Source organism: Triturus cristatus, chromosome 4_1 (genome assembly GCF_964204655.1).
Source record: "Triturus cristatus chromosome 4_1, aTriCri1.1, whole genome shotgun sequence".
Lineage (NCBI taxonomy): Eukaryota > Metazoa > Chordata > Amphibia > Caudata > Salamandridae > Triturus > Triturus cristatus.
Window position 1 is genome coordinate 927439908 of NC_140585.1, and position 288358 is coordinate 927728265.

Below are 288358 nucleotides of genomic sequence, written 5' to 3' on the forward strand. Positions count from 1 at the left end.
TGCTTATTTAATAAGCCAGAAATAGATGCACCGCCCCCACACACAACGCCAAGACTAATCACTTCCTGGTTGACTAGCCCTTGAAAATGAGAGCTTAAAATGATGCCCTGGACATTTTAGTGAGCTCACAGCAATATCTGGTTTCTTCATTTCCAGGGACAGCTACAATACTTTTCAGAAAGATTGCTTATCTGCTCTTGAATCGTGCAGTCCCTGTAGAACTGGCCTGACTCTAGAGAAGTAAGAAAAGAGGGGTAAGCAAGGAAGAAAGAAGTACTGAAGGGAAAGGGGGAGAAAGAGGCGAATTAAAGAAGAGAAAGATGACAGCAACGAAGACCAGAGTGTTGGTAAACTCACAGATCAGAATGCAGAACGGTGGGGGAGGGGGGGGGGGGAGGGGTGGTAGTTTATAAGGAGAAATGAGGGGATTGCCAGAAGGTGGTTTTTCTCCACGTAACGAATTAGAGATTGGAATGGGGTGGTGATGGACTGGATATTAAGTGAGTTCAGTGCTCAGAAAAGATGAAGATGGTGTTTGATGAGCAGGCATGGGACATTGCAGTGGGGTGGTGAGAAAAGATTGGACATGAGTGCTTAGAAGTGAGAGGAAGGAGAGCGGGTTGGGGAGGAGGGAAGGAGCTATAGTGTAGATTGTGAACAGAGATGGAGGCCAACAGTGGGTGGTTTCTAGTAATGGGGATGGTATGGGTGATATAATGGCCCCACCACTACACAGAAAGGGAACAATGAGGACATGGGTGGGGAGAAGATGCGGTGGTGGACCAGTCGGTGGGTATGTCAGAAGAGATGAGGGTGTCATAGCGAGAAGAGGTGGAGGACAGTGGAATTAAGAAGAGACAGAGGTGGAGTGCGGGTAGTGAGAAGAGACAGTTGTGAAACTTGGGCTATGAGTAGAGATGGGTGTGTGGGGTGATCTGAAGAGGTGGGAGTAGGTGTGGGTAGAGAGAAGAGACATGGTGGGCCTTAATCGTGAGCAGACATGGAATATGGCAATGAGATGAAGGAGGACATTGGGGCGAATAAGAGAGATGGGGTGAGACTAGGCCTGGGCTAAATTTACGTTCCGCTCGCGGAAATTGCGATAATTTGACATTTTCGCTTTCCGCGGAGAGCGCGAACATGTCAAAATGTCCGCATTCCGCAGCTTAGCGATAATTTGTTTCTTGCTCGCGCTGTAAAATAATACATTCTTGCGCATGCGCGATCGCCTTACCTGAATCCCCGCGTTCGCCGACAAGTTTTCCCGATCCGGTCGTGTTCTCCACTAGATGTTGGATTGTTGGTAGCCATTTGCGCTGTCTCGCGACAGTTCGCGCCCACAGTAATGTCATTGGTCGCGCGATCGCGTCTTTCTTCTCGCGATCATGCACCGCGAGAAGAGTGAAAACAAGATGGCCACGCCCGCGAGCAACCGCATGGGTAAGTTGGCGAGCCGCGACCACGCAGAAAATACCGCGAACGGGCGGGAAAAAAACTTCCGCATCTTCGCGATATTTCCGCGTGTTTGCGGAGATTTTTAACATTTTCGCGATAATTTGCGAAAGTCACTTTCGCAAATTCCGCCCACCCCTAGGTGAGACACGAATGGCAGGAAGAAGTGGGAGATGGGCGTGGGTGGTGAGAAAAGAGGGTCGAAGGAGAGTGGTGATGAGAATAGATGAGGTGCATCGGGGTGGTAGAAGAGATGGGAGATGGCACCAGAGTGATAGAAGAGGTGGAGAAGGCACATATGTAGTGAGGTGAGGTGGGGCATGGGTGGTGAAAACAAAGGGGTTTGACTATATTAGTGAGAAGGGGTCAGATAATGGCCAGGGTGGCAAAAAGTGACAGAGGTGAGCAGTGGGTGAAGAGATGCGGGTGAAGTGGGGCCATGAGAAGAGACGAAGGGGGCAAGGTGATGCTGAGAAGTTGTGATGGGCAGTGGAATGCTGGGACCTGGCTGGGTGGTCAAGGAGACATGAACAGTGTTGGTGGAAAGAGGGAAGAGCCGGAGGAGGGGGTGGAATGTGCCCTTCCCTTATCACAGACAGCCCGTCCTTGTTTGCTCACACACATGCCAGTGGTTCCCGACTCAGGTTATCACCACTGGCCGCTGCTTGTCACCTGATACCTGCCTATTTTTCTCCGTGAGAAGGATTCTTTGTGCGCTCCGGTGCCAGGCCGGGGATGAAGGCCGCAGATCAGGGGCCGCATTGTCTGAACGTTAACACTCCGCTGCTTCGGGCCTGCGACAGGAAATTGATAGCAGGGTCAGGGGGCAGCGCGCTGGGCCGTGGGTTTGAGATTTACACACTGAGTTAGACCTGCGCAGAAACCGCAGCGGCAGGGTGTGTGCTGTGCTGCACTGGGGCGGGCGCAGAGTCTCGAGACCAGTCTGGGAGAGGCTCCGAAGAAACTGAGCTCGGAGTTGGAGGTGTCTGAGAACCCCCTGTATTGCTGGACGAGAATCGAAGGTTAGATTTCAAGCATGTAATGAACTGAGGGGCTGGGGAGGCAGTCGGCACAATATGGAGCCTGTAAGAATCTCTAGAATGTGGGAGAGAACCCGAGAAATTAAAGGCCATGGGGTATGGGAGAGGTTCAAGAGGTAGAGGGTCTTGGATAGAGTCTGGGTGATCAAAGGCACTGCAATTTGGGAGAGAACCTGATTGCCACAACTGCTACATTCTGAGCTTTTTGCATCTCTCATGAAGAGTTATCCTTCTGTTCATCTTTCACTTGTTTTTTATTTTATTTCCTCTGAAATGGTCCCCTTTTGATAATTTTTCAGTTGTTGGTCTTGAGTTCCATGGAATAACGAGGTGGCAGCTTTGTGTCTGCTGGCAGGGTGATCTGACTCGACTTCTTACAGTGGCACCCACTCTGATCTCAATGGAGTAATCAAGCTTGTTCATGGTGACACTGAATATCTGGTGACAGGCTACTGGCAAACGATATTTAAATAATTTACTGCACCATAGGGGATGAAATCTAGGGACCCGTGTAAAATTCAGCTGGTCTCCTGTAGTATGACCCTTCCCCTACAAGTTTGGTACCATGGAGGACAGCATGGCTGAACTCCCTGCTTGGAGGATATCAGGAAGTGGCATGTTCGTTCTATATTAAAGGACTTCCTCTGTGGACATGATGCTTCTATCACTACCTAAATCATGTGTAGCATATAAACAGCTGTTACTGAGGTGTCTTGCTTGTGGTTGAAGTACACATATTGTCAGCCTAAGTGAGTTTTTCCCCAGGTCGCAAATTACTACTACTTCTTTCTACACGCTTAATTAGGACTTCACGGATATCATGACTTGGATTTGGGGCAATCTATGAATATGTGCTGGGTATTACATTGATAAGAATGTTAAATCCTCACCCACACAATGTGGCTTACTTTATCTTCAGGCCCACTCTTTTTCACAAAGAGTGACGACCTATGGTGGGATGCTCCAGGCTGTGTATTTTGTCTGTGCATTGAAACCTATTTATAGACACCTGCTATCCCCTCCAGCAATTACCTATTCTCACTTTCCTGAGTGAGTGTAACTAATATCGACGCCTACACTAACACTTTGTCACCTAAAAACTCCAAAACTAAAATAGAGCAAGGATGTGTCCATTACCTTCATTGCTACACCATCACAACTTTAAAAACAAAAGGAGAGACATCACTGGTAAGCCATCAATGTCTATGTCTACATGTTTCTGCGTCTAAGTATTTTGTCACCATGGGCCAATTTATCAGGACAAGAACATAAGAAGGTATATGTTGAACTCCATTGCTATCAGTGTACAGGACACTGTGTGGTATATAGTATACAATTCAAGGACATCTTATATTTCAGTCCGTGGTAAGGGAGACTTGGTAAGGTTAAAAGAGGGAGCGACCCAATCATCAGAATGCCTTAAGCTGTATGTTCAAACTAATGTCAGCACCCATTTGATATGTATTCGTGTCACAGGTATTGCTTCTCATTTGCATACCATGTGATACAATGATATAGCTCCCTATTTCATTGTCCAAATACAGTGCAGCCTAATTTATTTATCAATCGCTCCCAAAGTTTGGAACTTTGTCTAAGTCCTACTACAGGTACTCTTGTGTGTTATACAGTATGCATGACTAGAATTTAAAATTGATATGAGAAGGCCTTACACTGAATTCTCGAGAGGAGAGTGCATCATTTATTGATAAAAGTGCAATACACTTATATGCAAAGTTGTCTTTGCCCTGCTTGTATAGGATAGAACAATGTTGTTTTCAAATGGGAAATGTGGACGCACTACTCTAGAGCACAGATTACACCATGGATTGCGGGTTTATTGATTTAGGTATAATTTACTGTTGGAGTTAAAGAGTTGAGTTGAATTTTCATAACCTCGGGTTGCTGAAAGTAGTAAACAAGATAGGGGTAAGCCCATATAAAACCACCATACATGGGCAACAGTCAGCAAGGTAAATCCAAATGGAATATAGTGGAAATCGACTGATACTGTTTCTAACATCAGTGGAAACCTTAATCAATCCTGGACCAGCCCTTTATCCTTTTCACATGTACAATACCCTCCGACTCAATGTTAATGCACTTAAATTCAGCATCCACAACAAATAACATAACATGACATAGGACATACAGAAAATCATATAAATTACTACAACCATAAATAAATGGCACCAAGTGCCTGAACTTCTTACTTCCAAACTGTTTTTTTTCGGGTGGTTGTAAATCTGTTTGTCAAACAACAATACACCTAGGAGGTAGTGTCATGAGAAATCACTCTATGAGGCCACTCATGACCTCCATATGGTCAATGTGAATCCCATGTCCTTGTGTATTTCAATTCTGAATTTGAAGCAACTCCTCAATACAAACTGTTGATGCGTTTCAGTCCATATCCAGTTAGGGCCTCCTCGGGACCATGAACGAATGAAGGACCTGTTTATGCCCCTCAGGGGCGCGAACCAAAGGTTGAGGGCTATACGTAGTGAGGCGCTTGCAATGTACCACGGCACCGCCAGTTTCAGTTAAAATCACAATTAAAAACCAGGCACGGAGTCCTGGGGTGGACCAAGCACAAGCTGTGTTATTAGGACTTTATGTGCACAACCCTGAGTGAAAGCAAATATCTGTGTTACACCATTCCACTGTGCGCCAACCCACTGTGTGTTACTTTACCATAACACTCCATGCCATGCTATTCCATTCTTAACTATTCCACTGTATGCCACTGGACTCAACACCCCTCTGCTGAACGCCACTCCACTGTATGTCATTCTATGCTGTGCCACTCCACTCTACACTATTCCACTGTATGCCACTCTACTATACACCATTGCCCTCTGCTCCACTCCACTTTGTTATTCCACTCTAAGACAATGTATCTACACCACTATACAACACTCTATGCTACTCCAGTCTATGCCACTCAGCACTAAACCACTCTGTTCTTTGCCACTCCACTCTATGGTACTCAACTGGGCGAAAGAGCGTCGCCCCAATGCTTTCTCGCAGTGCGAGAAGCAGAAACATAAAATGGTATTTTAAATACCATTTTATGTTTCTGCTTCTCCCACTGCAAGAAAGCAGAAGGCAGGGTTTGGTTGTGGGCAGGCGGGTGGGCGTTCCTGCTCCAGGCAGGGAAGGAGTGGTTTGCCCACTGTTGTGGGTGCTGACTGTTTGGTCAGCCCCAGGGCCGACCAAACCAGTCATGCACACTCTGCATTTTCTCTATGTAGGCTGCATGCAGCCTACATAGAGAAAATGGTCTCCCCATAGACGCCTGTGGGATCAGCGTCCTAGCCAATCACAATGCTGCCATTGCCGCGTTGTGATTGGCTTAGGGGGGAGAGGGAGGCTGCCTGCTTCCTGTGGAAACAGAGAGAGGAGACGCGACGCGGGACTAGAGGCCAAGGTAAGTTAAAAAAAGTTTTTTTAATCAACCCCCCTCCCAGTACGACCCCGCCACCTTCCCCACCCGCGAGACATGCCGACCGCGACTGCAAGCCACTGGACTCTATGCCACTGTACTCCACTGCACTCTGCACTATCCCACTCTATGCCACTACACTCTATTCCCATCTATGTCATTCCACTGTACACCACTCCTCTCTAAGATAATCCAGTGTACGTCACTCCATCATATGGCAACCCACTGTATTCCACTCAAATGTATGCCATTCCACTCTACGCCACTCAACTCAATGCTATTTCACTCTACCCCACTCTACACTATGCCACTGTACTTTGTGCCACTTCACTCAGCACCACTCCACTCTATGCCAATCCACGCTACGCTACTGTACCCTATGCAGCTCCACGCTCTCCTATTCCACTGTACCCTATCCCACTCTACACTACTAGATTAAACACCACTCTATTGTAGGCCACTCCACTCTACGCCACTTCCTGCTATGCCACTCCACTCTACACTATTCCACTGTACACCACTCCACTGTACAACACTCCACTCTATGCCACTCCGCTCTACACTACTACACTCTACACGATTCCACAGTGCGCCACTCACCTCTACGCCACTGCATGAAACTACACTCTATGCTATTCTACTCTACACTACTCCACTGTATGCCACTCCATTCCACTCAACGCGACTCCACTGTATGCCACTCCACTCTATCCCACTCCACTGCACAATGTTTCACTCTACGCCCCTCCACTCCACTCTACGTGACTCCATTCTGCGCCACTCCACTCTATGCTATTCCACTCTATGCAGCTTGACACTACACCACTGTAGGCCACTAAACTCTACACTCTTCCACTCTATGCCACTCCACTCTATGCCACTCTACTCCATGCCACTCCACTGTATTCCACTATATTCTATGCCACTCCGCCGTCAGATTTTACACTCCACACCACTCAACTCTACCCACTCCACTGTACACCACTCCATTCTAAGCCTTTCCCCTCTTAACCACTACACTCTGCACTACTCCCCTCTATGCAACTCCACTCTATCCCACTCTACTGTAAAACCACCCCACTGTATGCCACACACCTCTACACCACTCCACTATACACTATTCCACTGTATGCCACTTTAAACTGCTCCACTGTATGATATTCCACTGTACGCCACTCCACTGTACATTATATCACTCAACGCCACTCCACTCTATGCCACTCAACTCTATGCCACTCCACTCTACCTCACTGCACACTATACTATTCCACTCTTTGCCTCTTGACTCTACACCAATCCATGTCTCTCTAGTGTACACTGTTCCACTTTATGCAACTCCACTCTACTTCACTCTAGGCCACTCCAGTCTATGCCGCTCCACTCTACACCATGCCACTGTACGCTATTCCACTCTGTGCCTCTCCACTCTATGCCACTCCACTCTACGCCACTCCACTCTACACTATTCCAGTGTACACCACTCCACTCTAAGGCACTGCACTCAACGCCACTCCTCTGTATGCCAGTCCACTCTACACCATTCCACTCTATGCCACTCTAATCCACACCACTCCACTCTCCGCTATTCCACACTCCACTCTACGCCACTCCATTCTATGCCACTCCACTCTATGCCAATCCTCTGCACGGTATTCTACCCCACTCTTTTCCACTTGAGGATAGGATGTTTCACTTTACACTATTCCAGCTAACCCACTGGACTATATGCCACTGTACTGTACGCCACTCCATAGTATGCCACTCCGCTCTACGAATTGCACTGTACACCAGTTTACTCTACCGCACTCTATATACACCACTCCACTGTACACCACTGCGATTTATGCCACTCCACTCTATGCTATTCCACTCTATGACACTCAACTTTACATCACTATATGATACTCTATGCCACTCCGCTTTATGCCACCCCTCCACTCTACGCTATTCTACTGTGCTCCACTGTATGCCACTACACTCTCTGCTATTCCAGTGTACTCCAGTCCACTCTACAGCAATCCACTCTATGCCACTCCACTGTAGGCCAATCCACTGTACTCCATTTCACTGTACACCACTTCACTCTACACCACTCCACTCAACGATATTCCATTCTATGCCACTGGACTCCACACCACTCTACTCTATGCCAGTCCACTGTAGGCCACTCCATTCTATGCCACTCCACTCTATGTTATTCCACTGTATGCCACTCGACTGTATGCCACTATAGACAATGCTACTCCACTGTATGATACTTTACGTCACTTCACTCCATGAGATTACACTCCACTCCACGCCACTCCACTCTACACCACTCCAGTCTACACACTCCACTCTAAGCCACTACAGTCTAGGCTATTCCTCTCTGCGCAACTCCACTCTATCCCACTTTACTGTACGCCACTCCACTCTACGTCACAGCACTCTATGCTATTCCACTTTACGTCACTCCACTCTTTGCCATTTTATGGCACTCCACCCTATGCTATTCCACTCTATGCTACTCCACTCTATACCACTCCCCTCTACGCTATTCTACTATATGCCACTCCACTCTATGCCATTCAGCTCTATGCTACTCAACTCTACGCCACTACACTCAATGCTGTTTCACTCTTTGCCACTTGACTCTACTCCACTCCACTTTACGCCACTCCAGTCTACGCTGTTTCACTCTGTGCCACTGCAATCTACACCACTCCACTCTATTTCACTCTATGACACTCCACTCTATGCCATGCCACTGTATGATATTCCACTCTATGCCTCTCCACTGTATGCCACTCCACTCTATGCCACTCCACTCTAAGGCACTCCCCTTGACGCCACTCCACTGTATGCCACTCCACTCTATGTCACTCCACTGTAGTCCACTCTACACCAGTCTACTCAACGCTATTTCAATCTACAGCACTCTGCTCTACGGCACTCCACTCTATGCAACTCCACTCTATGCCACTGCATTCTATGCCACTCCACTCTACACTATTCCACTCTATGCCACTCCACTGTACACCATTCTACTCTTTACTACTTCCCTTTACGCTGTTGTACTCTACGCCACCCCACTCTACTTCACTAAATTCTACACTGTTCCACTATATGCCACTCCACTGTATGTCACTCTACTCTACTCCAATCGACGACATTACAGTGTACGACACTGTTCTCCACTCTACTCTATAACACTCCACTTAACAACACTCCACTTGCCGGAATTACACTCTACATTTTGAAACACTTTTTTTTAATTAAAAAATAAAAAACATAGAAATTTAATGAAAAAAACAAAGGTTAAAATGTAGTTTTAGATATGAAATCTTAATGTATTCCTCTTTTGAAACCAAACCTAAACTACCCAAACAGTAGAAATTATAAAGTTATAGTCATACCATAAAGTTATACTTTACTCTCCATTTTCAAATTGCTATAACTTGCGCACCTCCAAACACGGTGTTGTGAACTTGCTAGCCACATTACATTAACCATAACTTGTGCCTTTATCATGTACAGTGTTCTCACAAATGTTCTCATTTGAGATGTCAGAAGTGTTGTTATGAAAGCTATGATTTCACTTTGTATAAGTGATGTAATATGAAAGGGTATAAACAGTGCAGCGCCAAAGTACGATTTATAGTTTCCAAACTTTCCCTGCTGAAGCCTTACACTGCCCACACGTGATTACCAGAAAGTAGGCTTCAGAGAGTGCTGCTGCGTCCCTGTGCTTTACAGGGTGCTATGGAACGCATTACCCGATGAGCTTCACATCAGGTGTTTCTGTTTTTAAGTAGAAAACTCTTCTGCTTATGAAACTCACATTGTGAGGCAGCCACTGTCAATTAAGTATTGTCAGGAAATCTGCACAGGCCACATTGCGCTTCACAAGTGGCTTCATCACAATGCTCATATTTTACATGGGACAGTGACTGGGTTGTAATTAACTGGTATTTTATATCTTTGTAACACTGTGACCACTTTGGCAGGTCTACGTACAGCCTAGCATGCTATATAAAGTGAATCACAACCTGTGGATAATAGTTTAACCGCTGTCTGTGTTGTCGCTGCACTTACACACTATTTTAATGTAGTTCTTGTGCAGTATTAATAAGTCAAAGTCAATGAAGCTAAACTCTAGCTAAAGTCAGGCAAGCATTCCTCTTCCTCCTCACCACAATTCTTTCAGTACCTCTTTCCTCAAGTTCCCATCCATCCAGCCTCCCTACCTCCTTTCCGCTTCTACCTCCTCCGGCCTCTCCCCCCATCCTCTTCCTGTAACTCCAGTCTCTTGTTAACGACAACTTCCCTTTCAGTGGATTCCACCTCTGGTCCCTCACCAGCCTTCCATCTCCCATCCTCTCACTGCAAGCAGTTCCTCATATTGCTCCTCACGAGCCTCCTCAGTCCTTTGTAGACAGTTCATCCTCTGGGTGGGGGTGATATGGCGTCCCGGATTTGCCGGGGCCATCCCCGATTTTCACCAGCTCTTCCAGCAGATTTCGGTAATCTTGTTTGAGGTTTTTACTGGTGTCGACTGAAATCACTCAAGGCATGTTTCTATATGTTAACAATGACGTACTAGTTAGCAGATCTTAAAAAGCTATTTGAATATCATGTATGATGCTGGGTTTAAAAAATGACTTTTCATTTATTTCGCAAGTGCCTTGCCTGTGGTTCTCTATTGAGGAGCGCTGTCCTTCTGTGCCCCTCTGATTATATTGAATTGAGTCCCTCTTCTATTTTAGCTAAATGTCCTGGTTTTTGGCTTTCAAAATCTGGTCACCCTATCCATTGGCCCCTCTCCAGCCTCCTGTTTCCCATTTCTCACCCTCCACCTTTCAGTAGTTTCCTCTTCGGTACCCATAACATTCACCTTCCAACTATCTCTTCCGGTAAGTCCCTTCTCTGCTCTTGTCTCCCATACCATCGCAATAACTCCATCCTCTCGACCACCCTTGCTTCCTCACTCTCGTATCTGTGACTCCCTTCTCTCCTCTCTTACCCGCCTCTCCTATCCCATCCTGTCACTTTCGGTTTCTCCATCCCTGGATTCCTCTGCAGCCTGCTTCCCTCCTCTCAGCTGCCCCTCGCCTGGTCTCTTGCGTGCCTCTCCCGTCTCCTAATGTCTCACTTAGTAGCTCAAATCCACTGATTGCTCAACTGTCTCCCTCTCTCCTCGAAGTTGCTCAATCCTGTGGCCCCCTCAGCAGCCCCCTCCTCCCCTAATCCTTACACTTCCCCCTTCTGTGGCCCTTTCTAGCTTCTCGCTCGTGGCGGTTCTCCTTTCCCGCCTCTCTCCTCCGTATCCCTCACGCGCCCCTCTCGGCGCCTCTCATTAGCGGCCCGTTGATGGGGGCGGGAGCCTGACGGATGGGCCGGCTGCAGATTGTATCGTGCAATGATGGAGTGCGGCTGCCAGTAAAAGGATTAGGATGAATGAGGCCCATCCCGGGATAGATGGGGTCCGTCTCGCGGCCTGGCAGGCCTGCCTCCAGGTACTCCGAAGGCCGGGGCAGGTGAGTGACCTGTCCCTTCATAGAAGAAACCACGGTCTATTAATCCTGGCGCGGTGCGCCCTCACCTTCTGCCCCTCACTGCCCTTTTCTGCGCGCACAAGGGCTTAATTAGAATAATTGCTGATCGTAGTCAGCAGAAGAAACACCAGGGAGGAACTCACGGGACTTTATTAAATTGGGGTTGGAGGTTTTTCAGTCGATGACCTATTTTTGAATTGTTGCTGCTAATTACAAGTGCACGTTTTAGTTCTGGCCTGGACATAGCTCCAGCTGTTTCACCAGTCTTATGTGTTTTCATTATAATAAAAAAAGACACACATATATATGTACATACAATGGGATACGCTGCTTTGCTCCCAGGTAGTTGGTAGTCCACCCAAAGAAGCCCCCAGAATCCAGCTTGATTCTTCCTTTGAGCCTCTCTTTTGGGGGTGTCCCATTGCCCACTTACATCAGCTTTCAATGAAAGGTGGTTGCAACCAGGCTCAATTCACCCGAGTGGCTTAGATTGTTTCTTCATCTGTATTCAGTGCTACAGTGATAGATTATCACCAGGGACGTGTACCTGCTGTTGGCCTTTGTGGGAGAGTTCTCTTTATTTCTGCCTAGTGGGTCTCCCTTAGGGACCCACTGACGCCTGTGTCCTGTGGGTGTTTTTCTCTCCAAAGCCTTGGGTTACATCCCTTTAGGCATATGTCGTCTCGGGATGCGCTCTTTGGTGCATGCATCACCGGCTCTGATACAGTAGGTTTTCCCTTAACGTGGTTTCCTAAGGGATTCCCTTGCTGCTTTCCTTCCATTGTGTTCTTTGGAGCATCTTCTGGTTCCTGGGTGTTGGGAGACATCCATTACAATGCGGTCTTTACACCGCGATACGTTTACAACGTGGTCATTACAACGCAAGTTGTTACAGTGACTTGTGCTGGATGGCGCTCTACACTAAGGAATAGTATGATTTACTATTCAAACACCTTCCCTACTGTTGCACACACTGGAGTTGGAATAGTAAATCATACTATTCCTAAGTCCAGCGCCTCTAGCGCAAGTCGTTGTAACGACTTGCGTTGTAATGACCGCGTTGTAAACGTATCCCAGTGTAAAGACCGCGTTGTAACATCTTACATTCTGGGTGGCAGCTCCCATAAGAGAGGTTTACTTAGGTATTTTCTCCACAGTTTCCACGGTGCCCTCATTGCTGTACCTTACGTCATGGAGGTTCTCGAGTGGCGGCTTCCTCAGTGTTGTCATTGCAAATTATCATGTATCCAGAAGCAGCAAATCCTCACTTGTCTCAGTGGTTGAGTTTTGTATCTTCAAAACTTTCTCCTCATTGACATGAGGTAGGCTGTATAGTGGTCACAGATCCTTAAGCTGCCTGTTACCGGCTGTGGGTAAGACTCTGCCACGTCCTATGATGTCCTTCAGTCATGCATGGTGGGGGACTGATCTCAGCATGCCAGGGCACTTCACAGGTTATGATTGCAAGTTCCAATTTTTCTGAATCATTCAAAGGAAAAAAGGAAGCTTACAAGTAAGTGGGGCATGCTTTAAAGAGTACATACGAGCCAAAAAGAGGCCCCCAAATGGATGGTTGACCTGATATGTACACTGTGTCGCTCAAAATGGACCTTCTTGTCCTTTAACTTCCAATGATTCTTCTAGCAACTTCCTCTCACAACTGAATACCCTCTCTTAGCTAAACACCAGAAAACGATGTTGACACCAGCTACATTCCTATCAGCGTGCACTTGCGGTGCATAAGTGGATATGATGTGTCTTAATCGCACATCAAGGAAACAGCTGTTTCTAGTTTCTAGAAAGGTAAGTCCATCTATAGCGCCATCAGCAGCAGGACTCTGGATTGCTCCTGAAGGTGGTCAATGTTGCCACACTGTCAGAGACAGCTGCATAAATGTCACTTTGCCGTAGGTCAAATAACTTTAACCAAACCAAGGGGGCAAAGGAGACATATCACCAGGGAAAAAGGTGTACTTAGAAAGCAGGAGAACCTCAAAAGATGAGGGGGGCTATAGATGGATTGATGTCATCCAGGTCTTTTCTGCCCTTGGATGGTCAGATGCATATACTTGCTAGGAGTTCCCCAGGTTCTATGTAGGCTGTCCCGCCCTTGAGTTTCAAGGTTACCTCTTCATATAGGTTGAGCAATGCATTGCACATCAGAACATAGCTGGTCCTGTCCCAACCAATAAGGCTTTTCATAGCGGAGGGGGGAATATGTGATAGAGGCCCCAGGAAATAGGCCGTATGTCTGGATCCTGTTGACCCTAGTGAGAATGTAGCAATATCAAAGGTGAGGTGACATGCTCTCCCTATCACCCAGAATTCTAGACACTATTGCTTTAAAAACGTTAATCAAGACACCGTGGTTACCTTGACTGTCTGGTGGTATCTGTCATTCTGCAGTCAAAGTTACTTTACAGAGCTGATAAGGTGGCATTTAGGCTTCTCATGTGAAAAAGTTTGTGAAGCTCAATGTTCCTCAACTTTGGTACTTCAAAAAAAAATTGATTGCAATGTGCTGTTATATTCCATATAGGTGCCCCTATATAGAATCAGGTAGTGAATGCACTTTTCACCTACATTCCCCTGAAATTACACTGCATAACGGTTCTTAGTACTACCCTTTTACCTAGTTACGGTAATGCCTAGTGGACATGGGGTTTTCTCAGAAAAGCTTAAACCTCATTCATTATGCATGAGGATTCTTGGAATCACAGCCGGACATTAGGCCTACTATCTCCTGCATAATAATTATGTATAAGGGTCATTTCTTCCATAATCCCAGTTCGACATGACACAGCGGGGTATATTCCCTGAGGGTAACACGTTGGGTGTATATATAAACCATCTCTTTTCTGAGGCAGAGAGAGGAGAAAAGAGCTTCCATGCTGACATACTGACGAGAGACGCTGAGGTTCCTGCCCGCAGACACTCCAACACACAGTGGTCTGACATCCCTCGCAGGGTGTCCATTTCGAGACCAAGACGGGGTCCCACAGTCTCTCACTCAAGGTAATGGGGTTGACTTTATCCTAGAGGGATTCTTGGTTTCCACACCTACATACATGCTAGGTACACTTAGGTACATCTAGTTAGGGTTGCATCGTAGGAGTACGCTTTTATTACTGTCATGTATTTTTATACTTGCCTATATTTATCATTTTAGCACTATGGTAGGAATCTACTATCCTTTTACTCTGTTAGTGCTTATAATCATTTATTTCTGTTCCTGTCTAATGGTTGTTTCAGCACACTTATTTTACACTAGAATGACGCCGGTTCAATAAATGCTTAAGGAAAAACATCCTCATCGTTTTATTCTGTGTATCTCTCTCTGAGACAAAGTGAGCACAAGTGACTGAGCGAAAAGCTGTTTCCACGATTCCTGATGAGACAGAGTTGTCATGTTCGATAGTTGCCAAGAACTTTTTTTTTTGCAGAGTTTTATATAGCGCAAACTTGACCCGAATCCAATCAGGTATCAGAGCACTTTACATAGCACCAGTTATGTTACATGAGGACACACATACATTTTTTTGTTAGGCACGCGGAGAATAAGTGATTTGCCCAGAATCACAGGATGTTTAGCGTCATTACCGAGACTCAAACCCAGTTCCCCAGGTCCGAGGTCGAGCGCCGTATTCTCTCCTTGGTAAGAAGGGTTTCTAGTGGCACTGCGAGCTAGCTGGTATACAGACTGACACACTGCGGGCTTGGTGTCCAAACTGATTCCGGACGCCCCCACCGCGTATATGTTGTCTAAATGCGCAGATCCTATATAGGGTTATAGGATCCACACAACAGTGCAAAGCTGGCAAAGGTCAAAGAAAAAAGTAGAATCAAAGGGAGTCAGGTGCGCCAAGGGAATACATTCTCACTGCCTTTTATGGTTTAAATCTTTTTATTGAAGTATACCCCAACAGCTTAGTTCAGTGTAGAAAACAAGAATGCGCCATGACAGGCTGCGCAGTGTCCAGGAGCATGCAATTGGCACATACAGTAGCAGGAAAAAAATCAAACAATAAGTAACTGGAACAATCCCACCCCCACCCAAAGAAAAAGGGGAAAGAGGAGAGAAAAGGAAAAACAGGAAAAGACCCTCCCCCACCCCATCCACTGAACTCAATGTGTCGCAGCACGATGTTGAGTGACTCCACCAAGGCTGGTCCTGCTGGGATCTAGTGAGGTGAGTTGCAGGAGGCGAAGATATCTGGGACATTTCAACTCCTGGAAATCTTGAGCTAGAAGGGTCAGAAATGTCTGCCAAAGCTCGCTAAATGTCGAACCTTTCCCGGCTACTGTAAGTGAGATCTTTTCCATACCTAGTATATGCCACAGCAGCTGAAGCCACCCTGTGTGAGCAGGAATCCGAGGGGACCTCCAGTGTAATAGTATGTTCTGAGTGGCGGTGCCGAGCGCTATTGCTATCTGCCGCCCTCTCCTAGACTTCAAGGGGTAAGTAAGCAGATTCAGAACACCCAGGAGGACATATTCTGGGAGCCTGGGGAGCTCCGTGTCGAGGTGCTTGTCAATTTCGTCCAGGATTTGCGTCCAATAAGGTTGTAAGTGTTCGCATTCCCATAATAGATGGACTAGCGTTCCCGTCTTCCCACTTCCTTTCCAACAGTCCGGCCTTTGTGTAGGATCGGCCTGATGAAGCCTCTCAAGAGTGTAATACCAATAGTACGCTAACTTGGTAAGAGTTTTGGTGAGGCCTATATGGCTCGCAGTATGACGTGCCCTATAGCAGGCTCCCTCCGACTCTTTGCTACTGAGATCATGGCCAAGGTCTTTCACCCAATGTGCACTGCCTGCATGGTATGTGTGCATGTAGCAGGACAAGAGCATTTTGTACAGGTCCGAGGTCATTTTCTTGTCTGAGGACCGTGTGATTAGCCATCTTTCATAGATAGTGAGATGTCTGTACGCCTGGGATTTGTTGTCAGGGTGCATGGCCCAATGCCACAGCTGTAAGTAGTGCAAGAGTACAGATTCAGGAAGGCTGTAGTCAGATCGGAGCTGAGGGAAGGGAGTGATGCCCTCCGCATTGAATAGAAGGCCTAGTGCGCGACAACCGAAGGCTCTCCATAGCGGAAAGGATGTCGCACCCATCCCTGGGCTAAAGTCAGTGTTGTCGAAGAGTGGTGTGAGAGGATAGGGGAAGGTCATCAACCCGTGGCTTCTGCTAGTCTGGTCCCAGACCAAAAGAGTGGTGCATGTCACTTATGAGGCATAAAGATTGAGCGGTCGCTGGGGTTTCTTAAGGAAGGGGATCTTCATAAGAGAGGTGCCCACCACCGCGTGATCCTGTAAGAGCCAGTGCATCTCTGATTCAGCGCGGCTCCACTCAACTAAGTGCCATAGCTGTGCGGCTTTGTAATTGAGCGTGAGGTCTGGAATCCTGAGGCCCCCTTCGTTGGGTGGAAGGAAGCTAACAGTCCTTTTCATTTTCGGCTTGCGACCCTGCCAGATGAAGAGAGAAAGCTCTGACTGTACCCGGTGCAGCCAGCCGGTAGGAGGCTGCAAAGGGAGCGTCTGGAAGAGGTAAAGAATTTTAGGGAGGATCGTCATTTTAATAGCCGCAATACACACTAGCCATGAAATTGGGTAATGTTTCCATCTGTGCGAATTTGAGCATGTAACTTGGAGTAGTTGACTGTTCTCATGGCCTGTAGGGTAGGGGCCAGCTGGATTCCCAAGTATGGGACTGTCTCGTCAGACCATTGCAGGGGGTGCCGGTCCTGGAGATCTGCCAGCATCTGTGGTGACAGCGAGAGATTCAAAGCTGTGGATTTTGTGATGTTAACTTTAAACCCGGAAGCCTTCACGAAGGAGTCCAGCTCCCCCAGAAAGGCTCCTAGAGCAGTCGTTAGATCCGCCAAGGTGACAAGAACATCATCCGCATACAGGCTTATGGTATGCGTATCACCGCCGAAGCGGATGCCTGTCATTTGTGGGTGTTACCTGACTCTGCGCCATTGGTTCATGTAGAGGGCGAAGAGCATGGGCGACAGAGGGCACCCCTGCCGCGTGCCTCTGTTGATAGGGAATGGGCTTGAAGTGTGCCGTTTACCCTCACCGTCGCTGAGGGGGAGCGATAACAATTGAGGATGTGTGTCCTCATCTTTCCCCCAGACCAATGTGGATCATTGCTTTCTCTATGTAGGGCCAGTGGACACGATCAAATGCCTTTTCGGCATCTACAGTAAGAAGCACATAATCCCCAGTGATACGGGACGCCTTCTCTATGAGGTGCATAACTCCCTTTGTGTTGTCGCTATTCTGCCTTTAAGGGATAAAACCGGCTTGATCGGGGTCTATGATCCCCGGCATGTAAGGTGCTAGCCGCGCTGACCGAAATCCCGATGTACAGCTTCAGGTCGATGTTCAAAAGAGAGATAGGCCTATCGGCCCCGCAGCTCATCTTGTCTTTCCCTGGTTTAGGGATAACTGCAATTGCAGTCTCAAACCTGGATGGAGGGATCGCCCCGGGGGACGCGAAAGTGTTAAAAAGCCGAGTGAGAAGGCGAGCAAGTGTGGAGCAGAAATATTTGTAAAAGGCTGCCGTTTAGCTGTCTGGGCTAGGGGATTTAGCTAGTTTCAAATGGGAGATAGCTGCTATGACTTCTTGTGGTCCTCCCTCCCTCTCTATATGTTTTGCCTGTTCTGGGGTCAATGTGGGATGGTGAGCCTGAGTCAGATATGCGTCTATGTCCTCCGTTTCCAGGTGCTGCTCGTCGTAAAGATGAGCGTAAAAGTGCGAAATGTCTCGGCAATAGCTGCATCGTCTGTGAGCACTGTCCCCTTGTGATCCTTAAATTCCTGGACTCCCTCACGCTGTCCAACCTCCCTGAGTTTGTGTGCTAACAGTCGCCCGCATTTATCTCCCCCCAGATAAAAGGAGTAGCGCAAGCGCAACGCAGCGTATTCCACCTTATCGCGGTCCATGGCAGCCAGTTGCGACCCAACCACGGTCAATTGACACCAGGTGTGTGGGGCCCCAGTACGTCGATGCATTTGTTACGATTCGCGCACATTCTGTGTAAGGTTCTCTCTCTTTCGCTTGCGCTCTGCATTGTCTGTGGAGGATATGGTGATTATTTAGCCCCTGCAAACCGTCTTCAGGGCTTCCCACCTAGTGGACATGGGTGTATCAGGGTTGTCATTGTGTAGTAAGTAGTCGTCGAGTGTATGCTGTATCTGGGTTACTATGTCCGCGCGGTGGAGGAGGGTGTCGCGCAGGCGCCACTGCCGGGACGGCTGTTGGGTCGGTGGAAGTTCCACGGTAGCTACTACTGGAGCGTGATCAGACAATGCTGCGACCAGGATATCTGTGGACGTTGTGATGTCCCGGAGTGTCTTAGAGCCTAGGAAATAATCCAAACGGGCATAGGTTTTATGGGCATTAGAATAGAGAAGTCCTGGAGCTGGGGATGGTGGGGCCTCCATAGGTCCACTAAGCCTAGGTCGTCTCGTCTGGAGAGCCCAGTGCGCGAAAGGGCGCCTACCTGGCCTGTGCGCAGCGCTGATCTGTTTAGCTCATTGTCAAAAACTAAATTGAGGTCACCCCCCAGCAAGATCTTGCGCTCTGGAGTCGCCGTGGCTTCGCTGAGTGCACCATATTAAAAGCATTCCAGGCCGTCGTTAGGTGCATAGATAGTCCCTATGATTATTGTGTGACCCCCCCTATCATTAATTGGTAGGTAAACAGTCTGCCCTTTATTTCAGCCTCCTTCTGTATCACTTTCCCCTTAAAAGTCCTGGAGACCAATATAGCCACCCCTGCGGTTTTGGAGGGTTCAGAGGAAAAAAGCTGTGTCGGAAAGGCGCGGGACCTAAGCCTGTGACAGTCTTTCGGGAGCAGGTACGTCTCCTGCAGGAGGCAGATGTCGGCCCCAGTGCTATCCAAGTAGGAGAGAATCACCCGGCACTTGATAGGGTTATTGAGCCCTTTAAGTTTGAGGACTTTAAGAGTGGTAAGTGGCATCTAGGTCAAGGGACCGGGTGTACTATGAGGCGTACTGCACTGGGAGCTGAGTACGATGGTCAAGCGCAGCGGCAGGGAGCGCCCAGTATATCCGTTTTGCAGTTGTAAGAAGCTGGACTCCGTGAACGGAGGACCCCAAAAGGAAGAGAAAAGAGAATGAAGGGAAAGCAAGGAGCTCTCAAATAAAAAAAGGGGGCACAATGGGTGCCTAAGGGAAACTGAAGTTTGGATATCAGTCCATTATCCATGGATGATCAGGATAAGAGTCTACAGGGGGATGGTGTGGCCGAGTGCACCCCCCAGCCCTCCCGACTGCCCGAGGTACAGAGTAAATAAAGAGATACGTGGTCCAGGCCAATTCATGAGGTCCGTGTCTTGGCAAGGGCCTCTGGCAAGGCGTCCAAGGTTGCCTACTGTCCCTTCATGATTTCGGCATGGTCCGGTTGATTAGTGCGGCGTCTCCACCTCTGCTGTCTCCATCGTGGTCGTATGCCGCCCGATCCACGTTCCGGAGACTCACTGCCTTTTAAGGCCACTCATCCCCATTGGCAAGACTCATCCTTTCATTTTCCCTGGTGTGGGAACGGCCATCGGCATTCTACTCCTGCCGTAAGTCCTGAACTTAGCAATGGACTTCACAAGAGTAGGGAAAATGGAGGACAATTCCCTGACGTCTCACTCTTTTTGGCTGCTCTCTGGATGAGGAGAAAAAAGTTGCACTTCACCTCTTTGAAGTCGTAAGTTGGGAACCTTCAACCATCTTTGTAAAGGGTGTAGTATCTAGAATTTGCCTGACTTTGCAGATAATGTTCAAATTGATCATAACCCAAATTCAGATGCAATGACACACGATTTATCACATTTAATACATTCAATGTCCAATCAGAGGTATTTAATTTAATATGAATAAATCTTATATAGATTGTTAGAGAGGTAGAATAGGGAACAAAAGTGAAAACCAGAAGTGCCTGTCATTTATGACTCCCAAGGTGGGGCCCTTCTTGGTTTTACACAGTACACAGTGTAAACATAAAACAAAATGGTGGCCATCGAGTATACTTTGCAGAGAGCCATGTTGATCCATAGGCTGCCTTTAATCACACAAAATCACTTTCATGTCTGCAGAAATCATTGCTTGCTTTCAAGCATACAGACCCAAACTGTCAACTATACTATGGAAATACACAATGTATCCCCATGTGTCTGAGAAGCCCAGCGCAACAGATTATTGAAGTTTGACAGAGATTTCCAAAGGCAGGTCAGTGAGTTTTTTTCTGCTGCTCTAGTGTTTTTGGGCCACAGTGACTCGGCAGCCTAGTAAGAGATAGCCCCTAGGGTCACAAGGGCTTCCGATGGCAGAGCCAGATGAGATTCTCTTTTGAAGAGAAGGACTGCAGGAGCAACTTCAAAATCAGTATTTATTTGATTTTGTTTTAAAAAGCGTATTTCCTGTCTTTGTAATTAGAAGTTTTGCTGGAGAGGCTCTTTCGGCTTACATTATTTTAGTTTGGGTTACCTAGGAAATAAAAATTCCAAAACTGACCTCTCTTTTAAAAGAGACTAGACCTGATTCTCAGAAATTGATTATCAAGGTCTAAAAATGTATGAACTCAGGTGTGGTTTACATTTGGTAGCCTTATGTTAAGTTTAGTGCCAAAGTGGGACCTTCAAATAACTAAGGGAAAAATTTTGGGTTCGGCGGGAGGGGGAGATCTGCCATAAATTGTCTAGAATTCTGCTTTGCCAAACACTTGCATTTCAAAAAGGGAGCTTCACATTGTTCTGCTGCTTTGACGGCCTTGACATGTACCCCCCGGGGCTGCAAGGTCACAGAACCAAGAGTGTGCCACTAATTTTCCTGCCTGGGATAGCCACGGGGCCGTATGCCCCTAAGGGCTAAAGGAAGTTCACATTCTAGGGTGATACACCGGCTGTTGGTTGCTGTACCTCAAGGTCACACCAGAGGAAGTTGAGGGAATCCCCAAGTGTCCAGAGGCACTCTCAAAGCACACCATAGTTGGATTACAGACCACAACTCAACATTAGCAAGGGGGTTTCTGATTTGGTGCCAGCATTCTGGCAGTGGGCAGTAAGTAGCTTGTTGGTGAAGAGTAGACTGCTTGTCAGGGTAGGACACTGTACTGGGATGCTCAGATGCAGTTTATCATCTTAATTCTGGTCTGAATCGGCTGCTTCTCTGGATATTATTGCTTGGACTGTCGAGCATAGTCTGTCGGTCATGGTAGACAGACCGGACCTTCTTCGCATGCTGAGGGAACTTCTGATCTGCAGACAAGCTCTTCAAATACAAAATCATATCAGTACCTAAATACAACTTAGTCCACGTTCTAATGAAACAGGCTTTAGTTGAAACTCATCGGGTACTTAACGAGTCATGAGGGTGTTTCTCTACAAGTACTAGCAGCATGGGCCAAGAACTGACAAAGTGCCCAAAAAAGGGCAGCCACCATCCTCCATATGAGGAGGGGACCTTGTTCCTGAATTTGGATGGTCCACCAGTCTGGGAAAGCGACATTTCTTCAAGCTTCTTTCTCAGTCAAATGTGGTAAAACTAGCTTGGATTTTCAGGATGTGTGTTTGAGCTCACAGGCGAGACCTCTTGTCAACAACTCCTTTGTTGGTCATGTAGGATGGTGGCCATTGCTTCTTTGAGAAGGGGCTTTTCTACAAATGTGTGATCTAGTGGTGGGTGGTTAGGATACTGCACTCCTCCACGCATTTCTCAAGGATCCCAGCTGTGGGCTACAGCATGCCTACCACACACTATGAATGGAGGAGACGTTCAAGTGTGGCACATTCCCAAGGTTTTATACTTGACCCCTCCTCCAGAAGCACGTTAAAAAAGCTGTACCCCAAGTAAGAAAACAGCCAGCCCCCAGGCAGGCTTGGACTGGGGTTACTCACTGGACACAGAGAAGAGGGCATCTTTGGGTGTCTTTTAACCCAGCTGGAGTCATTTGGATCAGAGGTCAGCAGCTTTTTATGCTTTTAAAAACGTGTAATATTCTCGCTGTATTTTTAAAACCACTATCTTTTGTATAAGTGTCACCTACCTATCTGTCGCCGTTCTGGCTGTCACATTTGGGGGCAAAGTGATACTTTGGCAGAGCTCGCGCTTGTCTTGTGTGGTGTTTGGTCTACGGGCGGGCGGACATCTTGGAGGGATCTTGGGGGTGGCGCTCTAGTGCCTGTTTCACTCTCTCTATAAACGAGGATGACGACGCGGCCGCGCCACACTGGATGTTTGTACTCCTGAGGCGGAAGCCGGGAGATCAGCTAACTGCGCGTTTGAATAAGTAATTTAGCTTTTTATGCTTTTAAAAACGTGTAATATTCTCGCTGTGTTTTTAAAACCACTATCTTTTGTATAAGTGTCACCTACCTATCTGTCGCCGTTCTGGCTGTCACATTTGGGGGCAAAGTGATACTTTGGCAGAGCTCGCACTTGTCTTGTGTGGTGTTTGGTCTACGGGCAGGCGGACATCTTGGAGGGATCTTGGGGGTGGCGCTCTAGGGCCTGTTTCCCTCTCTCTATAAACGAGGATGACGACGCGGCCGCGCCACACTGGATGTTTGCACTCCTGAGGCGGAATCCGGGAGATCAGCTAACTGCGCGCTTTGAATAAGTAATTTAGCTTTTTATGCTTTTAAAAACGTGTAATATTCTCGCGGTATTTTTAAAACCACTATCTTTTGTATAAGTGTCACCTACCTATCTGTCGCCGTTCTGGCTGTCACATTTGAGGGCAAAGTGATACTTTGACAGAGCTCGCGCTTGTCTTGTGTGGTGTTTGGTCTACGGGCGGGCGGACATCTTGGAGGGATCTTGGGGGTGGCGCTCTAGTGCCTGTTTCCCTCTCTCTATAAAAGAGGATGACGACGTGGCCGCGCAGCGGGTGAGCGCAGCGGGCGCGCCGACGGCGCGCCGAAGGCACGCCAAAGGCAAGCCCGTCTGCGCCCGTCCGCGCCCTTACGCGACCAGGGGCCAGTAGTGCTGCCTCTCCCATGACCCATGCCCCCGCAGTTAGTTACTCGGCGGAGGTTCTAAACCAAATAAATAAGCTCGTCCAAACACAGAAATGTCCTTCAAATAACTGCATTCGGTCCAATTTTTCCATGCTGGAAGGTCCAGTATCCTGCCACAATTGTAAATACCAAATGAGCATAGTTGAGGAACCTAATGTCGTCGTGGAGAAGTCAGGAATTCGGGGAACCATGTCCCATAGAAATATTTTATGTAATGCTAGATCTTTAGCAAAACACCCTTTTGAAATATGGGACATGATGACATCCCAGGACCCCACTTTGTGTTTCGTTACCGAAACCTGGCTAAACCCCTCAAACCAGGCGATGATTACGCTGGCGATTCCAGAGAACTATAAGTTTATTCATCTGGACCGGGGAAATAAAAAAGGAGGAGGCATTGCCATTGCATTTAAAAAAGACCTGGAGGTAAAATGGGTTTCATCAGTATGCAATGACCAATTAGAATTAGGCATTTTTAAAATCGCGGCTTCTCCATCTGACACCTGGTATGGAGCAATAGTATATCGCCCACCAGCTCCTAAAGGAAGTTTTGTAGATGTGCTAGTAGAATACCTGGCACTTCATATACTAGCAGCAAAAACCTTCCTCTTGTTGGGAGATTTTAACTTTCACGGAGAAAAAGAAGAGGACCCAGAAGTTATCAAATTACTGGCTTCCCTCAAACTTTTAGGCCTCACTCAACGAATAACCGGTCCTACCCATATTGCGGGGCACTTATTGGACCTAGTTTTCTCCAACTCAGACCGGATTCATTGTGACCTTCCGTACCCTCTCCCATGGACCGATCACTATATGATCACGATCCATATAACCAGCCTGGACGAAGTAAGTGTAATACGGCCCACCAAACAACCCCAAAGGCTACGCAGAAGGTGGGACAATCTTTCTCCTGAAACATTTAATGAGATTTTTTCTATGTACCAATCAGACCATACTAAAGATATTTGTGAACAATTGGAAACTTTTAATACTACGTTGGAAGGAGCTTTAGACAAAATTATTCCTAAGAAATTAATGAAATTAATGAAATCAACGACCCAGAGAGTTTCAGCCCCCTGGTTCTCAGGTGAATTGAAGCTAGAAAGGTCGAGCTGTCGTCGTTTGGAAAGGAGATGGCGCACGGACAAGTCAGAGGAAAATAGAACACTGTACAAAAGGGCATTGTCTAAATACCACCTGAACCTAAAAGTAGCCAGACAGCAATACATAATTGGCCAAATTGACAATGCGAGCAATTCCCAGAAAACACTATTTAATGTAGTCCAGGAATTTGTCTCGCCAAAAGCCTGCAGACAGTTGCCCCAAGAATCCCAGGAGTTATGTGATTCTCTGGCCTCCTATTTTCGGGAAAAAATATTAAATATTTATGCAAATTTTCCCACCACTAATAACTCCCCGATGGCTCCCTCTCAATCACCCCGGAATCAAAACAATAGAAATATATGTTCTCTAAATTCCTTCTCGTTAGTTACAGTCGAGGAGGTGGTTAAAGCTCTTTCAGGAGCTAAATCGGGATCACCATGGGATACTTGTCCTCCCAAAATTATGGCAGATCTGGCCCTGAGCTGTGCCCCTGTAATCCGAGACATATTTACTAGCTCCATCACCTTGGCCACAATCCTGACTGCTTGGAAAGAGGCGGTCGTACGTCCCATATTGAAGAAAGTATCGGCAGACCCCATGATTTTGGCAAACTACCGTCCCATCTCCCTGCTACCTCTCCTAGGTAAAATCTTGGAAAGCTGCATTAATAGCCAATTAAGCCTATACTTAGAGGAAAACCATCTTTTAGATCCGTCACAGTCTGGTTTCCATCCCGGTTTTAGCACGGAAACGGCTGTGTTGGCCGTAACAGACTCTCTCAGGCTAACTGTTGATAAAGGAGGTTCAGTAATTTCGATCCTCCTTGATCTCTCCGCAGCTTTCGACACCATCTCCCATTCGAAGCTGTTGGAGAGACTCCAGGACTGTGGCATAAAAGGGTTAGCCTTGAAATGGCTTGAACAGTATTTATTGGGTCGTACTCAAACTGTTATGCTGGGACCATATGTCTCTCAAAAAATGCTACTGGACAGGGGAGTCCCGCAAGGTTCTTGTCTGAGCCCCACTCTCTTTAACCTATATATGGCCCCTCTGGCAAAAGCAGTGGAGTATCTGGGCTTTGAAATTGTATCATATGCTGATGACACCCAGCTTATGTTTACAATTGGACCAGACCCAGAACTAGACAAACTCTGATTTGCGTCTGGAATGCTTGCCATCTTTGACTGGATGTCAAGTAATTGCCTCCAGCTCAATCCTGAAAAAACTGAGGTTATGCTTTTAGGTAAAGCCAAAAACAGCTGGTCTGATGAGTGGTGGCCTAGTCAACTCGGTCACCCCCCCATTCCCAAACAGTCAGTGAAGAATCTCGGGATTCAATTAGATCAGGCTCTAACTATGAAAGATCAGGTAGCAGCAACAACCAGCGCCTGCTATTATGGACTAAGGTTGCTCAGGAAAATCTTCCCTTACCTCCCCACATCTCAGCGCAGAACCTTAGTCCAGGCGATGGTTGTTAGTCGCTTGGACTATGGAAATGCGCTGTTGGCTGAAGTGAGCCAAATCCATCTGGCTAAACTTCAGGTTATTCAAAACACGGCAGCACGGCTTATTTTGAATCGCCAACCAGGCTCGGCCTCAACACCATTGCTGAGGGAACTGCATTGGCTTAATATCAGGAACCGATCAATTTTTAAGATCTGCCGTTTGACCTATAATGCTCTGCGAGGGAGAGGTCCTCTCTACCTTCGAAAGAAACTGGTCAAATACTCTCCTCATAGGAATCTTAGATCTAATACTTTGGACCTCCTTCAAGTTCCCAGAATCCGCCTCACACGCACTGGAGGCAGAGCGTTCTCATACCTAGCACCGAGCTATTGGAACAAGCTTCCCTTAGCTGTCCGTAAAATTCAGTCATTGACTATCTTCAGGAAGCAATTAAAAACTTTCCTGTTTTAATGTTCTATGCGTTGCTGATATGTTCATCTCCCTCATTCCCCCAGTTAAGCGCCTAGATGCCCCAGGGTAAGTTGTGCGCTCTATAAAAAATCCTTACCATACCATACCATACCATACCAGGGGAAAGGCGGCCCAGCTGCAACTAATAGCGCTGGAATATCAGAAAAGCACATCTGAGCAACAACATAGCTAGGTGGAAAGATGGCAGGCGCAGTGGTTGCTGGGCGATGTGCCCCTTGTTCAAACTTCAGCTCATCTCCCCTGTTCCTGCAAGTGCTGAGGGAGGACAGGGCAGATGGTGTGAAGAGGCGCAGTGCCACAGGCCTTTCGCTGCTGCTAACACCAGCTCCTGGCAGTTCACTTACCAGGTACGTCCATTCTGTTCTTTTCAGTTTAATACTTTTTGAACTGTTATGACAGATTAATCGCTCTCATCACTATAAAGCATGACAGAAATATTACCCTCACTTCAGTCTTCCGTTTATGCTGCAGCTCTCAAGACAGAGTTCACTTTAAAGTGTACTCAGGGGATTCCAGGGTTATCCAAGCCCAGATTCATCAAGCCTTTGCTTTGTCCGTGCATTGCGCAAGGCGACGCAAGGACAAACCAAAGGCTTCAGTAATAGGTACTGAGCCACTCATGGGGTGATTTGCCCTGCATTGTGTGGCTTTGTAAAGAAATACAACACAACACAACACAGCAGCTTGGACGGCGTTACATTACATTTCAACTTGGGAGGCGTTCCATGGGTGTTCTTATGCATCCACACATGGCTTTTGGGGCATTCTGAGATTCACTAAAGCTAGTAAACTAGGGAATGCGTCAACATGCTACACCTTCCCCAGTGAGGTGTAATGAGGAGAAATATCTCCTCATTGTTTTGTATTTCCACGTGTGCTGCATTCTGCAGCACACAAAGAAAGAGGAAGATGCCTCTAAGCATTGTTTTTCTGCAGGATGTTATTCCTTCCTGCTCAAAAACAACACTGCCTGTAGCACAGGCACCCTTGCACAATGGTGCTAGGGTGACTGCATTGGTGCTGGGCAGCAGCAAGTGCACCAGTGCAGGGAGAGAGCAGAAATGCTCTAAATCTGTGATTCTTAACCTGTGGTCTACAGATCTTGGTGGTCCATGACTCCTACCTAAGGGGTTCCCAATGGGGAACAGCCATTACAACGCGGTTTTTACCACGCAGTGCAGTTACATCGCATGCGTTACAACGCATGCGATGTTACAACGCTATGCCATTACAACGCAAGTCTTTACATCGACTTGCGCTAGATGGCGTGCTAACATTACAAATAGTGTAGTTTACTATCCCAACACCTTCCCTACTGTTAAGTGGACTGGAGTTGGAATAGTAAATTACACTTTTTTAATGTTAGCACGCCATCTAGCGCAAGTCGATGTAAAGACTTGCGTTGTAATGGCATAGCGTTGTAACATCGCATGCGTTGTAACGCATGCGATGTAACTGCACGCGTTGTAAAACCCCGCGTTGTAATGTCATACATCCGTTCCCAATTGTCCAGAAAACTAATTAATATTAGTGTCAGCTTTATTGTTATGTGACTGATGCTATGGGTTGAAGGCACATGCTGCAGTTCTTTGTGTGACTTGCTATTATCAGGCAATAGTAAAAATGTCAAGTTAACATGATCATTAGTATATTTGCTGGAGAGATCCGAGTGTTTTCTAGTGAAAGGTTTGATTGATCACAAAAAAAGAGGATAATGGTGCCTGCTGCAAAGCACGATGTTTAACATTCAATTCACAGATTTTCATTTCGTGTAGGTAACCCAGTAAGTTAATGAGTTCCTCATAGAGATCCTTTTATTACTTGCATGAAATACAATCCTTCTAATATACCACAGTAACTAGCATCAAATAGCTGAACGCAAATGCCAAGGCACTGGCTTTTTCTGTTTTTGCCCCTCAATCTTTTTTGTTCAGAGGTTGTAAAAAAGGATGCCTTTGTGCATTAAAATGTTTTAATTAGGCCAAGCAACCCCAGTCATTCAATTCCTACCAGTATGGATGATATGCAACTCATATACCCTGTAGTCTTCATTTCCTACACACTTATGTACACACTTGTATGATTTACTGTCTTTGTATAATATATGTGTGTGTGTGTGTGTGATGTGAAGCACTCTGGCACACTATATTAGGAGGAGGAGCGCTATTAAATAACATGCCTATGTATGAGAGAGGGACTATGAAGAGATGAGGGGCCCTGTTGGTGGGTGGTAGTGAGGAAATACATGGAAAAAAGGTCCTTGTGGTGGGGTCGGTTCAGTAAAGATTGCCCTGGATGGATAAAAAAAATATACACACAAGAAAGCTAAATTGAACATTTTAAAGTGCTCTGAAAATGTGAAGCAATTTGAAACTCGAAGCTAAAATTAAGTTGATATTGTTAGCTTGATTCGTGGGAACAGCACAAGTATGACAAACAGTTCTATGCATGATTAGTGGCCTCAATTGAAGTACTAGCATGCTCTGACAAAAAGAGAGAATACATTAAAGGCAAAAAATGCAAAGTGATACGGTGGAACATAGAATGGAGCTTTCTGTTTTAGAAATAAAAAAATCTGAAAAGTTTCAAACTTCCCTTTGAAATTATAATTTCAATTTTTTTGTGTCAATTAAACACAATAGTACATAATTTGTGTATTTGTTTGTCATATATTTGTTTCTGTAGTTTTGTGTATTTTTGTTTAGGTTTACATCCTAGCAATTATTTAGACAGGGGTCCTAGACTTCCACTAGTGATTCCGTGAGGTTCCACTGAAGTTCAAAGGTTAAGAACCACTGCTCTAAATCCTTGTAAATATGGAGCATTTGTGATCTCTCCCTTTCACTCAACAGAGTGCAGCAACTTTTCTCGTTGCCTGTGTTGGTGAAGTATTAGTAAATGTGCCCCCCGGTCAGGGTAGGATCGGCCGTAGCGGGCGTCAGGCTTTTCCCCGGGAGGCTGGAAGGGTGGGGGCCGGTTTGGAATGTTGGGCCGGTTTTGTTACTGGGGGATCGGTTTTGCAGCAGTGCTGCAATTTTGGCCCCCAGTGAAAAAAAGCAGCAGTGCTGGGGGCCGGTTTAGTTAAGCAGCAGTGCGTCACACTTGCACCCTTGCCCAATGACCCTCTGACCTCCCCCCTTCCGGGGCCGGTCTGATAAAATTGCGAGTTGTCCATTGTTGCTGTTTCTACCACACAATACCTTTGCTGATGTTTGTCTGTATTGCTTTCTGTCCATGAATGTCTGGCTATATTTTTTAGGCAAAGAGAATTTTTTTTTTTTTAGAGTCCAGTCCGTTCTTTTATGTGTGACTTTGTACTTTGAATCTGCAGGGCTCTTATATGAGATGTGGTGTATTTGAATGTATGTGGTTCAGGGGCGGGCACTGGAGCTCGAGTCTGGCCTCCTACTAATGGACCAGGAAAAACATTTTCAAAGATTCCCACCCATCTTACTCAACATTTTACAGAGGTTATGGAGGGATCTCTTCTAGAACCTCTGAAGAACAATTTGGAAATATTAAAGCCACATGCTGAATTTTATACCCCCATATAACAAATACATGGGTTAAAAAAAAAGGAATTAGGGTTCATGTTGGTTCTGAAAGGATACAGGGCCTGTGAAACAAATGTAATCACCTCAGTAAAATGTGTCAAATTCATTAGTTTCATGGTTTATGAAACTTGCTAATTTCTCGAAATTTCACATTAAACATTTTCATGTAACGTTTTAAAATCGAACGAGCACTTGGCATATAAAAGTATTGAGAGATACCAAATGCAGACTGGTCCGCACACAAAAAGTCTAGCTGAGAGACAGTTTCTGCCCGAACCACTCTCCTATTGGTTTCTTGTAAGACTATTTTGTGCAGGCGCAAGTTCGCTTCCACAAACGTCATACAAGATATAGTAAATCATATTTCTCTCTGCACGTTGTAATGCATACATTGTAATGAATGTTTACCATTCCAGAGTACAGCCAATCAAATCAGTCTGTGGCTCGGATACTCCAGAGCCCTGCAATCTTTGAGTCAGGCTGCAGGTTCGATGCTGCTTTATGTCTGTGCTCCACTCAATATGGCAGCTAGCAAATGTGATTACTGGTGATCAAATAGGCAAAGTCTGCTTATTTGCCAGAGATGGGAAACATCCTTTACCCATAAAGTCAGAAGAACAACCTGCCTTTATAATACAGTCACTACTCTGACTGCGGCGTTACCACATGTTCCTTTAACCCACAAGTCGTTACAACGACTTGCTTTAGGGGGCGCACTGTTGTAGTGGTGTTGGATTTTAAGTCCAACACCTTCCCTACTGTTGCAAAGACCGGAGTTGGAATAGTAATTTAAACTATTCCAAAAGCCAGCACCCCCTATGGCAAGTCGCTGTAACGACTTGCGTGGTAAAGTAACGCATGGTAACATCACAGTCGGGGTAGTGACTGCTTTGTACAGGCATGAGGGGTCAATGCATGCGGGGTTCCATCATACAACCGCCAGAGACAATCTCACTGTGCCAGTCTGCTGGTTGTGTTGCCAGTGTCGGTGATCAAGGTGCTAGGGTAGTATGTGGATTATACTACTCAGTTGTTACACTTTTACAGACTCCTACCTCCACCAGTAAAGTTATCCAGCATAATATATATTGCCATGCCGCCAGTGCCCAGATTGCCTCAGTATGCAAAGCACATTCTCATACCAGTATCCACATTTCCATGCAGTATGTAAAGCACATTTAGAATATTCATAGGAGCACCAAAAGCAATACAACTGGTGGGATGGAAAAAGGTCCCCTGCATAGCTCTGGAGAGTGTTTGCCCCGTACCATGTTCATTCTTGCAAGTTCTGTGGATTTTAGACCCTCGCCTTAACACACACCAGAATAATGCTTGTGCACTGAAGGCTTTTCTATGATTTTAATTGCAACCCAGAGAAGGATTCAGAGGTCTGGGTGAGCACAGCGTGTGCACCTTCCTTATTGAACTTAACTACCATCCGCTCACCCCGCTGTAGAAGACTGAGGGTGGTGGCGGCGATAAGATTGCAGTGGCAGGATGGGCCTTTTTATCTGTCTCTGCCTCAGACAGTTACACACCAGGGACTGGCAGAACCCTGGTTGCAGTGATAGTCACATTGGATTCCATTTTGTTTATTAGACATTCCAGTGGTGCCTAGGGTGAAGGTTTTCAGGGAGATCCACGACTTCAATGAGAATCACAAGACTCCTCAAAGGCATTTCAGAGCTCCTTTCTATTGGTTCAGACTTCTAGGTGTAGAAGAGTGAAGACAGAGGACACCTATGAAGTTTAGGCAGTTCCCCCGGCCTTTCCCAACCCACTGTTCCCAGGAAGGGCTGCCCCCTTGGGGCTAATTGGTAGTTAGGTGGGATAATATTATTTGTTACAAATAAGGCTTTACCAGCAAATTAGCTTGTAATAAATATTTCAGAAAGTCAAACAATTACATTTGTAGTTGTTTCCAAAGTGGAGATAGCAATATTAAATGTAATATTTATCCCAATGCTTTTCTGCAGAACAGCTTAACCCTGCTACAGTGAAAATAGCTTTGAGAGCTTTCTCACTGTAAGAACATGTTTAACATTAAAGTGCACTGAGTTCTATAGCCAGCAAAACAGTCAAGAGTAAAATCAAAAGATGGGTTTTGCCAGGAAGGGCTGTCTGTACCTTGCTTCGTGAGAGAGCTTATAGACTGCGCAGGAGGGGCATTGGATGTGCACGTGCATGAAGAAGATGCTGCTCAGGAGAGAGGCTGCATGTGAGCCAAGAAAAGGACGAACCAAAGCCAGCCCCTTCACCATGAGGAAAGGACCTGCACCGCTCTGCTACGGTGAAGTCTGGAAGCATTACAGTAGCCCCATTGTGTAAACCGAACCATGTGCACCCAAAATCTGAAAGTGCTTAAGAATTCGAGTTCCTCTGAAGAATCTTCTCCAAGAAGCATCAAGGAATTAAAAAACTCTGACAGCATTTCTCAGTCTTCCTGTGAATGATCCAGAGTGCTGGAGGAGATCCGACAGTGACGGAGAGGCCTGCATCATGTCTGGAGTACTCACCACTATGACCATGGATGGCCCAAGCTTGTTACACTGGTGGGTTCTGTGACTGGGCCAAACGAACATTCCAAGCTGAGATTTTGCTGGAACACGAACACTTGGACCCCAACGCAGCCTTATCTCTGACCAGTGCTAGCAATGATGTCTCTGATCTGGACCAGCATATGCAGACACCATTGTCGTGTAGTGCAATATTATCGACTGGGTCAAGGAAAAGACAGCGACATTGTTGATCCATGGGAAACGCTAGGTTTGCACCACACCATGCAGCTATTAGAACACCGATCAACAGACAACATTGGGGCTGCCTGTCCCGCCGAAGTTGATATGGTCAATAAAGGTAATGTGCAACCAAGGAAGTTATCAAATGAAGAGGTGGGAGAAACCAATTTAATAGGAGGGGGAGTCAAAAAGCATTGGCCTAGGTCAAAACAGCCACCCACACACCCTCAGGGTGCCCTTGACACCCTCAAAAAGAACCTCAGAGGCTTGTGGGGGCTTTTTTTTCACTAAGGGGACCATTAGTGTTTTGTCACAGTGGAGCGGCTGAAGCTGCATCCCCCACTATATTACACAGCATAATGATTGTTGACCTCTGATATATATGTAGAATATTGTTGTTTTTCAAAGACTAAACAATTACTGGACATTGGGGTTTTAACTTATACTGGATGGTTTATTAAGGTGTGAGCCTCTAACCCTACATTTGCTCCATAGGTAGGCCTTGGACTGCTCGACTTTGCGACCCTGAGTGGCAAGTCCTAAAGGGATGTACTCAGGGTCAGTTTTGGGCTTTATATTAAGATGAGGCCCTAGGTTACTAGTAGTAAAAGGCTCTGAATGTCCCCATCATGGTCCAGCAATCCTTGGAGGCATGGCGACTCCTGAAGAAGTTCCCACAAATACCACTTCCATTCCAGTAGCAAGTGAACACTTGCCCACCTACATATAGATCACCTTTGTCATTCAGGTACCCACACGACCCCACAACATGTAAAGTACAACTGCCAGTCCATTCTTTACTGGTTCCTCAGTAGGTTAAGCACTATTGCCATTCCAGTATTCACATTTCAACCACCTATGATGGAAAGCACGACAGCAGTCGCAGTTTCCTCATGCCCACAAGCAGGCGTGCATCGCCCATTAGGCTGAGAGGGCTTTAGCCCCCCATCATCTGCCATACCTGGGCTGTGGAGTGTACAGGCAGTTCTTGAACTGTCCTGGATTGGGGTTGGGCAGGAGCTGCCAACTCCGAATCGGCTCACGTAAAGTACTTTGCAGGTCTTCAAAAGACCATTTAACAGTTCATGGGTCTTTGTGTATTTTAATTGCTACCAGCTCCCCTGCTATCCCCACTCTTATGATGGACTGTTGCTGTCAGAGTGGGAGAAAGGATGAAAGGATTTCATTTACGATACAAACGTGGCCATATAGCATATTAATATAAAGTGCCATGCCATAGGCCTGGTTTGCCTCTTAGCTCCAAAACAGTAACTAAGCCCTCTATGTGGTATATAACTCATCATATAAAAATCTGCTAAATACTCACATTTCAAAACGTATATTTCTTCAGCATGGAAGTACTTTAACTTAAGTACACTAAAATGAATTACTGCACTGACTGACATTTATCTGGATTCACAGTTTCCAAACAATAATTTTGAAACATCCATGCAACTCGATACCAATGCTATTAGCAGGGCCGCTGTAATTATGCGTTTGAAGTGTTTATCGAATAATATTGGCTTGGCGGCATTTGCCACATAATCCTTTGTCTGCTGCATAATCTGTAGATTTTGACCCCAAAAAATAGTTTCTAGCTCAAACGTATCAACATTTACTAAAAATCATGGTGCTACATTCTTCCAGGGCAAGTGTTTACAAAATGAGAAAAAATGATAGTGGAATTGCTTTGGCACACCGGGAGGAAGCGAGTGAGCTTGTTGACATTGAAGCGCAAGTGGCGGATGGGTGGAGTAGAGGTACCTTGTATGGAATATTACTACTTCTCAGCACAGCTCCAGCATGCATGCATTGGATGGATGGAGATGATAGCTGGGAGAGTAGATTGTTGCGTGGCACGTGCAGATGATATTCATTGCCGGAGGTCCTGATGATGGGGTCCCAGATTGGTTGCCGTACATGTTCCTTATGGTGTGAAGGGCTTGGAACAGAACAGTTCAGATGGTGACAAAAAGGGTCCTGTTCACGGTGCAAACAAACAGATGGGCATTACGTCCATTCTCCAACATTGAGAGGTCTATGTCTTTGCAGAAATTGCGGGTGGGGGCTGCGAGACTTTGGGAAATCTTAACCCTGACAATAGATTTATAACATTAATGCAAGCTTCAGAGACAATCCAGCTGGGATCAGGACAGTTTTTGCAATATGCAAAGATTGCGGCCACAGCTCGATTGATCTGGCCTTCGTTCCCTGACACTCTACCTACTTCCCGAACGCTAGAAGTCATCCTAAGAATGGCCGGGAGCAAAAGGTTGATCTCACACATTTGCAGGGCCCTGAGAGAGTATGCCCCCATGAAAACACTCTCGGTGCAGGAGCCATGGGAGGCACAGGTAGAAAGCCCCCTCACTGAGAGAGACTAGGAAAAGATTCATGAGGGGGTCAAGAGCACATCCACCACCGCGCGGTTTAAGCTCCTTCTAGACAATGCGGTGCATCAGGTGTACCTGGCTCCCAGCCGGCTGCAATCCATATATCCAAGTCTTCCTTGGAGTGCCCTAGATGCAGGAGGCAGATAGCGGACTTTCTACACATGCTATGGAACTGCCCAGATATTGAAGAGTACTGACAGACCGTTCTTCTGAAACTTAATACTGCCATGGGGTGGGAGATCCCTAGGAAACGACACAGTGCTTATTGGGACTAATACCGTTCCGCAAGAAAACAAAGCTAAGCAGACGGTTCAGGGTCTGGGGCTGTTGTTACCCAAACAAAGGAGTGTAATTGGATGGATGTCCCCCAAACGCCTGAAGACAGATGATTGGGTAAAAGATATGGGCAAATGGATTAATGCAGAGAGATGTCGTATGAAAACAACCCGGAGAGATGAAAAAGTGAGTGATGATATGGGGGCTTGGGTGGCACTGCTAGCAGAACTACTGACACCTCCGGATGAGTTACCCCCATAGACCTCAGGGCACTGACAACACACAGAGTCGTTGTTTGGCTTCACCAGAGGTCCTGGGAGGCAGGTGGTCCAGAGTGCTTGATGCCTCCACACATTGATATACTGATGAAATGCATGGTCATCTAGGGACTCACCGTGAATAAGGTAGTCTGGAGTCACCTGTACCATGTCTAGGTTAACCGAGCCTGAGGTGAGGTGGGAAAGGGAAGGGGGGTTTTAATAAATGGCATTTATAATCACGAGGATGGTATACTATTCTGGTTTTCTTTGCAGAATGTATATAATGTCTTTATACATAAAAACATATTTGGAAAAAAAAAACCATGGTGCTACATGTTCCAGCAGTCTGAATGGCCCTTCCCAAAGGTTGAATGGTCATATTTTAGTTGCTTAAAGCTGTATTTAGATGTTTAATTGGTATTCATAAAGTAAAATCGTTCAGAGACAGTTTTACCAAGTGTAAAAATGACAAAATAATGAGGTACTGCTATCACAAAATGTGCCACATTACGTCTCATAATTTGCCTTTTCTTGACTCATAATTTAGTCAAAACTGCTGCATAATTTTGCCCTCCTGTGCCTCATAAATCCAGTGGCCCTGGCAAGTAGTGAATCAAGAGGCAAGCAGTTGAGTAGTTGTCATGTGAACCCTGCTTAGATTTTAAGAACATATGGAGCAACATTAAGGTCTATTAAAACATACAACAAGTACAGTTTTTGTAGGGGGCACTTACAAATTATTTGTTTTTAAGTACTCTTAAATGGGACAATAGAAGACATGGGGGCACAGTAAAATAAGGTAATTGTTTAGGGTAAAACAGATTTTCTCTAGAGGGTAAACCGTGTTTGAGAGCAAGAGCTCAGCATCTGGGTCTGGCCTTCAATGACCCTTCCACCTCTAGAAAAGTAACTTTTGGATTGTCCAAAAGGCTAACATTTAGTTGCAGAATCAGCTTTCATAACCATCGTTCAAATTACACCGGACTCCTCACTTGCCGCCTGGCAAGGATAAGGTGAATTACCTAGAGTGTCTAGGGATACATAATCCTGTATTCATACAGCACACACTACTCTCACACAGGTTCATGAGTCACCTCCACTCACATGGGTTCACCTTTTACTCTCTCCATCACTCACAAGAACACGCTGGTCACAGAGTTCTCACATGGGCACATCACTCACCCTGCACTCACACCTCTCACCCTGCACTTACACAGTCATTCCTTTCATCCTGCACTCACACTGCTTACCCTGCACTTACACCACTCAACGTCACACAGCATTTCCAGACCACACCTGTAACACAGCACACATTAAACTACCACACACTTGTGAACAAGCACACGTCTACAAATGCAGTCACAGAATATCTGCCCATAACGCAGTACTAGTTGCTTATTCAGTTCCATCCGTAACTACAGGTGCAATGCAGGAGGGGAGAGGGTAATAAGACTGTGGGATGTTATGGGAAAGGAGATTGAGCTGGGGCTCTGGGGGCTGGTGTGGGAGTCGGGATTAGTCTTAGGCTGTGGGGAACAGCCCACAGGGAGGTGTGAAAGCAGGCGAAGGCAGCAGGATGGGAGCAGCATTGATCTTTATAGACAGGTGAGGTGTCACCTGTGGCCAGACATGCTGTTTTTGCTGCTTCTGAATTTGTGATGTAGACCAACATCCGGCCCCTGTCAGCCTGCATAGCAATAGCGCTCTACAGGGGCTGGTGTTGGAGAGGAGAACATGCTGAGGCTACAGCTGGTGTGTGGGATGAGAGAGTCCATGAAGGAGCCTGTGAAGTTGAGGAGAGTGAAGTGAAGTTGTAGGTTGGTGTAGGGTGAGGGACTGGGATGTGGCTGTTGTGACACAGGACTGCAGGCTAAGGCTGCAATGACCAGCACTTCTGGAGTGCAAGCAGGGTTGGGCAAAACAAACCTTTTTGTTTTGAATGTCACTAATGCAGATGGGTAAGCAAACAGGCTCACATGCTGCTGCATCATCACGCTGGACAAAGCAACCATTTTGGATGGGGGAAATCCCTTTTTGGGAAGCTCAATTCATCAATACTTCTACCAGCTATGCTGCTGTTGGCTCAAAGAGTAATAATCTTAGCCTATACTATCACATCATTGTGGAGAGGTCTTCTTCTTATACACTCCCACAGTATTGCATTTTATTGGTGTAGCTATGTTGACGGAACATGACTCAGTAGTCAATAGAAGTGCAACAACCACTGCATTCTTTCTCCACAGCACCACACAAGTTCTGCCCAATGAAATGCTGTAATCAAGTTAAATGTTGGCAGGAGCCATGGGCCTCATGCATCAAGCCATTTCCAATTAATCAAACCTCAATGCATTCGCAAAATAGGTAATCGCAATTTTTTGCGATTACCTATTTTGCTAATGAATTGAGGGAATCGCAATTGACGATTCCCTAAATGCAACACATGAAGCATTTTAAAAATGCGACTTTTCATTAAGGATTTGCAAATTACCATCAACTTCAAGTTGATGGTAATTTGCAAATCCTTAGAAAAATGCACAAAATTGCATTTTTCAAAGGGCCATTTGGCGCATACACGTGTGCGCCACATGTGCACACTTACCTTTTTTGGGGGTGCATCACGGGGACCTTAGGCCACCTAACACCCTTGCAATTGCATTCGCAATTTGCGACTACCTATTTGGTAATCGCAAATTGCGAATGCTTTCCCATTCATTCCTATCGGCCTGTAGGCCCATATGCGATTCGCTATTAGGGAATGTGTAGGAATCGCAATTTATTTTGTGATTCCTACATGCATAAGGCATTGCGACTCCTAAATAGCGATTCCTTAAAAATCGCTATTACGGAATCGCAATTCCTTATCTTCATGCATGTGCCTCCAAATCTCTCTGACAGTTGTGTTTCTGAAAGCTTTTTTCTGTTGATCACATAAGATATGGCGATAGCCAGACCTAAAAAGAACATCTCAGAAGTATCAAAACACATTCAATATGGTGCTTTTAAAACTCACATCATATCACTATACCTCAACTTAAGTGCATTAACACTTCAAGAATAACACAAGGAGTTATGTCATGTGTTGTGGCATACTGGTGATTATCCAAAAGTTGTGAAGTGGTTTTTAAAACAGTATTAGTTTTATTTAAAAAAATCTTTGTTTTCATTCTTTTCCTTCAATGTCTTTAGTGCCTTTTGCACCATTCCTACCTGAGCCCATTGTGCCCTTGACTGCCATTGAAAACGTAGTCTTAAGTGAAGGACACTGACCATATAGACTTACATGATAAACTGTGTATAGTAGGTCACTCTAAATACATCTCCTTTTCTGGTAGAGGGCATGTGTCAGATCCAGTTCAGGGAGCATGGGGCAAGCAGGGGATACTGGGCCTAAGCCGTGGGGCCAGGGGTGGATTTCTTCGGGTGTCTCAGAGTCTGTACTACTTTGGCTTCACAAACTGGGCCACCTACAACCCCTTCAGCATTTGACTCTCAGTTTTAGCTTTTTGGAGGATTCACACACATCTCAGGGAGGTAGTGTAAGAGTATGGAAACCCATTGCTTTATTTGGATAAGAAATGTACTTTAATAGACACGCTTAAAACAGTATACTGCCACAGGTACAATAATATGCACTGCCACTTAGGCTGCTGCACCTTGGTATACTTTCTGTACTGTCTTCCTCTTCTCTCTTTCACAGAATTCCCTCCTATTGTGAGTCTAGGCAGGTCCCCCTTAGATTCGTTTTGTGAGACATTAATCAAGTTCAGGTGCAGGTACCCCAGTTAAATTATGGTTGTGCGCTGTTCAGTACAGTCTCCTAGGTACAGCCTCACCACAATGTAGGTCTCTATGCATTGCAGCATCTTGTGTCTCCGATTTTGCCCGCTTCTAGGATAAGACGGCATGGTTGCAGGAGTGGCTCTCAGTCTGAGTAAGCTGCTGCAGGATGGGGCAGCCAGAGCTGCAGCCTTGAGTCCTTCGGTGAATGCAGGTAATGGAAGTCAGGGAGGGCTCTTGGCAGGCATCAGACCTGCTTCTGGGCGACTGGGCAACAGATGGACTGCCACTCACAATTGCATTACAACAGCACCCTTGTAGCCACAGAATGCACTTAGTAAATAATGCAGTGTTGACTGTCATGTGTCCAAGTCTTGGCTATAACAGTGACATCCACCATTGACATAGTTTTTGACTTTGAGGTGACATCAGCCACAGGAACAAATCTGGGTTTTGGTGGCCACATTCACCATTGGCACAGCTCTTGATTTAAGCAGTGTGGTCAACTGTGATTGTTCCAATTGCAAGGTCGGCTGCCTGCCGGTGATTACCTGTTGGAACCGCACTTCTGGAGAGATTGCCCCACCCTCTTTGGACTTGCAGATCACGTTCTGCAGTCTTCTTTCTCCTGTTAGACTCTTCAAACTAGAGTCTGGCAGTCTCAGGTAAAACCTGGACAGTAACGCATCCTGCGGCTTGACAGGCTCTTTCACTCTCTCAGCAGGCAGTCTGGCTTCCAGCCAGTTCAGGCTAGGGGTATAGCTCTTCCAGCACGCAAAGACTGCAGTTGATGTACCCTCTCCTCTGGGAAGCTGGCTGTCACATAGACACCAGTCATTTTTATTGTACAGTAGTCCTCAAAGTATGCTTCAGAATACTATCTTCCTTGGTGAAAAGACTTGGAACTGAAGCAACAAAGATGTAAGTAGCTGCCATTTTTATGCAGTCAAATCAGATAATGAATGTGGATTCTCTGTCTGCAATCTCAAAACATGTTTGCGGCGGTTCTTCTGTCAAGTGTCCTCTCTAGGCTATTCTCCATATAGAGCCTTTTTGTAGAGTCATGCTCTTCACAGCAGTGCAGTCTCCAGCCTGTAGTACCCACAACAGAGGCCCAGAGAGACTTGAAGTTTCTGAAACTGGCTTTCCACCAGTCACACTGAACAGTGATCAGGTTGAAGACAAAAGATCTCACTCTAAATAACAAAGATAAGAGTCCCACCCGAACACCTGCCAAATGACAGTACCACAGGAAAACTAACCAGTAGCTCCTCTCAGCAGGAGGGAACCATGTCGCTTCCCTCCTTGTTGAGGCATCACAGCAATACTCTTACACTGTCTGTGAAAATAATCTCTCCTACATCTTGTGCACAGGAGCAGTCTAGGGGCTTCCAAAATGGGACTTGCAGGTCTCCAATACTCTGGCTCAATCATGCACATACTGGATGTACTATACAAGCCACAAATACACACAATCTGCTTGGATATTAGTACTAGGATCTAGGTTACACATTGATGCAAAACTTTACACAAGTGTGGCAGGCTACAGAGATTGAAGGTCTGATCACGACTGTGGATTCACAAAACACAGTATGCGGCCAACACCCTAGTACATGCCAAACCTATTACAGGGACGGTAGTCCACTGTCAGCAAAATGAAAGCATAATTGGAGCACCCCTCCAGGACACAGGGCAGTTGCAGGACTTCATTTGTGTCAGGGACAGGAGTAGGCCTCTGCAGATGTTATATTAGAGTGAGCCTATCCAGTCAGAACAGTCAATAACTCATTGAATATAGGTATTTTCCCAAAGGAACTCTAAATGTCTTACATAAAACCCTCCCTAAACCAAACAGGCTTTAAACCAAGATATTCTTCTAACCACTGGCCAGTAACAGACTGTTTTTAGTCAAAAGGATAGAACAATTGAATGACCTGCCTCAAAACATATAACTACATTCAAAGAAAATAACTTGCTTTAAAAATGAATGCCAAAACATATTCTACTATGGCTGAGGCACAGAACCAGAAGCAGCAATGATTTTCAGATGAGGTGATTTTAAAACAACAGTGGATTAAAACTGGAGTACCGACACACCTTTTACTTGAACTCTCCCTTGCCTTTGATATTGTTCACCATCCACAGCTTCTACAGAGCCTTGACACCATCAGAGTGCAGGGTGCACAACTGAAGCAGATTGCATCTTTTCTATCAGACAGACCATCATCTCACTGCGCCCTTCATGTCAGCTCCATTAATTCTTAGCTAATGTTCCAAGCATCTTTATCCCCTCTTACACATTTATCTTAGTTCTATATTGCACCCAATCTGCTCCTTCAATTTCGAGTGTTACTATTATGCAGGTAATAAACAAACCATACTTAAGCATGAAAACTCATCTGACTTTGACTCATACTCAATCGGACAATATTTCAAAGTCAAATAATGGATCTGTAGCCACAGCAAAATAAACACGTCACAAATCGAAATATCCATATGCAGCAAATGGATCAAACACCACCCATCAACAAAATGGCCTCAGCAAGTAGGACCGCCCCCAACAACTGAGCTTAGGTGAGAAATGTAGGGATAAATACAGACTCCCGTTTGCCACTCACAATAAGATTGTCTTTCTTCTAATACGTTTAAACTGCAGTTTGGCACTTCTTTCCCTCTTTTTGGCTATAAAGGTAACTCCGCCTATATTGCTTGAAATGCTTGACACGCCCCGCTGACTGAAGAGTAACCCCCCCCTCCCTGAAAGTCGAGTCTAGTTGCGCCCCTACTCACAAGTATATAAAACACCACTGCCATGACTAGCCCATGCTGCCCAAAGGACGGGCCCTACTCAACAGCAGTCTAGTGGGGCAGTGGGGCTGTTTTTCCTCCTGCTTCTCTTTGAGTGGCAGTCTCGTGCTCCTGCGTGTGGACCGATAGAGGGGGATCTCATGCCGAAAGCTACTGCATGCTGCCCAGCGTGCACAGGTTTTTTCTGGGCAGGTCATGGAAGTTTGAGCCTCTTGGCAATGCCAGTAGGCAGCTTTTGTAGTGGATCCATACATAACTATGTGCACTGTGGATGAGGCATGATGCTTTCATCGCCATTGTGTTCTGAGAATGAGCACCGGTCTCCATTTGAACATGCTCTGCCTTCTGGCAAGGGGCACTTAGAGATTCCCTCAAGTGGGACCGTGGCAGCCAGGGCTCCAGGTTCATCAGTGTTATGACTCCCTGGCGTCTGGCTTTCCTCTAGGCCTCTGCTGGTGCCCTGCCTGGCAACGCAAGCACCTAAAGAAAGAGCGTTGACTCCAGACATCATAACATATAAACAATTACCGAGAACACAAACCCCTCATTATGAAACCAATGAGCCCACCATAAGATAATGTGTGTATTTGGAAAGTGCATGTTTACACATTGGGGCATCATGCTGGTGGCTAGCAGATATTCGTTGTTACCCAACTCAAGGGTACTCATTTCATATACCTCAGAAGTATGGAAGTCTGAGTGGACCACCCTACTATTCGAATCGGGGGCCATGCAGCCAAAGACAAATTTGTTCAGATGGTATGTTAGTCCACCGAGTCCCCAGAACCTCAATCAGTCCACCAAAGCTGCTTGTCCAGGCGAATAACTTCCCAAAGGAGATATTCATGCCTCCTTTCCAGCAAAGTACTGGCAGGAATTATATTTTCGGAGGTGGTGGTTGTAAGTGTGACGGTGATAGCCTCCCTTACCCCTGAAACAGGAAATCTATGGCTCTCACCATGGGTCAACATAGTCCCCCTAGAACTGTTCGCATGGCACCTGTAGTCAGGGATATCCTGCATTGGCACTTACACACTTTGTCCAAGTTTGGGCAATCCAAAGGCTTATTCAGTTTTGTGCAGTATGTGCTATGCCTTCGCCAGCTATGTATCTCAGGGCCAGTGAGAACGCACAGATACAAATGAGGGTCGTCCACGAGTGCTGACCCCATTGATGCGCCATTCCTGGCGATCGCGCTGCGGGTGGAACAAACTACCCATGTCGACTGGTATTACAATATTTGGTGATACATGCAGGAAGAAGCCTATTCAATTCACTGGCCTTAACCTAGTACTAAGACTGTGGTTGTTTTCCATAAGCGCCTTGGGATGGTGGATATGCGTCTGCACTAAGCTTGCCATTGTTTGTACAGACCAACTCCCCAGATGCACCAGTCTGCCAACTGGTGCAAACCCCATTCCTCAGTTGCCCTAACTTTTCATTTTATTGGAAGTCCGCATCTGTGCCACACATGGTAGGGCTTAATATCTGTCCTGTCATGTGATTGAGCTGGTAATGCCAGGTGTTGGCACAATAATCTTGAGTAAGACATGCTTTCAGCAGGATTTTGAGGTTGGGCATACCTCCTTCTTTTTCGGTGCTCCTGGGGCTGTGGGTTGACTTCCGGTGGCATGACCGACTGACCTCAATGCACCCAGAGTTCCAGAGGTGTTAACAGCCAATGAACAGGCACCTCCTAACAGAATGAACACCGACTCACTGACAGACTGAATAATGCTCAAAAACAGTTTGTCTGACACTCATTGGCAGAATATCGAAGACTGACTGAAAGATAGTCACTTTCACATTGGAAAGATAAACAGACAATATGACTCACACTTATTGACACTCATTCAGACCCTGGTGTCCACTGAGGGGCAAACATACACTTGCTGAAGGGCTGTCTGACACTCAGTGTCAGACTTTGGTCAATCAACTGACTGCCACTAACCAAAATATGATTGCAGTTACTGACGGACTGACTGACATTCCTTGTCAGAGGTACTGCACTAACCAACATATTGATTTCCAGTTACTGACAGACTGACATCCTTTGACAGACGGACTCCCACTAGCAGACTGACTGTCATGCCCCGTAAGGACATATTTACTGGCATTTATTAAAAAGCTGATTGCTACTCATTGACATACTATCACTATCAGACAGACTGACAATAATTGACAAACTTCGACTAATCGAATGGCTTGTACTAACCGATAACTGTAACTTGCAAACAGACTGATCGCCACCTTGTGGGAGACTGCCACGAACTGACTGACTGTCGAGCACTTATTCACAGCCTGGCTGGTTCTCATTACTTAGAGCCACTCACTGACACTCCCAGGTAAGCACCTCTCTCTTTTTTCACTGCGCAGCAGCCTGAGTCATCTGCATAATATTCCTGACTCGAACAGTAAGCTCATTTGCGAAGACTAATCAGCCCCTGCCTGTTGACATGGTTCATGCTAATTTAATTCATCATATGCTAATTGGGCTGCTTTATATTCCGGGTCCTGGCGGCGGATTGGACAGCCTGCATCTCTCTTGCGGATTTCTTTATTTGTTCTCCAGCACCCATCTTGTCTGACTGCGAGTGCTACAGGCGGAAGATAGCCAGCCGGGTTTTTGAGGACACCCGTCCCTAAAAAAGCCTGCTCTACCAGGAAAAGAAGAAGGAGGAACTTGTGGGGGTGGGGGGGGGGGGGGAGTGTTAGGAGTTCCCTCATCTACCAGAGGAGAGAGAGGGTTTGCAGGGTAAGAGGGTGTAGCTGCCCCACATAGGCATTCACATACTTATTTGAAAGAAGGGGATGTTTAATTTGTAGGGGTGGGCACACCTTTGTAGCGGTGTGTGAGGAGATTGGAGCAAAAGAGAGTGAAGGTGGGTGCCACCTAGCTCCATATTGGCTTTCAGGTGACAAAGTGGTGCATTTTGGGAGTTGCAGTAGTGGTTTGCTTCAGTTGAACCAATTGGACTAACATCCTTTATTAGCACTGATTTGCAAGAGCCCAGGACAGGATTCCTTGGGTGATCTTTCTGGGCTGCAAAATGGATTCCCCATCACAAATCGATTCCCACCACCGGACTCACAGTTCACTCACCTCATCCAGAGGTGTGGGAACTGCCAGGGTTCCACTAGACTCCCCCTTCAGACATCCTCGCCCTCTTTGGAAACATTTTTTATTAAGTGTGTTTTCTGGATGTTTTCTATCCCTGCTTTTAGACAGGAGTGCCCCCTTACTCCACATAATTGTTGAATCACCGCTCTTTTAGCGGGTCCGGGCTCCCGGGTGGTTTGGGCACAGCAGCGCTCCGACTTTGGGCGCCATTTTGGGATGGTCAGCGGCGCTCTGGCAGCGCCATCTTTAGCGTCCTTGTGGGGCAGGTAAGACCTCATCTGGAGGACCTATTTAAGGCGATCCTCGTGTGTGCTCGCCCTCTTTGGAAACATTTGCCCGGAGGGGCGGCTTTCTAGTCACGCCCGCGCAGCTTGTCAGCGCGTTTTATTTGTACTTACCGCTTTTTTATTAAGTGTGTTTTCTGGATGTTTTCTATCCCTGCTTTTAGACAGGAGTGCCCCCTTACTCCACATAATTGTTGAATCACCGCTCTTTTAGCGGGTCCGGGCTCCCGGGTGGTTCGGGCACAGCAGTGCTCCGACTTTGGGCGCCATTTTGGGATGGTCAGCGGCGCTCTGGCAGCGCCATCTTTAGCGTCCTTGTGGGGCAGGTAAGACCTCATCTGGAGGACCTATTTAAACCGCTCCTTTTAGCGCAGCGGGATCGCGCAGCGGGGTTGCCTTCGCTTTTGCCGGAGTCTTGCCAGAGTCCTGCCCGTCTGCGCATGTCAGCGTCCCGGAGGCGGCGGAGCGGCGGGAGTGCCTGGCTGTAATTCTTTTTATTGGGTAAGATGGTCTGCTATACTGCTAGGGAACTACGTGCTTTGCAAAGCTTTTCTTGCGCTTGCCGATCCGTGTTCCCGGGCCGTTACAGGGGTAAATGGTTGTGTCCTGGCTGCGGTTGGACGCCCGGTTATGCCCCGGCCGCTTCATCTCGGAGAGACGAGGTTTATGTCAAACACCTCTGCTTAATGCTTAATACGAGATCGGTAGGTAAGTACGCCTTGGAGATCTTTGATCTCCTTGTTAGAGAAAAACCACTTTGTCTCCTGCTGACAGAAACTTGGTTGGGGGAGACGTCCAATCCGGACATTATGGCGGCAATTCCTTCAGATTATAACATCTTTCGTCAAGATAGAGCGAAAGGCAGGGGAGGAGGGGTGGCGGTAGTAGTGAAAAAGTCAGCTACTTGCTCTATTTCTTCTTTGGATACCATTGCAGGATCCGATTCCTTTGCCTTCACTATCAGACTGACCCCGCATCAAGCCTTGAAAGGGCTGTTGGTATATAGATCTCCTGGACCAGCGGGCTCATTTTTTGACGACCTCCAGGGGGCCATTTCTGGCATGGCTTTGAGTGCGCAGCACTGTCTTCTGGCGGGAGATTTTAATTTTCATATGGATGTCGGCGATGATCCGGATGTGAAAAAACTGCTTGACATTACGGCCCCTCTTGGTCTCGTCCCGTTTCTTGTTGGTTCCACACACGACAAGGGACATACTTTAGATCAGGTTTTTTCCTCGGTCCCTCTCGTCGACGTTGAGCTCCTTCCGGTGCTTTGGACTGACCACAGGCTGGCCAGATTCTGTGTACTGGGTAGCGAAAAATTACCCAACAGCGCCCCTAGACAGCATGGCTCTGCTCGAAGGGCTCTGCATAGAGTCACTCCTGAGTTGCTGGCTCAGGCCGCTATGGACCATCCTTGCCCTCTTTCAGGGGATTTAGAGCAGGATGTGGAGTCCTTGCAGGGGTGGTTGCTGGAGAGGTTGAATGATCTGGCCCCCGCAATGGCCCCTCGGGACACGGCTAAGAGGGTTTCAGCTCCGTGGTTCACTGAGGCATTGTGTGCCACCCGTGCCCAGTGTAAGGTGGCGGAGAGGGCATGGCGCCTCCACTATGATCCGGAGGCCAGACTGGCTTACAGGACAATGATCAAATCCTATCATCAGGATATTCTCCATGAGAAAAAGGATTATCTGGCCAGGAGGTTTGAGGCTGCCTCTAACTCTTGTAAAGAGATCTTTACTGTGGTGAGGGAGTTTACGGCTCCCAGATCCAACGTGTCCCATAGTGTTCCATCGGAGCTTTGGGTCTGTGATCTTGCCAAATTTTTCACGGATAAGATAAAGTCTATCCAGGACTCTTTCCCAGTGAGGTCTGCGGAAGTGTGTTCTAGTTTGAAGGCCGGATTATCTTCACCGTCCACGCAGGGTGCGGTTCTTGCTGAGTTTCCATCTGTCTCCGCTGATGTCTCCCTATCTCTTTTGGCCAATCTTAAATCGGGTTCGCCATTAGATTCCTGTCCAGCCAAATTTTTGGCCAAGATGGCGGCCGTGGTTAACCCATTGGTCAACTCTTTGGTGAATCTGTCTTTGAGGGAGGGGAGGGTCCCGCTGCCCTGGAAAAGGGCTATGGTGATCCCCCTCCTCAAAAAGCCTGGGTTGGACTCTGAGGTTTTGGCTAACTACAGGCCGATTTCCCTTCTGCCGGCCTTGGCTAAGATCATGGAGAAGCATGTGCATGGCGTTCTCTCTAGCTTTCTCGAATCCAATGACCTGTTTCACCCATCTCAGTCCGGCTTCCGCCCTAACTTAAGTACGGAGACGGCACTTCTGGAAGTGTCAGAGATCATCAGGGAGACACTGGATTCTGGAGGAAGGGCCATGCTTGTCATGCTGGATCTGTCGGCGGCCTTTGACACCGTCCCCCATGAGGTGCTCCTCTCCAGACTTTACGACATCGGTCTGAGGGGGACGGTGTTCAATTGGTTTACATCTTTTCTCGAGGGCCGCCGACAAACGGTCTGGGCCTCCCCGAGCTCCGCCAAGATGCCGCCACTGGGAGTCGGTGTTCCACAGGGTTCTGTGTTGAGCCCGACTCTGTTCAACATCTTTATGACACCTTTGGCGGCACTGGTGGAGTCCTTTGGGGCCCAGATCGTATCCTACGCGGATGATACTCAATTGCTCTTCACGTGTGGGAAAGATCAGGCTTTTGATGGAGAGAACATCCGGGGTTGCCTGGAGATGGTCTTCAGCTGGTTCCAGCGGAACAGCCTTAAAGCAAACTCCAACAAATCGGAGGTGCTGTTCTTCGGCTGCTCTCTTGACCCTGATTGGCAGGCCTGGTGGCCAATAGATATGTGTCCCCCTGCCCAGGCATCGCTTTTGGCAAAAAATCTGGGAGTGAAGGTTGATAATAATCTGTCGCTGAGATCACATATTCTTGGCCTGGCGGGCACCTGCTTTGGCATACTTAAGATGCTCCGGAAGTTCCTGCCTCTGCTAACAGAAGAGCATAGAAAGATCACTGTGCAAGCCTTAATAGGCTCCAGACTGGACTATGCGAACGTCCTCTATGTAGGTCTTCCGGACTATCTTGTTCAGCGGCTGCAGGTTGTGCAGAACTCCGCGGCCTGTGCTATTTTTGGTCTCCATAGGCGAGCGATAGCCTCGGGTCTGGTGCGATCGCTTCATTGGTTGCCCATCCGGAAGCGGATTATGTTTAAAGCACTGACCTTGGCGCATAAAGCGCTATTTGGCGCCGGAGCAAAGTACCTACAACGGAAATTGGCTTTCTACCGCCCAGTTAGATCACTGCGGTCGGAATCTTTGTTTTTGGCTGTGGTTCCTCGAGTGAGGAAGGCTCGCACTGGGGGACGCTCTTTTAGTTTGAGGGCCCCTCAGTTATGGAACTCCTTGCCTTTGGACCTACGGTCTTCCTCTAATCTCCTTCTGTTTAGGAAGAGCCTTAAGACTTGGCTTTTTAACCTTTAGGATGTTTCTTTTTCTCTTGTTCGCTGTCTGTTTTATGATGTTATTTTTTTTTACTGAGCTGCCCCGATAAAGCGCCGGGACACTCCTCTGGAGTAGCCGTGCGCTATAGAAATTAAATTTTAACATAACATAACAGGTTGCGCATATGCCTCAAGGTCTGTCGTATTTATGTTGGAGCTTCTGGAACTGATTTTGCCTCATTGGCACTGCCTTGTGAATCATGAGCTTTTGATTGACAGGAGTAGCTTGCTAAAAACGCATTAAAATAAAATAGGATATGCATTTATCCCCAAAAAGTAAACATTTGTGAGCCAAGAGACCCTCAAGTATGAGATGATTCCATAGCTGCTCATCAAAGATTGAGAGGGACAGAGGAACCGTGTGCTGCTTTTGAAGAAGGAACTATCTTGCTGAGGGATAGTCTGACCTCACAAACTCTTTCACTCACCTCAAATTAGTGCTATTCCTGCCATGTACAAGCGCTGGTCCCAGCTGGTGCCTTTGAAGCGCAGAACAAGTAGGTTTCTGTAAAGTCCTAAGTTCCAATGAGAGACAATGTAGGAAACATACGAGAATGAAGTCGTCCTACTTAGCGGATGCTTCAGAATATAAGGGTCATAGTGTTCAATACTGCTTTTGAAAAGCTGTAGAGAAAAATTGGCTACATCACCTAGCAGCCTTCAAGAAACCTCACTGGCAACTGGACAACAAGACTGGTCCACATGTCAGAGGCCCTTAGATGCCATGAATCTCAGAAATCTCTGGAATGAGGAGAGATGCCACTCATCATAGGCTCATTCTGGAGCCCATCGAGCACCACCAGGGTCGCCAAAGTTGGCGAAGTATCATTCATGGATGGGGTCTATGCCTAACAGTTGCTCAATGTGGGAGATGAGAACCAATCATTTATTTTAAAGGTGTAATTTCAGCTGCTGACCCCCATCCAGTTTTTAATGGCTTTTAGACAACACCCAACTTCTACAACATTTTGAAGTGAGGAGAATTAAGGGAGCAGACACACTACCACATTTTTACTGGGTCTAGTTGCAGTGCACGGGCTATTGAATATTGGACTAGATGGATGAAACAAGGAATTATCTACTTGTCAAAAGAAAATGTCAACTGAAATCAGTAGACGCAATTATCCACTGACATCATGTGTACAGGTCTGTTTACATCCCTAGACTCTTCTCTGTACAAGGGTAGTCTCACCCATGGACTGGCCTCTGTATAAGAGTGCTGAGATCTATAGACTGCCATCTGTACAGGGGTAATCTCACCCATGGACTGGCCTCTGTATAAGGGTTTTCACATCCATAGACTGTCCTGCACATAAGCGCTTATATCCATATATTGTCCTCTATATAGGTGTTAACATCCACAGGATGTCCCTTATATAAATGTGCACATCCATACCTTGTCCATCTTCTATGGAGACTGCCCTCCATATGGGTCTATAATATATGAGTGTTCACGTCATAGACCATTCTCTATATGAGCATTCAGATCAATAGACTGTCCTCTATATAAGAGTGTTCACATCTATAGACTTTCCTCCCTATGTGGTTGCACCCATCTATTTTATGCTGTGTAAGAGTGTTCATAACAGTAGCCTGTCCTTTATAGTGACTGTCCCCTATATAATACTGTTCTCATCCATAGACTATCGTCTAAATTAGTGTTAACATCCATAGACTGTCCTAGACAATAGTGTTCACCTCCATATGCTACCCTCTGTGTGAGTGTCCACATCAAAATACTGCCCTCTATATGCGTGTGTTTAAATGTACGTGGGGTGGACGGGACTAAATATGGAGATGACGAATTGCGCCCTTTCGACTAACTTTGAACATTAGAGCACACAGGCTCTTGTTGATGTAACATTTGTTGTACATTGTTCTGTTGTGATCTCACTTTCACAAGCACGTGCCGATCTCACTATGTGGAACACCCATATATAATGTTGTTGCAATTCCTAAATATAGTGTGTTTTGGCTAAGTGGTGCGTTGTTGTAAGTCACTTACAGTCTGATAAGGGAGCTTCTTGGGCCCCTTTCCCAATAATTTCTTGTTAACATTCTTTTTTGTCACTTTTCCAGCAAAATCATTCTGGAATTACACATTCTATTTAGGTGTGTTCACATCCATAGCCTGTTCTCTATACAAGAGTGATCACACCCTTAGCATGTCCTGCCCAGCACACTCTGATCACAGTACTACTGCATTATTTATGCAGGCACCTTTTGACTCTCTGAGAAGACCCCCGTAGCACCACGGCTCTCACTCTGACGCCAGAGGTGGCTGTACAATATATTCCCCACGAGTCCAGGATCTGATGGGAAGCACGGCGCCGCCCACCAAGGTCTCAGCGACGTAGTAGGGAAGTCCCCCACTGCGTGACTTGCTTATACTTCTATACTTGGAAAGAAACTCTACAGTATACTGGGAGCTCAGCGTGACGTGCAGCATGCTTCTAATGTGGCTTATGCAATTATTGCATTGTGATTAGGAGTATGCACAATATGTATAATTTACTTTTACTCAATTACCTGAAATTTTTGAAAAATCATACAAAATTATGCAAAATGGAAATCTAACATTCAGACTGCGCGGCCGGCACAGATAAGAGCAGTGGGCGCGGTGGGGTTGGCGTGCAAGTCGACAGGCGATGGGATAGGTAAAATTAAAATAAAAAATAAATAATATCGCTTAACTTGTGCTCACCACATCGCCGACTCGGTGATGCGGGGAGAGCACGGTAAGTGTTTTTTTTTTTTGTAATTTGACCTATTCTGTCATCTGTCGACTTCCACCCACTCCACCCCGCCCCTGCCCCACCGACCTACCGCTTTTCCCTGTGCTGGCCGCACCTGACAGTTAGCGATATATGTTAGTGTGAAATATGTCCTTCTGTCCATTTTGGACACGAGGACGCATCTTGTGCAAAAGAAATAGAGCAAAAGCGAAGTGCTGCGAACACCAGGCGTTCGGCGTTCCCTTCTGCTCATTCGCAGTGTTTCCGCGCTCCTTCAATAGCATTTTTGTGTGAACAGTCTTTAATTATATGATCCGGATTAGTGGCACAATATCTGGAATGTTACAAAACTAGAATAACGCAAATGCTATAAATTGCACCAGCGCAACGAATATTTCGCCCTGGCCTAAAATGTATCGATATTTGGTACCTACAATTCCACAATCGGTCAATAAGGAGGCTTTCCTTATGCGCTTGCTTTAAGGACTTAATAGTTTGAGACATTTAGAGGTTTCTACAGAGTCCTTCACATTAATTTCGGCAGTGCACGCACACTCATCCAGATGTGCTCTGCATCCATGCTGTGCGCCAGATGTTTTCTGCAGCTATAACCATACAGTGTCATGAAGTCTGATGCGCACAACATTGATTTAAAAAAAAAAAAAAAAAAAGCTACCCTTGAGAAGCACAGAACTGAGATGGCAGCGGTTTATCTCTGTGTTGTGTGTCGCCGCACGCCCCCTTCCATAGGGCTGTGGCCGGTAAGCAATCTGAGTAAGAATGTGTCGCTGCCGCTCAGGAGACAGAGGGGAGACAGAGCCCGGCAGCCGCATGTCCTAGATTTGTGGAGGGGGCATCCAGCTGCAATGATTAAAATCGATCTAAACACAACAGCTTTGTAAAACGGGGCATCTCTGTACCTCCTCGTCAAATACGACATTTTCAGAATTGGTCAGACTGTTCCATCGCAATGAAACATGTACCCAGCTCTGTTTTGTACTAGTGTTATTCATGTGGCAGGCTTGTTTTGTGGTCACGTTGTGTGCACATGTGTTCTGCCACCACTTTGTGAGTCAGGTGTGTAATGCAGCCAGCTCAGTTGTGCGCTCGTGCTACATACCAAGGGTGCTTCACAGCCACAGGTTTGTAAGCAGGAGGATGTCACCCCCTGCACTGTCTTTACAATCACCTAATTCTACTGGGGAGGCGGGTGGATTGACAACCCGGGGAGTGGCCAATCTTGCCAGTCACGCATGAAGTGCCTTTCTGGGGAACCCGCACTCCATTTTTAGGTCTCGCCGGACCCAGCGCATGCGCTGGTCTGGCGAGACTTATTGAGAGGGCTCCAAAAAGTGCTACCAGGCCAGCCTAGAGCTACAGTGCATGTGCGCGGGCGCACGCGCCGCGCTTTACCGCTTACCGCGATTACTTTCACTTTCGGGGCCACACGGCCGCTTTGATGTTTGATCTTGATCGATCGCGATCACTTTCACTTTCGCGGCCGCAGGGCCGCTTTGCATAGCCAATAGGTCTCCCTTTTCTGGACCTTATAAGTATTTAGTTATGCAACTGTTGCATGGCTAAACACTTATAAGGTCACAAAGGCGAGACCTATTGGCTATGCCAATGCTTGTTGTCCTTGGTACCTTGTCAAGATTTGTTGGAGTTGATGAGTATTTCAGGAGAAGGGGTGATATTTACTGCACAGTACATACCGAAACCAGGGCGGAGATGTTTACTGGATTTACAAAACTACCCACTAATTCAAGATTGTGTGGGAAAATGAGGATTTTTCATGCTGAATCCTGATTACTGCAACGAATTCCACATCTATCATATATTACCCTGAAATTGTCCATTGAGAAATTTCAGAAGGTTTGAATCTGTTAGGGGTATAGTGCAAAGGTGTAGTGTTTATAGCGTCAAGCGCAGAATCTTGACTCTGAACAAAGTTCCTTTTGAATCTGGATAGGAATTTTCTTCCACACCCATAAGGAGGGCCCTATAGTCTGTAGCATTGGCGGCGAGTCTCTAACTCACATTAGACAACAACCTTCTCCACTCCACTAAAGTAGGGCCCGGGCCGGGAGATCAGATGGAATCAGATCACCATCTAAAACTAAGATCAAAGACTAGCCTAGGCCTGAGATCTACTGGTAGCCTGCAGACTGTAACAAGGCCAGAGCTAGAGCAAAATGCCTTTTAGCACACAACACAGTAGAACATGATTATATATTGTAAATGCCTTGATAAATATGGGCAAAGGGCCTCTTACACAATTGAAAGGAAATAATGCAGCTTCCGAACTGGAAACAGTTATGAATATTTTTAAAATTTTTTATTATTAACTCTTCAAATAATTAAAATCATTATAGTAAGAAAGAATAAAACTGGTGAGTAAAAGATTGATCACATTAAAACTATAAAGACTGCCGGTTAAAAAGTTTTTTTGTTCAAGTATTATATCCTCTCTCAGCTGCACCCGCTCGGGCCGCCAGCACCGGGGCTTTATCATAAGTCCTTGCATCAAGTTTCTTAGACCGCTGCGTAGGCCTTGGCGGTTTTCTGCTACAGCAGTCTGTGAATCGTTCTCCTTGTCCCTTCCATTTCGAGTCATTGATGTGGTGCGGTTTCTGTAGGGCGGGTGAATAGGATCATGGCTCTTCCCTCATTTGAGGGGAGGCTGCATTGTCCCCCTTATTTTACCTCGCTGGTGGCCCTGGTTTGTTTGTGATTGTTTGCTGCCTTTAAAGCCATTCTAATCAGATGAATGAATTTCCCAAGACTCGCCAAGGTCATCGTGGTTATTCTAGAAAAGCACAAGGCTGATGCTTCGCAGCATGTCTTGATTCCCTTGATGATGCAGACTGGGCGGAGAAGTCGACGACGTTTGTTCGTAAGGGAGGGGCAGCACCATAAAAGGTGAAGCCAGGATTCTCTCGTGTAGGGGCAAAGTCTGCAGCTTGTATTTACCCCATTGCAAGCCCATGTGGGGTTAAATTCAGTGATTCCTAGAGTACACAGTCTCATGGAGAGGATTTTGGTTCTGGTTTGGGGTGTTAGGGCCTCATTCAGGTATGGTTGTGCCTTGCCTACCGTGTAGGAACTGTTCAGCGGGTCTAGGTGGGGGCTATAGCAAAGGGATTTAAGGTCCAGTTCGGATGAGATTTTGCGAACTTGTCTGTTTATGGCTTTTTCCATGCATTTAGTGGGATTTCTGGCAGTGGTATGCTCTTTTCCTCGATCTTTAAAGTCTTGAGTGCTTTGCCAAGACTGGTGTGCCATGCTGATCTTGGCCCCTCGAAGATGGCTCTCAATTGGTATCTTAAGGAGTTTGTTGGGGCCCTTATAATCCTTAAGTATAATTTTATGATCTCCCCTTGGCACATCAAGTCTGGCCTTACCAGGCCTAGCTCCAATCTTAGTCTTGACTTCCTTGCCGACCTTGGGATAGAAAAGACTGATTTATATGCTTTGGCTTGGATTGCGGTGAGAAGGGCATCCTGCGACCCCGCAAAATCCTGGTGGCCATAGCTAAAGGCTGGCAGCAATTTTGCTTTTAAGGCAGTTAATATTGGTCCGGCCGTGGGGCTTCTCAGATGTAAGCACAGTTGCTTTAACAGGAATATCACCTTATTGGCCTTGGACGACTGCTGTTTCAGATGGACATTTGCCTTGGCCCATTCCGTAAACCAAACCCCTAAGTAACTATACTCTGCCACTGTACTGATCTGCAGATCTCCCATTAGCCACTGCGCTTTCTTTTTCAGGTGATAGCTCCCAAAAATGATGACCTTAGTTTTCCCTTTTTTTTCTATAAGGTTGTTATCTTTGTTAAATTGATTCAACGCATTTAGGGCTCTCTGTAGGCCCACCCTCGTGTGGTCCATTACGGCTGTATCGTCGGCATATTGTAAGACGGGCAGCCTTCTGCTGCCTAATCTCAGTGCTACTAGGCTGGCGCCTTTCAAGGCGTCCCCCAAATCTGCCGTATACAGGTTAAAGAGGATGGGCGCCAGCACGTATCCTTGTTTCAGCCCGTTGTTTGATATTATTTTGGGGGACACTGTACCGGCACTGGTTTTAACCTGCACCCAGGTGCCATCGTAAAGTGATCTGATTGTCTTCAGTAGGTTTGGCGGAACGCCCCAATTTTCTAGTTTCCGCCATAGCCTGTTTCGTACCACTTTATTGAATGCTGTGCTGTAATCAATGAAGCAACAAAAGAGGGGAGGGTTTTTCTTCTTTATTGCTTCAGTTGCTAGGTGCGCTAACGCCAGGATATTGTCCATTGTCGATGCTTGTGGTCTAAAGCCCTTCTGATGGCAGGGTATGATGCTTTTTCCTTCGGCCCATGTCTCCAGGTCCTTCAGTATGAGGCGGGCGTAGGCCTTGGCTTCTATATCAAGAAGAGCGATGAGCCTATAATTCGATGGCTTTAAACGATCTCCCTTTTTAAAAATTGGGACTAATATGGAGCCCCTCCATGAGTCGGAGGTTATTGCTGTCGTTAAGGAATGATTGTAAAGAGGTGTGAGGACGGATGCCCAAAAGTCGGGGGCCTTTTTAAAAACCGGGGCGGGTATCCCGTTCGGTCCAGGGACCCCATCGTTCTTCACATTCTTAAATATCTTGATGACCATTTGAGGGTTTATCTGGGCTGACGGTGTACAGCACATCTCTGCCTGGTCTCGCAGACCCTCAGAAGTATTTTGGGGGCTAGAGGTTGTTTCTTCGATCTTTGCCCGTGGTAGGTGGAGACAGTCCACCCCACAGTTAAGATCTTCTGTATTGCATGTGTTTACATGGGCAATTGAATATAGCTGCTTTACATGGACCAGCCAGTCTTGCTCTGCCACCCCGTTTTCTCTTTGAGCACCTCTGCTGCTTAGCCAGTTTATGTGTCTCCATAATCCTGCCGAATTCTTCTGTTTGAGCAGGGAGAACACTTTGATCCATTCCCTCTCTATGTGAGCATTTTTGTGTTCCCCCCATTTCTTTCTTAGGGCTGCCCTCAATGGTGCAATCGATGTCCCATCTGTTTGTCTGCCCCCTCTTTTCTTTATTACTAGTTCCTTACGCAAGACGCGTTTGGTCTCACGTATGTCCTTGGTTGGACGGATGCTTCCAGCTGTTAATTTTTTTTGGGCCTTGAGCATTGTGGCTGGGGATGACCCAAGCTTGTTTGTATCTCATCAACTATGGTCTCCCATATTTTTATCGGTTAAGACGGAATTGCTGGGATCTCCTCCTGTTTTAGGTCCGGCCAGTTTTGAAGTTTTGCTCCCATCTCGTCTGTCCATATGATTCTCCTTAGGAGGCTGTAATTTTCGTCCCCTCTGGACTCTCCAATGGCTTGGAACATAAAGGCCGCTGGAACTTCTAGCATGAACACTGCTATTAGTGGCCTGTGATCGCTCTCCGACCTGATCTCGACTGTAAAATCTTCCAGACTGGCCGCCATTACTTCACTGACCATGATATAGTCGATTCTCGAGATGTCCCGGAAGGTCGGCTGTAGTTGCCCGCCATTCGAGTATCTTGCTTTCACAGCGTACGTTGAAGATAGCTTATGATTGTCAAATAAGTCATGAAAGGTGCGGCCCTTCCTGTCCCTCGATAAGGGGGTGCTGTATTGTCGAGGTCCTTCAGGTTAAAGTCCCCGAGTAGGATTACTTGATGAGTTTTATATTTGTTTAGGAGGTTGTCTATTTCCCTTGTCAATGCCTCCAACTGATCTTTCATGGTGGTTTGTGATGGATTGACGTAGCAGTTTATTATTAGGAGGCGCATTGGCTGTAGTGTGTGTTTCAGACCTTCGATTTGTAGGGCTTGCAGCCCAGGTAAATTTAGGTTTATTCCAGTCACTACGAGGGGGCTTGCGTGTTTTATATAAACTGATTAACCACCAGAGGGGCAACCAAAGAGGTTCTTTTTTATTGCTGGCACATGATGTTCATAGAACCCTGCCAATGGTGTGTTAGATAATGCCCAGGTCTCTTTGAGGTAGAGTATGTCTCCTGTTTCCAGGAATCGCCTCAGGTTATTATTCTCTGCGATCTTGCTGCTCCCTGCGATGTTCCATGAAATTAATGTTAAGTTCTTATTAGGAAAAGGTACTCCCTTGGTCTCACACCTGCCGGGCCTGGACTTGCTGTTAGGAATGCTTCTGTGTTCTTCCCCAGTTTCCGGATTGATCCAAGAGGGAGTGAATGGCACTAATAACCCTTTGGTTGTTTTGACATGTGATCTTGATTCCTGTGTAGTCCTTATGCTCTTCCTTGTATTCTCGGGGAGTCCTGATCTATTTGTCCACTGCAGGACTGACCAGGGGCCCATGTCCTCCTTGTCTGGAGCAAGAATGTATGGGTATTTTGGGTTGGGAAGATTCTGAGCATCGATGTCCCACTCGGCGAGTTGTGTGGAGTTTTTCAAAATGGCTTGTCTGGTTTCCCTTTTCTTCAAGCCTAGTACTGTTGAATTGCCGTGTGTGTCACCCTTCATGCTCAAGAATCTCACCCATTCTATGTCCCCTGTTTGTAGCTTGTCCAGCACGGCAAGGTGCTTGAAAAGGCGAAGCATATTGCACCTGTTCAAAATGTCATGCTGGCCCGTGCTATAGAATCTCGGGGTGAGGACTATCTCATGGATGGTAGTTACTGTTCCTGACGAATGACTCGTTTTGTTCCTCCCTAAATTTGGTGCTGCCTGGATTAGTCCGATGGTTGGGCTTCCTTGTTTGCTTGTGGCAGGTCCTACTTTGGATTTCGAGCTCTGGCCGTAGGTGTACCTGGTGCTGGGCTGGTGCCCGGGGCTTTGCTGTAGTGATTTTATATCGTCTGGCTGTGTAATTGTTTCAGCTGGTGCATGACTTATGTCCTCTGGCATGTGATGTAGTGGTTTTATATCATCCGGCAGTGGCAGTGATATTGACCACGATTGCGGTATCGTTTTTTCAGCTGGTGCATGACATGTGTCTTCTGTCATTTGGCTCCCTGGGGAGTGTCCTGTTCTTGACTGTGGCTTTTGACCTGTCGCAGGTGGGTTACTTGTTGCGATTAGCTGTTTTTGCTGTTCTGCTGGGGGCAAAACCGTGTCAAAAGCCTTTGTGCCCCAGTTCTTATTTGTGAAAATTGGATAAAGCTGGCCCACTTTTGGGTTCCCTTGTGACGGTCTGCCGTCAATCATCCTTAGGTGCAATTGCCTTCCTCTCAGCCTGGTTTTTTTCTGTTGTTTCTTAATCTTCTTTTTTTCTCTTCTTGACAGCGGGCGTTCAGGGACAGCGATTTTGCAGGGAGTGAGTTCTTTTAAGTCAGATTCCCTGTCATCAGGAACTTCAGTGCTCTCTGTTGCCCTGCTTTTTCGGCTTTGTATTCCTTGTGCCATTTTGGCGTTGTGCGCAGAGGCCTCACTCCTTTGTGCTCCTTTTTGCTCCAATCCTGCTGGTAACCTTAAGCCGAGATTGCTTGCTTCCATTTGTCTCACTCCTAAAGGGTAGCCGCTTCTTGGGATCCTATCGTCTATGTTGCTCGGCAGCCGTGATTCCTTGTTTCCTTGGACTTTCTTTACTATGTCGGCAAGGATCTCAGGAAGTAGAGCCCATTTATCCATGAGGATTGAGCAGGAACAGAAGCATTCACCTCGGTTAGATAGCAAGTGCTGGTCGATCCTCTTTTCCAGCTCTTCCACTCTAGAGCTTATGTCAACTAGGCAGCCAGCAATCGATTGCAGAAGATCGATTTGGACTTGCATTTTGGTTGACTGCCACAGTAGAGCTTTGTTAGTGTCACTGTTTAATTCCGGCCTCAGTGTTCGCCGGAAGTCTGCTTCTGTGCGGTCATAGAAGGTGCAGTGATCTACTTTTGCATTGTTTGCCCGGGTAGATCCTATTTGTTCAGTTTGCCCCCACCCCAGCAGGTTTGGGGTCAGTTCTAGTGTTCTCTCGATTTTATCTCCTACATTTTGAAGAAACGAAGATGTAAGCTCCTCTACCACTGGTGAATCTAAGTGTTGAGCAATTAGTTGCTGTCGGCTGCTTGTAGGGGATGGAGTTGGTACTATGCTCTCCATGATCTTGCTAGCCGAGCTGTGATCGTGATCTTTTGACCAGTGGATTTGGGCCCTTATCACTGCAATGTCCGCAGCTCTTCTTGGGGCAGTTGCGTGGTCCGAGTCATTAGTGATGTTGATGGCTTTATCTATAGGTGTACGAGAATTGTGTGCGCTGGGTGTTTCGTTTGATAGTATACCTTTAAGTTGTTTGCACTCTGGTTTACCCAGTTCCTGTTTATTGCTAAATTCCAGGTGAGGAGGTGAGACTCCTCTGGGTACGGCAGTGTGGATTGGAGGCTGTTTAGTGCTACTTTCTTGCATGGCGCTCGTGTCGCCCCCTTCCCATGGTATATTCTCGGTTACCTGCTCCTGCCAACCGTGGTCGGTGTTGGCAGTGCCCTTTGTCCTGAAGAAATTTCTAATCAACCCCATTTGTTCTGCATCTTGAGGCAGTTCATTTAGATTTTCCGTGAGTGATTTACTCATGGTGATCCTTTTAATAGGCAAGCGCCTATTGGAGGGTTCCTCAGAGGTCATGTGTTGTCTGGCCTTTTTTTTTAATACACATCCATAAGTTGAGCTAGACTACAGCAGGCATAATGTAAAGGTGCAGAACACATCAGGTGCATAAGGTCGGTGCAGAACACAGTGGAATCAAATCAAGGTGCAGATGACACCAGATTCATAAAGTGGGCACATAGAAAACAGCAGGCTCAAACCATCGGTTCAGAGCATACTAGGTACTTGAGGTGGGTGCATAACACAGCAAGCAAAGGAAGGCGCAGAAAGGAAAGCCATGGTGCAGCACACACCAGATCCCTAGGTGAGTGCACAGCACAGTTGGTTGCAAGCAGAGGGGCAGAACACACCAGACCCTTAAGGTGGGCTTAGTACAAAGTGGGATAAAAGCAGGGGCAGAGAACACAGGCGATCCTTAAGGTGGGAGCAGACCACAAGCAGGCAAAGGTGGATACAGAACACAGCAGGATCAAAGCAAGAACATACAGCCCTCCGGATCCACAGACGGTCACAGAATGCAGCGGACCCAAAGCAAGGGCGCAGAACACCCTGAGGGCTATATTATGTAAAGATCAACGGAGCACATTTGGTGTGTGTATCCGCATTCTGCACACCCAGTGCACTTTAGTATTACAGAAGGGTCAGGCCCCTTCTGTAAGACAGATAGCTCTGGTGCACATGTTGCACATTCGCTATACTGAAGGAGCACTGCCTCATTTGCATGAGGCACAAACAGGGACAGTGCACCCTATTACTGATAATGAGTTGCCTTGGAGGAAGAGCTTTAGTGAAAGGCTGAGTACCTGTTTGAAGCTGCTCCGTTTTTAAGGCAGCACTCAACTTGCAATTAGAAAGAGAACAGACATTCCTCTGCAGACAGGTGAAATGACTGACTTCATCAGATTGCAGGGGATTGTCTGGGGACCCAAAAGTGCCCTTTTCCTCCATTGCATGCGTCACCATTGGGGGGCACACTGACAATGTGCCGCTTCTTTGTGGCACACAGTCAGTGCACCTCCTGATGGCCTCTTTGCTTCTTTGCCTCTGTGCCTGCGTCCATAATATGTAGTGAGCATACAGGTTAAGGTTTTCCCTCAATTAACGCCCCTGTAATATGGCATCGGTACTACAAGTGTGCCAGCACCATCTATATTAAAGAAGGCAAGCATTTGTAGCCCCTTTTGTAATATCAAAACACTTCGGACCCAGAAAGCAGAGCCCTCACCAGACTGAACCCCAGAACTCTTTATGTAATAAGGACCCTGATCCTTAAGGTGGGTGCAGAACACTGTTGGCTCAATGCAGGGGCACAGAACAAACCAGATTCTTTAGGTTTTAAATTTGGGTACAGGAGACAGATGGCTCAAAAAGCATATTTGACTTGTAGTATAGTTGTAGAACGCATTCATGGCGTGATTGTGGGACTCTGAGGGGTCATATGGTGGGTGAAGCTACATCTGGATCACAAAGAGGTCACTGAGCACGTTTCTAGGGTATCTGCACACAACTCTTTCCATTTGTTCCTCCTCAGTATATTTTGAAATCAACATGCCAAGTTCCAAGTAATAGCAGGCATTCGCTTCAGTGCGCAATTTGAACTTTATTCTTCAAGATAACAATATTCACAGCGTTGGATTGGTAACACGGGCACTCGGGCAGTGCCCAAGGGGCCGGTGTCCTAGTTCCAGCTGTGGGCTGCTTTTTTGAGCAGTCTGGGGGGCCGATTTGGGTGGTTTTTTACATTGTTCGGATACCTCCAGCGGCCCAGTGGGTGCCCGAGTGGCCATTCTGGAGGCAAATGGGCGTCCATTATCTCCCATTTAGGAATGGGCAGAGGTGTCACTCCCTTTCTCTTGCTGTGCCGGCCAATTAATGTATGCATATTGAGCGGGGGCAGGGGGCCTGAGCAGAAGTGGCCTCACTTGTTTTCAGGTATGTTTCACCAGTGTAAACTAATCCGTGCATTTTTTTATTACTCCCCCCACCCCGCCCATCGTTTTTTAAAAATAACATTTCGCCTAAACTTTGTTTTGAGGAAAGGCAATATGCAAATGTGGGCCACTTTGTTTAGCGTGCCGGGGCCAATATTTAATCCCAATCCAACCCTGATGTGGTCTGTGCCCAGTGCTTTATTTGTAAGTGCAGCAGCACAATGTTTTGCTCAGAAACCCATGGCTGACGCTATCACTATCGGATGTTGAATACCAAAAGACATAACCCACCTCATGCCTCTTTTATCCTCCACCAGACACTCCCAGCTTCTTTATCTCATTCTAACAAGTTCTTTTTCATTCCTGCTTCATCTCTTTATCACAATTTTTTCTTCATAATATTCTTCCTTCTTTCCCACTTTAGTGTTTTTCTTGCTATTGCTCTGGATCAAAATCTGTTGAGCAAAAAATAAGAGTCAGTCCCCAAAAATCATTATCGGTGGTCGCCACCTGCAACATGTCTCAAATGAAGCACTGTCTGTGCCCCTGCTTTGGGTTAGCTGTGTCTGTGGCCACCTTATGATTCTCAATCAATCAATCAATCAATCAATCAATCAATCAATCAATCAATCAATCAATCAATCAATGAATCATTTGTGTAGCACACTACTCACCCATGAGGGTCTCAAGGGAGGTAACAGCTACTGCTCGAACAGCCAGGTCTTGAGGTGTCTCCTGAAGGTCAGCAGGTCCTGGGTCAGACGCAGATGGGTGGGGAGGGTGTTCCACGTCTTGGCGGCAAGGTAGGAGAAGGATCTGCCGCCGGTGGTGGTTTTGTGTATATGTGGTACGGTGTCGAGGGCGAGGTCGGCGGTGCGAAGCTGGCGATTTGGGGTTTAGAAGGTGAGACGCTTGTTGAGGTATGCTGGTCCGGCGTTGTGGAGTGCTTTATGTGCATGGGTCAGGAGCTTGAAGGTGATCCTCTTGTTGATGGGGAGCCAGTGCAGGTCCTTCAGGTGGGCTGTGATGTGGGAGTGGCGGGGGATGCGGAGGGCGAGGCGTGCGGAAGCTTTCTCTATGCATTGCAGTCTTTTCTGGAGTTTGGCCGTGGTTCCAGCGTAGAGGGTGTTGCCGTAGTCCAGTCTGCTGCTGACGAGTGCGTGGGTGACCGTCCATCTGTAGATCTTATGAAGCATGCGGAGGGTGTTGAAGCAGGAGGAAGAGACGGCGTTGACTTGTTGGGTCATTGAGAGTGATGAGTCCAGGATGAATCCCAGGTTGCGTGCGTGGACAGTGGGCGTCGGTGCGGCTCCCAGCGTGACCGTCCACCAGGAGTCGTCCCAGGCGGAGGGGGAGGAGCCGAGGATGAGGACCTCCATCTTGTCCGAGTTCAGTTTCAGGCGACTGTTCTCCATCCAGTCGGCGACGTCCTTCAGTCCTTCGTGTAGGTTCATTTTGGCAGTGGCGGGGTCCATGGTGAGTGAGAGGATCAGCTGGGTGTCGTCGACGTAAGAGACGATGTTGAGGTTGTGTGAGCGGACGATGTTGGCGAGTGGAGCCATGTAGATGTTGAAAAGGGTAGGGCTGAGGGATGATCCTTGGGCATGCCGCCGATTATCTTGGTGGCTTCCGAGTGGAATGAGGGAGCTGGACCCTCTGGGTTCTGTCGGTGAATAAGGAGGTGATCCAGCCCAGGCCCTTGTCGCTCATTCCTGCGTCGTGGAGGCGTTTGTGGAGGGTGCGGTGGCAGACGGTATCGAAAGCGGCCGAGAGGTCCAGGAGGATGAGGGCCGCGGTTTTCACCATTGTCCAGCATGGTCCTGATGTCATCGGTGGCAGCGATGAGGGCAGTTTCGGTGCTACGCTTGCTGCGGAATCCTGATTAGGACGGGTCCAGGCCGTTGTTCTCCTTGAGGAAGTGGGACAGTTGCTTGTTGACGATCTTTTCGATGACTTTTGCCGTGAACGGGAGCAGGGAGATGGGCTGGAAGTTCTTGAGGTCCTTTGGGTCCGCTGTGGGTTTCTTGAGTAGTGCGTGTTTCCAGCTTTCCGGGAATATGGCGGTCTCGAAGGAGCTGTTGGTGATCTTCCGGAGTTGGGGAGCGATGATGCGGTTGGCTTTGTTGAAGATGTGGTGCGGGCAAGGGTCGGATGGTGAGGTGGAGTGGATGGTGTTCATGGTCTTGATGGTATCGTCGTCATTGACGTGGGTCCAGGAGGCCAGGAGGTTGGCGAGACTGGGGGGTGGTGAATCAGAGGTGTTAGCGGCTGTTGGTAGGGTCTGGGTGTTAAAGCTGTCGTGGATGCCTGTGATCTGCTGTGTTCTATGCCCTTGCTTTAAGCCTGCTGTGTTCTATACCTTTGAGCATTTTCTGTGTTTTGCGCCCCTGCTTTGAGCTTGCTGTATTCTGTGCCCAACCTATTGATGTGTTCTGTGACCCTGCTTGTAGTCCTCTGTGTTCTGCACCCAACTCATGGATCTAGTGTTTTCTGCCTCCTGCTTTAAGCCCACTATGTTCTGCACCCACCTTTGCTCACTGTGTTCTGTGCCCACCTTCAGGATCTGGTGTGCTCTGCATCCTTTCTTTGAGCCCATTTAGTTCTACATCCACCTTATGGATCTGGTGCATTCTACACACCTGCTTCGAGCTCACTCCACCCAGTTTATGGATTCAGTGTGCTTTGATCCTAACTCTGAGCCCACTGTGTTCTGAGCCCACATTATGTATCTGATCTGTTCTGTGCACTAGCTTTGAGGTCATTGTATTCTGCGCCCACATTATGGATGTATTTTGTGCACCTGTTTTGAGCCTGCTATGTTTGGTTTCCACCTTAAGAAACTTGTGTGTTCTGTGCCCTTGCTGTGAGCCCACTGGATTGTGCACCCAGCTAATAGATGCATTTTGCATCACAGTTTTGAGTCTGCAGTGTTCTGCTCCCACCTTATGGATTTGATGTGTTCTGTACCCACCTTATGAATCTGGTGTGTTTTACGTCCCTGTTTGAGCCCACTATGATCTACGCACAAATTAATGTTTTGGTGTGTTCTGCAACCGTGATTTGAGCCCACTGTTTTCTGAATCCACCTTAGGGGTCTAGTGTGTTCCTTGCCCACACTTTGAGCCCACAGTGTTCTGCACCCAACTTGAGGATCTGGTGTGTTCTGCATCACTGTTTAGAGCATGCTGTGTTCTGTACTCACCTTATGGATCAGGCGAGTTCCCCACCGCTGCTTTGAGCCTGCTGTGTTCTGTGCCCACTTTATGGATCTGGCGAGTTCTGCACCGCCTCTTTGAGCCTGCTGTGTTCTGTGACCACTTTATGGATCTGGCGAGTTCTGCATCGCCGCTTTGAGCCTGCTGTGTTCTGTGCCCACTTTATGGCTCTGGTGAGTTCTGCACTGCTGCTTTGAGCCTGCTGTGTTCTGTGACCACTTTATGGATCTGGCGAGTTCTGTACTGCTGCATTGAGCCTGCTGTGTTCTGTGCCCACTTTATGGATGTGGCGAGTTCTGTACTGCTGCTTTGAGCCTGCTGTGTTCTGGGCCCACTTTATGGATCTGGTGAGTTCTGTACTGCTGCTTTGAGCCTGCTGTGTTCTGTGCCACTGCTTTGAGCCCACTCTGTTCTACGGCCACCTTATGAATCTGTGGTATTCTGCACTCCTACTTTGAGCTTGCTGTGTTCTGTGTCCATTTTATGGATCTGTTGTGTAATTCACTCTTGTTCAGGGCCCTCTTGTTTTTTGTTGTACCCACCTTTGGATCTGGTATGTTCTGCACCCTTACTTTGTGCTTGCTATAATTGTCAGCATCCAGCGAATTGGAACACCTCAGAACCAGGAACGATGCTTAAAATGGTCCACCTCCTGACATCTCCAACTCTATGACTATCAACATATACATAGAGTAGTGAAGTGGTCAAGCGAGGGATAGGGATTAGGGAAGGGGACTGCAGGGAATAGGAAGCTGTGAAAGAAAAGAACACATTAATACGCATGCAGGTTCAGTTGGCTACACTCAATAGCCTCGCTAGGTACTGAAACAACATATACCTTTAAAAGTGCAACTGCATTTCCCTGAGGACAACATCCATTTGAACCGCCAACCTTCCTGAATGTTTCTGCTAAGGTAAAAAGAAACCACGAAGGAGTTACAGCCTGCACATACCCCACTCCTCATCAGGCAACTAGGACAGGTATTTCTACGGACAACATACCACATTCAGGAAATGGATGCCAATGTACCACAAGGTCCTATAGAGGGTTATAGGAATGTACAGTGTCCCGAACCCTTGACCTTAACCCCAGGTAAATTGGGCATTCTTCGCGTTCCCTTGAACGCTAATCCACAAGAAGGCATGAATTGGCCGTATGTCTACAAACAAATGATAATTCAGCCTTCCCTTCCGGTTACGTCACCAGGAAGGGTTCTGTGTTCAAAGTTATGAACCACCGCAATACTGCAGTGAAGTCCACCGGGGGAAAACTGAGAGACCCCGCCTCCTGATTACCTCTTTTTAGATCCCTCGAAGATAATCGTGGCGGTAGATAACTTGGAAAGACTTCTGTCTGCATACAGTGCGCGCGAGCTGAGTCTTGCTCACCCGCTGTTTAGCCGAATTGCTACAATGCCTGGGTGGGAACTTGGAAATCATACAACGCTAAACCCAGCGTGTCTGTAGCAGCCAAGTCGAGTGCTGACACGGAAAACCGGAAGTAATTATGCACGCCGATCGCGTGCACTTCCCTACGTAAATACCCATGGGCCCAGCCGAGCATCATGGGCATTGTAGTCTGATGTCATTCTTGACGATGAGGCAGGCGCCTATGCCCGCCGCGCCTGACAATAATATGTGCCCACCTTATGGATGTAGGCTGTGGCATGCTTTGAACCTGCTGTGTTCAGCTCTCATCTTATGGATCTGCTGTCTTCTATGCCCTTGCTTTGAGCCCACTGTGTCCTGAGCCCACCTTAACACTCTTGTGTGTTCTGCAGTCTTGCTTTGAATCCGCTGTATTCTGCACACAGCTATGGTCGTGTACTGTACCCCTGCATTAAGCCCTCTGTGTTATGCCCCCACATTATGGATCTTGTGTGCTCTGCATCCCCTACTTTTATCCTCTCTGTGTTCTTTGCCCACCTTTGCCCGCTATGTTCTGCGCCCACTTTATGGATGTATTCAGTGCGCCTGCTTTGAGCCTGTTGCTTTTGGCTCCCATCTGAAAAGACTGCATGTGTTCTGTGCTCTTGCTTTCAGTCCACTTTATTCTGTGCCCAGATTATGGATGTGTTGTACACCCTTGCTTTGAGACAGCTGTGTTTTGTGCCCAGATTATGAATCTGGTGTGTTTTATGTCCCTGCTTTGAGCTTGCTGTGTTCTGCACCCCTTATGGATCTAGTGTGTTCTGCACACTTTCTTTGAACCTCATTTGTTCTGTGCCCACTGTATGGATTTGCTTTGTTCTGCAGCTTTACTTTGGGCGCTCTGTGTTATGCACCCACCTTATAGATTTGCTGTTGTCTGCCCGGTGCACAGATAGAATATCAAGTTTTAAATGTCGACATACACAAATATTGAGTTGTAAATATTATGATGCAGAAATATCGACAGCAAGAATATCGTGGTCAAGAATATCGACTTGGAGGTAACAAATATTGTTTTTGAAAATATTGAAGTCATTATTATCGTTCGCAAAAATATAGTTTTTTAAAATATCGATGTTTTAATTAGTGTTATGTATTTTAGTATGTGTTTCAAAAGTATGTGAACTATTTTTTGTATGAGTATTGCTTTTGTTTATTAATATACGTGTTACATTTTAAGTTGTTATTAATTTTATTGGGTGCTGCAAGCCTACTAGTAGCATTTAATTTACAGGCCCTGGGTACATGTAGGACCATTTTACTCAGAACTTACAAAAAAATTAAATGTGCCAGTTGGGTGTAAGTCAATGTTGCCAGGCTTTAGGGAGTGAGCATATGCACTTTAGCACTGGTCTGCAGTGCTCAAGTGCACAAAGTCCTAAGGTCAACAAAACCGAGATCAGCAAAAATTTAGTAGGAAGGCAGAAAGTTCGGGGGAAGACTTCTCCCTAAGGCTGACAGGTCTAAGACCTGTGTACACTGTCGTCTGAGTGATGTCTTTGAGCAGGCTTGCCTTGATGACTTTTGCGCCCTGTCGTTTTAGTGAAACTGTGTATACCATCAACAGTGTCATGCACTGTGTTTACATTGTTCGCTTGATTTTCTATGTATACACAACATTTTGTTTGATGGGCTCTGCATATGATATGTGTGTTTTTCCCTTTACACTATCATTTGTTTGCTGCATTTTGTGCCCAATGATCTTTGTGTAATGCTGTTTATGTGATCATCATAGAAGCAGAACACATCTGGGTCAAGATAAGATGGCAGAGAACACAGACAAAAGCATGACTGCAGAACACATCCGGATCAAAGTATGAGTGCAGGATACATTTGACCCAATGCAGGTCACAGAATACATCTGACCCTATGCAGCATGCAGAATACATATGAATAAAAACAAGGGTGCAAAACACACCTTAGTAAAATTATGGGTGCAGAAGAGATATGGCTCATTGCATGATTACAGGAATGTTGGGGTCAGTAGAGTGAGAGCAGTACACCTCTGGCTTCATTGAGTAGATGTAAACTAAACGTGGCTTGCCAGATGGGTGGAGGTACAAAGCATCAAGGTGAGAATATCGACTTGAACCAATATTGTAGACAAAATATCAAGAGCCAAAGTATTGAAAGAAAAATATTTATAGGCAATTATAGATTTATTATAAATAACTCCAATGTACCTTCTCGATTTTTTGGGCCTCAATATTTTGACTCCTATGTTGTGGTAAGTTGATGCTGTCCATTTATTATTCTTGACTACAACTACAGGATGGGTGTAGGAAATGTCTGGCTCCTGAGGTGGGTGCAGAACAAACATGGTAATAGGGTGTATGTAGATTGCAAAAGGGCTAATGAGCTAGATGTGAACACATCTGTCAGAACTTTGGGTGCAGAATACATGTAGTTCAAATAAAAAATACTTAACAAATATGGCCCATTATCTCTTCTCAGAACACATCTGGCTTACAGCATGGGTACAAAATACATTGATTGCTAGGTAGATGCAGAATGCTGAAACATCTGGCTGATCGAGTGGGTGTAAGTCACATATCGCTCATGGAATGGATGAAGAACACATCTGGCCTGCATGGATGAGTGCAGAATATGACTTCAAGGAATGGCCACTGAGTGCTGCTATGTTAAGATCATTGGGTCGTGTCTGATCAGTTCATAACAGGAAGTCAGAATGAATTGTCTGCATATCCATAATGGCTGACAAAAATATCATTATTTGCCTAAGTGGAATCAGAAAGTTCCAGCACTCGTGCAAAAAAAGTGAAGGAAGAGTGATGGTACTATAAACCGACTTGCACCTACCCTGGAAATTGAACGCTGGAAAATATAGTACTACAGATCTCATAACATCACTAGAGACTTTTCTTAATATCAATACAGCCTAATTGTCTCCAGGTGCCCTTAATAAAGCATCTTACTTAGAATGCATTGGTCACCTACTCACCAAAATGAATGGCGGAAAATGTAGTTGTGTGCAATGCCTAAATATGTAATAAGTAAAGTGCAGTAAAAATGCTGCATATGCTTACATGTATTTCAATCAAATCAAACTACCAATAAGGCAGTAAGGCAGAAATTCGCAAATAATAAATATATATATTCACTTAAGAAACCTAAGGTTACAAGGACGTTATATTTAGGATCACATTTCACTCGTACAAAACCATTGAAATTCGATTGTTATGAGTTATGTAGTGTGTGAGGTCATAAGCTGTGCATTGTGAGGGCGCAATAGTTAGCTCAGGTAACTATAACTGTCAAATTTCAGTTGTTTTGTATGAGTGAAATGTGAGCCTAACTATAATGCCTCTCCAACCTTGTATTTTTAATTGAATTTCTAAGGTTTTTAAAATTCTATTTCCTAACCATAACGTCCCTCTAAACTTTATTTTTTTCAGTGAATTTCATTGTTTTTTAATGTTATTTCCTAACTATAACATCCCTGTAACCTTTGGTTTTTTCAGTGAATTTCTATGGGATTTTTATACTATTTCCTAACTATAATATCCCTGTAACCTGGATGTGTGAGGGGGCTGAGTGAGTTGGTGTATGAGGCATTGTGTGAGTATATAAGGGGGTTGTGAGTGTCTGAGTGGGTGTGGGAGTGGCTGTGTGTGTGAGTGGGTGTGGAAGTGGCTGTGGGAGTTGGTGTGTGAGTGACTGTGTGGTTGTGTGAGTGGCTTTGTGGGTTTGTGAGTGGTTGTGTATGTGGTGGTATAGGTGTGTTAGTGGCTGTGTGAGTGGTTGTGTTAGCAGCGGCCAAAGCAGGTAAGAGAATGGTGGGGCGGAGGGTCTGGGTGAGGGGGGATTTCGACAGATGATAAGGAAAAATTAATTGTTTTTTTAATTTCCCCTTGTGGTTGTCTGTCGAATCCCCCCACCCTGGCCCCACTGGCCCACCACTCTTACCTGCATGGGCCGCTGCTGGGTTGTGTAAGTGGGTGTGGGAAAGCTGTGTTGGTCTGTGAGTGGGTGTGTAAGTGGTTTTGAGGGTCTGTGAGTGGGTGTGTGAGTGGCTGTATGGATGCGTGAGGGTGTTTGTGAGTGGTGGTGTGGGTGTGAGTGTGTGAATTAGTGCGTGAGTAGGTGTGTGTGTCTGTGAGTGAGTGTATGCATTTTTTTATTGGGGTCTGGATCCAAGGATCCACCTGAATTGGTGAGGATCCAGGTAAATTTGCGGATCCTCTAGTGAAAAAATGTTTTTGGACAATTTCTTGCTCATTAGTGGTCTCTCACAGACTCCTCCGTTAGTCCCATGGGGTCAGGGAACCTCTACCCTGACCCCTACTTTTACTTTTGATCTATTTTTCCCCCCCTGGGAGCTGTGTCCCCTATGAACAAAATGGCAGTCACAACTTTCCTCTCAGGTTGTGGCCAGCCAATCACAGCATTGTTGTTGGTGCGTGGATTCGCACCCCCAGAAACACAAATTAGGTCTTCAGTTAATATTTCTAAAGCTACTGAACTGATTTACACCAAATCACAAAAAGGATGCTTTCTGTACCAAGAGCTAGATTTCTGCCAAATTCGGTATAATTACATCCAGCAGTTCATGATGTAGTTGTGTTCAAAATACCTATGGGGGTGGCCATTGAATTTGTTTGGAAACTTTCTTGAAGATTCAACAAACGGCATCACAATATAGGCAAATCAAAAAACGCTTTTCCTGGGAAACATAGTCCTAACTATAACCACCTACTGGAGACCGACATTAGGTTATATACATATATATAGTACCTATTGATAACCGACAGTAGGTAGTTATAATTAGGACCATGTTTCCATAGCAAAAGCAGAAATGCATCTCTTTATCCTGAGTGTGGAGTGCAATAAAGAATGGAGTGTTTCTCACCCTTGAGTGAAGGATCTCTTTGTATGCAGGGAGTAGTGGTAATACGAAGGCGCTAAGCGGTAGCGCTCACCAGTGCACCACCTTTGATTTAGTGCAACCTGGCAAATTGCAGTTTTGGTGGAAGATAAGTGGCCGGTATCCCCAGGGACCTGAAAATAGATGTGAGTTGGAGAAATGACGAGGCGGGAGCAGCGGTCCGATGCTGAGAGTTAATTGACTCTTGTGGTGGGGACCTGCGTGTTCCAGAGTGAAGCCCATCTTTTCTGATAAACATTTAAAGATACCAGAGCAGGGCACTGCACTGGCTGAGCGGTGAGAAGGAGAGACTTGCATTACTTTTGCGCATAACCAAATAAGTGGTAGTAAATATCAAGTTATGCCGCTATCCACAAGGAAACATCCTTTTTGAGTGTCCCACAGTAACTGTTAACATTTTAAAATACTCTCCGTGCAACTGTGGACCTTTTACTGCAAGAAACATATAAAGCATAATGAAGTGAACTTTTTCCTACTGGAGGTGCAATTGATTGGAAGCAGTTGCATTAATTGAAATAACATTTACAATGGTGAGCATGGATGCTAAGGAAGAATGGAAATAATTTCTTCTATAATTGTGAAGGAGTATATTTGCATATATGGCTCAATCACAAGGGCAAGTTTTAAAGATCGAGAAAGGCAGCAATGTGCCGAAGCGTGTCTCTTTATCTTGGGTGCAGAATGCAATAAAGAATGGAGTGTTTCTCACCCTTTAAAGCAGGGTCTCTTTGTATGAAAAGCTCTGAAAATGCTCGCACCAGCTGGGAGTAGACTTTGGGTCTGATTCCCAGCCTGTACTGATGAAGGCAGGTAAACAGATCAAGAGATTGCTCCGGTCCAGATGGCCCCCTCCCCTTAAAAAACATACGGCCCTGGGGGATGGGGTCCAAATGTTTAATAAGGCTCATGGAAGGGAGGCCACATGACCCCCTCCTCTTTGAAATGCATAATACCATGGGGGATGGGTCTCCAGTGCCTGATGAGGCTAGGGAAGGTGGCCCGCCAAGCCCCCTATGCATTTTTATTGGTATTGCCCTCTGGGATGACATTCCAGGGGCCTAATAAGAGCGGGGAGGGGATTGTGCGCCACCTTCCTTTTCTTGTACTTGGCCCCAGATAGGGTCCCCGGGCCCAATGGCCACCCTTATCCTGCACACAGCAAAGGCTGTTTGCAGTGTGGTTTGGCTGCCTGTAGGGTCTACCGCCAACTCCCCCCCCCCGCTGTGTACGGCCATAGGTGCACGGCGGGGGTTGGCTTACTTATGGTAATAAAATATTTCTTTACATTAAAAAAAACCTAGAAATTCACTAAGAAACAAAAGTTAAAGTAAGGTTATAGTTAGGTCTGATAAAAGATCTGAATTTATTTTTTAAAAACATCTTTGAAATTCGCTGTAAAAAACAAAGGTTAGCGTAACGTTATAGTTAGATGAACATGTCAGTGACAACATTAACATTTGGAACTAAAAATATATGGTAGCAGAGCTAACTATAACTTGTGCCCCTTCCATGCACTGCTTATGACATCACATATTACACACTCAGGACATGTTCTATGACATCATTTATGACATCACTGATGACATCTCGATTGACATCATTGATGACATCATCCAATGAGTGTGCGAGTATGCTTTATAGTTTACTTAGTGACGGGTAGGTACCGTATTACTTTGCTACCTAATTTTGTACAGCCTGTGTCCAGGTTCTGGGCGTAAGTGTTTACCAAACGGATGGGCTTCTAGTGCATCAATGATGTCTAAACTGACAGTCCGTGTGCGTACGAATTCCAGACTGTCTAAAAGAGCTTCTATTAGTGGGTGTCAAGGAGATCATTTTTTTATTTTCAGCATAAACTGTAGAGGCAGTAAAAGTGTAACAAAGCAGCCTCTTGCATTTCCTCTGAACATTACTAACATTACATTTCGGTGTAATAAAACGTAGCATCCTTTTTATTACCAATCCGCTGGAATGAAACGTGTTTTAAGGTGCTTTGTAGTGCAACTGCAATTGCTAAAGTTTAATAGAGGGGATGAAACATAGCCCTGCGTTTACGAATAGCATTCTATTAGAGATGAAAAGGTCAGGGAAGAGAGAGGAAGGCAGGCCTAATGGAAGGTCTGTTCCTTGACACTCCTTCAAGCCCGGTTCGCATGCACAATGTCGTGAAGAGGATTTGTGCAGAACAGTCTGCTATGATCACCTTAGTCAGTTTGTGCACTAACTGGGTTATGTAACGGCCCATAAACCCCATAAAATTCTAATCCCAAATGGGAAAACGCATCCTTTCATTCTTCTGTGGTCGATACAGTGAGAACCGATAATGCAAGTATTTATAAAATCTATTAGTAAAGGTCTGAAAAGACAATTTGGTTTGTGGTTTCTGCTATGCACAGACAATACTTTATAGCACTTTTGAAAAGTTACTGAAATATGCGTCTTTGCACTCTGTTAAAGGCATAAATGGCTTTTATTTGCACTCTTTGCAGTTATGCTGCCTGCGCATAAGGCTTATGCAGTGTCCTATCTGTCCCCGTTCCCTTTATGCCTGAGCTGGTGTCTGCAATGCTGAATGTGAATGATGTAATGAAATGTTGGGGTGTGGTGTGGAGTGGTTTCTACGAGTTGCACACAGTTGGAAAGAGGACGGAGCCTTGAGAGCACCTACCTACTGTTGTTGTAAACTCGGGGACTAACATGAAATAAACAGTGTCATCTTAAGGATTTTGGGGGCGCCGGGCAAAACATAACTTGGAGGCCCCTGTTTGGAAAAAAGTTCTATTACCAATTATTTACTAACTCAAGGCCACATGATCCAAAAAATACTAAATTACATGTTAAACTTTATTGATAGATGTCTTGCCGAGGATCCCAACAATCCCTAAGATGACACAAGGTAGAGAGAGGCAGAGTGAAGGGTGAAGGTTGGCAGAGCAGTTTAGATAAGTAGATCAAATAGACAGAGGTCAACTAGAGAGAAAGTGCACTTCTCCTGTGGGGCCCTTGGAAGGTGGGGGCTAGGGGCAATTGCCTTTGCCCCTGCTTTAAAACGCCTCTGTAAATAAAGAACTTACCACCTACCCGAGTTGCTCCACACTCTTGTATGAAGGCCCTGCTGTCTAACTTCAACATCTCGGAACAAGTGGGATCAGCTCGCAGGAAAGGGTAGCAAGGCTTTCAACCTCTGTCACCTTCACCCTAAACCCAAGTGAGAGCAAATAATGAGAGTGAAGGGCAATTATCACAATGACAATAGGTTTTAGAACATTTGTTGATGTTGACAGAAACAGACTAGTTGGGGGAAGATGGGGTTTTGAAAACTTATTCTACAGCCTTAGTTTAAAAAAGCCTATGTGAACTCTCTAAGCAGCATTGGTTGACAGAAATTGTTGGGTGACATCTAATGAATAGCAAAGAAGTTCCATTGCCGGAAAAGGTACAGTTCCAGACTGTGCACAGATTTGCAGAGGAAAAGTTTAACACCCAACCCAGCAGTCACATGCTGGGCGGATTTCTAGTGCTGGAGGTCGCACGATTAAAGACAGGTCATCTGGTGACTGTAGTGAGGGACAAGAGTCAGACAAGGAGCCAGGTTTTGCAGATCCATAACTATCGGGATAGTGTGGGACTAGAAGGGGCTCAGCAAAGGAACTCTTTCGAGGGAGCAATAACTGGAGTCTAATGGAGCACAGGATAGTAGGGTGGTTCGTTGTAATGGTGGAAGGGTTCAACAAGGCGTGGCGTCCAATGAAAATATCATGCATCCTCTCACAGCACTGGGAACAGTTTCCCACTCCTGCCAAGGGCTGCCAAAGATGGCTTGTGGTTTTTCATTAGCTTTGCGAACTTTGCACTTTGCAACGATTGAGAAGTTTAAAAAAAATTACTTGAAGTTAAAAGTGGCTCAACTTTGCATCTTCACACACCCCTAATGATATCATATTTGGCACCATGAAAATAACTAAGCAGCATTTGCAGAAAAAAAACAGTGAGTCATTTTCTGACAGAGGGTATGAAAGCATGAAATTTGCAAACTTTAAATAGAAATCTTCAGCTATGATGGCCCTTTTCAAACAGCAGGAATCTGATCCCACTGCTGCAAGTGTCTGCAAATGGTTGGGGCTAGACTGGTGCTGTTTCACACTCATGTGCTGTCTGAAACTACAACTCCAAAACATGCCTAGATCCCATACTTGTTCCATCCCTAGCCTCCTGGATAGGGTGTGCTCTTTGAATGAATTTACAAGTATTCCTTCAAAAATTGCGCAATCTTGAACAGTGAGTTCCATTTAGCCCATTCGCACCTGATCTAAGAGGGGAAGTTCTTTCTGAGTTCTCCCTCACCCAACCTGCTTACCATCCTCAGTGCTCTTGACCAACCTCCTGCCCCATTGGTTTGTTTTTGTCGGCGCGTAGACCAGTTACCCATATTCCTACCAAGAGCATGGCAATGCCTCAGACCAGGAGCGATGTAGTCCCAATATGGATTTTGGTGCTCCCCAAATGGACTCATTTCTATTTCTTGTAGTCAATAATACGAACTGGAACTTCTCAGTAAGAATGACGGACACGGGTCGAAATTTTAAGGCACTTATATTAAGAATTATTAAGCAAAATACATGAAATATCTTATTAGTGTGGTTGGCAGTAAAGAATACAGATCAGAAATACAAAGAACTCAGTAAATTCCATATAGAAATCCAGCATAGATTTGCCTTATAAAGTTGAAAATTGGGATTCTAGTTACAGACGAAAAGTATGTCCTTTTATAAGACTTTAGACAAAGGATTTAATGCCTTACTACACAGATTCATGGTTCTCAGCATAGGCACCAGTGAGGAACTAGCAAGAAGAAACATTTTACTACAGAATATATTCAAAGATACTCTTGGAGCTCCCACAGTGCAAAGCTTACAATTCTTTATTTAGCACTGGGAAACAGCAACAACAATGATCATGTGGCATGCTATGACACCAATTTAAGATGGAGGAAAATATAAGCTTGGTTCATGTTAGCGCAAGTTCTAATAAGTTTAAAGCTAAATAGAAAACAGCTCCCACAACCCCACCTCTAATGATTCTAAGTCATCACCTTACATCTCCGTAATGCAGCATTCATCAACTTTGCGTACTTTTTCATGGATTTTCCCATGTCCTTTATGGTGTCATAGAGATCGCTTTGCAGCTTTTTAATCTTTACAAGAATTCTCTTTCTTTTTCTTTCTTTTGTTGCTGCCAGCTCCTTAAACCCGCAATCCTGCCCGTATTGCCTGATAAAATTCCCTTGCAGAATTATAGGACGAGAAGTGCGCATGCAACACCAATTGGTATAATCAAAAGAGGAGTTGAGAGCAAATCAGAATTCCACCACCTATACTATCTAGCCATTCATCTATCTTTGCAAAACCCCTTCCAATAGGGAAACGGCCACTACAACGCGGCCGTTTCAATGCATAACATTAACCACGCATGCATTACAACGCATGCGTGGTTACCACGAATAGCCTTTACCACGCATACCTTTACTACAAAATACGTAGTAAAGGCATGTATGGTAAAGGCTATTATTAAAAAAAGGGGGCTTGGAGGATCCCCTCCCCCCAAAAAAATGCGAAAAAGAGGGGGGCTTGGGGGGACTCCCCCCCCAAAAAAACTCACCTGTTTCCGTCTAAATGTGGAGGAACTCGGTATCATTAGAGGAAACGGAAAGACACTTCCGCTTCCTCTTTACGACGTGCAATCACACAATGGAAGAGCTTGAAGAGGAGAGGTGGAGGAAAGGTAAGGGGGATTTTCGTTTTTAAAAATAAAAATGTAAGAGATGAGGGAGTTGTGAAGAGATGGGGTAAATTATTAGGGTTAAGGAGAGGGGTATTTGATAAAAGGGTTTGTGGGTGGGAATCGGGAGCAGTTTATAGAATTGGGGCAGGGATCGGAGATAATCTTTACCCAAAAAATGCCATTAACATGCTTAGATTTACAACGAAAATCGTTGTAAAAATATGCGTGGTAAAGCATTTTCGTGGTAAAGGTTATGCGTAGTAATTGCATTTGCGTTGTAACGCATGCGTGGTAAAGGCATGCGTTGCAACAGAATGCATTGTAACGTCATACAACCCTTCCAATAGACCCAAATACAGAGCATATTCAAGTACCTGTGTCTCCCAAATCAGTTAGTTCATCCGTCATATTCGTAATGTTAGCAACATAACTATAAAGCTGGTTATCTATTTTTGGGATATATACGGCACAACATTCCCGTGCATGAATTTCCGTGCAGACTGTGCCTTCCTTCACAAGAAGAAAATCTAACGCAAGGCGGTTCTGCATGATCATAGGTATTATAGCAAGCAATTCTTTATTTATTACAGTTAGTGCTCATGTTGTATTAGTAGCAAGCGTGTCTACTAGGGTTAATAGCTTTCTAATCTTTACATTGTTTAATGCAACTCCTATCGAAGGTATAAATGCTCCAAAATTATCACTAAGGATCAACTTGAAACTCTGCTTTCCTCATTTTATACAGCAATCAAGGGGTGAATTTAGCTCATTTGTATGAGTGATTCTGGGAAAGACTAAAGTTGTGTAATAACCACTTACCCAGTTATGTTGTAACTAGAAATAAGCTGACTTATCGCACACATAATAGATGCTTTTGATACCCGCCTCTAATGCAGCAAAGATCCTGCCTTTGACCAAATAACTGTGCTCACATTCACTCAACCCCAATGCCTCGACTGTTTTGCTTTCCTCCTGCTGCCTAACCATGCATAAAGTTATCCTTTTAGCAAAGTAGGTGTCCGAACTTGGGGGATATTCTCTTAAAATCTCTGTTCCCTTCATGTTCGAGACTGATTTTCTTTTCCCCTTTACCTTCATCTTATCTTATCCTCTCATTCAAGTCATCTACTAAAACATTTTCATCTTTTCCAGTCCTACAGGTTACATCATGCATGCTCTGATTAGCAGTGCTTATGTTAGTTATAGGAATAAATAATGTCATCCTATAATCATGCTGATACCTCGATTGAAAAGCTTTGGAAGAACAATAAAAAAATTTTGTGTCACACAAGTTCATATTTGCATCAGTCGCAATTGGTACAGTTTCGAAAGGCCTGTCATAATAAGAATAGAACAGCTTCATACAATTATGTTGATAATATAGATTTCGAAATACAGCACACAAAAAAGAAAACAACAGAGGCAAATGGTACATGCCTTCCCTCCAGCCACAGTGGCTGGAAGGGAGGAGCAGACAAAACTATTTTCTACCTGTATAAATTTCACATACTTAGCTAACATCTGAAAATGCATGTTATAACTGTAAACATTCTCATCATAGAGGACATGTGAATTTTTGTTTTCATGTACTGCTTTACTGACATTCAATTTAATTGTGACATTTACCGGAGTTCAAGGGATCGCCCCACCTGGAAGATAGATATCCAACATCCACCCAACCACAGAAACAGTAACTTCCAGAGCTACTAGTAAGAATTTGCAGCATTGCTGCCCCATGTTAGCTTAAACCAGATCAAGTAAGTAGACTGAAATCTCAGGATGAAGCAATTAGTCCTCTGATTTCTACCCTATCGTCACTACCCTATCGCAAAGCTATGGTTGTTTTGTTTCTACGTCAGCTTGAGACCTAAGGTTCTATTGTCCTTTGGCCATTACCCTAACTCTGTATTCTTCCCTTTGAATGTTTGCCAGTGAATTGCGTAAGTGGGTTCCCTTTTACAATTGTCCTTACTTCAGGGAGACTTGTCAATGTCGGTCAGAAAGTCATCAGATTCAATCTCAATTCTGACAAGGTAAGTCCAATTTGGACCTGAGTACTTCTGACTGACTTTTCTCTATCTTTTACGTAATTTGAAAGTTGTCAAATCTATGCTCTCGTTCACATCAAGAGGTTCTAGTTCTTCTAACTTCTCTTATTGTCTCTGGTCTTTTTCTAGTCATCAACAGTCTCTTTTTGCATGTCATAGTCTTTGGCCACACTTCCTCGGTTGAGCCACAATCCTAAGAGGTGCTTGTTATCTCTGGCTCTGATAAAGCCGATTCACTCTCAAAGGTGGAACTTTCTCTGTTCGTCTCACGCTCCAATTTTTGCGACTTTGCCTCAGATACGTTTGATTCAGCTCTCGACGAGTTTTCGTTGTCTATTTGACTGGGTATTGTTAACACAGTGGTTGGGGATTCAGTTGTCACTGGAATGAAGACACCATCACCTGCCTCTCATTCCTCTTGATGCTTTGCTGTGGGAGAATGGGAGCCATCAGACTGGTCTTCCTCTTCTCCAGAGGCCTCAGAAATTTCAAACCTAGGGTGACTCAATGAATTGGTAGATGTTGGCTCTGCTTCTTCCTCTTTTTGTCATTCCCTCTTGGTATGGAAGGTGTGTATCCAGTTCTGCAAACCAGCACACTTGACAGCAGTGTTAGTGAGCAGGATCACCTGGTACGGGCCTCTCCAACACTCCTACAAATAAGACATGCGTACATGCTTCTTTATTTGATCCCGATCACCTGGGTTTAATTCATGCCCTGGAGACTCTCGGACAGCTGAGGTAGCAGCATCAACCTTATGAGAAATAGAATGGACCACATCAGCCAAAGCCTTGCAGGAACTCAAGAACCAGATCATCTGTGATATTCCCAAAAGCAGCTCCTTGAACAGAAGGAATTAATATGGCTCTTCCCATCAACACCTCATGAGGAGACAATCCTGTTTGTCTACAGATGGTGCTTCATATGCTCATCAATACTAGAGGAAGGGCATCAGGCCATTAAAGAGATATAGAGGCACAAGCCATGGCCAATTTGTCTTTGATCTTCCCATTCAGGATCTCTATGATGCCTGAAGCTTCGGGTCTGTAACTGCAATGGAACCTATGGTCTATCCCTAGCTCTGAGCATAGTAACTGCATTACTGCATTCTTGAAGTGACTTCCTTGATCTGATTCAAGATGAACTGGCATCCCAAATTGTTGCAGTAACTCCCGCAACAATAGTTTGGCGACTGTTGGACTGTCACATCTCCTGGTGGGATATGCTTTGACCCAGCAGGAAAATAAACAATCAAAAGGATGTACCTCAATTGGTTACATCGGGGCATCTTCACAATCGCGATCTGGAGATGGCTGAGGGGACCATCAGACTTCCCTATGTGACTCATGGTCACTACAACCTTTTCACTCACATTTTGTTTTTGACAGACAGTGCAACATTGACACAAACTCTCTGCCATTGATCGAAAATGGGAGTTGTACCAATGTTGTTTAAAAGTAGACACCATACTGTCTCTGCCCACATATCTTGGGCCATGCATATGTCATACCATGACAGGTAACACTGAGTCTGGAAGCACCGGCTTCCCATCACTGAGCACCCAAATGTCACTGGCATCCCTTACACATCCCATCTTTTCCAATTTGTCTTTCTCTACTTCTGTGGAGGTGTGTTGCAGTGCTCTCAGCTCACTGAAAGTGTGTACAGTGTTTAACAAAATATTTGTCACAGTTTCTCTTTCTGCATTGCATGACTCATCCATATGGAAGGTGCTGGACTCACAAGCACAATATCGGGCGATTTCGTCCGCATAGCGGTTGCCTCTGGTGGCAAAATCATTGACACTCTTGTGTGTGGCACACTTTACCACTGTGATTGATTTCGGCAATTAAAGAGCTTCCAATAGATAGAAGGCATACAACCCATTTCTGATGGAGGACCCAGCAGAGGTCACAAATCTCCACTGTGACCACAACTGCCCGGAGCTGTGTACAACACTAATCCAAACTGGCTGTCAGTATGAATGGTAACTTGTGAGCCCTTCGGTGAACAATAAGCTTGGGCAATCAATTCAGTCACTTGTGCAGATGTTACATAGCACAGGTAGGATGCTTCCACAACCCCACATAGGGTGCACAGCATAGACTTGAGGAATTATTACTGCTGCCTGTGACCCTGCTGCAGCTAGACGTGTGAGAGTATTATGGAACCAAGATGAACTTTATCTGTTTCAAGTTTAGTAGAAAGCTCATACCTCACAAAGATTTATTTGAAAACTTTCTGCTTGCCATTAAACCACACGAGGGTGCAGAATATCAATGGCTTCAAGGCAGCCAAAAGGTCAACTAGGTGGTTTGTCAGCATTAATGTTAGGAGAAAGGACAGTGTTCCAGAAACTATAGGACATTTTTACTCTCACCATTTTAGTCATAATTAAAGGGTCCTCCATACCCTTTGCCTAAAAGAGTACCATCTGTCCTCTGGAGCAGTACTTTGCTACTTTACTTTGTTTGAAGTTTCCATTAGTTACAATTCTAATGACTATAGTAGCCAAAGTGGGAACAATCTCCAAGGGAAAATCATAATCAGAGGACTTTTAATGGGCCTGATGTCGTATTGGTTTTAGCCTTTAGCCCCTGCGGATTTGTGTATGCTTGTGCAGTTTTTATTTGTTTGGTTGGTTCTTGTTATGCATATCTACACAGACCTCAGACCTCAGACTCTGGACTGCGAGGAAAACCTGGGATCATTTGGAAAGTCATCCCTGGACTAATGAATGCAAAAAGATTCCAGACACATAGTCAATTGTGTCCTATACAAGTGCCAAATAGAAACAAAAAGCATATCATCCTATGTTATCATACTTGCATTTTTGTGCGAAAAGCTTTTCCACGTTTGCAAACAATTCTTATGATTTACTACATTTTATTAAATTTGAACTACTACGTAGAACAATTATACTATCATAATGTAAACGTGTATGTTCTCACAAATCTTTCAACCACAACCCCAGTCAGTCGCATTTAGCCCATGTACTTCAGACTTTTATACTGCAAACATGTCACATTTATTTGACTGCACTCAATGATTGTGGCTCTCTAAAATTGTAGACAAAATATTGAGGGCTAAGATATCGCAAGGTAAGTGCTCATAGAGAAATTTAGTTATACTATTCTTCACTCCACATACATATATATATATATATATATATATATATATATATATATATATATATCTCTATATATATCGAGAGAGAGAGATAGATAGATATATAGATAGATAGATAGATAGATAGATAGATAGATAGATAGATAGATAGATAGATAGATAGATAGATAGATAGATAGATAGATAGATAGATAGATAGATAGATAGATAGATAGATAGATAGATAGATAGATAGATAGATATCAAGTTACTTAGATGTGGATACAGGTATGGAAAATCTATATTCAATATTTTGTCCCTCTATATTTTGTCTTTGATATACGTGTCCCTTGATATTTTGGATTTGATATTCAGGATCCACACTGTCAGTCTGCATCACTTGTGAAGTAATGGTCCTTCTGTACCGCCTAGGACGAACTTTCTTTTGCAGATTGTAACTAAGCAATTCCTTCATTTAAATTCCAGCATATCATCTTAACATGTTTGCTTGGATGCAAGAAAGTAATCTGTAACGGCCATAGTTATTCATCAAAATAAAGTCAAAATTACATTCCTTGGTAGAGGTCAAATGTAAACAATGACCCTATATTTTCCATCTCTGATCACTTTTATCTAGGGGCATGAGTAGTCTGGATAAAGAACAAATGATATTAATTGCCTGTTGAGACATGATAGTACATGTCGTTTGTTGGAAAAAATTGGACTCCTTTGGGACTACAGTTTCCATAACACCTCGTCAGGACCAGCAGGCCATGCTATTCCTTGATGACTGAAAACTCGATTCTAGGGAGCTAAAACACCATTCTAGGGTGCTTGCACTTTCTACAAGGCTTTTCATTCATATAACTTCCATTTTCAGTTGTCTTTGTGCTCTTAATGTATTAAGCTAGATCTATAAATGCAATGCCCCTGTCTGGTTCTAAATCGAGACTGGACTTTCCCAGTTGCGCTGGGACATACTTCCCTGTCTTCTCCGTGCAGTATGTCATTGGCAAGAATGAAATCAAAAATAAAGTCCTGTCTTAACTGATTTCATTTTTATTTGTCGCTTTATAAACATTCCATTACATAAGTGCAGTTCACAGTGGTGTTTTACGGACAATGCTTCTTTAAGCTTGTTATAATATTAATTTCCAAATTCAACAACATAACACATAATTTGTGTCAAATATAATAAGTGCGGTGCATATGTAAAATAAAATACTCTAGGGGCTTATTTATGAGCCCCTTGCGACACTTTTGTGTTGCCGTCGTATCACTCTTTGTGAAGCAGCAGCGGCGTAAATAATGCGCAATGTTGTGCCATTTTTACAAAGTGACACATCTAGGCGGATGCTGTGGAAATGTACCTTTTTAGAGGCACACTGGTGCAGGGTCACCCTCTCGTCCACAGGTCCGCAGACCAACAAAATAGAGATCGCCACTCGAGTTGAAGTAAAACAAATCAAGATTATTAGTCACTCATGAGTGGGACCGCATCCAAACAACACTCTTGAGTGCTGCAGGAGGAAGTACACTGAACTCACAAACCATCATCCTTATATACAGTTTTTTTGCAATGTAAGCATATGGACAGAAATGGAAAGAACATGTTTAAACACAGAAATAGCTATTGGCAAACAAGGACAGATGGATGAACACTTGGTCAGCAAATAGGGAGGGGGAGCAGGAATTCTTTTGGCAGCAGAAAACGATCAATAGATAGCCTCTAAGACCAGGTGCACCGGCAGCTACAAACCCCCCAGCACGTACATTGCTGAGCCATGTCGAAAGAGGTCAACTAAAGTTGATGAAACAAGCAGGGTGAAAAGGGGAACAGCAGAGGACGAAATAATTGCTAAGGAAACTAAATGGAAGCCACAGCCAAAATGGCTGTTGCTTATGCTAATGTGAAATATTACACGTTTCCACAATGCATTACCTTGTAAACCCCTGTGCCACATTATACCTGCGTCAGGCATAATGTATACAGGGTGGGCGTTTCTCCGCAAGAAAGCCTTGTAGAAGTGGCCGGTGAAATCTATCTACTCCACTGTGTCAGAACCTTACGCCTGCCTCATAGCAGGCGCAAGGGTGACGCAGTGCAATGTGTATAGACCTCCCCCAAGCATTGCTGGAGATGCGTCCTGCTTAAGACACAACTCCAGCAATGCGTGAGTTTTGCACCGACAGATATGTCAGGCTTCCTGATGCATCTGTCACTCTTTGCGACATGGAGCGCCGTATAATAAATACGACGCATCCATGGTGTCTCAAAGAGGGCGCAGTGAAAAGTTTTGCATCGCTGTTTTATTGCAGCAATGCAACACTTTTCATAAATGGGGCGCTAATTTGGAAATGCAAGTTACTTTCAGGCAATACTACAGTTCAGGTTAGCTCCTGAGAATAATTCATGGTCTGTTTTAAAAGGTCCACTCCATGTTCTGTCTAGTTAATAGGCTTGCTATCTCCTCCCCATGAGCTCCTCCAAGCACTCTGATGTAGCATCCCCACCGACACTATTCATTATGAATAGGGCTCCCGGTTTTTTGGTATTTATTTTTTTAACATTTCCGTCTGTATTTATCCATATTTATTTTTATGTCATTTTATCTGTATATATCTGTATTTATTCTTGTTGCAAGCAAAAAAAGACGTTGCAGCTAGTATTTTCCCACATTTATTTAAATAGACAGTGCAAATGGTTGTTATAGGTTTAGCTATATGTATATATGCGCCAAATATGTTTCATGCAACATCCACCCAAAAACGTTTCTGTTAGATCAAAACAGGAACCCACATATGAGAAATGGGAGTGGTGTCACAGAGATTACTTGCAGTAATATTAGTGATCTGATGCTGTGTTACAATATTGATAACACTGTCACTAGCCATTTTTTTTTAAATGTAAACACATTTAGAATTTAGACAAATGCACCTGTGCACTTTCAGTGACCTGGCCAAAGACAGCAGCAAGCTCTCAATTCAGAAAAAAATAAAGGCCCTGGCATTAGTCCTGCCAGGCTCTATTTCCCTCACAATCCTGAAGCATGAAGCCTAAAATATCCAACAACACCCAAGTGAGCTGGCAGCTTTTGATTCACATTTTTTAAACTAAGTCCTTCACTAATGCAAAACCCTTTTTCCATAAGTTATACAGTCCCCACATTGAAGATATTGGGCGTGTATCACTTCCCTTATTTTACTTTGTACTGCCCCGTAGCATTTGAACAATTTACTGTAATGCTGTAATCCCACACAGTGTAGCTGCAGCCACAGTTCTTCCTCACACTGTGGAGAAAAAATAATAACTTGAAAAGGTGCTTACAGATATGCCCCAGCTGTCTCTGTCCCTCGGGAATGTTGTTTCTTCATGCTGCACTAAGTCACGGTGGAAAGATTCAATTTAAGGCCTGAAAGTGAATGCAACCTACTTTTCTTAATGTGTTTATACTGCCAGTCTATCTGACCTCTTTGGGTCACACATTTCTGGTCATCCATTAGCTCCAAGTATTTGTGCTACTAACAACGCCCCCCCCCCTCAAATTGTAACACCTGTAGTACTGCAAACGGTGAAATACAAGTCCACCCCCACCCTTTCATTAACCTGTGACCTAAAACTCACTGGGGTGCAGGCTCAGTGCCAGAGCTCCAGAGATGTTAAAGGAACAGCTGAAGGAATTTCCCACGCCTACCAGAGATAAATGGCCCAGCAGGTGCTAATGTGGGCAACCATACATGGCAATCAGGAAATGGGTTGTGGCAGGCAAACCTGGCTGGAGCAGGGTTTGCCAAACAATTCTCGGAATCCGAGAATCCAATTTGCTTGTATTTTTCCGCTTCTATTTATAAATACAGGCGGAATATGTAAAAATCAGTTTAAATGGAAAACCGTGAGCCTTAATTATGATCCATCACTAACCAATATACTAGTGTATTTTAGCCTCGTTTCTGCTATCCATTACACATAAAACAGAATTTTTATTTTTATTTTAACCAAAACGTACCCCAGAAATCTAAAGGGCACCCGCATTCCAAATGTGCTAGGGGCCTATCTGCATTGTAATAAAGTGCTATGCAACTGCACGTAAACTAGCAAAACGATGCCTGGTTCATTCTCTCCTTCACTAGTCTTTGAACCTAGACTATATGTTCATTGGTATGGGAAAGCCATGATGCACAAGTGATTTACTAGCAGTTGATTCAGCATCAGGAACTCTGCTAGATATTTTTCACATGGAACAGGCGTCTTTTATAAACAACATAAGTTTTATACAACTTCCTTATGTTGGTAGACAGGAAAGGTGCAATCACCATCCATAGTTAGCCTCTGCACACTTCCCAGCAACAGAAACCTTGGGCCAGATCGATCAACATTTTACATCAGTGCGGAGTCACCAAAACCAGCACAAAGTGTTGATCTAGGAATTACTTTCCAACGCAAATCTTTTTTTGCGTTGAAAAGTCGCCTAAAGCACCGCGAAGTTGCCTTCGTGCAAAGTTAGAAAAATTTGGAGAAAACAAACTTTTCTCCTTCGTTGTACCGCCCATAAGGAGGCATAGTCGCTGGGCTGCATTGGTCAAAAAGTAATACATTTTGCCCCTAACGCACAGTATGAAACACAAGAACAGGGAGAAACTCCCAGCTCATGCCCACTTATAACTTCCCAACCCAATTATGGGCCATATTATCAAGGAACGGCGATAACCTTATTGCAGCTTTAGCGGCAGGAAACTGCCGCTAAAGCGGCGATAATGGGCTTGATAATATGCCCTTCCCTTGTGTCCCATAGAAGCCCAGGTTCACACCAGAACCTGGGCTTCTATGGGAATTCACAAGTGCATATTATCAAGCCCATTATCGCCACTTTAGCGGCAGTTTCCTGCCGCTAAAGCGGCGATAATGTTATCGCCGTTCCTTGATAATATGGCCCCAAAAAAAATCCATTATATTCTAATTAATTTACCCATGTGTTTTTACTGTTTCCCTCGCCTAAATTCTGAGCAGCTACATGTTGAAGTATGCAAGTCCTCTTGCCTGCATTTGAATTCGGCCTAGAATATTGGTATTTCTTTATCTCTGCACTTGTCTTTTGTAAAAATAATCTATTATTGAAAGGGGTGAGATCGGTTTCTGAGAAAACAAACATTTTTCATAAAATATTAAACAGCTCTTGTAATAAAAAAAAAGGAATTTGTACCCCTACTGGAAAAGCAAATTTTTATAGGTAATTTACCAGACTGTTCCTTGAAAGGAAGCAAGAAGTGTGCATGTTGATAGGTTCGGCCGCTAGCCTCATAAACGGATGCACATATAACCAACTTGTAAACAGGAACAGAAGCTGTTCTATTCCCTCTGAACAGCAGAGAGAGGGTTTCTGGGTGAATTGTTCAGCCTGTGTTGATGATTCTCAGCCTCCTGTCTCCTAACCACCCGGGGACCCTCACACCAGCATTGATCTGTTCACGCCTGGACTTCTGCATCTTCTGTTTCCTAGAAATCAAACAATCTGACAAGCCCTCATTACAAGTGGAACAAAGTGCAGCTGCCAGACTGGTCTCAGGAGCACATCTCCACGGCACCACGCAGCCTCCACTGGCTGCCCGTCAGAACAGCGGCCATCTTCGCCTGTTGTCCAACAAACAGGCCGCTCTCTGACAAGCTCACTGTCTGGGGCTACCGTTCCTCCTGCTGCCCTGTAGCACTCCTGCTCCCTCACCCGAGCCGCTCCAGCCGGTCAGGCGTCTTGCTGCTAGGCTCTAGTTGCCCGACGCACTGTCTAAAGAATAGCTCTGGCTACCTCATCTTAAGGAGGCAGACATTTTGCAGAAATGCAGGAAATGGTTGCCAACAGGGCACAAGTCATATGGAAAAAAATGGGGAGACTAATTATCATGTGCAAACAGCAATAACTCGTGACTATTTTACATAAACAGCAAATAAGTAATCATAAAATAATGTGATAAGAACATTTTTAGTTTTACTTTTTATGTAAGTTTTTTCCATAAATCAATTTGTAACTAAACTCAAAAATGTCTCAAAGTGTCTATTTTTAAAAGATGTGTTGCACTTGGAAATTCGGTGTTTAAGCTACGTGCTGCTAAATCGTGTTTGTATTCCGCTCGTGTTCTTTATCCAGCACAAAATTGCTTCAAATTTGCAGTGCATTAAGCAATAGAAGGGTTAACTTTGTCGCGTTCTCTGTTTCCTCAGATAATCGATTAAAAGATAACCCCTCCTGGGCCATTCTTACAAATTCTTAAACGCGATGCTGCCAGTGACATGGAGGTTTACAAACATTCTGAAGCCAGGGTTTGCACATGCAAGCAGCTGCACTTCAGGCGCACAAGGTGACACCTCTAAGCATCAGGCTAAACGGAGAGTCCAGTTTCTAAAAATAATTTGGGACTGTCCACCCGTGTTCACCCTCGACTTGTGCCCTGGTTGCCAATTATATGTTTTTTTACAAACTCAAAGAATGTCTATGGGAAACGTTGCTAAATAGAGAAGTTTGCAAAGTTTTTCAAGAGTAAATTGTGACTTATGTGACAGATTTATTTGCTTAAATTCAATATACTTAGAAAATGACTCTGCATAATGTACACTTTACAGAAAACAGTGTATACATTTCAGGTCCTCTAAATAACAGTTCACTTACACCCTGGTCAGCTATCCATGATGGTAAGAAGAGTGGGATTGGTAGGTCCCTACGCAAGATCATTGACGGAAATTGTGTTATGAACTGTCGAAGTCCGGATCTTGCGGGGTCTATAATCAGGAGTGGGAACAATACTTCCAGAGGGGTCCATCTCATGGGATAAACATAATGCCGCTGTTTTTGTTTGACAGACATCTTATACCTAGCATCTCACCACACTTACAAAAGCTCCGACCAACACATCTCAACCAGATGAGAAAAGTACAACTCCCTATTGAAATTAGCAATAGATACGAGGCGCTATCAGTCATGGACAAACTAGACTGACTGGAGCCCGTAAAGACGTCCCCGTGATACCTCAGGGTCCCATACAGGCTGGCTCGCTTACGGAGGCGCATATACTCTCCCACCCCAATGAACCAGAGATTCATACCCCAGTTAGTCCATCTAACAGTAGGGTAATCAGCACACCCACAACATGGGTCAGCCCTGAAGTAAGTCAGCCATGGAAGGGAGGGTCCCCTACTGACTAGCAGTTATATATTCTCTCATGGAACGTTGTAGGGCTATGTTCCAAACTCAATGACCCTGAGTGGGGTACACTTGTGGATAACTGTCATATGTTTCTCTTTCAAGAAACCTGGGCTATTGAACCGATCTATAGGGTGGGTTTCACCTCTTATAGCATGGAAGCAAAACAGTAATCATCTGGCAGACCTGCAAGAGGTATGCTGATTTGGGCTAAAACGACACTCGCCTGTAAAATAAATTACCTAGATATAGACTCCCAGCAGATTCTGGCCATTGACATGGCGTCGCTCAAAGGGGATAACCATGTTAGGTTTTGTAATATTTATAATAGGTTCAAGAGCCCACACAAACCCTCAGACACCATGACAACGTTAATTAATTTCCTTGAAACTGACAATAATGAATGCCCCCTCATCTTAGCCGGAGATATTAATACTACATATGAGCTGGAGGATTATGTGCAGGATTTAGTTCGGGAGGAGGAAGAAGCTAGAGGTATCAAAAGGCTCCAAATTCCAACACTTAAAAGATCTACCTGTGTAGCGCAGCAAGTCGTATCGTTCACTCTAGCTCAGGGGGTGCGGGCATGTAATGGGAGGACACTCTCAGACCCTAGTACAGACCACACATTTAAGAGGGGGAGCTCTAGAAGTAGAATAGATTACATCTTGGTCTATCTTGATCTTTGACCACAAGTAAGTGATATGGCCATTCTCAACCGAAATGATAGCGACCACTCCTTACTGTTAAGCTTTTCGGGGTTACCGGTTCTAAAGCCTCAGCAAAATCTGATTAGGGATCAGGTAGTAACAACTAACAAAAATAGGAGAATCAAGTGGGCTAATGCAATTGCTGATGGTAGACTTCTTCCGGAAGTTTACAAAGAGGTGGTGCAGTTTTCGGTGAAGACGTCTAATGCTACCATAAATGACAATGGTATTCTAGCCAGCTACTAAGGTCTCTGGAATAATATCTCGCTCTAGTTTAGGAGTCAGGGAGGGTCTCTTCCTCGAAAGGTATAAACGCTGCCTGGTACAATAAGGAATGTAGGAAGTCAAGAGCTGAACTCATGAAGGCAGTAAAGAAGGGGATGAGGTCCAAGATACATAATAAAAGGAAGTCCTATAAGAGCATTGAAAGGGAAGCCAAACGTAATTGGGAAACAGAGAGTTGGCGTACCCTAGTTGAGGCATCCAGGCTAAAGGATTGCCGGCTATTCTGGCATCTTTTCTCTAAGGGGGTTATTTACCAGGTTGATGAAAACGATTTCCACTTACAGCCACATATCTGGGAAGAATAATTCCAGGCGCTAAACACTGAGGAGGACAGTGAGGGCGAAGGTGGTGCAGGGAAGGAACCTAGGGTTTGCAACGATGTGTTTGCTTGCAACGAGGAAGAGAGTTTTTCCCTTGTGGAAGTTAAAAATGCAATTACTTCCCTCCAAATCGGCAGTGCCCCAGGGTTAGATAGACTCCCTGGAGACCTGTATAGGAGTTGTTATGCCAGCTACATGGAAGGGATCTGAAATAATCCCAATATTTAAAAAAGGGGACAAAGAGGACCCTGCAAACTATAGGCTCATCAGCCTGATAAATGCGTCCCAAAAAATCTTTGGCAAACTAATTCTAACACGCATCCAAAACTGGGCAGAGGACAATACCATACTCTTGCACTTGCAGGCGGGGTTCAGAGCTGCTACAGCACTTTGGATCAAGTGTTTCGTTTTTTAATGCTCATCTGGAAAGAGGTTAAACTCAAGAAAGGCCACCTTTATGTAGTATTTGTTGACCTCAACACTGCTTTTGACTCCATCGATCGCACTAGACTCTGGTCTACCCTGAGAGACATGGGCCTTCCCCCTGCCCTACTGCACCTTCTAATCAGGTTACATCACCATAATTATGCCAGAATCAGATGGAGTCAACATGGGAGGCTGTCTAGAAATATATTAATTGGGAAAGGAGTGCGCCAGGGGTGCGTTCTGCCCCTAACTATGTTTACCATATTTATGAACGAGCTGATAAATGAGTTGTACGATTGTGGAGATGACCCACCGAAATTGGGAGGCAAGCAAATTCCTTCACTCTTGTTTGCCGACAATACGTTACTCATATCTAAAACCCCAATGGGCATCCAGAATGTTTTAACTAAATTTTCTAACGCTTGCAAAACCCGGGGTTTGAAAATTAATTGTATGAAAACTAAGTACATGGTTTTCAACCCCTATGAAACTGCTGAGGGGAAAGTGCTGTTGGAAGGCCAACCATTAGAGCAGGTCAATGTCTATGACTATCTAGGCGTTAGAATTAGTGATAACCTGGCATGGTCCCTTCAAATTTTGAAAAGTGCTTTGACACTCCAACATGTAGATTGTGCATTAGTGAGAAGAGCCAAATGTTCAACGTTTCGCCCTATTTCCCCCATGTTAGAAATACATAGGGCAAAAGGCTTGGGAGCAGCACTCTACGGGGCAGAGCTCCGGGGTCTTGAGGATATCAAACAACTAGAAGTTGCTGATTTTTTTTTCTTATATTCCAAAGAACACACCCCTATTTCCACTTCGACTCGACCTTAGGTCAAAATCGATCTCCCACTGTGCTGTTTTGAGGGTGCTTTTTTTCTGGGTGAGACTCTGGACTAGCAACCTCCAAGTACCCGTAAAAGATGCTGTGGAAGAATTACTATCTCTCCAAAAGAAATCAGGTCTTCTGCCCTGGTTTGGGAAAGTTAAGGGGTGGCTCTTTAAACTAGGGTTGGGTATCTTGTGGGGCGATCCACGTTCCATAACAAAAAAATTGATTCCCCAGTTGAAAATTATGTACTGGAATTTTATTAATTCTGATTGCACTGAATCTAGGTCACTAGGCACTTTATCTACACATTTTTTAAATGTCAAAAGTTGTTTTAGATTTGAAACGTATATGGACGATGTAGAACCACCGCAGGCACGTGCACTTTATATACAGTTCAGATTTGGCACTCTGCCGTTGAAAGCTATTAGAAGCAGTTAGACAACCTCAACCATTACTCCTATGTGCCCGTCCTGCAACTCTGCTGTTGAAACCATTGAACATTATTTGTTTTTTTGCCCTGTATATGCTACACTGAGGAAAAAATTGATTGTTCTGGCATGCCCGATGTTGTCATTTTCCCGTCCCTCAGAAGCCTTTCGTGTATTTAGCTCCGACACAACCAAATGGCTTGTTTTTACTTTATCCAGATATCTTTTATATGCTTTGTGGTTGAGGTCCAAGGCGGCCAAACGATCCATTCTCACTGAAGTAGGGGGAAACTCTAGTGAGACCCTGACCCAAGTGTAGTGTTGTAAGCTACATTTCTAGTTCCAATCGGTATATAATTGATTCCATATATTTTAAATTCTCTTTTACTCTATTTTTATTTTTGAAAAAGTGATACTTCTCGCTATACCTTTGATACTGCGCCTGATGTTATGCTGCTAATTCTTTTTGCTTGTATTAGCGATGAATTTATGTAATTAGATTTTTTTTAATATGTGTTGTGTTTTATGATATGTGTGTATGATCATGCTATTGACCGAATTATTAATAATAATAAAAAAGTCACACTCATTCTTTGCAGCTCTCCAGGGTGTATGGCAGGAGGCATCAACAGGGGCATGAGACAGAGAGAGAGAGAGCAAGAGAGAGAGTTAGAGATAAAGCAAGAGGAAGGGAACTAGAGAAAGAGAGTTAGAGAATAAGATAAAGCAAAACCAGGGCTGTTTTTTACATTTGTTCCAGTCTGTGCCTGCACCTAGGCCGTCAGGTCAAACCTGCTGATATATACTGAGGGAAAATGCTTGTAAATGGTTAATTGTCAGAACATCGAGGTCACAAATGTCAACCTAAAAAATATTAGCTGCAGAATATCAACTATCACTGCATTGCCAAGGCAAGTATATATAGGTAAGTATAGATATTCTCACTCCCACATCTTCATGCCTTGAGCATGGATATATCATCAAGGTATTTAGATGTTGAATTTAGAAAAGTAAACCTATAATCTACCTGAACATTCTAGTGGAAGTCAATATTCGCCAAACTATATTTGTGTAGGCCGATGTGAAAATCTCAACATTCTAATAGCATACCTTGAAAAATACCGAGGTATGCAAACCGAGAGTGTTTGCTAAATAGTACACATTTTTGAATGGCAAACCCATAAGAGTCAATTATCATATCCAATAAATACCAAGTTCCGATTATCCTGATTTTCTGGCGCTATAATTATCTTCACCCCTTTGGGGCAGAGGTTTTTAACTTTTTGACTCCTGTGAAACCTCACTGGTTCACTATTGGTAGCTGGGGACTCCAGCCTAAGCAATTTCTGCGATCTGAACTCTAATTTCAAAAACTACAGAAACAAGTGCATATCAAACAAATACACAAATTGTGACATATTTCTTTATATCAGACACAAAATAATACAAACCTCGAAATTTTAATTTTTATGCATGTTTCTAGCCATTCATTTTTTTATTTTTTAGAAAGCAAAGTAATATTCCATACTCTAACATATTATTTTGTATGTTTTGCTCCTAATATATCCTTCTTTAGTTGGTGTATACTAGTCCTTGAATTCAGGCCATTAACTGTCCATACTAATGTTTGCTCTACGTGTGGTGATCCCAGGAGCCAAGCTAAGAATGCCAACTTATTGTTACCTTCCAATTTCAAATTCCCTCATATTTGGAGGATGTTTGAACATTTTACTTGTTTCTGCATTTAAAATGTATTATTCTGCTAATATTATTTAATTGTCTGACGGCCACTTGCTCACTGCACTGCCTGCCTTCCTGGCTGAATGACGGGCTCTGGTTGCTGCTGCTGGGGGAAGGCGGAGTACAACACCCTTCAGTATTCAGAGTACTTTTGGCCCGGCCACAACGGAGCTTGGAGGTGCTGGAGTGCCATAAATTACAGAGAGGAGTCCCACGGCACATGTGCAGGGCGCGCCGGAGCCTGGGCCGGGCCAAGATTGGGCCAAGAGCGGGCCTGTCTGTGCCCGTCAGTGCCAGGAAGAGCTGGGGCAGGGCCACCCCCCCTTAAAGATGCCATAAAAAGGTACTGAGCTTTATGTTGTTACCTTCTGATCATTGATCTACTGGCCCCTTGAGTTATAGCACTTTGATTTGCACTTGGTTTGCACCTCGAATTTGTCCATGAGCATCAATGGGGAAACGGAGGCTGCTCCTGCCCCTGCGAAACCTATTTCAGATTCCACTTTAGACGACATTCTGCGGCGTGCACTGGTGGATATTAGTCGGGAGATTTACTTGACAGAATGGCGTTTGTCGATGACATCTCTGCCACAGCCACTTCCAGAGCAACTAAAAACTTTGCTTGAGCCACATGTGCCCAACAGTCTGGCCCCGCAGCACTGATTCTCTCCTACAAGCTTTGAGTCCTGTTCAATTAGTCAATTCCACCGGCATTAATACTCTGGCTGTCTCTACCACTGGGGAACGTGATGATATTATGGTGCGAGACTGACCATCTGCATGCCCTAATTTGACTAATCTTGAGTGACAAATGACAGAGGGAGAAAGAGGAAGAGATTGGACAGAAACGGCAAATCAAAAAGACTACATTCGGGGAGGAGGAGCCTAGCGCGCATCCAAGATGGCCGCGTAGGTGCGAGGCTCCCGAGGACCTCCGCAACCTCCTACGTCTATCCTGTCTTCATCCTGAATTGGTTGAGGGGACTGTGTCGGTGAACCTGAGCTGAGGTGGTACCCGTTCTCCTTTTTCGCATCGGACCTCGGGTGTCGGAATGAGCACCGAATGAAGTTTGCGGCCTGCTTCTCTCCTGACCCCGGACTCGAGTTTGGGGGTGACCCAGTGGAGAAGTGAATAACAACGGCAGGACGGGCCCGGCGAGTCGCGTACCCCACACTTTCACTTTCGCTTTTGAGTCCCCTTGCCGTCATCGCGAGTGGGATTACGGCGCTTCTTTGTGTGGTGGTGGCCTCGCTGGGGGACCCTGCCTGACTGTTTGCAGGGACCCACTCCGCCTTCCTGAGGTGACCTCCGGCCTTGATTGCTGGCTCTCCACTGCGAGAGCGGTGAGGGTGTGAGATATACGACGATGGCCACGAAGCAGGATGGAGATCGGTCGAAGGCCAAATCGACCCGGCGTGGCACCGCACTTCAAGTCAACGTTATGGATCGCTACACCCTCCCGAAGGAGTCTCCCGGCGGACCGCATAAGTCTTCCGAGTGCCTCCCGGATGCCCGGGAGTCGCCTGCGGATTTGACTTTGCAGGACGTCATGGGCGCCATTGCCGAGATGAAGACCTCAGTGGGCCAACAATTCGACACTTTGGCACACAAACTCGACGCGGTCCTCATCGATGTCAACCTTGTGAGAGCTGATCTCTCCAAGACAAATGACCGTGTTGACTCTTTGGCCCATACTGCGTCGGGTCTCACAATTGAGGTAGCGGCCCTCCAGACGGAGGTGCGCCGGCTCCGGCAGGCAAGTGCACTCACGGATCGGCGCCTGGAGGACTCCGAGAGCAGGGCCCGGAGGAATAACGTCCGCATTATCGGAGTGCCTGAGGGACGGGAGGATTCAGCGGCGGATCTCTTTGTGGAGGGCCTGATTTCTAACCATCTCCAGCCTCGAGGACTGAGTAAATTCTTTGCGGTGGAAAGGGCCCATAGAGTTCCCGGTGGCAGGCCGAAGGTCGGAGCTCCCCCGCGGCCTCTTATTGCCCGTATTTTCAACTTTCGGGACAGGGATGCGATTTTGCAAGCTTCCAGACTGCACGGGCCGCTTAAGTTGGAGAACACGGAGGTGAACTTTTATCCTGACTTCACGCAGGCGGTCCAGAAACAGAGACTGAGTTTAATGGGCGTCAAGCGGCGGCTTCGAGACATGAACTTAAATTACGCAATGCTTTTCCCGACCAGGCTGCGTGTGGAGGTTGATGGTCGCACCCATTTTTTTGACCAGCCTGAGCCGGCCGGGGACTGGTTGGACACTTTGTCTGGGAGGCACGATCGGGATGGGACGGGGGCAGCGGGAGGAGAGTGCCCACCGGACCGGGTATGAGGTATTGACACTGATGCACATTCTTGAGGATGCCACGTCTAGGCCACGCTTGGGGACTTTTGACTGGTGTGTCTTGTTCCCCCACCAGTGGAGGTTGTGCTGTGTCTCGCGGGGGTTCTCTTTCCTCCTCTAGGGGGTCTTTGTAGCGTAGTTTGTAACGGGGCGACAGGCACACTGCAAGTTGGGGGGGCTGTTTGGGCTCATGCAGGGGTGCAGGGAGGGGGGAGTTTTGGTTGGGATGCAGGGTTGGGGTTGGATGTTGTTTATTTGTACCACAAGGCAGGAGTGTTGTTATCCTCAGGGTGCTCTCTGGGGGGGGACTGATTGGCTTTGATTATGAAGGGGGGTAGGGGACTGAGCCTTTTATCCTGGAATGTTAATGGACTGGGGGACAGGATAAAACGGGGGGTGGTCCTGCAGTTCTTAAAACGGATTTCACCCGCAATAGTATTTCTGCAGGAAACACACCTCATTGGAAATTTCTATCGTGCTATGAACAGACAGGGCTATCGCCTTGTAGCTCACTCGGGCTTCACATCTGGTTCGAGGGGTGTGGGCATTTTGGTTAAAGCCTCGCTCCCATTGGAGATTGATGAGGTGCTCCATGATGACAGGGGACGATATACGGCTCTGGTGGGTAGGCTGGAGGGTAAAGTGATTGTTTTAGTTTCTGTTTATGTCCCGCCAGGGTTGCAGACGACCACTTTCGCCGACTTGGGGCGCCTTCTTCTTGGGCTGCCGGAGGGGATTCTAGTGGTTGGGGGGGACTTTAACGCTGTGGTTTCGGGAACTGAGGACCGTCACCCGCCCAGGGATCTCCCCCGCGCCCAAGCTTGGTTGGCTGGCCTCTTGGATACCCTGGGGCTGGTGGATTGTTGGCGGCTGAAACACCCCACGCAGAAACAATACACCTTTCATTCTGGGGCTCATGGCAGTCTTTCAAGGCTTGATTATGTCCTGATGCCAGCAGCACAGGCGGGGAGGGTTGGAGAGGTGCGACACCTAGCTCGGGGTATTTCAGATCACTCCCCGCTCCTGTTGCACTTCGACATTGTCCCGAGGGGGGAGGGGAGGGTGGTCCCGATCCACCCCTGGTACCTGCGTGACCCCACAATTCGCGCAGATTTGGTTAAATCTCTTGAGCGATATTTTGAAGACAATGTGGGATCTGTGTCGTCTGCTGTTTCTTTGTGGGATGCCTTCAAGTCGGTGCTCCGGGGGGAGGCCCTGTCCCTCATCTCCCATTCCCGGAGGCGCGCGCGGGAGGAGGTGACCCGTATCGAATCTGAGATAACTGAGTTGGAGGGTGATCTGGAGTGTGGGGTCGCGGACGACAAATTGCATGCTCTCAGACTTAAGCAGGCGGACTACAGGGCCCTAGTCACGGAGGCGGCCAGGGGCTTGAGTAGAGAGCAACAGGGGCGGCTGTATGATGTGGGTGATAAGGCTGGTAAATTGATTGCGTGGTTGGATAAAAGGGAGAGAGCGAGTCGCGTGGTCCCCTTGATTGAGAGACTGGATGGTGTGTGTGTCACTGAGCCGGAGGAAATTGTTGCTTGTTTTGATGAGTATTTCCGGGGGGTGTATTCCCCGGTATCTTCCCGCTCGGAAGAGGATTCCCATGACCTGCTTAAAGACATTGCGCTGCCTTCTCTCTCGGAGGAGGATAAACTGTTGTTGGATGCGGCTCCGACATCTGATGAGATAGCCCTCGCCATACGTTCAGTCACCTCTGGCAGGGCCATGGGTCCTAATGGCCTGCCCATCGAATTGTACAAATTGTGACCGGACACGCTGGCTCCGCATCTCCGTGATATGTTCCTCGCGGCCCGGTCGGCGGGTTCCCTCCCGCTGGACCAGCGTCTTGCCACTATTGTAGTTATTCACAAGGAGGGGAGGCCGCGGGATCGGGTCACGTCTTATAGGCCTATCTCGTTGTTGAATGCGGAGCCGGAAATTCTCGCCAAGGTGCTGGCTAATCGGCTGGTTGGCGTGGTGTGCGATCTGATCCATCAAGACCAGTCCGGCTTTATCCCTCATCGCAACACCGCGCTCAACCTGAGGCGTCTGCATGGGGTGCTCGCGAGGGTACCGTTTATACGAGAGCCAGCCATTTTGGCGTCCTTGGACGCCACTATGGCGTTTGACACGCTTGAGTGGCCTTATATTTGGGCGGCGCTGGCTAAGTTTGGGTTTGGCCCGGGATTCATTGGCTGGGTGAAATTGTTATATTCCGGACCGCTGGCGCAGGTGGTTGTGAACGGTAGAGTATCGGCTCCCTTTGAATTGGGCAGGGGCACGCGGCAGGGCTGCCCGCTGTCGCCGCTCCTCTTTGCGCTTGCCTTGGAGCCTCTGGCGGAGATGCTGCGGTGGAACCCTTCGATTCGTGGTCTCCGATGGACACCCGAGTATGAGGATCGCGTCTCCCTTTACGCGGATGATATTCTTTTGTACCTTGCTTCCCCGCGTAAATCATTGATCGTGTTGGTGGATGTTTTGCGTTCATTTGGTTGCAACTCCGGATTAGTCATCAACTGGGCTAAATCCTGTGTGTATGTCCTTTCGGGAGAGGCTCCTATCCTTCCGCGGGGTTGCCCTATCCAGGTTGCTCCACAGGGATTTAAATACCTGGGTATCTTTATCACCCTTGACGCTGCGGCCCGCTATACACAGAACTTACTCCCCCCCCTCCGGCGCCTGAAGGAGGATGTGGCGCGTTGGAGGCGCTTGCCGCTCTCGCCGCTCGGCCGTGCGGCACTGTTTAAAATGATGTCGCTGCCACGTTTCTTATACGCCCTACAAAACACGATGGACGTCGTCCCGGCACGCTACTTTCGGGAGGTGGAGGGTCTGCAGCGCCACCTGTTTTGGGATGGGAGGCCGCGTATCGCCCTCGCGAAGCTAACGCTCCCGTGGTATGACGGGGGGGTCGCCCTCCCAGACATCAAACGGTATTACTGAACCTCCCAGCTGGCTGCGATAAACCATGGCCTCTACGGGCCCGCCCTTAACCCGGCTTTTGAAATGGATAAATTGTTACTGCTGGGAGGCGACTATAATCGTGCGCTCTACTCAAGATCGCTCGACGCACGCCTGACGGGTCCCACGCGGGTCGCGGTACGGGTGTGGCACGCAGCGAACTTGGCGATGGGATGGAAGGATCGGTTGACCCGAGCGACGCCATTGTATGCATCGGAGCGATTGGGCTGCTTGTGGACCTCGAAAGGCTTTGAGAAGTGGGACACAATAGGTATCAGTAAGGTGGGTGATCTTTGGACGAGGGGGGGATTTAAACCGTTCGATGTGCTGCAGGCGGAATTCCAGTTGCATGACAGGGAGTACTTCCGGTATATACAGGTTCGTCACGCGCTGTGTTCTGTGTTCCCGGATGTGGCGTCCATCCCGGAGTGCTCCCCCCTGGAAGATAGGGTGCTAGATGGGCATGTCCCGGACGGCACTATCTCATTGATCTATAAAAAGCTCATCAACGATCGCTCGGGACTGCTGACTGGCCTTCGCGAGGCATGGGTCGCCGATGGATTGGAGCTGGATGACGAGGACTGGGTGTCTGCGGTGGCCTCCCCGAAAGAGGTGGCCATACCGGCCCGCCTTCGTTTCGTCCAGCTAAAGATACTCCACAGGGTCTACGTTACGGGACCGGGTCTGATGCGTATGGGATATGCCGTGGATGGGATGTGTAAGCGTGGGTGTGGTTCGCTGGGGACCTTCTTCCATATTTTGTGGGAATGCCCGGAGGTGGCGCGATTCTGGCGTGGTGTACATGCGGTGCTGCAAGCGGTCACGCGTGTGGCGCTGTTTCCCGAGGCTAGGAGATGTTTGTTGAATGTGTGGGAGCCAACTGATTACACGGTGCCGCAGACGTGGTGGGTGACTCTGGGATATATGGTGGCCAAGCGTGACATAGCCCAATTGTGGGGTTCCCAGAGGCCGCCAACGGTCTCGGTGTGGAAGGACAACATGGATTGGTGTATGTTTCGGGAGAAGGTAGTGTATGTTGCGAGAGGTAAGCCTGGGAAATGGGTGAAGGTGTGGGGCCCCTGGAACTCCTATCGTGGCGGGATTTGTGCCCCGCCACTGACGCCTGATTCGGCAGTGGCCCAGTCACCCTAGTCCGCTTGTTCCCTTGGTCCTGGGTATCGGTTTTGCATTGTTTTTGTTTTGGCCCGCCCCCCCCCCCCCTATTTCTGTGGATCGGTAGGGTCCTCCCCAGGGGAGCTCAAAATGCTGCTTTGACTTTCGCTGCCTTGTGGATTTGTTTATTGTTTCTCTTAAAAATGGAACCGCCAATTGGGGGCTTCGGATGGTGTGGCCGCCAACGCTTCCTTCGATTTCTGGGACCTTTATCATTTGTCATTTGTGTATCAATAATTGTATCTATGCTCCCACTGTTTGCTAGCGGCCGGCCGGAAGTTTGTAGGCCCATCCTTGTATATTTTTCGTATACTGTAATAAAGGTTTCAAAAAAAAAAAAAGACTACATTCAGAACCATCCATCATGTCATCTACCCCAGCCCTATCCTTAAAATATGAAATTAGCTCGCAAAAGTGTAATATCCTCACTTACTGCATCTCTGGGCCCAATTATTGATAGACTGGGCAAGGAATCTTTGTTTGAGCTGAGGGACATTTTGCTGGTGCAACATCCTGTAAGATCGCCTCTACCTGGCCTGCCAGGTTGCACTTTTGATATGGTCACTCCTCACTAAACCCCTTGGCCCCTGGTGGCAAATCAGATTATTCCTGGGTTATTAGAGGTATTGCCTGTAATCCCAGGTCAGTTAGGCCTACCCAGGTATCAAGGGCACATTTGCAAAATTCTTCTGAAGGCACTAGTGGGGATCAGGTCCAGCAAGCTAGTCTGCGTGGTTCTACTATTGGTCTTGCCAGGGGCCACACATTCCAGCTGGCCCCCCAGGCTACCCCTTTTGTTTTGATTCTTCGGAAAGTACCCCCCTTTAAGTAAGAGTTCACGTGGATATCACACACAGTTGTCCACTGGACTAACAGTCGACTTGGTGGTTTTATGCTAGATCATAATCAGATAAATCTTGTTAGCAGAGTTCCTTGGGTGGGTAACACTCCGAAACCAGATGATACTTATAGTGTTAGTAAAAACTTTAACGACAGAAGAGTGACTAATGACATCCTGTCCAAAGTTAAGTTTTACTCACGTTCTACCAACTGCTATTGATGGCCTTCCGCTTGGCTATTTTTACAAACCCCATGGTCATTTGCCCAATCCTTTTCCATCTGGTCCTATTAATCCAGCCTCTAACAGGTTCACTCCTGTTTCACAACTGGACCAACAGGATTGACTTTCCGGCGCAGTTACTCCCTTAGGTCCAACTGATGTATTAGTAGAGTGTGTGAAACCTGGGATTGTTACCGAATCTCCGCCATCTGTGCCCTCCAGCTTTATACCTATTACTACTGCGGTCACTGAAAGCCATATACGGCAATCACTATCCATAGCCTCTTGGAATATTGCTGGTTTAGCCAGCAAATGGGACTGATATGGCTGGCTTAGGTTCACTGATAGCCATGCTATGATATGTTTCCAAGAGACTTGGCTCACCGACCCTATCTGTGTGGATGGGTATGCAATTTATCATACTCCAGCAGTCGCTAGTAATATGAGCAGGGCCAAGGGTGGTCTGATCACGCTTATTTCCCTCATATTTCAGGTAAAGGTGTTATGGTCAAATTGCGCTTCAGCATATTATCAGATGATCCTGTTTCAGTGTTCTGCAACAAGAAAGACTGTTGCTGATAAATTTATAGAATAATGTCTTGATCTTTCCAACGTCGATTTAGCGTGCTCTTTACCTAAGGACATTGAGAAATGTATTAGTAATATTCAAGTGGACCGTGCTCTGGTATTGTTGGGGGATTTTAAACGAAATATATGTCAGTACTCCAAGGAAAATATCTGTGGGTTGGAGGAAGAGGCTGGGGTTCTGCTTACTCACTTTGTACTTTGTCCTCTTGGCAAGGAACTGAACCTATTGATGGCTAAAGTTAGCCTTTTTTTTCCTTTGATGCCTTAAGCCTAATACTAATTACTACACCCACATTTGTGGGGCGAGGTACTGCAAGCTACATTGATTTTATTCTCTTTTCTAAATCACTAAGAGATTGGGTCTAAGATTACAATCTTGCTGATTCCCCCCTCAATGATCATAGACTTCTTTCTCTTTCATTACATGGCTCTTTGATTGTGAGAATGTCTACAGCAGTCCATTCTTCACGCTTATCATCTTATTATTTTCTAGGAACAGTGGGGTGACAAAGGTCTGGTCGAAGGTCGACAAACCGTCTTTTCTAGCACATTTAGCGGCTTCTACATATCCGGACTTTCTGGTCTGTCTATCAGATGATTACCCTCCGGGTTGGGGTCCTCGCTTCTCAACAGATTTGAAAAGATCTGCAGAGCAGCACATGATCTTCTTTTGGCTCCAAATAACAGGGGTCGAAAGCCACCTTCAAAGTGGTTCGATGTTAACTGCACTCATGCACATAACCAGCTACTTGAGGAATTGAAAAAACTCCAAGAGAATAGGACTTGGTGAAGGTTTGCAGAGCTCTGTATCGAGATTCCCTCAGAACTAGAAAGAATACTATCAGAGAGGTAGCATTTTCATCACTGGTGCAGGCTAGTGAACTAAGGGACTGTAAGGCTGTTTGGCAATGTTGAGTTACAGTTTTTTTAGGCCAAAAAAGACCCAGCCATCGACACTGTCATTGCCTCTGATATCTGGGTTGATCACCTCACCAAGCTTTATGCGAATCCTTGCTCAGGGCACTTAGATATTTCCGACCACATCCCTCTAGTTTTACGTCAGATGCTGATTGGCCCTTCCATCATGTCCTAGCCTCCTGTCAAATCTTTTGCTTGCTCAGTTACTGAATTGGAAGAGGTTATACGGGCAGCAGCTAGCTGTCCGCTTGGGCACGCCCCTGGTCCAGATGGGCTTCCCTCTGACATGTTCAAATCTAACATCTCTCTATGGGCTCCGTTACTAGTGAACACAAGAACTGGTCCCATGCAACTATTGTTCCGATTTTCAAAAAGGGTTCAAAAAACGATCCCCACTGCAATCGCCCCATTTCACTTATTAATTCCACTGCAAAGATTATGTGATGAAATCTATTGGATCATTTGCAGTTATGGGTCGAAGAGCGTAATATAATCTCAGATCTTCAATTCGTTTTTCGCACCAGCCTAGGCACTGTCGAGCAGTCCTTAAATCTATATTTAATCATTGCTAAATATACAGTGGTCAAGTGTGGCAAGCTATATTTGGCTTTTATGGGTTTAAGCTCTGCCTTCGACTCTGGCAATAGGTCCAAATTGTGGGGTATTATGACAGTATATTGTTAATTTTCTCAGAGAACTACATGCTAATGTAAGGTATGGCCTACGGGAGGAACCACGCCAGCCTTTAGTCTGGCAAGGGGCATATGCCAGGGCTGTGTTTTGGCCCCCTTCCATTTTTCTATTTACATAAACAGCATGGAGAATAATTTGGCAGAATTTAGGGCAGATTGTCCTCATGTTGGTGAGCCTGGTATTCCCACACTAATTTATGCAAACTGCACTGTCCGAATTGCCAGGACTGCAAATGGCTTTCAGCTCCTGCTGTATCGCTTCTGTGAGTTTATTGAGTAGTTTAGACCATATTGTCACCCAAAATAAGACCCACATAATGATCTTTGGGGGAAGGAAGAAGGACTGTGTATCCTGTTTTGCAAACAGCAAGAAAGTTGACGCTGTTCCTACTTTTCCTACCTAGGTATTCCCTTTAACACACGCCTCTCCTGAGGTCTCTTAAGGGCCAGCAAAGCTTCTGCCTTTTCTAAATCAGTGGAGGCCGTTGGCAATTTTGCCCGCAGACTTGGACAGAAGCCTATTAAGGAACTCTTGACGGTTTATAAGACCACATGCTGTGCTATTTCTTCATATGGTGCAGGGGTGTGGGCTATTGAAGATTAGGGGGCCTAAAAAATGGTTTTATTAAGAGGCTCCTAGCCCGGCCCCCAAAGTACTAGCTCCATTATCAGCCACACAGAGATAGGTATTGGTTACATTAGAGATTGTATTAAAATTCAACCCCTCCTTCTGTGGCTCGGAGTTTAGACCAAAAACCAGACTTCCTTTAACAGGGCTGTACTTTTTGCAGACTGCTTAAAACTCGACCACCGTCTGAGTAGTCCTTGGATGAAGTATATCCAGAAAATGTGTCATAGTTTGGGGCGGGATGATTTGTTTACCTCTCCCAGCAATGCGCTAGCTAGCTCAATTGTGACTTGAAGAATGTGTTTTTAGAGGGCTGTATGAAGGGTATAATGTGGAGGGCTGTAGACAAGCCAACGGTTCAGCCTTTTATGGGAACTGCTCGAGTGTCACTCCTGCACCATATTTAACATGGGTGTGCAATATGCATCACACATTTTTGTTGGTTAGATTCAGGTTATGCACTGTGCCCTTTTGGCTGCTATTCCGTCAAAGGTTCCTATTTTTCCAAACTACCCTTGTGTTCTTGTGATGATCAATCACCCCAAACCACCTTACATTTTATGTTCTTCCATAAATTTTACTCATTGTTAAGGAAATGCTATCTGCTGCCTATCTTTAGGACTGCAAATATTCATTATTGCAGAGCGGCTTTTATTTATTTGCAATCTTTGCACACAATCAAGATCTGTTTTTTGCTGCTGTATATATTGAGCGTGCTATTAAGCAGAGGGCCACTGTTTTTATGTGATGTTTTATGAATTTTATATGGGCATTTAATGGATTTTTCAATATTGCTTGATGTGCTTTTATCTTTGTTCTAATTGTTCTTATTCTTTTATGGTCTAACTAGACCGAATAAAGATATGTGATGATGAATTTTCTGAGCTGTTGCGGTTCCCTGAGAAGGATTCATGGACCCTCAGGGATGCACTGACCACAGGTTGAGAATCGCTGCTCTAGAGCACTTGTAATCAAGGCCTAGATGTCCTCTATGAAGGTTAATGTGGGTGGCACACACGTGTGGGAGCAGGCCGAGTAGCTGCTGTTTGCGGTCACTAGGCTAGTTTTGCAGTGGTCATGGAACTGTCCAGCTCTCGAGTGATGAGCTGCCAGGCTGCGGTTCATTCAGGCTTTTCTCTTAAGCAATGCACCACAATCACTTACAAAAGAATGGAGGTTTAATACAAATGAAGTCAGACCTTCACAGGGGCTGCTCACACAGGGAAACCTAGACATATACAACTTCAATATGACACACCAAGGGTTTTATAAAGCAGTTCTTTTTAGTGACGCTCTTGCAGTCTTGGTGATCAACATTCTACACTGAGTATTTATATACTTTAAGTGGGCTGGGTCCTGCAAGGTCTGGGCACCAGCAGAAATGTGTCCCTTTCGTGCTCTATTTTGAGCCTCTTAATTTCTTGAGATGACTGCCATGCTAGGTCTGATAGGGATATTAGTAATGGAAATTGATGTATTTTTTAGGTCTCGCCTATGCAGTGCGCATGCGCTGCTTAGGAGGACCTTTAGCCGTCGTTCAGCTCTTTTTCGAAGCGCATACTCGTGCTTGTGGCGGCATACACCTTGCGGGAGCGCGCAGGGGCGTGCCACAAGCATGAGAATGTGCTTCGAAAAAGAGCAGACTGCTCTCCCCAGAGCGCGTGCGCCCCACTCGCGGACTAATTAACTAGTGCTTGTTTCACCTTTGAAAAGCCGCTCCTGCAAGCACGAGTGCTTACCCTCCCCCACCCAACCTCACCTCCCTCTCTCTCCTGCGCGCTCTGTTTGTGTTCTTCCTTTGAAGTCTTCGTTCCTCTCGGACTCCTCCTTTAAATTGACCCTCGATTCCATTCAAGCTGTTCTTCCCCCCCCCGCATCGCTCCTCTCTCAAAAATAAATATTCTGTTTCCATTCCCTACTGATGACGATTGCAGCGGAGCACGTACTGGGATCGTGCAGTTTTTTTGCCTATATCCCCCGGCGCGCTTTCCGTAGTTAGCTTGAGCATTTCTAGTGTTGCTTGCTTAAAAAGATTTCTTTGAATACATTAATGTGCAGCAGCACGTATGGCCACTCTAGCTGCCACGCTTGTGTTTCAGTGCTTGGTCATCTTAGATTTAGATGGCCCTGCTCCCAGGGTTATCTTTACAGCACGCTTCGTGTCAGGCATGTTTTCTGTTGTTTGCCCGAACTCGGAGACATTTCCCTATCCGCTCTTTTAATTTACAAAACCATCTGCCAAAAAGCAGACTACTGCATAACGAAAGGCAGAAATCTCAGAAACTATAGAGGGGTCCTCATGTGCCCTCGCAGCCGGAAGACCATGGGAAGAGGCTCGTGCATCTTGTGATTCTGGGCAAACCACCATAAAAAAAAAATGTATGTGTTTGTCTGTAATGCCACAAAAAAAAGACTGTACGTGCATGCATTCACAAACACAGTGCAAACTCAGTAACTCTGGAGCCCTGATACACATGAAGAAGGCCCTTTTACAATTACCATATTATTCTGTCCCTTCCCGCCTGCCCCTCCCTTGCGATGCCTGAAGTGTTGAGGCAGTGGCTTCACCAAGTTCCTTCCACGCTCTTCATCGAGGATAATTCAAGCAAAAGTGTGCTTTGTGCATAAGTGGTGCCCCTGGTGCTTCAGCTCCTATTTGGCCACTCGAATTTCGCCCTCAGCCACACCTCCTGGTGCTGCCCCCTGGCGGCGCGTGCGCTCCTTTCATCCCCTGCCTTTTCTTCCGCTCTCGTGCGCTCAAGGTCAGGAGCTCCAAGTGTCATTCATAATAGATGCGGAGAGCTCTTTATTCCATTCCTTTCTAACTCCACCTCCGCTCCTGCCTCTGCTACCACACACCCGCATGTACAGACCACCCACTAGCTCGGTGCTCAGCTCACCACTTTTGGAAAGCTACGATCCGGCCTCTAGTGGTGGCGGTTGGCACGTGTCCCTTAGTTGGCAGAAATGATAGGGGCATGTGTCTTCCATTAGGCCCACCTTCTCTGCCACTGTGGCATGAGTTCCACGCTGCCTCTGTCCCCAAGCGGACCGGCCACTGTCTCCTCTCCCACTGTTGTTCGCTCCGCAGTGGTCGAGACCCTGTATGTGATTCCCTTTCAGCTGGTATCAGGCACCTCCTTAGCCAGGGCTACATACATGGGTGTGAGTGACACGCCCCAATGCAATGTGAGAAGGGTAACTTACAAATCACACTGCACTTGCTCAGTGTGTAGACGTGAAGCTTGCATAGACATTATGGGTCCTGTACATATTCTTCATCAGGAACACCTCCTGCCTCCCGGTGAAGAGGCCAGCTCCAGCCTCTGTCACCGCAGCATCAGGAGCCTCCACCAGCCTTTATCCATCATGACCTCTTATGGTTTGCCAAGCTAAGCCCTCACCACTGACTCGTTGGTTATAAGTATTAATAGCTATATGACAAACTCAACCTTTCATCCATCCACAAGTTAACAAGCATTGGCATAGCCAATAGGTCTCACCTTTGGGACCTTATAAGTGTTTAGCCATGCAACAGTTAATGTTATTGCAGTAAGGATATTGTGCTGCATAACTAAATACTTATAAGGTCTCAAAGGCAAGACCTATTGGCTATGCCAATGCTTGTTTTGTTTATATGGTTTCTCTTCCCATTATTTGCAGGACAGTGGCAGAGTCTGAAACGGAAAAAGCAAAATGTGAATCGAATATTTCTCAAATGGGAAAAGGCCCCTTTTCCTCTGTGACCCTGGCCAGATTTTCTTTCAGACTTTTCTTCATTTGTTGGCCTGTGCCGTTTAACAATTTGAAAGGCACAGGTTTCAAGATTAATTTGATTTAAGCCATGTCCTTAATTCCATAGGCCCTACCCCTTGTAAATGACTCCTGGTTAGGACTATTTGGCCACACCCCCTTTTAGAGACCCCCCTACTTTATTTTGTTCCACTTAAAGCCGTGAATATATATTGTATATAAACCAGGGTTTAATAAGGATATGAGATCTAGGAGAGGGCCAGCGCAAGGGCAGACTTCAAACAAACACAAGTTTGAGGTTGGCTTTCGAACACTGAACTGAAGGTGTTGTTGGATGTTTGTGATGGGGGTGCATGATTGAAGAATATGTTATACAGATTAGAATAATGGGGTTGATTACGATGGCAGGCGGACGCACCGTGTCTGAAACGGGACCGACCGACATGCCCTCAGTGGTCCCATGAGAGGCATTACAATGTGACTGCCACCATGGTGGTCGCAGTGCCTATATTTCACATTGCCGCGGGTGCTGCTGGCTGCAGCACCCGCCGTAATGTAAAAACAGGACATTTTACATATCCCTGCACTACGTGGCAGGCACCATGAGGTGCCTGCCATATGGTGCAGGGATTTGTAGGGGGGCACTATAGGTGGGGCCAGTGGCCATATCTGGTATGCAGGGGGAAAGGGGGCCCCCAAAGTCCCTTTCCGCCTGCCTTTTCATAGCGGGTTACCCACCATGAAAAAGGCAGGCAGAAAGTGACATCATAATCCCTACGGCGGTGCCTGGTAGGCACTGCCACCCTTGTAGATATTCCCCTCAGACGGGCTCGTTGAGTTCATTGGAACTGTGGCGGTCGGTCTTTCCGCCCGCCATTGTAATGTGGCGGGCGTAAAACCTGGTTACGATGGTCGTAAAACTGCCACCATCGTAATCAGGCCCAGTGTTTTTTGTCTTTTTCTTTCCTGTCATCGGTCTCTTCTAGCAGAACAGTCCGTCCCCGTGGAGCAGAGTAAAAGCAGGATTTAAAGAAGTTTGATTAAAGTATATACGATCCAGACATTGGGCCTGACCCGTTTGAACCGGCAGTAGATAAAGAGCTCATTTGTTGAGCTGTTGTGGAGGGTGTATACATAAAGAAATTCCTGTCATAAACGAACCAAAAATATGACCTCACCTGATTTTAGAGACAGCCCCTGTTAAAAGATGGCTGATATGTGTCGTACCTCGACCCAGCCATTTCTGATACCTGGAAATATTTGCCAACACGGATTTTGAATGGCGAATTCAAGTACGCCTTGATTAGACATCTCCAGGGTGGACTTACGTTTTGTGGGTGTTTCACAACAATTATCTTTGCAGCATGTGTTTTTTTTGTTGCAAATTAAAATACATTGTGAATAGGCATTTTCGGGGTGGATTCAACTTCTGTGGCTGTTTGGGACAATTACCTCCGTTTTCCTCTTTGCAGTATCACTGTATGAAGGTTTAACCATCATCATGGAACTTGGACCATTTGCAAACTTTGCACTTCTCATAATTGTAATTTTCAAATTTTGAAGAGTTTGCTTAGCTAAATAATTTCCTTAAAAAAGACAATGTTACAAGAGTAACTTCCAATATTTATGGGCCGGCAAACAAACATGATTGATCAGCTGTGGCCAATGCAGAGGGGTGGGGCTGGCTGGGGGGGGGGGGGGGGACTTCGAGAGACGACCTCGAGGGAAAATTAATTATTTATTTAATTTCCCCTTGTTGTCGTCTCTAGAAATCCTCCCCCAGCCGGCCCCATCGCTTTTACCTGCAGCGGCCGTGGCTATGACTGATATCCTGTCCACCTTATTACAGGTGCCGTAGGATATAATGTGCTTGTACTATGGCGGACAGGATATCCGTCACATTTGTGATAATTTACCCATCTGCCAAAATTTTAAATGAGGCCCTATTTTTTTTACAGAGTTCCGAAAGATTTTGATTTGACCTTCCAAAATAGGTGATCCTCTTCCGAGCCAGTAATGCATGGTGCAATAACATTAGCAAAGCTTAATTCTGATCCCTGTGGCACAGAGGCCTGAAATCAGTGGGACATTCATAATGAGCGCCTTGGATGCAGAGATAAATCTTTGCAAATTGACACACCTATTCTCCAAACCAGCACTGGAACAACAAAATGCTTCATGGGGAACAGTTGCTGTTTTAGCAGCAAAGGTGGTGGGTTGTTGCATTCACCGATCGGTGTATCCCAAGTAAGGAGTATACCCTATAACTGATATCGTCCTTCTCTGTTTGATGCACGAGAGAACCTCGAGCTTTTTGACTCATCCACTGGATGAACTCGACCGCAAGGTTTACTAATATGCTTGTCTGCTAAGAAACATTCTCTCTGTGCACGGGGAGTACAAAGATGTACAGAATGGTTCAAGGGTCGGACGGATACTCTAGGCCTTCTTATTCCTACGTGCTCATCATAAATTGTATTTTAACGCTGTTTGGATAGGATTCTATGATCCTTACCCAAATGCAAGTTTAGTTGTTTCGGTCGGTCAACTTTCCATCTCCTCGTCTGTACACCTGTCTTCAGGGGTGAACTGGCCTACAGGGAAATCAGGAAGGATCCAAAGGGCTGGGCTGGCAGGCAGTGGCGGCTGGTGAAATTTGAGAGTGGTAGGGCAGAAAGAAACAAGATATATTGCTTGGTGAGGAAAAGTTCTTCCATAGGCTTTCAAGGAGTTTAGAATCAAGTTAAGGCTTCACATACAATATGCTCAGCATTAATAACTTTAGTAACAGCTACTGTTACTAACCTGTTAAATGTTTTAGTAAAGATATAGGAGCCGATGAAGAAAATTTCCAAGTACAGGCTAAGTGAACCTCTGCCAAAGAGATATGGCCAAACAAGAGTTTCACTCAGCATCATCCCATCCAGTAATGCTCATTCTCCACTGGCTCATTCGATCTACCCCCAGAAACCATCACGACTCGCTGAACCACTATTTCGCTCCTATCCCCCATCCCTTGTGCCTATTCAGTAAGTCCAAAATGTACTGCAAACGAGCCACCGAAGACCCGTAACCAATCCCAAATCCGGTTTACATTCTTCCTCAAGGCTACACAACTTGTCCATGCTGTACATTGAATAGAAACACAGTGCAATGCTACATGCCATCACTTCGCAATTATTGGTATAGGCACTGAGGATTTTTTTACATTTTTTAATTACATTAACTCACAGTTGAACCATTTCAGAAGGTGGCGCTATTTACTCAAATGCTTTCAGTGCAGTATTAGTTTTCAAATAATTTCTCACCAAATGTAGAATCAGTTATATGCTGCCACTTCTCCCTCAGATATACTTATTGAAAACAGTGCAGCATTTTTTATTAGTAAAAACGGTAGTGATGTATTTCTGCATGAACCTTGATTGTAAAGCACGAGTTCCAGCATCTTAAATAAAGTGCTTTTGATGGAGGCCTTTACGGTGGTTTAAAAATCCCTGGCATTCAACAGATGTGCCAAAATACACCCACCATTTAGCTATGTTCATGGGCTGCAGGCTACATCACTGCTGGGTCTCGTTTATAATGAAAATGAAGGGCTGCAAAGATGGGGTGACCAGAATTTTAAAGCCAAAAAACCGGGACATTTCACTAAAATAGAAGGAGGACTACGGCTTTATTTCAAGCGAGCGCACAAAATGACAGCGCTCCTCAGCAGAGAATTACAGAACAGGCAGCAAGAACATACATAAAAAGCAATTTTTAAACCCAGAAGCTTGCCTGTTAATTAATTGCTTTCTTGAAACAATTGGTAAGTATCCCTGCTTCGTAAAACATAAAAAAGCACCTCTCACAGTTTTCAGTCTCCCCTCTCTAAAAACCGGGACGCCAAGAGGGATGCCGTGCATGAGAGACTGCCGTACTGGACGCGCATTGACATTGCCGTAATTTCTCTGGTGCCGTCCAGGCTCTGAGCAAGTTTAAAGCAGCCTAGCACTTACGAATTGCATAAGTGCACGGTTAAAGGAAATATTTTGAAATGCCTGGTAATAACATGGGCGCAGCCCCTGCGCCTTAGTGCAGAAACCGCCACTGCTGAGAGGCAGGTCAAGGTATGGGCAGTTTTTTTTTGCTGTTTTTAGGCATGTTTTATTGTCTGGTAGGATGGTTTCTACTGTTGATTTCCCTGATATTGAAACATTGTCTGCAGCAAATTCAAATCCATGCAGTCTTCCATACGTTATGTTAGAAATTGGGTCTCTAGTAGGCAGAGGTTTGCACCTTGTCCAAGTAGGGACCACAATCCTGGTCAGGGTAAGTGATCACACACTTAAAATAGACCTTTGCTCACCCTCTGGTAGCTTGATGGAGAGCAGTTAGGCTTAACATAAGAGGCAATATGGAAAGTATTTGTGCAGACGTCGATTACAGTAAAACAGTGAAAACACTACAAAAACACTCCTCACCAGTTTAGAAAAATTGGGAATATTTATGTGATTAAAACAAGACCAAAACGACAAAAATCCAATTAACACTGTTTAAGTTACGAGCCCTTGTTTAAACACAGGAAAAGTACATTCACGCTTAGTAGGGGTTTTACCGTAATCTCTGTGAAAGAACAACGATCCCCATTGGGGATTGACAAATGGGCTTCTCAAAGTCCTTGCAAGGGTTCAGATTGACACAAATGATTAACACATAGTGCTGACATGAGAGGCTGCCCTCGGTCCCTCATGACCATGCGCTTGTCAATTCTAGCATCCACTAGAACGCGGTGTGACTACACTCACCCACAGTACCTCGTTCTCTGGAACTGCTGGGGTGAAGTCCTCAGGGTCAGGACCTGTGTCACTCGAGGTTTCACACCAGGAAGGAGTTACGGCGATGGCTACTGAGATAGTTCAGTGGGTGTATCGGCCCGGAGGACACTCCGGTCACCCAGGCAACACGAGGGTGGGGTGCGCACTGCAGGGGCTTCCCTCCCAGTAGCGGCTGCTACTGACCAGGGGTGGTGTGGGGGGCTGATGGGAGGGGGAATGATGGAGGGGGATAATACAAGAAAATAGCACTTACCTCTTACCGCCAGCCACCACCTCTTCTTTCTCTGTCCTCCTCTTGGCAGGAAGCACACAGCTTCCCAGAATCCCCTAACCAATCACAACGTTGCCTTCGCAGCATTGTGATTGGTCTGAGGCTGTGCATGTTCTCCACCCAGACTGTAATACAGCCTGGGTGGAGAACATGCCGAGTGCGCAGGATGCTTTGGCCGGCCCAAGATGGCCAGCCAAGTGTCATGAACACTTTAGGTGCTGCCACCACTCCTCCCTCTGTGACACAGGGAGCCCAGCCCCGCCCACCTGGCTTCAGCTGCAAGCTGAATACAAAAAATAAAATAATAATAACGAACGTTTATTATCATTTTATTTTTTCTATTCAGCTTGCTGCAGAAGCAGAGAAGCGATGCTCCTCTGCTTTAGCAGAGGCGCCACTGTTCCCTGTGCTGTAGCACCTCCTCGGTTGACCGAGTCCATGGCTTCAGGCGGCGCACATAGAAGTCCAGTGTGTAGGTCACAAACGGTGTGAAGTTGAAGTAAATGCCCTTTGTGCCGTGAAGCACAGAGTGCAGGGCTTACCAGCTTGGGGCACGAGCTGGTCAGCAAAAATAGAAAGCAATGATCTTAATAAGCATCCACTGCTGTGTAGATGCAGGTGAAGTCTTTGATGGCTCTGAGAGTTCAAAAACAGGGGGTAAGCTAACAGGCCCTTGGAGTCACTTGGGTTTAAAGGTTGTAGAGTAGGTTCAGTCTTTCTCACTGCAAGAGGCAGCTGGCAGCAGGCCAGCATAGCGGAGCAAGTTGCAAAGTGGCAGTCTCTCCTGGCAGCCCAGCTCCTCTTTTTGGCAGAGTCTTTTCAGGACCTAAAAGTGAACTGAATCAGGGGTTCCGGGGTCCAGTACTTAAACCCAAACATGCCTCTGTAGTGAGGGACACATCAAAGAGCCTTTGAACCTCACAGCGTCCCTGCCCTTTCTTCCCTGGCTACAGATGCACTACAGGGTTGTATGCAGCTCTTTTTGTGGGGACAGGCATAGTCCTATTTAGGTGCAAGTGTTAGTCTACCTTACCAATCTACTTAGGAAGACCCATCAGCCTGGTAAAACGGGCCATCAGGATGCAAACGTCACACTCCAGCTCCCTTTGTGTGACTGTCTAGCTCTGCTGTCACCCTAACCCAGACATGTATTCAGAGCCAGGCAGAGGAACAGAATGGTTAAAGTAAAAACATAGGTAACAGTGGCATTTTAAGACCTACAATTTAAAAAACAACTTTCTAAAAGATGTATTTTTTAAAATGTGAGTCCGGAGACACCAAACTCCAATTTTCTGTCTGCTCCCAAAGGGAAATTACACTTAAAAAGGATTTTAAGGCCATCCCCATGTTAACCTATGGGAGAGATAGGCCTTGTGGTAGTGAAAAATGGATTTAGCAGGACATGTAAAACTCAAAAGTACATTGTAGTGTAGTTCCTATTTCCCTTATAGGCTCTGCACATTGGAATAATATACACTATAGTTTTTGCATAGGACTAAGGTCAGTATGCTCCTATCCAGTACATTAAACTTAATTACTTGTGTGTGCCAGCTAACTCAGAGGTCACTAGAAACTTCTTGAATAAACAGGAAGGGATTAGTTTCAGAAAACCGCATAAACATGACTACTTTGTTTCCCTTATAATCGGAACGCGTGGAAACAATAGATAACAGTTTCACTCAGTCAACTGTGCATGCTTAGTTTCTTCAGAGTTAAACAGAAATAGATAGACGGGCATTTCAATAAAAGGGTTTATTGAACAGTCTTGTTTCTCGTGTAAGAGATATGAGCTGTTACAATCATTAGACAGTAAACCAGATATAATATGCACAGCGTAAGCAGCAAGAAGGAATAATACTGCAATAGCATAGTCTTTTAGCTATGACATATATTCATATATACATACATAAATAACACAGGCTAAAAAGTGAATACTAGTCTGATGCTTCTAAATAGTTCTACCCCAGTGTACCTAACCTATGTGTAGTACGAGGTACGAGTAGGTGCTGTTTCTTATAGTATGGTATATACTAAGTTTGTATGCCAAGAGTCCCTCTAGGTTCTAGTCAGCTCCATACCTTTAGAATGAGAGAGGTGGGAATCTCTTTCCGGGTCTAAAACTCTAACACCCCGCGAAGGGAGTCAGAACACTGGAAGCTGGATTCTCTGCAAGCAGGGATGAAAGAGTCTGGTCAGTGCATCAGGCCGGGATATGGTCTCTTCCGAACTTGCCGTGGCGAACCGTGCAGTCAAGTCGTGCCGAGCCATGCCATGGTTTGCCATGGTAAGGGAAGATATATTTATACCTGGAAGGTGCTTAGGAATGCTAGCATTGAGGTAAAGTCAGGCAGAGGAAGACGTCATGAATGAACCCCTAAGGAATAGTAGTTCATGCATAATAGTTGAGTTCTTGGAGAAATCAATAATCCTAGCTAGGGAAAGTGCCGATGGCTTAAGGGTCTGGTTTCTAAGAACTCGTTGTGACGTGGGATGGACGGATGTAGGTGACCCTGCCTGTATTTGGTTAGCATGGCTAATGCCTAAATAAGGACTGGAATTCTTTTCCAAAATAAGGGCAATGCGAATTGTGCCTATATAAGGACATGATTCAGAGAAACCTATGTACAGGCATCTAAAAATTGAAACACAACACCAACTCGATTGACGAATGATCGATATTACTAAATGCTAAACATGCTAAACGCATAAAATTGAGTATCACATGTCCACTAAAAACATTTGTAAAAGCATACTAAAAGAAGTGTTTGTTAAAAAACGTTGCTAGTCATGAAATGCAAAGGTGCTGCACATATTAAAGCAATGTTTCATTCCAAGCATATATTTACAGGTAATGCCAAGTGAATGAATCAAAATATATACACATATGTAATGAAATGGTCTATTTTTACAAAAAGGAAAAAAAAAAATAGTACAGAGCCATTTCATGTCATGATCTCATAAATGCGAAGAAAGGTGACAATGTGTCCCTGGAAGTGTTTCAAAGAAGTCTGTTCTCTATGAATAGTTCTACCGTAAGCAGAGTTTTTAGCCAAAAAAGAAAAAGTCAATATACACAAAAGTGATCGTAGAAAAGTTCAAAATTTTGTCTTTTGTTTTTTTTAAAAAAATTGAAGGCCGAATTCATAGATTACACGGTACACTGTGAGCCAAATCAAAAGTTATTTGAAGATGCTGGAGAAAACATGAAATCCTCTAATCCTGTAGACAAAAATTTGTCTACCGTTGTCAGTGATAGGTCGATTACCTCATTTAGACTAGCTGCACATAGATGTGATGCATCGTCAGTAGCAGTGTTCGTTTCCGATGTTACCTGTGTGCCTGTTGATCCATCTCGTACCTCAGCAGTAGCATGTTGCGTCTGTGAGATCTCAATGAATGCTGTCATCAGGATCGGTAGCCTCTGGGGACAATACAGAGAATGGGCCGTTATCGGGTCCAGCAGAGTATCGATATCCGTTGGCATGACTGATGGGAGTGTTAGACAGATGTCTAGGATGCGTTCTTCACCGCAAAGCAGGCAGCGTAGAACAGGTAAGATGCAATCTTGCCAGATTCGTCTGAACGACAGAAACCATGTGGTATTTAGTTCTCGTAGACGAGGTAAACCCAATAGCTGTACTATGCGCTCACGACACTTCCTTTCCAGGAGAGCATTTTTCAAGGGGCTGGGAGTGACGCTGGTAGATTGGCTTGCCATAGCGTAGCAGTAGGAATAAAAACAGGATTCCTGCAACGAGTGCTAGAATTAGCTGCAGACAACCAAACACTGAGTGCATGAAGTGTGGAATGATTCCGAGGACTGCTTGAAAATGTGTTAACAGCCCAGAACATATGGTCTTAAATACATGAACAATACCGCTTGTATCAGACATGTTTAAGATACGTCCCAACATTTCTATGAAATCTGTAGGGCAATTTGTCCTTAACAGAGCCTGTATCTCAGCCGAAGTCCTTGCGACTTGTAGATCATAGGTTTCTTTGGCCGAGGTCAGAGGCACGGTTTGTTGTAAAAGAATGCCTTTTATTCTGCTCAAAGTATCAATTCGTATAGAAGAGATGTTCAGTGAAGGCCATAAAGGCAACTCCCCGACTATGTCTATTTGGGGGAACAAGACTTGCATACAGCAAGTGACCCTGGAAGTCACCATTACTAGATATGCGATACCTGGCAGCATGCCACAACAGCTCTGATCACTCAACATGAGGTAACTCCCATTTGAAAGTTGTCCAAACATTGGATTAATCACAGCGGCTGGTGAACCTTACAGGTGGCAGGATAAATTTGTAGTGGAACCCGTGTTAACTAATATCCCGACATATGAGTGAACTGCTTAGTGCATTTTCACAGTGTGTACCGCTAATAAACACTTCACGCTCCCCACTCCAACATCTGTGTGTGTAAGGTAAATCCCAGGATGTCCTGATGTATTCTTTACCCAACCTTTCATATTTGCCTACTGGCATGTGTTTAAGTCAATACTGAAAATGGAAAGTTGTAACAGGCAGAGTTGTTTTGCCATGTATGATCCATTCTGTAGCTGGTTTTTCTGCTACTGTAAATGGCAATTTTTCAATGCTCAGCACTGTATACTTTGCTCCTCTTTGTGCCAGTTCGATCTGTTTATCAGTGAGATTGTAATCAGAAAACAGAGAAAACGTGTTGATGAAACGCCAAGGCACATAGCCTACACACAAATTTTGTAGCGTCCAGCCTAATACCAGAATAGAACGTAATTGAGACTGGCCATGACACAGCAGGACCAAATCTTGTTCCACAATGTCTATAGCAGAGGATACAATGTTGCCCAATGAATATCTCCTGGATGAGAGAGTCGTTAACCCATAATCAACCACAGCGAGAGATTTCTCTAAATTAATACCATCAAATTCTCGTATTCTTTCTGCAACGTCCATATTTCATTATAAGCAGCATACATGTCAGCATATATGAAACATTTTTGACGCAGGTTTCTTGGACCTAGCAAGAATTCCCTAAGGTCTGCGCCTTCTTTAAGGAAAGATAAGTGCTGTTTCATATCCTCTAGTGTAGATGTCTGCAGCCAATCAAGGCATAGTTTCCTACACTGTACATAGCGTGGGTCTGGCCTATTGATTGTTAAACCTTCTATCTTGTTCAGGAATCTTTCTTGACAGATGTTTGTGTCTGTGGGCCAGAGCAACCATTTTTCCCATTCGGAATCTGATCTGCTGTTTTGTAAAATAGTATGTGCGTCGACCACCCCCTATGTAGTGCTATTACTTGCAGGTGTAGGTATGGACGGTGTGTTCATGTCTTTGATCTTGGCTAACCCAAGGCAAGACAGTTGTTGGACAGTGTCATTCAAAAACATTATCTGCTGTGGGATGATGCAGGCTCTAAACTAAGCTTCTATCCCCTGTACTTGACAATCTTTTGTACCCCAGACAGATTTTGTGTCGATTCTGTTTTTCCAAAACTCAAAACCCTGTCTTGACAGTTGGGCAGTAAAGACTGCAGAATAAATCTGTTTGGTATTTGTTAACGTATTTTTCGTTCCTGTTTTGTTCACATTTTTAAAGTAAAACGTTTCCGGATTGGATGTATTGTACCCTGAAAAATATGAAAACTTCATTTCAAACGTTTTTGAGCTACCCCCTGGTGGTGTAGGACAATGTTCCCATTGGTTATACATAAATACATTTCTAGGTGTTGCAGATTTATGCAAGAAATGATGACCATAGTGGTTGTAACAAAAAAGCTGTTCATAGTCTGTTGAACCCTCTAAGAATGCATGGTTAGAGAATGCAGCAGACCTTTCTAGATCAGACATCACGTTATTAACAGTCTCAAAGTCCCAATCATCAGAATAGGTACTAGAGGTAATAAAGTCACTTAATGATATCTTAAATAAGTGTGGAATCTTCAAAAGTTCAGACGGATCGAATATATATCATAATCCGTTTTGTCCCAAACTATACCATCTTGTATAGGAACGGGTGTGATGTTCACTGCTGACAAGTCTCTTGCTTCACGATGGGATGGTTTGTGCGGTTTCAAAAGTAAGTTCACATTTTTAATTTCTGTGTCCAAGTGAATATATCTTCCATTTATCAGCATGCTCAGAGTCATTACTAAAGCTAGCCAAAGCAGAAAGAAAAATATTCCAGAAATAAATGATAGTTCAATCCATGGTGAAACCAGATAAGTCTTTTTCACGTGATGAAAGAAGCCTTGTGCTTGTTCTTTGAAAGTGCTTTTGGCTGGTGTCGTTTCAGGTTCGCTGAGATCCTCAGAAAACGTATCAAAGTTAATGAAATAGCCAGAGGCAGTTCTGTCAATGGTTGAAATTGCATCAGGATTCGCTGAAATCGCTGGCACCAGTTGATCACGTGTTATGTTGGTGTAGACAGGTGTAGCAGGACGAACTGCTATTTGGGTTTCAGGAGGAATGAGTTCCATAGCATTGTTGCTTAGTCCTTCATTTCTTACTGTTGGATTCTCAATGGTGATGAGTCTTTCAGTTTGAACCTCTTGGATAGTAGCTAGAGGAGTTTGTCTGCTACTTGGTCGGAGTCCACAAGGCCTTCTGCTTAGTATTGGCCACCTACTGTGGTTTGATGAGGTCGATGGACACAAATCTTTTCTCCTTTTTACCAGCAAGGGGCAGCAGAAGTACTGTTCTTGATCCGGGGATTGCTAGGACAGGTACCGGTTGTCTGTAAGAAGGCCCAAATTCCTTCTTGTCTCTCGGACTAGATCCCCAAGCTTTGGGATCCAGACAGGCCTTGCTGGGACGGCTGGATTTTCCCCAGTGGTGATTGGCTTCAGGAACACGTTGCTTTGTTTTGATATTAGTTCATTTAAGTCCTGTAAAACAGCCAAATGATTTTTGATATCAAATGGTTTATTTTCCACCACTGTGCCTTTACATTCGAGATCAGGAACCCACATTCTTGTCCCAAATAGGACCTCATTTGGAGTGACTCATCCCCTAGAGAACTTCTTGGCAAATTGTTTAATGAGCGTTGGACCCCATAAAGATGTTTGACCCACCCATCACCCGAACCTACTTCTCTAGATGTTATAGACCGCTTTATGTCCCGGTTTTTCCTTTCCACAACAGAATTTCCCTCAGGATGGAATGGAGAGGAGTACCGCAATGCAACGACCAAACTGGCCATGGCTTCTTAGTAAGCCCGAGAGCTAAATGCAGGGCCCTGGTCAGAGTGTAGCGTGCCTATTGTGTATGTGCCGATAAAGACTCGCAAATCTTTTATAACAGTTCGAGCGTCAGCCGAGCGCTGAGGCCACATCCATAGGAATCTTGACTTAGTGTTTGTGGGATTGCATTTGTCCAAAAGGACGCCTGCACGTAGATAGTCTAATGCTGTCTCACAATGGTGTCTGTACTGGGCAGGCTACTTTGCAGTCTGGTGGCATTCTGCACTGCGATCTCTATTGCAGTCTATGCAGTTATTGATGAAGATGTGAATAAGTGTATTCATTCCAGGCCACCAGTACATCTCTTTTAATGTTACTATTGTTTTAGAGATCCCCTGATGTGACAGAACCTCTCCCAGATGTGCTTCATAAATCAAAGCTGCTCTATGTTCCATGTTTGGAATTACCCCATCCCCCACTCCAGGGATTCGAGCTCACGGAACGTTGTTCACATCAATTATATACGAGTATTTGAGTGGAACTCTTTTAGGTAAAACTGCACCACTGCCTTTGCTTGAAGCATTGACAGCCAACAATATCTCACTGTCTATTTTTGTTTTTGAACAAGTGATCGCAGCTACGGAAGCCGTTTGCACAGCCCCCTTCGCGGCTTCGTCAGCCAATGAATTCCCTGCAACGTGAACGCCATCACGTTGATGACTCAGCGTGTGTATCATGTGAGTGTTTTGTAGTTCGTCTCGCAACTGAACTACTTGTTCCCAAAGCGTTTTATGCTTGATTGTGCCACCTTTTGCATCTTTGAAACCATTTTAAAGCCAATTCTGTAAATATTCATTATATGATTGAACACAGTAAAAAGAATCGCACACTATAAGTGTGGGGAATTCACGATCCATATTTTTAAGTGCCAATTTGAATTCTTGTAGTTCAGCTCGCTGAGCTGTACAATCTCCTAGAGATTGTGTTTTAGTGACCATCAGTCGGAATTTACCATTGCGCATACGACCTTTAACGATCGCGCATGCTGCACTGTAAGCTTGCTTACTTTCCGTAGAGGGTTGTGCTGATCCGTCAGTATAAATTATAAATTCATACTGGTCAAGAGGGAGAATCTCAATAGGCAAAGGACATTCATGTTCGTATTGCAGGAATGCTTGTGTTTTTAAGTTAGGATCAAAAAGATATTCAACAGCTGTTGCAGCAAGAGAATTACCCCTTGTATCTATCTTGGATGTAAAGCTTTTGCATTTAGAATGCTCGCTTTTGTAACCGCCTCTAAGGCTGGTATTGGAGTCACAACAATAATGCGTTTCCACTGAGCTAGAGCTCTTTCTTTTGGTACAGCGGTTTGAAATGCTGTCAGAATTCTTTCTGTCGGAGTGAATCGCATATCCGCTTGTGTATACAAATGTGATTTGTATGCAATTGGTACTTTTTCACCTTCATTAAAAGTCAAGTAGGTGAATCCGCATTGACCAAAAATTATTCGGATCACTAAATTGCGTGTATTTACGCGTGTTTGTAAGTGATTTGTTGCTAACATATCTGCTTGAAGTCAACGTAGGATTTCTGTATGTTCCTGTGTCCAATCTTTGTGTTTGAAATCAGGTTTGATTAATTCATACAGAGGTTTAACCCTTTCTGCATAATTTAGAATGTAAGTTATTCCAAAATTCAGGAAACCTAGAATCGACTAAGTTTTTCAGCATTTTTGGAGGTTGGAGCAGCGCACACTTTTCTAAAAAGCTAGCTGTCAGGCTTTTGCCTTCACTTGAAAGCTCATATCCTAGGAATACGACATTGAGATGGGCAATTCTTGACTTTTTTAAATTGAATTTGTAGCCCTTAGAGGCAAAACCCAGTATAATTGTATTTACCCTGTTCAAGTGCCTATCCAGGTCATCGTCTGTCAGATAGATATCATCGACATATGACAATGCCTCGTCATCATAAATTTGTAGTAACTCTGTTTCTCTTGCTGAGAATAACCCCGGGCTGTTCTTGAACCCTTGAGGGAGTCGACAGAAGTGACGATGGGTCCCCATTATTGAGAAAGCTGTCAAGTACCTACTTTCAGGTGCTATGTTTTGACAAAAGAAACTATTTGAAATATCCAATGTGGTTTTATATTTTTTACGCACAATGTTATTCATTAGTGCTGTACTGTGTGCATTTTGTACAGCAAACGTTTTAGAACAAGTGTTCAGGTGTCTGTAATCCAAAACTAGATGATATGTGTTGTCTGGTTTGGAAACAGGAAACAAAGGATTGTTCATTGATGAGGTGTATGTTTCAATCACCCCTTGGTATTCAAGTTGCCTGACCCCTTTTTTACCTTCTTACTTAATTGGGTACTGTCTTTGTGCAGTAGGTTGACATTGGATGTTATGGTGAGGTGAGTCCTCATCCCATCCTACAAGATTTTTTTATAATGCTGGAGCCTGAGCAACTGCCCATTTCCTGGCATAAGTAAATTTTAACTTTATAGGAACATGGTTGGAGAAGGCTGGCATAATGATGTCTTCACCATGTGGGCACTCCCTGACAAATTTTGGTGGCCAGTCTTGTTCTGCTAGAAGTATGTCATAACCCTTTGAAAGTTTTACCCAAAAGAGTACTTTCACTTTTCTTGGTATGTCTCCCTCCATCCGTAGTGTTATTTCATATAACTTTTGTGGGGAACTAACCCTGGTGTCTACAGTCTCAACTGTGATGTACTCATTCAAGTCCACTATCTCCAGAAGTTCCTTCAGGTTCTGGCGAGCTATTGTTACTTCTGCTGCACTGTCCAGCATTGTCTGAGCCCATTCTCCGTTCTTGAGTTGTGTTCTCAGAATTCTCAGCATGTCTGATCTTCAGACCTGCTACCTTTTTCTTAGTGAATTGAGGTTTTGGTTTGTTTTTCTGAACGTGTTGATCGTCTCTGGACTTCACGCGTTCTACTTTGTGATCTGACCATCCTCTTCTTTCGGATGTCTGTGATGATGTCTGAAAGGTACGAGAGGAATGTGTATCAGTATCTTGATACCTGTCAGGTTTTTTCAAATTATCCCTATTCCTGAGGTTATACCTCCTGTCAGAGGGCTCCTTTTGAGGAGACCTACCTCGGGATTGAGAACGTTTCTCTTTTGAATATTGTTTGTTATTTTCCCACTTCTTTTTAGAAGATGTAGGGTTGAGTTTAATTGAGTTCTTTTCAGGACCCTCAGACAGTTGTGGTTTAACCGGTTTACCAACCAAACTGTCTCTGCCTAATTCTTCATAGGATTTTTCTATTATTCTGGGTAGTTCATGTTGATGTTCTGTTATATCAAATTCCCTTAATTTCTGGCGGATCGCCACTGCTGCAGCCTCCCCTTTATTAATAGATAATATTATTGTTGAGACCTGGTCGAAGTTCTTTAGTAATTTCATACCTAGATTCAGAGCAGGCTCTGCCCCGTATTCATTTTGAATTTGTTTCAGGACATCAGGTATTATCGCAATAGACGGCACCCCATGTGTTTTAGAATAGATGGCAGCAAAGAGTGTGCCCCAAGTGGTGCTGTCTTCCAGATGTGGTGTGATCCCCATTGGTAGACAGATTGTTAAGATTCTATGTTTCTCATATGGGCTAGTATTAGGGAATACTGATTCGATTTGAGTAATTTTTTTAGCTATCCAGAATGGAATTTGTTCACGTTTTGTGGGCATTTTACCCATGACTGCGTGTAAAGTCTGTGGAGTAATTTTTAGTGTATTCCCCTGATGAGGGGTTTGATTTGGAATGGTTATTGGTGGTTGGACTGTTAAAGTCCACATGACATATTATACTAACTGTAAATTTTTATTAACTCCTTGAGTTGAGTAATTCCTCGTCAGACATATCTTCGATATCAGGATGAGGTGTGTAGCCGGCTAAAATCGGCCATGTTGCTCCTGGTCTACCTAGTGGACCGAGCCTGGTTATGTTATTGTAATGTTTTAGTGCCCCTTGAAACCAGAGCTGATGCTCCTGGTATGTGAGAGGGATTTCAATATCCTCAAAGGGAATGTATTCCTCAGGTAGTTCATCTTCTTTGAAGAAGTGAAACACATGTGTTTCTGGATTTGATTCTGGGAATATAATCCACAAATTGAATACCTCTGTCTGAAAAGATTCATGTGCCTCTATCACAAAAACTGCTCTACCACCTCTTGGTGTTAGGCCATGTTTTATAAGTTTTAGAGTGATGGCTCTCCTTAAATTTGGTGGTATGTGTATAACACCCACATCGGTTTCATTTAAACCTGTAGTATTAAAAGCTGTTGCGACTTGATCAGCCGCAGCTACAACATCCTGGTTAGTACATTGTTTAATGAAAAATGTAGAACAAGTTTCAAGGAAACAAAGATAAGGTGCACAATATTTTGGAACACTGTATCCTTCAACGTTGAACAAACCAAACAGCTAATACATAGGATTCTCGTCCTACTCAGCTATGGCGGATATTATCCCTACCCACTCCAGATGTCTTATAGAGTATTATGAGTAGGGGTCTCTAAGAAAAGCACGACTAAGTTACTTCAGTATCTAGCGTTAAATGAGTGCCTTACCAAACGTTGGGCGCCATGTAGTGTAGTTCCTATTTCCCTTATAGGCTCTGCGCATTGGAATAATATACACTATAGTTTTTGCATAGGACTAAGGTCAGTATGCTCCTATCGATTACATTAAACTTAATTACTTGTATGTGCCAGCTAACTCAGAGGTCACTAGAAACTTCTCGAATAAACAAGAAGGGAAAAGTTTCTGACAACTGCATAAACATAACCACTTTGTTTCCCTTAGAATCGGAACGCGTCTCAGAATCGTGGAAACAATAGATAACAGTTTCACTCAGTCAACTGTGCATGCTTAGTTTCTTCAGAGTACACAGAAATAGATAGACGGGCGTTTCAATAAAAGGGTTTATTGAACAGTCTTGTTTCTCATGTAAGAGATATGAGCTGTTACAATCATTAGACAGTAAGCAAGATATAATACACACAGCGTAAGCAGTAAGATGAAATAATACTTCAATAGCATTGTCTTTTAGCTACGACATATATTCAAATATACATACATAAATAACACAGGCTAAAAAGTGAATAATCGTCTAATGCTTCTAAATAGTTCTACCCCAGTGTACCTAACCTAAGTGTAGTACAAGGTAAAAGTAGGTGCTGTTTCTTATAGTATGGTATAAGTTTGTATGGCAAGAGTCCCTCTAGGTTCTAGTCAGCTCCATACCTTTAGAATGAGAGAGGTGGGAATCTCTTTCCGGGTCTCAAACTCTAACACTCTGCGAAGGGAGTCAGAACACTGGAAGCTGGATTCTCTGCGAGCAGGGATGACAGTGTCTGGTCAAGCCGGGATATGGTCTCTTCCGAACTTGCCGTGGCAAACCGTGCAGTCAAGTCGTGCCAAGCCGTGCCGTGGTTTGCCATGGTAAGGGAAGATATATTTATACCTGGAAGGTGCTTAGGAATGCTAGCATTGACGTAAAGTCGGGCAGAGGAAGACGTCATGAAGGAACCCCTAAGGAATAGTAGTTCATGCATAATAGATGAGTTCTTGAAGAAATCAATAATCCTAGCTAGGGAAAATCCCGATGGCTTAAGGGTCTGACTTCTAGGAACTCGTTGTGACGTGGGATGGACGGATGTAGGTGACCATGTCTGTATTTGGTTAGCATTGCTAATGCCTAAATAAGGACTGGAATTCTATGCCTAAATAAGGGCAATGCGAATTGTGCCTATATAAGGACATGATTCAGGGAAACCTATGTACGGGCATCTAAATCGAAACACAACAACATGTCCTACCTTTTATATACACTGTACCCTGCCCTTGGGGCTCTGTACAGCCTATCTTAGGGGTGGCATGCATGTAATAAAAGGGAGAGGTCCAGGTCTGGCAAGTAGTTTAACTTGCCAGGTCGAAATGGCAGTTTAAAACTAAGCCTGGGCTGAGTTCGCGGAGTTCCGCATAGCGAAGTGCCAAAAACCTCCGCCGTGCTACATGGAGCTCTGCAAGCCACGGAGTGCGTTGGATAAATGCCCTTCACAGTGATTTTCAGTACCAGGTGCTTGTCCGCACTGTGCAATCATCATGAATGGCACCATGCACAGCGCAACCGGGCACTGCTTCCTTTCTGCCACTCAAGTAGATTTTTACTCGAGCTGCAGCTTTTTCAACGCGAATTGACAGTTTCTCAATGCGAGCGGTCACGAGCATACGCGACCACTTGCAATGAGAAATCTGACCGCCCGTGTTGATAAATCTCGCCGGGAGGTTGATTTTCCATGGTCGCGCTCGCCAACTTGATGTTGACGATCCCAAACGAGGAAAAATCTCGTCAGGAGGTTGATTTTCCTCTTTTGCGCTCACCAACTTGACGTTGACGAACGCAAGTGAGGAAAAAAACTCCGGTTTCAGAACTGTGCAAGCTCCACGTAACGCGGAGTGTGGAAAATTCTGCAAACTCCGCAAGCGGAGCGGAGTTCACCACACAGACTTATTTAGAACTGCACACACAGGTTCTGCAATGGCAGGCCTGAGCCATGTTTAATAGGCTACTGAGTGGGAGGCACAATCAGTGCTCCAGGCCAGCTAATAGCATTTAATTTACAGGCCCTGGGCACGTATAGTGCACTTTACTAGGGACGTAAAAGTAAATTAAATATGCCAATGGTGGATAAGCCACTGTTACCATGTTTGAGAGCCACAGCATATGCACTTTAGCACTAGTTAGCAGGGGTAAACTGCAGAGAATCCTAAAGCCAGCAAAAATGAATTCATCATAAAGGAAGGAGGAAGGCAAAAACATTTGGGGTGTTCCAATGCTGGGTCCCTAATACCCAGTAGAGCCCCCTCAATGGTGGTTGGGATTGGGTACCCCAACATATCTTTGAGATGAGAGAGTATTTCGTCCCAGAAAGACCGAAGAGCTGGACAGTCCCACCAGATGTGGCGGAAATCCCCCTGTAAGCCACATCCCCGCCAGCAGAGGTCAGAGGTATCGGGAAAAATCATCGGAGCTTAGTAGGATAAAGGTACCAATCCAGCAATGCCTTATAGTGGGCTTCTCTCAGGGCCACCAATTTGTTGTGTCTAGTGATGTTGCCCCACACATGCTTCCATTCTTCCTCAGTGATATCGCGCCCAATAACCTGATCCCAAAAGGACATGTAACGTGCTCGATAAAAGCCGATAAGGCGATTCTGTGGATGTGTCTAGGGGCGGTGAAACTCACGATAGCGACTGCCTGGAAAAAAAAGGACACACCAGCTACGTCTTTGTGGCATGCCCGCCTGTGGAGACTTCTATCTATGGAACGCCTCACAGACATCTTCCGAGATGATTACAAAATCTTTGAACATAAATGGGTCTATTAGTAACCTACCTATGCCATGGATTGCCCTCTGCAGTTTGTCCCTCCTCTGGCCGAGCTATGCACCTCTTTCAGCTCTAGTTTGTCCTGCGCTGCCATATAGCTGGAGGAGTCCTCACTTTCTGAATGGATAGACCCACATATCTACCACCCTGAATTTGTCTGTACTTCCGCTGCCCATTTCTTCACCATGTGACACCACCACCACCAGGGTTGGGGAGGGTGGAGGGTACTGGGGGTGAATTTTTTCTCTTTGACTTTATGTTGATGCCTGAGGGGCCTCCTCAAGGCTTGTTGTCTTAAAATTTGCGTCCACTACTTTATCACCGGGGGGGATGTGTGGACTCTGGGATGTATGAAACTGGTCTCTAATTAAGTGCATATATTCTGATCCAGGGCCTCACAAGCCCTACTGTATTCATGACGTCTTTTTGGCTTTTGACGCTCAATAAAAATAATTTTGACAAAAAAACCATTTGGGGTGACCCAGCCACTTTCAATACCTTGCGAAACACTTCTATAGCATTTCCTTACAAGTTCAAAACTACCCGAGTTTGCAAACATGGGCCACTTTTTTAGCTATCTAATTCACCAATGGGGACAGTTTTATTTTGATTTCCAGGCCTATTTTCTATCTCAACCCATCCGTGCCTGTCTTTCCAAACAAGCCAAGACACACACAGGGGCTCATTATGAGTTCTGTGGAAATCCGTCTGCAACCAATTTAAGATTCCAAAACGTGCTGACATTTTTGCATCTGTGGATATTTTACCACATTATTTTTGGCAGGTAAAACTTGGGGGAATTTGGGCTCAGATTTACTAATTTGTCATGCAACATGACACAGCAACCAATTTTGCTGCACTGCATTGTGCTTTTGGGGACTTGGGGGCACAGTGTTAAACTTAATCTACTAAAATACACAGCACTGATGCTCTAACAAGGCTGCCCTACGTAATGCACATCCTCACCATGGTGCAGAGGTAAGAGTGTACACTAGCATAGGATTTATACTAGAAGCACACACTGCAAGTACAAATTCCTCTCACTAGACACTTTCAGAAGGATTCCATGCATTGGATGTGTGCTGTGCACAGTAGCACACATGCCATGCGCTTTGTTTATTTACGAAATGAACACATTTTCCCTTGTTTATGGCTGTTTCAATTCAACTGGTGTATTTGCAGAGCCGCCCCAATAATACTCACTTGACGCAAAGAAGTGCAAAGCATTTTTTGCACTGAGAAAAGGATTCCTCTCCAACACAAAACCTATTTTGAACTGTTGTAGTAAATAACATGCATCGTACTCCATTGCGTTGCATCGGCGTAAAGACGTGGTCATCATTTGAATGAATGTACGTTCTTATCTCGCAGTCTTTTTCCCCGCAGGGAATCACAACGCGGTCGTTACAACGACCGCGTTGTGATTCCCCATACCATTAGGGGGGCGCTACTACTATTCCAACTCCAGTCTGTGCGGACAATAGGGAAGGTGTTGGATTTTAAATCCAACACCTCCCCACCCCGTCACAAGTTGTTGTTCCGACTTGCGGAGTAATGGTATGCGGAATCACAACGCAGTTGTTGTAACAACCGCGTTGTGATTGCCTGCGGGGAAAAAGATTTGTGGTAAACGTTGTTTACCCATTTGAATACATTATCTCTCATTCGGAAGATTGAAACTCAGAATGATGTGATAATACTGCTCCAGGATAATTCTGCATTACAGAGTGGTTAGTTTACTAGGTACGTATTACTTCACCAAAAGGGTGTAGACATCTTAGAGCCCTACTGTGTGTTTCTACTTGACCTACACTTTTAATCAGGGTTACAGGATTGGATTTCATCGAATTGTTCTTTAGCCTATTACCTCACTGTCGGAACGCTAGTTTCCTTCATGCTATCTCTGCTTGTCGCATTCTCACACTCTTACACGTTTTACTCTTTCTTACTTGTAGGTGCGGTTGAATGTGCAGGTGATGCTCCTGGGTCAACTTCAGGCAATTAAGTGTGATCGGAATATTCACTATTACTCCCTGGAAAGCCTGCTGTGCCTCCCCTGCTGTGGTGCTGCACAGACATGCGACCTTCTGACATCAAATGCTAGATACTCTGCTATGGTGAGTGACTGGATTCCTGCTCTCTGTTGTCACTGACTGCATTGCTTCCCGATGGTTTTCCCACATGGATGGATAAACCTCTTTATACTGAAAGTCTTTGAGCAGGTATTGGTAGTCCTCTTCTACTTCTGATGGTCATTGGCTTAATAATGTAATGCAAAACCATCGAGGTGAGGCACAGTGCTTAGTTTGTGAGATAAAAAAGTAGATGTAAATAAGATCAGAGCCCCACGGTTTTTCTTCTGAGTGCACCACAGGCCTGCTTTATTGAACACCAAGACTGTCTATCTAATCTTGATTCCATCTCATGCTTCTTTACTCTACCATCCTACATTTCATGTTTTTTGTCTCAATCTTGTAGTTTCTTTTTCATTAATGATTTTTTTCCCCTATATCACTGTTTTCCTGTCATCTTTTTTTCTTCTTTTTTGCCTTTTTGTCTCTTGCGATGGGTCAAATTTTTAGGATGAAAAGCAAGTCCTCGTACCCATAAATGAGTGCGGGTGCCCACTACCAGCAGTCACCAACAGAAATTAGGCACTGCTGATTCCGGATGAGCTATTTACTTGCACAGATGCACAGATCTGTTATAGCCACAAACATCTAGGTTATAATTGTGTTCTCTGCATAAACCATTGCATGAAGGTATTTGGGGTCTGCAGGCCAATCTCAAAAAGCAAAAACTAGACTAGAGACAGCCCTTAGGTTTGTTGTTTGGATGGCGTTACCTGGCCTACGGTCTCCACTGGAATTCTTCAAAGAGGAGCTGCAAACACTCAAAATCTACACCAGGTAAAAATGTACAAAAAGGGAAGATATGATTGCTACCAATGGCCAAGCGGTGTAAATACAGTACATGCGTTTTTGTTCAATCAACACTTATTTTAAACAAAGAGTTGTGAGACAAAGATTTTTTTAATACAAGAGAAATTAGGAAATCTTAGGAGTTGCATGAGGAACATTTTGCTTCGCCTGTATTTCGGAAATAAAGCTGCGGGTAGTCCCTTGATGAACAACTTTCAGTCTGGCTGGATTTTGGAGATATACCATTGCCCCAAGCTTTTGAAATGGATCAAAAAGCAGCCGCATTCTCCACCTGCGCTCGACTGTAGCATGTGCAAAATCAGGCCTGGTAAAAAAAGATATTACATCAAACGTCCGCTTGCTTGTGGGTCTGGCCAAATTGTAGAGAGCTTGCCGAAGCAAAACATTTTGAAAAAATAAGAGCATAGCTCAGGGATGCTGTTGGGATGTCGAGTTACGTTTCCCGGGAGACAAAGGAAACCGATGGGCTCTTTGAATTTCCTTGTCCCAATCCCAGGATTGTAGTTCGGGGAATGATCCTTTAAGAAGCGTGATCATTAATTTTCTGGGATCATCTTTTTCAGACCCCTCCGGAATCCCTAGGAAGCGGAGGTTATTACGTCTCTGCCGGTTTTCCTGCTCCTCCAGCTTCCACATGAGATCCTTAACTACCCCCTCATGTTCATCAGTCTTAGTTTTGAGCGAGGAGACATCCTTCTCTAGTTGTTCCGCTCTTTCTTCTACTGAGGCCATTCGATCCACAATTTCGACACAAGTTTTGCCCACTTTCCTGACTGCCCCTTGCAACTTCTTTGCTGCCATGCGAGATCTGCAACTATCGGCTTTGGCTTCTGCCTGAAAGCTCTTGATAGACTGCAGAATGTCTGTCAAAGCTGGTTCGGTTCTTGGGACGCCATATGCCCCCATTTGAACAGTGTCAGTGTCAGTAATTGTTTGATTACCCCCCGAGGCAGCCGTGGCGTTAGAGAAAATAGTAAGCGATGTATCATTGTAATCCCACTTCAAATCTGTGGCGTTCGCTTTATCAATGACATCATACTTTTTGCAGCGGTCTCTACTTTTCTTCTTCTGGAACTTTTTAGAGACAGGTTTAGTTTTCTGCGGATTAGTATTTGAGCTGCTATACCACTTGCCCTGCTCCTCTCCGCTGGACAAGGAAATGCTAATGTCAGACATCTCCGAATCTTCTGTGAGAGAGTAAAATTGATCCTGATTGTCAGGTGTTTTCAGCATATAATCCTGCCATGTACTACGAGTGGCTTGTGGTGATAATACAGCCTTTGAGCGCTCCTCCTCAGGAGATTTTGGCCCCTCCCTAGGGATAGTGTTTCCCCGCAGAATAGAAGATACCAGATCGTTTGCTTTTTTGCCATGGGTTGCGGGGAAGGAGGTGTCTGGAAGCAGTGGATCACTCAGTGCTTCTTCTTCTATCTGCACAGGCACTTTTATCATTACTCCAGGGAATTCAGCCGGTTGTGTAGAGGCCCCTCCCTCCCCATTCGTAGCACCAAAGCTGCTGGTAATAAGTGGCTGGGAACAGTCAGTTTCTTTATTTGAGCGAGCGGGGTCTTTCTTTTTAATAGTAGCGATGTTTACCATAGCACTCTCCCAGGGGCTCTTATCAGCGCACTCTCCTTTTTCTCCCCCAATTTTGCCTTTCATTACCAAAGTGTTCAGTTTTTTCTGTTGTGATGCTGCTGAGGTTGTGCTGGCCAGCGGGGGTATCATGGCATTTTTATTTTTTGCTACGCGCCCCCCTCTTCCAGCCATTCTTACTTGTCTCTCCAGAGTACTGATGAAGAACTGTACCACAGACGGGCCGGCGCTTGAAGAATTCCTTCCGTAGCGGCCGTGACGTGATTGTAGAGACTGGGAGTTTCTCTTCATCTGACGTCCGCCCCCACGCCTGGCAGCGCTCTCGTGATTTCGCCGATCCGCTTGAGGCTCACGCAGGCCAGGAAGAATCTGCGATGTCAGAGCTGTCAGAACTCGTCGGATGCCCTCGAGTCAGGAACGTTGTGTGTGCTTGGTCCACAGGAGACAGGTAAGCGGGATAACAGAGCGATTTTGTGGCAGCTGCATTTCAGCTCATTTCAGCTCATGTTTAGTTGGTACTCGCAGCTTTATTTCCGAAATACAGGCGAAAGAATATCTAGAGGAAATTTCGGGACATAAGTAAAAATTTGTAATCTAGTAACAGAAATGCCCTGATTTGACAAATTTGGACAAAATACGATAGGCAGAGGCTATAAACTAAATTAAGTGAACTCCTTGGAACCAGGCCCTGTGTTAGGGTCTGTGCATCTGTTATGCTGGTATTTTTACCTGAAGGTTTCTTTACAGTGGGGGAGTCTTCGCGGGCACGCGGGGGTCGTGCTTGACGGATGTCACATCCCTGGCCCAGTGTTGGCCAGGTAACCTCAAATAATGGTGGTGGGCGGTGGGTTGGGTGAGGGATGTTAGGATGGGCAGGGTGGAAGGTCAGACAGGAGGTTATTTTGAGGTATGCTGGTAACTGGTATGCTGGAAATATCAGGTTATGGTGTAGCAAAGGGGCAATGCAAAAATCAGAGCACATACTTGGACCACATGAACTAATTAGATGGGGGTCCTAAAAGTGCTATCCTTAAATATTTGTGGCTTGAATAACATTAAAAAGAGACAAATTGTTGCGATAGGATTACAAAACATGGGTGTGAATGTTGTCTGCTTACAGGAAACTCACATAGAGGGCACACAAATATATATTTTAAAAACACTGGGGTATAAACTGGTTTGTGGTACTTCACAGGGTGTGCGGGTACGGGGGGTCGCTATATTAGCCAGGGGTTCAAGGTACACTATTAACCGCTCTAAGGCTGATAAATTTGGCCGCTGGGCAGTTACAGTGTCAAGATGGACAGGGGCAAAAGACTACTCTTTGTGCTATTTATGGGAGCAACAGCGATGATCCGTCAGTCTTCCATGAGATTTCTAACGAACTCACGCACTGGCCTCTACCCTTACTGATCTGTGGGGATTTTAATATCAATCTCCCCAGCGATTGGTCTCTGAAGGATGACTGGCAGTACAAGGGCCGGAAACCTAAAGTGTTTAAGGCAATAAAACATATGTGCTATACACATGGGCTTGTAGATGGTTGGCAGATCTTAAAATCTAATGATCCCGGATATACCTTTTTTCTAATCCGCATCGCACACACGTAAGGATAGACTACATATTGATGTCCAACTCACTTAGATCTAAGTTTCAAATTGAGAAACTTCCTCGAATCTTCTCAGACCATAACCCTCTAATTTGCACCCTAGAAACAACACCAGGAAATATAACACCTACTTCATGGACATTTGAGAAATCCTTGCTTTCAGATGATAAGTATTGCGCTCACATGAAAGAGTGGATTCCTAACTTTTTAGAGGACACTATTGGGAGTGTATCAATTGAAGTTATGTGGGACGCTCTAAAAGCACGGATTCGAGGAGAAACAATGCAATACTCACTGAAGGCTAACAAAATGGCCAGGGAATACATGAGGGGATTGCAGGAAAATCTTCGGCTTGCTGAAGAAGAGTTGATAAGGGCAACTCGAGGGATCCATGGGCTAAAAGAAATAAATAGAATACAAAATCTGGTGGCAATTGAAAAGGCCGCAATTACAAATACTTTCACTGCTAAAGCCATAAAAAAAGCTACCGCTCATAAAGAGATGTTGTATGCGGTTAATGAGCAAGTGGGCCACCAGCTGGCTATTCGTATGAGACAGCAGGCCTCAGTAAACTTGATACGGAAAATACAGGACCCAGTGGAAGGCCAAATATCTGATCCTGAACGAATTAGAGAGGCATTTTGGCGATTTTATAGTACCCTGTACACTGAAGAGGGGGGGAGGGACCCAGAAAAGATCGAGAGATATTTAGATGGAGGAGGCACCGACTGGTTTGACAAAGAAGATCAGCTTACCTTAGAAGAAATCCCTAACATAGAAGAAATTGTAACTACAATCCAAAACTTACCAAAAGGGAAAGCAACTGGACTGGATAATATACCTTTGGAATTCTATTTTGTGTTTATAGATCAGATTAAAGGCATTTTATTTGAGTTAATCGTACACATTTTTAAAGGAGGGCAGCCTCCAAATTCTTGGTCTAGGGCAAAGATAATTATATTTCCTAAAAAAAAACATGCCCCCAGATCAGTTATGCTCATATCACCCTATCACTTTGATAAATGCAGAGTCTAAACTATATTCAAAAGTGTTGGCAAATCGAATTGCCCCGATCATTCACAAAGTAATCGCTAAATACCAACACGGCTTCGTTCCAGGGAGATCAACTACTAACCACATTCAGAAAGTGATCACCTTGTTTGATAGCATGGAATGTACAGGAGACCCTATGGCATTGGTTCTTCTCGATGCCGAGAAGGCCTTTGATAGGGTCTCATGGCAATTTTTGTGGGTTGCTATGTCTAGGGTTGGAATTAAGGTAGGGTTTATTCAGGCTGTGCAAAAACTGTATGTGAATCCCAGGGCCATGGTAATGGTGAACGGTAGCCTTACTAAAGAGTGGATTATATCTCGTGGAACTCGACAGGGGTGCCCATGTTCGCCATTGCTCTTTGCGATCTATATTGATTCCTTTATTCGTAGACTAGAGGGAAACAGTAAAATAGCACCGATCTTGTCACAGGAGTATCCAACCAAGACCCTGGCTTATGCTGATGACATAGCTGTGCTAGGATCAGCTGTTACAACAGCAATGTCTGTTATCGAAAGCGAGACTAATAAATTTGGGCTTGTATCCGGATACGCACTCAATCAGGGGAAAACACAGATCATGCTGAATAACAAAAGCGAGATGTGTGACCCTCCAGTTGTGGATAAAGCTACATACTTAGGAATCTGCATTACATCTAAACTTGAGAATCTGGTGGACTTAAACATGAATCCAATGCTGGGCACCATGCAGAAAGATCTCCGCCGCCTAGACAATCTACATCTATCTCTAATTGGCAGGGCCAATGCCTTGAAAATGGTGTTTTTCCCTAAAATTTTATATCTATTTAGAGCTATATGTTTAGAATTCTCCAATCAATGGTTCAAATCTATGGAACGCACCTTCTCAAGCTTTATTTGGGCATATGCACAACCTCTCCATGTGTATACATTATTGACCCTGTCAAACGAAAGAGGAGGATTGGCTCTCCCAAATTTAAAAGCATACTATTGGGCATCTGTGCTGCTTTATAGCCGTGAACTATTACAGAATACTGGGATAGAAATGATACCAGGGGGTGACTCGCCATCTATTTTTCAATTAACATTGGGCAATAAAAATAACGGATACCTTTGGTGACATTTACATGACAGCTACCATAAAAAAGTGAAACTTAAAACATTGATTAACAGGTTTAAGGTATGGAAAGCTATGAGAAGAATGTTGGGTATTGGACGAATATCATTTTATACCCCCTTAAGGGATAATCCTGTTCTGCCGGAGATTTTTAAAGACAATCACATCAGCAAGTGGAACGAGGCAGGTATAAATCACATTGGGTGCTTCTTCTCCCCTGCAGGGATACAATCCTTTGAACAACTAAGAGAAAATTTTCGACTGGACTGGCGGGATTTTTTTAAATATCTTCAAATTAGAGACTTTCTGGTACGAAGGGTGGGGGGAAGGACTCTACCGGGAAAAAATGACTTTAGTGGAAACATTAATTCACATTAAAGAAAATACAATCGGGGGAATATATTCCCTTATAAATGTCCTGTTTCCGGATGATCTGGAGAAAACATCTCAGAAGTGGCAGGAGAAAATTGGCACAACTATGGATAAATTTCATTATGCATATTCAATGTCTCAAACAATTCTTATGTCCACAAAACTCCAAGCGCAGTTCTATAAAACATGCTTCTTTTTATACTATACTCCAGATAAAATCGCCAAATGGGGGAGTGGTAAGGGGACATGTTGCCCTAGATGTATGCTATTCAATGCTGATTATGTACATATTTTCTCTACCTGTGATGGACAAACTTCTTTAAAACAAAACATTGAGAAGTTCTTGTCGGCCGTATTGCAAAGTGAGATTGCTCTGTCCAGTGAAGTTATATTATTGGGAGCGACAGACCCTAGCAATCCCAGGCCGGGTCATGAACTTATTTTTATTGCTATGGCGGTTTTAAGAATGTGTATAGCCTCGGCCTGGCTGGATCCCAATGCTCAGTCTTTTCATCTGTGGCTGGCTAGGCTATTAGCAATCTCCAATTTGGAGGCTGCTATTTACAAATGGAAAGGGAGGTTACGGCGTAAAAGGGGTTTAAGAATTTGGTCCCCATTAATAGAATGGTGTCAATCCCAAAACAACACCTAGTATATCGTGAATTATATTCAACTTTAAGATTTGTTAGAAAATGATTTACTGCTGGGGATAATGTATAATGTAACATGACTATGAAATTATGAGAACATACAATGTTGGTACTGTATTATCAATTGTCTGACCTGGGAGGGAGGGGGGTGGGTCTGGGGGGGTGTCAAATTGTTGCAAAATCAAATAAAGATATTTAAAAAAAAAAAGAAAGGGAACATTTTCCTTCAAGAAAGGGTTTTAGAAGCGCTGAACCTCCTCCAAGTTGAAGCGATGGGGGTAGAGGCTGAAGCATAATCCAGAAAGGCCTGTGTCAGAAGTATGGCAGCATGACAGTATGAGAACAAAGAAGAACCATGAACTACCTACTTTGACTATCCAATCTCATTGTAGATCTAGGAACTTTGTCTTGGATTGAGTGTGGAAACAACAACATGTCAAAATGCTAATTGGTGGACTCCTGCAAATCCTGAAGCACAGCACATGAGGTCTAGCTTACACCTGCTTCGGGCCAGAAGACTGCTCTATCAACATCTGGAGATATTTTGCCTTTAGCAGAGCAAACCACCAATGCGCTACCCATTGTCGGATGCAATGTTCTGAAAGTCTTCTAAAGGACTTGCACCATGTTAATGTTTTTTCAATATGTTCGAAGTCCCAGTTCTTCATGAAAGTCTTTCTTCTGCTGTTATTAGCTAAAATGTCCTTTGACAGAGCATTTCAAGAACTTTTCTATGATAACATCTTCTCTTCATGTGTTCACTAAATCAAAATGGATAATTTCTTATGTTTATTTGGTGAGCACACATGCAAAGTGGGAGCTGATGGGTCTGCTTCTTGTGACCCTCCTGATATTGTTCCATTATTAGTTATGGAATTTTCAAACGCTGCCATAATTACACAATGATGAGGCCCACTTAACTCTTTTCTAGTAAACCTTAGGTTGTTTTGGTGCACAGATTAGAATACTTGTGTTAGAGTTTTGAACATAATTCCATTATCCGTCAGAAAATACAAATAAAAATTTTTTGTTGTTTAATAGAGTAATATTATTTACCGCATGTATAGGATTTACATTATCACTTGATTATAAGCTTCTTCGTTTTATTGAAATCTGTATTTCTCTCAAGACAGCTGTGCTTCTCTGGTAGTGACTGCAGACTTAGCAGTAGGGGTGGGCGGAATTTGCGGAATTAACCTTCGCAAATTATCGCGAGAATGTTTAAAATTATCGCAAACAAGCAGAAATATCGCGAAGATGCGGAAGTTTTTTTCCGGCATGTTCGCGCGATTTTCTGCATGGTTGCGGGTCGCCAACTTACCCATGTGGCTGCTTGCGGGCGCGGCCATCTTGTTTTGAGTTGTTCTCGCGGTGCATGATCGCGAGAAGAAAGACGTGATCGCGCGACGCATGACGTCACTGCGGGCGCGAACTGTCGCGAGACAGCGCAAATGGCTAAAAACAATACAACATCTCATGGAGAACGCGACCGGATCAAGAAAACTTGTCGGCGAACGCAGGGATTCAGGTAAGGCGATCGCGCGCGCGCGAGAATGTATCATTTTACAGCGCGAGCAAGAAACAAATTATCGCCAAGCTGCGGAAACCGGAATTTTTGACATTTTCGCGCTCTCCGCGGAACGCAAAAATGTCAAATTATCGCAATTTCCGCGAACGGAACGAAATTTTTGCCCAGGCCTACTTAGCAGGAGTTCGGATTGTTGATGTGTCCTTTGCTAAACTTAGTGTAGTGGAGACGGGGTTCTATGTACATTCATTGCTATGTTAGCATAAGCGCCTTAGATGTAAAACACCATCTTGCCACTTTGCGGCTTTTGCACACAACACTGCAGGTAGCTGTTATTACAAGAAAAACTGCTTGCCTGCTTTTTCTTCACATGAGAACGGTCTGTTGTTTACATCCCTAGACGTGCACCGCGACCTTAGTCTGAACACTGTGTGCAGAAGCCGTCAAGGTCAAATAACAATGTATGCTTTTGAATTCAGGTCGATCGGCCCACGCTCTAGCCATAACACGCACACAGCTGCAAATATGTGAAACTCGGGTGCCTTTAATATTGCATTTGCATGCATGATTCAGACACTTGGAGAAAACCTTTTCCAGACACTGAGCGGAGCTGATCCTGTGATGTGATTCACCTAAGCTGATATTTACGATATAGGGTTCCCCATTCAAGCCTAGAGACCTTCTATTAGTTTCATAAAACTAGCTTACTAGTGAAGGGAGGGTGGTTGTTTTCCACAATCATTTGTAATATGATTTCTCCCTTCATTTTCTATGGTATTGTAACAATGCTGATGGTTTTGTTTTTAATCATTTGTCTGCTTATGTTAGCCAAAGTACTGCTCCTTAGGGCATGTAGTTAAAAATAAAATTTTTAAACTTTACCGTGTCTCTGATTACTCTTGTTGTGGACTGATATGAGAATAGTGTTTCTGATTCCCACCATTCCTGAGAGTACTCTAAGTCGCTTGTTCTGGGTTGTCTAATCATTGGTAGCTTAGAGATGATACGGAGAACGAATGAGACACTGATGCTAGTCAGATAGGGGTTCTGGGTACTGAGGTGAGTTTTTGGTACACCACAATTCACTGAGGTCCTGGTTTCCTGCACATAGTTCTGTGCATGAGCAGAATCCCTGCAACATGGCGCACCTAACGTTTGGTCTTATGATTGAGACGCCTTAGTAGTGCTTATATTAGCCCACAATACCCTCACTCTTGTTTCCAGTTGACGGGAGTGACGGTTTCAACCTACCTAAATAGTTAATATATAGGTTATCTCAAGCTTGACATTTAAAAAGGTTTCATTTTATCTTATACCCTTTTTGTGCTACAGTTTATATAGATTGTTTTTCTTCTCTGTGTCCTTATGGCTGAAGTCGCTATTGCAGCGCATAGTCGCGCACCTCTCCGGCGTCATTTGAAGCAGTTCGGGGTGCCTGACGATGGCATGTCTATTATCTTTGCAGTGAGTGCCGATGCATCGCATCCCTATGAGCTATTTTACTCTTGGGTCACTTTGCCGGAGGTGAATGCGGATGATAATACACTTCACTCATACACTCCTACGGCAGTCCCAACAAATTACAAGCCATATAGGACACAGGAAATTCCAATTTCTGCTTGGCAGCATCATATTTGGTTTAATGGTGCCCTCCCCTACATGGTTACACCGGTTCGTTTGGGCCCCTTGTCCATTCCAGGGGCCACTTGGCCAGTCTTGGCTGGGTTTACACCACATCCACATAATTTGCAAGCCCCGGTGGATGAGTTACGTCAACGCCATACCGCCCTAATTATGGTATATAAGGCTTTAGTGCAATACGTTTCACACAATGTCCAGGTGGGGGTACCTGGGGTTGCAGCGCAACCAGCTGGTTCGGCCGGGATTACAATTAGTCCTGTCATGGTTAATTCGGCGATGGGCAAGCGCCCCCAAAATAAGGACGATATGCCTTTTTGGCTTGCTGAGAAATTTGACAAGCTGGAAGCAGTTTTTCCTAATTCTACTCCTGTGGAAAAACACAGGATCCTCACCATTAGTTTGCAGAAAGACTTAGACCCAGAGGTAGCTGATTGTGATAACTGGGGTAAGTTGTTTGCAGCAGTCTACTCGAAGTGCTTCGGCACCCCGTCTATGGCTGACCTGCCCTCCGTGATCAAGCGTGTTCAGGATCAACATGGTCCGGAGGCGGCGGTCGAGTTAGGGATGAGGCTTGTCGGCGTGTTCGACGTAGTTGCCACGCTCATCCTTGCTAACGTCAAGGGAGATGCGGTTAACTTTCAAGTGCCGAATGAGCTGCGCCTCATCACCGACGTCGATAAACCCTGGCAGTTACCAAAGATTATTGCGGAGGCTTATAAGACCATTGGCCGCAATAGTTTGGGGGTTAAGCCTTTTGTTCAAACAACAACTACGCAACCGCAAACTAATACTGGGACGTCTTCTAAAGACGACCATCCAGCTTTTCCTAAACAAAATTGGAAAGCTAAAAAACTGGGGAAGCAGCAACAGAAACAGGGGTCTCGTCGGTTCGAGCGACTACTGAACGCACATATGATTTGCGCGATCGCACTAGGATTAGGTCTCCTGATAGATTTCAGGTTCCTGAACAATGTTCTCCTCAGGAAACATCGGTCTCACAGTCCGGTGGAGGAGAACGTGGCAAAGGTCGGGGTGCCCAACAAGGACGTGAGCAGCCCCGCAAGACTGATGGGAAAGGCAAGCAGGATGAATTTGCACGACAACGACCCCCGTTTCAAAAGAAGAAAGTTGCTGCACTAACAGCGAGGTATGCCACAGATAGTGAGAACGCAGCTTCGGAACCTGACATGGGCACTAACACTGCTAGACAGCGCAGCGGAGGTTACAGTAGTGCGGCACGCACTGCATCCGTATCTGAAGGCGACAGCAACTGACACATTCATTACTGTAGAAACTGCTGATACTAGAGTGGCTCCCCCTGACAGACTATATGACATAGTCCTTTTAATAGAAGGTGACTTACAACGTACCATAAAAGGGATTTTTGGGGAAAATCTGACCTCTACATATGACATTCTGTTAGCAGAGGCAGACTGGCACCCAGCTTTCGTTTTGGCCGCTCCTAGAGGGGAGGAGGTAATCCTCCCATCTTTCCCGCACACTGTGCCGAAGGATCAGGCTCAGAACTTTGCAGAAGAGTGGGCTCAGGTACTTGCTCTGGTGTTGTACCGTACTCAGGTTGGATGGGATAAATTGTCGCCAAGCCATGAGATTCCATTACGGTCTATGCCCCAGGCGCAGCCCCAATATCCCATGCACCGCAAAGCTAGATCTCACGTCACAGAAATCCTTGAACAATTGGAATATCAAGGTGTTATTGAAACATGTGCTTCACCTATGAATAATCCTCTATTCACTGTAACTAAACCTGATGGGTCGTACCGCCTGGTTTGTCATTGTCGGACCTGTGCCGTACAGAATACCCACAGTTCTGCCCTCATTGATAGTCTCGTGAGAAAAAGGTTTAAGACCACACTTGATATCTCCAATGGCTTTTATAGCCATAATCTGTCCTCGATCAGTAGTCAATGGACAGCCTTTACTTCTGGTGGCAAGCAAGAACAGTTTAAAAGATTAGCCATGGGCTATAAAAACAGTCCAGGCATCTTTGCCACTCGTGTTGTCTCTCTGTTAGAGAGCATTGACCCTGATGCATTGACCCTGATGTTGATCATATCTTTCTCACAGACGACGAATTATGGCCACATCTGTGTCGCATTGACCGCATCATTGTCATGTTTGCGGACTTCGGTTACAAATTCACCTTTGCAAAGTCACACATTGCAGAGTATACAGTGTTGATTTTGGGCTATGAACTCAACAACGAAGGTCGAGGATTAGCCCCTCACTTCCTGGAGATATTTGCGTGCTCCGACAACACTGAAGAAACTACAATCTGCTGGGTTTTCTGAATTTCGAGCGTACTTACATTCCCGATTATGCCCAGCGTATCAAACCGCTTTGATGCCTCATTGCAGACTCAGGAGTGCTTGCAGTATGAATTTGTTCATCCAGCTCCTCTGTCCTTGCGCCCGCTTGAGGATTACCATTGTGTCATCTACACTGACGGTTCGGCGCAACCAGCGACGGAATCTAAGCATGCTTATTCAGCGGCCTGCGCAATAGTGGCTGGTACTTTCGTGAATGGTGAATTCAAATCTGATGTCATGCACACGCAGACATTGGGTGATTGTACCGCCCAGTTGGTAGAGCTACGTGCTCTGGTGCTTGCACTTGAGTTTGCTGATCCTCGAGGTACTACTCTGATAGTGAGTGACTCTTTTTACTGTTTTCAGTCTTTAAACGACAATTTATTCTTTTGGTCTCAAAAGGAGTATCGTGATTCCAAAGGTAGCACAATCAAGCATAAAATGCTTTGGATTCGGGTCGCAGACCTTAAACAATGTCCTCCGCTCGTGAATGTAATTCATACTCTTGGGCATCAGCGAGTAGGTGTCCACGCTGTCGGAAACAGCTTAGCTGACGAAGCAGCGAAAACAGCAGTGGCAACATATCTAGTAGCAGCAGTTACAAGATCCAAAAGTAAGATTGATGATGACATCTTGGCAGCTATTGCTGCGACAGAGAAGGGAAGTGATTACCCTAGAGGTTTCCCTTCTAAATACTCTCATCATTTAAGTCCTGATAAAGTTCCCTATGTGAGAATTAATGACGTTGGTGACAGATTGATTCCCAACGCGGACTGCAGACTTTCGTTGATAACAGCAGCTCACGAAGGTATAGCTTCTGCCCTTGCCGGCGTTTCGGCGACTGTTACTCTCGTACAACAATGTTACTGGTGGCGCGGATTGTATAAACAGACTCGTGCTTATGTTCTTAATTGTGACATCTGCCGGCAGATAAAGCCTTTGACTGCTGCGCGCCCACCTCAAACTCAGTTGTACATATCTAATAAACCACTTGGGTGCATTTCTTTAGTTCACTGCGGTCCTTTCTCCTCTGATACTGCGTATAAGTATTTCTTAGTTGCAGTGGATTCGTGCGCACGTTTTCTTTGGGTCTGGCCACAACGGAGTGCTGATGCTCGAACTGTCATCAGGGATTTGCATGTCTTTGTGGGAATTTTTGCATGTGGTACCCTTCATTCTGACCAAGGTCCTGCTTTTGCCTCTAAGGCGTACAAAGAAGCCATGAGATCTTTGGAGGTCCAAGTCAAATTTTCGTCTCCATACAGGCCTGAGGGCAATAGTGTTGTGGAGCAAATGAACTGTGACTTAAAGCAATCCCTGACAGCCAGGGTTTTAGGTACTGGCAGGTACTGGTTGGCCCATCTGTATAGCGTTCAACGTGCACTTAATAATCTCCCTAGAAGGTCTTTGGGTGGGCAGACCCCATACGAAATTCTCTTTGGCATAAAGATGTTTGTCCCGGACCTTGATGTTCTAGACATGGCAGCGTCTGCCGCACCCTTTGACATAGATGATCACTGTGCTGTATAACAGAATCTACAAGAGACCAGAGACAGTCTTGCAAAGGAACACTTGCCCTCCACAACTGATGCTGCGCTTCAGATTCCGGTAGTTGGCTGGCTACCTCGAGTTGGTGACCTGGTCCATGAGAAGGTGTAGAACAAGAAGGAGTTTGGCCCCTCTTATCGTGCTCCAGTACCAGTGCTTGGCGTGCAGGGTACAAGAACAGTCATTTTACCTCCACTTCCTGGTCGCAAGGATAACAGGTATACATCTCCATTGACAATGTCAAACTACAACGAGTGGCCGATTCTTCTTAGTATGACTCCAGCGGTCTCTTGTCCAGCAATGCTGAGAAATTCTGTTTTGGCTCCGGCAACTACCAACAGGCCTGACATTGCCATCGAGATGCATACAGTTACTAATCCTTTATTGCCTCCACCGGCTGGTGGTCCAACTGAAGATACTGAGTATACTTATCCCACAGATGTGTTGTTGCCTGGTTTAAATTCAAGTGCAGTTGACCAGTCTCGTTTTTCATTTGACACTAACTCTATGACTTCCAATGCCCCATCGAAAATTTCTATTTTTGCTGCTTGGTTTAAAAGACATTTTTTAATTCCCCCTTGTACTTACATTTGGCTGGTGCTAATAACTATTTTTTTGTTTATGTCCATTGGATTTGTGGTTGTATTTTTTTGTCTAGTAAATGGACACTATCTCACCGAAAGATCTACAATTAGATTAATTGATGGAACTTTGGCTCCCCACTCCTCATCTCACATCATGAAGAGGGACCAGACTTTTGTGAATATTACTGCCTGGCCTGTGTTAGATGGGATTGTATGGGATGCTGTTAAATTTCAAATTCATGGTCCCACAGGGTTGATTAATGTCCCCAATGTACTTCATGTTTCTATGGGGGATGTTGTTAAACAAAACATCCGCTCAGATGATTGGGATGTCCAGGCCGTAGAGGCTCTTTTTCTGATTTGAAATATTATGCTGCTTTTGATGCTGAAGATTTGTATTTAGACACGGGTAATTATGGGGAGTTGTTTTGCTACCAACACTATGGCAATCATTTCCTGCATAAAGCGAATACATTTAGAAATGTTGTCAATTATACGCAATGGGAACATTGCCCAGGGCCCACTGAAGGCAGCTCCAAAACTCTAGTGAACAAATTTACATATTTTACTGATTTCAGTGTATCTGAACCTGAAGCCTTTTATTTTAAAGTGGCTGCTGAGCCGGCTTGGAAAGTTAGACTGACCCACACAAAATTATTGTATTCCAAGTCCTTTATGGATAAATTAGCTATAGGGGGCTATGAGCTGTGGAAAGATACCATTGATCTTAAATCTGTTTGGTGTTCTAAAGCATGACAGGTACAAGGTACAGAAGCTCTGCATCGTGCGTGCCTTATCCCAAACCACGTGTTGTTTTTGAATTCTACCATTTTTCAGAACACCTGCTTTGCATTGGCTACTTCTAAAAAGATGAATTCCCCCTCTATTCCTGATCTGGGCGCTTATCCGAAATGGAATAATCACACAGATCTGTCCCTTAATGCACTGCAATTATTCATTACTAATAAATCCTTCAACATTTCCAACCTAGACTCTGAAGGGTGGTTGATATGGCAGAAGAGCTCAGATTCCTGTCAACATCGTTTTCTGGGTCTATACCCTGGCTATATACAGGTTAGAGTGGACCCCCGATTTGAATCTTCCCATTCTGTTACTACCTATTCTGTCGGGAGGTTATGTCAGAACTGGCTGCAACATTCCACCTTGGCATCTGTTAAACTTCATTTATCGAAATTAAATGACAAAGTAGATTTGAATGATTTTGTTAAGGGTCCTGTGGGTGGCAGGTCCAAACGATGGGTGTATGCTGTTTATAACGAAGTTTGGAAATTATCTCAAATTGAAGCTGCTTCCAGATTAAGGTCTATTGATCAAGCATATTTGGAAAAAGTGCTAGCTGTCATCGATAATAGCATTAACACCCTTTTTTCCAGAATTTACACATTAGATAATATTGTTTCATCTGTTGAGGATATTGTACAGGGTGATATGTCTGTTTTATACCATGGTCAAAATCAATTGCGTTCTATAATGCAGTTTGCTTGGACTTTACAAACATTGAAGGCTGGAAAAGTTCCCTGGGACTACATGAATACATCATCTTTATTCCTGCCATTTAATCTGACTGCAAAACAACAGTTCATGTCCATGAAAGATGCGACATACTCATTATTGCATATTGAAAAGTTGGAACCTTTACCTTTCTCTGTGGCCGAATCGAACTCAGCTGTGTGGCTTATCCACGGTTTAATCACCTTGCCATTGCCATTGTTTAAGTTCAGTTCATGTATGAAACATTATGCCCTAGGCAGATATGAACCATTGGCTACTGCTTTCCTGCATGAAGTTTGGTCACTCCCATTTACATACAGGTGCATGAGAGAGGGTAAAGAAGTTTATTTAAAAGGAGAGGAATGCACTTCTACACACCTGATCACTCAGTAGTCTGAAGGAACATCCAATTGCATGGCGCCTGCAACGTTCAGGCACCGAATTTAGCTTGCATTCTGAAGGGAAATCCTGTGCCAGCAATAACACCCACTTTTACATTACTAGCTAACGGAAGCTATTTGCTTTTAAATAATGAGGCATGCTGCAGGATGCTGGTGGGGATTTCGTACATTGTAACTGTCTCACAACGCTTAGTCTGCTGTAAAAATGTCCTTTTCCTGCCCCAGCATGGGAGACTGGATGTATCCATCTGGCCTTCCATCCCAACCTTGAAAGCAGACTTCAACAAGATGAGCAGAATAAGGGCTCTATTGTCTCAAAAAGAAGTCGCTCTGACTTCCTCCCGTGAAACATTCGTCCTTCACGTGGAAAACACCCGCACCGAGGTACATGTGCTTTTAAATACTGATCTCCCCCTTCATTTCGGTGCTCTGATTCATACTATATTCAATGCCTCGTCAACAACTGGCTTGGTGCATTTTTTCAAAGTTGTGGGTTCCGGCCTCGTGACCTCCTTCTAAACAATATTTGGTATGATACCGGCATTTTTTCATTCTATTTTTTCCAGCGTCTTCGGCGGGCTACCATTGATTCTCGCCCTGACTGCTGATGTGCTCCTGTTGGTTTGTTTGCTCCGCAATGGCTGCACGATCTGTATAACACGACAACCCGCCACGGCTGTTTCAGCTGCGCAACCGGATGCTTGAATACTATGGAACATTACCTCTGGCCACCTTAGCGTGGCCTATAGATTATCCTTCCGGTTCTCTTACTTTACTTGCGTGCAACCTGTTTTCCATTGCCTAAATTGTCCATTCGAATGGGGTCTTGATTTGTGCCTCTTGAACACGTTGTCTCCTGCCCCGGATTATGATCGACTCATGAGTCCCTTGGTGGCTCAAGAGTTGGACTGTTCTGGCATCGGGATTATGGCCTGTGACATGGATTCCTAGGGAAATGGGATATATATGCAGCAGCATATGACTTCTTGGCGAGAAGTTATCTTGAAGAACACGCAAGTTGTCCTCTGATTGTGCTAGAGGCTCCGGTTATCGAAGAACATGTATGTTCATTTACTTTACTTGACTAGATGGCTGAATCTTTTACAGAACATTATAATGATTTCCTCTTGGAGGCAGTTGCTACTTATTGTGCCTACACGTTGATGGATTAACTTGGAAGTTGTCAATCTTCTGCAAGTCCAAACCCAGATTTTTACATTTTTCTTTTTACTCCACATTAGGCTCTGTCGCGCCTCATCGAGATGTTTTAATTGTTTACTTTTTCGAACAAATGTTTCGAACTGTCACTACCAATTATATGGATTGGCAATACATGAACTTGGTTCTGTCTCAATCAAACTTGAGCTCTGCATTCCTACTTTGCTTCCCTATTTTGTTTGTGGTTCGATCAAGGGAGGGTGTAGTGGAGATGGGGTTCTATGTACATACATTGCTATGTTAGCATAAGCGCCTTAGATGTAAAATGCCATCTTGCCACTTTGCTGCTTTTGCACACGACACTGCAGGTAGCTGTTATTACAAGAAAAACTGCTTGCTTGCTTTTTCTTCACATGAGAATGGTCTGGTGTTCACATCCATAGACGTGCACTGCGACCTTAGTCTGAACACTGTGTCAAATAACAATGTATGCTTTTGAATTCAGGTTGATCGGCCCACGCTCTAGCCATAACACGCACACAGCTGCAAATATGTGAAACTCAGGTGTTTTAATATTGCATTTGCATGCATGATTCAGACACTTGGAGAAAACCTTTTCCTGACACAGAGCGGAGCTGATCCCGTGATGTGATTCACCTAAGCTGATATTTACGGTATGAGGTTCCCCATTCAAGCCTAGAGACCTTCTATTAGTTTCATAAAACTAGCTTACTAGTGATGGGAGGGTGGTTGTTTTCCACTATCATTTGTAATATGATTTCTCCCTTCATTTTCCATGGTATTGTAACAATGCTGATGGTTTTGTTTTTAATCATTTGTCTGCTTATGTTAGCCAAAGTACTGCACCTTAGGGCACGTTGTTAAAAATAAACATTTTAAACTTTACTGTGTCTCTGATTACTCTTGTTGTGGACTAATATGAGAATAATAGCGAAAAGGTGTGTTCGAGGCATACGAGCTGCAGATTATACACTGTGCATAGATCGCCATCTGGTGTTGGGCCCGGATGTTTGCAGTTTGTTTTTCCTCTTGGAAAGTCTTTGGAAGTCACGAGGTCGGTGACTCCTCCTTTGGTTCGTATTGCGCATGGGCTTCGGCTCCATCCTCAGATTGTTTTTTTCCGCCATCGGGCTCGGATGTAATACTCCGCGCTCCGGTTCCGAACTTTTCCAGTTCAACGATCGACGCAAAAATCCTCGCTCATCGAGCTCCTTCAGATAATAAATCATCTTAATCACCTTCTCTTCGGCACTTCTTCGATTCCGGTCGTCGACGGCGGCCTTCGGGCCTATTCCGGCTCCGGTCTCGGCTGATGGAAAGAACTCCCTTCAAGAAGTGCCCTCGATGTGGGTCCAAGTTTCCCCACACCGATCTTCATGAGGTGTGCAACCTCTGCCTCTCCCCTGAACACGAGGCCCGAGACTGTCCCGCCTGCAAGTCTTTTCACTCTAAAAAGACTATTCGAGATCGACGGGCTAGACGCAACATGGCGCACTCCTCGACCTCCGCTCCAGTCGACATCTTCGGGTCCGACGTTAAAGCTCCAGGACAGCAGCACATCGAAGAAGAGGACAACGACCTCATCAGTGCTTCCGAGGCCGACGACTCAGATATGGAGGACATCACCCCGGCGCAGAGGGTCGTGAGTACAATACCCCCTCCCACACCCAGGCCGATACCCAAAAAGGCTTTGGTCACACCTTCGCTTTCGGGCCTAGGCAAGACCAAGGATACTGCTTCTCACACCCCACCTTCGGGCCCGGTAAAGAAGCCTATTAAGCCTTCCAGCGGCTCGGGCTTGAGCCAGCCTACCAGCGGTACCGAAAAACACCCTTCGGCACTGAAGAAAAGATCGGCCTCCATCTCCACACCGAACCCAGTACCAAAGCCTTCGGTGTCGAAACCTGCCCTTCCGGTGCCGACCAAACATCACAAGGCTCTCGGCACCGACACTCCCGTGCCGAAGCCTTCTTCGGCACTGACCAAAAAATCGGAGGTCCCAAAGAATCACGGCTTAGATAAGTCTAAAAAGCCGTCGGCCCCGAAAACTTTGGCGCCAACCGAACAACCAGTGTTGCAGGAACTTTTCACACCGGATCCTCTGCAAAAGACACTCACCAAGGATCCAAAAACTGGACATTTGACATTGTCTTCAAAAAAGAGACACTTGGACAAACCAGCTCCACCTCCACCTCCAAAGAGGAAAGACACTGCTACCTCCCCTTTCAGAGTGCCTTCCCCACCTCCTCCACCTCTTCCACCCTCCCCACCTCCACCCTCTCCACCCCTGCCTCATCGTTCCCCAACCATGTCTCCTGTCCCAGACGATTTTGGAGACCCTTATTATGATTCAGCAGATGTGCCACAAGACCCCCACCCCTACTGGATCTCCAGACCCATGGGACGATTATAACAATCCGGACATCCCAGATGTCCCACAGGATGACCTTTACCCATCTAGGCCATCCCCACCTGAAGATTCCTTAGGCTTTCACCACCTGTTACAAAGGGTGGCACACTACCACGGGGTGGAGTTACATACTGACCTAGTGGAGGAAGATTTTCTCCTAGACACCTTCGACAAGGCACATAGGTCTACTGCCATTCTACCTATGTTAAAGGGAGTAATTAAACATGCACCGGAGGTTTTTAAAGACCCAGTCAGGGCCAGGGTCCTAAACCCCCGTATAGAGAAAAAATACAAAGCCGCCCCCACAGACCCTTCATACATTAAAGGCCCTGCACCATTGGATTCCCTAGTGGTATCTACAGCTAGGAAGCGCTCAAATTCTCAGGCGTCAGGCGAAGCACCACCACCTGACAAAGAGTCCAAGCTCCTAGACGCGTCAGGGAAGCGCACTGCGTCACAAGCCGCCAATATATGGCGTATCGCCAATACGCAAGCGCTGTTGGCCAGATATGACAGGGCGCATTATGATGAGTTAGAGACCATCATGCACCATCTCCCTGAAAAATACAAGAATAGGGCTAATGAATTGATCCAAGAGGGAAAAATAATAACTAATACCTCTATACGCTGTGCCCTAAATGCAGCAGATACAGCCTCCAGGGCCATAAACACTAGTGTCCTTCTCCGTCGCCATGCCTGGCTCAGAGTTTCAGGTTTTAAACCTGAGGTACAAGCCTCTATATTGAACCACCCATTCGACCAAGATCATCTATTTGGCCCCAAAGTTGATGAAGCCCTCGAAAAGATGAAAAAAGATACTGACACGGCGAAATCCATGGGAGCCCTACAGTCACACACTCCTAGGCGCTCTTTTCGCCGCTCTTCCTTTCGGGGCACGGGCAGAGGCTACTCGGATAGTGCATCCACGTCCTACAAATCCCCTCCTCAATCTACCTTCACAAAGGGTTATCAAAGAGGCGGATACAGAGGCAATAATAATAAGGGCAGAGGCAAGACAAATACCGCCCGCTCTGCCACACCTCCTACCCAATGACTTTCCCCCGCTCCCTCCAGACCATTCCACTCCGGTCGGGGGCAGAATACAACATTTCCTTCACGTCTGGGAGACAATCACCTCAGACAGATGGGTGACCTAAATTATTCATTCAGGGTATTGCCTAGAATTAACATCTACCCCCCCAAAAATTCCACCCAGGCAACGCCCTATGTCTCAAGAACATGCTACGTTACTAACACAGGAGGTGATCTCCCTCCTGCAAAAACAAGCCATAGAGCAGGTCCCCATAAATCAACAAAATTTAGGGGTCTACTCCCTGTACATTCTGATTCCAAAGAGAGATGAGACTCTACGACCTATCCTAGATCTCAGACCTCTAAATACTTACATACATTCAGACCATTTTCACATGGTAATCCTTCAACAGGTTCTTCCAATCCTCTCCCAGAACGATTTTCTCACCACTCTGGACTTGAAAGACGCATACTTTCACATCCCAGTACACCAGTCTCACAGAAAGTACCTCAGATTTGTGGTGGACGGGCAACACTACCAGTTCAAGGTGCTCCCGTTCGGGGTAACAACAGCACCAAGGGTATTCACAAAGTGCCTAGCAGTAGTGGCTGCACACCTCAGAAGACAGCACATTCACGTCTTCCCGTATCTGGACGACTGGCTAATAAAAGCCACGTCCTACGAACAATGTGTGCAACACACCGCCGCTACAATCCAACTACTTCAACAGCTAGGTTTCACGGTGAACCACCAAAAATCCCACCTGGTACCATCACACACAAAACAATACCTCGGTGCCACCATAGACACCTCAAAAGCCATAGCCTATCCCAATCCGGGCAGGATTGCAAATATACAGGCTCTGCGTCAAAAATTCATATGTCAACACTCTCTCCCAGCAAGGGTGTTTATGCAACTGATAGGGATGATGGCCTCTTGCATCTTCATAGTGCCCCATGCAAGACTCCAGATGCATCCACTCCAAGAGTGTTTAGCGCGCTAGTGGAACCAGGCCCAGGGGCAACTGACAGATCTGGTGTTGATAGACGGTCGCACCCATCGCTCTCTGCAGTGGTGGAACACCACAAACCTTTCCAAAGGTCGACCGTTCCCGGACCCGGTCCCACAAATAATCCTAACAACAGACGCATCGCTCTCCGGCTGGGGAGCTCATCTGTTACATCTCACAGTACAGGGCACATGGACGCCACAACAGAAGTTACTCCACATCAACCATCTGGAGTTACTGGCAATCTTCCTCGCCCTAAAATCCTTCCAGACGCAGATTTCAGGCAAGGCAGTCCTCATTCGCACAGACAACATGACTGCCATGTACTACATTCAAAAACAGGGGGGCACACACTCTCCACAGCTCTCTCAATTAGCACAGAGCATATGGAGTTGGACAATTCCACAAAAAATATTTCTCCTGGCCCAACACGTCCCAGGAGTCCAAAACACTGTGGCAGATCTGCTCAGCAGACAAACGCAGCAGATCCACGAGTGGGAACTTCACCCACAGGTTCTTCACCCGTTCTTTCAGATGTGTGGGCACCCACAGATAGACCTCTTCGCCACCCACGAAAACAAAAAATGCCCAAGCTTCGCCGCCAGATACCCACACCCATTGTCCAAAGGCAATGCGATATGGATGAACTGGTCAAACAAATTTGCATACGTTTTTCCACCTCTCCCACTAATTCCAATAGGGGTGCGAAAGCTACAACAGCATTCCCTAACACTGATCCTAGTAGCTCCAACATGGGCCAGACAACCGTGGTACACCACACTGCTGGAACTCTCAGTAGTACCACACCAAAAGCTGCACCTCTCCCCATGCCTCCTAACCCAGAACCATGGAGAGATCAGACACCCGGACCCAGCTCAGCTCAACCTTGCGATCTGGCTCCTGAGGGCCTAGAATTCGGATACCTTAACCTTCCCCCTGATTGCATGAATATTATCAGGGAAGCTAGACGCCCTACTACTAGGGCATGCTATGCTGCAAAGTGGAAAAGATTTGTTGTTTACTGCCACAACAACACAATCAATCCTTTAAATGTGTCCATACAGCACATCATATGTTACTTGCTCCATCTACAAAGGTGTAACCTAGCATATACTTCCATTTGGTTACACCTCGCAGCAATTGCTGCTTATTTACAGAACAGGCAGCACCTATCACTTTTCAGGGTGCCTGCCATCAAGGCCTTTATGGAAGGCCTCAAAAGAGTAATTCCACCCAGAGTACCACCCTCACCTGTCTGGAACTTGAATATAGTTCTCACAAGGTTAATGGGACCCCCTTTCGAACCATTACATAAATGTGAGCTGCAATTTCTCACATGGAAAACAGCTTTTCTAGTGGCCATCACTTCCCTCAGAAGGGTTAGTGAAATACAAGCACTCACTATACAGGAACCTTTTCTCCAAATCCATCAGAACAAGGTTGTACTCCGCACCAACCCAAAATTTCTACCCAAAGTCATTTCTCCATTCCATCTAAACCAGTCGGTAGAATTACCAGTCTTTTTCTCACAACCTCAAACCATTGCGGAAAGGTCTTACACACACTGGATGTTAAAAGGGCTTTACTTTACTACATCCAAAGAACACAACCTTTCATAAAAACCAAACAGCTATTTGTCTCTTTCTCTCCACCACATAAAGTCAACCCGATTTCTAAATCAGGGATAGCTAGGTGGATTGTAAAATGCATACAGATTTGCTACCACAAAGCAAAACGAACGCTATCTGTGCCCCCTAAAGCCCACTCTACAAGGAAGAAAGGGGCTTCTATGGCTTTTCTAGGAAACATACCACTAGATGACATCTGCAAAGCAGCGACATGGTCAACACCGCACACTTTCACAAAACATTACTGTGTAGATGTGCAAACCAAGCAACAAGCTAGTGTGAGCCAGGCTGTACTAAAAACACTGTTCCAAACAACTGCAACGGATGCCGGTGGTCGCCGCTAGGGTTGGGTACTGCTATATAATCTATGCACAGTGTATAATCTGCAGCTCATATGCCTTGAACGGAATATGCTACTTACCAGTATGCATCTGTTCTTGGCATGTAGAGCTGCAGATCTATACACGCCCACCCGCCTCTCCGGCTACCTGTATCCGTTCCAGTTTATCTTATTTAGATACAACACACATGGGTTTCTTTACTGTTACTACTACGCTCCATCTTTCCCTGCTCGCGAAAAACAATCTGAGGATGGAGCCGAAGCCCATGCGCAATACGAACCAAAGGAGGAGTCACCGACCTCGTGACTTCCAAAGACTTTCCAAGAGGAAAAACAAACTGCAAACATCCGGGCCCAACACCAGATGGCGATCTATGCACAGTGTATAGATCTGCAGCTCTACATGCCAAGAACAGATGCATACTGGTAAGTAGCATATTCCTTCTGATTCCCACCATTCCTGAGAGTACTCTAAGTCGCTTGTTCTGGGTTGTCTGATCATTGGTAGCTTCGAGATGATACAGAGAACGAATGAGACACTGATGCTAGTCGGATAGGGGTTCTGGGTACTGAGGTGAGTTTTTGGTACACCACAATTCTCTGAGGTCCTGGTTTCCTGCGCATAGTTCTGTGCGTGAGCAGAATCCCTGCAACATTAGGCCATGCACTGCCTACCTTCTTATATCTGACATTATCCCCATCTTCTATTGGGAAATACCATTAGAATATATCGATATTTAACATAGCCTTGCCATTGGTTTTGCCCATAGTTTAATTGATCTGTACCTTCGAGAGCTATTTGATATTGGGCTCTGCACAAAAACACTAGGCTGAGGTGGACCAGCCCTGCGTCATTTCATTTATACTGTTTTTGGTGCAGAACATTGCTCATGTGTGTATTCATAAACTAAAAATCCCATGCGCTTCTCAACTCTTTGTAAAATTATCTCATGAACAGCCATGCAATGGGTTAAGGTATCAGCAATGCACTTTTCACTTTGAATATTCTTTCTGCAGTGATGGGATCCCAAACTGTTCAGTGCTCACATTCACTGTACTGTCTTATCACTTCAATAGCATCCTTACAATTGGTGCCATACTTCTGGAAAAGGCATACTGTTGGACTTGGCCCTTCTGGCAAGTTCACCCCTAGAACATTTTGCAGTATCCTAGCCTTTTTCCTGTGTTGTACTAGTGGTTTTAGGCCTCTAGGCGCTTTCACACTGTGTCCCAGTGGAAAGTGCGTGCGCTCTGGGTTACATTGAATGAGACTGACCTGCCCTCCCATAGGAATGCATGGGGGATCTGCGTGACCGTGCTAGTTCCTGATGCGTGGAAAGTGCAGGTGCGAGTTTGGTATGTACGGACTCGTGTGATGCAATGCTGCGCGATGATGTATGCGGCATCCATGTAGCTAGTGTAGAAGTGCCACTTCTAGACGCTGGCATAAATGTGCAGTGACTGCCTGGCGTGTGATTGGCTGGTGTGCCTGGCCCCAGGAGTCAGGATGGGTCTGCCCCAGTGGTGGGTGGAGAGAGCTGCATGTTGATGAGTGGGAGGAGTATACCTGGGACCTGAATAGGGCTGGGCTTTCCCCACACAATGCTGGCTCCGCCCCCTGTGGTGCGACTGATGACCCTGGCCTGCTCTCTGAATAGGGAGAGGGGCTGAGCAAAACAAAGTGCTCAGGAACCAGTTGTATCTGGTTCGCCCCTTCCCTGCACCTTTGAGAACAAAGGATTTGGTGTATAAAAGAGGGGCTGTGACCCCATGAAAATGTTCTTGTTCTGACTTGAATCTGCCAGGGGCGTGCTGCTGCTGGGGCCCAGGGGAAGGCTTGCCTCCCTGGGCCCTGCCCAGCCCCTGGATGCCTGATGGACTTCAAGGACTTTGTTTCTAGCGCCTGGTTCTGCTTTGGATCCTAACAGGAGGGGGCTTGCTGCTGGTGGGGCCCAGGAGGGACCGCCATGGGGGCTGCCTCCTTGCTGGAGGGCCCTGTGTGCTGGCCCCTGGGCCCTACATTGCCCTCATGAGGTCTCCAGGACATTAAGGTTGCTGTCCAAGCGCCTGGGGGGAGCTTTATCTCTTTTCCTGGCTTCTAGCGCCCTGGGAGCGCTATATTGCTTTATGTGGCACCATAGAAGCGCTGGAGCGCCGCAGCACGGCGCTGCATGATGAGCGAGAGAGGGAATCCCCAGCGGAGGGATTCCCCCATGATGCCGGTTTTGCGGGAGCCCACCCCGCTCATTTTTATATTTAATAGTGGGTGCCCACCCCACAAGGCCGCCTATTGTTGAGGTTTTAAGAGCAGGTGCCCACCCTGCTTTATATTCCAATCTGGAGGGAGCCTACCCCTCATAGCGCCTGTTCGATGTTATAGCGGGAGCCCACCCCGCGTTTTACCGCCGCGGCCCGAGCCGCATTCAAAAATTGCCGCTGAGTCCGCGGCCCGCCTGGTTGTGGGCGGGGCCGCGGGATGGAAGCGGAAGTGCGGCCATCTTTGGAGGAAGTCCCGGAGCCTCGTAGGCTCCATCTACAAAGTCCCGGTCCCGAGACGGGGGACCAGGTGAAGCGTGGTGCGACGTGGCTGCCTCCTTCATGGAGGGCGGGAGCCCACCCCGCCTCCGCGAGTCGATGAGGTGAAGTCCCGGGTCCCAGGAGGGGGCCCGGGTGAAGACTGCAGCGCGGGGCTCCCAGGAGTGAGGGAAGCCCCGTGCCGCGAGAGGAGTCCAGTCCAGCCTTCGCCCCAGCCGGTGAGTGACGAGGGCTGGGGGGGAAGAGGGGACCGAGGCACCAGTACCGGTGCCTACTGCCTGAGCGGCCCCACTGCCGTGGGCCGCTCCAACGCTATGGGGGCAGTGTTTATTTTGGAGCGCTAGTGCGCTCCAGCTTCAGGGGCATTTCCTTGGTGTTTTGAGCCCACGAGGCTCCATTAGGAACATTATTGATTCTCGAGTCCCTGAGCAGGACTCCAACGTTGGGGGCATATTTGTTTTAGAGCGCTTGTGCGCTCCAATGAAGAGGGCATAATTTGTCTAGAGTCCAGAGGGACTCCAGAGGGGACATATTTATTTTTAGAGCCCCGTGGGGGGGCATGTTGTTTTCAGAGCCTAGGTGGCTCCAACGTTTGGACAGTATTCCAAGAGCCTAGAGGGCTCCAAGGATTGGCGCAGTTTGTTCTGAAGGGCTAATGACAGCCCCCCCTGCGCCTATTTGCCTCCCCCAGCTGCGCAGCACTTAGTGCCAGCTGCAGCGTTTAGGCCCTGTTCTTGTCCCCAGCTGCCCAGCAAGTAGTGTGCAGCTGCTACGTTTAGGTTCTGGCGCAACCTGGACTCTAATGTGATTTTGGTGCTAGGAAATGTACGGTGTAGTATGTTTTGCGCACCCTGTGTTTATGCTTTTGGTGCTAGGAAATGTACTGTGTATAGCATGTTTGGCGCACCCTGTGTTTTATACCTCTAAATGTGGTCATTTCTGCCTAGGAGGTTGTTTTACCTGTTTAGGTTGGTGTTAGGGAGATTGTACTTCCTTGTGCGATATACGCCCCTAGTGTAGGTATACTTAGGTGGTTAGGTGTAATGCGTTAGACCAAAGAGAAATTGCATAATGTGTTTATGCCCCTGTGATGGATGCAGGATAGGTTTTATACCTGTTGCTAGTGTGATGACGCTGAGGTCATTATTGCGCCAGTAGTTACTGGTTTGCTCTACCGTGCTAATTTGTGTTACAGTTAGTATATGTCCTACATTTACTATTGGTGATTTGTGCTAATTCTGACAGTGGTCCATGTGGCCCTGTCCCGTGTAAATAGTCCCTTGTAAAATTCTGCCCCATGCCAGTTGGCACAGTGTAAGTTGTGTGAATATTATCTAATGTGTTTTGGTATAATACAAAGGCTATTTTCATATATAACCTTGTGTGGAGTTTCCTTTGTGGTGGGCCTTGGGTGTTGTTGCTGGGTGCGCGCGCAAATGCTTTACACATTGCCTCCGGGATAAGCCTGACTGCTCGTGCCAAGCTACCAAGGGGGAGAGCAGGGGTTATCTTTGGCGTGTAACTCCCCAGCCCTGACTAGAGTGGTGGTTTCTGCCTGGCTTTGGCGCAAGCCCTAGACAACCAGAAATCCCATTTCTAACACATACCATGCCTTTTCTCTGTATCCTGACTTTAGATAAATGTATGCTCTTATGGAGGCCAGTGCAGGAAATTGTGATGCCTGGATTGCCCTTTAAAAAACTCGATATAGCTTGTACTGTGGGGTTCTATTCTTGCATGTGTGGAACCTTCTATGATACCTGGTGTGTTCTGGGTGAGACAGTGCAGGCTGAGGAGCTGATAAGACCTGAATCATGTATTACTTGCAATAAAAAGGATTATGAGAAGTCAGCTTCCTGTGGATTTGTCGTGCTACACCACTCATTGCCTTCAGTTCCTCCAGCAATTAAACCCGGCCTCTTAGCTTGAGCAATATCAGAATACATCTAAAAAACATATGGAATAATTGCATGTGCTCAAGGATACATGGTATTCGATGAGGGTGGTGGGGCATTTGCATTGCTCTTTTTATAGAGTCTCAATTTACTTTGCTTGTGGTCTAATTCCTCTAGCACCTAACTAGGGCAGATGGACTTTCTCTGGCATCACCTTCTCTTGGGCAGTGTCCATCATGAAGGTGGAGAAGCATGTATTCTTCAGGTGATTCTCAAAAGTATAATTCTTGACTGTTTGACCTGGCAACTTTTGGTGGGGTTTCCCCTGTGTGTGTGCTTCTGACCTCCTGTTTCTAATGTGTGCCGAACTTCGTTTTTTCTGGTTTTAGGACTCTGGGCACTTTACCACTGCTGATCAGTTCTATATCTAAAGAATGATGGTAATTTGTTTATCCATGATTGCCATATTTGATTGACTAGTAAGTCCCTAGTACAGTGCACTATGTGTTCCCAGGGCCTGCAAATCAAATGCTACTAGTGGGTCTGCAGCACTCATTGTGCCACCCAAATATAAGCTCTTCAAACCTGTCTCAGGCCTGCCACTGCAGAGCCTCTGTTTGCAGTTTTAAACCACCATGCCAACCTGGCAAGCACACCTACTTGCCAGGACCAAGCCTTCCCTTTTATTACATGTAAGGCACTCCTAAGATAGGCCATAGATAGCCCCATGGCAAGGGTGCAGTGTTTCTGAAAGGTAGACATGTGGTTGTAAGTTTTACATGTCCTTGTAGTGAAAAACTGTTAAATTCTTTTCTCACTACAGCAAGGCCTATCTCTCCCATAGGATAGCATTGGAGCTGCCTTGTAACATTTTAAAAGTGTATCTTCCAATTGGGAGCTGATAGAAAATTGGAGTTTAGTGTCTCTGGACTCACAATTTAAAAACACATCTTTTAGTAAAGCTGTTTTTTTTAATTGCAGGTCTGGAAATGCCACTGTTAGAACGTTGACATTTCCTTACTTTAACAATTCTGTGTTTCTGCCTGTCTCGGAATACACACCTGGGTTGGATGACAGTTGGGCTTTGTGGATTCCCTCCAGACAGTCACACACAAAGGGAGCGGAGGTGTGCCCTGAATATCCTAATGGCCCATCACCAGGCTGATGGGTCTTCCTGAGCTGGATAGGTGGTAGGAGTGGATACTGACCTCTGAATTGGGCTGTGCCTGTCCCTACACAAAGTAGTCCCTACCCTGTAGTGTGTCTGGAGACAGGGCCAGTAAGGGCGGGTCTTGTGTGCTACAAAAGACTTTTCTTTGAAGTTTGTCTACTTCAAAGGCTGCAATGGCTATAAGAACTCGGCCTCTGACACCATATACTCAGAACACTTCTGGATTGACGACATTCTGCCAGGAAAAAGAGCTGTGTTGCTGTCAGGAGGGACTGCCACATTGCTGTTTGCTTTGCTGTGCTGGCCTGCTGCTTGCTGCGTCTGTCCTGGGAGTGAAAGGACTGGACTTTGCTTTCTACATTCTGCTTTCCAAGTTTCTTCGAGGGCTTGAGTTGAGCTTGCATCCTGTTGGAAGCCTCAGAGCCATCAAAGAGTTTATCTGCCAGCAGGCTGAGAGCTCTGCTCTGCCAGGTGGTAACAATGACAGTTCTGGGCCCTTGGAAGTGAGCCCTGGTGCCAAAAGAAGAAATTCAAGCATCGACTCCAAGCAAAATTTTGGAATCGGCACACCCCTGCAAGGATCGAAGCATCGTTGTTGCCTGCACCGAAACCGTGGTCCCAGCTCACCGAGTGTGCGATGCACCGACTGCTGTTTACAATGCACGCTCCTATTTTGCTGCAGGGCCCGATGAATCACAGCTGCGTTCGTCTCGAGCATCAAAATCACCGATTTCCATGACGCACCGTGCCGACTCTGTTGCAGCGCCTGTGGTTTGCCATCAATGCCACTGAATCGACACATCGCGCTGTGACATCTTCGCATCATCGGCACCACATGGCCTTCCGGAACCAAGGTATCACACTTGCAATCAACACATTACCTCATCTACGCCTCGCATCGTCACCGGGCGTTAGTGGCTCAATGACCCTGCACTGCCTCCAGGAATCCACTCATCACTTACTACAGGCAATGCATCACCTCACCGATTGCCAACGACCTGCATAGCAGTAAGGAACCTACGCATCACCTGCCTTAATGACTCCTCCCCTCCCCTGCGCCACACATCGTCTTTGATTTTTGATGCATCGAAGGTACTATGTTATGGTCAAGCGCAACCATTGACTTCTAAGAGCTATAACTTTATTTAACTTTGAAAATTGATATCTTGACGTGTATGTTGAATTATTGTCAATTTGGTCTTGTTTTATTCAGTTAAATATTGGTTGTTTCTCAAAATTGGTGTGCTGTTTTTTGGGGTTTTTCATTGAGAGAGAGAGAGAGTGTGTATATATATATATATATATTTAGAAACAGGTTGCCCAAGAAGAGAGGCTCACACTCGAGAGGGTTGACACACACTTGCTGCCGGCGGTGGTGTAACAGCATGGACCACACCCGCCCTCTGACTTGCCATACGCGTTTCGGGCGTGAATTCCGCCCTTGTTCACTGGCTACACAAAAGGAGGACAAGACAACCTGTTTCTAAATATATATATATATATATATAGAGAGAGAGAGAGAGAGAGAGTGTGTATATATATATATACATATATATATATACACAAATACACAAATACTTTACACATTTCCTCTGGGGATATGCCTGACTGCTCTTGTTAAAATACCAAAGAGGTGAGCACGGGTTATTCTGAGGGTGTAACTTACTTACACTGTCTAGAGTGAAGGTCCATACTTGGACAGGGTGCAAACCACTGCCAACTAGAGACCCCATTTCTAGCATTGACCATAAACAAGATCACATTATGAAGTAGAGCCGGCACAACCAGCAATCACTTCTTCCGCCCCATTATTTGTGTGTTTCATCTTTGGAGTCTGTCATGCTGTTTAAAGGAAGACACTCACAGCCAGTAATCCTGAAGCAAGGATAGAAAGCCATGTCTAGTAAAGAAGAACAGTTTCCACATTACCCTCTGTTGCCATTTCCTCATTCCCTTCCTAACGTTATGAGGATAGTTTCCCCCAGTTTGGTTAGAATTTCCATTAGAGTAACGCTTTCTACTCAGTTGCTATTGTCATCATAATTTAAGGTCAAATGTCATTGAAGGAGTAGAGATCCTCTGAGTATTCTTCTACATCATCTTCTGAGTTGTAGGAGTAAACTTATGGATGAGGCGACTGACAAATTCTACAGGAAGGAGAACTTGTCTTAGATGTCATATTTTTAATTAGAAATGTTGTGGTTTCCTTTGGTGCAACCTGTAACTAGCAACAGTGGAGGCCTGTTTATTACTTACTTATCACTTACTTTATTAGCTTGCTATCGAAAAACAGATTACCTTTAAATCTCTATGAATTGCAATTAAGGCACTGCATAACTCTAGTCCAGAATATTTTAGGAAACGCTTCCAGTGGCACGTCCCTAAAAGACCTCTGCACTCCTCTTCTACATCCAGTCTTGTAATACCCAAGGTCAGAAAAGCCAACTGGGGAGGCAGAAGCTTTGTAGCTTCCACAGTTAGGCTGTGGAATTGCATGCCACTGGTTTACAAGAAAAATCAGACCTGCTCTCTTTCCGTAAAACCTTAAAAACCTGGTTTTTCAACAAGTTGTTCTTCGCAACTGAATTCCCCTTCTACTCTGTTTTCCAAAGGTTCTTTCTTCTTCCGAGTTTCAGTGCTCAGACACCTTTGGGTAGTAGAGTGCTCTACAAATCTAAATTTAATTTCATCAGTTTCAAAAAGGACCAAAACCTTCCTTGCATATTTAGCAACTAATTAAGGACTAACTTAAAAAAAGAGTGGAAGGGGCAGTACAGGGCTGTGGTGCCAGGATATTTGGCTCAGCTGTGCAACCTGAAGGGTTCAGATATCGATTTCCCCCATACGGTTAAGGTTTGTTCTTTGATATACAATTTAACTGGCAAAGCCTCAAGCATTGGGGAGTATGCTATTGGAATCACTAGATGGAAAGGTGGATGGCTTCCTGACAAAGGCCTGTAGAAGGGTTAAACTAGCAGTAAGAGTAGGGACCAATCCTATGAATGCGGCTCCATCCTTGGCCAAAGATAGTCTGAAAGCTGCCTTAACCATACAGAATAAAGATCATTTTTGTGATTTTCTGGCCTCCATGGATACGTATGCCAAATTTCTTTCAGATGTATATTTTTATAATTTAAAAACTTATGCTTTATCTCCCTGGACATTGTCAGGTTCTGATTTGTCAATGGAAGCCGGAAGATCTTCAACAGTCTTCTCTTTTCAAACTGCCTTTCTCTGGTTAATTTCTGTTTGGTCCTCAGATGGAGGAACTGGTTTCAAAGGTCTTTAAAGGTCAAAAAAATCTGCCAACTCCGGAGAACTCTAAACCAGAGGCTATGAAACTCCATCCTCTTAATCACTCAAACAGCGGTCCAGATATTCCTGTACTCCTTTCAGGGGCTGATATCCTGACAGGCAACAATAACATAAAGGGTACTTCAGGAGCCCCCGACCCCCTTCTTTTGCCACCTACAGCTTTGAAATCATGACTATGCCAGGCGCTCAGAAATGCTAATTTTTATAATGTCTTGCGTCAACCTGTCATATATTACTGAATTCTGGACATTTTCAAGTGAGACTGCAAAATAGAAATGTCCTCCACTCACCTGGATTCAAGGATAAAGCAAATTCTGGGGTCTTGAGACCAATATTAAATGAAGAGCTTCAATCCCTGGTTCATTTTGAAAAGAGGAAAGAAATCATGAGGTATTTTCTATTGTTTTTGCTGTTCAGTGGCACTCATGAAGCTCCCTCATGGTCATAGGTTATAAGTGCCTAGGCCATTATGTCCCAAATATACTTTTCGAAATGGCCACTCTTCAGAAGGTAATTCTGATGGTGGATCCAAGAGATTTTGAAACTTCTCTTGATTTACAAAATGCACATCTGCATGTTACAATTCAATCGCAAAACCAGAAGTTCCTCCGGTTTGTTATTCTATCATTCTAATTTCAGTTTGTAGTTCTGCCTTTTGGGCGCAAGCCCTCAATTAGAGTTTTGACAAAGATTTTGGCTCTCTTGATTGACATCCTTCTCAATGAGAGATGAATGATTCATCCTAATTTAAATGATTCACTGATCTACGCATCAACCAAGGACCAGACCTCACAGGACATAATTTGAGAGTGCAATCTTCTAATGGATCATGGTTTTCGTCTGAATTGGGACAAATCAAATATTATACTTCTCAAGAACTAAAAATACATTAGGGCCAGATTCTGAAAGATCTGTAGAAGGTCCTGTTTACAGAGTCAAAAAACTAAAATCTAATCTTCTAAAGACTATCCAAAGCAGCTAGGAACTAGCATTGTGATGGTTTCATTTGGTGGGGGACATGTCAGCAGCCGTTTCTTCTTGTGCCCTGCGGCTGTCTAACGTTGGTTATTTTGGGCCATCATATCCTTAGGTTCTGGTCTTCTCTGCAGGGCAGTCTAATTGATCCAATTCCTGCTCTTTCAATTATGGCTAAGAAGTTACAATGGTGGTTGATGCCTTCCTACCTGTCGTAGGGAGTTCATTGTTTTCCTCCTTCCTCACTTTCAGTCACAACAATTGTAGCAGCAGCCGGTGTTGCAGGTCCACCTGTGAGAGTATGTCAGCCCACAATCACTGGCTAAGTTGGGAAGCAGCCCATTCTTCTAATTGAAAGGAATTGGCAACAGGGTGTCCAAATGTTTCAACCTCAGCTGTTGAATTTGGCCGTACTGGCGTTCAAAAAGACAATATAAAAACAAAGGTTTACAACAATGACCTAAGTGGGATCAAGTTGAGGGGTTTAGAAAATCTTATTTACATAATTGGGCCAGGGCAGAGAAACATGGCAAATCTTTTTTGAGCATTCATATAGGAGCTCAGGACAAATGTCAAGCAGAAGCACTCAGCAGGGTATTCTCCTCACCTATTGACTTTTGCTTGTCCCCCCAGCTCTTCTTGAGATTATGTTTGAGGTTTGGCTTTCTAATTTTGAACCTCTTTGCTTCCCAACACAGTACACTATTTCCTCTGTTTTGTTACCAATTTCATGAACTAGAGCAGTGGGCAATATTTGCTGTCTCACGTCAGTGGCCAAGAAGGCTACAGTTTGCTTTCCTTCTGATCCTGCCGGTGCTTTTGTAAATTTGTCAACTGAAAGCTCAGGTTCTACTCATCACACCATTTTTGAGAAGATTGTCTTCATGCCTTCTTCTCAGGCAAATGTTGGTGGAACAAGAATTGATTTTGCCTATTTGCCCCTCTCCTCTGAGCAGTCCAACACTCAGATTGGCGGCTTGGCTTTTGAGAGGTTAGGCCTTCAACTACTGGGTTTTTCCAGGGATCAGGGAGGGGGGGCAGATTCTGTTGTCGATTCTGAAAGCCTACAATAAACTCTGGTCTATATTTCAGAAGTGGTGTCAACTGAGAGGAATTTGTCCTTAGGAGTGTGATAAAGTGTTGATTTTTTACTCTACAGGGTATACACAACGAGTTGGCAGTACCTATCTTAAAGATTTAGTTGGCTGCCATAAAATTTTTTCGAGATCCATGAAATCCCTAAAGGATTAACAGCCTTATGCTCAATGCACTTTTAGGGGGTGGTTGTTACTGAGACTGGTTTCCAAATTGGCTGTTCTGGTTTGGGATTTGCCTTTAGTTCTACTTTCTCTCGGGTTCTATCCCTTTGAGCTGTTGGAACAAGTTTTACAAAAGTTCTTCAATCTCAAAGTTTTCTTTTTGATAGCCATTACATCTGCTAAATGTTTGGGTGAACTAGGTGTTTTCTTATTTTAAAATGTTTTCCATACAGGGTGATTCTCAATTTAGGCACAAAGGGACAAAATTATTACCTAAGGTTTTTCTTAATAAAACTTGACTAAGGAACATACACTTCTTTCTTTTTTAGAGAATCTATTCTTCTGTGCAAGAGAATGCTCTGCACACTCTGGTTGCTCGAAGATCAGTTTTAACGCTCAACAAGGTAGGGTTTGAAACCCACTGTCTCTTCTCTCAATAGGTGGGTCATAATTACTACTACCATTTCTAATTTGTGAGAAGGTATTGTACCATGCTCAAGGATACAAGGTAGGTACTACATTAGGGAAATATGGCCTCTTGGGCAGAGTGTCAGGGGGTTTCAATATTGGAGACATGCAAGACAACCCCTTGTCCGTCTCCCTTATTTTGCACTTCAGATTCCTCTTACGCTGGAATCATGAGTTGCATGTCTGTAAGTGTTCGAAATAACATGAATGGTTTAAAAATTACAGGTTTCTCCTGCTGTTTGTCATCTAAGGGTTGTGTGATTATTAACTATCCCTGGTCAATGGCCGAGTTGATTGGTTTGCTTGGGTACTTCCTCAAAAAGTATGGAAAGAAATGAGAAAGTGGCAAAAGGAGATTGGCTTTTTTACTGGTCATTTCTTTCCCCTGGGCCATTGCCTTCATCTCATTTCTTAAAACCATAATCTGTCCCAATGCTATGGTCTTTTGACCAGACAGGAGGGGCATGAGATGACAGGACGTCTTGGGGGTGTTATCCATTTTTAGAATGGAATGGGTTACTTTAACCAAACAATTGTAAAGAGACATAGGAACGCCTGTCATGGAGGGGCACTGCCTTCATAGTGTAAGGGATGGTGAATTACAGTAAACAAATCATCTCTACCTCCTTCACTAACTCACTGCATCCTCTTGAGTGCGAGTCAGAAATGAAGCACAACCATATTGTGGCCAGTGAGAAAGTTACAGAGGAGACACGCTGTGCTGCAGTGTTGTAGGTTATTCCAGGAGTGATGCTGTTTGTGCCTCACTTTTATTCCTAGTTGCATGAAACTTAGTGGAAAATCCAAGCTTGGGCAGAATGCCAAACATCATATAAAGTCCTTGATCTGGCATTGTTTTGCATTAAAATATGCTATGCTTGTTGCGGTCTTGCAGTATATACAGTCAGATGCCCAGGCTCCATTTTTATTGTCCAAATATGCGCAGATCAAAACTAACTATTTATTTGGTGCATTTGAATTGCTCCAAGACTTTAATAGACAGGACATATGCTGGATTCTTTTTCTGTGTAAAGTACACATTGTAAACATTGCACTCACTAACTGGTGCACGAAAGGTAAACACAATCAATTTTCTGTCTACCCGTGTTGTAATGTTCTCAATTATTAATGAAAAAAACAATGCACATAATGTTTTCAATCTTCTACATTGAGTTAAAAAAATAAACAAAAAATGCCATCTTTTGTCACAGATCACTAAACTTAATTTACATGGGGGGCCAGTAGACATCACTTCCAAGTTTGACTACTACACCCCAAAACTAAAGAATGGTGTCACAGCCAAGACATGGGCAAGGATGTTGAAGGGGACCACCCCATTGAGCCTACAGCTTGGGGGCAATTCAGGGTACCTCATCGTACGGGTACAACAAAGGCTGGTCCTAAGAAGCCATAGATCTACAGTTTTGGGGATGCCTTGGGATTAGGGTTCCTAAATGTAGCCAACATGGAAACAGTACAGGGGTACAAGGAAAGATGGCAGGTATAGCTCAGCAATCCAGACAGATGATATTGTTCCCACTGAATGATTGCCCTTGCAGGGGACCTTTGGACCATCACGGTTGGATTGGCTGATCATTTATAATGCATTTGTGTGTGGTTGTGAAATCTGGACAGGGTAGACTGAATGAAGAATTATGTTCACTTTGAACTTTAAAATAGGAAAAGGGTAGTCTAAAACACAGCTAAGGTAGGAAGTCTGAGTTTGACCTTAATAGGCCATGTTTTCTAATCTAATCAGAAATTAAAAATATAGTGGCCAGTATTTAGCACTTAGTGTGAGGGACCCTTTTTAAACAATGCCACTTGTTTTTTACCCAGATCCCCAATGAATCGATCTGCCAATTTAAGCATTGGCCTGATCTGTATGACTTCCCAAAAATAGAGAGTCAAGACCTTGACACATAGCCATTGTTGTTTCCTTCTTGGAAAGTGCACTGAAGGCTATACATTGAGTTCAATTTGCATTAATCACAAGAGCCCATCCTAGCATTCTACGTTGTTTGCAGATGGTACCGTCAAATGGTATGCTAGATTTCATTAAATATTGCATGACTTTGAATCACATTCAATTCTTAGTTGCAGTACAACAAATTGATTTAATGTAGGATGCTTCCAAAACCTGACAGCAGATTACATGGCCCTCAACATAGTGATAATGTCTTCTGTTATCCTCTGAATCTATCTAAACAGGTATATATAGGCTAAGAGAAGATGTATTACTTCAAACTCACGCTTTTTCAGTATTTGCAGGAGAGTTATGTTTTGTGGAGGTTGATAACATTTTTAGAAGTTTAGTTTGAGACGTTTGTGTGACAATCAGTTGCTGTGGTTGCATTGAATAATGTGTTAAAAGAACATTGTAGCTTCCCTCTTGCTAAAGTTATGATTATCTGGTAAAATTGAGAACAGAAAAGGTCTAATTATTTTCAGTTGGGCTCCCATTCTCTCAAAAGAATTGAACTCTTTTTTCAGCAAGGAATTCCAATCTATCAAATAGCTCAGTGACTGAGTGCATACTCGGGAGAAATCTGCCTTTTGTCATTCTGAAGCCGATCAAATGAGTACTATAATGATGAGTCAAAACAACACACCAGAGATAATTCATTCACAAAAATTATTGTTAAACTCTGATATCCTTTTCCAAAATTCAAACTTTTCACATCCTCAACAACTATGCTACCAAAACACTGTGAGAAATTATGATTATTGAGCAATACTGTTATTGAGCATTTGGTCAACTGTATGGCGTGGATGACCAGATCGTATATGTCTTTTCAGTGAAACTGTGATGGAGAGTGGGTCGGGTAAAACCATTTGGTTTGGTCCAGCAATTTTACTTTCTGAAGTCACTATCCAACAGAATGGCAAAGCAAGAAGCTGGTGCTCCCTCGGGCTCCATGAGACTGAAATTTGGGGTCATGCTGAGGCCTTGAGTTTTGGCACAAAGAGCTTAGAGTGGGACTAACTTGAAAATGGTAGTGAATGGAGCTCCCGTCCCCTCCTGTCACTTTGCTCCATTTTCCTACTCTGTGTGATCTTATTTAAATACTTTTCTTGACTTAAAATGGAGATTTCCTTAGCTTTAGTGAAAGAAAGTCTTGATTGTATTAAAGACATGGAGGCGAGTATTATGCTTTCTTTTCTTGTATTTATTTAAACAGCAGCCAAGATAAACTACATCTCTCCTTATGCTTAGAGAAAAGAACTACAGTATGCAGTCACACTCAATAGCCAATCAAAAAAAGCAACCCTATATATCTCTTGACTGGGAGCAACACATCCTCTTTTCTTGCAGGAGCAGATCAAGAACTTTGAAACATAAGAACAGAAATCATAACAATTGCTAAAGTCAATGGAACAGTAAAAAGATCTCTACTGAAGTCCATGAAAAGTAGACTAAGCAGAGGTTGAACAGAAGAGTCGCCAGAAGTCTGAGTCTTCCTGATTGGAAAAGAACACGTTGAGTGTTGAACAGTGGTGTATTCTAAGGGTATCACTGGGTTGGAAGTCCTTTCTAAGATGTCTGATTTGAGGGTGAGGCAGGCATTATAGGAAAGAAAGGAGGGTTCAAATTCAATTGCAGTGGCATAATACTCACCTCTGTGTCTTAAATAAAATCAAGAATTTCTTTCACTAAACCTAAGAAAATCTTCAGTTTATTACAAGAGCACAGTCGTGGTTCCCGAGGGAGTGCTGCAGGGCAGCGGGGTGGGAGGGTGGCAGCGTGGGGTGTAGTAAACTCCGGCATACGGCTGACCGGAGTTAAGTACATAAATAAATAAATAAAACAAATTACATTGTGTGCGCTGCAACGCTATTTGCGTTGCAGCGGGCACAATGTAATTCGTTTTATTTATTTATTTATGTACTTACTCTGGTCGGCCGTATGCCGGAGTTTACTACCCCCCCCTACCCTCCCCCGCCCCGCCCCACAGCACTCCGTCGAGGAGCGGCGACTGCAAGAGCAGAGTCTCCTATTATGCTAGTTTGAAGCATAACAACTACTGAATTAGCAACATGAGAAATAGGTTTGCAATAAAAAGTTCTACATGTGAAAACATTTGACTAATCAGCAGATTTGAGAATGTCATCCAGAGCCACTCCAGCCCAGAGGGCTTTAGATACCATAGCGACTCTAGTGGAAGTAGCCTCAAAAACTGAGGTGTCAATGCCTGCTATATTCATGAATTACTTGACCCACTGGGTCAAGGTAGGGGAAGAAATAGGTTTGTGATGAGACCTTAAAGAAATCAAGAGCTGAGATGAGGAGGATGTTCTAAATTTTTTGTTTTTGCAATACATTCTCATAAATAATTTCTCACACAGAGTGTAGGCTGAAATGGAAAAAAAAGGATAGAAAACAGGCATTAAGTTTGTTTAAGTTTTTCTGCAAACTTTCAAATTTAAACCCACTGCGGTATATTTAAAAGAAGAGACATCCATAATGAGTTAATATTAGACAGACGTTTTAAAGGAACTAGACAGAGAAGGACAGTTGGTTTTGCAGACAGACATTTCAGTGCTGAGGAGAAATTGTCAGCCTGTTTGAGCCTGATTGAGGTAAAAATATTCAAAATATATAACCTCACACATTGAATTATACTTTGGTAAAACAGGATTTGAAAATCTTGCTAGGCATAATTGTTTTGAAGGAAAGACTTGCCAAGGCTTGTAGATCTGGTCTCCAGCTGTAATAGGAAGGAAGCTGAGTATTTAAATGAGAAGCGAAGAGGTCTGTTGCAAGGGACCAAAACTGGGACCACGTTTTTTCAATATTGAAGTATGAAAACACCAATTGCTTGCAGACCAAAGATTACTGGAGCACCAATCTGCAATTGTATTTGGATTTCCTGGAAGATATTCTGCCTGGACTGAATTTTTTTTTCTGAAGGCAAAAGTCCTAGAAATGTTTGGCTAATTCGGCTAATGGTCATTGTGTACCTCCCAGATGGTTTATCTATTGAACCACTAAGAGATTGTCCAAACAAAGGAGTATGGAGCAACTTATTTTGTGTTTTGCCAAAGTCTGTATCACAAAGATGCCTACAAGCATCTCTAATCAGTTGTATTGCAACAGTGATTCCTCTTGCAACCATGTGCTGCCATTCGAGAGCTGACCACATCTTGAGACCTAACCAGTCCAACTTGCATTGGATTCTAAAACAAGATAAGGTGCTGTAGAGAACATTGCTTTCCATTCCAAGCCTAGTTGTCTAACCACCATTGTAGTTCGTAACAGGACTCTTGATGTAATTTAATGATTTCAGCATAAGACAGACACTTTTGGAGATTGTCAATTCTTAACCTTTGCAAGGCTTGGTAATGCAGGGGACCTGGAAATATGGCTTTGATCGAGGATGCTAGCAGATCCACAATTAGTGCTAAAAGTTTGAGCGATAAAGTGGATTGATTTAACACTTGAGTTATCTCCTTGTTTGTGAGAGAAACTTTCTCCTGTGGAAGTTAAAGAATTCATTTGTCTGAGTGTATTAGGGAACTTAGAAACTCCATCTGTTAAGCAGGCTGTAATGCAGATTTGTCTTTGTCGATGAGGAATCCCAGATTTTGGAGGAGTGTGATAAAGTTTGTCAGTTGAGGTAAGTCTTTGTCTTCAACTAGAGGAAGAAAACCATCTAGGTAAGTGATCAATCTCAAACCCTATGTTCTCATGTGCATTATGACAGGTCTCATGACCTTTTTATGCAATTCACGATCATGCTCAAAGCCACCTTAGTGTTATTCGGAACATCTTATGTTAGCCGGAAGTTAAATAAGTATGTGCAATATTTGATTTCTCATGCCTTAATGGTGGCTCGCTCTTTGATACTCCAATTCTGGAGGTCATTTAATATTCCAACTGTCAACATTTGGGGGTCTATTAGGATGGCAGTCGGAAAATCTCCCCCACTGCCATGGTAGCGGGAAAAGACCGCCTGCAAGGACCGCGGCATAACCGCCGGTCCAATTAGGAAGCTCCGCAGTCCAAATCCGACCCCGGCGGTCGGATTCTGGTGGTCGCTGCCGCCAGCAGACCCGCCACGATGTCAAAAAGAGCATGTCCTGCATATCCTGCACTGAATGGCAGACACTGCACAGTGCCTGCCACCAGGTACAGGGACATGTAGGGGGGTACCATGGGGACCCCCCAGTGCACCCACACCCCCCCAACATATTGGGGGCCCGCAATGAGCCCCCGGAACATGTCTCTGCATGCCTTTCCATGGTGGTTCCACCGCAGCAGAAAGGCTGGCTACCGCCGGCATCATAATCGTGCCGGCGGTGCTTGGCCCTGAACCACAACAATTGTAGCGGTCCAGCTCTTCCCACCCGGCAAGCGGGCGGATTGCAAGCGGCCGAAAGGTGGCGGCCGGAATATCACACCACGTTGGTCACGACCGCAATGCTAATCGGACCGGTGGTTTTCCGGGTTGCACAGCCGGACCGGCGGCGGCCATCCACCCGCCATCCTAATAGACTCCTTGGTATGATAAAATGATGTGGACCAGGGCCTTTGAGGAGCCATATGCATGACAAGCCGGGAATATCAACCCGTTTTCAGCTGTTTGGAAACCATCTGAATCTCTTGAGTGTAACCCATATATGTTTTTTATGTTTTTATTAAGGTATGGCTAATTTGGTGCCAATGAAGTATAAAAATCTTTGCTTTGCCTTACTAAACTCATAATTTGCCATTAATGCACTTTAGGGGAAGATTTTAAATCTCCTGGATAATTGTTTTAGGTCCACGCACTAGATCACTTGTTGTTTTATCAGACCTTTCAGCTGGGAATATTATTTCACTTTATTATCCTTACTTTACTGTGAAGATGTTACTTTTATGAGATTCTTCTTCATGTTTTTGCACTATTCTCAACTTTGCTGATGAACTTATCGTGTTGCACTTTATTCTTTATTGGTGTCTTTTTATAGAGAGCAATTTGCCATCAATTGAATTTTGAATTTTTCAGTTTGTAGAGCGCACAAAACCAAAGGCATAAAAGTGCTGTCATCAGGTAAGGCACCAAAGGAACGGGGGAAAGCCCAATTAAAATAGATGCAGTAAAGCATGATGTTCCCGAACAGAGAAAATATCAGAATAACCAGGTTTTCAACTGCCTGCGAAAGCTTGAACATGACTTTAGAATTCTGAGATTTCCCGGAAATGTGTTCCACAGCCTTGCGGCTGCCACTGAGAAAGCTCGCTCCCCAATCTGGCTTTCTGGAACTTTGGGACAATCACCTTTCCCCGTCCCACAGACCTCAAAAGCCTGCTGGGCGCATACCAATTGAAGGTGGCCCCAAGATAACATGAGCCCTGCAGATGCAGAACCTTAAATACCAGGCACAGGGCTTTTGAAGTTACCCGCCAGTTTTGCCAGAGGGGTGACATAAGTTAACTAAGGTAGGACTGAGGGAAGAAGCCTGTGAAAATCCACAGGAAAGCTGAAAAGGTTTAGCTCTACACCCCCCGCAGCTGCCTATCAGGGACCTATTAGTAAGTAAAGAAACCAACAGGTCTAAGGCAACATCATTCAGCCCTGCCTGTTGCAGCCTTTGCACCAACAGAGATGGAGCTATGGTGTCAAAGGCTGCAAACAGGTCGAGCATGACCAAAATGGGCGCACCACCCTGATCCACAAATCGAATCAGACGCTGCCAGTAGAGCAGATTCAATGCTGTGGTTCCTCCTAAACTCTTTTTGAGAAGGATCCAGAAGTTTGTGGTCAATAAAGAACTGTTCCTGGTTGATATGCTTCTCCAGGATTTGTGCTGGGGCAGGCCGCAAAGAAATCGGATGGAGATTTTGAAAATCTCCCGGATCTCCATTTATTTTTTTCTTGAGGGGGATGAAAATCGCCTCCTTCCAGCACTAAGGGTGCACTCCAGATTCCAGAACCTGAGAATAGACTTTCTCCAAATATTCAGCAACTAAATCTGGGGACAATTGAAGTACCCTAGGTGGGCAAGCATCATGTGGCGATCCTGAAGTGGTTTGTCATAAGAGGCTTTTAATTTTAATCAAAGCCAAGCGAAAGAACCTGGTTAAGCAGCTATTGTGAGACAGTCTAGTGGTTTTGCTTTTCACAGAAAAAGCATCTGGCATGTCATTGGGCTCCGGAAAATCTGTAAAAACCTTTACGTTTGTGTTCCTAAAGAATCCAGCCACCTTATTGAAAAATTCTTGAGAATTCTCCAATGCTTGTTGGGTTGGGGAGACATGACATTGCTAACAGCGTTGGCTAATTCCTTCGGGGAATTAATAGCTGATCTTATATTCTGAGAGAAAAAAGACAATTTAGCTTCATTAATGGGGCTTTTATATTTCCGAATTAAGTCCTTATGTTTCTTCTTCTCTTCCAAGTTAGGAGCCATTCTCCATCTCTGTTCCTGTCTCCAACATTGCTTTTGGAGATCTTAAAGTGCTTCTGAAACATACTGGGCTAAGGTTTTCCTTCTACCACTTCAGGTGGAGTTTTTAAAGTTGCATATTATATTTTTTTGTTTTTATGTCCACGTACTATGACACTTTATTTGATCAAACTCTCTGTCTAGGATTATCATTGAACAATAATATTCTTTATCTACTGAGAAGATGTTAAATGTATTAGATTGGTTCTCAAGTTTTTGCGCTACAGCAAGTTACTTCACTTTGTTGCTGAATTTTTCGGTGCTGCACAACATTCTTTTTCAGATTTTTTTGGGGGGGGTGATTAGAACGGTTGCTTGTGCTAAGGCACTGTGGCACCTCACAAATATGTATCGCCTGAAGAACTGCACTACGATTGTTATGGGATTTGGGCTTCTTTTGTTGATGTTTTTATTTTTATTCAATTCTGCTCAATAAAAACACCAAAGTGTCATACACAGACTGAAGGGAAGGCTTTTGAACTGATATAACGTGTCTCCCATCTGAAATCAGATATATTTTCTGAATGATTGGTGAATTGGAATTGATACCTAAGCATCCTGCAGATCTAAGCGTACCATCCAATCGTTCTCATTTGAAGAATCCCCGAAGTGGATTAACATTTCGATTTTGAAATGGTGGTAAACTACATAATTGTGGAAGGTTTTCAAAATAATTGCCTGCTGGAATTTTTTGGTTTTCTCTTGAACCAGAAATATTGTTCTTACAAACTCTGATGCATCAAGAGGAGATATCTCTATTGCCTGTTTGTGAAGAAGGGGCTGAATCTCTTGAGTCACTATAAGTTATTGTTCTTTGGGAAAAGAACGAGGATGAGGAAATGAATTTCGGACCAGTGTGGCACAAAGTTCTATTCAGTAACCATGCACGGTTTGAAGCACCCATGGGAAGGGACAGTCTTAAGGTACCTCCCACTGGACGATGGACAGAAAGTAAAGCACTTTCCTGGGTTTTGGAACTCTCTATTTCTGAACCTCTATGCCTCTGAGGGTAAAACTGTGGCTTGAAGTCTTGATGCCATCTGAAGGAGTCTCTGGTTAGGTTGAATCCATCTGTTGCGGTGTAACGGGTGACAAGCGACTCCTGCATTTGCCGCCTCTGCCAAAAACCAGATGCCTAAAGCTTTGTAGACAAAAGAGTGCACTTTATCTATTGAAGCAAAGGTAGCCACATATTTGCTCAGATCTTTGATAAAGACATCTCCAAAGGACAAGCCATTAGTTTCCTGACCTACCTCCTTATTTGACACATTACCCAATTTGGGGTCAGTCTTTAAAAGTAAGCTCTTGCGTTGTTGTTGCGCCATAGCTGAATTGGCATTGCCTAAGATACAGATTGCTCTCTTCACCCAGTAAGTTGAGATTAAAGGATCAACTTGTGTGCCCGCAGTTCTTGCTTTTTCTGCCAGATCAAAGTTCCTGATAAGAGGACCTGTAAGTTCCAAACGTCTATCACCACAATTAGTCCCTGCCTTGTCTACTCCTTTTTTGGGATCCTTTTCAAATTTAGTGTGACAGAGAAGCATACTTGGATCTATTGTGTGAGTGCCAGTTATGTTATTGGGCAATGAAGACCGTGGACATTTAGAGTGGAGTCTGTTACAAGATATTTTGTCCAAAGGTTGTCTCAATTTATTTGAGACTCATAATGATATGTGCCAATAAAGAGACCATTCTGTTAAATTTGGGTGACGTATTGGAGAAGGGTCAAAGGTTGGTTGACATGAAACATCAAGGAACGTATTGCCCATAGAATTAGAATTAGTATTGGAATTAGAGAAAGAAGACTCTTCCAATTTATTAAAAACCCTTTTTAGCCTCTTCTCCCGAGGACTAGACCAGATCATTATGTGTGGACCATCTTTATCCATGTTATTAACTGTTTCAACCATACCATTATCCATGTCACGTAATTCTATAATCTAAATAGGTAGTTCAATTTTATTCAACACATTACCCACCTCGGAGAGAGGTTCTAAATTTGGAGAGTCATTGGTTTTGTCAATTTTTCCTGAAAGACATTTTTTAACCTTCTTTGAACCTATATCTTTTGAATTGGCATCTCCTGCTAATATTTTATGCATGAAGGCTTCAGTTGTCTTGGATACATTTGTTATAGAATCTGAAATATCCTGCTGTACAGAGTCTTTAATAAAGGAAGTAAGATTGTCTCTGAAGATGTGAGCATCCTCTTTTCAGAATATGACTCCATTTTCAAATAAGTTAGCAGTTAAATGAGGCTAATAGATCAAGTTAGTAATGAGTGCAGTGGAAAAACAATAAAATAGTCAATTATATATATTTTACATTTTTTAAATCATCATTCTAGATGTAGTCTGAGAAATTAATTGAAGCGTTTTGTCTTTAAAATGAATAGGAGCAGTCTCTACTCCCTTACTGAATATTGCCTACCATCGAGGTAAAGTGGCAGGCTCCAAGAACAGGCAGGCCTTAGGGCGTGGTGTATTCAGAACGGCATGCCCAGGATTATGGAAACAGCTTCCAGTAATGAATCTTTATGGGCTGTCCGAGTAAGGGTGATGCCCCTTCTAAGGCACGGCTTTGCAACACGAGGAGTGAGAGAGAATGAAGGCCGCAGTGAGCTGAAGAGCGGGCACAAAGTGGCAGTGAACGTATAGAAGTTCCTGAGAGGATCCTGAGGAGAATCTCTCTCAGTGAGCATGCAAAAGACAACTGGGCTGGCCTAAATGAGGTAAAACTACTGATGAAACAAATCACGGAAGATATATAACCACAAAGGAAAAATACAAGGTCATTGAACAGATTTACATTATATAAGGAATAAAAAGAGATGATTAAGTACTTATCTTGACTGCGAACAGTAAGAAAACAGAACTTGTTTCTTCCCATCAAGAGAGTTCCTTTTATTTGATTAGTTATTGACTTTAAGACTGCATACTCTATTTCTTTTCTCTAAGAATGACGGCTCCCTTTGATAGTGGCCTTGGAATTTATATTATTGTCATTTGGAGGCTGAATATATTATAAGTCTCAGTCTCAAATTTTGTAGAAGTTGAAGAAGGTGTTCTTGGATGTGCCAAATACCCCCAAATGATAATGAGGTCCAGTTGTGAAAATGGAAGCCATTGATTTAATGAGGTGATAGGCTTCTCTACTACTTCTTCTTGCAACAGGAAAGTGTCCGATTCCACTGGGAGGGCTATTTCCTCTTTCAATGTGCTCTACTGTCCTCGCATTCCATGTGAAAAACAGGGGGGGGGGAGTTTCCTTCACCCTTTGCAAGCAACTTCTAGAGTTTTGGGTTCAACATAAAATAAGAAACCAGTGTTCAGTCCTTTCTGAGGCAAGAACACTGTTTTGTTCTCTTTACATACTTTAGGTTCCAGTCAGTTTTCTTATTTTCAGGGATTGGAACCTGAAAATGTTTGAGGTAACTCAACAGTGATTGGCGGGGTCCTTGAACTTTTCCTTACATAGTCCCCATGCTTAGTTCTCCCCAATTTTAGGAACTTTCCCTGATGTATGGTCAGAACTATTGCACAAAGCACTGTTCATAGTCCTTTTGAAGGTGGTGGAAGTGTAACTTAGCTTCTGGATCTCATCCTGCCTACCCATATGCCTGCCTGTTAAATAACGTACTTTCTTATCACCATCAGTAAAAACCTAACCTAAATGCTCCTTCGCTTATGATATACTAATTGTTTTTCCACAATGGATCTTTATTGAGTGTTAAACAAAGTAGGTAGTCACACTGCATCAACTCTGGGTAAGGGCTGGGCTCACCACATACAAAATATCCAGTGTGCAGGTGGGAGAGGAAAAACATCTGCTTATGCTCTAAACAGCATGTGAGTGTACAGCACACGTTTAATCTTGAGCGAACAAAAACAACTTACAACAGGGACGTATTCATCTATTTGTGCCAGTGCAGCAAAGCTAAGCATTTGCGTCTGTCACAGCATACGTTCTCCATGTCATGGGTTGTCCCTTGTCATGCTTCGTGCCATATGAGGTCTTGATGCAGTGGCCCCTTGTAATTCCCTTGACTGCATCCCAGTCCACTGTCAGAGGCCGTCTCCTCATTATCTTCAAACTATTGCGCAATGTATGTTGCTAAAGTGTCGTGAAATACTGCATCATGCAGTTCCCAAGGGTTTCGTTTCCAGGCAGACATCTGTGTGTGCTGTCTGCCCCAAAGTATTGTCATCCTGAAAGGACTAGCCAGGTAGAGTGCGGCCTAACCTTTCAGTGGCTGATATATTTAGCGTCATCTCCGCATTGCAGAGGAAGCGGTCAATTCTAGTATGTAACTGGTGTACCATTGACAAATAGGAGTATTCCACCTCGGGGTGCATGGAGCGCCAAATGTCATGCAAGTGTGACAGAGAAAGCAATTCTTTGAAAGAGCCTGCAGACCTGATTGGCGATGCTCTCTGTAGTGGGGGAGAGTGATGCATCTCAGGTGGTACCATAAACACAGTTGAAGTTCTCTCCCCATATGCTTGGCGCAGTCAGGTCATGCAACATAGTGGGTGACAGGCTATCCAAAAACAGACGTTGACTATGGTTTTGTGCTTACAGTGCCATCAGAGTGAGTAGCACTCCATCCAGTTACTCCTCCACCACTACATATCGCCCCTCTGGGTCAACCAACCTGTCAGTGATCACCAGGGGGACACCCAGATGAGAACTCCCCTTGTATTTACCAAATGTCTAGTCTGTTTTAAGATCTCTGGGATTGTCATGTGGGTGTCTGGGGGTGTCACAGCGTTCCATTTTAAATAAAGGATACTCTCTCCTGATTGGCAAATTCAGGGTGGTGGCAAACGAAGGACAACAAAATGTTCACTCTATCCGGCCGCCATACTAGTAAGGTGATGTGTCAATGTTAATTGTTCCACTGTCATATCGACTTTCATGCCATATTGTATACTTATGTTGGAAAATCAAATGAAAGTCACAAATCCTTACAATCAGAAGAGAGTAGCCTTTACTTAAAATGGAACGCTGCGCATCAAATAATGACACTTTAAGCACTGGGGAAAGCTGTCGGCTGAAACGTGTCTGCAATTAAAACAAGCATTGGCATAGCCAATAGGTCTCGCCTCTGGGACCTTATAAGTGTTTGGTCAGAGCTATTGGTTTTGCCAATGTCTTTAAGCTATGTTGTAGAGAAGCATGGCTGCTGTGCAGCATGTTGAAAAGTTATAATAAAAAAGTGTTATAAGCATTTTTGTTACCTTTATATATAACCAAGAAGACAGTATGTACAACTGAACGACCCTATTAAACAAGGATTGGAAATACAATGTTTTGCATTTGCTTGAGTTAGAGCTATTGGCATTGTAAATGAATGTTTTTTAACTATATGTTATGGAGTGTATGTATGTGGCGTGTAGTGGAATTACGTGGGTTGGATTGGAATTGTTAGTTTTGCAATTGTGTGGTGTGAAGTGAATTTGTGTAGTGTAATTATGTGGTATGCTGAGCAGTGGAAATATGTGGACAATAATTATGTGCTATTGAGTGTACTGGAATTATGTGGAGTGGGATGTGTGTTATGTAGTGTAACTATGTGGAATGGTATTTTGTGTTGTGGAGTGGTATGTAGTGGAGTTTAATTATGTGGTGTGCTGTTTAATTTTGTGGCATGATGTGGAATTTTGTGGTGTGGATTGGATATATGTGGTGTGTTGGGTAATTGTGTTGTAGAGTTGAATTATGTGGTTTGGTGTCGAATTTTGTGGTGTGAATTGGAAATGTGAGGAGTTGAATTGTGTGGAATGAAGAAACTGTGTGGATAATCAACGCTAACTACACAGAACTAATCACAGAAGCAACCAGCTTTTGGTAAAGTGCAGGACCTAGTAACAAGTTTAACTCACCCTGCTGGCCCGATTATTGAAATTATTTTAAATAACAAGAACGCAACTCGTGAGCCAAACAGCTCGACAAGCACTTCGCGTAGCTGTTTAGTCATTTTACTACACCTTCATACAGATTTGAAGGCATGGTATCTTAATTGTGAAGTTGATCCATGTCACACACCACATCTTCAATGAGCCAGTGTTTAACCAACCACTATTTATCACGTTATGATTTTTATACAATATTAAAAGCAGTACTACAAGTCCCTGATTGCAATGTATTGTTAAAAAGCTAGCGCTGTCTGAACGTGTTGCATATAGAATAAACTCTTGTCAGTTAAAAATGGATGTCTTTGTTGGGAGTAGAAGCAATATGTTGGCATGTACAGTAATGTCTTGCCTGCCAGGATCTACGAGTATGTTAGTAGCAGCTCGGACGCATGCCATGGCTTGAGCACAGTTCAGAGATGCATGACAGCTGATGGTTCGGAGTTGAAGGGGGCTCATTAAGGAGGTAGTTGAACTCACTCACCAGCTGGAGCATCAGCATGACTGCAGAATGCTAGGTACAACTCAGAAGCACCAGTTATCTGTTGGCTTCAGCCACGGCTCGTGGTACCAGTGGCTCGCACAGCACACTTGGGAGTAGCTAAGTAGGCATCCAAGTGACGGGGAATAGCTGCCGTGCAGGCAAACACAGAATTAGTCAGAGTCACATGCTCACATTGTTTTCAGCAGGACATTCATCAGAAGTTGATTGCGAGAGGTGAGGAAATGTAAACAAAAATACAGTACAATTCAGCATTTTTAGTAGCAGTCCACTAGAGAAGACATGACCAGAAGGGGGATACTATGCTACAGTCTGAACACTGGTGTTTATTTTTCTTCCAATTCTTTTTCTTTGATTGCACTGTGATGGATGCTCTGGCTAATCCTACCATGTCCTCGAGTGAACTTGTCCCTATGTAACAACACTGAAATGGAAGTGTACAAATAAAACAGCACAGGCTGCTGGGAGGGGGAGAAGAAACGGGCACCGGTGGATGGGGTCAGAAGAAACAGACACGAGGTTGTGTGGAGACTCCGAAGCAGTTCCGTGTGGATGAGTAAGAGCCTGCTCTTTTAGCTTTGGATGTTTAATGCGTTAATAGAGAGAAGCAGTTAAAGTGCATGAAAAAAGTGTGGGAACTGTGATCCTGAGTACAGTGGGGGTGGGATCAGTGATTTTGGGGAGGAGAGGGGGAGGAGGCACATTCGTTCGGGTAGCAGATTTCCTGGAGGCAGCTTTCATGGAGATACCAACACTTTGCCTTTTGGTGAAAGTTTTTGAATAACTATTATTAAAAGAGGCAGCCACATTTGAATTTCAAACATTTTACCAAAAATTCAAGTGGAAAAGAAAAAAATAACAAAAGAATGCAGAATTTTAATAATAAAAAAGAGCTGGCTCCTTTTCGGTTGTCTTGTCGCAAACATTTAATTGGCTCCAACACAGATTATATTGGATGACGCATGCTATTGTTAATAACATTGATGCTGGTGGATGGCGAGTTTGGGTACACAAGCTGTCAAATCAATCTAGACATGACTAAGATCTGGTGTAGCTCCCAAAAGCCACTGAAGAGCAGCATTCTTGCCCGTGCTTCTCTCTGCGCATCCCCCTGAATGTTAACCATTTTCAAGAGAAAGTCTAATTAAAGTTTCAACAATTACTTTTTATATAAGGCTGTTCCACAGTAACCTTTACACTGATTGCTCATTAAAGATGTGAAATGGACATAAAGAAATAAACATGCTCGCAGCGAAGGGTGACTTGCTTGCTGCGGCTCATACCTCACTCCACATTTTGGGACCTTCGATCTGGTGACATAAGGCTGACTGGAGTGAAGCAGGGCATTAAAGAATCACACTAAAAGCTTGAAAACGGAACTATTCCACTTATGGCTGAAGTCACAAATGGTAAAAGCAAACGAGGTGTATCAAACTGGAAGCAGCCAGCGGGAGGGGCCAGGCAGGCGGGGCTTTGGCAGATTCTAATTCCAGACCGGGAGGAGGGCCAGCGCGCTCTGTGCTCGAGGCTCAGTATATATAGAGGGGAACTTGCCTGCACTCCTGCAAAACACTTCCTGCCCCTATTACAAATATTGCCCAGTCAAGTGATTGTAAATAGAGCTGAGGGTTGTTTACCTGAAGCAGCCTGCAGGGGAGGTGGAGCTTTGGCGAGATGCAAATTCCACGACTATGCTGAGAAGCCGAGACCAGGAGGAGGGGCCAGCGAGCACTGTGCTCGACGAGAAGGAAAGGTAAATTGTTCACCAAAACTAACCCAGATATCTAAATGGCGGCTTCCTGTTTGCTGCGTGAAAATAACTGGTGCTACATCGATAAAAAGATATATGGGAAACATAAAAGTGAAAACATTACTATACATGCCATAACACAATCGCTGGGCGGGTGCGTGACAATATTTAAAGAGGAGAGCCTTCTCATGCCACCATGCAAAGAAAGAACAACAAGAAGAAACAAGCATTTGGCCGCGCGGCCATAAAAGTAACGGCCGCGCGGCCGTGAAAATCAAAGTAATAGCGATCGCGATCAAAGCGAAAGTGATCGCGATCGCTTGGACGGGAGCGCTGTGTGGCAAGCACGCGAGTGGTGCGCGCGCAGCAGTGATTGGCGGCTGCGCGCGTGCACGCTCACGTGCACTCAAGCTTTAGGCCACAGGCAGCACTTTAAAAATCCCAACTACAAAATGTCTCTCCAAGCCAGCGCATGCGCTGGGCTCAGCGAGACCTAAAAGTGTACTACAAGCCCACCCCTGGAGTGCCTTGCGTGTGCTGAAATTCTGCATGAGCTGGAGTATTAAACGTGAGTCCCATCCTCACGACTAAAAGGCACCCGCTGTTTTGGTGGGATCAGAGCTGCAATTTACAACAGGCGGCCAGAACCTTCTCAGCAAGATATTTTCGCTGATCGGAGGATTGTGAATTATTCAAATTCATGGCATGCAGTAATTGTACTGCTGCCTGCGAACTCGTCTTGGTACTAAACCCAGAGGCTTGGTGAGGGGTGTGCAACGCGCAGCATATGTGTGGCTGCCCAAGTGGGGCAGAAATACAAGAATGGACTGAGACAGTGTGGCATGCTTTGAAAGAAAGGATTTGTGACTTTCATTTGATTTTTCAACATAAGTATACAATGTGGCATGAAAGTCGATATGACAGTGGAACAATTAACATTGACACATCACCTTACTAGTATGGCAGCCGAATAGAGAGAACATTTCTTTTGTCCTCCTTAGTTTGCCACCACCCTGAATCTGCCAATCAGGAAAGAGTATCCTTTATTTAAAATGGAACGCTGTGCATCAAATAATTACACTTTAAGCACTGAGGAAAGCTGTTGGCTGAAACGCGTCTGCAATTAAAAAAGTGTACTACAAGCCCACCCTGTAAGTGCCTTGCGTGTGCTGAAATTCTGCATGTGCTGGAGAGAAAATATATATTATATATATATATATATATATCTATATATATATATATATTACTCAACAAAGTGCCCGAAAGCATTTAGAAGGGCACCTGACACCACTTTCGCCTTCAGGCCTGATTATGCAGCTCAGTCTCGTACCCCAGCCATTATTCTTTTCGCCTGACGCGTTTCGAGGCTTCACGCCTCTTCTTCTCGGGCTGCTAAGGAAAGGCATCACAGGCTCACAGGAATGTATTTCCGGCACCTGGACTCGCTAAGTGCAGTGTCAGATAGGTGCATTCTGGGATTTAAAGTTTCAACTGTGAGCAAACAATAAAAACCTTAAGTAGGTGTGGTGCACAGTCCCAATTAAAAAGCTGTTGGTTCTCCTTAGTAGGATGTGGAGTACAATAGACCAGCTCAATCCGCATTTGAAGTGATGTGCTGCGCAGAATTCGAAGAGGTTTCGCTCCCCCAGCCTCTCCGATACGATGGAGATGGTGCCCCTCCCAGGACAGGGCTGCCCTGTAAATAGATTACTCAACAAAGTGCCCGAAACATTTAGAAGGGCACTTGACATCACTTTCGCTTTCCGGCCTGATTATGCAGCTTAGTCTCGTACCCCAGCCATAACTCTTTTTGCCGACGCGTTTCGAGGCTTCACGCCTCTTCTTCTCGGGCTGCTAAGGAAAGCCATCACAGGCTCACAGGAATGTATTTCCGGCATCTTTTATTTCAACTACCGGCACCTGGACTCGCTAAGTGCAGTGTCAGATAGGTGCATTCTGGGATTTAAAGTTCCAACTGTGAGCAGACAACAATTTAATTAGATATATGTAAATAAATATATATATTTATTAATACATTTGTGTGTTTTATTTTTGAAAATAAGTATAATTGTTATATTTCTTTTAAAAACAATTACATATGTTTATTTTTTAATATATTTTTATTTTTTATATATTTAATGTTTACTTTTAAATTAAAAATAAAATTTTAAAGATATTTTAGAAAACAATTTAGTGACAAAGATATTTTTTTTCCTGATACTTTTGTTATTTACATGATAACTATAAGATGACGATATTTTTGACATCGATATTTATGTCACATTATTTCTGTATGACGATATTTTCAGAATTGATATTGCCGTCACCCAGGGAAGCCAAGACCACTTTCTCTTGAGCCAGTAGCACCAGTGCCTGCCTGCTTGCCAATCCCAGTGTGCCCTGTGAAGAACAGGAGAGTGTTGGAGGGAGTGAGATCCAGTGGAGAGCTCTGCTGAGAGGACTCCCAGTGGAAGGAGTGAGGAAGATAGCAGAGCATTGAACTTGTCATTGCTTGTTTGCAGGATCAAGTCGGCACACCCGTATGCAAGGAGAGGGCTGCCCTGATATCAGCAGTGGACTAAGTGCTGTGCGGGAAGCATTAAGCCTGTACTGCCTCAGTATAGCAACCCCGTATAGCAGGAGGAACCACCGTGGAAGTAGTTGCTGACAGCAAAGTGCCAATACCTCACCTGTGCAGGCCTTAGCAGCGAGTCCGCAACCTCATATGCCAGGAGGGGCCGCCAGGGTATAGGCTGCTGTGCAGTGAAGACTGACACCTTGCCAGCGGGTACCACGACAACCCTGTATAGCAGGAGGGGCTGCTGGTAGCTTGGGCTGTCACCTTGAGAATTGAAAGTTGTAACCAAGTTTAATTAATCATTGAGACCTATGCGACCTGAGAATGCTGAGATTACATTGCCTCATCAGTGGGACCAGATTGGGAGCGCCAGGTTCAAACCTCCCTCACCCGTTTGGGGAATGCTGAACTTACTGTGATGACGGAAGCCCACGAGCACCTCTGATCACTGAGCTGGCCACACAGCTCAGGGAGAGCCTGTGCCTGCTAGGTGCTGCTGAACATTCCGAATGAAGAACGACTCGACCGTGAAGGACTGGAGCAGTGTGAGCACCCACCGTCTGGGCACCCCAAGATGATGAACATTTCCTCACTGCTGGTTTATGTAAGACTTGCAACGTGCCAGCCTGGCCCTGAGGGAGATCACTGCTAAAGGTCCTGTGGCACAATAGACACCTTTGACTGTTTCTATTTTATAGGAGTCGGAGTGGACTCATCAACAAGGCCTACTGGCGAGCATTTTCTGGATGCTGCCACCAGTAAATGGAAAATAAACACTGATCACATTACGATGAGCGGGTGGGATAGTGCTTTGCCAGTGGAACACGAGAGCTCAACCACAAGGGGATTGTGTTATTGCTTATGAATGTTATAATACTTTTTGAATGTGTAGAGTTAGAAATAGAATTCTTCTTTTTAATATAAAAATAAGTATATGACTGGTCATTGAAATATTGATGTTGCTGTGTGGATTTTGAGTTATGAGTCGTGTTCACTAACCGGTATCTATACTCCCCTTCCCCGAGGAGCCTTTGACTGCGCGTCCACAGCTACCACTGAGAGTCAAGGAGAACCTGGCCTAGTTGATCAGGACTCGTAGGAGGTTGAGCCCTGGTACATCAGGAGTGATAGGCCTCAACCACAATGGTTGGGCCCCGTCACCCCTGCACAGCCCATAACCCCCTGAAAGGGGTTCTGACATCCACAAAATCTACATTTTGTAAAATATTAAGTAGCATAAAATAAAAATCTTCTACAAAATTACGTTTGTTCTTGCAGGGATTTTATGCCCTGGAAATATTATGGGAAGGGACGATGTATGGGACTATTGACAAGTTTTGCTATTTTGTAAAACTTTGCTGGTCACAATGTAACTTTGCACACCACAATTATCAACAGCAGACTGCTATTTTTATAACTCCTCCAAGAGCCCAATATCTTTTGAAGAACAAGAATTATACAGATTTCCTTTAATATAATGGTTTACTAAAAATAGCCATAAAGGATAGAAGATTGCCCCATCTAAACAAATAATAATTGCATTCTTAGGTCCTAATTAGGAGTCTGGCTGTCCAAAGAACGCCAGGCTAGTGGGGGCACGGCAGTGGAAGTCCGGCCACCACTGCCCAGCGGTACGACCATCCAATTACAACTTTGGCAGTCGAACCATCATTGCAATGCCCTGCCATTGCTGTGGCATCAGGGGCTGAGCAGTATGCTTTTGGTGCCACTGGTTGCACCGCCATGCTTATTACGAGTTTCAGGAGGTATGGACAGACTGGCTGTTCTGAAGCATGAGCATGGGTATGCATGCAGGGAGGGACAACATGTACCCCCCTTGTGCGCATGCACCCCAGTTCCTGCACGGCATGGACTTTAGAGTCCATGCCATGCAGGAACTGTTTTTGGTGTACCCATTGCGGTGCACATTTTCAGAAGCACCACCGTGGGACTGCCAAAAAAGCCAACCAGACATGAAGAAACATATAAACTATTGAGCGGTGAGACTTGGGTTTGGCGGTGCGGGAGAGGACCACCGGCGTTGCAGTCTGCTCGCGCACTGCCAAACTGATAATCAGGCCCTTAGTGTGAGCTAGCAACATTGCATACTCAGGTATTAGAGATGTGTGGAGTGCATTCTCTTCACAAGAGTATCAGTTTACCATTCAATACTCAAGATATTCAGTCGGATCAGTCACATTCATGTGGATTCAGAATTTTGTTGAAATTACACTTTGAGATTGCAGATACCTAACTGCAAAGCCAGGACCTTAAAAACGTTCTAAAACATATTTATTATTATATACTTATAATACATGGTATTCTGTAATCCCTATACAAAGGTGTCTCTAATTTCATTTTAATCAGTGACTTGTGACGCACCCAGTCGTCGATCATAAAGAAAATACATTAGGACACAATTATTATAAGTTATTATAGTTGAGTTCTGATGTCACAATGCCTACTGCCAGAGCCAGGAGCGGAGGCGTAAGGCAAGTCAGGTCAGGGAGCTTAATTGGAACAGCTTTATAAAGCAACGAAAAAATGGAACATTGCTTTTCTTTCTTCCGCTTTAGTTTTCTACCTTACAATGACAAGCAGAGAGAACATATTTATTATTACACTCCTACGATAGTTAGAGAAAAGCTAGAATCTTTCTGCATGTTTCTATACATTCCAAGCTACCACAGATTTTTGTTTTAACTATCTTGTATTGAACCATTGCAAATATCTATTTGCAAAAAATACCTAACAGGTTTTTGATATGTTTAATTTTGCACTAGATGTTTTATTTTAATTCTTCATGTTTGCAAACATACTTGCTTTTGCTACGCACCAAGGTTTTAAATGGTTTGTGGGAAAAGTGATGGTATGGCCATGTATTATATGAGATAAAGTCCCCCTGGCCTACATGATAAGGATATTGCAAGTCATCTCAGAGTTCCATAACCTCATAAAGGAACTCTGCCTTTGGCCTCGTTCCACTATATGCTTATGGAACTCCTCAATGACTTGCAATATCCTTATAATGTATGTCATATCATTATCGCCAAAGAAATACATAATGGCATTGAAGGGTCATTTAAACTTTGCAGGTCAGATTACCTCCACCACCCGGGCCATCCGTGGACAATAAAAAAGTAGATATTATAGCCACTGTATTGGTGGATAACCTGTAGTTGCTCCCCCCAGCATGTGGAGATACTCTGCGCAGGATTTTGGGAACCAATTCCTGTCCTGTCTCTTTGTCTCCATTTTCGCATTCTCAACACCCTGACCAATTGCCTTTTCTGCCAACCTCATGTATGCCAGAGGTGCAGTGACAGTACCCCCATTTCCTACACTCCAGCATGCTTGACCAGCCAGACACATGCCAGCCAGACACATGGACAGAACGTGGATGCTGGAAATATATCCTCAAACAGCGGTACATTTCCAGGACCTATACAGGCTTGTCCAAATCAGAGACATTCCAATTTTTCTCTGTGGCAGTGATTTCTTAAATGGAGTTTGTTATAGAAAATCTATTTTGTCCTTAAATATTGTGTCCATAATGTTTGGTGCCATCAAGATTCCAACCTCGATATTCCGAGGGCCCACCTGCTAAATTAATTTATTTAATCATTGAATTTATAGAGAGCACGATTGGTGGTAAAGTTGCCCTGGTGTTAGTGAAACTGCGATGTAATCTACAATTAAAACTTAAAAAAACATGTTTTAAATGCTTTTCTGAATTTCAGAAAACCACTGAGCAAGGGTCCAGTAGTAGGGAATTCCAAATGTAAGCAACTTGTAAGGGAAAGGCTCAAACTCTTCGACACAGCTTTCCAACCTTTGCACCTGTAGAAGGAGGGGAGCAGCAGAATGCAAGGAGAGCAGAAGTGTACCAGATTAAAAGTCCCCTAGTAGGGAGGCTTTTACTCCGCAGAGCTATGTAACAGATACAGAGACTCTTGAATATTGAACTTTGTGAACAGACAACCAGTACAACCTTCAGAGATGCCTAGAAGCCTCTGGGGAAGCCTGAGTAAACCTGAAATGCTGCATTCTGAACTTATTTAGACATAGTAAAGACGAGAGCCAAGTACACCCTGAATAATATATAGTGTGGGTGCTCTGGGAGGAAAGGCAGAATCTTCAATACTTTCAGATGGAAAACACAAGATGCACAAACCTAAGGATTTAAATATTATTCATTATTCAAATATATTTTAAGGTTTGTTACTGTTTGTGTATCAAGAAAATATTGGTGGCCTAAGGCATCAAGCCACCAGAAATGCAATCAAACTGATGGGAATCCCAGCACCACAATCTCCATTTTGTTTATATGTCATTTCAGACAGCTATCCCCCATCTGTTGTAAAACATCGCTGAGTACCAAGTCAGTATTCCCATCAAGCCTTAAAATATGCCGCGTATCATCAACATAGCACATACAGGACATGTTGAAGGTCCATCTCAATCTGGGCAGGTACGTGGCATATGGATAGATTAGGGTGGGGCTCACAGCAAAGGCGTGTGACATTTTACAGGTGAGCAGAGTGGATGCTATGCTGTACGGGGCATTATCGCCATCTGGCCTTGGTCTGATATAATGCGAGGAATCCATTTCAATACCTTTGCCCTGATCACTGTCCCCCGCATCCGGTCCATTAGAGATGCGTCGAACATGGCACGAAGACTGCAGAAAGATTGAGGCAGATCAAGGCAACTATCCCTCCCTGATCATCGCGGATCGTGTGGTGATCATTTGGAACTGCCAATAGGCCTCATCTGTTCTGTGGTGAAGCCATAGTCCTGTTTCGACCACGTCTATCACTGAGCTCTCTTATGAAGGGGCATAACTGAGCATTGATCTCTTCCTTCCCCACCATGATATTAAATGGTATTGTGGAATGGGATTATAATTACTTGAAATAGAAATATCTAAAGATGACTTCTTCAGCAGAGCACAAGCTATTTCCGCTCTCAAGGATGCAGGTAGTTTCAAAAGAAGAGTTCACCAGGATACATAGCACCAGTGCACCCACAGGGCCCATCATCTGCAGAAGGCGGCAGGACAAGGGTCCTCTGAGGGACTGAATTTGACCACGGGCATTAATGCCACAGTGTGCTGTGGCATCAAAGGAGGGACTCGGTGTCCAATGTTTCAAGGGTCTTGGTGTCCTGCTCAACAAGCAGCCTTGTAGAGCTTCTGCATCTCAGGGAAAAGTCATAACCCGATTGTATACTATCCATAAGATAGAGGGGGATTCACAGAGGGATTGTGATGAAGGGACATTGTTTTGAGCTCCCCAAGGATTGAAGAACTCATTTTCTCTGTTAAAGATTTCCTGAGTGTAGCTATTTTTTCCGCCAAGTGAGAGGATCAGAACTGTGAACGTGCTCGCCGTGCCTCTCTTCTGTCGCCCTTTAAAGTACCAGAGCATTTGACTTCAGCTCTCGGTGTATCATCAGGCACCAGACCCGCTCCAGCAGCTTGCAGGCCAGCTTAGCTTCAGCTAGAGGGCTGGTATTTCAGGGGGCAGAAGGTGCAGGGTGGTAAGAACTGACTTCCTAGTGGGTTCTAGCTTGTCCAAATCTAAGGTAAGCAAGGTGTTTAACACCCAATTACTAGGGTGTGCGAAATGTACCTAATTTGCTTTTGTGACATTACCCAAAATCACGCATAATTATGCAAAATGAAAATCTGTCATTTTGTTCTATATTTGTGTATGAAATAAGTCTTTGCATCAATTTTTGGAGCTGGAATGCATTTAAATAAAGCACCGGCAGCAACAGCTTCTCACGTTCAACTTCTGCGTTCACAGTCATTTTTTACCACGATTGGTGTAATTACCCCGGGTTCTTTGTATTTCGTCCAGGCCTTGTTGTTCTCCCAAGAGTTATGAAGTCATAGACAGGATGCCTGCTTGAGTTTGATCTCACTAACTTTGGTGTAATTGCGTTTGGGTTCGGATATGACGGAGTTGGAGAGTGTGTTGTGCCTGCCTAACGTAGAGCTGTTTAGAGAGAACAGAATGACAATATAGTCTGACCAAGTAACATGGAGGTGTGCAAGGTTTGAAATGAACTCAAGGGCAACAAAACTTAAGTCACCAGAGTGACCTCTTATGGGGGTCGTTGCAGTCGCCCTTTGGGTGAGACCTACAGCAGCACACGCGTTCATCAATGTACACACAATTGAAAGATCTGAGGTGTCATTTCACACAATAAAGTCTCCAGATGCAATACATTTAGAATACTGAGAACAACGGTGTAATCAGATTACAAAATTAAATCCAAAACTCGTCGAGGCATTTGCGGATACGCTAAGCACCATGTACTCAGCTCTCTGAACCCCCACAATATCAGTGATGGAAAGAACCAGATAGTCAGAAAATATGAGAGCCAAGGCATTGTGGGTGTGCAAAGTGGAAGGTCACACCTGTGAAGTGGAGGAACTTCACAGTTGGTGAAGAAGAGTGAATTTTCCTGGCTTCCCCCACACCATAGTGACACTTCACCCCCCACATTCCGTGCAGTTGAACGTCCCACCCAACATGCACAGTAGATCAGACAGTCAGGAAAGTGTCTGTCAGGGATTTCCCAATTCTTAGAGGGCATTGGGGAGACACAGTGGGTGCTGTTAGTTGCATGATCCCCTTCTTCAGCTGACTGAATTCCCAGTTTGGAAACTCCTACAGAGGAAAATAAGAGGTAGGCGGGGCTGGAGAGTGGAGTGGCGAGTGACCCATGAGCAGTGTGCTCTCAGCCTTGCAGGCAGTGGGACTGTTCCAAAGGAAGTGCCGAACCCATTTATGCCCCCTCCCTTTTAACTTTTACCAGCTTAGCAAAGCTGGCTTGCTTTTTAAAAAATACGCAGCTGTGAGTTCTAGGAATGCACAACGTTGCACACGCCTAGAGTGGGAGTAAGTGGTAGTAAATATTTATTTCGGAAATGTCATTCCATAAAACATACACTCAATAAAACACTTCATTCGGTAAAGTGATCCAGCACTCGATACTACATTAAAATCAAGATCTATAAAAAAAAAAAGTGCAATGTGCATGTAACAATGATACATTTCTTGTCCGATCGATCCCCCTCGTTCAAGCGTTGATGGGGTTTTAAGTTGTTTTACATATTTAATAAAATCAATGATACACAAATTAATACACAGTTCAGCAATTGCTACCTTATGCTGCTTCATTGCATCGATCGAGTCTACTGTTCAGTTAACATATTCCTGCAGGCTAATTGTAGGCACTTAAAAAAATGTAAAATTCAATTTCATTTCAATTAAAAATATGAATAAAAAGGATGAACCTGAGGCTAGCCCATTCCTGAATGTCTAGATAAATCCATATCCCATTACTAGTCATAATAGGAGAGACATGTATACATAGTGACGTTTTTTTTGTATCTTTATTAATATTTTTAGCGACAACAATGTTGACTATAATGAAAACAATTATGTAATTAAGCAATGTCACTGAAGGGATATCTGTGCATTCGCTGAGGGTGATTTAGTTCGTACTCTATACATAGATCGCATACAATTCTGCAATATGTATGTGTTTAGAACATTGCAGCAACAAAAACAGTAGATTATTTTAAAACTTATCACCAAACTATCTAGGAACAGTTCAAAAAGTAGAAAAAGGATCGTGTGACTGCTGGTAGCATCGGGTTGGAGTATCGAATGGAGCAAGGGGTGTTTCCTCAAGGTTGTTGATTGGTGTATATTGTCACAATAAATGGAGGAGTTTTAGTGGGTGTGTTTGGTGTGGGGGGGGGGGCTCCCTAGCCAGTCACCTCTGTGGTCTTTGAGTCAGATCGGTATCATAGGTTCTCTCAGGGTAGCTGCCCACAGATCTCAATTCCACCACCTCCAGATATCTTTGCCAGTTTAGGGGTGAGATGGGGTCGGTCGTCCTGTCCCTGCATTGTGCAATGTTTCCTGTTCTGCCATAATTCCAGCACACAGATCGGGGATCACGAATCTAATGGGTGTGGGGCACTGCCAATTAACAGCACATTGCTATTCTTCGCTTGGCTAAGACCAGTGCCAGGTCAAGAAATGCATTGTTGGGTTCATGCACAGTCAAGCGGGAGGCTATCCCTAGGAGATAATGAAGCTGTCGGTGTGGAGCGCTGTGCCCAGGGCCTCAGAGAGTATTTCAGTTATCTTATCCCAGTATGGAATTAGCTGGGGGCATGATCATACCATATGGATAAAATCGGCTGCAGTACCTTGGCAGTTTGGGCAGGAACCTGAAGCCCTTTGATACATACGTGCCAGTCTGTGGGAGTGAGGTAAGTGTGGTGAATATAATTAAACTGAGTGTATTTGAGTCTAGCGTTCATGGAGGTGCACTTCAGGACAACTAAGCATTGAGCCCATTGTTTGTCTGTAAGTGTAGTGGACAGCGCTGCGTCCCAGTAGACGCGGAGAGCAGAGGGAGATGTTCCTCTTTCCACTCAGAGGGAATTGTATAACAGTGTGACAGCGTGGCAGCCATCCCCATGTGTAAGCAGTACCTGAAAGAGCTCGGGTGTGTCTGGTTCATTATGTGCCCTACACCAATGATGGTTTAGTGAGGCAAAGAGGAGGAAAGAATTCCGCAGTACACCTTATCATCAACCAGATTTTCAAACGTGCAGAGGATTTTGTCGGTGAAGAGGTCCCGAGGTCCCGGTAAGACCCGAGTTTGACCATGCAGTGGCCTCCATTCTTGTGCACAAATCTGTACGGCCTGGCATTCGCCCAGAGTGATAGTTCATGGGAATATGGAGGGCGAGGGCACTTCTTAAGCAGATAGGTGTTATAGCATGAGCGCATTGTATGCATAAGATTATTCTCAGCTCCTCTGGGGACCACTCCCTCCAAAACCCAGCAACCATTCCAGGACAGTGGGCGAGGGTATCCTACCCGACCAACGGTCCTGTACCGACATATTTTGGCCAGCCAACCAACAAGTAGGCCATTGTAACTGAGTGGCTGTGTAGTAGTATTCGTAGTTTGGGGCACCCAGGCTGCCTTCCGATTGAGGGGCATACAGTTTATTAATCACCACTCACTTCCTGCCATTACCCCATATTAGTTTGATCAGGAATGTTTGCAAGTCTTTAAACAACTTTCGGAGTACCAGGCCGGGAAAGGCTGGAAAGAAGTATTACAATCTGGGGGACGCAGCATCTTTGAGATAACTATGCGACCCATAGGGGAGAGCAGCAATGTGTGCAGAATGGAAGAGAGGATCTCGCATTAGTGATGGCTTTACCTATGTTACCGTCCAATAGATCCCTTTCAGAATGATAAACCTGGATCCCTAAATAATTAAACGCATCATCACAGGCCCAAGGGAGTATGGTGTCCAGGAGTGTCCGTCATTGGTCTGGGGAAAGGAATGTCAGTGAAAATAGTTGGGACTTATCCCAGTTCACCTTTAGGCATCCCAGAACTGCCCCAGGCGCTCAATGAAAATCGGACGTACAGTAGCATCCTCACGAAGATTCACCAGGGCATCATCCGCATATATGGATATCATATGCCAATGATTGTCTGCTTGTATCACCCAACACGCGTCATGTTGTCAGAGGGAGCAAGCCAATGGCTCTATTGCGAGCGCAAAAATAATTGAAGATGGGGGCAACCTGGCGGGTGCCACGCCCGATGTTGAAGGAGTCAGAGAATGAGGAACCAGATTTCACGTGAGCCGTGGGTAAGTTATACAGCAGGAAGACCCACTGGAGGTTTTTAGGTCCCATTCTGAACCTGCCATGGACCTCCATTAGGTAACCCCATCCCAGGGTGTCAAATGTCTTCCCAATAATGAGGGACGCGACCCAAGGGTGCACACCTGTCATGAAAAGCTGACACAAGTTCAATAATGTATTCCTTCCAGGGATAAACCCATTTTGATCTTGATGCACTACATGTTGCACTATTGGGATCAACCGGTTGGCTAATACCTTTCCAAGAATCTTGCAGTCAGAGTTCAGGAGGGAGAGCGGATGGTATGACCCCAAGAGCAGTGGGTCTCTAGCTGGCTTGGTAGGGGAGGGGAGTACACCTTCGGTGTAGGCCTCGGTGTAGACCTTGAGTAGATGTAGAATGAGTTGTGATTTGAAATCAGAGTATAACTCCAGTGGCCAGCCATCTGTCTCAGGGGTCCTGCCTTTTGCCATTTGTTTAATCGTGTCAGAGATTTCGATTTCAGTTAGTGGAGCTTCCAGATCCGCTTGCCGTGGGGCTTCTATATGCAGGAGAGCCACTCCTTCTACGAAGGATTGCATCGATGCGGGGTCCTCACCTTGCAGGGCTCTACATAAGTGAGCGTAGTATATGTGAAAAGCTGCATTAATATTGCCTTGAGAGTTAAGAATAAGGCCATTATCGTCAAATGGCTGTAATCGGGCCCCTTGGTGAGACTGAGTGGAGGAGCCATGCCAAAAGGCTACCTGCCTTATCTCCCTCTGCATGATCCCTTGCCAAGTGCTCTCTATAATCTAGAGCACCTAGTTTCTCTATAGTGGATCTGTATGCGAGTCTAGCCTGCGCTAGTGGGGCCACAACCGTCTTGTCCGTGGGAGATAATTGCTCATAGTGCCTAGTATAAGTGTGTCCGCAACCCTCAGCCATAATAATACGATTGCAACTGCTTTCCCAGACAAAAGCCATCTCGAAAGTAAGACATTTTTAACAACAGCTTTACCAAATCTGGACCTGCAGCCTATATCAAGTCCTCAGCTGACTGAGGGGTCACGAGTGGTCCGCCACCCAGCAGTTCAGCAACCTGTGAGTCAGACACCTCCAGGGGTTCATCAGGTCGAATTTCAGTTTCTGAACCTGTGGGGGCGGAGGTCCCACATGCCGTTCCACGTCGGCCACCGGCCTTTCCCCCTCCTTCACCGCTTGTTTCCTAGTGGGGCCATGAGGGTGGCGTCTGCTGCGTGACTTTGTACTTTATGTTTGGGAGGAGGATCTATCTTAACCCCAGAGGGAGATGTGATGCCTCTGTTTTCCAAAGAGGACCAAGCATCCTCTAGTGTCGAACAGAAAGAGGTGGTGTCCTCGTGAACAATCCGGAGTATGGCAGGGAATTTCAAAGCATATTTAATGCCATGGTCGCGAAGGCATTTTTTTACTTTTAAGAAGGAGGACCTGTGCCATTGAACCTCTAGTGTGTAATCAGGATTAATGTTTACTTGGGCATTTTCTGCAGTCCAAGGACCCCTGGTCTGGGTCACTTGTAGGATATGGTCCCTGGATCTACTTTCCTGATTATCTACTCTCCTTTGTAGGTAGTCTATCTCCTGCATGACCCGAAGGAGCTCGCCAGAGTCCGCCACCATGGGCCTTAGGGCCACCAGTGTGACTCCGTGTTTTCAACATAATCTTTCAGTTTCTTGTGATCTTCTCGGAGGAGGCCCATATCTTTGCCTATGGCATTTATTTTGGGTTCAAGGGTGGATTTAATGTCCAGAACAGCAGACAAGAGTTCAACAAAGGAGCCGGAGTGCTAGGAGAGCATGGCTGCTAGGGACGAGTCTTCAGCATCTGCAATGTTGATGGCCTCCTCACCATTCCGGGAGCCAGCCACTGTCAACAGGGTCTTGTCAGGCTTCAGGCGTACCAACATGTGTGTGGCATGTGGCTGGGTTCTGATACACCGTGGGATAACTGTCTGTGTGGGTATTGGTGAGTATAAAGACAAATCAGTGACAGCTCCCCAGGGATTCAGGAATTGGCCCTTTGGTGTAGATCCTTCACATTGTCAGCCTCCTTCTGCCATGTCCAGCCTGGCTGCCGGCAGTCCCAAGAACCCCTGAGCGGTAAACGGGTGGTATTTGACACCAGACTGAGTCCCAATTACCAGTTCAGTGAGCGTGGGACGAGTGGGTGCAAACAAATCAGCAGTGGCTAGGGCGGTGACTATGTCCTGAGTTTAATACAGTCCACACTCCACAGCCACAGTTGCACTTGAAGGGGGAGTAAAGGAGACAAGGCCGGGGACCCCGTTGTCGTAGGCAGGAAGGAGCAGAATCCCAGGTAGAGATCCCAATAGACTTGTATTACTTACAATTATCAATGGCTAATGGGAGTCAGACTCCTGTAGAAAGCACCATGGATGGTGATTACTGACTATTTTTCTGGCAGCAGCTATCTGAGGGAGTACCCCTGCCCAAGGGAGGCCCCTGCCTGCATTCGCAGATCTATAATGATATTGGAGGCACTGAGTCAAACGCCGTAGAATGAGAGCTCACATCGTTGTGTAGTATATCACAATGGGCCATGGGCGTGTGAAACATCCAGCAAAATCCAGTTGGTGGTGTCTGAATGTGTGGAATTGGGGGGGAACACCACACAGAAGGCCGCAAACCACAGGAATCTTCACCCTCTGTCTCTTGGGCGCTGCTCAGGCTGAGTCCATACCCCTGATGGCCCGCCGCAGCACCGCTCGGCATCCTCAGAGATCGCCGTATAGGACAGCCGCGGGTTTCCACTTTCACTTCCGTGGCCCTTCAGGTGCTGCCTACGCCCAATCCAAGCCCCAATGGGCTGTGTTTGTTCAGTGGGCCGGGCCTCCCCGAGGTCCATCAGGTAGATCAATTCTGCAGTCGCATAGAAGAAGTGTAGGCCGCGGCTTCCTGCGTGCCTGCAGCAGCCCCTCAAGGTCGTCTCCGGTCAGAGGAAGGCTCACCTCTGCGCGGCACTGGGATCCTGAAGAGTAGACAATGTTTTCAGGGGCTGGTTCACTTACTGGCCGAGGGTCGCAGAGCACAGGATTCTGGAACTTACTCGGTCGCCATCTTGGGCATGCCCCCTACTTACTGAACTTCAGCATGCTTTTCAACCATGCTCCTGTGCTGCCCCTAAAATTTCTGGCCTTTACCTCTCCTTCCCAGTCCTACTGAAAAGAGATATTTACTTATGATGGCCACAGTGTATATAGAGGTATCGCCTTTTAGTATCCTTAGAGCCTCGGTATACCTCCTAATGCCTAAATTATTAGACAATGGATAAATGCATTTACCTCTGGGCTTAATATATATGGAGTAAAATAACAAGATGTGGCTTAAACTTTCCTTAGCTGACAGAAAGCACATTGTACATAGATCAGTATGATCATCACTTCTGGCAGCCTTCCACATTGATGTAAAGGTCCCTATTTCAAGCGTGTTATAACGGAACTTCAGGTCCAAAGTTTTTGCCAGTTGCTGTGTGGGATATCTAATAAGTCTTCATGTAAAGGGGAGTCTATAAGAAGCTGGAATTTGGTTTGTCATTCTCCCATAGCTTCTTCCTTGAGGCAAGAGTCAACGATGCTGGTCCCAACCAAAAAGAATAAAGGGCCATATGTATGAAGCTGTTTTGCGATCGCAAAACAGAGTATTCCTATGTATCAAAGTGTTCCGGTGCGCAAAAATGGTAATCACAATTTTGCGAGGCATTGAATCTGCGAATGATTTTCCGAACTCGCCATCAGCAACACGTCATTTGCGAAATTCGCTAATAACGTGCTCCCCAATTGTGAATTCGCAAAATGAAATGCTTGAAAAAATTTCAATTTGCGATTATGGGAAATTCGCAATTTTGCACATCGCAATTACCACCAACTCTGAGCAGGTGGTAACCAGGTGCACCCTATTTAAAGAGGCTCACAATGCCACAGAGGTTTTCCACAATGGCTGGGCTGTTTGTGATAGCCAGGAGGCTGTGAATCACAGCTGCTGCACAGAGAAGGAGACGCCAGGAAAGGATCTTCAGAGCGCGCATCACCCTGTTCCAGCAGACTGTGGAGGAGATCCATGTGAACTACAGGCTAGACGAAGACAGCATCCTGGACTTAATAGAGGAGCTCAAACCCATACAAGAATACCCCACACGCAGGACACACACAATTCCCACCCATGTACAGGTCCTGTGCCCACTGCACTTACTGGCATCAGGGAGTTTTCAGGGGGTGATAGCCACAGCAGGAGGGGTCTCTCAGAGTGCACTGTTGCGCTTCTTCCACACTTTCCTTGATGCAATGGTACAGAGGCTACATCACCATATCCAATACCCCAGCACACAATAGGCACTAGATCAGACCAAGCAGGAGTTCTACCAGATAGCCTAATTCCCCCACGTAATTGGCTGCATAGATGGGACCCATGTCGCTATCTCCCACCCTCACAGAATGAGTATGTGTTCCGGAACCGCAAGAACTATCATTCCCTAAATATACAGGTAGTGTGCCATGCCAAACATGGCATCACTGATATTGTTGTTAAATAACCGGGCAGCACACACGACTCATTCATTTTTCGCCACAGTGGAATTCACCGACAACTCACAGATGGGGAGTTTGGTGAGGGCTACCTGCTAGGTAAATGCATGACTTTCAAAGACACAATCAGTAAAGCTCAGAAGTGGCAGTACAGTGTTTAACCGGATTCTTGTCACCCTGCAGGTGACAGTGCGTATGCTGTACGTGACTACATCCTGACTCCGTACCTGAATCCAGCCACTGCTGGGGAGCGGAGGTATAACAGCGCCCTAAGAGCCACCCACTGTGCCCTAGAGAGAACATTTGGAATCCTTCAGAGACGTTTCTGCTGCCTACATAAGAGTGGAGGAGCGTTACAGTACAGCAGTGAGACATGCTGCAAAATCGTGGCCACCTTTGCCATGCTACACAACATCGCTACCAGGAAAGGCATCCCAGTGGAGCTCACTGATTCAGACTCGTCAGATGAGGAGGGGCCAGCTCCACGATGCAGACCAGCCGGTGGTGTTAGTGTGGCTGCCGGCCGCCAGAGATGAGATGAGATCACACAGAACTATTTTTAGATGAGTAATGATGAAACAATGCTACAGATTGGTGCAAAACTCTGTTTTTATTTCCTTGAGTGCAGGAGCATATCCGTCACACAGCCTGACGTGCACACAATGTGAGTCCAAATTGCTTGTACATGTTAAACACACAGTGCAAGTCTGTTGCTCAAACATGAGTCAAGATGCAATGGATTGCCTCACCCATTGCCATGTGCCACTCATGACACTTCATCTTCTGCGGGCACGTCCTGTTGCCCCTCACTCAGGGTGCCCACTGCCCTCCCCAAGTCATCGGCAGTTCTCCCCTGCCGCGCACTCCGACATCTGTCCTGGGGAATGGGTAGAGTGATACTGCTCCTGCTGGATTGGTCCTCACTCTTCAGTGAGCGGAGGGGTCCTGTGCCACCTGTGGCTGCTACCCGCAGCTGGTCCACGGCATGTGTGACCTGCACCAGGCCCTTGGCTACATCCTGACAGCAGTGTGCCATCTCATGCTGCATGCTGACACAGCGACGTGCCAGCAGTGATGTGGCAGTGGACAGGTGGTTCACAGCTTTTGTGTATATGTCCAGGCGGGTGTGGAGACGTTGTCTCTCCCTGCGCCCAGCTGCCCGGTCTCTCCGCATCTCTAAACACAGTCCTTCCAGAGCATCAGTCATGTCAATGAAACGCTCCCTTATTTGGGCCATGTTGTTGTTGTGGGCGGCAAACTGGGGCTGTATTGATTTTAATGCCTTTGCTTGCAGGTGCTGGACTTTTAGCATGTTGCCTTCGAGCCCTGTAAACACCGCGTCTTCGCCTACGGCAGCTGTGCTTGTGGACGGCCGTGCCCTGCGCCTGGAGGAATTTCTTGAACTAGGACGGACAGTGCTGTGTGCTGTGCTGCACTCTGGCCCTGGACTGGCTGATCTTCTCCACTTGTGTCCAGTGGACCTGCCTCAAGCGATGGTAGTGGTGGTACTATGAGGCGCCGTCTGCGTGTCACAGGGTTTGCTGGGCTGCCTTCCGCCTGCTCCTCTTGCCCTGACTGGTCTTCATTGTGGGATGCATCCTCCCCTTCTGCCATTGATTCCTGTGTTTCAGGTGGTGGTGTGAATGTAAATGTACGCATTAATTTGGTGTCCTGCCTCGCATTGGTTATGCAATACATTTGTCAGATTTCGAGTCACATGGGTACTATGTGTCTGTTTTTTGCCCTTCCTGAATTACTCATTCTGATTCTGCCTTGCTGGGTCTCACTCCTCCACTGTTTGGTGCATTTGACTACATCTCGCATAATGCATTGCTAGGTGTGCTTGTTAACATGCACTGGAGTTGCATTCATGTTTAGTGCCTGGGTCTTTCCTGAGTGTGTGAGTGATGTGATGATGTATCAGGGGAGTAATAGCATGCTTCTTACCTTGTCTGGTGTTTGGGGGTTCGGAGCTGTCCAGGTCACCCAAACCACTGACACTCTCCGGCTGCAGGGTGCCCTCCACCAACTCCTCAAGAGGCGTAGAATCAGTGGCAGTGGACGTCCCACCACCGGTCTTCTTTGCCTCTGCCAGCCTTGCTGCCACCTTTTCTTTGGATCTTTGGCACATATAGTACCACCTTTTGCGGTGGTCCTCTATGGTGCGGTTTGTCACGCAGATGGCATTAACCTTCTCCTGTATATCAGCCCAGATTTTCCTCTTGCGTGTCTCTGGCACACGTAGGGATTACTTCCCAAACAGGAGCTCATGGCTGACTGCCATTTCCTGCATTAGCACCTCCAGCTCTCTTTCACTAAACATTTGATTCCTCTTTCTGGGATTCTCCTCCGGCTGCTTCTCCTTCTCCTGTGTATCCTTTTCTCCTTCTCCCAGTTGCAGTGCACAAGTGCCTCAGCTCTCCTCCCAGCCTCTCACTCAGCTTCTGTCAATCAGGTGCAGCAAGGGCAGTCACACTTCCTGGTTGTGATGTCATCATGCTGCACCTGAATTGCCGGTTCTCAGATTTGCGATTCCTTATTTGCTAATTCGCAAATAAGGAATCGCATAGTAGGTATTTGCATCAATATTCTGCGAATTTTTGGGAATCGCTAAAATGTTGCGATCTTTTATTTACATCGGGTTTTGCGATTCTCAGAATGCGATTTGCTAAAAATCGCATTTTGAGAATCGCAAATTCCGATAGTGCTCTTGGGAAGAAGGAGAAATAGATGGACACCTTTATTTTCGTCAAGGGTAAGTGGGTCTGCGTTTACATGGCCCTTTATTTCAGCACCAGATAAGGCAGTTGATTGAACCTTTAATTTGTATAGCTCTATAGCCGAGAGTAGGACACTCGAGGTTGTCCCCTGGATTTATTTTTAAATGTTTGAGGCCTGATGTTGGAGCTCTGCCCTTCTCTTCTGAATGTGGGGGGCCCATGAGGCCTCGCCAGCAAGCATGATGCCTTTGTATTCGAATCTGAAGACTTGCTCCAGCTTTTCATTACCCAGAGCTAAGGTATTTGTAAATGCTCTATGGGTCTAACCACCATAAGTCTGTTTTTTGAGACATTAATCTCCAGGCCCCTGTCCACACAAAAATTATTGAAGTTTTCCAGCAATTTCAGCAAGCCCATAGGGGTCTGGGAGATTAGGAGGGTGTCTTCTGAGAATAATAAGGCAGAAACGCTATCTCCTTTTTAAGGTCTCGCGCCTAGCGTTGCAGTGTGTAGCGCAGGTCGCGCAGCAAGAGACCTCTTGTACGGGGTTTTAAAATCGCCCTAGGAATCGCACACGCTTGTGCGTGTGCTTTTCCTTTTGTGCCCCGCTATTGGCCTTTGTGTGCGTGTTTTTTACCAAGAGAGCACGCAATAGGCCAAAGGCGGGTGCATTGCTCCGCCCATGGCCTATTGGGGTCTATTACGCGCACCAAAGGCCATGTGGTTTTAAATATCGTGCCCATACACGGGCACGATAATTGAAACCACATGTTTCGCTGTGGCGCGCGTACGCACCACTCGCGGGCTTCAATCGCTTTCACTTTTGCGATCGCTTTCCCTGCCGCTTGTTCTTATTTTCAGATGGCATTGTAGTTATTGATAGAACAGTTGTCGATAGAACTGTATATATTTATTTTTATGTAAACGAAGGATCCCTTCTTTACTTGTTGTCCCTTCCTCTTTAAATTAGTTTCGTTTTCAAGTGATTGATATGTTTTAAAAAAAAATAATTCCCCTGAGAAGTGACTTCATCTGTAATGAGATGAGAAATAGAGGTAACTAAAAAGTTCCAGAAATTCTTTTACAGCACTGGATCCTCAAACCCTATAGCGCCTGTAGGGTAGATACTGTAGCCATCTCTTCCCCCCCCCCTACCCCGCAGTGCGCTGACTGACCTTTTCCGTCATCTCGTGGTTTAAAACATCTCTGTCCCTTCAGAAGTGGCTCCTGTCTGCCTTCTCCACAGCACTGTGCCCCACAGCTCGCTAATCCACAGCACGCGGTCGCACAGCACTCCTGTGAGCAGCAGCCATGAAGCTCCCACGAGAGCAGCTGGTGCTGTGCGAGCCTCCCAGACACTTCTGCCTTCCCCGCAGCCAGCTCACTTCTCTCTCATGTTTTTTGAGAAGGCAATCGGGATGTCTCGGTGCAGCCTCCCCCTGTCTGTGCAAGACCCTGACTTACAGCACAGGGGTGGCCCACATGGCCAGACAGCCAGCCCGCCAGGGGGGCGTGCACTAGCTGCACCCGCACACACTAGTCTGAAGCCCTTTCTTTTAAACACATTTCTATGCACAGGTTTGTGGTACACGGATGTGGAACACAGCAGGTGCTTGTAAAACAGAGCATGGGACGTGCACATTGGATCTGTCTATTACATACATACATAATGTCATGTCGGGGCCTCGGGCCTTGTCGAGGGTTTTGTAACGTCAGAGTGGTGGGAACGCTGCAACTTGTTTCCCGCTTTCCCTTTTCATATTACATGACATCACTTGTTTGGGTTTTTACGTTTCGAATGGAGGATATAATGTCACTCTGTCATTTTATCTAGCATGGGGATCCTTTTACAGTGCCTCTCCCAGCCTTACGAGGTGCTGACAACCTTTTTAACAGGGGATGAAAGAGAAGCAGCATGTCACTTATATCATTTAACGCTGTGCTGTGTTATGATATTTTTGCATCGCGTCTGTATGTTTGCCGTGAGTGGTCATAGTAAGTTATGCATTTATAACATGCTGTGTTATGTTATATGCAATGGCTTGCTACAGGTATTCAGATGTTTTGAGTCGCATAAGTCTCTGGGCCATTCAATACTCGGACAGTTTTTGTGCAGTGCTATGTCATGCTATGCTGTCACGGTGTGCTCCTACATTTCAACGCCTCGTCGGGGTAGTAAGCGCTATATAAATACAGTTACAATTATTTTATATCAGTGTTAGAAAAACCCCACTCCCACACCGGAAGAGGTGGTGGTAATGGGATTTTTCCAGACATACACTGTGGTAGCTTGGCTCGAGTGGTCAGGGGTCAGGCACCGTGTTAAGCATACGACATACCCACACAATAACCATGCGTGCATCCGTTCCAAAAACGACACTACACCTTAAAAATTATACTGAAAATATATCTCTTTATCTTCTTTTCTCTTAGTTGCTGATTAAATAAATAATAATACAATCACAGTACACAAGGCTTCTTCTTAAAAAGTGCAGGTCAAATAAATAATAACACTTTACAGGTGCAATAAATAGGATCAGGTCAAATAAATACTGTGAGGCAATAAATACTGTGCAGGAATAAGTTAGCTCAGGACAATAAATACATCACAGGAATAACTTAGATAAATACAATAAATACAGTACCCTCAATAAATAATATCAGCCAACAATGACATTTGTAAAATCAGATCACATTGAAAATACTATGGCTGATTTGGCCCAGTCACAGCTTGTGGTTAGATGGATGGCCTGAGGGGTATACTCCCTGGCTTGGACAAGGCTGAGGCCTAAACTGAGGTAGATCAAGGGGGAATCTAGTGATCTGGCTCTCCCACACTACACAACCCCTCTGTATTAGTCTCAGCTCACCCCTGGCACAATCAAGCTGGTTCCAGCACCTCTCTAGCCCCTAGGATGGTCTCTTAGGGCTTCACAGGGCCTTAGGCGCCCTCTATTCCACTTACTGCCCTTTCTATGAAGTTCCGACGCCGCTGGAGTCGTGTCGACGCCGTGAGGCGGTTCCGGTTCGATGTCGGCGGCCTCGGCTCAATGACAGTTCTTGTCGACGCCGGTATGCGGTTCCGGTTCGATGTCGGCGGCCTCGGCTCGATGTCGACCTCCGGTTCGATGACGTCGGGCAGTCTTGGCTCGATGTCGACTTCCGCCGGCTCCGGTTCGATGTCGGCGGCCTCGGCTCGATGTCGACCTCCGGTTCGATGACGTCGGGCAGTCTTGGCTCGATGTCGACTTCCGACGGCTCCGGAGTGCGATCTCCACTCCCGACCTCCGGTGCTCCTTTCCTCAGGTTCCGGCGACTCCGGAGTGCGACCTCCACTCCCGACCTCCGGCACGATTCTCTTCAGGTTCCGGCGACTCCGGAGTGCGATATCCACTCCCGACCTCCGGCACGCTTCACCTCGGTCTCCGGCGACTCCGGAGGGCGGACTTCACTCCCCCGTCGACGCCGCTCACTCGACCTCGGGTGACTTCCTCCTCGACCTCTGGTACTCTCCACGACCTCCGTCGGCGCCCTCTCTCGACCTCGGGCGGCTCCGGGTACGACGTCTGCTTTCCAGTCAGCGCCGCTTCTCCACCTCGGGCTCCAGGTCTCTAGGCTTCTCGACGTCGGACTTCAGGTAGTTACCAGTAACCAGGTCAGGTACTTGCTGTTCTTTATTTTTAAGGCCTGTTCCTGCTGTCCAGGTCCTCAAGATGGTTTTTCTTGCTTTCTCCCACACAGGGCTCCAGGCTGGGCTCAGTCAGTAGGGACTAGTATCAAGGGTGGGTTTATGGACCCCACTCCAGGCACAAGTTTCCACCCCTGCTGCCTCACTCCTTCCTCCTTCAGGTTTCTGCTGCTCTCTCTTCACCAGTCAGGTGCCAACTGCCAGCTCCAACTGTCAACTCTGGCTTAGCTTCCCAACATTCCAAACCGCCTCCAACTGTCACAGGGTTCCAGAATGTTGCAGAAGGTTCTAGTAGGTTCCAGTGGGTTCTGATGATGTCACAGGTGGCCACCATTTTGTGCTCCAGGCCCTCAGACAGAAGTTCCAGGGGTAGATAAAATGGCACCCTGAATCTGCATCAATACTAAAAAGTCTGGTGGTTCCCAAAAAGGAAAAAATACTAACAGGGTTTGAGGCAAAAGTGGGACAAAATAAATAATGATGAGGAGGGACCACCCAAAGGGCTGACAGGTCTAACACGCGTCCCCAACAGCTGAAAGTGGGGAGAGCTACCCAACCCCTTGGGAGTTCTCATCACTAAGGCGGAAATACCTTGAGGGACCGTCTGCATTGGCGTGGTCCACTCCAGGCCGATGTTCCACCTGAAAGTCCATTCCCTGTAGGGAGATAGACCACCTCAACAACTTGGGATTCTCCCCCTTCATCTGCATTAGCCAACGAAGGGGTCTGTGGTCGGTCTGAACCAGGAAGTGCGAGCCAAACAGGTATGGCCGCAACTTCTTCAGAGCCCATACCACTACAAAGGCTTCACGCTCTATTGCACTCCACTTCTGTTCCCTGGGAAGTAGTCTCCGGGATAGGAAGACCACGGGTTGATCCAGACCCTCTTCATTGAGTTGCGATAACACTGCCCCAATGCCATGTTCTGATGCATCTGTCTGGACAATGAACTTCTTGGAAAAGTCTGGGGCCCTTAAGACCGGGGCCTCGCACATGGCTTGCTTCAGCTTCACGAAGGCCTGCTGACAAGCCGCCGTCCAGACTACCCGTCGAGGTTGCTTCTTGGACGTAAGCTCCGTGAGGGGGGCCACGATGGTACCGTATCCCTTCACGAAGCGGCGGTAGTATCCGGTGAGGCCCAAAAATGCTCGGACCTCAGTCTGAGTCTTGGGGGGTTCCCAGGCCATGATGGCCTCGATCTTCGCCTGGAGGGGTTGCACCGCTCCCCTACCCACCAAGTGTCCAAGGTACACTACCGACCCCTGCCCGATCTGGCACTTGCTGGCCTTGATCGTTAACCCAGCTTGTCTCAGGGCCTGGAGAACAGCTTGCAGGTGACGCAAGTGATCCTCCCAGCTGTTACTGAAGACGGCTATGTCATCCAGGTAAGCAGCAGAGAAACTCTCCATTCCGGTGAGGATCTGGTTTACCAGGCGCTGAAACGTGGCAGGTGCGTTCTTGAGCCCAAAGGGCATCACACAGAACTGGTAGTGGCCATTGGGCGTGGAGAAGGCTGACCTTTCCCTTGCTCCATCAGTCAAAGAGATCTGCCAGTACCCAGAAGTAAGGTCAAAGGTACTTAGATATTGGGCAGCTCCCAGCCGGTCAATCAATTCATCCGCCCTAGGGATCGGATGAGCATCAGTTTTAGTTACTGAATTCAGTCCCCGGTAGTCCACACAGAACCTCAGTTCCGGTTGGGCACCCGGTGGTGCAGCTTTTGGTACTAACACCACCGGACTGGACCAGGGGCTGCTAGAAGGTTCGATCACTCCTAGCTCCAGCATCTTAGTGACTTCACTGTGAATGCTGGCCTTCACCTTGTCTGACATCCGGTAGATCTTGGACTTCACAGGTGGGCTGTCTCCTGTGTCCACGTCATGGACGCACAGGTGAGTCCTACCCGGAACAAGGGAGAACAACGAAGAGTACTGTCCCAGGACCTGGTGGCAGTCCTACTGCTGTTCAGGAGTTAGAGATGGGGAGAGAATCACTCCCTCCACCGACCCATCCTTCTCTTGAGACGCAAACAAATCGGGGAGAGGCTCGCTTTCCGCGTCCTCTGCTCCGTCAGTCACCATCATCAAAATGACTTCGGGCCTCTCGTGGTGGGGTTTGAGGCGGTTGGCATGCAGCACCCGTAGGGGCTGACGAGGGGTCTTAAGATCCACCAAGTAGGTAGCCTTACCCTTCTTCTCCAATACCTCAAAGGGTCCTGACCAGCGATCCTGGAGGGCGCTAAGCTCTCCCGGTTCGATCACCCACACTTTCTGGCCAGGCTCCAACTCCACCGGGTGAGCGTTGTGGTCATACCACGCCTTCATTACTGCTTGGCTGGCCTCCAAGTTGTCAGAAGCTTGCTTCCACAACTTAGCCATTTGGCTCCTGAAGGCCAGCATGTAGCTCACCACGTCCTGGGGAAGCTTCCTGGGAGTTCTCTCCCATCCGTCTCTCACCAGGTTGAGAGGTCCACGTACAGGGTGCCCATACAAAAGCTCGAAGGGGCTGAAGCCCACTCCCTTCTGTGGCACTTCCCTGTAAGAAAAGAGTAGACAGGGTAGGAGGACGTCCCATTTCCTCCGCAGGCTCTCAGGCAGACTTCTGATCATGCCTTTCAAGGTTTTGTTAAACCTCTCCACCAGACCATTGGTCTGAGGGTGGTAAGGAGTGGTGAACCGGTAGGTCACTCCACATTCCTTCCACATGGCCCGCATCTACGCTGACATGAAGTTGGTCACCCTGTCGGACACAACTTCCTTGGGAAAACCCACTCGGGTAAAGATTCCCATCAGGGCCCTAGCCACAACAGGTGCTGTTATGGTCCTCAGAGGTATTGCCTCTGGGTACCGTGTGGCATGATCCACCAGAACCAGGATAAACCTGTGACCAGCTGTAGTAGGTGGATCTAACGGACCCACAATGTCGATGCCCACCCTTTCAAAGGGGGTGCTAACGACAGGAAGTGGTTCCAGGGGAGCTTTCAGCTTCACCCCTGTTTTCCCACTGGCTTGGCAAGACACACATGTCCGGCAGTAGGTATCGGACGACACTTTCATTTGAGGCCAATAAAAGTGTGGGACAAGACGGGCGAAGGTCTTGTCTTGCCCCAGGTGTCCTGCCAATGGGATCTCGTGAGCCAACTCCAGAAGGAAGGCTCGATAACGTTGAGGGACTACCAAGGCTCGTGACGATCCATGTAGGGGTGCCTTGGGTTCACTGTAGAGGAGGCCATCCTCCCAGTAAACACTGTAGTTCCCTTCAACGTTCCCTGCTGCCTGGGCTTCGGCCTGACGCCTCAGCCCCTCAAGGGTAGGGCACTCCCTCTGGCCCTGGCAGAATTCCTCCCTGGACGGGCCTCCCTCCACGTGCCACTCGGCCGGGATGTGTAGGTCCTCCAGTTCGGTGACATCCCCCACCGCAGACTCCTGGTCCACCACCTCCGGTGGCCTATCCGTCTTACGGGGTGCGGACGCCGAGGCAGGCTCCTCCTGTCCTCGGTTCTTCCCTTGACTGGCAGCTGGCTGGGCCTTTGTTCCAGGCTCCAGCCGAAACGAACTCCCTCTCCGGGTAGTCGCGGACCTTGTGCTCACACAGGCCCAGTCAGGTGTACCCAGCATCTCAGTATGAGTCCGGTATTCCACCTCCTTCCAAGCATTGTGCTCCATGTCATTCCCCAGTAGACAATCGACTGGCACGGCAGGGCTTACGGCAACTCGAAGTGAACCTGCAACCCCCTCCCATTCAAAGGGAACCTCTGCCACCGGATAGTGGCCTGTTCTGCCGTCAGCCATCGCGGCTGGGTGGAGTACATCGGGAATTACCTGCTCTGGAGACACCAGTTGGCTACGTACCATAGTCATACTGGCTCCTGTGTCTCTCAGAGCCTCCCCTCTTTGGCCGTTGATGGTGACCCACTGCCCATACTTTACGGTATTTGCGGGCACCTGGATCTTAGGAACCATCTCCCGTTCTCCCAGGGACACTAAAGTGACACCCGCCCACTCCCTTCCCTTAATTAAGGGCATCTCCTCCCCGAGCACTGCACTAGCTACTCCGGGGGTCTTTCCTCCAATGGGAGGGGGTGGTCATTTCGGGCACTTCGCATCTCCCTTGTAGTGTCCAACGCCACCGCACTCGTAGCAATGGACAACCCTTGGCTGCTGACTCTGGCCAGAATTAGGGTTTCTGGGTGGGTTAGCCCTAGGGGTGAATCCTCTTCCCTTCCCTTGGAAGTTATTTTGGGGGCCTTTGGAGAACTCCTTCTTCTTTTCCCCTTCCTCTTTCTTCTGGGGGGCGCCCGGTCCGGCCTTTTGAGTATCCCCTCCAGTCCCCCTTGTGGACACCCGGGTACTAGCCCAAATGTCCGCCTCCTCAGCAAGCTTCCGGGGATTGGTCAGCTTGCTATCCACCAGGTGTTGACGCAGTTCAGGGAAACATTTTTCGAGCAGGTGTTCCTTCAGTACTAAATCAAACAACCCCTCGTAGTTCCTCACTTCACTGCCCTGAATCCAACCCTCTAGTGCCTTCTTTGCATAGTCCAGGAAGTCCACCCAATTCTGTGTGCCCAGTTTGTGACTACCCCGGAACTTCTGTCTGTACTTTTCGGGTGTTAGTCCAAACTTTCTTATGAGCGCCAACTTCATGGTGGGGTAGTGGGTCTGCTCATCCTCCTCTAGGGCCAATAATGCATCCCTACCAGCTGGAGGCATGTACTTGTACAATCCCCCTCCCCAGTACTTCTCTGGAACCCCATGGGCCCTTAACGAGACCTCATAGGCCGCTAGCCACTTGGCGATATCGTCACCCGCTCCATAGCTAGCTACTATGTCCTTTGGCAGGTAGGGTTTGGGTTCCCTGGTGATTTCTTGGTCTTTGCTGCCACCATTAGGAACAGTGTGTGCCCCGACTCTTAGGATCTGAAGATCTATCTCTTTCAGCCTTAGCTCATGAGCCATCCTCTGTTCCTCCTTCTCTTTCTCCAGCCTTGCTAAGTCCCATGTGAGCTGTCTTTTCTCCCTCCGGTCTGTTAACTCCACTTCAGATAAGCCACCGCTAGAGACAGTGCTGCCCTTCCTGGAAATGGTTCTGGGCCCCGCTACTAGGTTCCCCACCTCAGGTTGGTACAACCCAGCCCCCTCGCTGTCAGGCTCTCTATCCCTGTCCTCCTCCTCAGCCTTGCTTTCTCGTCGTGCCTCCCCCCAAGCCCTTAAGCTGGTTTGGAGTGCACCCTTCTTTGCTCCTGGGGGACAATACACCCCCTCCCGCTGACAAAACTCCCTGAGTTGGGCCACAGTATAGGTTTCCAGGTCTTCTAGCACAAACTCCATTTTGCCCACTCAGGTCAGAGGACAGTTATTTGCAGAAGCTATGCAGGGGGGTACCTTATATAATACCTCCTCCCACCACCAGAGTAAATTTGGAAAAAACAAAAACTCCCAATTAGGAAGGCCGCTTTGAGAAAACTCCAGGTGTAGGCCTATGGACTACCCACGGTTATTGTCGTGTATACGTAGGCACAGCTCAATCCCGCCGCTGAACACCAATTATGTTAGAAAAACCCCACTCCCACACCGGAAGAGGTGGTGGTAATGGGATTTTTCCAGACATACACTGTGGTAGCTTGGCTCGAGTGGTCAGGGGTCAGGCACCGTGTTAAGCATACGACATACCCACACAATAACCATGCGTGCATCCGTTCCAAAAACGACACTACACCTTAAAAATTATACTGAAAATATATCTTTATCTTCTTTTCTCTTAGTTGCTGATTAAATAAATAATAATACAATCACAGTACACAAGGCTTCTTCTTAAAAAGTGCAGGTCAAATAAATAATAACACTTTACAGGTGCAATAAATAGGATCAGGTCAAATAAATACTGTGAGGCAATAAATACTGTGCAGGAATAAGTTAGCTCAGGACAATAAATACATCACAGGAATAACTTAGATAAATACAATAAATACAGTACCCTCAATAAATAATATCAGCCAACAATGACATTTGTAAAATCAGATCACATTGAAAATACTATGGCTGATTTGGCCCAGTCACAGCTTGTGGTTAGATGGATGGCCTGAGGGGTATACTCCCTGGCTTGGACAAGGCTGAGGCCTAAACTGAGGTAGATCAAGGGGGAATCTAGTGATCTGGCTCTCCCACACTACACAACCCCTCTGTATTAGTCTCAGCTCACCCCTGGCACAATCAAGCTGGTTCCAGCACCTCTCTAGCCCCTAGGATGGTCTCTTAGGGCTTCACAGGGCCTTAGGCGCCCTCTATTCCACTTACTGCCCTTTCTATGAAGTTCCGACGCCGCTGGAGTCGTGTCGACGCCGTGAGGCGGTTCCGGTTCGATGTCGGCGGCCTCGGCTCAATGACAGTTCTTGTCGACGCCGGTATGCGGTTCCCGTTCGATGTCGGCGGCCTCGGCTCGATGTCGACCTCCGGTTCGATGACGTCTGGCAGTCTTGGCTCGATGTCGACTTCCGCCGGCTCCGGTTCGATGTCGGCGGCCTCGGCTCGATGTCGACCTCCGGTTCGATGACGTCGGGCAGTCTTGGCTCGATGTCGACTTCCGACGGCTCCGGAGTGCGATCTCCACTCCCGACCTCCGGTGCTCCTTTCCTCAGGTTCCGGCGACTCCGGAGTGCGACCTCCACTCCCGACCTCCGGCACGATTCTCTTCAGGTTCCGGCGACTCCGGAGTGCGATATCCACTCCCGACCTCCGGCACGCTTCACCTCGGTCTCCGGCGACTCCGGAGGGCGGACTTCACTCCCCCGTCGACGCCGCTCACTCGACCTCGGGTGACTTCCTCCTCGACCTCTGGTGCTCTCCACGACCTCCGTCGGCGCCCTCTCTCGACCTCGGGCGGCTCCGGGTACGACGTCTGCTTTCCAGTCAGCGCCGCTTCTCCACCTCGGGCTCCAGGTCTCTAGGCTTCTCGACGTCGGACTTCAGGTAGTTACCAGTAACCAGGTCAGGTACTTGCTGTTCTTTATTTTTAAGGCCTGTTCCTGCTGTCCAGGTCCTCAAGATGGTTTTTCTTGCTTTCTCCCACACAGGGCTCCAGGCTGGGCTCAGTCAGTAGGGACTAGTATCAAGGGTGGGTTTATGGACCCCACTCCAGGCACAAGTTTCCACCCCTGCTGCCTCACTCCTTCCTCCTTCAGGTTTCTGCTGCTCTCTCTTCACCAGTCAGGTGCCAACTGCCAGCTCCAACTGTCAACTCTGGCTTAGCTTCCCAACATTCCAAACCGCCTCCAACTGTCACAGGGTTCCAGAATGTTGCAGAAGGTTCTAGTAGGTTCCAGTGGGTTCTGATGATGTCACAGGTGGCCACCATTTTGTGCTCCAGGCCCTCAGACAGAAGTTCCAGGGGTAGATAAAATGGCTCCCTGAATCTGCATCAATACTAAAAAGTCTGGTGGTTCCCAAAAAGGAAAAAATACTAACAGGGTTTGAGGCAAAAGTGGGACAAAATAAATAATGATGAGGAGGGACCACCCAAAGGGCTGAAAGGTCTAACAATCAGATTATGTGTTTCTGGGCTGTGGCGTATTGTTTGTGTGAGCTCTTCCAGTGCCTTTCCCTGTATCTCAGTGTACCCATCTACTAGTTATGTCTCCCAGTGGCCGAGTCTCCACAGCCTTGCAGTCTCTCCTAGTGTCCATGGCACCCCCATCTCTCAGTCTCCTCCGTAATCAACGTTTTGTCAGTGTCTTCCTGAGTCCGTATCTCACTGCGTGCTCAGTGTCCCCCATGTGTCCCTTAGTATACATCTCCCTTAGTCTGTGTTTGCCTCGTCCCAGTCTTTTGGTATCCCTGCTCCCTTAAGTTTCCCAGTGTCCATGTCTACATTTGACCTGATAATATCAGCATGAAAATGACACTAGAGTGCAAACTATTTACCTGTAAACACCGGTACTGTGTGGTAACGCCTCACCAGCGCTTACGTTTAAGCTATTGGCATTGTTATGTACAATGCCAATAACTCAAACTCTCGTAAATACGAGACCTATTGCATTGCAAATGCTGGTTTATTTAGGGGCATCTATATTCCCTTGGCAGAGAACTTTAATAACATTGTTAACAAATAAGGCAAAAAGGGTGGGGGCCAACACCAACCCTTGTCTCACCCTTCTATGAATTGGAATTCAATCAGTTAAGTGTGTCTGGGTTACCCATCACACTTGCACGTAGGTGTTTTGTTCAAGCCTTATTAATTGACCAAGAAGGGCATCAGGAACCCTTAGGGTTTTTAGTGACTCCCATAAAAATCTGTGGGGACCAAGTCAAAGGCTGCTTTGCGGTAACAAAAGCTTTATACAGGTGACCTACTTGAAGCCAATATACTTCTAGATTATAAGGAGCCGTCGCAGGACTTGGTCTATGGTGATGAATTTGGATCTATACCTGGCTTGGTATGGGGATAACATCTCTGCACTCTCAATCCAGCTGTATAGTTTATTTAGCAGCTGCCTCGCATACACCTTTTGAAGAATATCCAAAAGGCTTATAGGCCTATAATTACCTGGGGCTTTTACGATCCCCGTTTATATAGATAGGTTAATTTCCACCCCTTTCCAAGTCTCAGAAATCAGAGCACCTGCTGCTATAGCATTACTCAAGTGGTTGACAAATGGGGACCAAACTGACATTTCATGATAAAGTAATTCAACAGGGATTTTATCTAGTCCTGGGCCTTGCCTATTTCAATTGCAGCAATAGCTACTCTAATCTCCTCCAGCTTAAAGTAGATGTCTGAGGACATAAGCTCAATTGGAGAGTGGTCATATAGTTTGGTGAAGTGATCTATACAAGCACCAGGGTTCAGGTAACAGTCAATCTGTAAGTTGGACCTGCTCCCATGAGCAATTGTTTTCCAAAATGACTGGCTATCACCGGACCTTGCAGCCACTACGAGGTCACTCCAGTTGGCTTCCTCCCACTTGTTCAATGCCCTTTTCAGTGTCCTCTTGTACAGGTATTTTGCAGTGTGAACTTCAGGGGGATGTTTGCTTTTTATAGCATTGATTAGCACCTTTTTGGCCAATCCACAATCCTTTGAGTACCAAAGATTACTATCTGCACTATGCATCTTAGTAGGAGATTTCCGTTTTAGTGGTCGAGTCAAGATTGTGTCTAGTAATGCTACCAATTTTGAGTGGATGTCAGAGATAGAGACCCGGGTTTTGCAAAGTATTTCTTAAGGACAAGACCTTCACAAATAGACCGTATATTTTGGTCTTTGTCCCTACGTTCCCGCTATTGAAGGCCACATACTGGACCTGTAATTGGTCTCATTATTGGCATAATTTGGGGTGCTATGGAGGCAGTATGGGTATTTGAACAGGTGCCCAAAAGTTTAAGGCATGGAGGGTAGTGATCACTCTTCTCTCTTTTGTCCACTTTGAAATCCTCCATTTTACCCCACATGGCAGCCTTGATCAAGATGTAATTGATTTAAGATTTTATTGGACCCTTCCTAAATGTTGGTGCCCCCAACTAGTCAGAAGCAGACCTGCCGTTACAAGCCCTCAGCCTCTGTACTGTTGTAAAGCGGACAACTTGCATGGCAGTCACTGAGCTCGGAACATAGGGTCTGGAATGAAGGGATGGTGGTATGTATACCCCAGCTTTCATCCTCGTCCTCCACTAACAAGTCATAGCTGTATATAAGTTCAAAACCTATAGTTAGCTCACCACCTATGATGACTACGTCCTTTGGATAAGTCGAACTAACAGAATGTTGTAAGATGGTCAGAGTAGATGATTCCATGCTCCTGCTTCTGGGTCTACAATAAAAATTGAACAAATACATGCAATTCTCCCTGCAAGTCGATTTTTAACCTCAAAATGTTAAAGTTTCAACTTGTATATTTAAGTAAATTTTGGCCCAAATTATAAGACCCCCATGATACCCTACCACAAACAGATGGCAAGGCTGTAAAAAGGTAAGTGATATAGACAGGTTTATGCAAGGTTCAATTGCCCAAGTCTCTTGAAACAGACTTGCATCAAATTGGACTATATATTCCCTTCAATCAGGTGCAAAGTCTTTGAATTTAATATCCGCAATGTTCCACAAGAGAATTTTAATTGCATCAATAGATGTGTGGTTTTGGCTAGTGTGGGCTGGTTTTGCAACTAATTCTACCTTGGAATATGTTAGTTAGAGGCAACGAAATTGGGGGAATCTTCATTTGACCCCATTGTTTTTTCCAAGTGAGGGGTAGTTGGTATTATGGTGCCAGGATCACTCTGATGGCATCTCTGTTTTGGGATAATTCCTAGTGCACAAGTAACCTGGTTCATAGGGGAACAGTGGTCCACTGGTAGATAATGCACCCCATTTAGTCAATCCAAATTTAAAGCAGTAACACTTTCAAGATCATCCTGCTGGTCTCTACCTTTAGATGGAATTCTAATGCCCCCGGTTACCGGGTTCGTATACCATCACTCCTGGGCATCCAGCAATGAAAAGGGCTCAAAATGTTTTTTGGTAGCTATATCAAATAGAGTTTGACCAGCGCTGTTGGTAAAAGTTTCTGATCAAAGGGCATCCCTATTGGAGGAAGGGGCAGGAGGCGGTCTATAAAAGTACCCTAGTGTTAATGCTTCAATTCTGACTGAGGAAAGGGTCATTAGGTTTAGCCGTCGTAGGAGCGGTTCCACTGTTGGGGTCTTAAAGTTTACTAGTACACAATCTACAAGGCAGTCTTTAGGGGGTATGCCTAGCTAGGGAACTTTTCTTGCACTTGAGTGAGTAGGTGGATTGGGCCTTCCCCTATCATCTTTCTGTTGGACCCTGGTGAGACTTCAGACTTGCGCCCCTGGTTTACCCTCTGAACCCTGTTCAGTTTTAGTTTCAGTCGAGCTGGACATTTTTGAGGGTATTTTAGACCTATCTTCTGGCTGCAGCACATTTTGGTGTATCGGCTCAGTGATGGAGAGGGGTCTATTGCACAGGTCTGGGGGAGGGGAGGCTTTTAAGGCCTCTATTTTGGTGCCTTGATGTCCAACACGTCGAGGTGAACCAATAAAGGGGCTAACTCTGCCCTTATTATATCCCTGAATCTGTCTATGCAGCTTTCCGGCATTTTAGACATAAGCTGTAATGTCACCTCGTGAGAACTCTTATTTGCTGAATGGAACTGGGACTAGGAAAGCTGGTCACCACACTATGAGGATTTATCTAGTTGTGCAATTGGATGTTTGGGAGACTCAGAGACTGGAGCCACTGGCCTAACGAAACTCGAGGGGCCTCCCTGCAAGGCACATGGAGGAGCCCCTTCCGGGCTAAATCAGGAGCTCTGCAGACAGAGTGCTGTGCTGAGGGGGCACCGTGGAGCTTGGGGGCCCCCCACCGCAGGCTGCAGGGGCATGTGTTACGCCCCTGACCGGAGCTTTCCCTTTCCTACTGATCTGTTTTGGGCGAGTTACCCTTTTGGATTTTGTAATAGTGATTTGGGAAGTGGTGTGTCCCAAGGAGTTTGTTATATCCTGCGTATGTGCTAATGTTACTCCTATCTTAGCTAGCTCCTAGCTGCTCAGCGAGTGTGAGTATTCTGAGTGGAAAGTTGGTGTGATAGAGATGCATGAAATGTTTGGGTGTCTGTGTGGTGAGGTGTGACAGTTGAAGATGGGCTAAGCAGCAGCCAGGTTGCTCCTGGTGGGGCTGCTTTACATAGAAACCATTCTGTAACTTATACTTAATAAAGAAACCACAAAGATACAACTCGGCTACGTCTGGAACATCACAACATAATTTTGGCTACGAGGATGGGATACGAACTCACGTGTGCAAAGCACAATGGATTAGCATTGAATTCTCAGGGTACATGTCACCCGTTGCTACACTTTACAAACTTTTTTAAAATGGTTTTTATAATGGGGAAGGATGGGTGATATGTATTTAGTGTCTATGTATTCATCTTCTCTGTTTCTTGGTTGTTCAGTCCCTCTCGAGATGTTGTATTTTATCTTGCATCCTTGGATTCTGGAATATTTTCTTTATTTGTACATACTTTGTGTATAGTTGTTCCCACTTAGCATTGTTTATTTTAGTTTCCATTTAAAAGGGAGAGGATATGTTATATCCTGCCTATTTACTAATGTTATTCCTATCTTAACTAGCTCCTAGCTGCTTAACCAGTGTGAGTGTTCTGAGTGGAATGTTGGTGTGATAGAGATGCATGGAATGTTTGGGTGTCTGTGTGGTGAGGTGTGACTGTTCAACATGGGCTGAGCAGCAGGCAGGTTGCTCCTGGTGCTGCTGCTTTACATAGAATCCATCCTGTAACTTATACTTAATAAAGAAACTACAAAGCTACAACTTGGCTATGTCTGGTACATCACAACAGAGTTGTTATCAATCTCTGTGCTGGGGGCTATTAGATGTGCCTGGTATAATATTTCTGGGGTAAAGCTAGGTGTCAATCTCTGAGATGTAGTCGCATCTGAGTCAGGTTCCAGGTGGGGTTCTAAAATGGAATGTGAGACCAGAAGAGGGGATCCTAAACTTAGCAACAACCTCCTCTCTGAGAGTGCTATCTTGGCCCTGACTACCCCTATTGCCCTCTCAAGCATGCGATCTATGGAGGTAAATCCTGAAGTTGGGGTGTTAGACAGAGCCCCTTCTGCTGGTTTCTTCTTCCCCATCCTAAACAATTGTGTATCCTGAAGTGAGCACTGTCTTTAGTTGTTAAAATGATGACCTGCTTTTGAACTAGGAGTACCTTATTGATGTTGGGACCAAGGAGGGTAGCCCAGCCCAGCCTCTTATGGGATATTATGGGCTAAGACAGGCTAACACGGGCCGGTCTTAGTCTGGTCTAAGCCCAGGCATGCGCGTCCCGCATGCATTCCGTGCTGCGGGACAACTCAAGTGGTTAAAAGCATGTCCGGCAGCTGGCCTCTTCTTGGCCCCACCTCCTCCTTGCTGCAGTCTAGGGGACGTAGGCCCAACCCAGGGGGATGCTGGCAAGCCCATGTGATCACAGGGAAGAGTGTTTCACAACCTGTGCTTCATGGACAACTCAAGCACTTGAAAACGCGTCGGACACTTGGCCTCTTCTTGGCCCTGCCTCCTACTCCTCGCTGCAGTCTGAGGGACTTAGTACCATCCCAGGCTGGATGCGGGCAAGTCCTTGTTCGGGCAGGGAAGGGCGCTTGACAACCCACCTAGAGTGATTTACTCCCTAAATTTAGTGTAGTTTGATCACTTATTATGTAGGTGTGCTTATAACAAATGACAAAACATGACAAAACATAATATATTATAAAGCATATATTAAAACTTGGTTGATGGGACTCAGTCATTGCTTGTGGTGTGCTCTTACTGTACCTTCTATGCAGGTGCTCTACTCACTACCCACATATGCTGGTTATGGTTTATCGCAGGGATATCACAACTGGAAGGTTAGGTCTTGACACCTTCTACCAACGCACAGGGCCATGGTTTTGGATCATGTGTGTGGGTGGTGATGCGGGTGTTTGTGCCATGAGGGGGTTGGGTTGGTGTGTGTCCTTACCATCAAATTCTTGTGCTGGTTTAGAAAACTGGCCTTACGATTTTTATGATTTTCAGTCACCTTGCAGTCATTCATAGGTTTTGCAGAATTGCTTTTTTCCCTTTGCCGTCTCTGTCATTTTCCGCCATTCGTTTACTCGTTGACGAACACTGTGCAATAATATCGCCCACAGTGGGAGCGATCTTGCACAAAGAAAGAGAGATCTGCAAATGAGGACTATTGACAACCTTGTCCAAAATGCTGTCCTAGACAATATAATTTCCTTTCCTTCTCTGAAATCATCTTGACAAAGGCTCTTTCCTCGTCATCAAGTGTATTGTTTACTGCTGTCCCCGGCACAATACAGAAATAGACATCTGAGAATTTGCTTGGAGTGTGGGACAATGGACTGCACAATAGAGCTCATTAGAGGGATTCAAACCATCCAAGGGAATCAGCTGGGCTTGCCGGGACAGACAATCAGTATTCAGCCATCGACCCAAAATCTGATGACAGTCAAGTTTTTTCCAAGTTTCAGGGCACAAGGCCTCCTTTATCTGGACTGCTGGCAGTGCACTTTGCAAATAGTTCGCGAAACAAGGGTGTGCTTCCTTCAGAGGTTGTATCACAAAATATCAACCAAAAAAATGCGCAGTCCAAAATATCAATTTACACAATATCAAGGTAAGTATACATAGGGTAGGATAGATTTACTACCCTGACTCCGCATATAGGAGCCAGGTTTGTGAAATTATTGGTGAGGCTCAGGTTAAATGTTCAATTTTTTATTATAAATATAAAAGAATTGCAAGTGGGATAGGTGTACAGCTATGTACGCACTTTAGAAATGTATTCAGTCAAATCATTGGCAAGTTATTTTAAAATGCAATGAATGTTTATAGATGCAATATTGAGGGACAAAATATCAAAGATATAATATATTTACTGTACCTAACCCCACATATAGATACTTTGGATGATTTAAATATATACATTCACTGAAAAACCATAGGTTTCAGGGAGGTTATAGTTAGAAATTAGCATTTAAAAAACCTTTGAAATTCACTGAAAAAAACATAGGTTTCAGGGACGTTATAGTTAGTTGGACATTTCACTCGTCCAAAAACAGAGAAATTCCAACGTTCTAGTTAGTAGAGCTAACTATAACTCGTGCCCCCACAATGCACTGCTGATGACGGCACATATTACATCACTCATGACATGGTCAGTGACATCACTGATGACATTACTGATGAGTTCACCGATGACATCACTGATGACATCACTGATGACATCATCCAGTGAATGTGTGTTTCTGTATAGTTTAAATATATTTTATACATGTTAATGCCAAGGTGTATTGAAGAATGTGCTGGTGTATAAGTGTGTAGGTGGAGCATTTAATAGGTGTGTGACTGACTGTATAAGTTAGTGATTAAATCTGTCTTACTGAATGCATGGGTTAGTGATTAAACTGTGTGAATGTCTGTATCAGTCTCTCAGTTGTTGTGTAAGCTGCTGCATGGGTTGATGATTAGGTACATGACTGTCTATATGGATTACTTATTAGTTGCATGAGTATCTGTATGGGTGCCTCAGTGTGTGTGTGGGGGTGGATGGGTGGTGTGTGCCTTTTTGCCTACATGTGGGAGTGGATAATTTACTGGGTATATGGTTTCAATAGTGCATGTGGAAATAGCTGTATAGGTGAGTGAGTGTGTACATCAGTGTGTTGGTGAGTGAATGTATGTCTCATTGGAATATGTGTGAGTAACTACATATGTGAAAGGCAGTATATGTGAGTGTTGGAGTATAGAAATGACTATATGTGAGAGTGAGTAATTGTGAGAGTGGCTGTATAAATGAGTGTGTGCTTGTGTCAGTGATTGCATAAGAGAGTAAGTACATGTTAGTAGCTGTACGAATAGGTTAGATGGTGAATGTATAACTGTATACGTGAGTAAATTGCTGTGTTATTGATTCTTTACATAACTAGCTAGGTGTGTCAATAACTCTATGGATGAGTGGCGGTGTATGAGTAACTGTATGGGTGAATGAATGAATGTGTGTGTGTATAGCTAGGAATTAGTCTGTGGGTATATAGTAACCAATTGATTTGTCTATGGTTTTGAAAATGGTAGTCTGTATTTTAGACTGGGTGTATCAAAGGTTATATTAGGGTGTGAGGAGGTGCATCAGATACGTGGATGATGTAATCAGTGATGTCATTTGAGATGTCGTGAGTGATGTCATCAGTAAGGTCACTGACCATGTCATGAGTAATCTAATATGTGACGTCATCAGCAGTGCATTGCGGGGGCGCGAGTTATAGTTAGCTCTACTAACTATAACGTTGGAATTTCTCTGTTTTTGTACGAGTAAAATGACCAACTAACTTTAACGTTCCTGAAACCTATGTTTTTTTCAGTGAATTTCAAAGGTTTTTTAAATGCTAATTTCTAACTATAACATCCCTGAAACCTATGGTTTTTTCAGTGAATTTCAAAGGTTTTGTAAATGCTAATTTCTAACTATAACGTCTGTAAAACCTATGGTTTTTTCAGTGAATTTCAAAGGTTTTTTAAATGTTAATTTCTAATTATAATGTTCATTAAACCTATAATTTTTTCAGTGATTTTAAATTATCATTCCATTCTCAACCTGGTCAAAACAGCCAATATCGCCAGTTTTCCAGCAATAGCTCCCGCCAAAACAAATTGCCACAAATGAGAGCAACAACTAATGCAAATAATATGCAGAGTAGGCATTCCTGTACAAAAATAACACGAAAACACCACTTCCCAATATCTTCAACGAGCAGCCAACTCTGCGGTGCATTCCAAAAACAGGTGATAAGCTGCGTTAGCAGTAGTAATATAACATCTGCCTTTTACTGGTGCAAAGTAGGACGACTACCTACAGTGTGAAAGGGAGCCCAGTCCAGAATCACATCTTAAGACCAACACATGTCATAGAGCTACTGTTCATGCACCTCCGACACCCAAGTAGGCCACAAAACTCACTGCCACCACTCTCAGGACCTCCACCCAGAACACCCCCCTTACTATCACCGAGGCAGCGCACAACAGGACAGCGGACCTTCCAAAAACAGCATGGCCCCTCACCCACACAATAGCTCAATGCAGGGAGATGTGGCAACCAAACAAGTGACCCGCCAATAATAATGCACACAATACCAAGAGTACAGGGTGACACATTGGTGCTTGCGGCCCAGGTGGCGGCACCACTACAACAGGGACACCCGCATCAATTGATTCCTCATACAGGCCAGGACAGAACCATGCCCAGAGCTCCCGAATCATTGTTCACAGCCTCACGGAGGACTGGTATACGGCAGGCCAGCCCAATCCGTTTACACATACAGGGAGGAACAACAACACTACATGGCCCAGCTTTTCATTGTAGTGATCTGCTGCTCACAGGTCTAGTTCTCAGTATGCCACAGCAACTCCCTGATGGCTGGTTAACACCGACACCACACCCATCAAGCACAGGCGTCACAGGACACGTGACTCTGCCAATAAAAACAACTGGAAGCACGTGCTCCACGGGGCAGTGAATTTTGGTCCACTGAGGTAGGGGCATTGTAAGTGCTGAGCGGGTGTACAGCCTGCAATGATGCCCATCCCAGTGGTCCGGACAGCTAATGTTTTGTGTGCCCTGCTGGACCGCAGTGTAAGCCTGAGCCATCGACCAGTGGGGGCCTACTGCCACGTGTGTGGCCTCACTGAGTTAGTGGCACCGCAAGGACTGAGCGGGTGTGCAACCTGCGATGATGGTGGGTGCACTGGTATGTCCTCTGCCACGGCAAAATCAAGATGCAGTACCAAATGTAAGACCTGTTGGCCTTCGGAGTGGGGCTGCATGATGTGGAGGGTGCCCTGTCCGCAAAAAGGTGAGCAGTGAGGCCTGCGTGCGCAGGGGCGGGCAGACACCTCTGGGCAGAGGGAGTGGATGGGGTGCAGCAGCCTGGGTGCGCAGCAGCGGGCAGACACCTCTGGGCAGTGGAAGTGGATGATGTGCAGCAGCCTGGATACACAAAGGTGGGACAGCGATTTAGGCGTGCGTAGTCGTATATACTCTGCCATTCCTGATTCTGTACTGTTTCAGATGTGGGAGCTTGAGGGCTCCACTAGGTTCCGGCACATGATTGGAGACACAGTGGTGGCGTAAAGGTGTGCTGTGAGGGTTTTGTCCACAGTGTGGGCCCTCACTGTCCCTCCTCATCTCTTCCTTTCTCTCCCTCACTTTCTCTCTCTCTTCCTTTCTCTCTCACTCTACCTCTGTTTCTCTCTTTCTCACACTCTTTCTCTCTTTCTCTCTCTCTTCCTCTCTCTCACTGTTTCTCTCTCTCTTCGTCTCTCTCACTCTTTCTCTCTGTCTTGTCTTCCTCTAACTTTTTCTTTCTTTCTTTCTCTCTCTTCCTCTCTCTCTCTCTCTCTCCTTTGATGGACGCATGACGCACAATCTTATCTTGCTTTTTGTCTAGCAGGCCTGCGATGATGCGTGGCCATCCTGCAATCAACACTTACCCTGAATTGTGAGCTCGGCTTCACTGCGTGTACACAATGGGTGAGGAGGTTGCTTCGGCACATGGTGGACCCTCTTCGACACACACCGGTGGCGAAAGGTGAGCAGAGAGGCTTGTTTGCGCCGTGGCGGGCAGTCACCTCCGGGCACTGGGAGTGGATGGGGAGCAGCAGCCTTGATGCGCAGCAGCGGGCAGACAAATCTGGGCAGTGGGAGTGGATGGGATACAACAGCCTGGGTGCGCAGAGGCGGGCAGACACCTTTGGGCGGAAGGAGTCGATGGTGTGCAACAGCCTGAGTGCGCAGGCCAGACAGACACCTCTGGGCAATGGGAGTCGATGGGGTGCAGCAGCCTGAGTGCGCAGGGGCGAAACAGAGAATTACGCATGTGCAGTTGTATGTACTCTGCCATCACTGTTTCTATACTATGTTTCAGATGACTAAACTTGAGGGCTGCATTATATCACGGCACGTGGTTGGAGACACACCGGTGGCAGAAAGGTGAGCTGTGAAGATTTTCTCCACAGTGTCAACACTTAATCTCCCTCTTCATCTCTTCCTTTCTGTCACTCACACTCTTTCTCTCTCTTATTCTCTATCTCTTCCTTTTTCTCTCTCACACTTTCTCTCTTTCTCTGTCTCTTCCTCTCTCATTGTTTCTTTCTCTCTTCCTCTCTCTCACTCTTTCTTTCTCTCTGTCTCACAGTTTCTCTCTTTCTCTCTTCCTTGGATCTCACCCTTTCTCTCTGTCTCTCTCTCACTCTTACTCTCTTTCTCTGTCTTCCTCTCTCTCTTACTCTTTCAATCTCTCTCTCTTCCTCTCTCTCACTCTTTCTCTCTCTCTCTCTCCTTTGCTAGACGCATGACGCGCCATCTTATCTTTCTTTTTGTTTTGCAGGCTGTGATTCACAAATTGTCGACGGATGACACGCCATACCTGTACCTACTTTTATTTTGTTCTTTTGGTTAAATAAAATGTATTATATGTAAATCCATATTTGTCCAACCTCACAAGCATCTTCTTATTAATAATTGTACGACATTAGCCAATTTTTTACGTTCCAGATTCCCTAACCTGACTGTCACATTTGTTTGTGGGGGTGAGGGGGATGGGGAACAAGGAGCTGCTGCTGGGGGGTGTCAGAGCAGTGTTGGGTGTCCGACCTGCATGATCGTTGGCTCCATTGCATCTGTTCTCAGAGACTTAAGAGCCGGCAGGCTGGCTCGTAGATGAAGAGCTGCAAGCCGACTGGCTGGCTCGTAGAGGGAGAGCCGCGGCCCGTCAGTTTTCAGAGGGAGAGCTGCGGGCCAGCTCGCAGAGGAACAGCTGCAGGCCGACAGGTAAAGGGAAAGGTGCTGGCCGTCGGCTTCCAAAGGGATAGCTGAGGAACAGTGATGTGGGGAGAGGGAGCGTGAAGGGGGTATCTCGCAGAGAGAGACCTGCGGTATATTTCCAGTCTTGGCTTCACAGATACAACTGCGGGCCTGAGAAGTCGCACCCAAAGAGCTGCGAGCCGACCGGTGGTTGGCAGAGGAAGACTTGCAGGCCCAAGAAGGTTGTTAGGGGTATGCTGGTGATATGTGAGGAGGGTGTGTTACCTGCTGATGTAGGGAGAGGCAGTGTGAAAGGGGTATCTCGCACAGACACAGCTCCGGTACGTTTTCAGAGTTGCCTCGGACAGATGCGAGCTGATGGACTGAATCACAAAATGGCTTTTCAATGCTCATATAGTGTGACATATCAACAGTTCGCACCCAGGCTCGCAGAGGGACAGCTGCGGCCCCTGGGCTCGACTCGCAGAGGGAGAGCTACGAGCCGTCCGCTCCCAATGGAGCAGCAGCGTAGTAGCTCACAGAGGTAGAGGCACAGCAGTGTACTAGCTCGCAAAGGTAGAGAGATGCGAGCCAACGGACTGGCTTCTAAAGGCATAGCTGCAAAGCGGTGATGTGTGGAGAGGGAGCGTGAAACGGGAATCTCGCACAGACAGAGCTCCGGCATATTTTCAGTATTGCCTCGCAGAGGTAGAACTACGGAGATATATGAGCTGATGGACTGAATCACAAAATGGCTGCCAACACTTCCTAGTCTCAACAGTTTGCAGCCAATGATCCGCAAGCTCCTGCTCGTAACGCCTCAACCAATCAGATGTACAGATATCAAGATTTGAGAATTCTGACAATATGATATTTCTCAAAAACTACTGAACGGATTTACCCCATTTAAACAAAAGCGTGCTTTCTGCACCACGACCTTTCTCCCTGCCAAATGTGGCACGTCCGCTCACAAAGAGGCCCAGCAGCGTATTAGCTCGCAAAGGTAGAGAGCTGCAAGCTGACAGTCTGCCTTCTAAAGGCATAGCTGCGAGCTGGTGATGTAGGCAGAGGGAGCGTGAAAGGGGTATAAACAAAAGCTTGCTTTCTGGACCATGACCTTTCTCCCTGCCAAATGTGGCGCGTCCGCTCACAAAGAGGCACAGCAGCGTACTAGCTCGCAAAGGTAGAGAGCTGCGAGCCGATGGACTGCCTTCTAAAGGCATAGCTGCGAGCTGGTGATGTGGGCACAGGGAGCATGAAAGGGGTATCTTGCACAGACAGAGCTACGGTATATTAAATTGCCCCCAGCACCTTTGTTTTATATTTTCACTCAATGCGAGACACAAGATGGCTGCTAACACTTCCTGGTTTGAAGTGTTAGCAGCCAATCAGAGGACACTTCCTGGTTTGAAGAGTTAGCAGCCAATCAGAGGCAAGCTTGTGCTCGGGAGTTAAGCTCCGCCCAGATATATATATATGTATATATATATATATATATTCACTTAAAAAACCATAGGTTTCACACATGTTATAGTTAGCTGGACATTTCCCTCATAAAAAACCAATGAAATTCCCCCGTTATAGTTAGTGCAGGCAACTATAACTCACGCGACCGCAATCCTCTGCTGATGACGGCAGATATTCCATCACTGTATTTAGACACCTATTTACCCATGTCTTCTTCCATTAATCTTTAGCTATACATATATTGCAAATATTTATTTTTCAGAAAGACACATATTTAATCAGTGATGTAATACCTGACGTCATCAGCAGAGGATTGCGGTCGCGTGAGTTATAGTTGCCTGCACTCACTATAACGGGGGAATTTCATTGGATTTTTACGAGCTAACTATAACATGTGTGAAACCTATGGATTTTTAAGTGAATATAGATATATATATATATGTGTGTATATATATATATGTGTGTATATATATATTCACTGAAAAAAACATAGGTTTCAGGGTTGTTATAGTTAGCTGGACTTTTCACTTGTACAAAACCATTGAAATTCCCCCGTTATAGTTAGTTCAGCTAACTATAACTCGCGCGCCCGCAATCCACTGCTGATGACGTCACATATTACATCACTCATGACATGGTCAGTGACATCACTCATGACATCACTGATGACATCTCAAATGAAATCACTGATGACATCACTGATGATGTCATCCATTGAGTAGGTGTTTCTGAACAATTTTAATATGTTTAATATAAATAGGTAAAGGCCTGTTGAAGAATAAGTGGGTGTACAAATGTGTAAATGGATAATTTTCTAGGTGGGTAATTCACTGGAAAAGTGAGTCATTAAATGTATCTTACTGCAGACTAGTGACTAAACTGTGTGAATGTCTGTATGTGTCTGTGTGTAGGTGTATAAGTGGCTGCATGGTTTTGTGAATAGCTATATGAGTGTCTATATGGGTTATTGATTGGTTGTCTGAGTATCAGTATGGGTTCCTGAGTGTTTGTGTGGGTACGGTGTGTGTGACTCTATGAATAGATGTGTGAGTGGGTGATTCTATGGGTACATGGTTTTAAGAGTGCATTTGTGATGGACTGTATGGTTGAGTGAGTGTATGTATGGGTGTGTTAGGGATTGAATGTATATCTCAGTAGTACATTTGTGACTAACTACATATGTGAAAGGCAGTATATATGCGTGTAAGAGTATATAAGTGGGTAGATGTGAGAGTGTGTGATTGTGAGAGTGACTGTATGGATGAGTGTGTGCTTGTATCAATGTTTTTATAAGAGCGTAATAATGTGATACTATTTTTATGAGTAAGTAAACTTGAGTGTGTTTTACTGCATAGGTGAGTAAATGGGAGTCTGATTATTTGCATGACTGAGTAGGTGTAAGAGTAGCTCTATGGATACTTGTTAGTGTGTGAGTGTCTATATAAGTGTTTAAATGTATATGATAGTTTTGTACGGAGTGACTGTAAGTATGAGTGACTGTACAGGTGAGCGAGTGAAGGTATATGAAGACCTTAGAGTTAATATGTGGGTATGTAATGATTGGTATTGCAGTATATATGTTTTTGAAAATGGAACTCTTACATTTTTAGTCTGTGTATCAAAGGTTATATTAGGGTGTGAGAAGATATGGTAATTATTTACATGGATGATGTCATCAGTGATGTCATTTGAGATGTCATCAGTGATGTCATGAGTGATGTCACTGACCATGTCATGAGTGATGTAATATGTGACGTCATCAGCAGTGGATTGCGGGCGCGCGAGTTATAGTTAGCTGAACTAACTATAACGGGGGAATTTCAATGGTTTTGTACAAGTGAAAAGTCCAGCTAACTATAACACCCCTGAAACCTATGGTTTTTTCAGTGAATTTCTGAGGTTTTTTAAATGCTAATTTCTAACTATGCCTACAGAGATAGGACATGTGAAGAAAGAAGAAAAAATGCACAGAAAGAAAAAAAAAGTGCAGAAAGAAGCAACAGAAGTCCTCAAAGACGAAGAAAAGTGCAGGAAGAAGGATAACGTGTAGAAAGAACAAAAAGAAGAGCAGAAAGAAGCCTTGTTGCAAAATCATCCTGTACCCTCAACTTTTTCAGACGGATACTGGTGGTAACTGAGTCTGACTAACCAGTCCTAGAGCCAGTGCTAGGTTAAAAGACACTTAGAATACAGTGAAAACACCTACATACACTAGGGAACATTATGCGTTGGGGTCCCCCTGTGATTAGCATGACCTCCTCTGTAAGCCCCTAGTATATAATAGGGCAGGGGGATTAAAACTACCTCTTAAAACAGGCCACAGGGCGTTTTTACACACGTTAACTCAGGCCCCGTCCCCTCCCTTCACCACTGTGTAAACACGCCCTGTGTCCGTTTTTAGTTGGGAGATTAAGTTCATTTGAATCCTGAGGGCCCCTAGGGTCCAACTAGCCCACTAGGTACCTCCAGTAAGTGCCACAGAGCTGCGTTGCAGAGAGGTGTAAAAAGTGGCAAGGCCTGGACCACCTCTCTGCAATGCAGCTTAGTGGCGCTTACTGGAAGCACTTGGTGGGCTAGTTAGCCCCCAGGGGTCCTCAGTATTGAAGGAAAATTATATCCCCAATTTAAAACGTGCCATAGTGCGTGTTTGCACACGTCACCTCAGGCCCCGTCCCCTCCCATCACCACTGTGTAAACGCGCCCTGCGGCTGTTCTAAGTTGAGAGATTAAGTCCCCTTGAATCCTAAGGGTCCCTAGGGTCAAACTAGACCACTAGGTACCTCGAGTAAGCGCCAAAGAGCTGCGTTGCAGAGAGGTGTAAAAAGGGGCTTGGCCTCAGAACACCTGTCTGCAGCGCAGCTCCCTGGTGCATACTGGAGATGCCTGTTGGGCTATTTGGCCCTCAGGGACCCTCAGTATTGAAGAGGAATTAATTCCCCAACTTACAACTCGCCAGGGGGCGCGTTTGCAGAGTGCTGCAAGGAGGGGGCGTGGCCTCCGGCACGATGCCAGTCTTTTATTTATTTTAATTTTTTAAGAAGGGGGGCTGTGTGGTTCCCCTTCTTATTCTAATTTATTGGCCCTGATGACCCCATCCACCAGGGCCTGTCTCCTAATTATATTTTTTTGACCCCAATCCCCAGGGCCGGCCACTGTTTTTTATTATTTTTAAAAAATATATATTTATAGACACACCTAGGACATGCTGGACAAACCGTACGTACCTATCACCATGACGATTTGCGTGAAATTAATTAAAAGGCGACTATGCATACAATGAATCCACGTGGAATGTATTTACACCACTAGTGAAGCTCTGACATGTCTGATGCCCTACCGTGCCTAATCCCGGTAGACACCCTTGTCGTTTATTTATACAAACATGGGTAGCTATTGACGGGCACATTTAATACACATGCACACCAAGCCATTCAAAGGGGATTCGACAAAAATTCGACCAAAACTATGTAAGAAACCCCCCTCACGGTTAATGAAACACACATCCACTGCCGGATGTGTAATACTTTTTATTTTACTCTCTGGAAAGGGGACGAACATCACTTGAGAGTCACAGCGCGCTCCTGGCAGAGCCCAATGCTGTGTTACACACACCATTGCCTGCCGAGTGCCACACACCTCTGTGTTGTATTCCACCAGCTAGTGCATATGCTATGACACTCTCTAGCCCATGTGCACTGTAACACCACCCCGTGAATATGTCATGCCACACTTGTCTTCGCACGGGTTATATTGCACCATCTAACGTGCCTTCCTCGATGCCTATGTTATAACGCACAGTGCTATGCCATACATATTACAATCTGGGATCCATATCTTTGTCACAGTGCATATGCAACGTTACACTCCCCAGCACATATTTTATATTACAACTTTAGAGACTAGTTAGGTTACACAACACTGCCCTGTGAATATTACACTCCAAGGCGCACATCGCATAGCACATGCTAGTGCCTGTTCTATCTCGCGCTCTCCAATGAATCTGTCATTGCGCACAATGTATTGCATATTATATTTCACGCCCGGTTCATCTTATATCACACTTTTTGGTGCATAGTTTATACCATACACTATATCTAGTTTTCATTTTCAATCGTGCTCTCAGGACTATGTTCTATATAACACTGTGTTCACCTACCCTTTTCACGGGCATTACATTTTGCGATAGGGGGTGGAGGGTCAGGGGGTGTTTCTGCCAAGTGAGCCCGGAGTCACAGTCACAAACGTCCTCTTCTTCCTGAATAAAAGTGAGATTATGCTGCATACTTGTTCATATTTTAAGTAGTTCGCACAGACACACGTTTTGAAAACAATAAAGTTCCTAATACCCACCTTCTCTGAACAGTTAGCTTGCTGCCCCATCCCCCTCCTCCCTATCCTCTGTTGTGTGAATCCATGGACTAGCCTCCTCCCTCCTGCCATGCATGGTCTGATGTGCTGCCACTGCCCTCAATTTAGTATGATGTACCAGTCCCCTCCTCCTGCCCTCCATTGCCCAATTCTATGCCCCATCATTGACCTCCTGCTTAAACTCTGTGCTTAGCTTGCTGCCCCTATTCTCCTTCCCCCTGCCCTCCGATGTCTTTGTGCATGCCCCTGCTCCGTCCTTTTTGCCCACCATGTTCCATGGACCTGCCACTCCTATCTACTCTGAGTGTTCTGTTGAGCTGCCACTCCCCTCCCACCTGCCTAGCATGGTCAGATGACTGTAACCTGTCCCTGCCACCTCCACCCTGCCTGTCCACATGCCATGCCCCTATCCTCTTCCTCCTCTCCTACATGGTCCATTGTACTGCCACACCCTTCTGCCCTCCCTGGTCTGTTGTGCTGCAACTCCTCCTCCTGCCTGCCCCGTGCGGTCTGTTGTGAGGCCCCATCCCCTGAACTTTCTTGTCTGTGCACAGGTCCTGACCCTCCCTTCTATCCTCCATCGTCCTTTGTGCATGCCCCTGCACCCTCCTTCTTGCCCATCATAGCCATTGTGCTGCCACTAACCATCCCACTTGCCATGCATGGTCTTCTGTGCTGCCATGACCCCTCCCACCTTCCCTGTGTGGTCAGTTAGCTGCCCCTGACCCACTCCCACCTTCCCTCCATGGTCTGTGTGTATGCCATCACAGTCTCACTGTTGCTCTTCATGGTGTGTCTTGCTTCTAGTGCCAATCCTGCCTGACCTCCATGGCTATCTTGCTGCTACTGCCCTGCCCCCTTGCCCCCAGCCCTCTGTTTACATGTGTAGACCCCTACTCCCTCCCTCCTGGCTTGTCTGTTCCATTGTAATGCCCCTGATCCGTCCCTCCTGCCCATTATGGTCTGTTATGCTGCAGCTTTCTCTCCTGTCTGTCCATTATGGTCAGCTAGCTACCATTGCCTCTTGCCCCTCTGTTCTCTGTTGTCCATGTGCATGGTCCTGTCCCCTCCCTCTTGCTTTCTATGGATTGTTGTGCTGCACTCCCGTCCCGCATGCCCTGTGTGGTGTATTGTGCTGCTGCAAACCCTGATGCCTGCCCTGCAGGGTCAGTTTGGTGCACCTCTCCATGTCCCTCCTGTCCTCTGTCATCCAAGTCCATGTCCCTACCCCATTTCCTTCCATGATCCAATGTACCATACTTGCGAACATTTTGAACTTGGTAAGAGGGAGATTTTGAAAAAAGACTGGGGTATTGATTTTCCCCTTTGAGTTACATTGAAAAAGAGGAGATTGTAGACAGGAGACAGATCAAATAAAGCCCATTTGAGCTTAAAAACATTGGACGTTTCCTGGCTGAATTGGGTCTGTTGGCATGTATGGTTGTACTACCATTGCCTCTTCCTTCTGCCCACAATGGTCTATTACATTGCCACAGCCTCTCTTGCAAGTCCTGTATTGTTGGTTTGTTGCCCCTGCCCCCCTTTCCACTGCCCTCCATAGTCTGTTGTGCTGCCACGGCCCTTCCTGCCTGCTCAGTGTGGTTAAATTGTTGCCTTTGCACCCTCCTACCTGCCTTCAATTTTCAGAGTCCGTGCCCCTGGCCACTGCCTCTCAACAGTATCCTAATGAACAACTAGATTGCTAACATTCTATATTTATTACAAAAGTGTGGAACGCCTGACGTCATCTTGATGTAATCAAAACTGTAATACCTAGAGCATTTCCTTTAGAAATTACTTATATGAGAGGGTCTTATTGGCATAAAAATTATGGTTAGTGCTCTAAAAGACTAAAATAAGGACATATTTTCTGAGTTTTCAAATAGCGACAAAGCACTTTTAAATTATTTGTTATCTTTATTTTTTTTATCCAGTTGACCACTTGATTAAATGTTGCACTTAGGGGAGAGGATGTGGTGTTACTTCCAGAACTGCAGACTTTGCAACTGGGGAACCAGGTTGGAGTTTCTGCTTCAGCTCGACATTCTGTGATTCTGGTCAAATCACTTAGTCTCCCCATGTCTACAACCAAAATGAATTTGTTCTTGTCTGATGTAACCAATGCTCATGTAAAGCACTCCAATACCTGACAAGTCTGCACTATATAACACTGCAAAAACACAAAAGAATAAGTGTTTTGCACACTTCTGTCATTGGGCTATATTTGGGCTACATCTGGGTGATTTTGGGCTACATTTGGGCTCTTTTGTCTCCGGTGGCCATCTTGGGAGATTTATTTGTTATGAAGTTTCCTAATTTCCTCATGTACTGCAGTCTCCTCAGTAGGAAATGCTTTCAGTTTTTTACTTTGATTCCATCATGAAGGTATTCAGATATGTCACACATTTGCCATAAATTCTGAAAGTTAGCACTCTAGTTGCTCATTAGATCACTGTAGTAAAACTACTGTTCACCATGGAAGTCTGCTCCTGGTATTAAAAGTGCATGTTTCAGTCTGCATGTCAGAATTTTTTAATGAAATAGAAGAGGATTTGAGAAGTCACTCAAAATATGCCCTCATTTTCTTTTTTCATTATTAATCATAATTTCTATGGCAAAATGAACCCCCTCATTGTGTTCCTTTTTAAATTAAATGTTTTAAGTGTTACCAGTTTATTCCAATCAAGATGGCTTCAGGTGTGCCATACTTTTGTCATAATGAAGACAGTAAGCGCTCTAGTTGTTTTTAAGAACACTCTGGGACATTCTGTCATTGGGCTATACTTGGGCTACATCTGGGTGATATTTGGGCTACATTTGGGCTCTTTTGTCTCTGGTGGCCATCTTGGGAGACTTATTTGTTATGAAGTTTCCTAATTTCCTCATTTACTGCAGTCTCCTCAGTAGGAAATACTTTCAGTTTTTTACTTTGATTCCATCAAGAAGGCATTCAGATGTGTCACACATTTGCCATAAATTCAGAATGTTAGCACTCTTTTTGCTGATTAGATCACTGTAGTAAAGCTACTGCTCACCAGGGAAAACTGCTGCTGGTATTGAAAGTGCATGTTTCAGTCTGCATGTCAGAATGTTTTAATGAAATAAAAGAGGATTTCAGAAGTCAAAATGTGCCCTAGTTTTTCTTTCTGCAGCACTAATCATGCTTGTTATGGAAAAATGAACCCCCTCATTTTGTTCCTTTTTTTTTTTTTTTTTTTTTATTTATTGTCCAGGTACCAAAAACAATATACATTTACATTTTACATTTTACAATCCCATTCGAATAATTTATACCAAATGAATAATATAGTTCTGTAATTAACATACTTGGGTCCTATTAACTGAGCAAAGTGTTACAGGTTAGAATCCCTCCATCTTTTTAATGGAGCCCACAAATTCTGTCCCTCTTCTCTTCTTTTCCTACCCCAATGAACAAAAAGGGAAGATTCAATATTATGTATACCCAACAGTCTTGCCAACCACATATGAAACACCGGCGCTTGTGTGTCTTTCCAGCCCGCGGAGATAAGAATCCGAAGAACCGAAACAGCAATAAAAACAAGGGCTTCTGCTTCTTTATTCAGCCCCAACTTACTGTCCGTTCCCATTATCATAAGAGTAGGGGATAAATTAATCTTAACTCCTAACAACATCTCCAAAAATTTCTCAATTTCCCCACAAATTACTTTTAGTTTCTCACATTGCTGAAACATATGTACTAAATTTGCTGGTCCTTCCTGACATCTAGGACAGTTATCATTCTCCCTTTTACCCCAAATAAACAATTTAGCTGGCGTAAAATACAAATTAAACAAGGTTTTATATTGTTGGGCTTTCAAATTTGTTGATCGAAACAACCTCATAGCTAACTGAAGTGCTCTGTCAATATCAACATCCGGGTCTCCCAATCTCGATACCCAGGCAGCTTCCATTTTTTCCAAATCATCGGGGATCTCTGACAATAGAAATCTATATACTAATTTAATCTTATTACCTCCTTTTAATAAGTAATCCATCACTTTAATTCTGTTCCCTATAATGATCCTTGATCTTAAAGCCATTATAATACTATGAATTTGGACAAACTTGAACCCTTGATTCCCTGGAATATTGTATTTTTGCTGGATATTCTTGAATTCCATCAAGACCTCCCCTTCAAAAATATCACTTACAGTTTGAATTCCATGATGTTCCCATAGTCTCCCCATACTATCCCCACTCAATTGCGGGAAAACCTTAGAATTCCACAATGGTGTATATCCATTAACTTTTGGTATTGATAGTAATTTTCGAACTTGTTTCCATACTTGCCAAATGCCTTCAAGCGACTTGTATCTCATTTTTTTGAAATATCTTCTCTCAGTTTTCCGTAGCAGAAGCCCCAATGCTTCTCTGCCTAGCATAAGTACATAAATAGAGGGGGGATATTGAATGCCAAATGATGATTCCAAAAGGTTAGTGGCAGGATCGAATAGGATTGCCATCTTAGTCAGCAAACACGCCCAATAGTACAATCTAATATTCGGCATTGCTAACCCCCCTTTTTCCCGTGGAAGGGACAAATACTTCATTGATCGTCTGATTTTACCGTATTGCCAGATAAAATTCATGAAAGTTGCTTCTATTGACCCTAATAAACTCTCATCTATCGCAAATGGAATAGCACGAAAAAGATATAAAATCTTAGGGAACATAGTCATTTTCACCACATTAACTCTCCCTATTATAGACAGATGTAGGGTATCTATTCTTTTAAGGTCTGCCGTTATTGATTTCAACAAAGGGGCAAAATTTTCTTTTATGATCATATCTATAGCTGAGCTAACCATAACCCCTAAATAAACAGCTGACTCAGTATATCTTATATCCTCTTTTTGAATATTAGCTGTACAAATTATCTGAGTCTTATCCTCATTCAAGCGATAGCCGGATGAGCGGCCAAATTCCTCAGCTATCTCTTTCAGAGCTACTAATGCCCTATTCGGCTCAGATGTAATTATCGCCAGATCGTCCGCATAAGCCAATAATTTGGTCTCCATCTGATTACAGACTATTGGTTTAATATCATTGCAAGCCATAATTCTACATATCAAAGGATCTATATATAACGCAAAAAGAATAGGTGAGCAGGGGCACCCCTGACGCGTCCCCCTGGAGATATGAATTGATTCTGAGCTTTCACCCATTAGCTGGATTTTAGCCTCAGGATCACAATACATGGCCCTAATAGCTTTAATTATATTAGGGCCGAAGCCCCTTTGGTCCAATATCCCCCATAAATACTTCCACGCAACACGGTCAAAGGCCTTTTCTGCGTCGAGAAGGATCATGGCCATCCTTCCCCCCAAGTCAACCTGCACATCGAACAGAGTGATCGCTCGCCTAATATGATCAGTTGTTCCTCTGCCTGGAATAAATCCGTGCTGCCACGGGGAGACAAGACCGCCAATAATCCTTCCCAGCCTTTTAGCCAAAATCTTAGCATAGATCTTATTGTCCGCATTAATGAGGGATATTGGCCGATAGGATCCAGGGTGCTCTTTAGGTTTTCCTTTTTTATGGAAGACAATAATATTTGTCTCATGCCAGGACTCCGGTATCACTCCCGTACACATTATCCCGTTAAATAGATCCAACAATATCAAAGCAATTTCCTTCTGAATGCATTTATAAACTTCTAGCGGGATACTGTCCGGTCCTGACGCCTTTCCGGTTGCCATCTCCTGTAATGCCTCCAATACCTCATCCATTTCCAGATCCTTGTCTAGCTCTCCTTTATCGTTCATGCTTACCAGAGGCCCACTATCTACAAACTCGTGACTGCCGGTCTCTGAATCACTCTCTTCCTTATACAGTGTCTGATAAAAGTTTCTAAAAACTTTTAATATATCACTTGGTTCAGAATAATTCTGATTGCCTTCACATATGTTTGAAATAGTATTTTTAGTTTTCCCTTGTCTGATCCGAAGTGCCAATAATCTACCTGCCTGTTCGCCAGTCTCATATAATTTACCTCTATGGGTCTGATATTCACCTGCAGCTTTCTGGGCTACCTGCTTATGAAGTTCTGCTTGAATAATGGAGATCCTCTGTCTAGTCCCCACTCCATCTTTTCCCTGGCCAATTTCCCTCATATGCTGTTCTTCTGCTTCTGTTATCTGATTAATTAATCTTAGGTTCTCTGTCCGATCTACTTTCCTACGGTTAGCAGAGTAACTAATTGTTTCGCCCCTCAGTGCTGCCTTAAATGCGTCCCAAACATTATTTCTGGATGCGCTAAAACGATTAGCATCAAAGTAATCCTGCGTCCATTTTCTTAGGTGTTCAACATAGCTACTATCCGCTAACAATCTCCTTTCAAAGGTCCATCTTGAGGATTTTTTTTTAAAAGCCTCACATTCATATTCCAAAATCAGGGGGCTATGATCAGACATAGTTTTGGGTAATTTATTAATATTAACTTTATTCAATTCTGTTGCTGATACCAGAAAATAATCCAGTTTTGAATATTTCTTAAAAGGACACGAGAAATAAGTAAAGCCCGGATTATTGGGCTCCTTATTTCCCCATACATCTACCAGCCCATATGATTTAACCAAGGAACTAATAGCTCGAAATACCCTAGGTTTTCGCCCTAGATAAGGGCCTTTATTTATGAAATCAATATGAATATTAAGGTCACCACATACTATAACTGGGCCAGACCAGTTTGCCAATTCTACTTCCAAAAAATCAAATATTTCAGGATCATCCTGGTTAGACCCATAGATCACACAGATTGTGCACCCAATTTCCAACCCTACCAATGCCCATCTCCCAGTTATATCGGCCCTTTGACGTTTTGCCCCACCCAACGTTGATTTGGCTAAAATTGCCACACCTCTTAAAATAGACGTCTGTGATGAACAGGTCAGCAGATCAAAACCTTTAATATTTATCAAATGTTTTTTTTCCCAAGGTAGATGCGTCTCCTGTAAACACAAGACATCTATAGAGTTTAACCTAACGAAGTGCCCTAATCTCTGCCTTTTCCTCCAATCATTTAAACCACCTATATTGACTGTGCATATCTTAAGTTTCCCCATTGCTATCTTTTACATCTTACTTTGACTTCACCAAAATTCAGAACCCAAACCGTTATAGAAATACAAAAAATATCGCTCCTGAAAATGGCACCTGGACTTATTATTTTTTTAGGTTTTTCCAGCTCCTTACCCTTCCCCCCAACCAACCCCAACCCCAACCCTCTCTCCCCACCCCCCCCACCACCACCTCGACCCCCTCTCCTCCCCTTACCCCTACCTCCATTCCCCAGGAGGCGCTCAGACCGAGGTCTGTGCATGTGATGTGAACAGCATTAGTGAGCTGGGTGGCACTTAAACCAATCGTCAAATATATTCATACCATACCAGTACCCCCCCTCACAACTAGTAGATCCGAAGAGCTGCAATAATACCCCTGAGATAAAATATTCAGCCTTTTGGATTACCCAGAGTGTCCAAGAATTCTTTCGCCTTTATCTCGGATGAAAAATATCTTGTCTGTCCGTCATAAATCACTTTGAGCTGCGCTGGATTAATTAAATAGCACTGAGTATTTCTTTCTTGAAATGGCTTAATTAACTGCCTCAGTCACCAACGTCTCTCTACCGTTGTATGGCAGAAGTCTGCACGGACAAAGAAAGAAACCTCCCCATTTGATCTTCTTGCTTCTGGTCTAGCTTTTTCCAAGATAGTCTGTCGCAGGAGAAAGTTCCCCAGGAATACTAAGATTGCTCGTGGTTTTACCTCGCCTCCTATCGTTGCTCGAATCTTAAACGGGGTGCGGTGTGCTCTTTGAATTTCAGATGACCAATTCCATTCTGATAGCTCCGGGAAGGTGGATTTAAATAGCTTAATTATATATGCTCTGGCGTCTCCAGCTTCCACTCCCTCGGGAACCCCCAGCACCCTGAGATTGTTCCTCCTCTGTCGGTTTTCAAATTCTTCGAGCTTCCACTGGATATCGCTGATTTGCGCATTCTGAGCCTCAACTTGAGTAGAGGTATGAGCCGTTTCTGCTTCCGTTTCAACAATTCTCTCCTCTAGGCTCGTCACCCTCTCCCCTATATTGGTAAATGCCTTGGAAAGCTTCCTTACCACCCCCTGCATCTTTCTCATAGCAGCTTGAGCCTTTCGACTGTCCTGAGAGGTTTCTTCCCTGTGCGCAAGGATAGCTTGATGTATGACCTCCAGCATTGTGGTATTTTCAACTGTTTCCGGAATAGGAGTGGCGGATGAATAGTCCCATTTTAAATTACCACTTCCCCGATCTTGAGCTTCTGCCTTTGATTTAGATTTAGATTTTTTGGTAATTGTGGGTGGATCCAAATCACTCTCCTCCAAGTCAAGTTCGGCATTACTGTCCCCCGACATTGAGCTTTGTTCATCCTGAGACCACTCTGCCTCTTCGGAGACTGAAAAGAAGCAGTCACTATGCTCCTTTTCCTTATCCTGAGTAACCTTATCTCCAGGACCCACATCTGCAGCCGCCATTAGATTGCCATCCTCTCCAGGAGGAGTCAGCTGAGATAGCCCTAATTCAACACTTTCTCCCGTCGTTTTAGGTAATTCCTCCCTCATACCATTGTTTGCCACCAAGTTAGACCCTAGCAATGTATCCGGCAGAACAGTCATTCCAGAGTTGCTGCCTTCATTTTCATTCACAGGCAAAGGGGGAGGGGTAACTTTCACTACTTTTACAGAAATAGCCGTAATATTGCTTTGGGATAAAGTCTGGGTTGCTTCATTACCTTTACCCCCGTTTTCATCCCTTACGGGCTCCTCCGTAGCTGCTTCTACTGCAGTTTCACTCCTAGGCTCCTTTCCACGGGCAAACAGTTCTGCTATTGACGTGCCGCCTATTTGATTCTTGCTCGAGGCGCCGCCTTTCCCCCGACTCACCGGGTCAGCTACCGACATCCGACGAGAGACCATTGGATCCGCCGCACCTGCCTCCAATGCCTTTGAACCCGCAGCAACTCCCGTAGCAGTTCCACCTCGGGGCTTTCGTGCCGTGGCGGCCGCCTTAGTTCCTGCAGTGTTTGCTGCTAACTTCGGAGGCATACTTCGTCCAGTCCTCGTCCTCGTCCTTACTCCCAACAGGTAAGAGAGAAACCTCCAAATCGGGCGTCCCGTTATCTGTACTATAATCGAGGTGCTGGCCGTCCAGACTTTAAACCGCATCTCCGATCATGTATTCCTTAGCGGCTCGTACTCGGGTCTGTATGTTCACCTACACCATCCCGGCTCACTGATGCTGCTATCGACCTCTAAGCAGTCGCCATCTTGCCTCCCAAGAAATTGATGCTGTTTCTTAATCTTCTATTGGCTGACCCCTCATTTTGTTCCTTTTTAAATTAAATGTTTTAAGAGTTACCACTTTAATCCAAGCAAGATGGCTTCAGGTGTGCCATACGTTTATCATAAGTAGGACTGTTAGCGCTCTAGTTGTTCATTGGAACACTCTGGGAAGCTGCAGTAGAACACAAAGGAATCAACTGACAATCTCTGCCCTTGTTGGATGTACATGTTTTACTGAGAATGTCAGACTTCATTCTCACATGACTGAGAAAGAGAATGTGAATTTACAGAAAATAAGCTCTCAGTTTAGCTTATAGATCACCTTCCAAACCTCTGTGGGAAAAGCATGAGAAAATATTTTTCTCTCAATCATGATATCCCAGCAGAAGGCTTTTTCACATGGTGAAATAACCTTAGAACATACCACAATTCCTAAAATTAGTATGGTACCATCAACAAATGATTTATAATGTAACTAAAGTCTTAAAAACTTCTATTAACTGCAATGCTTTTTAATGAGGTGCTATCATGTATATTGGTCCCAAGATGGCTGCCAACACTTCTTGGATGAAGTGCTGACAGCCAATCAGATCTCAGGATGAGATGTGTGGTTAGGCTCCGCCCACATATATATATGAATTTACTTTTGATTTTCTCAGGAACTACTGAACAGATTGACACCAGACCTGCAAAAGGCACTTCCCTGAGCTGAGGACTACCTCTCTGCCAAATTTCAAATAATTCTGTTCAGCTGTTCGGGCTGTACCTTGGATTAAAGGTCCCTATGGAAAATTGCATGGGGAAAACGCGTTTTGGGACCCCCTTTTTTCTCAGCCCCCGCTTGACAAATCCCCCCGAGACTTTCAGGGTAGGAGCGGGCGCGCAAAAATTAAAAATAAATACATAACTTAGCATTTAAAAAACCGTACAAATTCACTGAAAAAACCATAGGTTTCACACACGTTATAGTTAGGAATTAGCATTTAAAAAACCTTGCAAATTCACTGAAAAAACCATAGGTTTCACACATTTTATAGTTAGCTGTACATTTCACTCGTAAAAAACCAATGAAATTCCACGTTATAGTTAGATCAGGTAACTATAACTTGCGCGACCGCAATCCACAATGTGTCATTTGAGATGTCATCATTGATGTGATGAGTGATGTCACTGACCATGTCATGAGTGATGTAATATGTGACGTCATCAGCAGTGCATTGCGGTCGCGCAAGTTATAGTTACCTGATCTAACTATAACGTGGAATTTCATTGGTGTTTTACGAGTGAAATGTACAGCTAACTATAACATGTGTGAAACCTATGGTTTTTTCAGTGAATATATATATATATATATATATATATATATATATATATATATATATATATATATATATATATATATATATATATATATATATATTTATATATAAACACAAGGTAACTCACATGAGATGCACTCGAGACAAACAACAGGTTACCAGCCTTTTATTTCAGGTACAGTTGTGCGATGAGTGCTGGTTTGATAGAGCAGCTTTCCAACCAGCCTGACGCGTTTCAGGTTTCCCCTTTCTCAAAGGCTTGTGGTAAGTTTGTGCTGTGGCGTGCAGCAACTCCCATAAGTGCAATAATGTCACGCCCCTTAATTCGGCAAATTCAAGACTCCTGGGAGTTGTAGTGCACAAACATTCACTCCATATTTCGGCGCACTAATGACTGCTTTCGATGAAGCCCCCACTGGGCCCCCACAACCATGCACAACTTAAATCCTTCGTCGTTGCTCCATATACGAGGATGGTGTATCCAAACCTCATGGCCTCCTGATAATATGGAGTGGTGCAATCTCGGCAGATGAGCGCCCGCCTCAATTTGTAAACACAAGGTAACTCACATGAGATGCACTCGAGACAAACGACAGGTTACCAGCCTTTTATTTCCGGTACAGTTGTGTGATGAGTGCTGGTTTGATAGAGCAGCTTTCCAACCAGCCTGACGCGTTTCAGGTTTCCCCTTTCTCAAAGGCTTGTGGTAAGTTCGTGCCGTGGCGTGCAGCAACTCCCATAAGTGCAATAATGTCACGCCCCTTAATTCGGCAAATTCAAGACTCCTGGGAGTTGTAGTGCACAAACATTCACTCCATATTTCGGCGCACTAATGACTTCTTTCGATGAAGCCCCCACTGGGCCCCCGCAACCATGCACAACTTAAATCCTTCGTCGTTGCTCCATATACGAGGATGGTGTATCCAAACCTCATGGCCTCCTGATAATATGGAGTGGTGCAATCTCGGCGGATGAGCGCCCGCCTCAATTTGTAAACACAAGGTAACTCACATGAGATGCACTCGAGACAAACGACAGGTTACCAGCCTTTTATTTCAGGTACAGTTGTGCGATGAGTGCTGGTGTGATAGAGCAGCTTTCCAACCAGCCTGACGCGTTTCAGGTTTCCCCTTTCTCAAAGGCTTGTGGTACGTTCGTGCTGTGGCGTGCAGCAACTCCCATAAGTGCAATAATGTCATGCCCCTTAATTCGGCAAATTCAAGACTCCTGGGAGTTGTAGTGCACAAACATTCACTCCATATTTCGGCGCACTAATGACTGCTTTCGATGAAGCCCCCACTGGGCCCCCGCAACCATGCACAACTTAAATCCTTCGTCGTTGCTCCATATACGAGGATGGTGTATCCAAACCTCATGGCCTCCTGATAATATGGAGTGGTGCAATCTCGGTGGATGAGCGCCCGCCTCAATTTGTAAACACAAGGTAACTCACATGAGATGCACTCGAGACAAACAACAGGTTACCAGCCTTTTATTTCAGGTACAGTCGTGCGATGAGTGCTGGTTTGATAGAGCAGCTTTCCAACCAGTCCGACGCGTTTCAGGTTTCCCCTTTCTCAAAGGCTTGTGGTAAGTTCGTGCTGTGGCGTGCAGCAACTCCCATAAGTGCAATAATGTCACGCCCCTTAATTCGGCAAATTCAAGACTCCTGGGAGTTGTAGTGCACAAACATTCACTCCATATTTCGGCGCACTAATGACTGCTTTCGATGAAACCCCCACTGGGCCCCCACAACCATGCACAACTTTAATTCTTCGTCGTTGCTCCATATACGAGGATGGTGTATCCAAACCTCATGGCCTCCTGATAATATGGAGTGGTGCAATCTCGGCTCATGTGAGCGACCAGTGTTTTGAAAATATTGAGGCGGAGGCTCATCCGCCGAAGACTGCACCACCCCAAGATGCCAAGGGGGCACTGCGGAGCGGATTCACCGTCCCGGAATAGGGGACTTGTACGCAGTATTGAGGACACGTGAGCATGTGGGGGTTCATTATGGACTTAAAATCGCAGTTATAAGTGCACTCGAACCTTGGATTATTTCAGGGCACTACAACTCCCACAAGTCTCCACAATGCCACATTTAGGGAGGAGCCTTGAAAGCATTATGGGAGTTAGCCCGCCAAAGCACAAACTTTCCCCGCAGCCCATGAAGAAGAGGACACTCGAAACGCGTCGGCAAAAGCGGAAAGCTGCATTACTCACCTGCATGCAATAACGTGTCCATACCTGATTTGATTAAAGGCTGGTAACCTTGTACGAGTTCGTGTGCGTCTTCATGTGAGCGACCAGTGTTTTGAAAATATATATATATATATATATGTCCTGTTTTGCTGCTTACTTCGCTCCCCAATCTCCGAGATACAAAGCAGGCACGGACAACGATTCTGTGCAAATTAATTTATTTTCGCTAGTCGGCCATAAGACACACATATACACATATATATATATATATATATATATATATTTTCCTTTAATATCTCAAAAACTACTGAACGGATTTACACCATTTCAAAAAAGCGTGCTTTCTGGACCAAGACCTTTCTCCCTGCCAAATTTGGCATAATTCCGTTCAGCAGTTTCACCTGTAACCTTGTCTAAAGTTTCCTATGGAAAATACATTGAGAAAACACGTTTTGGGACCCCCCTTTTTTCTCAGCCCCCCTTGACCAATCACTCCCAAACTTTCAAGAGAGGAGCTGATCAAAAAAGAGAAACTTTTTGGAAAATTTCGTAAAGATTCGTCAAACGACGCGAAAGTTATAAGCACATGAAAAAATGCATTTCCTGTGGAAATGGGGTCCTAACTATAACTAGCTAATATATATATATATATATATATATATATATATATATATATATATATATATATATATATATATATATATATATATATATATACACACACACACATACATAGATGGAATATTTATCTACCCTCCTTTTTAAATGTGGTTCTGAATATTTTTTTTTTTATATTCCAATATTTATATTTATATTCAATTTAATTTTTAAATATTGATTCCACATTCAAATGTAATTCATGTACTTTTTACTCGATGTAGCAGTATGTCTTTTATGTCTATATACCTCATTGCTATGGTAGAATTGCACACAGGTGCATTGCTTTTGCTAATTTTTTTCTAATCACCCACACTATTTAATCACATGATGTCTTGTAGCACGTCATGTGAACAAGACCGAGTTGTTTCGGTCGAAACGCTTCATGCTAAAGCGCTGGACAGGATGGACTGGTTGCTGTATTCATGGATTATAAATCAAGCACAGCAGTTTCTTCATTTCGTCCTTTGAGTGGTCCGTACCCGTTTGTGTGCCATGGAAGTTTGGTGACATCCGGGATTTGTATATTATATATATAGTCACCAGTAGGTAGTTATAGTTAGGACCTAGTAATATAGGAAAAGCATTTTTTGTTTTGCCAATAACTTTGGCACCGTTTCACGAATCTTCGTGAAATTTCCTAAACTAGTTTGCCACTCACTCCAGCTGCTGTCGTGAATATTTTGGGATAATTTGTGAAGTAGGGGCCGAGAAAAAGGAGGGGATACCAAAACTTGTTCTCCCCAAGCAATATTCCGTAGGGATTTTAGACACAACTACAGCCCGAACCGCTGAACTGAATTACACAAAATTTGGCAGAATGCTAGATCGTGGTCCAGAATGACTTCTTTATGTGATTTGGTGTAAATCCATTCAGTTTTTTGGGAGTTATTAAAGAAAAAAGATTTATGTATATCTAGGCAAGCGAATCCACCGTGGATCTGACAGATGTCATGGTGAGAGGAGATTGCCTGCAACCACTTTAACCAGGAAGTTGTGACAGCCATCTCAGGACCAAAACAAAAACATTAAAAAAAAGACAAGGAGGCAGGGCAGAAATACCCTGCCCCTGAGGCTTTGATGGGGTCACACAGGGACCCCGCCGGAGGCCCCAGAAAGTTTCTTATTTTTCTGCAAATTAGTGGAATTTTTTAGTTTTCTTCCCATTCTTCTTTTTACTTGCCCCCCACCCCCGGTGGGCAAAGTCCTGGAGAGTAGATTAATAGATCAATTTATGGATAATTGGGGGAGGGGTCAAATGTTGCAAATGTGGCCCTCCTCCCGAGCCTCATTTCAGTCCAGGGACCCTATCCACTGAGACGAGGCTGTAAAATCAAAGGGGAAGGGGGGCCATCCCCCAGGCCAATTTCGCCCAGGCCTGGCCTTAGTAAAAATGGAGAAGGGTCTGGAGACCCCATCCCCCGGGTCCCGGCCATGCATCTAATGATGAGGGGGCTGCACGGCCCTGCTCCTGGGGACATTATTGACCCTGATGACCCCATCCCCAGGGCCTTTCCACCCCCCAGAAAGTAGGTGTTTCCCTGCCCGCACTGGTGTGGCCAGGAAAACCTGTGCTTGCTCTCGCTTGGCAGGAGTAATTTCAAAGCGTGATTTCAAGCATGAGCACATATTGAGTCCAGTCCCACCCGCTGGGAGCGGCTTCTTATCTTTTTCCCTGGCAACACTGAAGCAAACATGAAAACAGGTGAAAAAATTGCTCCCACCATAGAGGGAGCTGAATATTTTGTTGCTCCCTGTGGGAGGAAGCAACGCCAGCTCCTGCAGGAGGTGGGGGACTGACTAGAGCGGTGGGGGCACTGGAGCTCCCCACCAGCCTTCAACAAAGAGGTAATGGCTGCCTTGGGTGGGCGCTAGTGCACCCACCCTTTAAAGGCAGGGACCGGGAGATGGGGTCCCCGGGGCAGAAATCGGCCCGGGAGGGAGGCCACGTGCACCCCCTCCCCTATTACTAATTGGCCAGGCTTTGAGGACTGGGGTCCCCAGGCCAGAAATCAGCCCAAGGAAGGGCCTTTGCCATGCTCTACTAATTACCCCACATATTACATCACTCATGAAATTTTCTATGACATCATTGATGATATAACTGCAACATTTGCACTGAAAATATTGATGAGAAAACTGTGCATGGCGGAGGCACAGACAGGGCCTGCAGCCAACCCACTGCATGCAGCAAACTCCAGCCATGCACCGCAAGGGGTTGGTGTCGGGTTGCCCCGCCCGCAGCCTCACGGGCCTCCCACCCTCAGCCTCACTAGCTGCCCAGACTGCTGCCTCCAGTACACTCCCCGCTGGCCGAGACACGTCGGCTGGCGAAGGCGGTACATGAGACCTACAAAAGGGGCTGGTCTCCGACAGAAACGCGCTTCATGTTCCGCCATGAACCCCCCCTCTAGGCCTCCCTCAGTTTCTCTGAAAATCCTAAGCCCTCACTTATCTGATATACTGTGACTGCGTCGGAGAGCTGAAACGTCCTTAAGCGTTCTTCTCCCGACGTCTTCCACAGTCTTGTCTTCCGGGTCAGTTCTTCGTTTCCGGGGCTTGTGGCAGAGTCGGCGTACCCTCGCTGGCCAGCATAGTTTAGTTTCTTCATGAACAGCCTTCCCTAACGCTGTTCTTCTTGTACCTGAAAACGGTAACACATAAAAGAGAAGTATTTAAAGAACCATTGTTCTCAGCCTACGGTAGTATACATGATATATATGCCTTATGTAAAAAAGATATACTTATCTGATTCTGCCTTTCTTCAGCAGCATTCAGTAACTTCTTTGCCTTGTTTATAATGCAGTTTTTTCCTCTTATGCTGTAAAATAAGAGAAAGGAATTATTAACTTACTTTTGACTTGCATGGTTAAGCCTATCCTGACTCAGCACATTTTTGGGCATCATTTTATTATCCTGTTTGAGAAAATGAGTTTTTTGTTTTTTTCCTAGATGTGCAGGATAGTATTAGTTTTTATTGGGTCTAATGAATCCAGATGGTGGTCTCCGTTAAGGTTAGAATGTTTCAAACTTATCATTGTTTAATGCTTATTTTCTGCAGTCCTATATGATTCATTTGTATATTTTTACCTTTTAGAAATCACTGTATCAGTCTCAAGTTCTAGTTGTTCATATTTTCCTTATCCTACCATCAGAACATTCAACAGGTATAGTCCTACCTTAGCCACAAGTTCTATATAGCCTTCTCGAAGTTCTAGGATCATACTTACCTTTTGTTCATTAGGACACAACTGCTACATCACACCTGACGGACCAGTGGATTCTACTCCTTCTCTCTTTCCTTGTTTTGTTTTCCCCTCTTTCCCACCTTCTCTTCTTTTGCTTTGACTTTGTTGGGTGAAGGATGTGGGTGAGGGAAGTTGGGATTCAGCAATTGTTCCTTCCACTTCGCCCCTGCGGAAAACCCAGGTGAGCCTCACAGTTGGCAGCCAGGCCGTGGCCAACCCTGGCAAAGGCAGCCAACATGGGAGAAGGCACACAGCCTCCCTCCACAGGCTGATTTCAGCCTGGGAACCCCATTTCCTGGGGCCCACCAATTTTTTTTAGGGGAGGGGGCACACAGCCCCCTCCCCAGGCCAATGTTGGCCCTGGAACCCCATCCCCTGAGGCCTATCAAATTATTATTTGGGGAGGGTGCCACATAGCCCCCCTCCATGGGCCTATTTTGATCCCAGGGTACACATCTCCTAGTGCCTGGCCCACTCACGGGGGATCCAGAGCAAAAAGCAAGTATTGGCTGACCGCAACCTGAAGGGAAAGTTATGGCCTTCAATTTGTTTCTCTGCTTAGCCCCTGGGGAGAAAATATAATCAAAAACATACATAAAGGGTCAGGATAGAGGTATCCTGGCCCCATAACGCACATGGAGGGATCTCTGTGGGTCGCTCCAGGAGTAACAAAATTGCCCAAATAGTTTTTTTTGCACCACGGCCCTCAGCACGACCCCCAGTGTAAATCTGCAATGGATCAGCGGACCGAAAACAATACTACACCCACTCACACACCAAAACCTCACCAAACTATAGAAATTCAGCAGTTATAATTATACTTATGCTTATATGAAGGTACTATAATGCGTGCTGTTTAGTAACTTCAGGCCACAAGTTATAGGGCATATTTACGAGAAAATGTCAGAGCACTGAGCTGCGGCAAATTTGGCTGTGCCATCGCTCTGACATTTTCAAAATGCAGGGATGTCCTGTGTTCACAAGTATACGGTGCACCCCTGTGGTTTCCCAAGTGCTGGTGCTAAATTTAGCTGCCTCGCGCCAATGCAGGCACCTCTGCATGATATGCAGCACACATAGAAAAATCGAAAATAAGGGGAAATAAAAGTATTTCACATTGGTTCCCCATTCTAACCCCCGGTCTTGCATAGCGTTCATTTTTGGCTCTGCCTCAGATTCTCACCTCCTTGTAAATCTAGGGCAGCGTCAAAAGCAATGGGTGTTGTAGTAGAACGCCCACAACAACACCCATTCGTGCTAAGTAATGCTTGTAAAGGGGCCTTATTTACAAGGTGGTTTTAAGCCAAAACAAGTAGCTAAAGACACTTTCTAAAAAAGGGCATATTGCCACCGGAACGTCGTCAAAAGTGACGTTCTGGTAGCGATATCCCCGTGTAAATATGTCCCATAGTTTCTTACGATAAGTATAGCTGTAAGTATAATATAACTGTTAAATTTCTATGATTTTGTGTGAGTGAAATGTGAACCTAACTATAACGTCCCTGTAAACTTTGTTTTTTTTAGTGAATACACATATATATATCTTCAAGGTAGATAAATGTGGAGTTAAAAATAGTAAATTCTTACCTGTCTATGTGCAGTAATCTCTCTATATTTTGTCCCTGGTTATTATTGTAACGATATTCAGGATGCAATATTCCCTGTAACAATTTTCTGTTTCCTCACATAATACCTCATCTGCTCCTTGTACCTTCTGTTCTCATGCTACCACAATTGCTCTCTTCCTTAGAAGCTTTTTAGGTCTCGCCTGAGCCAGCTCCGCCTCTCCATAACTGCTGCACGTGCATCCCTTGTTTTCTTTCACTTTCGCGCAAAGCGCGGGTGCCGCGATTAAAGCAAAAGTAAAGAAATAGATGTTTTTTTCAATTTCTTTACTTTTGCTATAATCGCGGCACCCGTTAAAAGTAAAGCGCCGGTGCCGCGATTATAGCAAAAGTAAAGAAATAGAAAAAAAATCTATTTCTTTCCTTTTGCTATAATCGCGGCACACGTGCTTCACTTTTAATGTTAAAAGTAAAGCGCGGGTGCCATGATTATAGCAAAAGTAAAGAAACACTGTGACATACTCCCCATTCTTGGCACATACGCAGCAGTCCTGTTTGTGTATATGCTTGGGGCTTCCTCCTGCTGCTGTGTGCTCATAGTCTCGGTGCTATAATAAAGTTGTATGAATAATGCTAGTGAGTTGGGAACTTTCACGTTTATTTACATATTGACTCTGTGATGGGCAACAGAATATGGTGGTATGGTCTCATGAACAGCAACTTGGCTAAAGCTCAGTCGACCTCAATGTTTTGGAAACTATGTGAACATGAACTGTGTGAGCTGCTATCACCGTGATAAATTGTGTTCTATAAATCTCTTGAGGCATAGTTCCTCTGCTTTGCCTTACCGAACATCTGATACAGGTCTCAAATGTGATGTTTGCTCCTAGCCTAAGACACAGACATCATGGCTGAAACACAAGGCACACCGTGCTACAAATAAACCATTGCCCACAACATCTTCTTGAGTATAACACATTCTGTTTATTGAAATGTAACCAGGTAACTGCAACTAAATATACCACAGACTCTTGATTGGCTTGAACGGTAGAGAGGTTAACCCTGATGTAAGTTAGGCTTGTACCTTACATTTGAGTGAAACCATTGACTTATAAGGTCCCAAAAGCGAGACCTATTGACTATGCCAATGCTTGTTATAAAAGTAGTGCCACCCTTCTGTTACCACTCACTGACCCATCATCTCAATCACTGAACATGAAGGGTCCTTGATTACAGGGCTCTCTTCAAGGGCAGAGTTCAAAGCAATGACATTGCTGATACCCTACCCAGCAAACGTGAGCCCCAAATCTGAAAATATTGCTGGGGTTAAAGCCCCAGATCTCTTTGAAGTGGATGTCTATGATCAATGTGAGTGACACCTGCACCCCCATTTATATCGATGATATTGTGCAAGTCAGCATCTTGAAGTTGACATTATTTCCGGCCGATATTTTAAAGTTGATATATTCATGCCACTCTTCTTCAGAAGGGGCTGTTATGTCTTCTTTCAGTATTTTAAAAGGACAAGGTTAGTTGTAGCTATCAATTCAGAGCTGGCCTAGGAGGAGGTACATCCCTAGTGGAGTAGGTTACAAGTATTGATGCACTTTAGAATCGCAGAGGCATAAAAGTTAAAGTGAGTTCATAGCTCAAGGTTGAACCAACTTCCTCGTGAAGAGTCTGGCCATATCTAATAAATGAGCTTCAACACGCTGGCTCCCTTTTCAAATTATGTGCATCTCCATGAGGGTGTGGCACATTATTTCCCAGAGTAATAGTACATCCTTGTGTGTGGATAGTCATGCTGAACCATTGAGCAGCACTGAAACACAGCCAGCCAGAAGTCTGCAAAGTTTTTTTGATCTAGAACAGTTTTGAGTTGCGATCCGTTTTTGCAATCTGTGAAGTGTGTAAAGTTTCATAGCTTAAGTTCACTTTTGCGTGTTCAAAGATTTGCTGCACACTGTAAGATAATGTTCACTTTATTTAAAAATAAGCCATGATAGAAAACGTATGCAGACTTTTTTTTGGGAAGTGTACCTTTTGCATTTTTCTGGGCACAATGGCAAATGCATGCATAGGTTTTATCTGCAAGTTTATCCTTTGTGACGCACTTCGTTGGTGTAGTCCTAGATTTTATGCAAATGTGGGAAGGTGTACATTTTCGCAGGTACATGAAGTTGTTATGTTTTCCAGTGAACTTCACTTCTCCTCCCACATCTAGAGATGGATTCTGCATAACACACTAGAAAGGGGGCGCCAGGTAGCTAGAAGTCACTGGTCTAAATGCTGGAGAGCTTGTGGATGTCAGAAGTAACGTGAATATGTGCTCTATCAGACTCTTACAATAGTATACGTTCCAGGCAGCTGAAGAAGTGCAGGGAGTAGAAATGAACAGAGGTCCTTGGTGGGTATGTCTGACTTGGCTACAGTGGCTAAATTCTGCCAGGTGCAAACTTCACGGCCGGTTAGTGTTTGTCTGTGAGCAAACTGCTTACCAGCACCATCAAGCTTTTAACAACTAAAACCTGTCAGGAATCTTGTTAGCAAATAGTGCAAAATTCCGATTTATACTTCCTGGAATGCAAATAGTTCTTCTGATTTGAGCTCCCTGGAATACATTGTGTTTAAAGGTATGCAAATCAAAATCGTAAGCTATTTGGCAACAAAACTATATCAGGATGTTCTAGCAGGGGTTAGATGGGCAACTACCCATGTGCAATTAACCCATATACCAATTTCACATCGATTGGAAGTCTGTGCCTGAAACAGAATTATCACCAAAGTTGTAATCAGGGCCTATCATGGCCGGCCTTGGCAAAGTGCTCGGCCGCTCGGGGCTCGGGGCGTTGGGGGTGCGGCCAAGCTGTTTGCCAGGGCTTGTTTTGGCCGATTTTGTTACAGGGGCCGATATTGCAGCTATGCGACCAATGCGGCCCTATAACAAAAACCTTCCCCCCAGGGGCCCAAAACTGGCCCCCACCCTGGCAGCCCACGGGGGAAAAGTCCGGTGCCCTCCATAGCCAGTCCGGCCCTGCTTAGAATCCCCCTGCAGCATTGAAAATCTTGCATCGACAATTACGGAGAGAGTTCCAAATACAATCCTATACACTGGCATGTGAGCATCAATGACTTTTTGGAGTTTAGTGAACTTGTGGGTGGTCATTTTGCCCAAAACTCCCTGGCCGTTGCCAATGCTTCTGATTTACCTGGAACGCCACAACATTGTGCAAGATCACACTGCATGCCCGGTGGTTGTTCTAGTGGGGTGATGGCGCTCAAAGGCAGTATGCAAATATTATATGGCCCTCTCACACGTGGTAGACTTCACCATCTGCTTCACCGGATCGGGATCGGGTGCCCAGCGGCAACACAATCAAAGCTGGCTGACAGCCATAACCCTATGAATAGGGTCTCACAATAATTAGTAGCTGCATATTCTGAATACTTGTCTGCATCACAGAATATAGAATCTGCTTCATGAGGAATCTTTAATTAAATGGAATTCTGGTCTCTGTTACCCATGAGACCATCTACTACTATTTACCTTCGGGACGGAAGTACAACCGACAATAAGGACCTTAATCATAGGAATTTAGCACAGAAGAAATCGCTGTGTACTTCATGGTAGCGACGAAACACGTGTTTGCTAGGCTAAGACTCTGTACCAAGGAACGCACAACAAGGACAATAAATCCTGGAACCACACAGAGCAGTGGATGAACAGTGTATCTTTCTTTCCTTCACTCATTACTGTACTAACTTAAATCTATGTACCACTAGCGTGTGCAGGGGACCTTGGAGTTCATTGTGCAAGATCACTCTAGTACCGGTTTATAATGTTTTTTACTGCCTACTTTTTTCTACAACTTATCTATCTCCCTGATCCTAGTTCAGTTATTGATTCCTTGCCAATTTCTCTCCCTTTATAGCTACGCACAGCAGTAATTCTCCCTTATTTCAGATCCTTCCTCTAATGGTACCAAGTCTCAAAAGAAGCAATAGCCTGCGTCCGGGTAAAAGAGATGATCCTGACGATGGAAATCTAACAGTAGTGAGAAAGTGTTGGACCTGGCCATCTCTGCAGGTTCACCCCCACAACATTATGCCTATACCTCTTTCTGAACCAGTTTTTGTTTTCTTTTTGGACTCTGTACACTTTACCACTGCTAACCAGTAATAAAGTGCTTGTGCTCTCTCCTCTAAAAATGGTAAAAGTGGCACATTTATTTTACTTACAAGTCCTAAGTAAATTGGAACTAAAGGAACCCAAGGGCCTGCAGCATTTATTGTGCCACCCATTTACGTAGCCCTTTAAGACATGTCTTAGGCCTGCTATCGTAGCCTGTGTGTGCAGTTTTAAACTTCCATTTCAACCTGACAAGTTAAACCCCTTTCCAGGCCTAAAACCTGCTTTTTAATACATATTCCTCCCCCATAGGATAGGTCCTAAAAACCCCATAGGGAGGGTGCATTGTATTTAAAATGATGGACATGCATTTTTAAGTTTTTTATGTCCTGGCAGTGAAAACCTCTCAAATGTGTTTTTCACTACTGTGAGACCCGTCTCTCCCATAAGATAATATTGGGTTACCTTAATACATTTAATAAGCGATAACTTTTGTTTGGGAGAATGTAGGAATATCATATTTTGGTGTCTCAGGAATTTTAATTGAATACCCTCTGTAATGGTAAAGTCGGATTTTATGTCGCAATTCTGAAAATGGCACTTTTAGAAAGTTGGCATTTTCTTATCCTAATCATTTGGTACCTATAGCCTGTTTCCTGGGTCACATGACTAAGTGTTGTTGGCAGTTGGCCTTTGTGTATTACTCCCAGACAGCCACACAATAGAGAGCCTGGTTGTTGGCAGGATGGCCATGCTCACTTGATGAAGGGGGCGAAACGGTCACCTGTCACATTTGCACTAAGAGGATGCTTCTTCAGCTCACACTCAAAGGACTTCATGCTAGCCTATTGTGCCTGCAGACAGACTGGAACTAGGACAGGGAAGCAGAAAATTTCAGACACTGCTGTAGGCAGAAGACTCTAGAGGCTTCTTTCACTTCAAAGTCAACACCAGGTTTAACAAGCATTTGCAATGCAATAGGTCTCGCATTTGCGAGAGTTTAAGCTACTGACATTGTAAATGACAATTCCTTTTATTTATCTGTTTTGATAATTAACACATAAATAAAAGGCATTGTCATTTATAATGCCAATAACTCAAACTCTTGTAAATGCCATACCTATTGCATTTCAAAGATGCAGCTGCCATTGTCCCGGACAGCTTGGAAAGTGAAGGCACGCATGGCGCGCTGAATGTTGCAGGAAAGCATGTCATGCCTGCAGTAGATAAGACAAACAGTTTAACAACAGAAGTAAAAGGGCCAGTCCTCATGGAAGGTTACAAATGAAGACAAGGCGGTACTAAGGAGGGACTAACAAGCCTATTAACGAATCAGAAGCCATAATTTACGAAGGACAAAAGGAGTACTGAGAGAGGAGCTTGCTAATTTTGGCTGCCCTGAGACTATGATTTCATTTAGATAGGAGTTGTGTTCTTCCTCTAAAAAAGTACTTATATCGCACTCAAATTGGATGGTGGAGGGTTTGCCTCACCTAACATGACTGCCACATTCCAAAGTAATGATGCAGTGGTGGGCAAGGGATTAAACTTTCCATCATGCTGCACTAATACTTGCTGCACTACTGTTGATTTCCCCATGACTAGATGAGGCACTGAAGTGACTGCATGTCCATCTGTGCATGCTAGGTGATACTTACACAGACCTAGTTGGTTATTTCAGTACATTCAATTAGCCAATCACATGGCTTGACAGATTATCAGAATCGTCTGAGAGTGAGAATGACTCGCTGGGTGTGATTTTGGCACACTAGTAGAACCCCAGCCTATCCTAGCATGCTGCACAGAATTTTGAAGTGCTGATTGGCTGTGGAGTCTGAACATGCCTCTGTGGTGCGCACACACTGTCTTGGCTGTGCTCCACCTGGACGTTGCTTGTGAATGGCTTAACTTGAGTCAGACACGAACCGAGCACTAAGCTGGAACTGGGCGGTGGCAGCCAATTTGGACCCAGGCAGTCCCTATGCTGCTGTCACACATGAGTGGAGAGGGTGTAGCAACAGTTTAGAGCGAGGAAGACATCTGGAGGGGAGAGTCAATGACAGCTGGACTCGTCACATGGTCCTTTTGGCAGCCTAAACGGTCTGTGTGAGCATGCCCAACTGCTGCACGTGTTACTGCTGTGGTTTTGGGGCTTAAGCAAGTTGTTGACAGGCTTACTAGCCTCTCGGCTGTGGCACCAGCAGGGTACGGCGCAATAGAACTCTAAGGCATATGAAGGAGTGGTATTTGAAAAGGAACGCCTCACCCAGCTGACCTCACTGTTGAGAATTATGTTCTCAGGATAATGCAGGGACAGAACACTGTTCTGCTTGTACTGGCTTGAGGTTTCTGATGGATGTCATGCTCAGGACAGACTCCAAGTCTCTGCAACAATGGCTTACCTCACCCTCAGATGTAACACGCGGGCTGTTTCCGATAGACTGGAGTGTGAAATCACGGTGTAGGTCTGCATGGTGTGAGGTGTTTGAGAAAAGTGAGTGCAGTGTGAGTGATACGTGCGCAGTGTCAGTGCAGGGTTAATGGTGCGAGTGCAGGCTGAGAAGTGTATGGAGTCATGAGTGCATGCAGGGCAAGCAGTGACTGTGTGTAGAATGAACAGAATGTTTGAACAGGATGAGCAGTGCATGAGTGTCAGGTGAGTGTTATTTGAGTGAAGGGTGAGCGTCTCCCAGCTGTCCAAGCACCCAAAAGACAAAACATTCATTGTAGCGCTCCTGACCCTTCAAAGACCTGTGTTCTTTTACTCAGTCCAGTCTTGTAAGTAATGCAGCTGACGTGCAGCTGACGTAAGCGCGCTGCGCCCGGACAGGAGATGTGCACGCGTATGGTGCTCGCACTCCATACGCGTGAAAGTGTAGAATTCCGTGTGTTGCAACTTCATATAAAGCGAATCTCAAAATAAGCTTTAACCCACACTATGAAATTGACTGCTTTAGCACAGTCATTGTGGGTTCAGCTTGCTCTTGTCGTCTTTTTTCCCGGTAATTTCGGCTTGAACCATGAGGCCGTATCTCACGCACTAGCTGTTCCCAGAAGTATGACTTTTGCACAGTGGGAGGCAAAATGTAGTAGTAGTGTGCCAGTTCAGCAAAGGGCATAGAGGGCAATGCTGTAGAAAAGGGGGCGTGGGAAATGTTGTTGGATGTGGGTCGTACGGACGCTTCATCCCTCTAATGCGTTTAGAGTACTGAGGCAGAGTCGGTAACATGAGGTTGATCATGCACCACCACTACCAACCTCTTGGGAACGTGCGCGCTGTCCAAACGCCAGCCCTACGCGGGGACAGGAGATGTGTAAGCGTACGGAGTGCACATCTCCTGTCCATACACGTGCATATCTCCTGTCCCCCTTCGGCAGAGAAAGCGACGACAATAGGTCTCGCCAAGGCGAACAGCGCATGCGCTGCATCGCTAGGCGAGACCTACAAAGGGGACCCTCAGACCCACTATTCAGTACACTCCTGGCTCTATGGATATGACAGAAGAAGGAATGCCAAGCTGACCTGCTGCACTGGACTTTGCAGTATCTGCAACTGGACCTGCCTGAGGTCTGCCTTGTTGCCGTTGAAGGAAGACAGGACTTGCACCCTCATCCCAGGCTGAAGTGTGTCCAAACTGACTGACATCCTGTTCTGAGCTACAGGGAAACAACAAGTTCCAGAGGCCTCCCGGCTACTGCCCAGCTGACTCCTGTGGCACTAGACCTGCCTGGACCTGCAACTGGACCTGCTTGAACACTACTGGCCTCTGCTGGAGTGAGTTCCTGATCCCCTAGGGACCCCCTGGACCATTGGTATGGCATTAGTTGAGCTGCTCCTAAAAGAAAAGGAGAAATACTGACGTTTTGTCTTCTTCGCGGCTGTGAACACGCCTGTTCGCGCCAAGAGTTTGTCACCCATGCTGACCGCCAAGGTGAAGTTCCAGTGACCCAACTCTTCGCGCTACGGAGACCACCAGTGACGAACGTCAATGCAAGAGCTGCAATCCGCACTTCAGCATCGACCTCCCCGAGGTAACCGCCAGTGTGAATCTCCAGCAAAATCTGTCCGCGACTCCTGACAGGATCTTTTATTTATTTAAACAGAGTTTTATACAGTGCAAACTTGACCTGGTTTCAGGTATCAGAGCGCCAGTTACGTTACATGAGGACACATTCATTTTTGTTAGGCATGGGGAGATTAAGTGATTTGCCCAGAATCACAGGATAATCAGCGTCATTGCCGAGACTCGAACCCGGTTCCCCAGATTCAAGGTCGACCGCCCTAGCCGTTAGGCCAACTCCTCTCCCCATCTTTGTGCTACAGTGATGACCATCCACGATGCTCTCCCTGCTCCTAGAGGCCCCCTCCACTGCGAATGAAGCTCTTTGGCTGGACTTTATAAGGTAACTGTTTCAGTGAGACTAAACTGGTCCCTGTATATTGTTCATGCTTCATAGCAGTGATTACAAAGATATGAGAGGCAACACAAAACTAGATTCACTGTGTTAATACAGTTGAGAACCGATTGTTGAGTCCACACAAAAGGTTGTAAGATTCAAGTGTTCTTTATTCCACAATTCGGTACAACCATATTCACAGCCAACGCGTTTCTATCCAAAGGAGGCCTGTAACGACGTAAATTGCCGTCGTGCTGCAACACGACGGCAATTTACGGCGTTACAGGCCTCCTTTGGATAGTCCTTTACATAGGATACCCGAAATTTGAATAACCAGGATTTCTTGGGAATTACAGTTCTTGACGCACTTCGCTAGACGCATCTTTATTGCTCACATGCTACTTTCTAGCAAGGTTTTATCTACTTTAAGCTACCCTCCAAACTCTTCTGAGAATACCTTTGTGCATCTTCGTTTTATAACTCGTGCCTTGGAGAAGCTCATGTTTGGGCGAAACGCGTTGGCTGTGAATATGGTTGTACCGAATTGTGGAATAAAGAACACTTGAATCTTACAACCTTGTGTGGACTCAACAATCAGTTCTCAACTGTATTAACACAGTGAATCTAGTTTTGTGTTGCCTCTCATATCTTTGTGAACATATGTTTTATCTATGGTCGTTTAAGCAGCTGGCCTTTTGAGGTGGGCAATACTCTCACTACTGTATAGTGACAGGTCCAGGCTGTGCATTCACGTATAACCTAGCTGCTTTCTTCTATAATTGTAAACTTCATAGCAGTGACTTGTGACGTTCACCCGGACTCGCATGATCAGATAGACTCTGGTCGCGCTTTTTGCTTTTAGGCGCTATACTTACCTTAAGTCTGTAAAATTGCGTAACTTCAATTCCACTGATTAGACTTTGTCACTTTGGTAGCAAATAATTTATTTACTTTCACTCAATTTTACTCAGTTGATGTAGGGTGTCTCTTGTGTTGTGTTTTCACTTTATTACTATTTAAGTGAGCATAAATACTTTACACATTGTCTCTAAGTTAAGCCTGACTGTTTTATGTACCAAGCTACCAGTGGATTAAGCAAACGTTAATTTAGGGATAGTTTGTGGTTCACCCTGCCAAGGATTGTGGCTGCTGCTTGATAAGGGCTCACTGCCCCCTCAACCAACAACTCACAGAGAGTACGACATCTACTATCTATGGTGTTGGACTTGGCCCTTTTTGCAGGGTCATCCCTGAACTTTCTGCCTTCTTCCTATATTTTTTCTGACCTGTTTTTGTTGGTTTTATGACTCTGGGCATTGTACCACTGCTGATCAGAGCTAAAGTGCATATGCTCTCCCTATGGTAAATTGATGTATGGATTAGTGACTCCATGATTGGCTTATTTGGTTTACTTGTCAGACCCTAGTACAGACAACTGCATGTGCCCAGCCTGTAAAGGTGTGTCTCAGGTCTGCCATTGCAGATCCTGTGTGCAGTCTGGTAATGCCATGTTGACTGGACAAGTGCACCCACTTGCCAGTCCCTAAACCTTCCCTTTTCTGCATATTAGTCACCCCTATTGTAGGTCCATGGGCAGGGTGCATTGTTGGTAAAATGTAGGACAAGCCCTGGTGTGTGTGGCATGTCCTAATAGTGAATTACATCCATTTTCATTTTTCACTATTGCAAGGCTGCCTGTTCCCCATAGGCCAGAATGGGCTGTTTGATTATTACATCTTATAATCCTAACTGACTCAGGGAACATGGTAGAAATTCGAGTTTAGTATGCCTGAACTCAAATGATAAAATACATCTTTTAGTGAAGTTGATTTTAACATTCTGTGTTTGAAAATACCACTTTTAGAAAGTAAGTATTTTCTTGTCTTACCATCCAAACCTGCCTCTGCTAGGTTGTGTATTCCTTGTGTGGAGTTTGAGTGACAGGGGCTGGGGGATTGCAGGAGACAGGGTGAGTCAGCACAGGGCTGACTAAAGAGATCTGCATGTAGATGGGTGGGAGAAGTTGCACCTGGCACCTGAATAGGGTTGTGCCTTCCCTCCACAATGCTGGCTCCACCTCCTGTGGTGCGTCTGATGTCTCTGCCCTGCACTGTGAAAGGAAAGAAGGAGTCATGTACACAAAGTGCTCCAGGACTGACCAGAACTGGTTTGGACTAGGCAAAGGCCTATCTGCCTTCAGAGAACAAAGACAAACTGAGTATAAATATTGAGACCCAAACCCAAGAACTTTAGATCACTTTGGGAAACAAGAAGAAACCTTTGCTGAGGAGAGGAACCAGAGAGACTGTGGAGAGACTATCCCTAAGCTTGAGGGATTTGCCTGCAGTGGTTGCCTGACTGCCAAAGAGAGGAGAAGGAACTTTGTGTATACTTTATTCAACTTGTGAAGGATCTCCAAGGGCTTGAGAATAGAGCTTGCCTCCTGCTGAATTCTCAGGGCAACGGACTTCACCCACCAGCTCCCCAAGAGTTCTTTGGAAGTGCCTGCTGTTTTGCGAGGCTTTCTGAGGGACTGCGTGTCGCAAGGAGCTGGAAGCGCGACTCACGAGCAAGAAGCGTGTCGCCGAACTGCCGCTTCACAACGAGAAAGCGCCTCGCATCGCCGGAGAAGAGGATCAGACACCGCCGCATCACCGGGAAGCATGTCGCAGGGCCAGTCGCGGCTCGCATCGTTGTCGAAGCAACTCACATCGCCGGAGAAGAGGATCAACGTCGCATCAGACGCTTCCGCATCACCGGGAGGCGTGTCGCAGGGCCTGTCACGGCTCGCATCATTGTCAAAGCAACACGCATCGCCGGGAGAAGGATCGATATCGTAGAAGACGCTGCCGCATCACCGGGAAGCGTGTCACAGGGTCTGTCGCGAATCGCATCATTGCCGAAGCGTTTCACACCGCCAAAGAGGATCGAAGTTGCATCAGACGCCGCCACTTCACCGGGAAGCGTGTCGCAGGGCCTGTTGCGGTCCGCATCGTGTCGCATGAAGAAAAAGACGCCATCTTTGTTTCATTGCACCGGATCTTCATCGCATCACGGTGTTGCGTGCCGCATCACCACGGAACCACAGTAAGAAACCGACGCATCACCTCCCCTAGCAGAGAAGAACCGACGCATCCCCTACACAGCAGTAGGGACCCGACGCATCACTGTTCTTGCGTGTAAGGAACCAATGCATCACCTTCTCTGCAACACTTTTGTTGTATTACGTTACGCATCTTAAGGTACATTGAACTCACAGTGCCTAAACTGCCTTCCACCTCTGACCCGGAAGTCAGGCTCTCGGGTCAGCGCAAGACACAGCCTATGGATTCTAGAACACCAACTGCAATGACAAAATGGATGCCTTCTTGTGTGCCATAATTCTGTATCTTACTACTCGGAGGGTGTGTGGGGCCCTGCTAACTCTTGGGACTCTTCTTCGAGGTGATTGCGGTCTCCCGCTGAATTTTCTGCCCGTGAGATTGAGGCAACATGTCAAAGATACCTCGGAGAATTATTGTGCAAGATTTAATCCTGCTGTCATCGGGTGGCGACGCAGCCGGACGTTTACTTTCGTAGTACTAGATTGAGAGGGTGGGTAAGGAAAGGTGTTGGGGAACAATGAAGTTCAAGTAATGGGACTTTATTTATCTTTTACTGTTCTATGTTGACATTTTCAATTCAAACATGCAAACCTAAAAACATTAGTAAGCGCTGAAGACTGGGGTGCTCATGAATTTGTCTTCGGTGTATACATCTGCTCCAATTATAGTGTAAACTGTAGCCGTTATATTATGGCATGTAAAAGCTGTTTGGGCTCCATCAGAGACACGTCATGTCTCGCTGATGGATTGCTTAGATGGCCATGACTTATATTTCAGATTGTGGAATGCTTTTCCTCTCAGCCACGCACACTCACCTGATTGGACGAGCCCTGCCACAGAGGGCAGGTCATCTTCTAATGTCTAGTAAGGAGTTTCATGAGTAATATGAATAGCTTTATTATTATTGTCACGGCACTACAGCACCCAGCAGAAAAAAATGTGATGAGAGCTGTTTAGGAATCGGCACATAATTAAAGCTGATTAATGAGAGGACAAAGAGGCAAACCCTTGACTAGCAAGAGATATCATTAGTGTTGAGGTGACAGCTGAAGGCAAGCAGTGCAATCAGATAAGGAAGCGGGGGAGGGGATGGGGAGTCAGGGGCTGAGCTTTTAGGATTGCAGGTACTATCAAGGACTTCTGAGGCAGGGGGCACCGAAGAGAGACCAAAGGGCTGTTGGATGCAAAACATAAGGAGTAAGGAACAATTAATCAGTGAAGATCAAATTGGTGTAACACAGGCCCCCCGCATCCCCCGCAGTGCGGGGGGGGGCGAGATGCAGGGGGCCCCCTCAGCACTGTACTCACGCCTTAGAGCGCCGGATTAAATCCGGAGCAGGGGCCCCTCTGTGTACCTTGCAGGGGGGGCCCTTCAACTTTTGTTACGCCAGGTATAGTGCAAGGGTGGACAAGCCATTTTTCAGGACTCTGTATGGCGTGGCTTTGGAAAAATAAAGATTCAATGCTAGTCTAGCAGGACGGCACTGTGCGAAGCATGAGCTCTGGAAGTCTGTAATGAATTCCATAACAGGTGTTACTTTCTCAAACTGGTTAAGAGGAAGAGAAACACAGCACAAGATGGCCTGGTCTTCAGGAATGCACTTTCCTCTCAGGGTTATCAGGGATACAACAGGAATCTATGATGATGCAGGGTGAACAGGCTACAGCCAAGCCGTGGCCTCATAAGCTAAACATTACATATTTACTTCAAGTGAGCAGAGATTGTAACTGTAAATAGACTCACAAAGTCCTTGGATATCTTTCTCAGGTCTGTGAACACCAGCAGGATTTTGTACTTTAGAAGAACAGACATCCAAGGATCCATTAGATCCTCAGAAGTTATGAAAAAAGGATAAGCCTATGAAAGAATACAAACTTTGTAATGGGAAAAACAAAAAAGGATGTCGACAATTTGTGACACTAGAGCAGTACCATCCGCAAGGCTGAACACGTTCGGAGGCCTCAGTTCCATGTTGGTGCTGCTACTTAGATTGCCAGGATGGCAACTGGCCTAGAGGTTGGAGGGCAATGATACAGTCAGTCTGTAATTGGCTTTTTCCCCAGTATGACCCCAAAGGTCCCTCCTTCCCAGCCAGCTTACAACTGCCCATCACCCAAGACTTCTTCACTAAGTTGTGTGTTCATAAAGGTACAATATCTCTTCTTAATGTGCCTCCACTGCTTACCCAGGCTGCCTCTTGTTTTCTCCGTGCCTTAATCTTCACACCCTTAGAAACTAAAGGAAGTACTTGAATGGTGACAAAGTCACTGAATTGTTAAGGTACAAGGCAGGGGTTATTTAATTAAGGGACAAGAAAGGGTGACTAATGGATGAAAGTAAGAGAATTCCCAAAGAATTATTTAAAAAGGAGAAATTAAAAGGCATAATTTAATGATAGGAAAACAGTGAAAGATCAGCGGGTTGCAGAGGCTAGTAATGCTATCCACTAGAAAATCTTCCATTGAGTTCGGGGTAAGCAGATTCCTGCGGGGCATGTGGAGAATCAGACAGAGCAAGCGGGCAGAGCTAGTGCCAAGGGGAATTGAGGGTACCCCACTGAGTCTGCTCCTTCCCCCTTCGCTGAACGATATTAGTGCTGCATGAATTGCGTAAAACATTGACTGATTTTATAACGTTGTGTTGTACTATTTTACTTGGGGCCCCTGGTGTGCATTATTCGGGAAAGGATGAATATGCACAAGGCACTCTATGATATGAAGCCAGATGAACTGCTAACTTTTGTTCTATTATTTAAAGTTGATCAAAACAGATGGGAGACTCCACTGCATGACCAGGGGACAGATTATTGACAATGTTTTTAATCCACCCTGTAAATATTATGTTTTTATGATGATTGCTTTTATACGTTTATCTTTGTTTCTATTTTGATTTTATGACTTTTTGCCTAAATAAACCTTTTCTGACTGACTGGCTGACTGGCATTCCACTAGGGAATTAATAAAATGATACATTTTCACGTAGAATAGGCTTGTCATGAGGGTAGAGACGCTAGCAAAAGAACAAAGATTAAGGATAGAGATGTTAGTGAAGCTATATGAAAGGCAGTGAAGAAAGAAAGAGTTAATGGAAAAGGGTCAAGTATGGGATTTAAAGAAGGGGCAGTTAATGGGAGCACTAGGGAGGGATTTAAAGAAGTTAGTCAAACCACAAGGAGGATTTTATTAGAGACAAGTTACTTAAAGCACAAGGAAGGGATTTAAAGACACAGCAGTAAGGTAAAGTACAAGGTTGGGTTTGTGGATAGATGAATTACTAATACTGCAGTGGATTATTGTAAAGATGGCAGTGCTAGAAGAAGTATAAAGAAGTTATGGTTAGTGACATTGGTAAAGACACAGACAGGAGTTTAAACAAGTTGAGACAGTTACTAAAGGTACAAGAAAGGGATTAAGCATGAAGAAGTTGGTACAGTCACAGAGGAGGGTTTTAGGAATTGGAAACATAATGAAGACACAACACTGGAGTCTGTTGGATGCATGTCACACTCTCTTGTACCAGATTTAATAAGTTATCTTCGGATTTTTCTGATTCCCAAAACTTTAGACTGGCCAAGTTCTGGTGCACAACATAATACTTCAGTCCAGAACAATTTAGATGTGCGAGTTTTGACTTTATCTAAATCTGCAAAATCAGCCTGGTGAAAGACAGATTCTTGGAGGTTGTCTGGAAATGGACACATGAAAGGATCCTAAGGCACTCCACCACTCAACCATGCTCCCAATACCACTTTCCTACTGGCTATCATTTAGTCTGCTTCATCCCTCCCATCTTGTAATTCTCCCTGGCAGTCGTTGCTGTCTCTTCTTGTCTGATTGATCACTATCACTGTGCAATGATCTGGCATGCCTTGACCAAGCTTTGAGCACTCAGCCTAACTGTTCTGCTACTTCTCTCGTCTGTCTTGAAAACTCTGCCTCAGTTGCCACCTTTTTCCTAAGGCAATATGTTGAAGAAATCTTCTGGCACAAAGATCTCTCTGCTTCTTAGGCACTGCTAATGACATGGAATGCTCATGTTTAATGATAGATATATTACAAATTGCAAACAAAAAAATTAAACTTAAAAAAATAACTATGAAGTCAAAAACACCATAAGATGGATACCTAATATTTCTCTTGTAAGGAATTATAAGAAAAAACAGGTTCTCTAGAAAGATGGTTTTCGGTTCAAATCGTGATATTCAGATTTGCAGAATGGTAAGAACGGTTCTTGTGAAGTTCAGCAGTCTATCATCGTAAGTTAAACCATAGTATCTGCCTTTCTGGCCTTAGCAAAGTCTTAACTATTGGTCCCACTGAGGCTTCTCTATCTATGCTAATATCCCTGGGCAACACAGTTATGCTGTATAATTAATTTAGCAACATTGGCTGGTCATTCACTACTAAGGGCCAAATTACTAGTCTGGCGGTCTGAGTACCGCCAGACCCATGGTGGCGTGGCAGTGGTGGTCCAGTCACCGCCGCATCAGCTATCAGACCTCCCCTATACGAGGGTAAGCAGTCAGATTGCCCTGGGACCACCAATGCTGCCATGAAACTGCTGTTCCCTGGACGTGGTGTGGCGGTTAGAGGCTGCAATATGCTTGGCGAGACCGCTGCGGTCCCGCCAAGCATATTATAAGTTTCCTCTTCGCGGCCGGTGATATGGAGGTTCCTACTCCATGTTAACCCTGGCGGAGAGGAAACAAAGGGGGACCTACATGGCCCCCTGTGCCTCCTCCGCTTGTCCATACACACAGGGGGGCATTACATGTGCCCCCTGTGTGCATGCACAAGAGTTACTGCACGTCATGAACTTCAGTCCATGCTGTGCAGGAACCTTGTGAGGCGTTTCCATTGCGGTGCCTTTTTCAAAGGCACCGCCCTGGGAATGCCACACCGTCTGCTGCCATACTACAAATAACTTGTAATCTGGCAGGAGGGCAGCAGCGAGTCTCGATTGTGTGGGGGAGTGGCCACCCTGCACTGCTGAAACTCCTAATCGGGCTCTAAATGTCTTCATACTCTGTTTCTGCCTCCACCTTGCTCAGTGAAAGGGTTCAACCTATGTTTTGGTTCAATCCACTCACAAACTCCTAGCCTCATGGGTAGGGTGACCAGATTTAGAAAACAGAATTGGGAGAGCGCCAGATATAGACGTAGGACTAAATGTTGGCACTTACCTTGGACACTAAGGGACTACAAGTGCCAGGATCAACTGACACAGAAGGACTACGCTGGACAACAAACAAATCTGTAAGAAAAACTATGCTTATGAAAGACAACACAGAATAGTTTTGGAGGTTTCCATTAAAAAAAGTATTAACTATTCAAGCGAAGCAAAGAGAACGGGAGGAGGTCTCACAGTGTCTCCTGTAATTCATGATTAGCTCATTCTGTCCACGTTTCTTTTCCTTCTGGGACTTGTTGTTTAACATGTTGGGGTTAGGGAATGATACACAGGTTTAAACCCACAGCCAAGGTAACAAGCATTGAAAATGCAATAGGTCTCGCCCTCGTTTAAGTTAAAGCAATTCTGTTTGTAATTAGGTGACTTTTTAGCCTTGCTTTTATAAGTGGATTTATATTTGTATTTAAATAGATATGCATATATATATATATATATACACATATATACACACACATACATATATATAAATACATATATATATATATATATGTGCATATGTGTGCGCGTAGAGAGGTAGAGAGAGGTAGAGAGGTAGAGGTAGAGAGTAGTAGAGAGTGCGTAGAAGGGAGTAGAGAGTAGTAGAGAGTGCGTAGTAGAGAGTAGTAGAGAGTGAGTAGTAGAGAGTGTAGTAGAGAGTAGTAGAGAGTGAGTAGTAAAGTAGTATAGAGAGAGTAGTAGAGAGTAGTAGAGAGTGAGTAGTAGAGTAGTATAGAGAGAGTAGTAGAGAGTGAGTATGAGAGAGTAGACTAGTAGAGAGTAGTAGAGATTGAGTAGTAGAGAGTGATTAGTAAAGAGAGAGTAGGAGAGAGTGAGAAGTAGAGAGTAGTAGAGAGTGAGTGGAGAGTAGTAGAGAGTAGTAGAGAGTGATTAGTAGAGAGTGAGTAGTAGAGAGTGAGTAGTAGAGAGTGAGTAGTAGAGAGTAGTAGAGAGTGAGTAGTAGAGAGTGCGTAGTAGAGAGTAGAAAGTAGTAGAGAGTGAGTAGTAGAGAGTAGAGAGTGGCGAAGAGAGTGAGTAGTAGAGTAGTAGAGAGTGGTAGAGAGTGAGTATTATAGAGTAGACTAGTAGAGAGTAGTAGAGAATGAGTAGTAGAGAGTGAGTAGTAGAGAGTGAGTAGTAAAGAGAGAGTAGTAAAGAGTAGAGTGTAGTAGAGAGTGAGAAGTAGAGCGTAAGTAGTAAAGAGAGAGTAGTAGAGAGTAGTAGAGAGTGAGTAGTAGAGTGAGTAGTAGAGAGTGAGTAGTAGAGAGTGAGCAGTAGAGAGTAGAGTAGACTAGTAGAGAGTAGTAGAGAATGAGTAGTAGAGAATGAGTAGTAAAGAGAGAGTAGTAAAGAGAGTAGTAAAGAGAGAGTAGTAAAGAGAGTAGTAAAGAGAGAGTAGTAAAGAGAGATTAGTAAAGAGAGAGTAGTAGAGAGTGAGTAGTAGATAGTGAGTAGTAGAGAGAGTAGTAGAGAGAGTAGTAGAGAGTGAGTAGTAGAGTGAGTAGTAGAGAGTGAGTTGTAGAGAGTGAGTAGTAGAGAGTGAGTAGACTAGTAGAGAGTAGTAGAGAATGAGTAGTAAAGAGAGAGTAGTAAAAAGAGAGTAGTAGAGAGTGAGTAGTAGAGAGTGAGTAGTAGAGTGAGTAGTAGAGTGAGTAGTAGAGAGTGAGTAGAGAGTGAGTAGAGAGTAGTAGAGAGTGAGTAGTAGAGAGTGAGTAGTAGAGAGTAGTAGAGAGTGAGTAGTAGAGAGTGAGTAGTAGAGAAACCCAAGAGTTCAGAGTAGGGTAACCCTCGCCTTTTGGACATGCAGTTCTGTGTGTCCAATTTTGCCTCGGAAACGAGGTGTCCAATTTTAGCATCAGGATTACAAGCTCCAGAATGGAAAATCAAAAACCTGGAAGGCGAAGTAAATCGGGAAACTAAAGCATTCTGCTACACACTACTGTGATTTGGAGCTTTCTGCAGCCCGTACTACAACTCCCAGAATAATTTGTATCTAAGGCCAGGAACGCACAATGTTGTAGAGTAATCTGCTGGTAACTTGGAATAAATCCACTGCTTCCGTGCTTAAAATGATGGCCCCCGATTGACGCTGGTCTGAAAGGTGCTAGTAGGAAGCGGAAATGAAACTGCAGATGCATTCTTCCTCGGACTCATTTCCAGATGTGCCCTCTCCCAGGCTGTTGTCCTTGGGTCAGCTGCTTCTGCAAGTTAAACCTTGCAGAGGGCTTCACGAGGAACCCCCGTGGGACAGCAAAGCACTCGATTCGAAGAGTTCTGGACTGACCAGTGAACCCCTCCAGTTTGATATATGTGCACCCATGCATTACACAGCTTCTTATACATTAACATTCACAGATTGCTTTTACAGCTCTTTTGCCGTATCCTCTCAGATAAGTGAATCCGAAGAGAGCTGCGCCTGCTATCCTGTTTCCACCCATGTTTTGTTGATTTCTGCATATTTTCTGATCAAGCTAATTACTTTATAACAAGCATTTGCAATGCAATAGGTCTCGCATTATAAAAGTGTGAGTAGTTGGCATTGCTAATAATAATGCAACACTAGCTATTGGCATTGTAAATGATAATGGCATTTATTTATGTGTTTGTTTTATAAAATAGATTTAAAAAAGGCATTGTCATGAACAATGCCAATAGCTTAAACTTTTGCAAATGCGAGACCTATTGCATTGCAAATGCTTGTTTCAATACTGCAGGCTTTTTAAAAGTTTTAGTCACTACTCAAATGAAATCCATTTTATCAGCGTTGCCAGTGCTCCTTTATGTTTAATGCCATAAATGAAACACAATGTTCCAAGCAGATTGCTAAATAGCATCTCCAGCCCGATCACAATGTTTCCCTTCATGCTGGACAGTGGGCACCCTGTTTTCATGCAGCACCAAGACGGGGTGAACTAATGCACAGACTGAGGTCTGTCAGCCTCCGAGGCTCAAAGCATTCCTTGCAACAGTCCGCTGTGTCAAGGTATTGCCATGTGTACAGCCCACACTCTGCAACATCAAGTGGTTTCAAAGTTGGGGGTGACTTCTCAAACTTTCCCGAGGTGTTCATCGTGTTTGGTGACAGCGTATTTATGCTGACAGCCGCAAAAACTTTTGTGGCTGTGTGTGTGTGTTGTGTGTGTGTGTGGTTGTGTGTGTGTGCGGTTGTGTGTGTGTGGTTGTGTGTGTGTGGTTGTGGTTGTGTGTGTGGTTGTGTGTGTGTGGTTGTGGTTGTGGTTGTGTGTGTGTGTGGTTGTGTGGTTGTGGTTCTGTGTGTGTGGTTGTGTGTGTGTGGTTGGGTGGTTGTGTGTGTGTTTGGGTGGTTGTGTGTGTGTTTGTGTTTGTGTGTGTGTTTGGGTGGTTGTGTGTGTGTGGTTGTGTGTGTGGGGTTGTGTGTGTGTGGGGTTGTGTGTGTGTGTGGTTGTGTGTGTGGTTGTGTGTGTGTGGTTGTGGTTGTTTGTGTGGTTGGGTGTGTGGTTGTGGTTGTGTGTGGTTGTGTGTGTGTGTGGTTGTGTGGGTGTGGTTGGGTGTGTGTGTGTGGTTGTGGTTGTGTGGGTGTGGTTGTGTGTGTGGTTGTGTGGGTGTGTGTAGTTGTGTGTGTGTGGTTGTATGTGTGGTTGTGGTTGTGTGTGTGTGTGGTTGTGGTTGTGTGGGTGTGGTTGGGTGTGTGTGTGTGGTTGTGGTTGTGTGGGTGTGGTTGGGTGTGTGTGTGGTTGTGTGTGTGTTTGTGTATGGTTGTGTGGGTGTGTGTGGTTGTGTGTGTGTGTGGTTGTGTGTGTGTGGTTGTGTGCGTTTGTATGTGTGTGTGTGTGTGTGTGGGGCCAAAATAAATGTGTTGTTGATAATAGCCCTTATCATCTTTGCGCACGATAAACGTCAGGTCTGTGGCTGCGCCCGTGCCGGGTCAGCGCTCCCTCTCTTGTGTTTGAAGATCTGTAATGTCATAACAAGTCTGGGAGGGAGTGCCGGCTCCAAAGGGGCAGAGGAGAGATGCCCTAACCCCTCTTAACATCACCCAGAGAGGCGGACATTTTAAAACAAACAAGTGTCGGGGATTAGGGCCAGCAGCGGGCCGCAGATGCGGTCCATGCCCACTCGGGGCAAGGGGAGGGCGGCACACACTTCAGGAGCTAGTTCGAGGGAAGTGCCGGCTTTGCTGTGATCTGTATGTTGGAGAAGACAAGGGGATTACCTAGAGTAGTGAGTGCAAAAGAGGATAAACAAGCATTGGCATAGCCAATAGGTCCAATACTTATAAGGTCCCAAAAGCGAGACCTATTGGCTATGCCAAGCGGCCGTGAAAGTGAAAGCAATCGCGGTAAAGCACGGTGCGCGTGCCCGCGCACATGCACTGTAGCTCTAGGCTGGCCTGGTAGCACTTTTTGGAGCCCTTTCAGTAAGTCTCCCCAGACCAGCGCATGCGCTGGGTCAGACGAGACCTAAAAACTGGAAACGGAAAAGGGACAGAAAGAAATACAATACAGAAAAAAAAACAGAGGTAAGAGTATGAGAAGTAAACTAAAGTAATTAAACATATAAGACAAGAGAATGAAAACGGATAATGCTAAAGAGCCATAGCAAGGCAAAAGGAGAAAGAAAATGTGGTAAATTAAAAAGAAACTTATAGAAAGAACCCTAATGGATGCTGTAGAAAGGGAAATCAATAAATGTTAGATCATTCGGAAAAGAGAAAAAGAATGAAAGTTAAAAATAAAATGGAAAAAACAAGAGAGCTTGATAGAAAGCGATCAGAAGGGGGATATGTAAAAGATATACCATCCCTCTTTAAAGGCAAAACCCAGCAAGAACAATATCCCAGACAGAGGCTCAGATAGAGATTGAGCGGGTGGTGGGAGGAAAGTAAGGGCTGGGAGAGCAGGCAGAGATAGGCGAAGACTGCGCTACATGAAGTAAGCTCAGCCAAGGGCGGAGGAGGGCAGAAGAGATAACGAGCGATGACATGAAAGGGTGCCCTAAGAGAGGTGCTTAATTACCCATGACAACAAAGGAAAGGCAGATGGCCGCACGTGCACTCAAGCTTGTAGCCAGCCAGCAAATGCCTGGGTAGTACTTTCGAGATCCCCTTTACTAAAAGTCGAGCAGCAGCGCATGCGCTGTTTTAGGCTCGACCTAAAAAGGAGAAGGCTAGGAAAAGTTTATCTTGTGTACTATATAAGGAGGTAAATGCACATGCGATGGAGCGGCTGTATAAAGCATACCTTTAAATGTGAGATTTTCCCACAAATGTGCAACGGAAGAGAAAAAATACATAAAATCTCTCGGCTTTGGCAAAGGCAGCCGTGTGTTTATAATTGCATCGCGCTTTCACTAAAGTGAAAGCGCGATGCAATTATAAACATGCACTGCCTTTGCCAAAGGGGAATGATCACAAAAAAGTGCGTAGCGGCTAATTAGGAGACACTGTCTCCCGCCGCAAGTAAAAGATCAAATCCCGGTGGGCGGGGCTTAAAGGAGACAGGGTGGAAACAAGCGCCTATTGACATGCCTTCAGTTCAATCATTGCACTACCTCTGGCATAATTTGTGACACAAAACAACGCGCACGAATCAAAACTTAAGGTGGAGCTGAGACGAGGCTTCTGGAATCGTATCTATTCCAAGAAGCCTCGTAAGACGAGAGCAACGCATGAGCTGCTTACGTCAGGCCGAGACCCAAAAAGAGGGCACTGGGAAGAAATAAACTCTAGAGAACAGAAAAGAGCTGTTGAACTTACAATAAAGGACATCTTGATTCAGAGAAAATCTTTATCGGAGTAGAGCAGATAGCAGCACCTAATGGAAGGTCAGAGATGTGAGAGTGAACAGTGAATGAGGCTCCATGTAAATGCAAGATACCAGTGATGGGGACCAAACAAGGCTTTAAACAATACCAGCGATGTGGACGCAAGGATATCTCCATAGAAGAGCAAGAAGCAAGCATTGGGAAGTGAACGAGGCACCATAAACGTTTGTGTGCAATAGAGTGATGGGGAGTGTTGGGGCAGAAATGTCCCCTGCATGGTGTACAGTTTTGCTCCCCTGCCGGCACATCCTATTACATGAATATGGTGGCCTGGTTTTGCTTTTGGTCCTAGCCTCATACTAATCTCATATGTGGACAGAGGGAGAAGCCTGTCCGTTGGCATGAGTGAGGTCCTGGACCTGTCCTGTGACCTGGAGGGGTGCCACAAGCATGCCCTATCTGCACTGACAGTCGACTGCTGTCCCTGTCATAAGTTAGTACACAGGGCGGTGGTGGCAACGTATCTTGCTTTTTAAATCCATAATTGGTACCACACCTTTTATCTGCCACTGGAGTGGAGGCCAGCTGGTCCAAATGCGATGCAGCGCGCGCAACAAAATTAGTTTTATTTATTTTTTCTGTTACTTACCTGAAATCGTCTGTTTGTCGAAGGAAGTGCTCCACAGAGGATTGCTGTTCAACCAGAGCTGCTCTCTGACCTTCTGACGGCTTCAAAGGGTTATGGGGACATCACCTGAAGTTGTGTCTTACTGGAAGAAGCTGTTCATCTGACCTGAGTTGCCTAGAAGCCAGTATGCCTGTTGAGAGAAGGAAGGAGCCTGCCAATTCTGCAGGAGCTGTGACTTTCCTGGAAGAGCCAGAAGCAGTGAGACCCTTGGCTGGTGGGTTGGTGGATTCTGCCAGAGGAAGAAGGAAGGTGTTGTCAGTCCGTCTGTTGGCAGACACCAGACTCTCCCAGAGGCTGTTCCAGTCAGAAAATGCTGAATAGCAGCTGTCCGTGTTGCTGTGACCAAAGAAGTACGAGTGTGGCTCACCTCATGCCAGACTGACCAAAAAGTGTGACAATGGCTGATACCATGCCGCTGTAACCAGGTAGGCTGCTACAGCTCATCCTATGCTGCTGTGCCCAAGAGGTTCCACCATGCCTCATCCTGTGACCCTGTGCCCAAGAGACCGCCAACACCTGCTTGCACCTTCAAACCAGACCAGCTCTTAGAAGCACGCAGAATGATTACCCTGACCAGACCTACCCATGAGGTCACTGCGACTCCGTTTACCGGAAATTCCTGGCCTTTCACATCAGGTACCTCACCAGAGCTGAAGGAGGCAGTGTCTGGTTGGGAACATGCTCTCTCCAGAAGCAGAGGCGAGATGGTGCACTATCGCAGTTTGACTGCAGGCCTAAAGCCTGTGCTTCAGAGACCTGCATTGTGGGGAGATACCAAAGATCAATGAGAAATGTGATAAACTGAGTGCACTAGATACCAGAAGAGGGTAATCTGCACCTGTTCCTTGTTTCGTGTCAGTAGAGACATTCTTACGCAGAGACAAGATCCGCCTAGGAAGAGGAGGAGAGATCCTGAGGGTGGGGAGGGGAGTGAACAGCAGGTTGAAGAACATTTAGACCCAGTACCCAATTCACTAAATCATTCCTGTTCACAATGACATATGTAGTATCTAGTTACTGTGTGTAATAAAGTACTTTTCTTTTATCAATGAAAGCACTTGGTTTAGTAATCACGTATTCCGCCACTGGGTGATCTTACGTTCCCCCCCCCCACCACACTACCTCCTTGAGAACTCCATTACTGTTCACAGCCGCTACCACAGAGTCAATTACTGAAAGGGCTGTACTTGGCCCGGTTTGAACTGCCTTGGTGGTATGGACTCAGGAGATCAGAGGCAAACGACCTCAACCCCCAGCGTTGGGGCCCAGCAGCCCCTGCTTCCCTGGGACACTGCCCCTTATGGAGCCCGATGGGGGGTGTATGGGCTCCACAGATGTGCAGGATAATAGTCTTGTGAAGAAGGAAGGAGGCTCACTAGAAAGAAAAGATGTTGCAAATATAAGACAAGGGAAGGAGTTGAGTGGGACTACAATGAAATCAATGATACCTGTACTATGTGGATGAGTGGTACCCCATTGAAGTGAATGTCTCAGTGACATCATTATGAGTGAGGCCCCATGAAAGGGAATGATGCCAATGATATGGGCATGAGTGGGACTCAGGTGAAGTATATAGGCCAGCAGCATTGAAAGGGGTGAGGCTGCATTCAAAAATGTATGATCAGAGATGTTGTAAGGCATGGGAAAAGAGGGCTCTGGCCCAGGGCCCCACTCTTTCAGGGGGTCCCTGATAGAGCCAGCTCTATTCTGCAGACAGTCTTGTCCTGGTGAATTTGAATAATTTTTAAACAGATTGTTTAAAATATCGTTTTCCTTTCATTAATTATTAAGGTTAGTAATGTGTAAAAGTCTATTACCGACATTTTGCAGAGAGATGTTGTGTTTATGTTTCATGCAAGCTCCACAAAAAAGTTTCTTTTAGAGCAAAACAGGACCTCACATGTTAGAAATGGGAGGGTGTCCGAGATTATTTGCAGTAATAGCGAGCTACTGCTGTGTAACAGTATTGAAAACACACATCACTATCCCTGAATATTAGAAGTAAACACATTTAGGATTTGGATGAGTGTCCCTGTGCACAGTCAGTGACCTGGCTAAAGAGGGCATCAATGGGCTGAAATTGCATCATAAATCGAAAACTGTTCCAAAACCGGGCCCTCAAAATACGTTTAGCCCAGATCCCCCAAAATTCTTACAATGTGCTTGTGTATTACCTCCTTGTTACGTTTTTACCCCTAATTAATTACGTAATGAGGCCACCGCGCCTCACTGACACACCCAGTTCCCTTCCAAAAAGTTGAAAAGCCCCCCCGCCCCCGACCTCCTGTTTAGGTCTCACTGAGCCAAAGGCTTGAAGAGACATTTTGTATGTGGGAATTTCAAAGTGCTGCTGGCTGGCCTAACGCCTGCGTTCACGCGATCGTGCACGCGCGCAGCCGGCCGCCAGCAGCACGTTGAAAACTCGTGCGTCATCGCGATCACTTTCGCTTTCAGAGCGATCGCGATCACGATGACACACAACTCCCGCTTCTCCCCCTCCCCCACCACATATTGCGTCTCCAGCCGCTCGCGCGCGGCCAACGCTTGTTGAATCTTTGGTTCTCCTCTCTTCACCGACCCTCCACTCACCCCTCCGTCCTTCCTTGACTCCTACTCCCTGTATTCTGTACCCACACAGGCAGCTTCTACCGCCTCTCATCCAGTTTAGGAACTTCCTGTACTGCATTCTGTTTTATCCAGTTTAGGAACTTCCTGTACTGCATTCTGTTTTATCCAGTTTAGGAACTTCCTGTACTGCATTCTGTTTTATCCAGTTTAGGAACTTCCTGTACTGCATTCTGTTTTATCCAGTTTAGGAACTTCCTGTACTGCATTCTGTTTTGTATTCTTGCCTCGTTTCCAGCACCTCCTGCTCTGCTTTTTGTGGCGGTCTCATGAAAATCTCTCTGTTACTTTATGTAATCTGTTAATCTTTTTCAAATTTCGTGCTACACAAGACAGTTTCAAATCCCTACTGCTGCTGTGCTATGTACTTTTATTCAAATACATTGTTTTGCAATGTCTGTTTCAGTAACTGTTCACTGTGGGCATTTCAGCATTCGTTTAGGAATGCTCGTATCTGGCACATAGCGAGGCTATTGCCCAACTCCAGGCGAATCTAAACAAGGTATTACACACACAGACCCATGAGGAAATGCACAAACAAACAGCCAGTCACAAAGGGGCAAACAAGGGAGGGGAGAGACCTTATCTTTGGGACACGCAGGCAAAATCTGTGCTTGTTTTTTTTTTGGTTTGGGGTACGCTGGTGTTTCCGGTTTCTCTTCGCAGCCGGTTGGGTTTCTCTTTCGCACTGGGTTCGGGCAGAGCTGCAGAGCAGCTGGCAGTGGGGCAAGAAGGGGAAGTATTGAAAGCTACAGAGCGGCGCAGAAAGAACAGAAGCTCCGTGGTCGCTCCGTGGTCACGCCGTGCAGAATAATGGACCAGGAACTACAACCCGTGATCTTTTTTTTGTGTTTAAATGTCAGGTCTGTTTACATGCGAACGGTCTAAAAACAGGTTTCTCTATTTCTTCATTTAAGTCAAGATTAGCGGAAATTAATGAGGAAATGAACGAACACAAAGACTTTCTAACCAAGCAGAAGATCACAAAATTCCAGAAAGACTTAAAAAGGTTCAATAAAGAGAAGGTGTACCCTTATACGAAAGAAGATTATGTTTTTCAAAACTACGACACAACTTCTGATGAAGGAAGTAGCACCAGATCTAGCAGAACAGGATCATTTGGAATTGATTCGAGTTATGAAGGACAACGGTACACACAATACGCCAGAGGGACACCGCAATTAACACGCCCTCCCTTGTTCCAGAATCCTCCACCACCACCTCAATTTTCTCATCCATCTTTCCAACCACCAGGCTACCCGGGACAATGGATGGGACCTCCACCTATGTGGCACGTACCTCCAAACCATCATCTTCTGCCGACCCATTTCCAACAATTCCCGAACCCACCTTTTCACAACAGAGGGAGGGGCAAAGGAAGAGGCAGAAGAAGAGGAAATTACAAGAAGGTACAATGGCAAGACCAGGAACCAATGACGCTACGGAGCCAGACGAGAGGCCAGAGACCTTAGTGGTGAACCTTTCATCTAGACTACTCACAGACAGAGAAACCACGCTACTGGAAAAGGGGTTGGGATTTGTCCCCACACCCAAAGAAGACCCCTTCAGGTTACATCAAGAACTTCATCAGTTCTTCCGAAAAGTCAGACTGAAGGCTTTTTTTCAAGGAAAACCGGACAACCCCCCCACTGAGACGGGTCTGAAGAAACCTTCAAAATTTACCCCTACAACAGCTATGACACCTCATGAGGTCCTTACCTACGAACAAGCGGTCCTCAAAGAAGTAGGAGCTTTAAATCAGAAGCGACCTTATGACAATCTATCCAAAGAAGAAAGAACCATCCTCCGAACCATCACCGAAGATCGGGATATTATAATTAAACCAGCTGACAAGGGAGGTGCAATTGTCATTCAAGACCAGGATACTTATGACAGAGAATGCACCCGCCAACTGGTCAACACCACATATTATGAAGTGATCACAGAAGATCCCACCAAGCGCCTTTTGACCCGGATTAAGAGCATGGTCAGCGAGGCATCCGCTGAAGGTTGGATCTCACAACAGGAAGCCAATTTTCTTACGACAGAAGACCCTCGGACCCCGTATTTTTATACACTTCCCAAGATCCACAAGGGGGTGACCCCCCCTCCCGGCCGTCCGATTGTCTCTGGCATCAACTCTGTTCTAGAACCACTAAGCAAATTCTGCGATTTTTATCTACGCCCCTTAGTGAGTCAGACTCCCACCTATCTGAGGGACACCACAGAGGTTCTCAATCTCATTGAACTCTTTCCAGATGCAGACAAAATAGACTTCCTAGTGACCATGGACGTGGAAGCCCTCTACACGAACATACCGCAGGACGCCACTTTGGAAGTACTAGAGGACACCCTCCGGAACATCAAACCTTGGCCCTTCATAACTCCCATTCCATTTATCTGCGACTGTGCTTCCCTTGCTCTAAAAGAAAATTTCTTTGCCTTTAAATCGCAACTATTCCATCAAATACAAGGCACGAGCATGGGAAGCACATTCGCGCCGAGTCTGGCATGCCTTTACATGGCCCATTTTGAAGAACGACACATTCTAGGAGATAACAACCCCTTTAAGGAACACATTCTTCTATGGCGTCGTTACATAGACGATGTCATTTTATTTTGGCGAGGGAATGAAGAACAATGCATGGAATTCTGCAATTGGGTCAACACTCTCAACCCTTATTTAAAATTCACAAGCACAAGATCACGTCACAAAATCCCCTTTTTGGACCTCCTTATCTCATTGGAGAATGGTTGCCTTCACACAACTAATTACAAGAAGCCGACAGACAGGAACAACCTCCTGATCTATGACAGCCACCACCCTAGGGCACTCAGAAACAACCTTCCAGTTGGCCAATTCTTACGTCTTCGGAGGAATTGTGACACTATCAAGGAATTTGAGATACAGTCTGATCTTCTCAGAAACAATCTGGCTAAACGACATTACCCGAGAAACATTATTCGTCAAGCTCAAAAGAGAGCCAGAAACAGCCCCAGGGCATCTCTCCTCGAGATAAAAGAGAAATCTGGATTAGACACCATGACTTGTGTCACTACATTCACTCCCAGCTCCAACAGTGTACAGAAGGCGATCAAGAAACATTGGCCAATATTGAATTCAGGTTCATTTGACCCTGGCCCACACCTCTGTTTGCATTTAGACGCACGCAGAATTTAAGAGACCACCTGGTACACACTAGGCCAAGACTACAAACTACACATCAATCCACACTTTGGTCTTTACCACCAGTAGTAGGCCATTACCCGTGCGGCTCCTGTTCTACATGTGCAGAGACCACGATTTCAAAAGAAATCGACTTGGGCCTCACGACACCTTGGCGCCAAACCAGACACACGAATTGTAACACGACCAACTGTGTCTACACTATAGTCTGCCCATGCAACATGAGATACGTGGGTATGACCACAAGAGCAGTCAAGACTCGTATGGGGGAGCACAAAAGCACCATAAGACGAGGGAAAACCAACACGAAATTATTGACACATTTCGCAGAACAAGGACACACAGCGAACAGTTTAAGATGGACCATCATTGTCTCCAACCCTTACTGGACAAAACGCACTCTGTTCAGACAGGAACAACGATGGGTCCACAGATTGAGATGTGATACTAGGGGCTTGAATGACGAAATTCCTTGGGTTGAGTTAACATGACATCCCATTTCTAACATTGAATTTGTCTATGCTGATATTAATTAGACTAATGTAATATCATAATTCCATCCTGCGCATCAAACATGACATACACTCTGATGCATGGATTAACTAGAAAAATGATGAGATACTCGTTATAATACGAACATAAAGGTCAAAAGCATTGTATGAACGCGACATATTCACGCCATTCCCTGGCGCCGACCTACCACCATGGCTTCATAGTACACTCCCCCCAGGGACATCATTTTCTTTCATGAGACTCTTCTCGACATTTTTTCATGTCTCAAAACTTTATTGATGTCTCTCGATGAATGTAAGCCTGTATCTTCACGAATGCGTTGACATTTCGTACCGCGTCGTACACACCCCCGGTCACCATAACAACGGATTGTTCAGAGCCACCACGTCATTTTCTGGCACTAAGCAACTCCCCCGATTTCCAGGGCAAGAAATCGCATCACGCTAACACGTCTACCAATAGCGTCATAAGGTTTGCAAAATCACCATGACTACACATGACGCTACGTCATGACGTCATTGTCCGGCGCCCCGGGACCGCCCCAACCCGGAACTCAGCACTAATGAAGGAACATACTTAATAAGCACGTTCTCACATCGTCCCTCATCCATTCCAGCGCTGTACGGAGGAGGGGTAGGTTACCACATCCTTGGCGAAAGAGCACCCGTGAGTATCCACTTATAACGAAGAGGTGAGCTCATGCGCTCTGAGTCTTGCGACATTTTACCGGAAACCAACATCCATGGTATACCTTTCTGTTTCCCTTTACCAGTCTCTCTTTCTGCCTACTCCGCGTTGCTGATGGAGCCCATTCCCTATACTTTAAGGGTAGGCTTTATCATGTAGTTCCGTTTTTTGTAAGATTTTCACGAGTAATAGTGTTCCATTATCACGTTATGACCGTTGTTAGTCTCTTTACACAGGTTGTCAGATAACTTTTTGATTGCACTCGAGTATTGCAAATTGACCAAACATTACTCGCACCCCACTATAGCGGTATACTGCACGATGTTGGATATTTTTCTAACACAAGTCGTTTGTACCTGCATGTAATCATTAGAAGCATGGTTTGAAATTATACTCCTTGTGCTGGGTTACTTTGTAATCACAACAGACTATGTTTAATGATTACCAGATGCTATGTTTTATTTTTATTGTTTTCCCTCTCCTCTATCCATGTGTGTGTCTTTTTTGTATTTCTACCCTACCAGGTTGGGTAAAGGTTATCCAAATAGGAAGGAGTACCAACCAGCGCGAGGACGCTGTATTTCCCTATTATTAAGGTACCACAGGTTTACAACACAGCACCTTATTTGAAACCTGTTTCGTATATTCACAATTGTTTCACCCACTTTATAGTTTGGTCCTGACGAAGCGCATTGGGATCCCTTAGGACCCACCCTGAAGCGCGAAACATGTTGACCATTTATTATTAGGACTTTCACTCACTATCCTGAGAGCAGCAGTTATCTTCACATCTGCCCTCTCTATTTCTTTTCCAAGAGGAGCTCCAGGATCACTATTTTTAATTTTTACTAGGTAGAGTTGTGAATAAAGGTCTTGTACTCTATCCAGTAATTTTTAACGCACCACCCACCTCCCTTTAGATAGGCCCACACACCCCCTTGCACAACTGCGGTGTCTCCAAACAAAAGATCTCCGACAAAGAGCCCTCTTGCGGGGCCCGTGGGGGACTGCAGCGCCACCCCCACGAGGAGCAACGCCCTATGATGAAGCAGGACACTCGAAAGGGTGTGTGAGGGCACTATATTCAAAAGGAAAAATTCCCCACACTCTACCCGACCTGTCTACATCTTGAGAGCACACACAATCTCCTTAGTCGTGTCTTTAGGAACAGTTACCCTCTTATTACATATTACACACACAGACCCATGAGGAAATGCACAAACAAACAGCCAGTCACAAAGGGGCAAACAAGGGAGGGGAGAGACCTTATCTTTGGGACACGCAGGCAAAATCTGTGCTTGTTTTTTTTTTGGTTTGGGGTACGCTGGTGTTTCCGGTTTCTCTTCGCAGCCGGTTGGGTTTCTCTTTCGCACTGGGTTCGGGCAGAGCTGCAGAGCAGCTGGCAGTGGGGCAAGAAGGGGAAGTATTGAAAGCTACAGAGCGGCGCAGAAAGAACAGAAGCTCCGTGGTCACGCCGTGCAGAATAATGGACCAGGAACTACAACCCGTGATCGTTTTTTTGTGTTTAAATGTCAGGTCTGTTTACATGCGATTATAAGATTTGCTCCTCTAGCTTTCTAACAGCTGTGATGTCGACCGAGCCTCCTTCCGCTTTCTTCCCCTTGTTTTATTTACTCCCGCTGTCTGTTCTTTTTATCCACCTCGACCTCCTCCCACAGTTCATTCTTCTTTAGCCACCCCTCCATCCTCTGTTTTCATTTAACTACCCCGCCCTCCTCCCACTGTCTGCTCTTTTTACCCATCTCCTGCCCTACTCCAGCAGTTGGTTCTTTTCACCCACCCCCACTGTACTCCTGCTGCCTGTTCTTATTGACCACCCCACACCTAACTCTTGCGGTCTGTTCTCACAAACAACCCTCGACCTACTCCCACTGTTCGTTCTTATTAAACTCCAGCTGACCTTTCTTACCTTTCTTTTTATAACCTCCCCACCCTACTCCCGCTCTGTTATTTTTACCCAACCCACTCCCGCTCTCTTCTTTTTACGGAACCCCTGCCCTACTTCCGATGTCAGTTCTTTTTACCCACCCTACTCCCCTTGTCCATTCTTTTTACCTACCCCCTGCCCTGCTCCCCCTGTCCATTCTTTTTACCCACCCCCACCCTACTACATCTGTCCATTCTTTGTAACCACCCACCTGGCCCTCCTCCTACTGTCCCTTCTTTTTACCCACCCACCTGGCCCTCCTCCTACTGTCCGTTCTTTTTACCCACCCATCCGGCCCTCCTCCTACTGTCTGTTCTTTTTACCCACCCACCCGACCCTACTCTAACTGTCCGTTCTTTTTACCCACTCACCCGGCCCTATTCCAACTGTCTGTTCTTTTTACCCACCCCCGTCCTAATCCCGCAGTATGTTCTTTTTAACCACACCCCACCTGCACTGTCCATTCTTTGTAACTACGCCCCAACCTACTCCTACCCATTCCCCGCCCTACTCCCGCTGTCCATTCTTTTTAGCCACCCGACTTACTCTTGCTGGCCATTCTTTTTACCCACCCATCCGCCCTACTTTTACAGCCCATTCTTTTTACATACCTACACACCCTACGCCCACTGTCCATTCTTTTTATACTCCCGCTGCCAGTCCTTTTTACCGACCCGGCCTTTCCCCCACTCCTGCTGTCCGTTCTTTTTAACCCTCCTGCTGTATGTTCTTTTTATCCACCTCCCGCCCTCCTCCCACTGTCCGTTTTTTCTCTAACCAATCCCACTCTTCTCCCGCTGTCTGTTCTTTATATCCACCTACCCGCCCTCCTCATGCTGGGGGCAGACAGATTTGTTTCTAAATCTGCAATATAGGTGTGTAGTAAGGCTAGTGATGGAACAGCTAGATGTGTTTCTATCTCGCCATCACATGTGACAGCGCCCGTGATGGGATAGGTTGGTTTGTTTCTGTCTTTGCTGCATCTGTAATGGAAGGTGAATAATTGGATAGTGAGGTTTCTTTTTGCCTTTGCCATTTCTGTACGGGGAGGATAGCGATGGAACTATGTAGGTTGTTTGCATCGCACAACATACAGCAGAGCCATAAGTATAGTAGGTGGGTTTCCAAATTGCTAAACTTGTACAGGAAGATGTAACTGGCATGCTAATCTTCGTGTGTGCATCTGAAGACCAGTCCGGGAACAGTATGTAATGCTTTGTTGTCATAAAGAGTGAGTCATGTTCATCATTTTGTCAATGATACTGGCCCGCTACAGTCTCATAATAATGTAACTATCATAATGTTGTCTCTTGAATTCTCCACATCCCTAGGTATAGTTGTTTTTCCCTAATTTTCTGCCCCACCCCTTAATTCAGTCTCAGTGACTGCTAGAACCTTCCTTACAGTTTGTACTTCCAAGGCCCCCTCATATCAGGCATACGTGCTTTTCCTGCAACATTCAGAGCGCCATGCGCGCTTTCACTTTCCAAGCTGCCCAGAACAATGGCAGCCCGTTCTTTAAAATGAAATAGGTCTCGCGTATACAAGAGTTTCAGCTATTGTTTATGTGTTAATTATCAAAACCGATAAATAAAAGGCATTGTCATTTACAATGCCAATAGCTTAAACTCTCGCAAATGTGAGACCTATTGCATTACAAATGCTTGTTTTGTTGTGTCTTGCAGACACCCAGGAGGTCGTGACCTAGTTGCTGCTACAGCGTTATTTCTCCCCAAAAAATTACACTGTCCTTTCTGAATGTAGAAAGACAGCGGAGCAGCTTTAAAACATTCTTCCTGTCTCTGGCAGCACCTGGGTTGTTTCTGGAAATATGCAAACTCTCCTCGGGCTGTGGAGCGCCTGATGGGGAGCGGCAGGAGTGTGTGTTCCAGCTTCAGAGGAATGAAGTTAACCGACAGTGCTTGGCCCCGGGAATACTTACAGCTGTGATTAGAGGCATGCATCTATGCGCTTCGAGAAGTCAGGCTGGTTCCTGTTCAGAGGCGCAGAGGACGACGGGAAGGTTGGAGTCTCCTGAGCTGCTGAGCGCTGGGGGAGTAGCCTGCCAATTCATGTTTTGCACCTGAAGGGTCGCAGGGCGGCTCACGGTTAATGTGTTCTCTTGTTGTGGACACAGCTGAGTTCATTTAGGCTGCATTTTGTAGGGCTGCTGTAGCGCCCTGTTCATTGGAGAAGGCTGTGTGTACATTTGTTTGCTAATGTTTTAATTACTGCATTATGGCTGGCAGAACAGAGGACTTAAGGAGCCCTAGTTTCTGTCATTTGTGGATTTTCTTCCATGCTGCACAGTGTGTTTTTCTGCTATGGGGAGCAAGAGGTGTGCGCAGAGAAGGCGGATGGTTTCCTCCTCTTCTGACTCTGAGGGGAGCCTGCCTGGGGCTCAGAGTTCTAAGAAGCCAAGGGAACGCCCCCTGCCAGTCATGCTTATTTGACTGAGGCCCAGGCCCAGTCCATGATTGAGGTGGCACTTGCTAACGCTTTGGCTGCCAAGCCTAAGAAGAAGGAAAAGAAAGCTGTGTTTTCCAGAATAAAGGGAAAGATGCAGGAGTCTTCCTCAGATTTAGAGTTGGAGGGTCCTAATACTTCAGCCTATGGGAAGTACATTTCCAGAGAGGATTTGGTCCAGATTTTATATCGTGTTAGACATAACCTGGGCTTTGAGGAGCCTTCAGCCCAGCCAGATGAAGAAGGTCTCTTCCCTCAGAATGTAAGCCTTCACTTTTGTCTCTCCCTCTTCATAAGAGGATAAAGGACTTAATCTTCAGGCATTGGATATGGATCAGTCCAGTATTCCTAGGTTTCTCCAAAAGATGTATGCCCTGACTGAAGGGGAGGAGGTATTTCTGCCCAACATTAAGGTGGATTTTATTGTGGCGCCTTTGATTGGCAGGCCAGCGATTAAACCAGAGGATTGTTCTCCCGCAGATACTGTGGATCGCAAGATTGATGGTGCTACCAAGAAGTCTCTTTCTGCCAGTTCTGTGTCCATGAAGGTAGCTACTTATGCTGCATACACAGCACAGTCTTTAGTAAAGGACTTTGAGTCTCTTTCTGTTGCCATCCAGAAAAATGTAGGCTGGTCTGATTTACTTTTGCAAATGGAACAGGAGGCAAAGATGTTGGCTGGTGTTTCTTCAGATATTATTACATCCTCAGCAGTGGCTTCTGGTGCGTCCATCCTGGCACGCCGCCATTTGTGGATGCTGGACTGGAAGATACATTATGCAGAAAAATCTTCCCTTCTGAAGATTCCTTTTGAGGAGAAGAAGTTGTTTGGAGACCAGCTGGATGCAACCATAACAAAGTCTTTCAAAGATAGGTAGCACACTTTTCCCTATAAGGGGGCTGCCTCTATATCCTATAGGTCTTGGAATAGGGACTGTAATGATTTTTCTAGGAAGGATGGAAAGGGTTATTCTTCCAGAAGACGATGATTTCAGCCTAGGAAATCCTCCAAGTCGCAGGACTCTGGTAAGCAGGTGGGAACAAGCAAGAATCGTTGTTGACTAGTCCCCCCTTCTTGTGGGTGATGGCCCAGTTGGAGGGAGATTGTTGGACTTTGGCAGAGTTTGGCAGGAGTCCATCAGGGATCAATGGGTGCTCAGTCTATTTCGGAGAGGCTATATGATCAAGTTCATTCAAACACCTCCAGATTGAGGAACTCTCCCTACTTCTATTCCAAAGGAACCAGTAAAGAGAGAGGCTTTGTGGTCCGGCATTCTGGCCCTTTTGAAAAAGAGGCAATTATGGAGGTTCCAGCACTGGAAAGGGGCAAAGGAGTTTACTCTATTCTGTTCCTGGTGCAGAAGGCAAACGGAGAGTACAGGCTAGTAATGGACTTAAGAAGAGTGAATCGGTGGGTAAAGACAATACATTTCAAAATGCTATCCTTGCAGCAAGTTATTCCTTTGGTATCAAAAGACAACTTTCTGGCCACCATTGATCTGCAGGTTGCCTACCTTCACGTCCCCGTTTACAAACGTCACCAGAGATATCAGAGCAGTAGCGGCTCGTGGAGGGAGTTCGATGGGGCAGTGAGGCGGGGCGGGGAAATGTAAACACCGGAATATGGATGAACGGAGGTAAGTACACATTTAAATAAATAAAACGAATTTCGTTGCGTGCGCTGCATTGCAAAAATGCGATGCAGCGCGCGAAAAGGAATTTGTTTTATTAATTTAAATGTGTACTTACCTCCGTTCATCCATATTCCGGTGTTTAGATTTCCCCACCCTGCCCCTCCCCCGCCCCACCTCACTGCCCCATCAAACTCCCTCCACGAGCTGCTACTGTATCAGAGGTATGCCGTGGGTCCCTTGCACTTTCAATTTCAAGTTCTGCCATTCGGTCTGAAATCAGAGCCAAGGGTCTTCACCAAAATCCTAGCTTCTCTCGTGGGAGATCTGCATCAGGAGGGCATCGCACTCCTGCCATATCTCGACGACTACCTGGTATTCTCATCCTCCCTGGAAACCTCTGTGGCTCATGTTGCGAGAACTCTTTTGGTTCTGGAACATCATGGGTTTCTGGTGAATCAGAAGAAGTCCCATCTGACGCCTGTTCAGGACCAGACTGTCATTGACGCAAGGTTTCTAACCAGCACAGGAGTGGTTTCACTGACAGAGAAGAGGATAAACAAGATTCACTCTCATTTGTCAAAATTGTTGGGGCAGGCCAATCCCACTGCAGCAGACAGGATGCAGGTGCAGGGAGACCTTGCAGCAACCTTTTTTTTTGGTGCCTTGGGCCAGGTTCCATCTAAACAAGGTGGTGAGACACATTCTGGGTCATTGGTCCCCGGGCTCTCAGAATTTGTCAGTAAGGATTCCAATGACAACGATGATGAGAGAGGAGCTTTCTTGGTGGATGGAGTCCGCACACATCAGGAAAGGGTTCTGCTTAATGCCTCAGTCACCGGTCATCTTGACAACTGATGCCAGCTCATCAGGTTGGGGGGGCTTGGCTTGGTGCACGGCAGGTGCAGGGTCTTTGGTCGAGGGTGCAGCAGTTGAGGTCATCCAACTGGAGGGAGCTGGAGGCGATTCATCTGGCTCTGATGGAATTTGCTCCCCTGTTGAAGGGCAAAAGTGCCCTGGATTCGGACAGACAACAATACAGCCAAGTCCTATCTGAACAAACATGGGGGCACAAGATCTCCAGCATTGTCGAGGATCTCCGATTCGATCTTTCTTTGGGCACAGGACAAAGTACTGGGGCTGAGAGCAATTTGCATTCAGAGAATACTGAATGTCAGAGCGGACAAATTGAGCAGGAAACTTCCTTCCTCTCAGGACTTTTGTCTGACCAAGCAGGACTTTCACAGGATTTGTCAGGAGTGGGGGGACCCCAGAAGCAGATTTGTTTCCATCAGCTCAGAATACTCTTCTTCCCCTGTTCTGTTCAAGGGTGAGGGAGGAGGGGGCTTGGGCAGTGGATGCCCTGTCTTGTCCTTGGCCAAAGGGGATCCTTTATGCTTTTCCGCCTTTCCCTCTTCTAGGAGAGCCTCCACTCTTTCTTATTATTTTAGACACTGGGCCACTTTCCAGAAATGGTGTACGACTAAGCATTTAGTCCCACAGTCAGTTGAACAGGTGAAGGTGTTAGATTTTCTGCTTGATGGTTTTGCTCTAGGGTTAAAGGTTTCCACTCTTAAGATTCAATGGGCAGCCATTAAGGCTTTCCGGACATCTTGGGGTATTTTACCAGATGCAGATCGGCTTATCTAGAGGCTTTCTAAAGGGTTTCTTAATCTCAAGCCTCCGGCTAGACCGTATGCCCATCTTGGGATTTTTCTTTAGTCCTGGAGGTGTTGTAGAGGTCTCCTTTTAAACCTCTTGAGAAGGTGGATTTGAGATTGCTTACCTTGAAATCTTTCTTCCTGGTTACCATTACTTCAGGGAGGAGGTGGGAGCAAATTGGGTTCCTTATCAGTAAGGCATCCTTTCTTTAGG

At 45.4% G+C, this 288358-nt stretch overlaps 1 long non-coding RNA gene across 1 annotated transcript; it reads left to right on the forward strand.

The window, feature by feature from the left end:
- Positions 1 to 2337: 2337 nt before the first annotated feature.
- On the forward strand, positions 2338 to 225661 carry LOC146855836 (uncharacterized). The gene is made up of 5 exons (XR_014981400.1): positions 2338 to 2474; positions 130679 to 130840; positions 224677 to 224814; positions 225151 to 225215; positions 225613 to 225661. It is a non-coding gene; the product is annotated as an uncharacterized LOC146855836 (long non-coding RNA).
- The last annotated feature ends 62697 nt before the right edge of the window (positions 225662 to 288358 follow it).